Source organism: Lepisma saccharinum, chromosome 2, assembly GCF_977018435.1.
Source record: "Lepisma saccharinum chromosome 2, izLepSacc3.1, whole genome shotgun sequence".
NCBI classification, from domain to species: domain Eukaryota; kingdom Metazoa; phylum Arthropoda; class Insecta; order Zygentoma; family Lepismatidae; genus Lepisma; species Lepisma saccharinum.
The window spans coordinates 157,883,877-158,112,299 of NC_139230.1; the positions used below are offsets into that span (position 1 = coordinate 157,883,877).

General features: G+C 39.5%; 3 protein-coding genes, 31 non-coding genes and 1 pseudogene across 35 annotated transcripts; 16 read left to right on the plus strand and 19 right to left on the minus strand.

The window, feature by feature from the left end:
- Positions 1-23,204: 23,204 nt before the first annotated feature.
- LOC145984154 (Na(+)/H(+) exchange regulatory cofactor NHE-RF3) lies at positions 23,205-63,136 on the plus strand. The gene is made up of 3 exons (XM_083117633.1): positions 23,205-23,734; positions 44,759-44,857; positions 60,084-63,136. The coding sequence occupies exons 1-3, from the start codon at positions 23,264-23,266 to the stop codon at positions 60,270-60,272; spliced, it is 759 nt and encodes a 252-aa protein (XP_082973759.1). The 5' UTR covers positions 23,205-23,263; the 3' UTR covers positions 60,273-63,136.
- A 1,265-nt stretch (positions 63,137-64,401) lies between these two features.
- LOC145983725 (uncharacterized) lies at positions 64,402-65,052 on the minus strand (annotated as a pseudogene).
- A 3,932-nt stretch (positions 65,053-68,984) lies between these two features.
- On the plus strand, positions 68,985-69,671 carry LOC145983726 (histone-lysine N-methyltransferase SETMAR-like). The gene has a single exon (XM_083116778.1). The coding sequence runs from the start codon at positions 68,985-68,987 to the stop codon at positions 69,669-69,671; it is 687 nt and encodes a 228-aa protein (XP_082972904.1).
- A 3,913-nt stretch (positions 69,672-73,584) lies between these two features.
- On the minus strand, positions 73,585-223,117 carry LOC145984546 (glycerophosphocholine cholinephosphodiesterase ENPP6-like). Of its 2 annotated transcripts, none has more exons than XM_083118196.1 (10): positions 223,025-223,117; positions 197,442-197,554; positions 119,114-119,256; positions 92,721-92,901; positions 92,097-92,229; positions 88,023-88,160; positions 82,689-82,853; positions 77,985-78,105; positions 75,707-75,838; positions 73,585-74,085 (listed from the first exon to the last, which is right to left on the minus strand). In XM_083118196.1, exons 2-10 carry the CDS (start codon positions 197,540-197,542, stop codon positions 73,886-73,888), a joined length of 1,314 nt encoding a protein of 437 aa, XP_082974322.1. In that variant the 5' UTR covers positions 197,543-197,554; positions 223,025-223,117; the 3' UTR covers positions 73,585-73,885. The 2 variants fall into 2 exon arrangements, with proteins under 2 accessions (XP_082974322.1, XP_082974321.1); XM_083118195.1 differs by lacking the exon at positions 223,025-223,117 and adding an exon at positions 216,927-217,024.
- TRNAK-CUU (transfer RNA lysine (anticodon CUU)) lies at positions 120,842-120,914 on the minus strand. The gene has a single exon. It is a non-coding gene; the product is annotated as a tRNA-Lys (tRNA).
- On the plus strand, positions 125,268-125,349 carry TRNAS-GCU (transfer RNA serine (anticodon GCU)). Its single transcript has one exon. It is a non-coding gene; the product is annotated as a tRNA-Ser (tRNA).
- On the minus strand, positions 128,478-128,550 carry TRNAK-CUU (transfer RNA lysine (anticodon CUU)). Its single transcript has one exon. It is a non-coding gene; the product is annotated as a tRNA-Lys (tRNA).
- On the minus strand, positions 128,876-128,948 carry TRNAK-UUU (transfer RNA lysine (anticodon UUU)). The gene has a single exon. It is a non-coding gene; the product is annotated as a tRNA-Lys (tRNA).
- On the plus strand, positions 129,180-129,261 carry TRNAS-GCU (transfer RNA serine (anticodon GCU)). Its single transcript has one exon. It is a non-coding gene; the product is annotated as a tRNA-Ser (tRNA).
- TRNAK-CUU (transfer RNA lysine (anticodon CUU)) lies at positions 132,031-132,103 on the minus strand. Its single transcript has one exon. It is a non-coding gene; the product is annotated as a tRNA-Lys (tRNA).
- TRNAK-UUU (transfer RNA lysine (anticodon UUU)) lies at positions 132,429-132,501 on the minus strand. The gene has a single exon. It is a non-coding gene; the product is annotated as a tRNA-Lys (tRNA).
- On the plus strand, positions 132,733-132,814 carry TRNAS-GCU (transfer RNA serine (anticodon GCU)). The gene has a single exon. It is a non-coding gene; the product is annotated as a tRNA-Ser (tRNA).
- Positions 135,584-135,656, minus strand: TRNAK-CUU (transfer RNA lysine (anticodon CUU)). Its single transcript has one exon. It is a non-coding gene; the product is annotated as a tRNA-Lys (tRNA).
- TRNAS-GCU (transfer RNA serine (anticodon GCU)) lies at positions 136,498-136,579 on the plus strand. Its single transcript has one exon. It is a non-coding gene; the product is annotated as a tRNA-Ser (tRNA).
- Positions 139,879-139,960, plus strand: TRNAS-GCU (transfer RNA serine (anticodon GCU)). Its single transcript has one exon. It is a non-coding gene; the product is annotated as a tRNA-Ser (tRNA).
- TRNAK-CUU (transfer RNA lysine (anticodon CUU)) lies at positions 142,730-142,802 on the minus strand. The gene has a single exon. It is a non-coding gene; the product is annotated as a tRNA-Lys (tRNA).
- On the plus strand, positions 143,644-143,725 carry TRNAS-GCU (transfer RNA serine (anticodon GCU)). The gene has a single exon. It is a non-coding gene; the product is annotated as a tRNA-Ser (tRNA).
- On the minus strand, positions 146,463-146,535 carry TRNAK-CUU (transfer RNA lysine (anticodon CUU)). The gene has a single exon. It is a non-coding gene; the product is annotated as a tRNA-Lys (tRNA).
- TRNAS-GCU (transfer RNA serine (anticodon GCU)) lies at positions 147,377-147,458 on the plus strand. The gene has a single exon. It is a non-coding gene; the product is annotated as a tRNA-Ser (tRNA).
- On the minus strand, positions 150,198-150,270 carry TRNAK-CUU (transfer RNA lysine (anticodon CUU)). The gene has a single exon. It is a non-coding gene; the product is annotated as a tRNA-Lys (tRNA).
- On the plus strand, positions 151,112-151,193 carry TRNAS-GCU (transfer RNA serine (anticodon GCU)). The gene has a single exon. It is a non-coding gene; the product is annotated as a tRNA-Ser (tRNA).
- Positions 153,930-154,002, minus strand: TRNAK-CUU (transfer RNA lysine (anticodon CUU)). The gene has a single exon. It is a non-coding gene; the product is annotated as a tRNA-Lys (tRNA).
- TRNAK-CUU (transfer RNA lysine (anticodon CUU)) lies at positions 162,597-162,669 on the minus strand. The gene has a single exon. It is a non-coding gene; the product is annotated as a tRNA-Lys (tRNA).
- Positions 163,508-163,589, plus strand: TRNAS-GCU (transfer RNA serine (anticodon GCU)). The gene has a single exon. It is a non-coding gene; the product is annotated as a tRNA-Ser (tRNA).
- On the minus strand, positions 166,326-166,398 carry TRNAK-CUU (transfer RNA lysine (anticodon CUU)). Its single transcript has one exon. It is a non-coding gene; the product is annotated as a tRNA-Lys (tRNA).
- On the plus strand, positions 167,241-167,322 carry TRNAS-GCU (transfer RNA serine (anticodon GCU)). Its single transcript has one exon. It is a non-coding gene; the product is annotated as a tRNA-Ser (tRNA).
- Positions 170,092-170,164, minus strand: TRNAK-CUU (transfer RNA lysine (anticodon CUU)). Its single transcript has one exon. It is a non-coding gene; the product is annotated as a tRNA-Lys (tRNA).
- Positions 171,007-171,088, plus strand: TRNAS-GCU (transfer RNA serine (anticodon GCU)). The gene has a single exon. It is a non-coding gene; the product is annotated as a tRNA-Ser (tRNA).
- TRNAK-CUU (transfer RNA lysine (anticodon CUU)) lies at positions 173,825-173,897 on the minus strand. The gene has a single exon. It is a non-coding gene; the product is annotated as a tRNA-Lys (tRNA).
- On the minus strand, positions 174,223-174,295 carry TRNAK-UUU (transfer RNA lysine (anticodon UUU)). Its single transcript has one exon. It is a non-coding gene; the product is annotated as a tRNA-Lys (tRNA).
- On the plus strand, positions 174,527-174,608 carry TRNAS-GCU (transfer RNA serine (anticodon GCU)). Its single transcript has one exon. It is a non-coding gene; the product is annotated as a tRNA-Ser (tRNA).
- TRNAS-GCU (transfer RNA serine (anticodon GCU)) lies at positions 182,800-182,882 on the plus strand. The gene has a single exon. It is a non-coding gene; the product is annotated as a tRNA-Ser (tRNA).
- TRNAK-CUU (transfer RNA lysine (anticodon CUU)) lies at positions 185,655-185,727 on the minus strand. The gene has a single exon. It is a non-coding gene; the product is annotated as a tRNA-Lys (tRNA).
- Positions 186,053-186,125, minus strand: TRNAK-UUU (transfer RNA lysine (anticodon UUU)). The gene has a single exon. It is a non-coding gene; the product is annotated as a tRNA-Lys (tRNA).
- Positions 211,408-211,482, plus strand: TRNAT-UGU (transfer RNA threonine (anticodon UGU)). The gene has a single exon. It is a non-coding gene; the product is annotated as a tRNA-Thr (tRNA).
- Positions 223,118-228,423: the final 5,306 nt, after the last annotated feature.

Consider the following 228,423-nt stretch of genomic DNA (forward strand, 5'->3'; position numbering starts at 1 on the left):
ACCTTCCTCAATTATTTACTCAATTACTGAACGAAAATTTTCACCAAGGCCACAAACATTGCATGCCAATTACTTGATCTTCAATCTTCTACTCGTATGCTTCAATTTTCCCATACCTTTTCTTCGCTGTTAATCTAGCGTTAGAAACATGCAGAACGAAATTATTTTGATAAAAAAACATACTAATGTTTCTCCCACATTGAACGCATCCGATTTTTTTTCTTTTGGAAATTGCATCAATCAATTTCTTCAAATTATAGTTATGTAAGTCTTATTTTCAAGTTACATAATTTCTGGCAGAAAAAGATAGTGTAACACAAACTATATAAAACAAGTCCAATGTTTAAGCAGTTCTCTACCTACAGTGGGGTACAATATCAAATTCTGCATTAATTGGTTTGTGTATTTATATTAAGAAAGGTGTCAGAACAGCAGGAGGGGTTATTGAGAAACACTGTACACGTGTACAAATCAAGCGTCTCAGCCGTGCATTAGGTATTGGTAAGATTTTCCTAGTTGAAGTACCTATTTTTTATTTCTGGAAAAACAGTAATTAACTTATTTTAGTGAAACTAATTAATGTCATCTGTTCCTGCTGTTAAATTAGTGGAGATGATCAACACGAGAAAATGTGCCACAAGATTTAAGGAAGAAATTCCTCAGCGTAATCATAACAATGGGAATTCGAACAAAATTTCCAGCTTTGTATTTTACTTTGGAAATCATGAAACGTTAATTGGACATTGTCCATTGACTAGTGTTTCTACTATCCTAACAATAAGTTTTGAGAGATTACCTCTTCTCTCGTTTTCAGGTGAACTTTCTTCCCGAAGAAGAAATTGTTCACCTAGAGGTGTTCTCTCGAAAAATACTGTTATTAGTAGTAGAAGCAGTAGTCAATGGATTGTGTCTAAATACGATTAAGGGACAATAAAGAGCCACTGTCACTAACATTCAGAGAATTATTACGGATGAACGATGATTAGATGAAATAGATGAAGATAAAGATACACCTATATCATGTCCGGGATTCAAATCTTCGGTGACATGAATGTGTCCAATTCCCAACGTGCTAGGTTACGCAGACAGGCTACAATATATAAACCAAGAAATTGTCATGATGCGTTATATTTGCATGACTGTCCACTTATTAAAGTAACAAAAACAAATGCAAGTATTTGCTCTGGGTTAGCGAATGCCATGGGCGTCCGGAAGGGGAGGGGGCAAGAGGGGGCCACGCTCCCCTGGAAAATGAATGTGTATCTAAAAATTATATATTTCACACATAATTTCATTTCAATCACAGTAATTTATGTTAATTATTATAAATTTGTTGAAAAAACATGATAATATCAGACTGAAATAGTGTTTTTTGAGGGGGCATCACTATTTTGGAGGAAAATATGTGTCCTTTGCCCCCCTGGAAAAAAATTACCTTGCTTGCCCCTCCCTGGTAAAAATCCATGGCGAATGCTAGATACTCCTGCGCGAATCCCTCTACTATTTGCTTAAGTATAGTATATTGAAGTGAATAGCATACAACGTGATTCCAGGCTATATGCAGCATATGGCAGGCTACTTCGGTGTAAAACTTGTCAAATATCGTATTTGTATTTATATTTTTTGTTACTTTACATCGTTGTTCTACCTTTCAAGGTTACTCGCTACGACGAGGATGAATGGTGAATTGATGAAGCGCATGAATGATCAAATGCAAAGAAACATTCGTGCCTTAACCAGGATTATAAAGATAACAAAATTATACATTTAGTTGTGTCGATGCATAAAAGCAAAATTTTGTTATCTTTGAAATGATCTTGTCTGACCTTCCAATTGATGCATTTTTAGTGCATCACACGGAACATCAGCTGATAAAAGTGTGCATTCTGACACACCAAAAAGTGCATCTTTTGCAGTTTATGCACGTCAATGTGTTATTGGAGTCAACATATATGTGTCAATTGACACTTTTTGGGTTGTGTGTATACGCTGCTAAATTTTATTGATTACGGAAGAAAGAAACAAACGTTCTTCATTCTGAAAATTATATAATAAAAAACGGAAGGAAAACGTTCTTCTTTTACAATCCTGCCGGACATGGTCTGCTTGAGCGACACGTGCGATGTAGGAAGTCTGCAAAGCGAATCGGATGAGCAAAGGTCGCCCGGCGAAGGGTAGTTACGCACACTGACAACACACGGAACGTTGAGTTCTTGAATGTGTGTCAAGGTCATCGCCAAGGCAGTGTGTAATATAAGCTTTGCACTGACGTTTGTTTCACGGCAGTGGTCACAACTGGAATCTCTATTATGTCACGAGACATTTCTCAATGTTATACATTTTGTTTTCACTTTCTTCTACATGCAAACACAAATCGGCTTTGTGAGATTCCAAACCCACATAAATTGCATCTGCTCGTCAAGGTGGATCCAAGAATGAAACTTCCACTTTTGTATAATTTATTGCTGAAGACAATTTTTTCCTTAAACTTACTTGTAAAAGAAGCTCAATGCTCAATCTTGAAAGAAAATTGTACGTTTCGTTCGTGGCATTATAATGACCTACCACAACGTAAATGTTACGGTAATTTATTCTTCTAGTATGTATGTATAAAATAAAGGCCAAATGAATAAAAAAATGGTGGTGTTAATTATTATGCTTCCTGCAGCAATTAACAAACTATAAATTTTAATGAAGGGTACTGTATATGTGAATAAGGTGGAAGTATACGTAATGAATGAATATCAAAGAATTACAACATTACTCATGTACTCAAATATTTTGTGTTACTGTGTATGTAATCCCTTTCTTCTTTCCTATTAATGTAGGAGCTGGGAAGGTTCTGTTGGAAGATTGAAAACCAGAAGTTTTGATTGTTCCAACTTTCTAAAAAAAATGGTCACATGGTCTGGCTGATGGTCTTGTAGAAATTGCCGCCATATTGAATTTTCGGAATTTTTTTTAGAAACCTTATTGTGGCAATGTAATATGCCATTTTATATGGTTTTTTTGGCACCGAGAGTACAATAATGGCATGTAAAAAGCATTAGGAGTGAAAAAAGTATGAATTTCGTAGAAATTGATGGCAAAGTTTAAAATTCTGTGAAAGTCTTAACGTTTCTACATATGTTCAAGAACACGTTATTAATTCATTTTTTTTCTTTTTGCGGAATATTTCTTGTCTTGCGTTGATTTAAATATGCAGGCAGTTGAATTAATGCAGTATCTCTCGAAGAATAAGAGAAAAGACTGATGAAACTTATGTTTGTGTTTCATATAAATCGAGAAGGCAAGAAAAAAATATATGGAACAGTATTTGGACAACAGCAACTCAAAGAATCAATCGGTGTGCTAAATGATGGTGTAATATAGACAAAGAGGATCTTTTGTCACTGACCATATGTGGTAGGATCGAAATGGGTAGCTAAATTTTTGGATCAGGAACCTCGACAAGTGACTTCAAAGAAAACCAACAACTCACAAATATGTAAGCGCACTCTAATGTTAAGTGGATCAAAATTGGTATCAACAGTATGTGTTACATGTTATCAGTTAAAAGCTAAGGGAGAAACAACTTTTCCGAATTTGTGAGCGTCGAAGAGCACAGAAATTTTCGATGCAGCAAACGTTCTTCAAGATGTACCCTAGGTAGTTTTTTAAATAACTTCTACCGTTAGTGATGTGTCAAGTGCTTTTGCCTCAGATATAATGTGCCATAACACAGAATCTATGATCATTGAAATGTATGGTTACAGTGCATGCTTTTCATATCCTAGGAATAGATTTTTCCCCAGCTCGCCTATCCATTCAACCATAAAGCAAGATCTACTGGTGTCGTTAAGAAATTCATCAAGAAGCGCAAGAAAAAGCTTCGGACCCATGCCCCAATTTTACCATGTTTTACATACGTAGATGGGTCAAAGTCATTCGAATCAGTTAAGCCCCTATCACACGGAACTGGATTTCTAGTTGGAATGCCCTAGTTGGTGATGAACTGACTTTCTACGTAGAAATTATGGCCGCCTAGCTGACTGCTTGACTGGTTTTGAGGAATAGGACATGTTCTAATTGCTACTAACTTCTTCGACTAGATTCTGTGGAACAGCCAATCAGAGCAAAGTTTGGCCATGTGAAGATAATCTGTGAGTTTGCAAAGTAGCCTTTTTTGTCTGTGGTTTCCGAGTGCATACAGCACGAAAGGCATGTTTACAATTGAAAAAGCTAAAATATTCTTCCATACGTGTATAGTAAACGTTGTAAAGTATGTATTTTATCAGCGCCGTTCTTCTCTACCTAAAACCATTTAATACGAAGCGATATTCCTCTCGGTTGAATAGTTATCGTATTTTAAAAGTGTGAAGTGATACGTTGTTTACATCTCGCGCGGCCGCCATTATGGGAACGAAAGACTATCGACAAGTACGGTGTACCAAGTACCGTGTGAGGGGAAAACTAGCAAATGGGTAGCCAGTCCAGCGTCAACTAGAGCGTTCCTACTAGAAATCCAGTTCCGTGTGATAGGGGCTTTAGTTGCGCCTTCGCCATTGACTAAAAATTCCAGTTAACTCACTACATCCTGCCTGTTCCATCTATATGGCAGAATGGAACGCCATCGTAAAGATTCTGGACTTTGCAGATGTCCATGATGTGAAGAAAGTTCTTGTCTGCTGTGATTCGATCAGTGTGCTTAAGAATCTGGAATCGCCTATTTCCAGGCGGATTCCAGGTAGTGCAGAGCATCCTTCGATGGCTCGTGTCCTTATCTGCCACTGCTGATGTCCCTAGTCACTTGGGTATAAAAGGGGATGAAGCATCCGATACTGCCACTAAGTCTTCTGATGGAAACGGCAACGTCCGTGTCCACCTTCTGCCCGCTTGCAGAATGTGGTTTCATTGTTCTCTTCCGTACACTTGGAAGGAAGAGTGAGATGTGATATCGGGGAATAAGCTTCGAGCTATTAAAACCACCATTGGTGGTGCATGATGTATTCATACCGCCCCTCCCGTTAAGAAAAAGTTGTTCTAACTCGGCGTGGTGTGGAACACAGCCGTCTCACACACGGGCATTTGCTGCAAGGGTTGGATCCTCCTATGCCATTTTTTAATTGTTGCGCATATTCTTCTTAAATGTGCCGCCTTTGCTTTCCTCAGTCAGACTTTTAATCTTCCCAACTGTTCATCATCCGTGCTGGAAGATAACGAAAGTGATTTTAGCTAATGTTTTACGTTTTTGAGATGACTTGATCTCTTTCCCCAAGGGGCTCTTTACATCCCTTTATTTTAACTTTTGAAGAATAAATTTTATATAAAGGACTATTTTCCCGCATATATTGAAGCGTGTGAAATGGCATGTACCCAACAATTTTAATTAATTAATTCATTCCCTGTATGCAGCAATTTTTAACTTTCAAGATATTCTGTCAATTGAATCAAGAGGGTTCATTATGACGTGATGAAGTGGTATATCGCATATTTAAGGAAATTTAGCTTCTTCATCCGGAAATCTTCGAATATCTTTCTTGGCCTAGGAAAATTTCATTTGCAAGAAATAGTAATCTTGTATCGGACTATATATAAAACACATTGTAGGTGTTTTTTAAAATTACTGTAGAATAATGGGACTTGCATGTATACGGTATGCAGTATAAGACTGCTTACCACTTCCTTTTTTTACATTTCATAAAAATATGCACGTTGTAAAGTCCTCCCTGCGCTTTGCGCCACGCCATGAAGTCAAAAGGAGGGGGGTGGAGTTATGGCCCTACACTTTCTTGATCACGGCCGAAGGTGGGGTTGATGTGATTCTCACCACGCCCCTGGCTGCCTTTATCCCCCCAGAGTTTCATCCAGATGCCCACTTTACACGACGCTGGGTGGGCACCGGAGCCGCTTGAAAAAAAAATGTCTTTCCTCGGAAGGATAGAACCCGGGTCTCTCGAATGGTAGTCAGATGCCATAACGACTGAGCTACCGTGCACTTTATATCACAGTGAATGTTTGAAACGCATAGAGAAACTCTGCGATGACTACACCGTTCATTCCAACAAAAGATTCGGCAGTACTCCCTTAAGTCTAGAATTAGAGCAACTTGGCATTGGATTATCTAATTCATCTTTTGTTGAAGTACGATTCGTACAATACCACCAAACAAAACATGTTAACGTTTCGAAATTTTGTCCTCCGTTTTCAAGTATACTATTCCACATAGAGCGTGCCTGCCTTCAGAGCATATACGGATGAATGCGCTGGAAAACAGCTCAGCACTGTTAAATTATGGTTACATAGAAAAAGATGGTACGTACAACCCTATCGTAACAACCGAACATTAAGATCTCTTAACTTTTTATACACCCTGTTTCTATCAGAAGTGCCTACGAGTAGCAGTGTGTCCTTGCAGAGTTGGAAACATCAGTTTCTACAAATTTGTCAAGTACAAAAGAAACAATTTATGTTTAAATGTTTGATGGAATTGAAAAATAAAACATAATATGAAACATTGCAATATTTTCAGTTACAATGTCCCCCCTTCCAAATGTAAATGCCACATAGCATTTATTTTTATTTTTGAGCATATTCTATGCTTTTTCTGAGCTCAGTGGGCTTGAAAACATATAAAATGACATTCTACTCTCCCATGATACTAACAAATTGAAACAAAAAAATATATCGAAAATCCAAGATGGCGGAAATTTCTGGAAAATGACCACGAGTCAGATCATGTGACCAATTTTTTAAAAATAACTACACATAGTAGAGTTCAAATATACAAACAAAATTTCTGACTCTCAAAATTCCAACAGAACTTTTCTAGCTCCTTTTCCACGTGCTCTTCCCATTGAACTTTTGGTCGTCCTCTTGCCTTCTGGTCTGGCCTCCAACACCTGTTCTCCTCCATTCTTGTAACATGTCCAAACCATTGTAGTGCCTTTCCCTCTATTGTTACCAATAGTGGTTTTTGTTGTAGCTGATCTCCAATGGGGTATTTCTAATCCTATCTCTTCTAGTCTTTCCAATTGCTCTTCTTAGGTATCTCATCTCCGCTGCTTGAAATATGTTTTCTGTTTCGGTAATAATATCAAGCTCTCTGTTTCAAACAGTAATATGGGACAGTAGATTATCTTGTGAATCATCATCTTCGTTTGATCACTTATTCCCTTTCTACCAATTAACGTATTGTTGAGTTGATAGTACACAGCCGGAAGTCTGTAAACTAGCCTTCGACCGAAAAGTGTATAGGAAGTGGATGATGGAAAAGAAGAAGAAGAAGTGTATGTAATTTCAATCAATAGAGATTAGCTCATATCCCCCCTTCGTTTAAAAAATCTCTCCAACAGACTGCGATTTTCACCTTAGTATCACTTTAGTTTCAACCCCTCCACCCTGGTAGGTCTCCCCGATCGCACAGTGGTAGCATCGTCGCCTTATAATCAAGGGGTCCCGGGTTCGATACCCGGTGGAGGCACATAGTGGTTCGGATCCCATTATAAACTGTAGGTCCAGTCCCGATTAGCCTTACTGTGCATAAAGTGGACTTAAAACACCAACTCACTCAATAAACCTTCCACCCTGGAGTCCCCCTCCCACTGAAGTATTTAATTATGTAAAAATAAGAATGGATGAGTTACTTGAGTGCGTCGGCACATATGGCCATTTTGCACTCTCCAACCAATGCGAGAAAAGATCCTCTTTACTAAAATCCTTACATAAAATTTGAAAAAGAGGTGTAAAAAGCCCCTTTGAGAAAGGTAGAAATGCAAGGTTGAAAAGGGGCCCGAACAGGACATAAACAACATATTTAAGGGAGAATCCACACCGAAGAGACACGCGACATGCGACACGGGACACGAGAGTTTCACACCGAAGAGCAGGGTTGGCATGTTTAAGACAAAAGTGTTTTAAACAACACATGGCTTTATTTTTCACAAATGTTTAAAACGTTTAAAACAAAGTGTTTTAAACATGTTTTTTCAGACTTGTTTAAGACACATTTTGATACTTGGTGTTTGATAGTTTATGGTTATTTGCGTGCTTTATAACTATGCCTTCCACTCAATGCGTGTTATTCTGTTTATCGTGTATTGAAATTTGTTCAGTGGCTGAAAATGTATATTGAATTAACAAAGAAACATATCGTGATGAATTCCCGTGGGTCACGTTTAAAACACCTGGCTGTTTTTACAGGTGTTTAAAATATTTTAAAAATTGAATACTATATGAATGAAACAGTTTTGTTCCTCACTCAACACACTGCAAAATGTGCACATTGTTGATAATGTCAGTCAAATTCACGATAAAATATATTAAAAAACACAAAACAAAAAGAGACAGAGTAGCTATCACGTAGACTCAGTGGGTCTGGCAACTATCGATTAGTTGAAGCTTCTCGAACAGCCTACATGAGAGATTTAAGACTAAAATACATGTACATTTTAAGAAGTTAGTCAAGTATTTGCTTTATAATAGGAACACAGTCCATCTTTGGGTGATTAACAGATCTTTATTAATCATTATTCTTAGAAAACAAGTCTTCTTGCCATTATGTTTTAAACGTTTTATTTGCTTAAAACATGACTTTTTCGGTTCTTGTTTAAAACACTGTCTAAAACATTTAAAACATGTTCAAATAAACAAAACTGTTTGTTTTGTTTCTTAAAAAAACACAAATGTTGCCAACCTTACCGAAGAGACTAGATGCACGTGACACGCAGCAAGCAACACTTGTTTCTTTGCTCAGTTCGCATGATGATGCCGATATAATTGCATTAATCAGTTTATTAGTCACCCCAAAAAAAACGTAACAAGAGACATTGTTACATCTAAATCGCATTGTAAAATTTGTGCAAGTTATTGAAACTCGGGAGAGGCATGTTGTGCATGAGAAAACTGAGATATAATATGCACTGACATCAAACTGTATACGCTAGACTTTCCAGCCTGGATAAAGCGAAGACCTAAACACAAGAGAAATGGTTCTCAATATTCGTGAAACCATTGCTGGTATTTTTTTAAAGTCAATGCCTCCCAATAATTTTCCTCGTAAATACCTTTACAGTATTAAAGATTCTATGCATGAATTAACATGTACATATGAAATTAAATATTGATAAATAAGTTCGAGCATAATCATAAAAAGCAATAATAGTTTGATTACATGTGTAGAATTGGTGACAAATATAAAAATATGAATGACGAAGTGGAAATGTCTTCTCCTTATAATTAAGTGATGCCGTGTTCGATAACTGGTGGAGGCACATTGTGGTGTGTGTCCCACTTTAAACTGTAATTCGAGCCCTGATAAGTATATTTGTGCATAAAATGAACTTAAAAAACGAAAATTCACAACTCAAATATGATATTGGGATTATGATAGTTGTCAACCATTTTCAACAGAACGTTTCGCAGCTCAGTATAGTTGATACGATGTCACGGTATCGGGTCGCGGCCCGGCTGTTGAGAAACAATGCACTAGATTACTTTACCATGTTGACTGATCTATTTTGGACTAAAGTGCCTCCATATGCTGGCTTTTTCAAATAAAAACAGTCACGTCGTAAATGGGTGAAAACACGGCCTCTTTACACGGTGTTGAAGGCAAATTACAGCCCATAACTGCATCAAAAAACTTGATAAAGCGAAAAGAACGTTGTGTTTAAATCTTAAAAATTGTTAAAACATTGTACATATCGATAATTTATTATTTCACAAATTTGAACTTCAAATACGTTGTAAGGCCTCCGGTTGGGCTCTCTTCTAAAGTCTAAATATAGCTCGTTGGAGTGAAGCATTCACTGCGCAAACGCGAACAACAAACTGAAGCGACACGATGCACGATATTGAGAAAACGTCACAGTCCGAGAGACACGTAAGTGACATGCGACACGTGCATCTTGCCGTGTCTCTTCGATTCGAAAGGTTGCATTGATTACTGAGGGTTGGCTTCCAAACGACACGTGTCTCGTGTCGCATGTTGCGTGTCTCTTCGATGTGAATTCTCCCTAAATGGTAAGGAGACACTAAACGCACGGCCATGAAATTAGGCGGGTGGCAGAGGTTCGCGCTGTTGCCACGTCCGAGCACAACCCCGTGTGTTCGGAGGTTTTAGAGAATGAAAGATCTCGTTCTAGAGTTGGTCTTTGTAATCCATGTGATACAAATTGACATAATTTGCTCGAAAGGTCAGGGATGACACAAAAGTGCCCCGGAGAGAGGTGTGTCTGACTCGAACTAGGCAACGCAGCCCGGTTGACGTTGCCACACAGTGCGCGGGAACCAGCAACTTTCGTCCCGCTGTCGCTTTACTTTTCCCATATGTGGCACCAGCGCAATTCTGCCCAGCCGCCTATTTTCATGGTGGTGCGTTTAAATACTTCCTCATAGACAGTGCAAGGTGCTCGCTCTTCTCATAAGAAAAAAATAACATATTACATCTGCAGCGCTTTGTAAATACTCTGCGTGCCATACTTACAATTACCTTCGAGTCTTGGCTTTTGGAATTTATTGTTATTCCTCCAGTTTTCATATGCGGACAACCAAAAAGAAGCTTCCGCGTATGAACTTATGTTACGGAGTTCCACTGCAGTTTTGTTTCTTTGCCGCTCTAGAAAGCGTATCTTTCTTGGTGCAACCCCATCCTGTCGTAGGAACTTCTCGTTTTTCACTGCGAGCCACGGTGAAGCAACACAATAACTAATTGTATTCGCGGAAAAGAAAACGCTTCAAATCTGCATAACACGATGCTATGTGAGCTTTCAGCAGCATGGGCGAACGGACAGAATATCTAGTTCGATGCACTTTTTGACACTAGGCGTAGTGCAGGTATCTGGCGCAAGGAAATGACTTTCAACCATAACATGTGTTGAGTCCTAGTCAATGTGTGTTTGTCCTTTCATCAGTTTCATCTTCTCACCAATCATCATCATCTTCGCAATTAGCCAAAAGTGGCAAATCTTGTAGCTTGTCACGTCGCTTGTCATTTGTCTGTGAGTCGCACACATTTTGCTTGTCATTTCAGGCACTTGTCACTTGGCCTCCCCGATATGCGTAGTAGTAACGTTGTCGCCTTGTAATCAAGGGGCCACGGGTTTGATACCCGATGGAGAAGGCATAGTGTTTCAGATCCCACTTTAAACTGTAGATCCAGTCCAAATTAGCCTATCCGTGCATAAAGTGGACTTAAAATTCAAACTCATGTGTCACTTGTCGTTCGTAGATTGCCACTTCGGTCTGAAAGCGCTCTGAGAAAAGTACCAGTATTTTAAGAGGAAGAAAGTAAAAACAGTGCTAGCAAATTAGAATAATAATTACCCTGGGAAGGACGTCCGATGATATCACGCTACCTACCACTCACACTGGAAACCCCCTCGCCAGCATGAAGGCCGTCCAAGGAGCAGACCCATAAATATTATTCCGTGGATCGTGTGTCCTCCAACTCGGCGCATCATCAACCCAACACCCGACAACGCTTCCATTCTCCTTGATCCAGATGGCGTCGCATTCTTCCACTTGCAACTCGGTAGTGAAGATAAGGCCAGCAATATGAGCCGTTAAATCAACAAAGGAAGTCAAGGAATGATGCTAACTTCCGTAGTGTAGGGGTTAGCATGAGACTTATACAAGGCCAATGTACTGAATGTGTACGCCAGTCAAGGAAACGTTATTTGCATAATTTCATTCATTGTTCTTTTCTTCTCCCATCGACGCGTTTAACCTGATTGCGAGAATACGCTAACCATTAAAATATAAACAGCTTGCAAAGCCAACTGGTATCTTAAAAGTTTTCTTGCTCGTCCGTGAAGCACGCCCAACGGCTAAATTAATAGTAGTCGAATTGTCCAGCACCATTTTCATACAGCTTGTTTTCCACAATGAATTGAAATTAAAACATCAATAAGCATAGCATAACATCCATGGTCGTCATCAGAAATTTTTGTAGAGACCGTGACATAAAATTGAAGAGTGTGATAATAACAATAATAATGTAACTAATAATAAGCTATTTTTTATTGTCAATTTATTACAACCTTGAAGAGGCTTCTGTTTGAGCCACTACACGAATCACATGCATTACATTTAATATACTGAAATGTATAGCCCTTTTCTTGTTTTGTTTTTTTTGTAATTGACTTCTACACACCTCGTTCAAGAAAAAAATTGAAACTAAAGAGGAATTTTTAGTCATAAAGTTTACGTTTTTTTAATCTCTTACATCAAAATCTTATTTTTGGAATTTGAAAACTCGTGCATCCATGTAATACTTGGATTGAGTGGTACAATATGAGGAAATTAAGATGCAATTTGGTTCATGCATTTTACCATCAAACGCAATTTAAATTTCGTTATTCTGGTGGAATATATATTAAGTGAACTTTATTTCGTTTATCGACTACAAAAACAACTAGATTTTTGTTTTTATACTAATTTGAAATGAAGTATGTTATTTGTCAGGGGGAGTTGACGGATCTTTTCTATCCCCTTCCCACGACGTCCATGATAACATCTGCTTCGCATCAACAGAATTCCATTCCTTGAAACAAAAAGGATGTAGCATAATAAAGAATGAATATAGCGATGGGCAATATGCATGCTATTATGTTTGCCGTTGATTGTACAGTCACGGACACTTCTGGGTTGTAACAACCCCGCTTTCAATGGAATAATTTCAGCCCAGAATTGTCCGCGCTGTACTGTACATACTACATACCATCTAGGACATGGGTGTCTGCAGAATTTACCCAGGGAAAGGCAAGCAAGGCATTTAAAAGAAAGACAGTGCTGCCACCCCAAAACTCACTACTTCAATTTGAAGTCATTACGTTCCTGCCACGACCATGTACACTTGCCTCACTTAAATTACATTCTTGACACAGCATTTTTGTCCAATCTCCGTCGAACCGCACCTTGAACAACAATGCTGTATAAAGCAGCGAATCGCGGCACTACTGAGGCGAGCGAGTCTAACTTGAAATTATCAGTCTCTCCTAACTGCAAGGTTTTTGGATATATTATTATTATCTTTAAAGACTCAAATGGCTGTCCTCTATCACCAAGCTTCATAGGCTCGAGAATAATTTTAAAAATTTCATTCAAGTCCAATTTATACTCAGATAGGTAGTGTTGCCCACGAGACGAGACTTTTGCCTGTCTCGTCTCGTGGAGTCTCGTGGAAATGCTGTCTCGTCTCGAAAATATTCGTTTGTCTTATGACACTTGGTCAATCTCGTCTCGTCTCGAATTTTTAAAAGCCTGTCCCGTCTCGTCTCGTGGGCAACACTACAGATAGGCTAATCGGAACTGGACCTACAGTTTAAATTTGGATCCGAAACACTATGCAATGTGCCTTAAAAGGGGATCGAACCCAAGACCTCTTGATAGAATAGGGTTTTCTTTGTTTATTCACTTTACTCCTCATATCTGATCATCGAGTTTACCGTGGCAATGGAAGGAATTATCATAACGATATGCAATAATGACCTGGGAACGGATTTATGTATGAAGCTGAAATCAGTTATATTTTGTATTATGTTTGCGCACCATGGCATGTAGACGCGAAAAATTCAGGTTTTTTTATTCCACATTTGTATATATATTAGGTTTTGGATCATAGTTTACATATTTTAGTTATTTATACATATTATTTCCATATTTCAGAACATTTCTCAACATATACTCCATATTCGCGCAATAACTACATGTCCCCGTGTGACCGAAAGAGTTGGATGAAATTCTTGCGAATAACCGACAAATTTGAAATACACTCTCATTACTTCTTGCGATACTGAACGCAGTTTTAGCCAATATAAATTCATCTTAAGAGACAACAGAAGGAAATTCACGTTCGAACACTTACAACAACAATTTGTTATTCTTTGTTTTGGAAACAGAAATTGAAAACACATTTTGTGTTGTTTTACAATTAATGTTAATGTAAGCGTACTGTATTTTATGTATCTCGTGTAGTGTCATATTATTAAAAAGGTATTATTTTTACAATTTTAAGTCCATACTTAACTCCATATTTTGGTTAAAATAACTAAATATTTATTTACATATTTAGCACATTTTTACTACATATATATCCGTTTCCCGATAATGACCATTTATTCCAGCCCTGGACCCCTATTTTCGCCAAACAATACTCTAATCTCTGGAACATGGACGTCCTGTTTATAACTTTATAGTATGATATATTGTTTATATACAACAGTGCAAGTGTAGGTTAGAAGACAAGGTTAGCATTAAGAGATCATAGTGCGGGGCAAAAAAATGGTACCCCTAATCGCTGCCGCTGGTTAGTAATGATTCTCAGTGAGGTGAGGCACTACACTGAAATTCGCCCATCCAAACTTGTCACTTCTGGATCCGCCACTGGCTCCCCCTTGCTCCGCTTTTCCTCTCCGTACGCTTATTAACCCACCAGTAAACACTTTCCTAGCAGAAGTTCACTTTCAATATTCCGCGAAGCAACATTATATAACTCTTTAATACATCCTAACAGCAGAAACACGTCGGTGTTTTTACCTGTCTCGCTGTGTTACATCGCAGACTTTCAAAGAAGTGGTGCCACCTGTATCGTAGAAATATGTCCAGAACTCCCATGGCAGAACGTAGCTCGTGAAGCACAACGATGCTCGGAGCTTCTTCACCTCTCCGCACCAGCAACATCACAGTAAATCTGTCGGCATGATATCTCCTTGAACACGCAATTGTGATATTCTTGTCCAATTGAAGTTCATTATCATACCACTCCTCTCAAGTGCTTTCCGTCCGTTTCCGGTTAGATCAGTGGCGTGCTCAAGGCTCGAAATATGTTGGAGAAGTTGAGAAACTGAAGTGAAATATGAGAAGAAAGATCATATTTCCTTGTTTCCCGTCTATGATGTTCCTTGGAGGCACACTCCCGGAAGTAGGTTCGTCATGATAAAGTACTAATTAAAATATTATGATATCAAATTGGTATGAGTTTGTTTTGAGTCTACTTTATGCACAGATAGACTAATCGGGACATGACATACAGTTTAAAGTGGGATGCGAACATTACTACGTGCCTCCACCTTCTTAAATTACCAGGCCTCCACCGGGTATCGGGACCCCTTGATTACAAGGCGATAACGAAATCCATACGTCATCGGGAAGGTGAGGTGTTTGAATATGATCAGAAAAAAAAAAAATTGATTTAGGGTCGCTTTCCTGACACTTTTTTGGCTATTCGCGAATATGAGGATGAGTCCGGGATTCGAACCCAATGACCCTGGCGTGGCAGAGCGCTGTGCTAGTTAAAGAGGTCGGCAGTTGTCTCCGGAATCTAAGTCATATGTCAGTTATTGTAAAATATAGATGTTTTAAGAGAAGGATGGGAAGCGGAGGGAAACAATACATACATACATACACACACACATATATGTACACACATACACACACTAACACACACACATGTATATGTATGTGTGTGTGTGTGTGTGTGTGTGTGACATATAGACAGAGAGAGTATGAAAGAAAAAAATATTCTAAGGCATAGGAAGGAAAGCGAAATACAATATTACATCATATGTAAGAAATCAGAATGAAATTGATAATAAGCAACCAAAGTTTCCTTATTCCAAGGGGTCAAGCCGACCTCCGTGGAGGAGTGGTTATCACAGCGTGCTACGACGCCAGGGATCCCGGGATCGAATCCCGGCCTGGGCATGGGTTTTCTATGTAAGTGTCCTTTCATAAATTTCATCAATGTCGTCGCCTTGTAATCAGGGGGTCCGGGTTCGATGCCCAGTGGAGGCGCATAGTGGTTCGGATCCCACTTTAAACTGTAGGTCCAGTCCCGATTAGCCTTACTGTGCATAAAGTGGACTTAAAACACAAACTCAATCAATCAATTTCATCAAATCATTACTCATCTTTATCGTTGCGATTAGTCAAAAGTGGAAGAAAAACGACGTTGAATAACAAAAATCAAATCAATTCCAGGGGGTCAAGTGACCCCTCTTCACCCTCTCTGTGCACGTTCGTGAAAGATAACAACTTGCGCACCAATCTAACAGCTGAAATGGAAGCAACCTACAAAAACATCCATGCTTGTGCAGTGCGTATACCCGTCGCATATAAACAACGCAAAAAGTATTTGCCCTCCGATAAACTCGAGCGTTTGTTTGGGAACGTAACATTTGGTGCGAAAACTTGCAACCAAGTTCGCGTGACCATGTCGCTCGTCAGTGCAGCAGAACACACTCGGTGCCTTCATGCAGAATGAACGCCAGAGTGCCTTGTGTTTCAACAACAGAAATCTACAAGTATAAGTATACGCTTGCCACTGTTACACATGTTGATATATTCGGTGCATGGTGTGTCTGCTTTACTGCAACCTATGTAAATAACATCGTAAACAAGTTGATACTGACCTTTTGTGTTGTCACGCTTTCTCCTATCTTCTTTATGCATGTATCTCTAGCAACAACAGTGTTGTTGAATAATTGAGTTCAGATATTACCGCGGTTCCTATGTAGGCGTTTGTCCGCTCCGTTACTTGACTGTTGCTAGACTAACATTGACATAAAGATGTTTGATTGAGCAGTTTGATTTTTTAGCTCACTTTATGCACAGATAGGCTAATCGGGACTGGACCTATAGTTTAAACTTGGATTCGAACCACAACGTGACCGTTTATCGAAACCACTAGGTCATCGGGGAGACAATGAGTTTGATTGAATATGATCAAGCAGAGAAAAATATATTTGTTATGATTTTTGTTATTTAACGTCACTTTTCTTCCACTTTTGGCTAATCGTGACGATGAGGATGAAACATTTATGAAGGGACACACAACAACAGCCATGCCCAGGTAGTGTCTCGTACACGGGACCCCTGGCTTTCTATTTTCAAAACAACTAAAATATAAGTACTCGAATATACACATTTCATCCTCACCGTCACAATTAGCCAAAAGTGGCAGAAAAACGAGGCTAAATAACAAAAATACAACAGAAACAATACGACAATACATGGGGTGGGGTAAACTCTAGGCAATTTTTCTAGCAAGGGAAATGGCGTCCCCTCAATCTTCCTACTTCTACCACATGAGGTGCAATCAGGCCCATAGCCAGAATTGACCTTCAGTTCCTCCTTAATGCTCCACAGTGTAGAATGTTTTTCAATCCGTAATATTTCATCTTTGTAAGCAAATTTCAAGATATCGATAGTTCATGTGGCATCTCTTTCGGTTAATCGTGACTTAAGGATGAATTATGATTAGATTAACAAGATGAAAAGCAGCGATTTGCATTGAGTCGATTGTCTAACGTAAGTTGTGTTTTTAAGTCCACTTTATGAACAGATAGGCAAATCGGGACTGGAGCTAGAGCTACAGGTTAAAATGGAATTGATTGATTTGGTTTATTTTACTTCCCATTTCTGCCCCTTTTGACTAATCGCGAAGTTGAGGACGAGTGATGATACTATGAAACCGACGAAGGGACACTCACAAAGAACACCGATGCCCAGGCAGGGGTTCGAAGCCGGGTTACCTGGCGTCGTAGCGCGTTGCGATAACCACTCCGCCACGGAGGCCAGCTTAAAGTGGATCCAAACCACTATGTGCTCCACAATGGGTATGGAATCGAGACCACTTGACTACAAGATGAGGACGTTACCACTACGCCATCGGGGAGGTCCCGTTACAGATGACAAGTGATTTCTGGGAAGGTTCACATAGGCATAATTTAATCAATAGGGAAACGTGCCAGGAAACGCTTATTGTGGAAAAGATAAGTCGAGTATGTTTTCAATTAAGGCACGGCGAGATAAGGATTATTCAGTTGTTGCCGAGTTATCACGGAAAAGCAGCGATTTGCATTCAGCGACAGTGATACTGTATTATTCAACGAAGAGCGGAGATAATTTCAAGAAAATGATCCAAGGAACTCCGCCACTTATTCTGTCATCGAGCACAACGCGCGCTTACACAATCACCCAGAGTTTTTCCTCAGAAATCCACATGAACTCATGGGGAATGCACTTTCGTAACACTTTCCTCCCACCCGTCCTTGAGCGTCCGCATTGCCTTGCCACAGCCTCACGGGAAGCTTCTACTGGCTGAGATTGCCTCGTGAAGGCTCTTCCTCTGGTTCTTGGGCACGAGTTGTTATTGTGTCCCGAGTAGTGCTGGGCGATATCAACTACTAGACGATATATCGTCGCGATGTTTTAGCGATATATATCGTGGAGACGATATATCGCCGATATCACGATACGGAAAAAATATCGTATGGTATCGTCTGTGGCGATATTTTCTTGATATATCCCGATATCAAATTTCCAATATCGTCCATCCCTAGTCCCGCGTAGGCTTTTCAAGGAAACGTTGTGAAACTCGGAATTCGGTACTTCTCTCCTTCGTGATTGATTTGGTTTATTTTACTTTGTTTTTCTGCCACTTTTGATTAATTGTGAAGATGAGGATGAATTATGATATGATGAAATTGATGAAGGGACACTCATTAAGAATGCCCAGGCCGGGATTCGAACCGTGTATTCCTGGCGTCGTAGCGCGATGTGCTAACCAATGCTTAGTGAAACAGGATAGCCTGTGTGTTTCGACTTGGCACGGTGGTCCAAAGAAAGGGCGAAAATAAATAATCAAAATGTTAGTTTTCTGATATTTTAGATAAAAACAAAGTTCATTTTTTCCCGCCGAACTTGTATGAAGACATCGATTCAATAGGCTGCAGTAGTAACATCGTTGCCTTGTAATCATGGGTCTCGGGTTCGGTGGAAGCACATAGTGGTTCGGATCTCACTTTAAACTGCAGTTCCAGTCCCGATTAACCTTACTGTGAATAAAGTGAACTTAAAACACCAACTCAATCAAAAACATCGATTCAATTGGGATTAATCACTTCTGTATTGATGATGTCTGTAAAATTAACGCATAATAATAATGTGCATTAAAATAGGAGAGACTTCAATTTTCATCAATAGAACTAACAACATTTTCATTATATATAAATCTTCACTTTCCAATTGATTTCCTTGATAGAATGGCTGTTTTATGCAAATGTTAGTGGTCTTAGTTACAAATTATAGTAGATAATGAATGCATGCTGTTCTCTATCTCTCTCTCTCTCCCCACACATGCACACCATTTAAACCTATTCATGTGTCGACTTTCGATCTCGCCTCCGAAGTTTCTGGGTAGGGACCCGGCCTGGGCATGGGTATTTGTTGTGACTGTCCAGTTATCATCAATTCCTGTAATCATCAGTAATTCCAAGCCAGAGATAATGTACATAGGATAGCACATACAAAGAAAAGCCTTTACCAGAAGAAACTATTATTAACCTCTGCAGGCATGGTGTGAAATCCCGGGAAAGATACGGGGGATTTCCCCCACCAACGATCTTGTCCTAAAATTTCCTCATACTAAAATTTTCCAGAGGAGGGGCGTATTGTTACATCAAAAAAGATAAGCAATTACTCTTAATTTCAAATATACTTTACTAAGAATAATCTCGAAAACACACACAAGGAACGAAGAACAAAGAATAATGTCTGTCTTTGTGTGAATGTTGCATGTATAGCCTATTTTCTCCATTTCCCATCTCCCTTCGTCAGCTAGTACCACAAAATACATAAACGTGTAAATAAACGTATTAGCATTTAGACGTTAATTGTATAGAAAATCCTGTCTTCTTAATGAGTCTTATTTTGTCCCTCCCACCTAGTAACGTAAAACATTATTCATAGCGAATCACAAATTTCCAATCTAATTTGCAGATGTTAATACCGCACATCGCTTGAATCAAGATGTGCAGTGGGCTGCACAAACGACTGTTCTTTTATTAGCCATATTTCTTGAATGCAGAGTATGCAAGACTAATATGTGCAATGATTTCAAACCCTGCCTCCAGAAACACAGATTTGGTTATAAGGAAGAAATTTCGAATGGAATTTGTCTGGATCACAGCACTGTATGAATGCGGAACATAGACAACGGCTGAAGATACAAGAGTTTGTTTGAGTTGGTGTTTTAAGTCCACTTTATGCACAGAAAGGCTAATTGGGACTGGACATACAGTTTAATGTGGGATCCGAACCACTATGTGCCTCCACTGGGTATCGAACCCGGGACCCCTTGATTACCTGAAGGCCTGAAGATAAAAGAAAAAGACTGAGTGCCTTCCAAATGTGTTGCTACAGGAGAATGTTGAAGATCAAATGAATAGACAGGGTTAGAAATGAAGATGTTTTGACTTTTGAGACGTGCACATGGCAGGGTAAGTCTCAAGGGAGAATACATAAATACCTCATCACTTGATCATCAATGGGTTTTATTTATTTTATTTGCTTCATTTTACTTCGCTTTTTGTGCAACTTTTGGCTAATTTGCGAAAATGAGGATGAGTGATGATATGATGAAACTAATGAATGGACACTCACAAATATCCATGTCCAGGCCAGGATTCGAACCCGGGACCCCTTGCGTCGTAACGCGATGTGCTAACCACTCCGCCACAGGGTCCGGCTATTATCAATGATGTTGATGGTGCACCAGTTGTCTCGTCACAATTGTGCGGAAGAATTTTTACATGTAACCAAATACATAAATTTGGTTCAAATCAGGCGGTGGTACAGTTCGATTTTGAACATCGAACACAATTTATTTAAGCCACCTTTGTAGCTGAGTATGTTGAGTGGTCAAATCAGGGTGCTATTCATGAATTACATCTAGTCATCATTCATCCTCATCAGCCAAAACTGACAGAAAGCAAAGGAAAATAATAACAATTCAAAACGATTTCGATATTTTCTCCACTCACTGAAACTACAACATCCAGCACCTAAAATAAAACACAAATAAAACAAAAACCCACGAAGTATTTTCCTGCTATCGATCAAGGCACCAGATCGTGTCCTAAATATCTGAATAGCTGACCTTTGAGCGACTTCCAAAAATTCACGCCCGTACAGTGGGATGCATAAGTATTACCGGGCAAACTGTCCATTTTTTTCGTTCAGTTTAAACTGAATTCTTCTTACGTCTTACGTGCTTTTAAGGAATGAAATTTATTTTTTCTCGTACAAAGGTTGTCAAATGCTTGGCTGACGTTTTGTTTCGATTCATGGACTTCGCATTGCCTAAAACAAAGTAAATGGGCAATTTGTTTGGTAATATTTATGCATCCCACACTACAACCCCTTCCCAAAATCCTATCCTGCATACTCACCTGTGGAAAATCACGTCCACAGCGGTTCGTTCATTCACCGGAAAAAGATTAAAGGCGATTATGCATAGAAATAAAGGAACGTTAATTATACTGCCCCATTTGATTCAGAAAAATGACATTCAAAAAGCGGTGTGTGAGCCCAAAAACCACGCAATTTCTTCGGTGCGACTTGACACAGGTGCATGCAGGGATTGTAAAACATATACCTACTCACTTTTTTTATTTATTTTTTATTTAAAACAGTTTTCAGAAGTAATGTTCAGAATCCCTTAATATACGGATGGTGAGGATTCCTAATGAGTGCTACTTGTTGAATAACAGAGTGCGAGGCCTTTCCCGAGAACGCAGTGATAATCAAAGTGTCTCGGGTTCGATCCCCTGTGGAGGCACATTTCACAGTGGTTCTGATTCCACTTTAAACTGCATGTGCAATCCCAATGAGCCTATCTGAGCCCAACGAGGACTTGGAACAAATTTCCCGTGGAACCACGTGGCTCGGATCCACTTTAAACTGTAGGCCCAGTCCCGATTAGCTGTTCTGTGCATAAAGTGGACTTAAAAATAAACTCAAAGAAAAAACAAACAAAGAAATAAATTATCGATTGTTTGACTCGTATCTCGACATCAAAGGTTCCGGGTTTCGATATCTCCTTCATAAATTCCATCTAATCAGCATCTCGTTGGCATTAGCCACTACATCATCGAGGTTGGCGCGTAGGTTTGGTACCAAGGACACTGCCTTACCTCTATGTTTAGTCACTTTATTATTTTTTCTTTTAGTTCTGTAATATAGCTTGTTCCGAAATAGAAAACAAATGTTTTCTTGTTCTTAGCTTTTATTGGAAGTGTGATGATTTCAGTTGTCAGCTTTGTGTTTTGTTCTTAGCAATCTTTGCATTACTTTTGAATGTAAAAAGGGATAACTTTTATAATTACACACATATTTTTTTTTAGATTTAAGTACACTTTATACACAGATAGGCTAATCGGGACTGGACCTACGGTTTAAATGGTATCCGAACTACCATATGTGCCTTCACCAGGTATCGAACTCGGGACCTCCTGATTCCAAGGCGACGACATTACTACATACTACTCCAACAGGGAGAGATCCCTTTTGATGTTTGAATTTTTAAGTTCACTTCATGCACAATAAGGCTAATCGGGATTGGACATGTCGTTTAAAGTGGTATCCGAACTACTATTCGTCTCCACCGGGTATCAAACCCGAGATACCTTGATTACAAGGGTGACGACGTTAAAACTACGCCATCGGGGAGCTGTCCCTCTTTTTTATGTAATACACCTGTGCAAAATTTATTCGAGTGCAAATTGTCAATATGCTGGCATGCCAATAATTTTAAAACAAACCAGTCATTAAATGTTAACCACTTCGTCCCGAAGGGCGACTGTGCACTGAACAGTGCACAAAGTTTTTGCACTGTAGTGTGCAGTACGTCCAATGTTTTAAGGCTAGAGATTTATAACTCTTCAATATTCCCATATATATTCTCATCAAACAAAGAAACAAAGAATTAATTTAGAAAAAAAATATTGTTATTTCACATGTTCACTTGCTTCACTTTCATAGTATGCCTCCCCGTTGTCATTACATATGAACTGCATCATTCAAAATTGACTTCTGAATACACATGATTATCGTCTGTCGCGATCCGCATTAACCTGCACCTGGTCCAAAAAGCTGAAGTATGCCACACTGTATCGAGCTTTACCCTTGGCTCCTCCTCCTGGTTCAGACTACGTTTGATACAGTGTTTCCAGATTTACATGTAATCCGACTTACGTGTGAAATGTTTTGCATGTAATATTTTTCTACGGAAAAGTTGATTGTATCTTCGTATCATCATGTGCATAATTAGATTGTATTTCTGCACGTGTAATGTGTAAAAAGAAAATAATTATTTCTTTTTTACAGAAACGTGGCAACAGTGTGTCGCCATATTGTGATTGCGAAACATCGTACACTTGTTGATTTCCAAGCCAGCTCAAGGTGGAATCTCGGAGGAGAAGTCAGAGTGAGCTGTGGAAAAATGTCGAACGGGTCTCTACCGTCGTCAGACGTTCCTGTTGCACGATTATGCCATATCATAAAGTTGAGTGACTTCGACGGATATGGATTTAATTTACACGCGGAAAAAGGAAAGCCAGGCCAGTATATTGGAAAAGTGGACGAAGGATCTCCTGCAGATGCTGCAGGTTTGAAACAAGGAGATAGAATTGTGGAAGTAAACGGAGTCAACATTTCGAACGAAAACCACAAGCAAGTAGTGCAACGGATAAAGGCATTACAAGATGAAACTAAACTGCTTGTGGTTGACTCCGAGGCTGACAAGTATTTCAGATCGAAGAATATAGTCATAAAAAGTTCCCTTCCCAATGTGCGTTATTTGAAAACCCCAACGAAAGGAAGCGAACAGAAGGACGATACTATAAATGGTGATGCGGAAGATACACATTCTCAAAAGTCGGCAAAGAGCAGTAGGACTTCAGGTGATCGTGAGGTAAGAAATTTATGTATATTATTACGTTATTTAGTTTTCTGCGAAATATATTTTCTTTACAAGTACCATAAGCAGCGGTGGTGGTGCAAGGAACAATGGTTATGGAAAGATGTAATGTGATAGTCGAGTCGATAAGGTGTCATTTTTTTAAATACATTGTTATTGAAGCGACTAGTATTACGCATAGAGGTTAGTTTTCTACGTAGGGTCTAGATTAGGTCAATTCGGTGTTCAAGTAAAAAGAACCATTCCTTCCCTTGAATATGAATCGCAGCACATTCTTTAGTATCTGTAAGACGAATAATAGACGAAAGTCTGCGATAATCTGACTGACAGTATAATTGAACTGCAAGTTCGTAATTGTGTGGAGAGCATGTTTGTACGATTCAATTTTTTTTTTAAATTGAAGGTTTAAATGTATTAATGACTGCTAATACAACTGACATTCATTGTGAGGTACCTGAGCTTACACGATTAATATTTTTGCCTTTGGTAACTGTGATCTCATCGAATTCTTTATTGATTATACCTGACGCTTCGTTGCAAGTTTACGTTTGAGCAGTGAAAGTTATGACCTAACCTGCACGTCAACCGTAATTTCCAGCTTATTGTGCCACTATGACATTTCATCACGGGTTTTTGAACTTTTAAACTGATCGTTCTCCCACCCTTGTACTTAGATTTGCTGGTTAACATTTTGAGTTCGTAGGGTATCTGCAGATATTGCATCATACGTGGAGAAAAATACGTTACGGATTAGTACGCGTATACCCTTTTTGTATTATGCGCATTTCTTTATTCTCTCAAACTGAACGATATATTTGTGTCGGCATTGTTGGACACACGACAGATGCAGGATTGTTTCGAAGAAAAAAAAACTAGTACCCTTGCATATAAATGTTGGCATGTTCAAGGTATGCAATTCCAAGTTATTGATAATGTTTGAACGACGAGTTTTTCAAAAACCTGGTACAAAATACTTTGGGTACTATTATAGAGCAAGGTGAGGTACCTTGTTCTGTGGTGCTATGGACATTGTGAAAGACGTTTATCACTGTCTTAGGGTTTGTGAATGAGGATTTTTTTTTCAGCATATTATCACTTAATTTTTTTTATCACACGCTTTGAAACAGGCACACCACACACACGAGGGAACTGGTAATTAAAGTGCATAATGCAGTTTATTGTAAAGGCCCATGCGCCAACAATATGCAGCTGTCATGGCAGTAATTATCACATTATTCAACAACATGTAAATGTAGTCAGTCTTAACTCCTTCAGAAAGTCTTGAGTTAATTTGGGTAATGCACATGAAAGTGAATTTTTAACTTTTTAAAATTAATTTCCATCAACTGGAACACTGCATTTGGGTGGTGTAATAGTGCAAATTTTGTATGTGTAACTTGACAAGCCAGCTTGGTGTGAGCACGTTAAAGGGTAGCCCTTCAATCTCTCTACCAAACCTCCTAGGTTTCAGTTGCTGCCTGGGCATGGGTGTTTGCGAGTGTCCCTTCACCAATTTCACCTAATCATGTTTAGACAAAATTGACAGAAAAATGATGTAAAATAACCAAAATACAAATCTTGGACATGCCAAGAGAACATAAATAAGTAAGTTCTGTTTTATTCAGTGCTTCTTTGTTATTAGTGTGTGAGAAATTAAGGTATGACTTGAGATGACCGGAACCTTCTCAGATTTTCTTCATATTTGACATAGTTGCTAATTGAGGCCTGGTAATCACGAATCTGAAGTTAAGATTTGTCGGAAACTTCTAGAAATTGCAAAATAATTGCAAACCATTGATGCTAGCCCCACAAACCATTGACGTGTGGGATAGGTTAGTTTCGGTTATGTTAGACAAACATAGTTAAAATTTTGTGTCGTGGTAGTATCAGGAATATATATATTTGCTTGTGAAACAAAAAAATTCGTGAAAATAGACTATTTCCATTCCGAAAACTTAATGCCTTATTTTCGCTTATTTTATAATTGCTAGAAGTTTTCCGACAACTTTTAACTTAAGATTCGTGATTAGGAGGCCTCAATTAGTGAGTATGCCAAATATGAAGAAAATCGGAGAGGGGTCCGGTCATCTCAAGTCATTCCAAAATTAAATTTGGCATTCCATTGATTTGATTCTTGAATCCACTGTGTTTAAAAAAAATGGTTCTAATATTACCAGTGCTTGTGCGTGTGGGGTTCGAGGGTGGACATGTGTGATGTCCATCCCAGTTAAGAAAATGTGCATAAGCATCCCTCCAATCCCCAACTGAAGCAAGTATCCCCCACCAAGAAATTTCCAGTTCAAGCACTGAGGATAGAATAAAGCATGCTTCATTAAGTACTGTGGGATCATGTCATTTTTAATGTAATGCATACAACTTACATATCACATTCAACATTTTTTTTTTTTTTTCAATTTTATGAAGTGAACTGTTTTCATTTGGTGTTTGCACTATGTTCCGGAATGGTGTATGGTTTACGTGGTGCATGCTATCCAATGAAATGTACATTTAATGTATTCAGTTGGAAAACTTTGGATTTATGCTGATTTGTTAGCTGTTTATCTCCTACAGATACAATGAGATTTATCACGGGGATGGGCGACAAGTGTTAAGTGGAACAGAGAGACTATTAGGTCTATTAGACTATTAGGGTCACGTGTGGAAATAGGGGAAAAAGGGCCAATATTAGTGGATTTTTTTTTACACCTGTATTGCATTGTTTTGGGAACAAAATTTTAACTTAGTTTGCCTAACCTAACCTTACCAGAAATGGTTTGTGGGGCTATGCGTGCATTGTTCGTGGCAACATGTAAGTGTACAATTTTTTCACGTGACCCCCGCATTTTAACAGATTTGTGATTAGAAGGCCAAATTTAGATAATATACCAAAAATTAACGAAATTGGAGACAGTCTGCATTCTTCATTCCAGCCAAAAAATACTATATGGAATAGCTGCCTCAACTTCCCCTCCAGGGAAGAAGCAGAAATCACATTTTTATTAACTATTATTTTCCCATATTTTCTTTGGTACACTGTAGTGTGTAACAGCATACCTGATATTGCACAATGCATTCTCATTTTTCATCACTGCGATTGTGATGAGAGGTACAGTTTTTCTGTGACAAATATGGGTACAGCTGTTTGAGTTTGGGCCAGGACTCAAACCAGGAACGTATAGTTTAGGAAAATTTGTTTACCACGTAACAAGTTTGCCGCTGAGCAGCAAAAATGATAATGTCCCAATAAAATTGTCATTGTTAGGGACTTATTGAAAACTTGTTGAAATTCTTAATCTTTCACCCTATCCTGAAAAGCGACCTTGCATAATGTATTGAGTATTTTTTTAACCATTACCTAGATTGTCTTTCAAGCAAGGATATATGCTTTAATTATTCAGCACTGTAAAGGTGAAATTGAGTGACAAAAGTTTGAAGTACCAGTGTGGTAGTTAACAACAGTTTTCATGCACGTGACACCTTGTTACTTGGTGAAAATCATCAACTGACCTCTCCAATAGTGTAGTGGTAATGTTGTTGCCTTGTAATAAAGGGATCCTGTGTAAGATGTATGTGTAACAGGGTAACTCACCGGGAATTCTGCGCGAATTATTGACTTCGGGAATTATACATGAATTTTTCTCCATTACATGAAAAATTGCAATTTTTATTAATTCAAATCCCATTGAATTTATACATATTTATAAATGACCTGAAACATGTTTTTAAGAATTTGTTTTATTTTTATCGGGGAAGGAAAGGAAAGTTGGGTGGAAAATAGAACAATTCCATCAATCCGTTTACTTTGACCTATCTTACAGATGAAAGATTATTGCAAGATAAGATATCCTGAAGTTGATAAATCAAATTTTAACAATTTTTCATAGATTAGTATATTCCGTAACATTTGTGACATGTATTTAGAGTCTTGAGTATGTGAAATGGCTAATTTAAACTCCGCACTATAAATTAAATTATTTAAATATATGTGTACTGTTTAATTGAACTGAATTATAATTTTTGGATACATTGGAATCTCGCAGACCCTTTATATTGTTAATATTTTTTGTGTGCGAGTGGTGAGAGGCAGTAATGCATAATAGAGGGAACATCTTCCTGTACCCTTGACTTTTTGGAAAGTTCGCCTTGAAAACTGTGAATTATACTTGAATTTTATCATGGTCCTAGAGTGGCCACACTGTAAAAATCTTTCATGTTTTCATAGCTTTTTACTTCCTTGATTCAAGTACAGATAATATATGTTATCAATTATTGGCATTTGTTCATTAATTAGAACTTTTTCACTTTCAATTTTGGTCTTTTGTCATTTGTTATGATTACCATGGAGGTAGGAAAACAGTGTTAAATATCAAACTAAAATAGTTGAGGCACCTTATCCATGTTTTACTGAGGGTTCAAATTTGTCTTTTGGTCTTATAGCATGTAATGCAAATCTACCATGGCAGTAAGCTTGAACTTATTAAAAATATATATGCAATAGGAAAACAAATATATTGAACATCCAGCAGTCCTAGGTAGTAAAGCTTTACCTATATTTCCCACCCGATTCTCATTTGAATTAATAAATTTCATTTACAGTACTGATAGGTGTTTCAGTATTAATGTTTCTTTCTTTGGGCTTTTTAAATTCAGTATTCTTTTTCCCTTTTCAGAGGTGATAGTCTTACACATTCACATACTCTTTTCAACTTTCAAATTGTATTTTTATTATTGGTTTTCTAATTAGTGGCATGTAAATATTGCACAGTGTATTTTTAATCAAGTTATTTCAAATGCTCATAAAAATGTTGACACATAGCTTACCATTAATATGCATGAAAAACTCACATTGCCCTTATCCTGTTTAATAACTTCATTATATTAATGTATCCATTAATCACACTTAAGCTGCGGCATATTAACTTGATTGGTCTGTAGCTGCTATGGTTGAGAGCTGAAGATTTTGATTTGCCAGTTCTCTCCACATATTTTATACTAATTCAGTTGATCTCTTGATTTGTGAATGACTTGGAGGATGAGTACAACTTTATAGGGTATTTGCAAGACTGATTTTTGTTTCTGTTGCCAAGGTGTGGAGTAAATATTAATTTTAATTTTTCTTTCATCTGCATTGTTTGCATTAAATTTTAAGCACATTTTCACTTGCTTTGGATTTCTGTCTTTGGAGTTTGTCAAATTATTCCCTTCACCTGTGTCAACAATTCTGTCTATTCCTGTGCAGCAAATCTTTGTGTTAGAAAAGGGTAGCTTTGGCGTTGATGATGCATGTTAAATTTTAAAAAAAAACTACTATCTTGAAGAGGGCCGACCTTCATGGTGTGCTACAACACCACGGGTCCCAGGTTTGAATTCCGACATGGGTGTTCTTAGTTAGCATTCCTTCATCAATTTCATCAATTGTTTCTCATCCTCATAGTCTGCAGAAAAGAGAGACTAAATAACAAAAATCAAATCAAATCTGTCTTGAAGCTGTTTTTTGGGGATATCAACCAGTTGATTTCCGGATGGGCTTCTGAGAGCTATTATCATTCCAGAAGCCTATCTGGATATCACCTGGTTGATATCCCAAAAAAAAAAAAAACTATCATTCACTGACAGGAAAGCTTCAATAATTATTTCCATGAATTTGTTACATGTAGATATTAAAGCAAAATATGTAGGTTCAACCAGGACTTGAACCTGGTCTCTGGCATACTGTGCTGTTGCTCCAACTAACCTACTGAGCCAACCCTGGTTTCGCCTGATTTTTACCTGTGTGAAATTGTCTGTCATGCTACTGCAACATGATCTGTTCCCTACAAAACACTGTTGACGTTGATAAGTTACCTGCACTATTAGAAATCAAAGCGAGACTCATTTGCTTAAAGGTGTAATGCATACCAGTGTTTGGAAAGTTACTTTTTTAACTCTTTCGCTGCGGAATTCTCTGGCACACAATATCCCTTGGCTGCGTAATTAAATTTGAAAAAATATTTTTTTTATAAACAAATAGTTTTCACAATTACATTGCGTTATATATGAGAGAGAACTTACAAAATTCATTCTTGCACTGGAATACCATTCTGTAGTCCCTGGTGGTATGCTATTTTGAAATATTTTGAAATTTTGAAAAAAAATTTTTAGAAAGGATAATTTAAAAAAATTACATTGCAAAATATGTTATAGAGAAATTACAAATGTCATTCCTTGCACTGGCAAACCATTCTGTAGTCCCTGATGGTATGGTGTTTCTCAAAACACGGGATGACAGAGAGTGGTGGAGCGGCGTGGAAATTCGTAAGTAGTATCAAGATACTGGATGGTGAAAACTTCAGTTTGTTCTGCTGTGTGTTCAAATTCTGAGCGGGGGAAATATTTGATAAAACAAGAAAATGGTGTGCTAAATACTGTACTGTCACCAAGTAACTTAGCACTTGCCTGTGTCGAACTTCCCGCACCTAGATCAATGCTGCTTTGCACTCTGCTCCATGATGTTACGGACGGCGGTACAAATTCTTCATCAGACACTACACAATCACACCAATTGAAGTCTCATAAAAACTGTCGCTATTATAGTCACCTTCTGATTCAACAGTTGAGTAACATCATTATCAGACAAGTGTTGACGACTTGAGGAAGCCATGTTGTTTACATTCGAACATGCATTTGAAACTGACATGTCAGAGCACTCAACGCTCGTATTCTAAACGGAGGCGTAATTAGCGACATCATACGGATATAAACAAAACTACAAGTTCAAATAGTTCCACATAGTATCTACAGATGTCTGAAGGCTACTAAACGCGACATACTGCGGAAATGCAACACCCGCAGCAAGTGGAAGTATGAAGTCGCAATAATGCGACTTCCGCAGAGCAAGGCACCTGGCGTGCTGTGCATAAATGCGACGACCGCAGCGAAAGAGTTAAAGTAACTAGTTACAGTTACTTGCCTGAGAAGTAACGAGTTCAATTTCCTCGTTTTAAAAAGTAAATCAGTTCCAGTTACTTGTTTTAGAAAGTAACTGAGTTACAGTTACTTGTGCTTGAAAAGTAATGTAGTTACTTCATACTGAAAATTTTCTTGCAAACAATTACATTGTGTATACAATTGATGAGGAGCGAATTTACAATATAGAGAAAGTCTCCAATTTTGTTAATTTTCGGTATACTAACTAATTTTGACCTCCTAATCACGAAACTGTTGAAAAAAACCGGAGGTCACGTCTGAAAATTTGAAAAAAAGCCGATTGAATTTTTTATATATATATATATAGGTGTATATGCGTAGTTTTACGAACAAAAATGTAATCTCCTGTCATTGTGTCCAACCACGCCGTTATTTTACAAGAAAATGATTTATGATGTTCAATTCTAGTACGATCCCTATTTTTTCGATGAATTTAGGGGTGAAATGAGTGCTAATGGAACCTAACCTAACAGGCCTAACCTAACCTCGTGTGAATGGTTCATGGGGCTACCCGTGGATGGTTTTTGGGGTCAACGTCAATGGTTTGTGGGGCTACCCGTGGATGGTTTTTGGCGCTAACGAACAATTTTTCATCAAAATGTACAATTTCCAGACGTGACCCCCGGTTTTTTACAACAGATTCGTGATTAGGAGGCCAAAATTAGTTAGTATACCGAAAATTAACGAAATTAGAGACTTTCTCTATATTGTAAATTCTTACCATTGATGATCATTAATTGGGATAAATTAATATTTGAAGACTTACATGCATTTGATTTATGCTTCTGGTTGGTACATAACATAAGTCTTCATATATTTTTTTTTATTCTGTGGAGGCTGGAGGTAAAGAGGTAAAAAATAAAAAGGTAAAGGTAAAGTGCTCCCCTGTGCTTAGCACCACGCCATGAAGGCGTATAAGGGGGTGTGGGGGTAACGTCCCACACTTTCTTGATCCGGTCGTGAGTGGGGGTGATGTGATCAGGATCATGCCCCTGACCGCCTTTACCCCCCCAGGGTTTCCCCCAGGTACCCATGTCATTCGACGCTGGGTGGACGCCGGATCCGCTTCCAAAGTTAGAAAAGTTCGGATTTGAACTGGCTGGGGATCGAACCCGGGACCTTGAGCATAGTAGTCAGACGCGTTAGACTGACAAATTATTTTTCGTGGAAGAAGGGGGGAGGGTCAGTTTCAAATACGAAAACCATTTTTCGAATTCCCCATAACAATAATAAATAACACACATTTTAAATCTAAAACATCTCACACTTTAACTACACAACACACACACACAGCTGGTAATGCAAAGATGCACCATGTTTTCAATTAGCAATGTGTCCAATGTTAACTTTTGGGACCGGATTATTATTAAATATGTGCTATATGATGTTTTTTAGTATTCAAGTAATTACTTATATTTTACAACTGTGTAAAATATGTATGTATGTAGTCTGTACAGTCAACAGGCTAGCACATGAGAAGTAATAAATATCATCATATACTTCTTATTTATTTTAAGGTGATATACTTCTCTAGCCTTAATCACGTCTTGTATTATGAATGAAGAAAAATTAAATAGATGGTATTTTTTGTTGCTTCCCAGCAGCAAGCTTAGAATTTTTTAAAAAGAATTACAGTTTCACAGTGCACATAAGTTCTTATTAGAATTATTGATTTGCTTTATTTTACTTCACTTTTTGTGTCATTTTTGACTAATTTGCGAAGATTGGATGAGTGATGATGTGATGAAATTGATGCATGGAGACTCGCAAACATTCATGCCCAGGCTGGGATTTGAACCCCTGGATTCAAATATAGCAGTAATGAAAAAGAGTACTCACTCATTTATTGAACTTTCAGACCGAAGAGACATGTAACATGTATCTTTTGAAAAGCAACCTTCAGAAATAAACTGTCTTTTGAACTGAGGAGACAGGACAAGCCATATGTGTCGCTTATCGCTTGCATCTCTCTTGGCCTGTTGGAATATGTGATGAATGCTTTCTTATGGATTGAAGGGACCGTATAGTCTTATCGCTTCGGTGTGAAATTCCCATGTCTCTTGTCACTTTGCAGGTGACAAATGATATATGTTGCTCGGAAACGAACCTTAATAATACGTGAAACCTTACGAACTGAAGTGTGATTCTCTGACTGAATACCATCTTGCTTCAGTTTGTTATTAGTGTGGTGAGTGCATGCAGATTGACTGAAGTGTTGCTTGTCGTTTCGGCGTGAAACTTCCATGTTGCCTGTCTCTTCCATATGACTTGAACCGTAAACTGATGTGTGATGTCTGCTCAAACATTCCCTACTACAATGGAACATTTTGATTATTATGAAGTGCTTGAAATGCATTCCAGCTGATTTTCCACAGTGTTACCATGGTACTAGTTAAGAAAATCCGTCAAGAATTTTTTCTTAGCATGAAATGTCTGAAATTTAGATTTGGTTTCCAAGATGACTCTTAAGAATTCTATAAACTGAGACAAACAGCTGTTTTTAATAATTTCGATGGGATGACCGGGACACTCCTCTGAAACCGGACATATGGTCACCCTAATTATAGTGTAACTGAATTAGTAGTACTTTTAGTTGTGAGAATGTGAGTCTGCTTGACTAGTAGAGCAGCTTGAATTGTTAAGAGCCCAGCCTTTAGGCACTGAAAGCTGCCCAAATAGGTAGGAGGTAAATAGTCACTAAAAATACAATTCGCATTCACTTTCAATTTTGTGAACAATGAATGGTTCCATTTTTTTTCTCAAATTTAATTATTTCATAACATTAGTGACTATGATTTCATAATGCATGCAGTGGAATGCATAATAATTGTATACTTTTAACTGAAACAATATTATACAATACGACCCATGAAGTGTAGACTGCCACAATGGTGTTTATGCTATCAGCAAGCGAGGCACTTAGTTTGCCTGCACTGTAGTGTGTTGATGAAGCAAGTGCTCAAAAGTTTCCATAATTATTTTGAAAAAATGGTTTACTTACCAGATTTATAAAAGGTGTTCAAACTAGTCACCTTCAATGCACACACATTTTGGTACATCTTTATTAAGACACCCTTTAATGTAAGCTGGCAATGGGGGATAAAAACCAGCTTTTACAGATGTCCTGAAAGTAGACATGAGACTGTGAAGTGATAAGGGTCCTAGTTTTGTATTGTGTGGCTTGTTTATTAGTCTGGTGACTGTGAAGTGATAGTGCTTGTTTCATATATTTTTTCTAGTGTATTCAACCACAAAGAGTGTTATGGCTCAGCAAATGTTTTCTACTGCACAGCGTGTATTAATTTATGATTCATGTGTTAACTCAATCTGCATGTGAAGTTCAAAGGCGATTTGAAACAAGATTCTCAGGTGTAAAGGTTCCATACAAATTTTTATCTCTGGTGTAGATTAAAAAATGCTGTATACAAGTCAAATCCACACACCCTGGAAGAATTGAAACATAACATCCACCAAAAAATTACCAACGTTAATCAACAGGAACTGCAGCGTGCTATCGGTAACTTCATCAAGAGGTGTCAAAAATGGGTGGACAATGAAGGTGGCCAGTTTCAGCACCTTCTTTCATAAATTGGTAAGTAAATAAATCAACTTTTAAACTAGTTATGGAAACTTGCACTCTTGATTCACCCATAGTCTACAGTGCCGACATACAGCCGTGAGCACCTGGCTTGCCGATAGCGCAAACACTGACATGGTGGTCTACACTTCAAGGCTTCCTCTCGGGCCTCCCCCATGGCGCAGTGGTAGCATCATTGCCTTGTAATCAAGGGGTCCCGGGTTTGATACCTGGTGGAGGCACAAGTGGTTCGGATCCCACTTTAAACTGTAGGTCCAGTCCCGATTAGCCTTACTGTGCATAAAGTGGACTTAAAACACCAACTCAAACCAAACCAAACTTCAAGGCTTCCTCTCGAGGTGCCGAAGGATGAACTACTTTCTGCTTGCTATCTACTCTGCAAATTGAAGATGACATTAATGGGGCGATTGATCACTCTTTTCTCATTCATTGAATTATTTGTTAACTTCTTGTCAAAAGTAGGGGTAGCACTTTCCTGTGATCCTTTCATCTGCCTGTGGGGGAAAACTAAACAAATGGGCACAAAACACACTTCCCACAGATCAAACATTTTGTCCCTCCTTATGAAATATTTAGGCTCTGACAGTCGAAATAATGCAGTATAGGCATTACACAATTTGTGTACAATAATTGTATTACCTTGAAACTTACTTCTTTACTAAAAGCATGTGAATCTGATCGCTGGAACAAAATATGCTTTTTGGTAAATATCTGGGCTCTTAATTATTAACCTCATATCTATGTATTGTTATTTCTTTCTGCTCTAGTTTAAAATGAATAGTCAAATTATTATACATTGATTTCTCAATATAAGAAACAAAGAAAAATAAATTGGAGTATGTGGTCTCAGGTGGGATTTTTTCTGAGTGTGTGGCTGAATAAAGAAAATGTTTTTTATTAGACATGATTGTTTCCATCTCCAGGAGTAACAATTTCACCCAATCACCTTAATTCTTGAGGACTTTCTGGCACATTGTGAGCACATGTTTTCACCCAACATTGCTCACTTCATAAATTAATGCATGATGTTAACAAGGATTAATTTGCAGAACCTTTTGACATGAGAAAATAAACCTTGAATGACAGCAGACTTCTTTGACCTCTGCCACCGATTCCAAGTTGAGATAAACAATAAATATATTTTAATAGTTCAGGAATGGTTACAATTATTCAAATGTAGTAATTGAAGTGGTAAATTCGAGCTCCATCAGGACTCTTTATCTGGGCCTGGCATACCATACAATTCCTTGGTTTTGCCTTTTTTTCCCCCTTGCACTGTTTTACTTGAGTGAAATTTGTCAGTGATAACCACAAGGAGATTGATTGGCATTGTTGACAGTGCCAAGTGTCTTCCATTAAGTTCTGAATATCACCTTACTAGGCAAAGTTCTGCATAGTAAGTCTTTTGTATACCTAAACCTAATTCAGGGTGGCAACAAACCTGGAAATGTCAGGGAATTAGAGAGGTCAAAAGAAGTCGGGGAATTTTGTCTTGATTGACAAATGTTTCTTTGTTGAACTGCAGATGCGATATGATTGCAATGAACCTGCCAGACATTTGATTTTGATGAAGTTGTAATAAGTGCTGCACTTAAACGGGAAATCATCTTGCCAGCCTTTGCCGTAAACGTTTAGGTCTCTATTATGCATCGGACACAACCACGGTGCCAGAAACAAGTGATGGAAGGTGAGGAGGTGGGTGAGAAGAAATTTCCAGTGAGGCACACATTTGATGAAGCCAGCTTCCGTGGCAGAGTGGTTAGCACACCATGCTATGACGCCAGGGGTCCTGAGTTTGAATCCTGGCCTGGGCATGGATGTTTGTGAGTGTCCATTCATATCACTCATCCCCATTTTCGCAAATTAGCCAAACGTGGCACAAAAAGTGAAGTAAAATAAAGCAAATCAATCAATCAACATTTGATGAACCTCTAAATGTCACATTTCAAATGTATTGACATTTTTTTTTCTTGTCTATGGGAGCTATAAGGGGTTGGGCCTGTCTACCAGAAGGGTGCACCCACTCTGGCACCGTCAGACAGATGTCAAAAAACCATAGTACGGCATTGTGTGGACATTATGAAGGAACATTGAAATGAAGGAGGGCTTTTATTCAACCTGAATTTTTTGTTTTATGCCGTGGAAGGACATTTGATCCACTGAATATTTAGTTTCCATTGATGCATGCGATTTTGTCTGATAAATCTGACTAATGAAAAGATTCTCTTTGGCTATTGACCAGGTGAGTTGTGGAATAGATTCCAAGCTTTTGAATGAAAGCTTTCTGAACAGTCTGTACAGCAGCGTTACTGTCAAAACGTATGTCCTGCCAAACTGCTTCACCTGAAGGAAGAGATGAAAGTCATAGCGTGTGAGGTCAGGACTCCCACTTAACCCTAGAACACTACGTAAAATTAAAATTTGCGTATTCTTTGCGCTCAAATCCCTCCCTACCTTGCACCCACTCACCCCTCTGCCTAGTAGTGCTTTGGGCATTCTGTCAGATGCGAGGCAGCACTGTGGTAAGGAGGGTGCAAGCGCTGATCATATTGATTTGGTTTGTTATGTTGTGCACTGTACATCAATTTTACATAGCTCTAGTAATCGAGAAAAATCTTTCACGTACTTTTGACATTTGTAAATTTGATTTGGATAGTTAGATTTTGAAAACAAAGTTTAGAACCATGCACTATTTTCTTGTAAGACTTTAAAATTACATTTGTTCCTTATTTACAGCATTATGAATATTATTGTTTGCTTTTTATTGTTTGAACTTTTCGCCTTCATTCTTAATGTACGAACGGGCTTGTCAATCAAGACCTTCTCTTAAAATATTCTATGTTGAAATCATGTTTATACATTTTAAAATGAAGAATAAAACTCCAATGTAAGGAAAATAAACAAAATAATGTTCACAAAGAATCTTCAATTTATTTTCATGATGTAGAGGTTGTCTATTCCTTCATGTACATAAAATGTACATAGTGCTAGCATGTTCTAGGATTAAAATGATGCAAAAGAGCCCATCTTTTTCATAGAGTTGAGCCAAGCTAACTCCTGCTGGTCCCCATGGCGGAGTTATGGGTACATCGTGCTACAACACCAGGGGTCCCGGGTTCGAATCCCGGCCTGGATGTTTGAGTGTGTCCATTCATCAATTTCATCATGTCATCACTCATCACAAATTAGCCAAAAGTGACACAAAAAGCAAAGTAAAATAAAGCAAATCAATCAATCAATCAATCAACCAACCAACCAACCAACCAACCAACCAACCAACCAATCTAACTCCTGGCACGGGACCTATCTTTATGGCAGTGACCTGCTGTTGCCACTTTTACCTACGAAGGAACTTGCGATCAAACGCCGCTGCCCTCCTATTTCAGCAACCTTAGAATCACTCCTCCCTCTAGTGGCCAGTAGGGAAATAGGATTTTGCGAAATTAACCGTTCTGCCCTGTGAATACAACCAGGAGATAGCTTTGCCCTGGAATAACACTGTTCTTAAATAGACTCCCTTCACAACATTGAGACTGTATCACACCAGACGCATACCACCTCTTCCTATCTGAATGTGCATGTCGTGTTCCAACCACTAGAGCAGTGTCCCAACGATATCGGAAGTTACTTTCTGGACATGCCTCACATATAAACTTACGGACAATGTTATTAACACCATGTTCCTATCTTATCCAGTCTGATTAGCAAAATCAGATGCTTGTGCAGTGCAGTAGATTCCCCTAGTATAAATTGCTTGCATTTAATTTTCAATATTATATATGTATACACACACACACACTTTTTGCCAGAAATATAGGTAACAGTGTGTAGTCAGTTTCATGGTACTTGGATATACTGTGAATGTTAGTACTGAAAGAGTCACATTGATAATAGGTAATATGACACTTTTTGTACAATTCCATTGCTTCACTTTTATAACGTTTAGTACCGAGAAACAGGTTTATGATATGTTAGTGTTTTGGGTGCCAAGCCGGTGCCATGTGTTGCTATGTTCACATCAAACAAGCCGTGAATTCATCATACCAATATCTCAATCATGTGTGCATGGATTAAGTTGTTTCATTGCTTTATATAGAAAAGAGACATAGGATACAAGCGTTAATGCTTTGAAAATAAGTTTGCCGTCATGGTTCTTGCGGCTTGGTGCCGAAATCTTACACCCTGGATTTCGCAAACATTTCAAATGTTTTCGTCAAATAAATAAGTTTCTTGTAACAAAGGGTGTTTCTAAATAGCACGTAAGGTATTTTTTTACATTTAAGGCTACAAAACTTAGGTTTTTTTGATATTGAAGTTCCTTACATACATTGCGTCTATATGGCTTTTCAGGGCTTCCATAATGGATTCATGTCACAGGTGCATTTCTAAACATTTTATTTTTCTTATGATTGACTTGTGCAATGGGATAATTTGCGACATCTGTTGGAGTAGTATCTAGATGAGTTTGTGGTTTGACAGGCATGGAAAACAGTGACGAGACGCGATGAACGGTATCCTCAGCGTGTGTAAATACATTATCTTGTGGACCATTGTGCACATTTCTCTTCGCAACTGCGGACCAGAAATTACTTGTGGGATTTGATAATTTGCAACTTCTTATTTCTATGATGGTACGGACAGGGGAGGGTAGTATTCTGTGGAAAAGGACAACAAAGACTTTTGACATACAACTGACTTATCTTCTAGACTTTCAAATTAACTTTGGCCCGCAATTCAGCCTGCACTTGAGATAAAGAGGTAAGTTAACTTTTGAGGTTTAATTTTAGCCTTATTTCTTTGGTACCTAAATGTGTTGGTGCAAAAAATAGTATTGGGGGCAGGTGGCTCCGGTCAGTTTTTAACTTACCTTCAAAAGGGACTATATAGAAAGGCGGGGTAGCAGTAGGAGGAGGTAGGTAGATTAATTTCCCCAGGGGCGGAGCCCGGAATCTGTGGGAAATTTCAACACAGCAACCACCTCGCAACTTCAAAGTCTTAAATACCTATTTCCGTGCTCCAGAATTTTATTATTCACAATTAGCAGCACATACTCCATATATATATAAATCATCTTCGAAATCGAGGGTGTAAGATTTTGACATGGACCCGAACATGCAAGCGGCAGGTGAAATATCAACATTTAATAAAAATAAAATCTTAGAAGACTGAGAAATTACAAAATTTCTTCATTAAAAACATCTAATTTACACTAATCTCATTTAGCCATAACTTTAAAAATAATCAAATATTTTATTTAAGCCTGCGTGCTAATGAGAAAATCTCTGTAAAAGTCTCTCCCTAGCTTGTGGATTGTAATAATAAATTCACTATTTTTCAGAATGAATATAATCATAAGTCAATTTCTTATAAGCTAAAATAGATACTTAATACAGTCCATACCTGAAAGCTGTATGAGTTTATTTTCCATATACAAATACATGGATTTAGTTCAAAATTGTCAGGGAAAAAAAACTATACAACATAATATTCCAAATATTCCTTGAAGAATCAGAGGGGGGGGGGGGGGGCATTACTAGTTTCTCTTGCATTTCCAAATCTAGAAAGGAATGTGTGTGTGTGTGGTGAGTTTTAAGTATTGTTGCTGTAAAATTTCTTACTTGGAAATATAGATGAAATTGGAAATCAGTTTATTTGTAATTAAAAAAACATCTATAAAATAAGTAATGGGACCTGTTGCGCTATTGCAATACTATTAAGAAACACGGGATGTTTCGACCACAGCAAAGCTTTAAAAAAATGAAACAGTAAATTGCATTTTATATCATTAAACCAGTAGCAGCAAATTGGGTGCTAAAACTGGGGGAGGACAGTTTACTTTTTCTTTTAAACAAGGCTTAGCATTAAGAGGCCATGATCCAGGGGCAGTGGCGGCAACTAAGGAGGTCATTTGCCCCCAAATTTTTGCCAGTTCATGCTCTGCGCTGCATCTTAATGCTAAGCCTTGCCTACCAACAGAAAGTAAACTGTCCTTGGTCCCTCTCCCAATGATCACGCATTACTGTGTGGGGGTAAAAAGTGGGGAGGGCAACTGCCCCCATGTCCCCCTAATTGCTGCCACTGCTGTATAACTTAAATATAACAAGTATTAGGAAGGAGATGCTTAGAAGATTTGACCTCATATATTTTCCATTGTACGCCTTGATAGGAGATTTTTTAAAATTTATATGCATTTTTTTTTCGAATAATGCTATCTTGCATAAAATGGAAACAGTCCTTAAAATAATAAAACTACAAAAACTTAATTTTAAGTGAACTAAAGTGTAACAACATATCCTCTTCTAATTTACAATAAAGGACTATAGTTGTTAAACATAATTAATTGAAGCAAACTTTTCTTGCTTTGGCACTAGCGAATTCCATGTAATCCAGGGGTTCCTAAATTTTTTGCTCGACGGTGCCCTTAGTGTTTCAAATTTTTGTGGTGCCCAAGTCAGAATGTAGACCTATCTAACACTTGCAAAACACTGTTAGTGTGGTTAGATTGCTTGCTTTAGGTTAAAAATTTTAAATTCAGGAACAGTTTGCATAAAAAGCGCTAAATAAGCACACATTTGGAACAATTATATAATTGATTGAATTTCAGTGATGATAATAGAATATTTCAGGGCACTCCTGCAAGCCTTCATGTGTTAATATACAGGCAAGTTTTGTACACTTTTCAGACAAAAAATCAGATGACATATCTTCAAGCTTACTAGGCTAACATTGTACAAAAAATCTGAAAAATACTATGATGTTTAAGCTTCTCAACAAGCTGCTGCTTTCTCGAGCTAAAAAAAAGCAAGTCCAGGACCTGATAATAAAAGTCAACTTTGTACTGCTTGTTGATCTTCAATGGTTTCGTCCTCTGCTTCACACTAAAACTGCTTCTTTTGATATCGGACCTATTCCATATAGCCTGCTTATCTTTGGACGTAGTGAAATGGACAAGTCCAAGATGGAGGAAGGGAAGCCGGGATAGAAAGGAACTACCAGATGAGTTGGTGGACCCAGCACTGTTCCATTTATTACCATTAGAAGAGCACTCACAATTCAATCAACAATAGGATGGGAAATTATACAGGGTGGCTCAATAAGTCACTTAACACCCCCAGTACAAGGCCACTGCAGCGCGCAACATGGAAATGGTGATGACCAATCGTTATCAGGCCAAGGGGGAACCACATTGACGCCACCCACATGGTCGGCGGCCATCTTGATGTCCGCCATCTTGAATTCAACTTCAGAATTTTAAATGGGAAGGGGGTCGTGCGACATATCAAAATTGGCTAGAATTTCACGAGAAATGCAATGGTGAAGGTTTTTTTGACGTATCTTTAACCAGTAAAAAGTTATGACTGAATTCTTGTACCAATTTGCTCCTTTTCAAGGTGTTAGAAAAATGCCTTAAAATTTGTTTAGCGCTTCGGTAATGCATCGAGATCAAAGTGACGTCTATGGAGAGACGTTCGCATGCCATTGCACATTATTTTAATCGGATACATCCATGAAGAGCTGTGCATTATGAATGGTTGTAGTGAACAATTTACAGTGTGACGCTTCCATTGAATTAAGTCCTTCACAGTGACAAGGCTAATGTTTATGTTCATAAGGAAGTTCATAAACAGAATATGTGACCCTATCATCTGATAACTAACTTTGGACAAAAACTGGTTCATAACGTTCCCATAAGTGTTCTGGTGTTCTTCCCTATTAAAAAAAACTCTGTAAAAAGTACCTTCTTCCATAAGCAAGGATGAAAAAAACTGTTTATTTAACAAATCCAAGTAGCCCTAAGCATTTAAGGTTCCGTTGATGGAAAATTGACTAACCAATCGTGTTCCACACAGCACGCCACACCATTAACTTACCAACACTAACCATTCAGCTTTGATCTGTCGAAAATGGGTTATCAGATAAAAATCATCGAATATTCTGTTTATGAACTTCCTTATGAACATAAACATTAGCCTTGTCACTGTGAAGGACTTTTAATTCAATGGAAGCGGTGCACTGTAAATTGTTCGCGACAACCATTCATAATGCACAGCTCTTCATGGATGTATCCGATTAAAATAATGTGCAATAGCATGCGAACGTCTCTCCATAGACGTCACTTTGATCTCGATGCATTACTGAAGCGCTAAACAAATTTTAAGGCATTTTTCTAACACCTTGAAAAGGAGCAAATTGGTACAAGAATTCAGTCATAACTTTTTAATGGTTAAAGATACGTCGAAAAAACCTTCACCATTGCATTTCTCGTGAAATTCCAGCCCATTTTGATATGTCGCACGACCCTCTTCCCATTTAAAATTCTGAAGTTGAATTCAAGATGGCCGCCGACCATGTGGGTGGCATCAATGTGGTTCCCCCTTGGCCAGATAACGATTGGTCATCGCCAATTTCAAATTCCATGCCGCAGTGGCCTTGTACTGAGGGTGTTAAGTGACTTATTGAGCCACCCTGTACATACTCCTGTGACAAATACTTTCAAATCTACTTATTATTGAGCCCATTTTGAACAAGTTTTATGTTGCAATATTATAACTGCCAATTTTTCAATAGGCTTATTTTTTTCTGTTATATTTTACTACTATTTTTCTATTATAAGCTTATTTTTTTGGCACGTTTTCTCCCCCTCCCCCCAGCTTTCCGCCAGCCCTTGTGCTGACAATAACTATTAATTATTTTTTTGATATACACTTGTTGTAAAATATTTACCAATAAGGTATTTGCTTTAGCAGGATTAGTATTAATACTTTGGTGACAAAATGAACCACTATTCTCCAGTTTCTCAATAATGGAAATTATAAGTTTCATTACCCCACTGTACTATATTCAGATATATAAATTATTTTCAGATAAGGAAAGGATTTTAAGTTAGTGTCACCTTCCCAACCTTGCAAGGTAATAACTTGTCATTGCAGTTGAAAATAAACTACCCTTGTTTCACAATGGAGATTCCGTGAAATCAGGATAAACTTTCAACATGGATTTCAACAACTTAGGAGAAAACAGTCTTAAAAATTAATCCACAACATAACATGACTGTGCTAATTATTTCAAAAGAAAAATTCATTAGTGAAAATGAAAAGTGTAACTAAAATAATATTGTGTTTCAGGAATTTTATTTTTAGATTTTCTTTGCAAAGCAAATTATTATTCTTGTGATGGCCAGATGAGAGTGCAGGGCATTTCATAAGTCTCCTCTGATTTCTAAAGTCGGTAGCTCAGGGGTAAACTTATCCATGTTGATGAGAGCATGGCAGCAACAAGAGTAAATATCCAAGTTTTTAACCTATCTACAAATGTTAGATATGTCCTCCCTTGGTGACTTGGACAGACATTGTTCCTGTAATTTATCTCCTGCCACGTTGCAACACACCAACATGGCAGTGATTCTTTGTGGCACCTCTGGTAAAGGAGACATGTAAACACAATCTGATTGGGGGCTTATATGTATTTTAGTTGTTGGTGCAGATTCTTTTGCATGTGAATTACTTTGCATTTTCTTCTGAAATAGCAACAGATCATCAGTTTCACATGTGCAAAACTCAGTCTTTGGCAATACTAAAGAAAGCATTGTGCAGTATTAACATCTGAATATTTGCCTTTAGCAGTGTAATTACAATAGCTTTCACATAACTTTTGTCATCTCTTTCTGCATTACTTCATAAACTATCTGTAAATGGTGCCTGCACACAGTTTTTGTTTCATCTGGTTTTCTACAACTGTCTAAAAAAAAAAAAACAACAACTTGTCTTTAGGATCATGATTGTAACTTATTCCCCACACCAAGTAGCTAAACTGTTATTCATGGAAACTTATGCTTCTTTGAGCAGAGAACCTATAATTTTAAATGTCCTCAAACCCAGGTCTTCAGTGAGGACATTGATAGTTGACTACTTAATGTGCTCTGCCACCATACTGGCAACAGATCATTTTATCTTGTGCAAGCTATAGTAGCAGCTTATTAGATATTTCAATAAACGTAGGAAAATGTTACTATGTGATTTATTCCTTATTTACTTGCAATCTGTTATGGCTGTATTGTCCTAGTGTGAGTTTCATATTTGTTCTTGGAAAGCCTCAGCAATTGGACAAATTTGATTTGTAAATATAATCATTTTACGAGGTTCGATAGGAATAAGGTCCACATGAGCTATAACTGCAAAGGGTGTGGGCAGCAACCTTTGTCCCCACCTAAAAAAAAAAAAAATCCTTTCCAGGAAGAAACCTAAAATGCTCTGGAAAAGTTGGGGAATTTCATCATGGGTTCCTTGCAACCACCTTGATAATACATCCATGCCTTAACCAGGGTTTGAGCCTTAGACCTCTAGCTTCATGGCACATTATGCTAACTGCTTTGCCACAGAGGCTGATGATATTGAAAATAGTTGTAAGTTGGTCAAATTAAATTCCCTTGATTTAACATCATTTCTTTTCTACAGGAGGTTGAAGATCAAGCAAGCAGTGCAGCTACAACACCATGCAGTGAGAGGAAGACTAGCATAGGTTCAAGTCCGGAGCAGTCAGATTCCACAGAGCAGGTAATTACACTTGTGTATCTACTGTATTTTTTCTGTAAATAAGGGAGTTTTCAGGGTTACCACACAGCCAAAGTTTACGAGCAGTTCCAGATTTGATTCCCAGTAGAAGCCCCCAAATTTTGATGTTGATCCATCAATGCGAGGACAGTTGAGCTACTTGAATGGTGTAAGTTGTGGCTTATGGTCTTAAAACCCAGAAAACAGCAGTGATGGATCTTGATGTGCTGACCACGCATCACCAAATGGATGGCAGCTTGGCAGGCCTTGACCCTTCAATGGATTGTTGCACCATAGAGTTTAGGGAAAGGAAGTTTTGCACAAACTTTGAAATGAACCTGCAGAAATAAATGTAACAAATCATATGGCAGTGATATGACAAGCTGCACATGTCACTGCCATGTTTCTGAGACTGGGAAGTTTTCACATTAGCTTGTATCATGTTGCATCAATCTGATGGGTCACACATACAGTGTACATGCTGGAAGATAAGTGCCTATTCCATTGTGTTCAGTTTTGTTACTTGTCACTTCAGTCTGAAAGCTTTCTAAAGTAGCAATAAATGAGTGTTGCTGCTAATCTTGTGTAAAATATTTGGTTGAGTAGTCTATTGTCATTATTTTTATTCTTAAGTAAACCAACATACAATGCAGGAAACCTGAACCATGCTTGGAATTGGAGTTTGATTTCTGGGGCATGTCTAGTATCGTGAGACAAAGGCCCAATTTTCGAAATTTGCTGAAATTAAGGCTTTCTTAAATGTTGTTTAATTTCCTTTTTTTCCCCTTCAAAATTTTTTTTTGGCGGGGCACACTTTACATATCCTCAGAGATTTGTGTTTTGTCATTCTTCCCTCCAAATTTGGTCCATGCAGCATCTATTGGGCTCACACTAGAAGCAAAATTCCAGAAACTTTCCGTAATCTGACAACACTGCTGCTCTTACAGATTATTTTTTCCCCACGGAATGAAGTATCAGTCTGTACTACTGCTACATAGTTTTTCATTCACTCTGGTCTATCCTGGTGGGCACAGAGGTTTGCTGAATTCCAATTTTTTAAAAAATGTTTGACTTTCTTCCATTAACTGTAGTTATTGGGAGATGCAATCAGTGCTGGATCTACAAATCTTAACCCCCCCCCCCCCCCGCAAGATATTACCAGAGGCCCCCCTCTACCTACCTACTTTCACACACCACACACACACACACACACACCATAGGGCTGGAAACGCATTCCTCGACTGCACTAGGTTACCGGAGATGAATCGTGCATTTTTCATTATTTCATTACACCCCTGAATGAAAGCGACAGAGTATGGTATGGAAACTCAAACTTCCCCCAACAAAAAAAAATTCAGGACAACCCCGTCTGCACAAAAGGTTTTGCTTACAATTTTCTGGGACATCCAGGGTTTCATTCTTGCTGATTTTGAGGTAAAAGGAGCAATTGTAGATGCTGCTGCATATTGTGCCACACTGGATCGTCTAAGAGTTGCTCTGTGCCATAAACATCCAACAAAATCTCTGGAGGAGGCAATCATTCTCAATGACAATGCTAGTCCCCATGTGGCTGCATCAGTGATGCAAAAAAGTCAATTCTTGGCATTTCCTTCAAAATGTATAGTTCAGTTTTTGTGAATACATTTCCGTTTGGCTGTAAAAAAAATCGAGCTTTGTGCAGAGAGGTGGTGGGAGATCGGCACCAGGCAAATGCCTAGAAGGACCAGCCTGCTCCGCCTTCCCCCGTTTAGCCAGCTCCCCGATCAAACTTATCTGGAAATCATGATGTGAGTGATTTTGGGAGAAGTGTTTCAGGAGGATGTGAGAATTCAGGATGGACTGGTTTACAAGGTAGAAAAAGAGTTTGTTAGTCCACTTGATTGTCAGACTGCCAGTCAGATAGGTACATGTCATCCTGTCAGCTTTGTCAACGTAAACCATATGTCTATTATAGTCCAGTATAATTTCAGGTTTCAATGGGTTACCTTGGGCATGAAGAAAGTTCCCTTGTTGGGGGGGGGGGGGGGGTCTGTGGTAATTTGTCAGCACAAGGACATCACGTTTGTCGTGCCACCGTACAGCTGTCAAGTCTCCCTTCGTGTGTACGTCCAGGTCACCAAGTTTTGTCTTGCTTGCCTTGAAGTCAATGGGCATGGAACGCCGATTCTTATTCACAGTCCCACAACATTGCACGTGCTTTGTTGCAAGATCATCAAAAAGATTTGGGAAGGTGGAGAAATTGACCAATTCCTTGAACTCTCCTACTTAGTTTGATGACCAGGGCATGGGTGGATGTCACAGTTCCAGTCTGTCTTGCTCTGTGCTTTCCAAGATAAACGAGAATATCAAACGTATATCTCAAAGAGCAAGTATAGCTTGATGCCAAATCACTTGTGCTTCTTTGGAATATATTGTTTGAACAGCACTTTACCCTTGTAAAGAACAATAGCCTCGTCAATGGATAAGTGTTCAGTGGGATGGTACAAGTCAAGGTAACATTGTCCAAAATGTTCTAAAATCTGTGTTTCCACAGTCGGTCCGGTCCCTGTTCTCTGTCGCAGGAGGAGATGAACTGTCGGAAAAGTGAAGGAAGCGAAGAATTTGCCAGAAACTGTTACGGGCAAGGAGATAGCCAACCCAGGGGGTATGGAAAAGGTTTTTCTGCCAGTAAGATTCTATGTAGTCATGTCTATTGTGTCTGAAGTACAGCCATAGGGCAAAGAAAAGGAAAAGTTCACCAAGGGTGATGGTGGGGGGGGGGGGGGGCTCTACCCTGGACAGATGACTCTTGTCAACAAAACTGCTGGTAGTATCTGTTAGATTCTACCAGCACAATGTAGAAAAGAGCATCTGTCCAGAATAGGCGGAAAGAATCAAAATGCAAAGAGTTTTCAGAAAGATCAGAAGTTTTGGGTCCAAGTTGGCCAGTGAAAGGGAAAGCAGTTGGACTGGGAAGATGAGCGGGTCGCGGGCCCCAGATTGACAAAGTTGAAGTTGATGATGTTGATGGAAAAGGAGCATCATCTTCATCCGAAGATGAATCTGATACACTTTCCCAATCAACATCATCAGCTCCTACAGCATCTTCATCACCCTCTGGTTCTACAGTCTCACCTTCGTCATCCATGTTGTCTAGGAAATCACATATCTCCCTTTTGCTCATTCGCTTATTCCCGGACATGTTTGACTGAAGACCTGAATAAACAGAAAAAAGTGGATTTGCAGAACAGAAGATCCAAGGACTTACCACAATCAGCCAACGCACAAGCAAGCACCAACAACAGAGCACACAGACGCACAAGTTTCAGCTAGCACTCAAGAATCACTTGTGACCTGTCGCCACAAAGATGCTATTGGTTACATGGGAGAGGGGTGAGGCAGGCAGAAGTTCATCAACAAAGACAGCAGAGGCACCACATTTCCTTCGCAGCATGCTGTGACCAACATATTTCCTTTTGTTCCAGTCAGGCGTGACAGTGCATTTTGGCTTCCCTTGTTCTATTTTTAGACTCTAGTCGCCAACTTCAGCATTGGAACGCACAACCCAACATGTTTGGGAAAGGAAGGGGAGGGGGTCATGGGTAAGTGGGTTTTCGACAGGACATTTCAGTCTTATCTGAACATCTGTCAGCGTTTACAACCTCACATACAAGTATGAAGGTGCTAAAAGCATATGAACTTTTTAATCAGCACGATGGGTCGGTAACTGGTGACCCGTCAGCCGACTTTGCCTATATTTTCTATGGGTCACATGTGACCCATTGGCCAAGTAAAGGTTAAAGGATTTTTGCCATATTGTATTTGAGAAAAAATTGTCACCATGTTTTAAGATGGTGGATAATTTAACATGCCTTGCAAGAGCTTCAAGTTAGCAAATTTTTTTAGGTTAGATTTTCGTAGATTAAAAAAATCAGGTCTCGGCTACATTAGGACATTACTTGAGCTTGAAGTTTTCAATAAAAACTTTGTAATACAGTGTGTGGTTTAGGTAGGGTGGGGGAAAGTCACCAATTTAGAGACCATGATATCTGTAGCAAATTTAGTTTTTAAGCTGAAATTCATGTTGCAAATAGTTACACCCAGGGAATGATTTTATTTTGCATTTTCTAACAAAGGACTAAAATTAAATGGTGTGACTCTGTTAGCATATGCAGATGATGTAGACTTATTAGGGGATGATATAAATACAATTAAGAATAATGCTAAAATATTTTTCAAAGCTGCTAAAGAGAGAGGTTTGGAAGTTAGCAAAGAGAAAATATATGCTTACAGGCCAAAACCAAGTGTTAGGTAATAATCAAAATCTAATTATTGATAACAACTAGTTTGAACCAGTTTCCAAATTCAAGTACTTAGGAGTAATACTAACAAATGAAAATGATATGAAGGAGGAAATAAAAAGCTGGCTTAATTCAGGAAATGCATGTTACTTTTCTCTTCATAAACTTTTTGTCTTCTCGTTTAATATCTAAGAAACTAAAAGTTAAAATATACAAAACAGTAATTTTGCCTGTATTATTATATGTATACAAAACTTGGTCCCCTTACATTGAAAGAGGAACATAAATAATAAGATCCTTAGGAAAATATTTGGACCTAAAGGGGATGAGGAGACAGGTGAGTGGAGAAGGTTACATAATTTAGAACTACGTAATTTGTATTCATGTCCAGATATTATTAGAATGATTAAATCAAGAAGACTTAGGTGGGCAGGCCATGTGGCACGAATGGGAGAGGAAAGAAGAGTTTGCAGGATTCTTGTTGGGAAACCTGATGGTACGAGACCTATAGGCAGGCCATGACAAAGATGGAGGGACAACGTTGAGATGGACCTAAAGGAAATCAGTAGGGATGGAAAAGATCTTGCTCAGGATAGGGACTGCAGTCATGACCTTTCGGGTTTAAGAAAGCTAGAGAGTTAGTTAGTTATTTGTTGAAAAGATTTGAAGATTGATTGATTGATTGATTGATTGATTGATTTGCTGTTTTAAGTCTACTTTATGCACAGTAAGGCTAATCGGAACTGGACCTACAGTTTAAAGTGGAATCCGAACTGCTATGTGCCTCCACCGGATATTGAACCCTGGGGGGACCCCAAGATTTCAAGGTGGTGGATGAAAAATTGATTTTTCATATTCTGAGGTAGCTCCAAATTCAGATTCCACTTTCAAATATCTGCCTAAACTACATTTTTGTACATTAAGAAGAGAGACTTAAATATTTTAGGGCATTTCTTAAACTATGGCATGACAAATAATATTTTAACAATATAGTGCATGTGTATGTTGGGATCCAAATGGGGCCACTAATGTTTTGTCCATGGGAACTGTTAGTTTCATAGCAACCAGATATTTTGGAGGATGGATACGGTATTCCATTTGGATGTAATCAGTCAAAACAATTAAATATGTCAACCTTATAATTTTTTCACGGTTAATACACGGAGGAGATATTTAAACTTGAAACCTCCACAAAAATAATGGGGAAAAAACAACTGTGATCAAACTGTATTGAAGCAGATTTTAAAGTCTTTGTGCAACTACCGTATGTTGTGAAGGTAAAGTTCCGCGTACATTTAGCACTGTGCCATGAAGGCAAATTTAGGGGATAGGGCCTGGCATATTCTTGATCTCTGCCATTTTGGAGGTGATGTGATCACAACCAAACTCCAGCTGCCTTTACCCCCCAGGACCCATTGATTTGAGGCTGGGTGAGTTCCAGAGCTGCTTTATGCAGGGACAAGACCGGAAAAATACTGACCTTAGATCACCCACCCCAAGATTTGAACCCGGGTCTTCTGCATGGCAGTCAGCCAGCCTGTCTATTTTTTTTTTTTTTACATTTGTAATAAAAGTAATACCCCTAAGCAGTAGTATCCCCCTTGTTCTCTCCATTTTCTCATCATTGGGACAAACACAAACATCCGGATTCAAACCTGGGAGCCCTGGCATTGCAGCATGCTGTGCTAACCACTCTGCCACGGGGGTTGACTAAACCACCACCACAGCAAGTGCACAACACTGAACTGATCATAGATCTATAAACTGTTAAGTCATCCAGCAAGAGTAGAATCAAACTATTGGTCAAATTTTTCAGAACAGTATTTTAGATAATTTAATCATTTGTCCCACACTGTGGTTGTGTGGTCATGCTTTGGGCTCTGGCTATGGGACATGTGCAGGTTTGAGTCTCCTGAGATTTCGGACTGTGTACGAGACTGGTGAACACTCACCATCATGATTAAATTGGGGAGCTACGAATGAGTAGCGTAACCCGGTGATGAAAACCTACGATGATGACTGGGGGTTTGTCGTTCTGACCACACGTCACCCCCAGAGTAGGATGAGGTGGGAGAGCAGCAAGCAGTCAGTAGGTAGGCCTGGGCCTTCAATGGTCTGTTGTGGCACGGGTTATGTATGTTTTTAGTTTAATCATTTCAAGGCGTGAGACCATTGTGAATTTTTAACTATATTAACAGAAAATATTAACTAGTTCTTGATTCACTGAACTAAAACAATACAAATTGAATGTTCCAATATATTACTATCAGGAAAAAATGTATTTCATTTTTAAAATATATATATTTATAAACATAACCTGAAAAAAAACAATAAAACCCAGTTTTGCCCAGGTTTTATCGGGTATCTGAAAAACCCGAAAAAACCCACCTGGGTTGGTTTTTTTTTTAAAAAACCTGGCCAAAATGCCAACCCTGGTTCTTTGTGACTGTCCCTTCCATCAGTTTCATCATACCACTCATCCTCATCATGATTAGCCAAATGTGGCAGAGAAGAGATGTAAAATAATGTAATTAAATCAATCAAACATCTGGGACATCACAGAAGAAAGCATTTGGGTGTAGGACCACGGTAAGGGACATGGAATTCAACTACCAGTTCTGACCTAATACCCAGGAAACTCTCAGGTAGTGCTCACTTGGTATGTGCAGTTGGTAATTTTCTCATTCCTCATCAACTGCTACATTACAAGCCATTGATTTATGAGAGTTTGCTTTTGTTTTGTCATGACATTAGTATAAAATGGGATTTTCAGGCTTTTCCTCAGCTAATATCTGTGAATTATACCAGGTGAACTGTGATAATTAGGAAATTAAAAGTGAATTCTACACTTTTTCAAATGTTACCGGACTGCCCTGAGAGATTTCTAAGACCAGAAATCGTTAATTTGGCAACATAGCTCTTGAACAGCAGCAGAGAGTAGCCAACTTTACTACAGGTCCCTCTACTAGGCGAGAAACCCTGTGGTGAAAGATTTACATTCTTGTTTATAACATGAAGTCCGGAACTATATTAAACCAACATATTAATAGAGTAAAAAACAGAAAGCATAAGTATGAGCAATAATTTTAGAGAATACTTGCCATTTGGCATGCTAAAATTGGAATCTGAGAAACTGTGGCGAGGTTGGAAACACTGCACTTGCTAGTGGTCCAGTCCACCTGGAGAAAATCACTCTCAAGTTTGAACACCAAATGGCATAATTACGAATTTATTATAAATATCAAATATAAGAACACCTTGCAAAGTACTGTGCAATGAGCGAAAATTAATGATTCTCACAATTAGTAGCAAAAGTCTGTTCGTCACATAGGAAAATGGTAGTTTACGTAATGATCAACACATTTAAAGTCATTTGCTACAAGCAATGTTGTAGACTATCTGTAAAGTACTTGTCACAGATCTATTTTTTCCCCCTAGGAATTAAGGGTCAAGAGTTCAAATTCGAAAGGTTTTTTTTTTTTTTTAATACATTGAGTATGGGGTTCAGCAATTGAGTTAAATAATTTTGTTTCAGAATGTTCGCAAAAAATTATTCGGTGTGGAATTCCACAAATGTTTCCAGCAGCTCAATATATTTGCTTTTTATTTCTGGCACAAAAGTATACTTTTCAGAGATAAGATTTATTTCAAAGCACTAACTTGACACTCAATCTAGGCATGCTACATGTGAAAAGTCTGCAATTATTTTGAAACTAATTTACATAACATATCCTTGATTATTATTATTATCATTCACTCTTAAGTAATTCTTTCTATTATTCTCTTAAAAGCGATTGGAACATTCATCAATTTTGATCGAAAAATACCTAAATTGTTGTATTCCAACTGAAAGTATTTACAATGAATGTGCTGACCAGGGCCCAGACGTTGATGAATATTTTTTTTTTCCTGAGCCTTCAAAACAATTCTAAACCTGATATCAGTCAGTTTCCTTTCAGATAGAACCAGACAAAAATGTTATCATCTTTTTTTTTTTTAAATTTGTCTGCCTTTTTTTGTTTTTGTCATTTTCAGTATTTTTCCTTTTTTTATTACATTTATCTTAATTTTTAAGGCTTATTTTTCTCCTTCCTCATTGTTTTGTGAATTTTAAATTCATTTGTTTTTCAAATACTTTTGCAGCGCAAATAGTATTTTAGGCAATTTTTTAAAAATAATTTTGATTTAGTTCTACTTTTTCTATGGCACTCCGGTCCTTATAATGTCCAAGGCTGCTCTCTTCCAGTTCTTAGTTCTCAATAGTTGTACTATGTCTGCTCCAACTACTTCTTCCCATGTGTTTCCATCTCCGTAAATTTCAAATAATTTCTGATTGGTTCTTATTCTCCAAATATATTGCACTCTTATTGGTCCAAATATTTTCCGTTCAAACAAGTCCACCATTTCGCCTGTACTTTGATTAAAGGTCGATGTTTCACTCCCGTATATCATTATGCTGCAAATTAGGGTTTTATACAAAGTAACTTTGGCTCTATGGTTTACTCCATGATATTGAATCAATGGTAGTAATGAGAAGTATGCTTGATTGGCTCTTTGTATTAGTCATTCTACAGGTCATCAACTTCTGAGCCCTAGTGATGACTAAGCTATAATTGCTATCTGGTTTCTGCACCTGTCATGTGGTATCTGTCTGCTGCAATTGAGAGAGCTGTCTGGAATTTAAGTTTATTACTCTTGTAAGAAATCAACATCATTTCCATGAATCCAAAGAAATATTCCTTAACGATTCTCACCTTCTGAAAAAGTTTCTGCTCTGGTTGGGAATTGATCTTATGACCCCTGTCTCACAAGTCTAGCACGTAACCATTACACCACAGATGCCAGTAGCACTTAACATCCAGTTTTAAGAATAACATTCCACTGGATAGGTTTTTGTTTTAACAAAGTATCGTATTCGTATTCACTGTTAGTTATGTGAAACATGTTGGGATATTCATGGATGTGCAAGTAGTGTGTTCATTTCTTCAGAAGTTCGAAGTACTGACAAATGTTGGAGAAAGAAGAGCAGCCATGCACAAGCCTTTCAGATCTCACAATTGGGAAAAGTGAAATTAGACATGTATATTGATTGACAGAAAGGGAGGGAGAAAGACACCTCACTATTCTAACTGGGTATTTAGAATTTCATTTTGCATCATATGAGATATACCGGATATGAGAAGTTGTTAAATTAAAAGACCTAAATATTGGATTATAATTCTTCACACTGTCTGTGGTGTAGTGGTAACATGCTAGACTTGTGTGACAAGGGTCTTAAGATAGATTCCCAACCCCAGCAGAAACTTTTTTGGAAGGCGAAAAGTAGAACGAAATATTTCTTCAGATTCATGGAAATGATGTTGGTTTCTTCCAAGAGTTGAAACCTTAAATTTCAGACAGCAGACCATCATATACCACGTGGCAGGTGCAGAAACCAGATAGGAAAAATAACTCATCGCTAGGGCTCTGAAATTGATGTCCTGTAGAATGACCTTAAAAATATTCGTAAAAAAATAGTCTAAAATACTTTTCGCACTGAAAATGAAAGCTTGATTTTTTAATAAAATAAAAGAGTAGTTGAATAATTCGACAAAACACACTTTTGGTGGTTTATACTACTAAACTACTGAAGCAAAGAGATAATTGAGCTTTCTCTATTTTAATTTCTAAGTTACGTAACATGCATCGCAACTTTCTTTTCCTGTATAAATCATTCACCTCCTTTGAGAATGGATCTTCTACAATACAGTAGACAGCCAGCAACTGAAAACAGTTATGTTTGGCATACATAAGATATTTTTTAATATTGTGACTACTTTTACCTCCTCCGTTGCCATGTGCTCCAAAGGCTTTGGATTCCGACTGTGGGACAGCGTAACAAAAAAAGGAAAAAAAAATACTGATAATGACAAAAATACAAAGAAGGGCCTACAAATGCAAAAAAGAAAAATGTAATAAAAATTTTTAATCTAGTTCTATCTGAAGGAAAACTGACTGATATCAGGTTTAGAATTGTTTTGAAGACTCAGAAAAAAAGATGATTCATCATCAACTTCAGAACCCTGGTCAGCACATTCATTGTAGATACTTTGTTAGAATATGACAACAATTAGGTATTTTTCGATCCAAATTGATGAAAGTTCCTATTGCTTTTTAAACAATAATAGAAAGAATTACTTCGAGTGAATGGTAAAAATAATCAAGAATATTACTTACGTGAAATTTAGAAGATTTCGCACTTCCGCATTCCACAATTTAATGGTTCAATCCTATTAATTTCGAAGATCCACTGTCTTCATTCACAGAAGGGTACGGCGTTTGAAGCGGAGATGGTACCACGTCACTACATTGTTTGTTCCCGGGCGGCGGTGGTTGCGATTTTTCTCGTTCGGCAGCACTGGCGTACGCATCTTGGTTTGCGTCATCTGCTTCCTGTTGTCTGGTGGCGTTGTCAGTTGGGGGTTGGGGGCTGGGCCGTGTTGCTCGGTAATGTGCCGTTCCTGTTCCCCACGTGGCTGGAGGGGGCTCGAGTATGTGCATAGCATCTTTTCTTTTTCAGGTCTGGGATCTTTGAGGACAGGGTGCCAAGTTGGGTGTGCTTGTCCATTGTCCAGGTTTAGTGCTGGTTTCTGCTGGATGATGGCATGGGTTTCTTTGATGGTGTTTTCTATGACAGAGCCGGTTGGGTGAAGTATGGATATGGAGGAGATGGTGTGGTTAGTGGAGTGGAGGTGTTGGGAGAGGCCTGATTTAGGTGTGTCATTTTTGGCATCTTTTACATGCTCGTTAATCCGTTCTTGGACGGTGCGGATGGTTCTGCCAATGTAGGTGTTGTGGCATTGGCATGTGGTCTTGTAGACACCAGGGGATGCAAGTTTGGGTAGGTAGTATCTCTTGAAGTTGGGTAGTGCCCTTCCGATTTGGGATATGGGTTTGGGTGCTACTCGGATGTTGAAGGGTTTGAGGGCCTTGGCAAATTTTCCAGTTGTGGTGGGCTGGTAAGGAAAGGCAATCCATTTGGGTTTAGGATTTTGGTTCGGGTTATCTCCGTTTCTTGGGTGTCTGAACTGGGCTTCTGTTTTTGCGCACCACATGGATAGTTGGCACTCGGTAACCGTTGTTTAGGTCTATTTCAGTTACGCACGCTATTTCATCTTGCAGGTCATCTTCTGTGAAGCTGTGTGTGAAGGCTCTTCTGTAAAAGTTCATCCATACTCCAGCTTTCTGTTTTGGTGGGTGGTTGGATTTTGCATGGATATACTGGGTGCCCGAACCTGGTTTTGCTGTATACGGATGTGACGAACTTGTCTTGGAGTTGTCGGATGCTGAGGTCGAGAAAGTTGAGGTGGCCATTTTGTTCCCTTTCAACGGTGAAGTTTATGTTGGGATGTATGTTATTGAGGGCAGTTAGGAGATGGGTTAGGTCCTCTTCCTGTTTGTAAATGACTATGGTGTCATTGGCATATCTTTTGTATCTTATATGAGCAAACTCTGGTTGGGTGAGAATTGACTTCTCGGCTACATGCAGCACTATGTTGGATAGGGGTGCAGAAAGGGGGTTGCCCATCGCTAGGTCCCCTGTCTAGTGGAAGAAACTGTCCTCGAACTGGAAATAGTTGTGGGTGAGGCAGGCTTGTAGAAGGTTGCAGATTTCATCAGTTACAAATGGAGGCGTGCTATTGCTGAGTAGCCATGTTCTGGTGGAGTCAAGTGCAAGGCTGATCGGAATGGAGGAGCCAGCATAGACGTAGTGGACATGTACTCCTCCATTCCGATCAGCCTTGCACTTGACTCCACCAGAACATGGCTACTCAGCAATAGCACGCCTCCATTTGTAACTGATGAAATCTGCAACCTTCTACAAGCCTGCCTCACCCACAACTATTTCCAGTTCGAGGACAGTTTCTTCCACTAGACAGGGGGCCTAGTGATGGGCAACCCCCTTTCTGCACCCCTATCCAACATAGTGCTGCATGTGGCCGAGAAGTCAATTCTCACCCAACCAGAGTTTGCTCATATAAGATACAAAAGATATGCCAATGACACCATAGTCATTTACAAACAGGAAGAGGACCTAACCCATCTCCTAACTGCCCTCAATAACATACATCCTAACATAAACTTCACCGTTGAAAGGGAACATAATGGCCACCTCAACTTTCTCGACCTCAGCATCCGACAACTCCAAGACAAGTTCGTCGCATCCGTATACAGCAAAACCAGGTTCGGGCACCCAGTATATCCATGCAAAATCCAACCACCCACCAAAACAGAAAGCTGGAGTATGGATGAACTTTTACAGAAGACCCTTCACACACAGCTGCACAGAAGATGACCTGCAAGATGAAATAGCGTGCGTAACGGAAATAGGCCTAAACAACGGTTACACCGAGCGCCAACTATCCATGTGGTGCGCAAAAACAGAAGCCCAGTTCAGACACCCAAGAAACAGGGATAACCCGAACCAAAATCCTAAACCCAAATGGATTGCCTTTCCTTACCAGCCCACCACAACTGGAAAATTTGCCAAGGCCCTCAAACCCTTCAACATCCGAGTAGCACCCAAACCCATATCCCAAATCGGAAGGGCACTACCCAACTTCAAGAGATACTACCTACCCAAACTTGCATCCCCCGGTGTCTACAAGACCACATGCCAATGCCACAACACCTACATTGGCAGAACCATCCGCACCGTCCAAGAACGGATTAACGAGCATGTAAAAGATGCCAAAAACGACACACCTAAATCAGGCCTCTCCCAACACCTCCACTCCACTAACCACACCATCTCCTCCATATCCATACTTCACCCAACCGGCTCTGTCATAGAAAACACCATCAAAGAAACCCATGCCATTATCCAGCAGAAACCAGCACTAAACCTGGACAATGGACAAGCACACCCAACTTGGCACCCTGTCCTCAGAAAGATCCCCGACCTGAAAAAGAAAAGATGCTATGCACATACTCGAGCCCCCTCCAGCCACGCGGGGAACAGGAACGGCACATTACCGAGCAACACAGCCCAGCCCCCCAACCCCCAACTGACAACGCCACCGGACAACAGGAAGCAGACTACGCAAACCAAGATGCGCGCTCCAGTGCTGTCGAACGGGAAAAATCGCAACCACCGCCGCCCGGGAACAAACAATGTAGTGACGCGGTACCATCTCCGCTTCAAACGCCGTACCCTTCTGTGAATGAAGACACTGGATCTTCGAAATTAAATTAAATTGTGCAACGCGGAAGTGCGAAATCTTCTAAATTTCACGTAATTTTAAACCACGTTTACCGCAACCACCATGAAATCAAGAATATGTTATGTAAATTAGTTTCAAAATAATTGCAGACTTTTCACATGTAGCATGCCTAGATTGACTGTAAACACATGTATGCGGATTCAAACACAAACCTGTTGGAGCCTCGTTGGCAACTAAAAAAAACAAGACAAAAAAAAAAAACACCTCTATCCAGGCTCAAACATGCATCCTTCAGAGTGTGAAACCGCAACACTAACCACTCACCTACAGCTTCTACTTTTAGGTGATTACTTACTTAATCATGTAAGTTTTTAAATTGTTTCACCACTAGCGATGTGTATATCTTCTCGTTTATTTTCTTTCAGATGTCACACATGTGACCTTAAAAATTTTCATATTTGAAGTTTTGCTAACAATGCCACCATCAACCAAGCATTTACTATCTGGACATATAGTACATCTTATCTGAGCTACGAGTGCACTATTTAGCATATCACTAACCCACCCCTGTAATTTATCATGCAGAGGCCATACATACAGCGCTCATTCTCTGTATCTCAATGCATCCATCGGGCTTTGTATCTGAGAGCTGGCAACTGTCTGAGAATCTGAGACCCAGCAGCTGGTTGAGTATCTGAGAGCCGTAACAAGTCTGAACCTCCTACAAACTGACCCGCCCCCAACCACTAGGGCAAGGCATATTGTTACTTTCGAAACAGGAAGGCCATTGAGGGAAAATAACCATTGGCTTCTCTTGCTACTGGGCAAAACGCAACTTTGTGAAGAGCATTTACAAACATTCAAACTTTTACATACGCATTTCCATTTTCCAGCTGTGTGCATAAAAACCACACAGCAACCCAGAGTTCAAATTCAAATTTTCTTTATTCGAGGGTGAGGTTCAGCCAGAGACTGTTCTCCCATCTCACCCAGGTTCAGGTTTATTTATATTTCCTGCTTCTTAGAAATTCATTTTCATGCATGCACGGTCTTGTGCAGTACGAGATTTTTGTACTTCAAAATAATCTGCGTATCTGCTTCTTGCCAAATGGTTTCTATGAATTGAAAAAGGGTTTAATGACCTTTTATTTTTAAATGTATGAAAATCATTGTAAAGTTGTAGTACTGTTGGTGTGGGTACTCTAAATATTTCTTCCATATTTGACCACATTGTACTGGATTTTGTCTCCTGGGTGACTGTCAGCATAACAAATTTGTGTACAGGAGTGAATTTAACAGGGATATACCATGAAACCAAAGGAAGAATGTGAAGTTCAAATCCAGTACTCAATGTAACAAGTATCCTTTGTAGTGTGATCATTAGCAGCCTGCTCATTTTTGTTAATTATACCAATTACCTGTAAAAATGCCAATAATTATAGGTAATCAATTTTGTAATAACATGCATGGAAGTTCAAAATTATCTTATTTTGATATAAAAAAAAAATGCATGTATCAAACTTGTAAATATAAAATTTGAGACAATTATCTGTAAAGTTTTTCCATTTTAAATAGACGTGATTCCTCCTAAAGAGGAATTCACTAAATTTCTATACTTTACTCCCTGTTATATCAGAGCATTTAGGTTTGTATATCTGTTTACATTTCTTATTTTGTAAAGTGTATTTGTTTGCAGTTTCTACTTTCTCTCCACCTGGATAATCTGATGCTTGTCCTTATTTTCAGTCTAACTCTAAACCAGCTGCTAATGGAAATAGCAATGGTGTAACAAATTCAAACAATCAGAATGGCAGTCTAAATTTAAACATGTCGGCAAAGGAACTACGTGCCAAGTTGGCAGCTCGAAAGAAGTATGATCCCAAGAAGGACACCATGGATTTCAAGAAAAAATATGATATCGTTCAAACATTGTAAAACAGAAGCTATGAACTGTATTGGCAGTCTATATCTATAGGTACATGTCTTTATCAGTGCATGCACAAAATCAAATGACTGAGTTATGTAGAAGGATAGTATTGTTTTGAAACCTAAAACCGTCCATATTTAAATGTATTCATTAAATAACAGCATGAACATATGACCAAAAGCATGCTGTGTAAACTGACTCAAGAATGAAATGTTTATAATAATGTAGCTAATGTAGCACACATTGTGCCAAACCACCTATGTATTTCTGAAAGTAATGGTATCTTGACTGGAAAAGAGCCATTCACGCAACTTTTCTTACAAAAAAAATCCTGAACTGCTCTATTTTTTCAAAGTATTTTATATTATTATATTGAGTACATTCCATTCCTTATCTGTGCCTTTGCTTGGGAAGTGTTTAAAAAAGATTTCTTTGTAAATAATAAATGCATAATAGTTCTTTTTAGACATAACCATAAGGGAAGTAAGAATACCCAGTTTTTGACTGCTTTACCAGGCACCTGTCATTGGTTGGTTTGTGCTCTTGTAAAACATTTGTACATAACTAACAAGGTAGATCATAGTTCTGGTGTGTTGTGTTACAGTTGTGTGTGCAGTGTTTTGTAAATTTTGATGTGGTTTGAGGGAACAGAGAAAGTTAAAATGACAACCTTCTCAACATGCTGAATGCAATGACCTTGAAAACTAATATAAAAACGCTGTAATTTTACAACACTTCCTATTTTTGGTCTTTCCTGTTAGTTTAGTGACACTGTTATGTTGTTCTGAATGTCCTTTAATATTATCGATGTGAATCTGATATTTGTTGGGATTGTTCTAAAGTTCAAATTCAAAATATCCAGTTTTCACGGAGAAGCACATTTTTTCTAATTGGTCAAATTGCAATTTTTCACTAGATATATAGAACAACAATTTATCACATAAAATGAACTGATGTGAGCAGTGACAGATTTTTTCAATTGGTGAAACTAAAGAAACTTAAATATCTGAAGTACATTTGCAGGAAAATGTTGTTAATTTGTCCTTTGTTTAGTAAAGACAACAGTGACTGTAGACCAGTGTATGTACATATGTATTAATCAGAATCCCTGTAATTTAGTTTTCAAGGTTGTTGTAAGAAATAAGACTGTTGAAAGTCTGTTATTGATATTTTAACTTTGTGGAAATTGAAAATGCAAAAGGAAAAATTACTAGGAATCACATGCGGACAGTGATGGCAGTAATCAATATTAGCATTGATCTTTTTGTCAAACCATGGTGAAATGTATCTAAATTTGCATCCTTTCTTTCCTTCAAACAATATCTTGAGCTATATGCTTGTGTGCTGCCTTTTCAGTTTCCACTGAAGTTAGTTCCACAAAGGGAATTCAAATAACAGACATCTATGAATTATTGTGCCTTCTAGTATTTTATTGTATTTGCTGCATATCTTAAAACAACGATGACTAAAGTCAGTACAGTGTGCTGTGATTGGATACACATCACCGATTTTATAACCACATTGCATTGTTCATATGCAAGTGCAAAGATAATATATACATATATATTTTGTAAATCTCTTTATTTGACAGCATCATAACAGTGTTATAAATTTAAGCCAAATATTCATGCATACATATATACTTAGATTTCGAGGTATTTTTTACCTGCCATGTTAGTCTTAATTGTAATATGTTCTCAGCTTTTGTTGAATATATTGTTTGCTATTTATGCTAACATCAGTATATTCTGGGTATATAATTCTGTAGTTTAGTAAATGCAGTTTCAAGCAATCTTTATTTACTAAGAGCATTCTGCTTTTGTAGGTATTATTTCAACAGGAAATGAAAAGTGGTTTTGAATCTATATTGAATGTTTGTTTATTTTCATGTAGATGCTGGATCATTTCTTGTCTGTGCAAATATTCATGAGTATTATTTTCTAAAAGTGTGACTTATGTACATTACGTTGTTCTGTAGTTTAGTTCATATGTTAGTCACTAAAACTCATCATGTCCATTGAACTCCATGTACAGTCTTGGGATGGTGCAGTGGTCCTGGAGAATGGAACACTCGTATGGAACAGTCATGTTTCCTGCATGGTTCACTCTCCTCCTATGACTGTTTGCTTTTTGCGCAAAGTGCCTTGAGACAGCACAAAAACGTGTGTTGTAAAACCAAAAACCAGAAATATTCCATATAGGATGTTAACTCTGTGGTTAAGTCAACATTTAATATTTGAGTAACAGTCAACACTAATACTTGGCCAAAAAGTTATGGTACTTCCCAGGGTAAACTTAAGCTGTCACATAGTACACACAGTAACCAACAAGCAATACCTCAGCGCCTCTTATTTCAAATGAAATTGTTTTGGTTCAAAGCCCTACAAAACTGAGGCTTTTTCACTGTTTCCCAGACACCTTATGTGAGCAGATATTCAGTTGCTTCAATGTTTGCTTTGTTCTTTTCATGCTTTCTACCATAATATATGGAGTTCTGATGACTTGGTGCAAAGAGATGGCATGAACAAAAACTGGGGTGGAGGTTTGGGATGTGCAATTTTTCTTCCTTTTTGTAACATGAAGAGAGGCTCTTTGCTGTAATATTGTGAGGAGGACTAAAAATGTGCTAGGGTTTTAAAATGTTAAGCAGCAGAATAACTGTTCACTCAAGTATTTGTGAATAATGTTAAGATACATGCTATGTTGGTTACCTGTAGTATGCAAATTTTCATTCTGAAAGCTATTAATAAACATACTGGTTGACCATCTCTGTAACTATTGACTGCTACATGAACTTTACATTGTACATTTTTCATAATTAATGTATCAGTTGTAACAATTTGAAGAAATTAAAATAAAACAAGTAAAGATTTTTTTAGTTTTTATGTATTTGCTCTCTGAACTACAAATTATGCAATTCTGCTTGAAGTTTTATGTAACCTGTTGCATGTATCTGCAAACTTTATTGCTTAATTTGGTTTTAGTTTGTAGTTAGTGGCCCAATATGCCATGTATCCATGTACACACTGTCCGATCAAGAACCTAAAACGTAACTGTGCCAGGTGATCTAAATACATTCCTCCATCACATATCAAGGATGCTGCACAACAAACTGTGATTTGAATATATCTAGACCAGCCTGATATCACTATATCTGTACACTTATTTTTTCCTTAGTGGCATACTGGTGAGAGTTAGTCTGGTTTCGTAGGAAATTGTGTGTGGCAGTACACCCAAAGTAAATATTCAGAAAACCACACTGTGCAGTGAAGCCTGCTAGCAAACTTTATGAATGGGTTACGCGAAAGCTTGCACTGTAAAAATTAATGCACTTGATGGTCCAATTTCACAATCAGGGTAATTAATAGGGGGAGAAATTCATGGAGATAAATGCAATTGCAGAAGCAGAGGCAAAAAAAAAAGTAGTTTTGATTTCTTCATTTGGTGCAGAGCCCCTCTTTGTTTATTTGGAAATAGTGCCCCCCCTAACTCCAGGAGTTAATGAGGGTTGTGTAGTATCCTTCCCCACTCAGAGGCAAACATAACCACAAAGTAGACAAACTATACTGACAAGGAAAATTATAAAGATTTGGAAACAAGAAGATTAATTATCTTTGATGGTTCAGGTAAGACATATGGCAGGAACACCTTCTCTCCACACCAGACACTTATCCGTCAGTGATTGTCCTCAAAGTAATAAGAAAAATCCAAAACAGGAATTTATTGAATAAAATGTCACTTTTTCTGTTCAAGTGACTTTTGGATATGTTGTTTGTGTACACATTGCCTTTACAATATTAATGTGAACACATGAACATAAGGCTTGCAAAATCAGTACAGGCTGTATACATGGTTTACTCTATAAAATCGCCTTCAGCCTCAATAACTTTCTCGAGACGGGACTGAAAGCATTGACGGGTCTGAACCAAGTGGTCTTTGTTTATTTCAGACATCACCTTGATAATGGCTGCCTTCAATGATTCTTTGGTGTTGTGGGGATATTTATTACTCTCTCTTTCAACAACGCACCACAAATAATAGTCCAAGGGATTAAGATCTGGAGAGTTAGGGGGCCAAAAGTTGGGTGTGACATGGTCATGGAGATTGTCTGACATCCGTTCTTGGGTAATGTTAGCCTTATGAGGAGCAGAGTCCTGTTGAAATACGTATGGCCTGTCCTTTGTTACTCACAACTCCTAAAACCATCACAGTTGCTGGAAACTTGGTATGCATAACTCTGGGAACTTCAGAAGGATCCTTACATAACCATCTCTCATTTTGGCGATTGACCTTTTGGTCTTGATCAAAGTTTTTCTCATCAGAGAAAAACCACAGCATGCCATGTTCCTCATGGTTTTTGACTTTGGTGAGTAACCGTTTTGCATGGATCAGACGATTCTCTTTTGTTTTTGCAGACATGAATTGAACTTTCCTCATCACATACGACTTGTATCAAATGTCTTCATGAACCAATGTTCGAATTGTGCCCTTTGACACATAGTTCCTTTGCAATGGCCCGCATTGACTTTCCGAGGGTATCATTGATAATTTCGTGAACCTTTCGGACAAATTGTGGTGTCCTGATAATGTCAGAACGTCGAGAATGCCTTTTTGGCTTCGAAACTCTTGAAACATTCCAACCATAGGCTTCCAACTTTTCCGAACTTTATGGACAAATGATCTGGCAACATTCAGAAACCTAGCAATTTCTAAATCCTTGTGTTTTGCATGTAAGGCCACAATCGCAGTGCTTCTTTTCATTTCTTGAGTCAATATAGGTTCAGTCATTGTATATCTGCAACAAAAACCATTAATAAGGTATAAGGTTTTTATACATTGAAAATGTGATGTTCTCAAATAGCCTATGCACCCTGTATAGTGTTGGAAACTTGACACTCGCCATGTTGTTTCAAGCTCCATTCATACACGCACATATTTCTTACATTTTGTGAACAATGTGTGCACAGAATACACACACTTTCAACTGAAACTTATTGCCTTCAAATTAATGTAATTAGCTAGAAGTAGTTTGGATATGAACAGAAGAAAGGATAAATTACTCCAACAGTAAGATTCCCACACAGTGGTTTGTGTCAAAGTTTGATAAACATGGGCTTTTTTAAACTAAACTCCCAAGTTCAGTTGACCGACATGGTCAATGAATTTTTCCTGCCAAATAGGTGCCACATAAACCATTTCACTATCATCACACTGACTGTAGTCTTATATTTTGTTTGTGTGGCAAGAAGAAAATAATTATTGAAACTATTACACCCATACAAATGCATTCTTAACTACTACACTGGTAGTTGGATCTCCATCACCTTAACAGTATTATGGTACCACTTTATGCAGACACTTGAGTTGGAACCAATTTCAATGGAACATCTTTTGAACCCTTTTAATATGGTGCATAAAATTTCAGTTCTAGAACCAAAGTTGATATATTTAGAGAAATCTGTTCTTAATGTCTGCAAACCCATTTACACTTGTTGATTTTCTGTTTCACAGTGCAAGAAAATTCATTTTAAATTCCTGAATCATTTACAACCCTGAGGTAGGTAGATAGGAGTGGGTGACAATCCACACACTTCTATATCAGAAATTTTTAGATGGTAAGTTAATATATGCCTTTCTCATTGCAGGAGCTATTAGTAAAAAGCATACAAAACTGACATGTAAAAAAAAAAGTATCAACCGAAGTGGCATTCATGTTGTATTGGCACATAAAATAATCAAGTGCAGAGATTATGGTATCTGTAGTTGAGGTATTTTATTACTATAAAAAGAAAATAGGTTAGTTTCACAAACTAAAATTATTTATTTATTATCCTGCACACAACAGGCATCTGCCCTTTTACAGTGCACAGTAAATGTCTTACATTTGAGTATTTATACACACAAAAATATTTATACACATTTTCAGATATAAAAAAAATACGTAGAGGTTATATATATATATCATCCTTATACATTACCATGGATAAAAAATGAATCAAATCTTACACAATTACATTCATATATGTATGGCTATATATATACACGTAAGGAAGGTAAAATAATAATAAAAATTAAGTAAGAATGTTGTCCATTAAATAGCGTTTATGCTCAGGAAATTTAGCAAATATGTCCAAGTTTACGCCCCCTCTAACCATTCATTATGTAAGCTACACATTCTTCGCAGGGGAGCCATTTCTGCAGATTTTGTATGGGTGCGGGATATTGCAAAGAGTTGCTTTCTTGATCACAACTTTGGATGGGGGACATAGAAAGCTATTTTTGAAAGCAGAGAGGAAGAATCCAATTTGTCATTAAGAAGTTTGAAAAGAAAAAGGAGTTGATGTATGGTTCTTCTGTTTGCAAGGGAGGTAATGTGTAATTTAATTAGTAATTCATTATAAGGTGTCATCTTTGAATATACACCATCTATCCTAAAAACTATATAGCGAATGAATTTATTTTGAACTTTTTCAATAAGATCTATTTGTTTACTGGTTTGTGGACTCCACACTATAGATGCGTACTCTAATTTGGGCCTAACGTATAGGTTAAATAATGATAACAACGCTTTATTTTCATTGAATTCCTTTGCAGTTCTCATAATGAACCCCAGTTTTCTATGCGCGTCATTAACAGTCTTTGTGATATGTAACTGAAATGATAATTTATCATCGAACACTACACCAAGATCTCTTATCGAGTTTGCCCTGTCTGTCTGTCTGTCTGTGTGCTATTTCGTAGTTATAGTTTATTGGGGGTTTCAATCGGATCAATGTTACGGTCCTGCATTTCTTATGGTTTAGATTAACTTTATTTGCTTTACACCATGCATTGAGATTTTCGATATCCTCCTGTAATTTCATGGAATCATCTTCATTGTGAATGCTCCTATAGAATTTTAAATCATCAGCGAATAAGAGTTTCTCGGAATTTCTAAGCTGTTTTGGTAGGTCGTTAATTAATATTAAATACAACAAGGGACCAAGATTAGAACCTTGAGGTAGGCCTGAGCCAGCTACAAATTCATGGGAGCAGCAACCTTGATAATTTACGTATTGTTTTCTGTATTTGAGATACGAGCACATTAAATCTATGAGGGAAGAGGAGAAGTTATAAAATTCTAATTTCTTCAAGATAATATCATGGTTTACAGTGTCGAACGCTTTGCAGAAATCTGTGTATATAACGTGTACCTGACTTGTGTTGTCAAGTTCAGTGGATATTAAGTTTGTAATTTCTACGAGGTTCGTCACGACAGATCTCTTTGGTACGAATCCGTGCTGGTGCGAGGAGAGAATTGGTTTTAATTGAGCAAAAAAATGTTTATAAAGAATCTGTTCTAATAGTTTAGCTGGCACAGAGAGTATCGCAATTTGTCTGTAGTTTGAAATTTGAGATTCATCTGATGTTTTTGGTATGGGACAATTTCCATTTATCTGGAAATCTAGATGTTTGTATTACAAGGTTGAAGAGTATATGTAGCAGATATTTTAGACTTTCACCACACCACTTGATTACATAGGGGGGGATAAGATCAGGCCCTGCCATTTTTTTAGTGTCCACAATTTCCATATGTTCAAAACTGTATCCCTTTGAGTGGTTCTTGATGGTCAAGGTGACATGTATTATTGAAATTCCATGTAATAAAGGATACATTTGTATCAGTGGGCACAACTCCTTGGATCATTTGACTCTACCCAAGTGGTGAAAAATTTCTTTTCTTCCCATAAAATAATAATATAGTGGCTAAAATAAAATAGATTGATTGATTTGGTTTATTTTACTTCACTTTTCTGCCATTTTTGGCTAATCGCAAAGATGATGAGTGATGATATGATGAAATTGGTGAAGGGACACTCGCAAAGAACACCCATGCCCAGACTTGGATTCTACACCTGGCATCGTAGCATGCTGTGATTACCACTCTGCTACAGTGGTTGGCAAAATAAAATTTGAGGCTGTCAATAAATAATGAGGCAGAGGATATTCCACCAAAACTATGGTAGTTAGAAATGGGTCAATGGGCCCGAAATGGAGGTGCAGGTGAAACTGATTCGCGCATGTTTTCCCACTAGATGTTGTTAGAGTAAAAACACAGTGAGGGACCCTTGCTCATTGCATGGAGTCCGGTCAAGCCATAAAAATGTCGGGATATAATGAATGAACCGGCTGTCGGACAGGCACATTGACCTTCATCGCACAAGCTTGCAAAGGACAACTCAGTCAAAAAAAAGTGGGGAAACAGGATGGTGTCTTCCAGGAAAGGGAGAAGTGACCTTGAGTGGACCAATCACAGAGCCTTCCACTTGAAACAAGGGACCCAAGATCAAACCGTGTTTGTTCCTGTGAACCTTTCGCGATGAGCGGGGCTCCACTATGTTTTTCCCCATTTAACTCCATGGTTTTGAATTACCGGAAACTTGTCCCCATGAGTTTCTGGCGATGTGTGATGTGCTTCACTGTGTTTTTACCCTTATGTGTCTGGCAAGATATGCACAAAGGCTGCTAACCGAGCAGTGGCCATGTCCAGTCATTCTGTGTTTGACTGTCATGGGTAAATGAGGCATCCAAAGAGGAGCAGCAGGGTGTTGTGCGCTTCTTGACAGCAGAAGGTGTATGGGGTCATGAAATCCATCGACGAATGGAAAGGATATATTGGGGGGGGGGGGGGCACTGTATGTCTCAGGTAGGAGTGGAACAAACGCTTTCGTGAAGGGCGCATGTCCCTCAGGGACGACACGCGGAGTGGAGCACCGAAGCATGTCATAGACCAGCAAGTTGCGCAGGTGGATGAGCTCATCAAGATAGACTGTCGTGTAACAGTAGACGACATTTTGGCATCAGTGGGGCTTAGTCATGGTACAGTCCACACAATCATCAAGGACACATTGAAGTTCTGTAAAGTGTGCGCTCAATGGGTCCTGCATCAGTTGACACCGGAACAAGAAGCCTGTCGCATGGACATGTCTCTTCAATCGCTGCAGCATTATGATGACGGTGGGGGCAATTTCCTCTCGGCAATTGTTACTGATGACGAAAGTTGGTGCCACCACTTTGAGCCAGAGTCGAAAGGGCAAAGTCGACAGTGCAAGCACGCAGATTCCCCTCCACCAAAAAAGTTCAAGACCCTACACACTAGTGCCAGCAAGGTCATGCTTTCATTCTTCTTCGATCACAAAGAAACGCTCCTTGTCGACTTCCTGGAGCATGGAGCTATGGTCAATGCCCAGCGGTATTGTGAAACATTAACGAAGCTCAGGAAGGCAATCAAATTGAAACATGTCGGTCACCTTTCTTGTGGTGTTGTCCTATTGCACAACAACGCTAAACCACACACAGCCAACACAACAAAGGAATGTCTGAAAAAATTCAAGTGGGAACGTCCTGAGCCACCCCCCCTCCTATAGTCCAGATCTGTCCCCGTGTGACTTCCACATCTTCGGCGAGCTAAGAAAAGCACTGCGGGGACAACAGTTTCAATCAGACGATGACGTCAAAGAGTAGGTGCGCAATTGGTTCCAACAGCAGCCAAAGGAGTTCTACAAGCATGCCATTTTGTGACTGGTGTCACAATGGGATAAACAGTGGCGGACAATACTTCTGAGGTTTGTTATGTAAGTACTGTGAAATAACCTCTGCCTCATTATTTATTGAATGAGCCTAATTGATTATTTCCTAAAATTAATATTATATGAATAAGCATATTGATCTTTAATCAAGTAGAGCTGGATGTATATTAGTGTTGAATTTAATTTTTTCAGAATTTTGATATGCAGGTAAGAAAAGACCAGAAATGGAGAGCAGGACATCATATGCAAAGCAGTAGTTTTCTACCAGGACATTTCGCAGGGCATTGTTGAAAGATGCGATATTCTACTTTTTGGAGTTGCACATGGATTACAGGGCTTGCCTAACAACAAGAACTATATTGCAAAAACCAGGATTCCTGATCACCCCACACACGCGTTAAATGAAATCCAGGATGCAGGAATGGAGTAGGTGCAATTTTTTTATTTAGAAATTTGCATTTGAAATGTTTCAGTGTGTACAGAATACATTTCTTCATTTCAGTAAGTTTAACACAATTCTTATAATCTTGTTACTAATCTCATTTATTACATGATCAATTTGGATTTTAGATTTAACAACTCTATAGAATGAAATAAAATATTTCTTTGAACTCCTGCTGATTTTGCATAAATCATGTTTGAATTATTATAAGGTGTGTAATTGCTGCAATTTACATATTTTTAGCAACCAAATGTATTTGCAATAATTTCACAAGCTTAACTTTGACACTGACATTCTGCCGTTGATGCTGGATTTTGAAAGGAAAACAAATTGAAAGTTGCAAAACAGTCTCAAAGATTTGAAATTCTGTGTTGTTGATGCAGTGGTCCAAATTATGATGCTTCACTAAGCATTTTAACATTCACATTAAATGCAAATGATACACATCTCTTCCTCCAAGCATCATTTGAACAATAGCTCGGACACACTTAGGAGGGCTCCCCAATGTTGCCCAGTGGTAATGGTATTACCATATAATCAAGGAGTCCTGGGTTCAATCCCAGATGGAGGCTATTGCACAGTGGTTTGGATCGTACTTTAAATACAAGTTTGCTTATCTGATCTTAAACTGGACTTAAAGAGCAAACTTTGACAAATAAACAAACAATTAGGTGGTGATATTTCTTCTGCCATTTTTAGGTAATATTTTTATTCAGATGAGATTGGTGATACATCATTACTAAATAAAGTTTTATTTACTATCTGCATTATTTCTTGCAACATGCACTTACGTAATTAAATGTTTTGGCAGATACATTTTCTCACTTGATGATTGGTAAGATTTACCACTATTATCTTCTTTTTCACTATGTTTCTTTTCCATGAATTTCTTGCCTCTGTTTGTTTTCTTCACAATCTCTGCTATCTTAATTCTGGGATCGTTTACTGAAACATTCACCACTTGAAATGTTTTGAAAATGAACATTTGCAATCTTAAGGTCGACCATCTACATGTTCTGTGGATTGATTCTACATCTGCAGCATGCTTTGGGACATAAAACATGCCTTTGTCATCTTTTGGCTATAAAATGACATAGGACAGTCATAGGAGTCAGCAGTTTGAAGCAGCTGATAGTACCAACCTTGAAGATTGCAAATGTTCATTTCCACAAAAAAGAATAAGAGAGAGAGAGAGAGAGAGAGAGAGCATTAGAGCACTTACACTATTGTTGCACCTAGGTCTTCAAATGGCTCCACCTAAGAATCGAATGTACATTTTGAATTATTTCAAAAATTCAAGTGAGGAGAGATGCTTTTGATGCCAGTATTCTATTTGTTGTCTTAGGATGATTTGTAAACTCTTTAAGTTTCAGAATTGTTAATACATAAATAGGAATGTTTTTGAAAGAGTACTTCTGGTTCAACTGGATCATATGAATAATCAGTTTTGTTTAAAAAAAACGCATGATAAAAAATATGCTGAAACTGATCTCGAGATTTTGATTGATTGATTTATTTTACTTCGCTTTTTGTGCCACTTTTGCAGGCGCGTATATTCTAGGCTACCTAGGCTATCGCCGAAGCCCAGATTAATACAGAAAATAATCGACTATCGAATGTGACTGATGATTCACTCTCAAACAACGACCGCGGGAAAAAAAAATAATAGTATAAAACCCGCGACTCCTGTTGACCATGCTTCCTTATGCTTCTTTGAACGGAAGAAAAGGCTGCTCCGGGATTTTTTGTCCAAGGTTTGTTTTCCTTGTGCTCGCTCTATACATGGGGATGGACTCCTTTCCTTTAAAACTACCAACAGACTTCAGTGGTTAAATTCTTCCCCGACCAGCGCCTGGAGGTGGTCAGTGACGTATTTCTAGTGGCTTCTTAGACAGAGAACTCTTCGTTTTACAACGGTGGTAAAACCTTACAGCGATGCCAGCATGGAATTTTCCCAGGTAAGGGAAATTTTGAAACTAAACTACTATTACAGGAACGGGAAAAGAGTGGCTGGCATGTGATAGGGAATTTGTCCTCTAGGCCAAAACAACACTGTCCCATCGAACACATGCAGAACTCGCAGGCCTCTGACCTTCTACCAACCACGCTTTACGATGTTTTCAACCCCTCTGCTGCTTTGTTTATGACTGGCTGGGGTAGACTGACTGGCGGAAGATGACAAAGGGCATTTTGCGAGTGGAAATCGCATTCAAGGAAGTTTAAGAAAATTAGGTTTCTTACTGTGTGGATTTTCTTAAGTGTATTGAGTGAGTGAATTACGTATATATGTTTTGAATGATCTGTGCTGCGTCGTGTAGTGAACGAAAATGAATGACATAATTAACGAACTATTGCCGAAACAATTTACTCGGCTTTTGCATGAGGATAAACTTCAAATCGTGAAGATATGCAGGCCTCTGGCATCGCAAAGAAGAGAAGAATGGATTTGATTTGTTATTTTGCTTTGCTCTTCTGCCACTTTAGCTAATCGCGACGATGAGAATGAGTGACGATACGATGAAATTCATGAAGGGTCATTCACAAAGAATATCCATGTCCATGCCTGGATAATAACCATTTTACCACAGAGGTTACCAAGAGAAGAATGGAGTTCCTGTCCAAATTAAATATTCAAGGCAAGAAGTTTATTATACGCGTATATTTTATTCTCGCACGTAGGCCTACATAAATATTTCACAATATGGGCCTCTATATTTTATAAATAACCATGAAATATTTGAAATGTTTTCCTTATTTCTTTTATATTAATGAAACAGTGATATTTTTATAATTATTAGTAAACTGTAATGCATGTATTTTAATCGCAATGTCACATCACCTTAAAATCCAAGAAATTGAACGAATTATGATTTGAACATTATGATAAAAAGAGATAGCCCAGGTTTTAAACCCAGCATACGCCACTGCACTTTTGGCTAATTTGTGAAGATGAGGATGAGTGATGATGTGATGAAATTGATGTATGGACACTCACAAACATCCATTCCCAGGCCGGGATTCTAACCTGGGACCCCTGGCGTGATCTCGAGATTTTGACTCCTTCCTGAAGCATCATTGGGAAACTGGTTGGAAGTGATTGTGTGTTGTGTTCGAACTAAATTACATTACTAGCACATTATGGGAGAAGATTTTATCATCGAACATTTATTCAACATTCTTGCACATGTGGCTGACAAATATACTTCCCCCCCCCCTTGCCTTTCCCCAGGAATAGAATTGGTATTTTGAGTTCTTAATAAGTAGTGATAAATACATAAATTAATGAAAAAATGTTCAATATAAACTACATTATTTTTATGAAAATTTGCATTTATTTATTGCTTCATGCATATATATTTACATTCACAATGCATATCATGTGTACCATTGCTGTAATTTGCTGTATCTTGAATTGTACTTGTGAAATCTAAACCAACTATTACTTAACATCATTAATCATTAATTGTAAACTTTTAAACCTAGAGCATCATCTCTGAAGTATTTTATACTACACAAGTACATACATATCAATTAGTTTTCAAATTAAAATGTACATATTATGTCTACCTGGATTGTTTTTTGTTATTATATAAAAGCTCTAACAAACAATTTAGATAAATAAATTGATTAGTAGCAAAATTACAATATAAGGAATCCAAGTCATTCCTATACCAGTTGCTTCACTTAGCATGTATCTGACGTGCCTCCATGTTCCATTATGAGGTGCAGGAGGGATCTTCAAGACATATGTCATAAGTTGATAAACATCCACCATGTCAATTGGATCCACTACTAGCTGGTCTTCAAAATCTGTAAAATAAATAATAGATGCCATTATTCTGATCTGTATAAAAAGTGGCATAGCAGAATAGGCACGCTAGTAATGGATTCAGCATTTCTTATGGTTGGCAATACATATTAATGGAGTGATAAATTTGAGAAAATGCTGTCAGTATGAACAATAACATGAAAAGCATGGCAGAATGAGTTGCATAACACTTTATGCAGCAGAAGCCCTAGATTTCAATCTTGGGAAAGACTGGACATTTTGCAGTGTTTGTTTCTTAATCTATTGTACAAGTTGGTCATTCGTCCTCATCAGCAATTAACCCAAAGCAATGTAAAATAAACGGATAAAAAAGAGAAAAAGGAGAAAATCATAGAAATTGGGTTGACCTCTGTGGTGCAGTGGTTAGCACAGCATGCTACAACACCAGGAGTTCTGGGTTCGGACATGGGCATTTTTGTATGAGTGTCCCTTCATCATATCATCACTCATCATCATGATTAGACAAAAGGGGCAGAAAAGTGATGCTAAATAAAAAAAAATCAGATTCATGGAAACTGAGTGCGTACCTGGGTTTCTAACACTGATCCTGTTTAGACTTCACAATTTTGAACTTCTCCTTTGAAATCCAAAACTTAATGTAAAGGACAATGTGTTGGACAGCAACAACACAATTGTTTGATTTGTTTTATTTTACTTTTTCTGCCACTTTTGGCTGATTGTGAAGATGAGTATAAATGATGATAAAATGAAATGGATGAAGAGACACTCACAGACACACATGGACAGAACACAACACAACCCCCACAGAGGATTGGCTGAAAGTCCAGATGCTAGAGCCTTATCAGTCAGCAAAACACAGTCCAAGGTGTACTAAGTGGAAGTCAGGTTGATCACTCCTTACTGTACACGCCAACAACAACACCAAAGAAGAAAGTGAAGTTTTCTATAAAATCACCTTTTAAAGTTTACATGCCCCCTCCTTGAATGTCCTCCTTAGTAGCATCCTTTTTTTCGAAATTGTTGCTATTATTTGTTGGAGTATGTTGTATTGTTGCTATTTAAGTGCTACATTTGTCTCTTTTCCCTGTTTTCATATTAATTTTCTGACATAATTTTCTTATTTATACCATACTTATCATGCATACAAGTTAATTCAAACTGAAGCCATTACCAACCTTTATGTATTATGTATTTATTGAGAAAATTCCAGATACTGCACAGGTGGCCATTTTACACTGAAATTGTCAACAATGAAAATGCAATGATAATAATAATAATAATCAGTTATAACACCATTAAGCCTTGTTTCCATGATTATGAAAAAATATAAATATGCTGACCAAGGCAGTAATTTATTTTATTAAAAACATAAACTAAACGTAACGTTTCAACCTTCTAGCAAGGTCTTCTTCAGACTCTGTAACAAGTACAAAAGTCTTAGTTTGTTTTTAATAAAATAAATTACTGCCTTGGTCAGCATATTTATATTTTTTCATAATATTCAGTTCTCTGAGTATAGTTCCTTTTCAAGATTTTCTCATTACTCTTGCTGGCACAAGATTTTTTTTATTTTTATCTTCATCAAACCTTCAAAATATACATTTCTGAACTTTAAATATTCAAGAAAATTGGTGCACTAACCTGGACCCCATCCCATGAATATAGCATTCATGTCAGTAAATGTAGGATCATATCCGTGTAGACCAGGCCAGTTGATATTTGGATTGTCACGAGGAACTTGTTTTGGACTTTGGGAACCTTCAACTACATAACCTAGAAAAACATTAACATGTAATTAAGTTTGCTGTATAAAAGTTAATAAATTGTTCAAGATCTTAATAATATGCAAATTTTTAATAGTTGATGATAAGATGTTAAAACACACAGGAACCGTGAAGGTAAGCCACTGTATGCATATTCTCAATCAAAGCCATAGATGGAGATGGTGTGATCAAAAATGAACTGTACAGATATTGCAACAAACTGGCAATACCGATTAAGCTCATAAACTTGAAAAGTGATAAGTAAATCTTCTATTGTTTAATTTTTCCTTAAGAGAAATTTCCAATAGTTCAAACGGTACTGAAAAAAAGAAACTTAGAGTGTGATTTAAATCAAAAAAGGAGGGTTGTGTCATTTGGACAGCTGCATTGTATAAATCAAATTTTTGAAATTATTTGTGGAAAATATATGTGAAGATTTTTTTCTTGCAGATTCTACACATGCAAATTTCATTACTATATTTATAAATAAAGAATTTATTATTATTATTATTATTATTATTTATAATTTATCGTTATTTTAGCAAAACAATTTTGTTCTTTCTTGTTGAGCCAAGAAGCAGTGACACAATCATCATGTCCTAAATAAATACACTTAGATAATGCAGGGATGGTTTTAGCATGTGTGCTGTAGGGCCTGCTCAAAATTGTAGATAATGGTATAACATTTAGATTCAGATTTAGATTTATTTCATCCATGAATCACATTTGCATTTTCATACTGTGATATTGGACATGTCAGTCAAACATTACAATATACTAATACAATGAAATATAATAATGTAATATACAATGAAATTATACCTTAGCCTATTACAGTCTTATGCTTGGAGGTGTGTACTCGTATTAGTTATACTGTCTATACATAAAAGTAACACCAGTAAGATATGTTAAAGTTACAATATAAAAATACTATTCTGTAATGGATTAAAACATTAAATATTGAGAGATAATATAAAGGTAAGACTAATAACATTATAAAATGATACTAAAATTGCACTCATGTAATATAACAGGTACGTACAACATGTGAGATTGGATCCAGCACTCTTGTGGATGAATCCATGAACCTCCAGTCCATCAACCCACAAGTGAGTTGATGGATTAGACATTCAAAAAGTCACTCACTGAGTAAAAGCAATGGTACAACAGATGATTTCTTAATTTCTTTTTGAATTTGGCTACTGGTTCAATAGTTTTTATGTGATCTGGTAACTTGTTGTATAGGTGTATAAGGTTTATGTAATTTAAAAAATATTTAAGTAAATTATATTTAGTTCTCCATTCATTGCAAAATGTAAAGAAAAGTAACTGTTAATTTTATTACATATTACTTGCAAAAAAGTAACTGAGTTACAGTAACTCATTTTATGAAGTAACTATACAGTATGGCCGGAAATAATTACAGTATACTGAAATGCAGAACATGTATTGTTTTATTTTATTTTGTAAATATAATGAAAAATATTATCTGTATCAACACAACATCTGAATCAATACGTGTATGCATCATTACAACAACAGGTACTGTACATGCGGTATTTGAACATAAACAGAATAATCAGCATAAATATTCCAAATGTCGTCCATCCAATGCCAAGCATTTTTTCATAGCAACCTGGAATTTTGTAAACATTACTACAATTTCATTAATGCATGGGCAGGATTTGCATGTGTATTGAACTTTCAAGCACAAGTTCAATCTTCTCCAGCAAAGCGCACCATTTTGTAGCTAGTGGCCCACCTCAACAGTGGGCAGAAATAATACTCAACAACAGATGCCTTTTCTTGAATACTCAAGGCCATTGCAGATTACTTTTCACTATAACTCTTCTCTGTAAGAACCAATGGCACACTGCAGTTGCACTATCTCACTTCCCACACAATTACCAACAATGTACAGTGTTGCCACCTTTCAGTATACTTTATTTTCAGCCATATTGTAGTTACAATTACCATTGTTCAAAAAGTTAAACTGCTACTTGTAACTGCATGACACATAACTTATTCCATCCAAAGGCTGGTGTACAGTATCAATTTGGTAGCATGGGAAATATACAAAAATCATTGTATAAAACAAATTACTATGTGTGTTTGTGTGCCTATATATATTATACATATACTACCTAGGTACTTACCAGGTAGTGCCTGTACCGTAATCTCTTGTGCATGTTTTGCATTTCTGTAATGGTAGAATTCAGGAATGTCTCTCTTTCTATATACTTGAACACCTTTCATTCGACTGAGATCTCTGTACACCTAGAAAAATATAATGATTGTCAGTATTTCTATATCAGTCCTTATTTTTTGACAGAGAATAAATTTTTGATGATCGCAAAGTTGCAGAACCTAAAATACAAGGTCCTTTTATCTCTTTCGTCTATTCTCAAGCAGATGTTAATAATATTCGATTTGAGATTTGGAAATGATGAATTAATTTTGATTGATTGATTGAACGAATTGTTGTTTTAAGTCCACTTTATGCACAGAAAGGTTAATCAGGACTGGAATGAACTAATTTTGACATATTAATTTAAATTTTAAGAAGTTTATTTTAACACTAAATTTTGGTGGAAACAGCAGATGTTTTACCATGCCATTTCTCTCACAACTAGGCTTCCAAGCCAGCCCTGGATAGCCAATTTTTTGTCAACCTAAAAGTGTATATTTCACACACACAATTTCATTTTAGTCTCAGCAATTTATGCGAATTATTCTAAGGCTTTGCAGAAACCTGATAACATGAAACTGAATGCATGTAGGAGACAACAATATTATGTGGAAAATATGCCTCATATACTCCCTCTCCTTGCTTGCCTCTTCCTAGAAAAAATCTACAGACACCCATGCTTGGAATTGTTTTATGTGAGACTACTTTAACAAGCATTGTCATCTTTGAAATCTTGGTAACATTGGTGCCTTCCATGTCTTCCTCTAGCTTAATGCTTAATATATTAAATTTTGGTACACACAGGGGATGTTCAGTGGTTAGAGAAATGCCAGAAATTCAGATTTGAGCTCTAGTCAAGTCTGAACATTTGTTAGGTTTTTGTGATAGAAGCCTTTTTTTTTGTTTAAATATGTTTACATAAATGAAACACAGATATTATTAATGCAATTAAAATAATCAGTCTACAATTATCAAAATATTATGAACAATTTGGTCTCCATAATAATGCAGTGGATATTGTCTTTAATCAAGGAGTCCTGGGTTAGATTTCCTGTTTGGGGAAATCCACTGGGTAGCCTATGTGAGCATAAAGTTAACTTTAGATGCATTTGTCTATGAACTCTTCAACTAATATAATTAACATTTCTTAATACAGGAGTACTTTAGTAAAAAAAAAGATCAAGTTGTTCCCTGTGCATTGCACTGTACCCAGAAAGCTCATATGAGGTACATAGATTGGGTTCAACTCTATCTCTTCCTTACTAGAGGACTAGATTACTAGAGGACTAGAGGTGATATAATCAGCATGATCGATACCACATCCAGTCATCTTTACCTTCCGAGCTTGCCCCAAGTACCAATTGATGAAAGACTGGGTGAGCACAGAGCTGCTTTTGCTGGATATAAATGAACAAATGTCTGGGACTCTAAACGGGTTCTCCCACATCCCAATTGGGCTGGAGTATTCTAGCATATAAAACTATTTAGATTGTTAGCCATAAAAATGTTTGTAATTAATTATTCCACTGAGAACTGCTCATATGCTTTACAAAGTAATAGATTCAAATTTGAATTATATAAAAAATAAAACAAGCTTAATTGTCCAACACCCTTTTTACAAAATGGCAAGAAGATGTAATTTTTACTCATCTTTTCATTGGACACAGTTGTCTTACACATCGATATTTGCTACAAGGGCTGGACCCTCTGCTGTGCTGTGTATTTAACATTATTTTAAGTCTTTAGCACATCCTTATCAAATGTGCCGATTTAATGTCCTCAGACAAACTTGTCATCCACATTAGGAGATGATGACAGGGCATTAACAAGCATTTGTAGCTTTTCAAAAACCATGGGACATTTACATCTCTGAGGAAATTTTTAATGTCTTCTTACCTTTTTAATGTGTTATATATGTCCATGCTGGTTCCTTTACAATCTTGCACTTCTAACCTTTCTCAAGGAGCTTTTACACACTTTTTTCAACTTTCAGGTAAATACTTTAGATAAGAGGATTTTCCTCATACTCTGTAGGGTGCAAAAGTGGCCATATGTGCTGGTAAGGTGGGGAAAGTTCTGCGTGCATATAGCACTGTGCCATGAAGGTACTTAGGGAATGTGGGAGTAGGGTAGGGTTCAACACATTCTTGATCTAGGCCCCATACGTGCTGAAGCCCTCAAAAATTTTAGTTCATTCATACCTCACCACAATGTATAAGGTGCACCTAGAAAGAACATGTTAGAGTCTGGTTCTCTGATGCTCACAATAGCTAGTCCCATTTTATAAATTACCAAGGCCTTGGGACCAAAACAGCCACAACCTATTCTCCAACATTAAATAGGTAGGAAGACCCACTTCATTGAAGGACAAAGTGCAGCTCCACATTGGGCACTTTTAATAAAGCCATCTTTTTATAGCTTCTTGGATTTAATGCTGGAATTAACCAACATTAGGCTTGAAGACCCTGTCTAGTCCATTTTTAGTAACCTAGTATTGGCATTTACATTACTCACACTCAGGGTATGAATTCCCTCCACCAAAGATCTTGTCCTAAAATTTCCCCTCCACCAAACTTTTCCAGGGGGGAGAGTTTTTGTTCTAACAACAAAAGATAAACAATTAGTTTTGAAGTCGAATATACTTCATGGGAATAATATCGAAATGACACACAAAAAACAAACAACAGAGCCTCGTCTCTAAGGACACTCAACCCAGCAATCTCCAGAACACAGAAATTAGTCTGATTTGTTATTTCTTCTCCATTTCTCATGGCCTTTCATCAGCTACTTCAAAATATATACCGCCGGACCCTGTGGCCGAGTGGTTAGCACATCATGCTGCGATGCCAAGGGTCCTGGGTTCGAATCCCACTCGGACTTGGTTGTTTGTGAATGTCCATTCATCAATTTCATCATTTCATCACTCATCCCCATCTTTGTAAATTAGCCAAGAGGCACAAAACGCGAAGTAAAATAAACTAAATCAATCAATCAAAATATATACTGGTAAATTAAAAACTTATTTAGCTTTGAGATGTGATTTTTATGTTGGCAACTATTATCTTCTTAATGTCTCTTCATTTTGGTCTCCCCCTACTCACGCAGTTAATTCTTCATAGCATTAGCAGTGTAGTAAAATCTTTAATTTGCAATCAAATTTTGAATGAAGGACAATCGATATAATATATTGTATATTTTATAATATAGGTTGAACTATTTGATAATTGACATATATTTAATGACATTATATATCTATTGTGTGTGTATCTGTGTGTCTGCTCCTTCAGCCCCCACCAATCTGTAGTGATATTGCACCCTGCTCACACTTCATTCTACTATTTCAAATACAAAATAAGCCCACATGTTTTAAATTTATTATGCATGCATATAATTTATACCACTTGCTAAATTTTTCATCAAACACCAGATATCACTTACAATGATAAAAGAACAGCATGCTTGTCATCACCTTGTAACCAAGGGCTCCCAGGTTCGATACATGGTGGAGGCATATACTGATTCGAATCTCACCTTAAACTGCAGGTCCAGTCCCGATTAGCCTATTTGTGCATAAAGTGGACTCAAAACAAAAACTCGAACTCGAGAAGAATATGTTTGAGGAGTAGTCCAAATGTAAGTTTCCCAGACCTATTAGAGTAGAGTGACAAATAATGGCCAATTTTTCAATGTACTAGCCCCCACTTACTCACAGTGTGCCAGGTCGAAGAAGCACTTCTTGAAAAAGTATGAGTCCTGCAGATGAACGATTTAGCAAATGCATTTTCTTTCACATAATTATTATTGGTGTAATGGTGCCCAGTTTCTTCAAAGCTGGGAAGAAATGGAAGTTACTGAGTGCTAGGTCAGGATTGTAAGGGGAGGGTCCTGGGTGTTCCAAACTAAACTTTGCCAGATCAGCTGCTGTTGTCATCACTGAAGCAGAACACCAACACCGAGAAATCCTGGCCTATTTCATCTGATGGCATTTTGCAACTGTGCAAATGTGTAAGTTCTGTCACAATTCCACTTTCAAGCGAGTCCAGCAACCAAATCAATTTGGCATCCCAAACACAGTCGATTAATTGATTGATTTGCTTTATTTTACTTCACTTTTTGTGCCACTTTTGGCTAATTTGCAAGGATGGGGATGGGTGATGACATGATGAAATTGATGAATGGACACTCACAAACATACATGTCCAGGCAGGGATTTAAACCCAGGACCCCTGGCATCGTAGTGCAATGTGCTAACCACTCTGCCACATGGGCCGGCCCAACACAGTCAGCAGCACACTTAACAATATGGCCATTCATAGTGGACAACTGGACTTCTTCTTTCATCCTCACCTATGGCATATGTCTGGTCACCATGACAACCCCTGCTGTTATAATGCAGGCAGGTATGCTCTCTGCATAAGTTACTCGCTTCCATCTGCTCATGGAATGTATCCTAAATTTTACACATTGGAGCTACAACAGCCTGTAAGTGATGGCAATATGTTTTCCTCATAATACAGTATCTCAGGCCATATATGCACATCACAAAACTTCTTTCTCACTAATATTCTTATAGCAGGTATTTTTGACATGTTTCATTCACACATAAAGTACAATAATACATACTCATGTTTGTGTATTGGATGACAGAATAACAAATAAATTAATAACACACCTTATCTTCCCGACCAGGAAATGGAATAATAGAAAAGAATGAAGCTCTGTCTAGGATCATCTGAACATCTTTCAAATCAAGGTAGTCATCAAGTCGGTAATAGGTTGCTTCAGTGTTACGTCTTGCTCGTGTCATCCCATGATCAGATAATACCATCACATTTACCTAAAAGGAGGAAGGAAATAATTGTCCACATTATTAAAAATATATAACATTACTCATGATTCCAAAAAGCAACTCTTTATCATTATTTTACACTTCATCAAGCATAATTTTTACTCAGAATACATTAAGTTCAGTGGTATGCAAGGATTTTCTTCAGATGAAGGGTATAACTGTAAGGAGTGTTGTCTTTATTATTTTATTAATCAGTCCTATATTTGACCATCTTTTCCTGTATTTGATGTTTGTTTATTAAAAAATTCCCTTAGGCCAACACCCCTTAAGCATGCCTCTGATTAAGTTCATCTTTCAGTGAAACAATAATTGATTGCTCTATTGGCCGTGGTGGCTTAGTCGGTAACGCATCTGACTACCATGCTAAAGGTCCCGGGTTCAATCCCCAGCCGGTTCAAATCCAGGAACTTTTCTAACGATGGAAGCAGCCCCGGTGCCCACCCAGCGTCAAATAACATGGGTACCTGGAGGAAACCCTGGGGGGTAAAGGTGGTCAGGGGCGTGATGCTGATCACATCACCCTCACTCACGACCGGATCAAGAAAGTGTGGGGCGTTACCCCCACACCCCCTATACACACCCACACCCCCTATACGCCTTCATGGCGTGGTGCTATGCACAGGGGAGCACTTTACCTTTTTTACCTTTTATCTATTGAAAAGTAATGTCCTGCACCAGCGTGGTCTATGGCATCATGCTTTGGGCTCTGGCTATGGGATGCGTGCAGGTTCGAGTCTCCTTGGGGAAAGCTAACAACTTTTATCCTGAGATTTCAGGCTGTGTATGGGACTGGTGGCCACCCACCATCATGAGGAAGTTTGGGAGCTACAAATTAGTAGCATAACCATCATGGTCATGGACACCTACAACAAAGACTGGGGGATTGTCGTGCATACATATCTTCTTTTTATAACCAATCCTATAACCCATCCTAATAATCTGTAAACCAATCATTGATCTGGTCAACCGAATGAATAATTGGTCAACATATAATATCTTACTATAGCCTATTCCTACTAACATTACCCACACTTTATCTTCAACATTTTCATATGTAAGCCTCGATACTAATATTTCAACATTCCTTATGCATTTATGTCTAACAATTTACAATATGCAAACATTGATTGTTTTGGAAACTTTGGAAACCAGAACAACCAAGGTACTTATAGCTATAAATCAAAATTAGGGTAATCTTAAATACTAGTGTAAACGTTTTTATTTTCATGTAAATTGTAAAACAAACAAATGAAATAAATTAGTACATAATACATGTGGAAACCGAAATTCTGAGGAAATGACATCCTGGTTTATTTTTTAAAGGCACCAGGACATAAGTGCATGTACCGATGCTGATGTACTTGCCGATAATTTTTGGAACCGATGCCAATATTTAACCAATTCCGATACATGAGATTATTAAACAGAAATGGGATGTTATTTTCTGCATGTCAAAAATAAATTTGGTATGTACATTTCTATTGCATATCATATGTATATACATATATATTCTCAAGAGATGTGAATGTACATTTACAACTACAAAAGGTTATGTGAACCTAGAGATTTAACATTAGTACACGAGCAGTTCTTTAAAATGCAAAATGAATTCCTGTTCTGCCAGATTCAACTTCAGAAATACGAGATTTGGAAGCACTTCAGGAAGTAACCTACTTCGTATCGCAAATCTGTTCAACAACACTGAACACTCAATCACTGAATACTGATGCAGCAGGTATGCTCAAGTATTTTCTCAGCACTTGCTTCAGGTTTGAATACTCATTTTTGAATTTTCAATACAACAGCAGATTCTGGTTCAGCAATGTACTTCTTTATTTCCGATTTATAGTTAGGTTGATCCTCTGAATGAGAGTTTGCAATAATTTTATTACAAAAACTCTACAATAATGACGAATCATAACCAAATTTTCAATAAATATTCAAAACTAGAATATAAAACTTATTAGAAGTATAATCTAGTATAATCTGTACCGGTTTAAATATCGGATTTTTGCCGATTCCGATACCGATGCCGATATGTCAATTTCTGCCGATTTTCATACATCTGTAATCGGCTTCGGCACATCCCTAATCCTGACCCTCACGGGCTGTTGCGCCACAGGTTATTGTTATAATTGCAAAGTAGTCTCCAAATGAACTTTTAGTGGAGACATGAAACTTCATGGTGGTCAATAATTTTTGTTTTGGAAAAATCACAAAAAAATTTGGTAATTGCCCTAAAACTGTTCCTGCTATGTACAGTATTCCTTTCAAAATTCTGAAGTGAGAGTGAAGCATTTTTCTTCATAGTCTAATGATAATTATTCACCATATATACATAAATTTATAGTTGCAAGCAGTGGCAGCTTAAAGATGTTCTCTCGGAGGGGTGGACACTCATAAGGCCACCCCCCAAAAACTTTTGGCTTCCCTCACAAACTAAGGTATTACCCTCTATGTCATAAAATCACTGTCATAACTAAAATGGAGGCCCAGCCATGTGTCATGTTTTTGCCCCCACCTTTCCCCTCCACCCAGCCATAGTATTTCTTGTGCTATGAGGGCAGTTACAATTATGAGTAGCATGCTTACAATATCTTTAAGTCAGAAAATCCACATCGAGTGGCTGATGTTTATTGAAAGAAGTTTGCGTTTTACAAAAAAGCAAGTAATGAATGTGTGTTTAACACATATCTAACAATCAAGATGCAAGAAATAAGTAACAATATTAAATTCAGCATAAAATAATTATTTGAAAAACTTAAGCATTTGCTTGCATGGTTTGGTATAAGCAAAGTGTTTTGCAGCATGTTCAACGTTTAGCTGTCCATTTGCCTGTGCTCATTGTTTGAAAGGGATATGTTTGTTTATCTTTTCCAAAGAGCACTATTCCGCAGATAATATTTTATTGGCTGAAGTTTGGAAAGTGTGAGTTCTACAGAGGCCACAGACATAGGTAAAGTGAGGAAAAGAAGTGTAATAGTCATGTTCCACGATGAAAGTAGTGATGTCACGAATGGTTTCCAGTTTTGTGATAAGTGGCGTGCCACAGGGGTGTTGATTGGAGTCATAACCCCCCTTTGTCCCAGTATTTCTCAAAAAGAACATACGCTCCCTTTCGAAAATCCTGAGCACACCACTGTTTGTGATATCTTTTATTGTATAGTGTCTGAATGTATTGGGTGTACGAGATTAGAACTAACGTCGCTGGTACACATTTGAAGGAGAAAGAAACGATTTTGTTAATGGCCTGCAAAGTCTCTATTTTATTGTGTTGTGTCCTGCTGCACGTACGTTTAGTAAAATCCTTATTACTTAATAAGTGATGAGTAAGTGATATATTATTGTTTTCTACAATTTCATTTTTATTGAACTGTAGAACAACAAAAGAGAAAGGAATATTCATTCCATTTTTTCTAAAGAGCTGGATGGGGGCCCACAGCCCCAAAGCTTGAAGCACCGCTTGCACCTCCGGTTTTTAGAGCAAAATAATACAACGTTTGCTGAGCACACCATTTTAAGTGGTTTAAATTCAATAAATAAAGACTGTAAAGGTTTTCTCAAAAATCACAATAAATTTGATTTTTCATTAAAATAGATGTGTCTGTCAGGAACAGTGACAATGTCAGAATGGAGCAGCTTAACCTATGTCTTGTCCCAACAGGCAAGTAAAGCACTGCTGTATCACCTCCCGTGGTAGCTAATTTTTAGCTCTTGATATGTCATAAAGTGGCACACTGTTTGATGTATTTCATTCCAACTTTGCAAATTTATCAATAAAAAAGCCCTTGTGAGAGATGCAGGAGATGAATGATTGCCCTCTCGAGCCTTTAATTCGTTCTTGCAGCAAACTGCCCGACCCTGTGGCCGAGTGGTTAGCACATCGCGCTGTGACGTCAAGGGTCCCGGGTTCGAATCCTGGTCGGGCTTGGTTGTTTGTGAATGTCCATTCATCAATTTCATCATTTCATCACTCATCCCCATCTTCGCAAATTAGCCAAGAGGCACAAAACGCGAAGTAAAATAAACTAAATCAATCAATCAATCAAAAAAAATCTTGCAGCAAACTACTAAGATTGATAGTTGTAGTTCACCTACATGTTTTTTATCATCGCCCTAGTGATGCACGGGTTCATGCCAACTGCTCGCTCTCTCCCTAGCTATGACCTTTCCCCCAGTGATTGCACATGAAAGAAATGAGTGACGAGGCAGAGGTGGCGGGAATACTTTCTAGATCCTCTGTGAAGGAGCAGTCACCTCACGACTCCTTTGATCGACCCTAGTAATATTATACTAGTTCTTAACTTAAGTTCATTTTGGGCTTGTCTTTCGTCGCCCCCTTCCTTCATCATCCTTATCTTTGTTCGCCCCCTTATCATTCGTCGCATCTTATCTTTTGTTGCCCCTATCTTTCATTATTCTTATTTTTGACTGCCCCCTTATCATTCATCACCCCTATCATTCGTCGCCCCTATTTTAGTTACTCCCCTGCTCCCCCATAATGGCAGTTCTTTGTAAAATGCCACAATATTTACTTTATTGCATTTCAACCATGGATGTTATTGAGGAAATAAAATAAGGGTCTGTCGCCCCTCGGGTAGTGGGACACCCTTTCCATCCCCCTTTATTCCGCTCTTGTATGTTTCTTAATTGATACTATGTGTGTTATATTTCTTACCAACTGTGTAAATTATTTATCAATATATGAAAAAAAAAATCCTTGCCCACGGTATCTCCTCTCCCCCCCCCCCTTTAATCTGCCTTTGGCTGCAAGGATCTTCTTGCATTCAGTTCAGTAGGTGTCGAGTACAGCAATCTTGTGAGGATGCCTTTAACCTATTGCGCTCAACATTTATTTCATGCACTGGGCCAAACAACAGGTCAACTCTTATTTTTCATGACTTGAGTAAGTTTATCACAGCAAATAAATGTAATGATAGAAATACATGTCATGAAATAAACAAATATAAGCAGGTTTAGATTTCTCAAAATTATGTAGATTTAAGAAATTAAGCAATAAGTAGTAACATGTAAATACTGACACAAATATTTTCCATCATGGACAATTGAGATCAATTTAATGAATTCTTTCCTCATGGCAACATCAGTTGCAGATATATATATAAATTTATCTCTTACATTTATCTAAATACTTACTGTTTCATTCAGGCTCCTTGCTTTCAACTTCTGCAAGAATCTAAACAGTACTCTGTCTACATCCCTTACAGCTTCTTTTACGGCAATAGATTCAGGACCATAATCATGTCCAATGTTGTCTACGTGGCCAGTGTATACCTTTCAACAGATAAATATTTCAGTAATTTAGGGAAAAAAAATATTCTACAAGTACCATAGTCATATCAGTAGAATGTATTTACCAGGTGCGGAGCGTCCATGTAAGCCGTGTAAGCCGGGCTTACACTTTATTAGTTCTAGTAAAATGTATGTAATTATATGGCAAAATTCGTAAAAACTTTAAAGTTCATCTCAGCCCGATACCAGTCTTCGAGATCCTGTTTGTTAGATTGCAACACTTCAGCACCAGATGGCACATGAGAACTCCCGCCTTTTGCTTGGGGAAAGTTGTAAGCCGTCTGAATGTTGCCTTACAAATTTCTGACTGCGAAGGAGCAGTGCCTACCGTCGCCCACCGTATCTGGAAGGCGAAGAGCAAGGAATATAGGGAGAAGAGCACGTCGAAACCCTAGGTGTGTAAACCTATGGCCACAGGCTTACAACAGCGTTGCAAACCTCATGTTTAGAAAAAGTGTTGTTCATGGACGTCCGCAGTATTTCTTTCCACCAGGGAGGATTAAGCAAAGTATTTTTTTCAGGGGTTAGGGTAAACTAGGTATATTTCCCTTCTCAAAATATACTAATTCAATTTGAAGTTAACATTTTTCTGCAACGCCCTTACAATAATTAACAATTTGATGTGACTGAAATGAAATTTTATGTGTGAAAATGGTTGACATTCATTTTTTCAGGAAGTGTCTCCTCCCCTTGCCCTTTTTTTGCACATCCATGGTGTCGTTTAAACTCCGAAATTATGCTACATACTACTAAATTGTTCTGGGATTTTCATATTATAAATATTAATTTATAACAAAAACAAATATAAATTCGAATGGTTCAACCAACGGCATGGGTTCCACGTTATGTGATAAGTTTGAGAAAATTCAACCACAACGAAAAGCGGCCCTGTTGTTTTATTTATATCTCCAACTTACAAACGACTTTTTAAACTTGTGCGAGATTTAGCACCATTATGCTTGGGTTGGCTTCACTGAATACGCGCCAGCGAGACACAGGTCCTGCAAGAGGAGGGGCTCCAGCGTTGTCGGGTATGAATGGTTGACTGCAAAGGAAATTTGAGCCGGTGGTGCTTCAAGGAGGTTTTTTTTTTTTTCGAGGAACAGGGAATTCTGAAGCAAAAAACTAACAGGAAGGGGAAAAAGGAGAAACCTAGAAATGAGCGGGATACGGGAAAACTAGATACACATTGATGTGCTAAATTCTTGTTGTTTCTGTTTTTCGCTTGTAGGAGAGCATAAACATTAGACATATTAAGACTCTGTTTTCCGTTTTTGTATGAACTCAGCTGGTAATAATTGAGCTAAAAAGTGAAATACATGTTAATGAAAACCTAAGATTGAACCAATTTTATAAATTTCATGTCAAATGTGAACCAAATATTATTAATTACATAGTCCGTGATTCAAACGCTCTTCGAACAACATACGAAAAGCCTGTTTATGATCTTTTAGGTGCTAGATTTGCTTTTACACTATCCTAAGAAAGCAGTGACAGATTTTGGATCTGGTTTCTTTTTGTTTCCCCCTTCTTGCTGTGTGTTTGTTAAAGTCTCGAGGTATTGCTTTTGCGAATTTCATCTATTGAAAAGCGGGCTGTCGTCCCTGTGCTGTGGTGTGATACAGTAGTGAAGTGCATTATGGAATAAAATGAGTGTGATTGTGCGGTGGGGTGGAGAACTTGTTGAAGACGCCGTTGTCCAGCAAGGATTTTGCTGCCAAGATGAAACATGTGGATATAGGTAGGCCCACCCCTTCCTTCTCTAGCAGACATAGTAACAGAAACGAAAAATAAAGCGCGCCGATTTTTCGATTCATGATACGGAGCTGATACTTGGTTATGCGGTTGTAAAAAGTATTCAGTACTTTTCTGTTTCCTTCTGTTTTCGTTTGTTTATTATTATTCATTTTATCTAACTTTGCATATTTTGTATCGATACGTTACTCATTGTGATAGGAATAACACTGACTTAATTATCAGATATCCAGATTTTTTAATTTGGTGAAAAATTCCAGAGAAGTGTTCTGAAAACATTGGGGGGGGGGGGGGTCGATGTGTGTGGATAAATCACTAACCATATCAGCCCAAAAATAAGCACAACGGGAAATAGTCTTCGTCATGCTAGGCTTACACTGTTGGAAAGGTCACGCTCCGCCACTGGTATTTACCCCTTTAAACAAAATACCTTCCTTTACAGATTTGCTATCATACGGGAGTCCATAAAGTCCTGCAAAAAACTAAAACTCTATAACTTGAAAAATATTAAGTTTATTAACAAAATATTTTGTGTGTACTTACAGCAAGGTTCAAAGTTTATTTCCTGGTGTTAGGTTCATCGCCAAATCTCCAATTGTGCACCATTCATGCCCAAACACTGTTGCAGTCTTTTTGTGAAACCGAGAATTGCGTGCTGACGATGCTCTCCTGGGATATTCAGAATCACATCTCTTATTTTTTCTTTTAGGTCATCAAGATTAGCTGGTTTCAGTGAATAAACCTCGGTCTTTACATGTCCCCACAACCAATAATCGCAAGGTGTCAAGTCTGGTGATCTTGCAGGCCAAGGTGTGGGCCCTCTTCGGCCTATCCATTTACCTTGAAATTGTTCGTTAAGAAACTGCCGAACTTGTAGGGCCGGGCCTTCACCTTCTTGCGTACGATCTTGTGTAATGGTGACTTCGGTATTCCCAGTTCCAGTGATCTTCATTTCAGCGATTTCATTGGACTCCGATGCACGCTGTCCTGCACTGACTGAATTACATCGTCACTCGATCCTGGCCTTCCACTGCGTGCCAAATCTGACACACTTCCCGTTGACTTGAACTTTTCATACCATCTCTTGATACTTGAATTTGCTGGGGGTGGTTTCCCATATGTTGTGTGGCACTTTCTCTGCACTGAAACACAAGATTTTAACTCTGCAAATCACAGAACACACTGTGCCTTTTCCTGGATGGACGCCATCTTAAGTCACATGATCACGTGACTACCAGTGCAAGCATCACTGAGCAGTGTGGCCAGAACAAAACTTTAAACTTCCACCCTTCTCAACCATAAAATGTGTATTGTTAAACGCAACAGCTAAAAAGTTATAGAGTTTTAGTTTTTTGCAGGACTTTATGGACTCCCTGTATTATTCTAAGTCATACACAAATATCATTGGAAAATTTAAATATTTAAAGATGATTAAAAGCAATTCAATACGATTCAAGTAAAGGTACATTAATTTTTTTCCCTCAATATTCTTAATAAAACAAATGTAAATAGTATAATATAAATTGAAGACAATTGGAAACACTGAAGAATATAGGGTGGGTGGAGGGGAGAGAGAGAGAGAGAGAGAGAGGGGGGGGGGATGTGGTTATTGGTTGGCTAAATTAAAATTAAATTCATGGATATTTTCACATGATCCATTTGTGTGTAAGCTCTCTCCCAATGCTTTCTGCAGGATGTGTCAGTGAATAAGAATAGCTGATGAATATCCTGTACTTGGATGGAGTGTTTCAGCTGTTAGTGTTGGTGGCAATGTTGAAATATTCAGTTGTGGGAAGACTATGGTTGAGGTTGAGTATGGTAGAAATTTCTTCCAGGTGAAAGCACCACAGATGTGGCAGAGAAAGCATGTGCAGTTGGAAGAGTGGCAAGTTACTGATGGTGGAAATAAAGTTATTGATAATGGTGTGAATCTGTGTGGGGGGAAGGTGATGAAAATTGGACAGTCTTGAACCTTGGTCATTTGCACCTATGAGCAGAAGGGTGTAAGGTGTGGGAAGTGGGTGAAGATATACCAGGTAATGAATAATGGTCTTAGGTTTGTCAGAAACGACAATAGCATTGGTATCACTATGGAAGCTATGGTGAAGAGAATGGGGAGGTGTTCTTGAGCTTCATGAGGCAAGATGTTCTAAATTTTCTCACCATTACAAGATCAAATCCATCTTCCAATCTTCTTAGTGCTTTATCCATGTATTCATCAAATGTATACCATCCATCAATAAACTGAAATGGCTCACATACTTCAGGGACAACTCCGTTAATAGGAACATCACACCTGCAAGCAAAGAGATATCCTTGTATTATATGTGGTGCATTTTCTATCAAGGATATGCCTGTATTGGTAGGTAATTGTATTTTTTAAACTACTGATTATTATTCCATTTGACTGTTGTACAAGGCACTCATTCTTCAAAGTATAATTTAATCATATACAGTCACAACACATCAGCTTCGGCATTACATTCATTTACTATAATTTAGATACAGATTCTTATTCCACATAAAATACTACTTGATATTAAGTTCAGCATCTAATTAGATACTTAAGATGTTGATCTTTATCTTCTTCAGTTAGGATACCACAAGCTCTGAGTTTTACACAGAAGTTTAAAATATTTAAATGTATTGAAAGGAAGTTTAACTCTATCAGTGCAACGTACAAGTACAGAATTGGAGAATATAACTTTGTAATCTTTTTGCAATTTTAAAAAAATTAATGAGTTAAGTCACTTTCATAGATAGTAAATTGGCACAAATCAGCATTACCTTGCCCAGAAATAAACTGCAGCTTTCAAGCCATATTTTGTAGCAGTGGTCCAGATAGGTTCACTATTCTTCCACCAAAAGGCATGTTGTGTAGTTTGTGGATCAAATAAGTTGAAAGGAATTTGTCGTTCATTATCAAAGAAGTCATTTCCAACAATTCCATGATTCTCTACATGTAAACCTGTAATGTTAAAAAAATATTTATGCATATTTTTGGATCGATTTATCAAGTTTATATTGAAGAATTGACAAAGCATTTTTCTTCCTATCCCAAAGAAGATGTTTGCTTGCAAACAAGCCATATTTCAATAAACATGACAGGTTTAACTGCAAATATTTATCCTTTATAACCATTTGACTATATATGTTTGACTGGAAGTTACTTATAAAGCAGATGCATGTATCACATACATAATAATAGCTCTGCTAAAGAGTGAAAGCTGCATTATACACACACGCACACACAAGAATGCATTATTATTATTATTATTATCCAGGTTCAGTGTCCAGGAATTTTCGGCCTGTGTATAGGGCTGATGGCAACCCACCATCGTGAGGAAATTGGGGAGCTCCGAGTGAGCGAGCGTAATCTGGTCATGATGTCCTACAATATCTGGGGGTTTGTTGGGCCGACCACCCGTCCCCCTAGTCTGGCTGCAGATCTCCATGCCCCCTGGTGGCCCACCTGGGAGAAAGGCCAGCAGTTGGTAGGTAAGCCAGGGTCCAATATTGGGCTGTAGTGCTATTGGATTATTATTATTATTATTATATTGAAATTTATGTGACGTGAATTTGAGAACAATTGCAAAGAACCAAAGTCATAAAGATAAAATATTCCAATATCAAGCCTTATATCCACATTTCCCGAGAATTTTACTTTTATGGTTACATTATATTTGACACATTTTTAACTTTTCCACTTTATGAACCTTGCCATGGTTCATCAGGTAAACAGATTTGGCCATAATCATAGACCTTACTTCACCCAAAGGGATAGATGCACTAAAATAAAACTGAACTCTGTGGCACAACAGCCCTTTGAATGCCATAAAACATACCAAGAGACTTTTTATTGGGTGATGGGTTGTCAGTGCACGGAGACTCATCACTGCTGTTGTATGACTTTTGAGACCAGAGTCCAATACTTCACCCTAATTGCCCTTATGAAGATGGGTCGATGGTGAAATTCTGGGCCTCCTGCTAATTATCAAGGTTATAACAATGTATATTTTCGGATGCTACATGTGCTATGTTACATGGCAGGCCCTTGAAATTGAACATAAGAAACCAATGGATTCACACTGGGGTAGCATGACATTGTGCACATACCTTTAAATTCAAAATCATTCTGTAGATATACATTTTTTTTGTAAGTAGCTAAAATCAGGATTGCTGAAGGTCCAGAAAAATCCCATAAATTCTAATGGGTTCTATTGGGTTCCGCAACAGGACCGGAACCTTTTTTCTTGCACAATTATAATCATTGTTGGCCCAGGTGGGTCCAGCCCAGTTTTCCCCACTCGGTTTTTTTCAGAAAAACCCACAAAAAAACCAGTCCAAAAGTGTTGTTTTCTTTTCAGAATATGTTGTAAATACTTGTTAGGTTCTACGATTGTCAATTTTTTTTTTTTGAAAACTTGTGAAGAAAAGGTCTAGCAGAGCTTATAATACTAAAAATGATTAATGTAGTACAAGCCAGTGGGTTTTTTTCAGGATATTTTCCTCAAATCATGGACTTTTAACAGAAATAAAATGAACATTTATCCAAGAACCAAAAAAGAAAAAGTACCAGAAATTTTTAGATAAAATGTTTGCAATGATCAATGCAGCATAGTTGAACAAAGCTTATAATTTTGAAATGTGGTACCACTTTGGTTATCAATCACTTCCTTATGTGGGGGAAAACATAGTAGCACATCATAGTTTCACCTGTGTCAATCAATTGATACAAGAATATGTAAAAACAAATTTCTATGAATTGTTTAGGTGCCACCATGACATACACAATTATAACACAAGAAATACAACTAACTTACTAATACAGTATGTGCCAAAATATACAGTACTGAAATTAAAAGACGAACATTACATTGCTGTCATCTGTGAGTTTATTTATCCTGAAAGAAACACTACATACACACTATTAGCAAGTTATAACTTCCTTTTCACTACTGAGAACACGAGCGGCTGGAGCTATGCCCCAGCACATGCGCGTTCGAGGTGCGTGAGTTTCAGTACTGTATATTTTGGCACATACCGTACCTATACACAATTTAATTTTATATGAAAAAGGACCTCTTGTATAACAACTTACCAAACACAAAAAAACAATCAAAACCTGCAAAGCAGCTTTTATGAGAGAACTATACAAATACTTACTGGAATATTGCTTTTACTCAATTGATGAATATCTAAGCATGCAATAATAAAATTTCCTTTTTTATTCTTTTATCTTCTTTATATATATATATTTACTTTTCACTGTATACATATATTGCATTTCATTGTTATACTCCATTATATTTTATTATGTTTCACTGTATATCATGCACTGAATTGACAGTGTATTATTGTTATAATGCTCATGGTATTGGAAACAAAAATTGGTAACATTTCCATTGTAGTATTTGTATTTCATCACATTAGACTATATGTCACTGTATTTTACTATATTTCATGTGTATATATATCGTATTTCATTGTACTATTATATTACAATATCTATGATACTTTAAATATAAATCGACATGTTCGATATCACTGCATGTAAATGCAAACAATGTGATTACGACAAAATAAATAAATAAATAAATAAATAAATTTTTGCATGTTTAAAGCATTACATGGGAGAATTAATGAAATCTCATTAATTGTGACATAATTAAATGTGAACTCTTTTTGAACAATTTTTTCATTTCTCATCGTAATGGGTTGCTTGCCTATTCAGGATAAATGTTATTTATGTCTGGTTAAGAGCTCATACCCATGTAAGTTATGCAGCAATTTTGCAGTAAAACTTTTGAAATCAAATTTCATAGTTTAGGAGAGGTGGTGGTAAAATCACAAACGTTGTATTTATGATAACTGCCATAAATGTAAAGCTTTTAAGTTGAAAATTTCTACAGTTGCAAGATAACTTGAAAGATTGGTCGCACATTGTATATAAGAAAAATTGGTCACCATGTTAAAAGATGGTGGACAACAGACTGATTTAATGTCTTGCAAGAGCTTTAAATTATGCTCATATTTGACTAAGTTACATTTTTGTAGATTAAGAAACAAAAGTCTGTAATACAGTGTGTTTTAGGAAGGTTGGGGATAAGTCACCAATTTTGAGACCACAATAACTGCAGCAAAATTTAGATGTTTTTAGTGTAAATTAATCACAACTAAACACGCCTTGGGAATGATTTTGTTTTGCATTAGCATTTGTTCAAAGCATTTGAAGATTGTGGATGATAAATGTATTTTTTCATATGCTGAGGTGGATTACAAATTCTAATGATACTTTCAAATCTCTGTCTAAGCGACATTTTTGGAGATTAAGAAAAGAGACTCTTTCAAGAATTTTAGGGCATCACTTAAGCTATAGTTTGACAATTAATGTTTTGAAATATGTTTGGGGAGCACTGGGGGCCCAATTTGGGTCACTAATGGTTTGACCATGGGAACTGACATTTTCATTGCCAGATATTTTGGAGGACAGATAAGGTATTCCATTTGGACGAAATCAGCAAACACAATTAAATGGACGGGTTAAAGTTACAGTGGTTTAAGTCACTTTGTTAAAAAAAAAAAACAGTCTGACTCACAGCACTTTGCTGATCAACACAACAGCTGTTTCTTTTATTACAATACCTTAAACTCACATCTGTTGGCAGTTGAATGAATCTCTGATTTAGTTCACGTTCTCTGTTAACAGATTAACTTATCTCGATCTGGTTTCTATGTCTAAGTGTTTTGTTTTTTTTAAAGTGACTTACACCACTGTAACTTTAACCCGTCCAAATGTGGCAGGCTTATAATTTAGCATGGTTAATACAGGGAGGTGGTATTTACAAGGATTATATATAAGTGTTCACACAAGTCAATAGAGAATATGCTCAGTGTCCCATCCTGTAATAGATAATCCTTGGTATTTATGCTTGAATCCAGAAAAATAATGAGAAAACACAACTGATGAACTGTGAACAAACTCTATTAAAGCAGATTTGAAACCTTGTGGTCTATAGTATTTTTGGGTTATCTAATGGCCTATGGCAGCTTATAAGGAAATGAAAGAAATGTGATTAAAAATATGTTTGTAGCTGTAGCATAATTCATTCCAAAATTAAAAGTCTCACTGTAATAGTTTCAGTTATTGCTTCTCTACTGGGAAGAAAGATTGCGACACTTTTCAAGTTGATTTGTTAGGTTACTGTGTTGGTTTGTTAATATGTTCATCGTAAGAACCAAATTGTGTTATGTTCATAAACGATGATGCATCCAAGTGTATACACACACACCTATGCATTTCTCATTGTAAAATAAAATGTTATTAGTTTATCACCTATAATAAGGTGTCAGAATGGAGTACCGTTGTGTACTGTGAGTAAAAAAGAAGCACCTTTTATAACATATTTTGTAACTCCTCCTGTAGTCTGATTGTTTGATACATTAAATATGTGTCTGCTTATCCAATCTTTGTTTATTAACCCTAGAACACTACCGTACGTAAAATTTACGTATCCCTCCCCTACCTCCCACCTCGCACCCACTCACCCCTCTGCCTAGCAGTGCCTCAAGTTGTCTGTCGGACATAAGGCAGCACTGTGGTAAGGAGGGTGCAAGTGCTGATCGTCTTGATTTGGTTTGTTATGTTGTGCACTGTACGTCAATTTTACGTAGCTGTGTAAAACGAGAAATATATTTCACGTAACTTCGACATTTGTAAATTCGATTTGGATACTTAGATTTTGAAAACGAAAGTTTAAAAGCATGCACTATTTTCTTGTAAGACTTTAAAATTATATTTGTTCCTTATTTACAGCGTTATGAATATTATTATTATTTTCTCTTCATTGTTTGAACTTTTCGCCTTCATTCTTAATGTACGAACGAGCTTGTCAAGCAAGACCTTCTCTTCAAAAAAAAAATATGTTTAATAAAACTATGTTTATACATTTTAAAATGAAGAATAAAATTCCAATATAAGGAAAAATAAACAAAATAATGTTCACAATGAATAGAAATTTGTTTTCATGATGTAGAGGTTGTTTTATAAATAGATTCCTTCATGTACGTAAAATTTACATAGTGGTAGTTATTGGACTTTGATGATATAAACACAGTCAAAAAAGTTTTGCATCAGCACGGAAAATGACAAAAGATATATGAAGCACAAAGTTTATTGACAATGACAGTGGGAATACAAGAGAAAAGATGAAGAACAAGACATGTTGAATGAAAAGGGAACAAAAAACCTACAATTTTCTCAGAAATGTTTTTAAAACTAAAATGGCACAATTCATGATGGAGGCGAATAAACTAAGAACTGTCACAAGAAGACTGTTCGTCATAGCGGATCCATCAGAAACATTGCCTACCACCTGGTGTGTCCTCCCCTGGCTGCAAGAAGGTATTGAACACGCTGTGGCATACTGAGGATGAGACGATGAAGGTGATCTTGTGGAAAGCGATCCCATTCATCCTGTGCCACAAGAAGAATTTCACGAAGATTGGTGGGAGCCACAGGACAGTTTGCAATGGCATTTTTTAGCATTGCCTATGCATGTTCGATGCTATTCATGTTGGGACTTTGCGTTGGCCAGAGCATGCGATGGATATTCGCCGCCTGCAGATAATCGTGCACCATCTGTGCACAGTGTGGACAGGCATTGTCATCTACCAAGACAAATTCGTCACCAATTTCCTGATAAAATGGTTCCACAGTCGTCTGGAGAATGTCCCTGACATAACGAACAGCTGTTTGTGTCCCTCTAATCGGAATTAGGGGCGTTCGATGTCCAATCATGATCCCTGCCCACACCATGATCCCTCCTCCTTGGTATGGATGGACCCCCTGGACACCACGAAGCCCCTCTTGCAGTCCAGGGCCTCGCCACACCCGTCCTCTTCGTGAATCTGGCCTTAGACAGAGCCTACATTCATCGGGTCCCCAATTTCGATGTGCATGGGTCCAATGCACACGGTCGCGCCAATGTCTTAGCAATAGGTACTGGTGCCAGAGAGGTCTTCTGGAATGTAAACCACTTTCTTGGAGTCTGTTACAGACAGTTTGGTGTGACACACGCACAGCAGAGGCTGCCTGGAGGGCATTAGTGATGTTCCTTGCCGTCATGGTATTCTGTCGCCGAGCTGAGAGTCATACATAGCGGTCTTGTGCTGGTGGTGTGACCCGTGGATGACTTGTTCGTTGACAATCTGCTACTGTTCCTGTGTCTGTATACCACCTCCAGGTCCTAGAGACATCGCTTTGCACCACTCCAACAGCCCTAGCTACAGCCCATTGTGACATGCCAGTCTGCAGTAGCGTGACAATCCTGGCCGGATCAAACTGCACTATTGTACACCTAGGCATGCCTTGCACACAGCTGCACTCGCTCACCTTCGATAACTGGACACAAGGAACACCTAACTAACCTTCGCCAACTACCGTGGTGCTACGCTCGAATACACGCATGCACTTGCCGACTCCAGTAGTCGTCTGTGGTGATTGGTATTGCACACCAACCACATTACTTCGCACAATGAGCTCTGCTTCATCGGTTCTTGTCCACTTCGCCATGTTGCGGATGCTATTTTCATCACTTCTCGGGTGATGCAAAACTTTTTTGACTGTGTTTAATAGATGAATTTTTGGCGAAAAAGGCAAGAAAAGTGTGTCTACTATAAATGTTTGGGAATTTTCTTGAAGAAAGTGTAGTTAGTACAATTTCCACAATGAACCTGTCGGTAATTGTCCAGTAGATGAAGTGACATATTTACTCTTAATTGTATATAATATGATTTATAATACATTCTGTACGTAAGTACAGTCTACTGCTCAGTTCTCTGTTTCCGTCTGAACTCCCTTAGTATTTACTACATATTGTAGTTACGGTGTCCACTCTTCAAAATATACTGTAGACATTTAGACGCAGAATTTTACTGATGCTATAGTGCTATAATTTTTGTCCTCTAACTTTATTTTCTTTACTTTCCCTGCAAACCTATCTGTGATATGTTTGATTGTGAATGACTACTGATTCTAAAATCAGGTCTTCCATTTCAACTGCTGAAAATTGGTGGTTAACATATTGAGCTAATAGAGCTCCTAGTAAAAAATAATTTAAAAAATGGGGGGCACCCACCATGCATTTTGCCCAGGGGCCTCCACAAACCTTGATACGGCCCTGTGTATACATATTGAGCATGTTTCTAAGTTATATTGTCTTGTTCCATGAATTCTGTGAGACTGTAGAGAGCTGTCTCTGTCAAATATTTTTTTTATTGTTTGTATTTGCTTATTTTTTGGAGATATCAGTTTTATGTCATTAGGCAGCTGGTTGTAGAATAGTTTTCCGGCATTCATTGGTGACTGTTTTGAGATATTTAGTCTGTGTTGGTTCTGGTAATAGTTATCTTTCCTTGTATTGTGGTTGTGTATTTGGTTATTTTTAGTCATGTTTCTAGTATTTAGAACAAATGTTATAACCTTATAGATGTATAGGGAGTATATTGTCATTATTTTTTTCTCCTTGAATAACTCTTTGCAAGATTCCCTATAGCCTAGTTTGTACATTATTCTAAGTGCTCTCTTTTGAAGTCTCAGTATTCTGACAGTATTATAAGATGATCCACCCCATGCTATTATGCCATATTCAACATAGGGGTAAATTAGACCATAATATATGCATTTGTTAGTTTCTGTTAAAATTATATTGAGCCATTTGTTTTAGCAGGTATAGATTAGATGATAGTTTACTGCAGATGTTGTTAATTTGTTCTTCCCATGTTAATTTTTGATCTAGTGTTATTCCCAAAAACTTTACTGAAGATGCAGTTTCTATGAGCACATTGTCTATGTGACTCGAAATCCATGTTTCGGATTGTATTGAATATCATAAATTTTGTTTTATTGTTGTTTATTATTAACACATTGGGGTCTGGCCTCATAATACAGCACTTTTACCTGTGGACTGCGGTTTTTCGTTGTTTTTCAAAAAATCATAGAAAAAATATTTTAAATTTCTTTGTATCTACCACACATTTCTTAAATCTACAAAACTTCCTCTTTTCAATGAACAAAAATTTGTTAAATTTTATTTTCATTTTCAGACATTTTTGAATATTTTTTTCAGCAATGTTTTGTGAAGAAAAAGAAAGTACAATATTGTAACAAATGTTAATATAGAGATTTTTTAAGTTCGTAATCTGGAAATTTCAATAATTAACTACATAAACTATCAATACATCTTTTGAATCTTACATTAGAATACTTCTTATGTGCACATAACAGAAAATAATTACAAAAAATAATTACAAATTACAGGTAATTAGCTTTTGTATGAAAAAGTGGCTGCAGGACAGGACCAGACGATGTATCAGTTGGTTCTGCGTCATCTGTAAAAATTAAACAAATAAATAAATAAACTAAATAAATAAAATACATTTTCATTTTATATACACTATACAAAATAATAACTGGAAAAACTAAAAATACATCAGTGCATGTAGGAGAATCAAGCAAGAGGCAAGATGAATAGACCCAAAAAAATTACTTCTCACTTCATTCATAAAATACTAGAGTTTGCAACACTGTTTATATTGTCAACAATTAATTATTACGAATATAACTTACCTTCCAAATCTTCAAATTCATCTGCATCATCAAAATCGTCGCTAACTTCAAACTCTGAGGCGGAATTTCCGCTATGCAGTCTGGATCTAACGACGCCATTCTAAACAATGCAACGTACATCAACCCGAACACAAACAGTTGCAGGTGCGAGATAAAAATAGCACATGAGTCACCTAGCGGTCGGAATTTCAACAGAGGGGCTTGAATGAAGATGCACATGAGACAAAGTATGAACATAGTCCGTAGTTAATCGGCAAAGCGATTGCATACTGCAGGACGGGCTATGCCCGTCGTTCGTCCACATTGACTTTAAGTGCCCTGCGGGCTATGCCCGTCATGAGACCCCAATGTGTTAATCTGTGTGAAGTCAGGTACTGTGCCAGTTGGTTTATGGTGATAAAAGAGTTTATTTCAAGCTTTCTAGGGTCAATACCTCTGGCAAGCATGGTTGTGTCATCTGCATAGGTGATAATTTTGTGTTTGGGTATTCTGGTACATTGTTTATGTACAGGATAAAGAGCAAGGGCCCCAGGATTGATCCTTGGGGTACCCCCATTAACACTTTCCTACTTTGTGATTTAAAGTTATTGACTATACCATGTATGTTGTAGATTATTTGGGTAATTTGCATTCTGTTCTGCAGATAAGGTTGGATAAGTTCATAAGCTGTCCCTCTTATCCCTATGCTGCTTAGTTTGACCATAAGCAAGTCATGTTTTACCCTGTCGAATGCCTTGGAAAGATCTAGATATATAGTGTTTGCAGCTTCGTGTTTCTCTTGTGTTTCCGTTATATAATCTATTAACTGTGCTAAGGCTGTGTTTATTGATTTCCTTTTCTGGAATCCATGCTGATTTCCGTTTATTATGTTATATTTGTTACAAAACATTATAATATAATTTTTTTTCCAGTATCTTTGAAAAAGTAGATCTTAGGGAAATAGGTCTGTAGTTCTGAATGTCTGTTTCAGCTCCTTTTTTAAATATGGGTATCACTGTGCTGTTTTTTAGAACTTTGGGGAATGCACCATTTTTTATTGAATTGTTGATTGCATACAGCAGGGGTTCTATAATAGATTCTGAACAGGATTTAATAAGTTCAGCTGACCATTCATCAGGTCCATGAGATTTTTTGTTCTTTAAACCTTGTATGACTTTTTTTAGTTCATCAGCACTTACTTCTGGGCATATATACTGTTTGGCCGATCTTTGAGCATTGGGATATCTAATGTTTTGTCATTATTTTCATTCTCTCGGTTTGTGTTGGTTAAGTATATATAATATTCGTTGAATAAGTTACATATGATATTTGGGTCAATTACTTCAGTGTCATCCTTAATGACTTTTATGTTTGCTTTATCATTGTTTGTGTTTGATACACGGTGATTGTTTACAATTTTCCAAATTGCTTTTTGTTTATTAACAGACTTTTTTATTTGTTTACTGAAAATATTTGATTTTTGTTTCTTTATGGCTTTCTTGAATAGTGTTTTTAGATTTTTGTACTTTTCCTGGTGCTTGGTGTCTTTTGTAATTCTAAATTTTTCATATTCTATTTTCATATTTCTATTAGGGTATATTATGTTTGTTGCTTTGGGATAAGCTACATTTAAATAATATGTTAAGTGGCTCATTAGCAATTCCCAGATATCATTTGTGTCAGTTAGTTGGTAAAGGTCTATCCAATTTTCCTGATGTAAGAGGTATTTAAGATAACACTGTGTAACAAAGGTTTTCTTTCCTGGATGGTATGTAGTGGCCATAATACCCCTTGGTACCCTGATGTAGGAGCACTACTGCATTTGTTTGTATCAGCCTCCATTTTCCCACAAATGGGAAAAAAGGGATTTTTAAAATATGAAATTTCCCTCTTTCAAGGTGGCAACACTTCCCCTTGTGGAGTTGCAACACTGCATGAAAATCCGTATCAGAAGCCGGTGGTACATTATTGAGAGTGTGTTTGTGTGTTGTTATTCATTGTTGTTCTGGATGTTTGTCTGTTCCGAGAACTCTTGTATGAGTTCACACAGTGTTAATGTACTGTTCATAAGGTACTGAAAGCTGGACTTGCGGCACAAAGATTTCAGTTTGTTGCTACGTGTGACTGTTAGATATTCCTGTTCGGATGTAACAAGTACCTCCGGTTCTGACATTATATGTGTTTGATGTATCTTTACTGTAAATCATGCCAAGAAGTTGTGTAAATAACCCAAACAAGTTCTGTTACATATGTGGAAGAGTGACTGTTAAGTCCAATGTTACTCACCTGACACCTGCTGTGAAAAAGGCTTATGAATTGTACTTTTCCTGCAAAGTCGGGGACAAGGATAAAAAATGAGCTTCGCACGTGTGTTGTAAATCCTGTGCTGTGAACCTTCGGGGATGGTTGAACGGAACACACAAGGCAATGCCATTTGCCGTGCCAATGGTGTGGCGTGAGCCACAAGACCACACCACAGACTGTTACTTTTGTTTAACAAACATTCATGGAATAACCGCAAAAGAAACAAGTCAATCAACTATCCATGTGTAGAGTCCAGCGCAGATATTTCTGTCGTGCGATGCGCGAAACAACTAAAGAAGCAGTGTTGCTAATGGAGCAGATAGAAAAATCGCTGCAGTGCGCCGATGCACAGCTGTTACGTACAACAATAAAATTAGAGAATTCAGGTCTATCTAACGTTGAGTTTTAAACGTCATGCATTATACCAGGACTAGGATTAATATGTACTAACAAGTCCATATGTATGTAGCTACATACATATGGACTAAAAATTCGCAAAATATGAACTAACACATAAGTAAAATTACCAAAAATGCTGCAAAGAAGACTTCTTCATACGATTCCTTATTTGAGTGATTTCAAACAAAATAAAAAAAATATATATATTTTTTTTCATTGCATTAATGCACTGGTGGCGTTCTAACTTTTCACTCCCAAAACCCGTATACACTGGTATGGAACTGCAACGGCAGATAATAACATGCCAACGTGTTAAACCGCTACAATTGCACCATAACACTCCTCCTCAAGCAGTATTATTATTTCCTCTCTGAGATCGGCGACAGTCGGTTGCCTTTGTTGTACATTTACAAAGGATGCCGGCTTCCACAACAATAACAAGTACATATACTGCCACTAGACGATAAGCTGCGTGGCTTTTTCTTTTGTTATGAACCAGGGCCGGCGCTAGTCATTTTGCCTCCCTGGGAGGTGGCGGCAGATGCCGCTCTATTTCGACCCCCCCCCCCCCCGGTCATTACGCAGCAACGGAAAATTGAAAATCAATATATTCCTAACTAAAACATCAAAATATAAAATAAATAATGAGACTTCTTATGCTATTTCAATACTATTCAGCGCAAAAGAATATCTCGCTCGATCACAGTTTTCAACAGGCTTATTTTTTCTTCTCTTCAAATTTTGCCGCTCTGGGCGATGGCACGGTTCGCCCTCCCCTTCTGCCGGCCCTGCTATGAACTTGGTCACCCATCAAAGCATGGCAATTTTAACACAGAAAACAATATGTATCGCATTAAGCAGAAAAAATGACAGACTCCTCTATGCAATTTCTACAAGAACACGTGCCGGAGCCAGAGTTGAAATGGTGTTGGAGCCACATAATTTATTTATTTTGAATAATTCCAAAATTATGAAATATGAACAATTTGTTGCTGCTGTTCGCTGCTCTCTTGCCAAAATGCTTTATTGGGATGCTAACACCATGACTGGCTTCCTCCTTCATGAACTCGTGCACGTTGCTTAGAATTTCCCAAGCTTGGCTATGCAAGGTTTTTGATTTCAACTTCGACAGAACTGGAGGCATTATGGAATTTAACGTTCATTAGCAAACACACACTTTTACATACACACACGCAATACATGCACACAACGTCAAACCGGTCAAATACTTAGTATAAAATAAAAAATGTGGTGCTTCCAATCCAACAAAACTCACCGCCACTTTACCTGCCTTTCCCCTTCCGTGACAGAAATAGTGCTTCATTATTACAGTTGGCAACACTAGTTACTAGCTAGCCAATGAACATGCACTGCATAAAAGAAGCAACCACTACGCCGTGCTATATTGCCACATTACTGTCCCTGCCGAATGGTGGGAACCCCGAGCTGGAGCGCTATTCAATTGTTTTCAATGATGTTTGCGCGAGTGTGTCCAGGAATGGAATGACAATATGGCAACAATAGCGAAGGTTTTCGAGCAGGGTAGAACACGTGATGCTAAGAGAGAGGGAGACGAAACGAAAATTCGTTTCTACGCAACGGCAAATTTATGTGTGATGCACTCTACCTTCTGCTATTAGGCCTGTTCCACACTGTAATGAGTTACCTGTTCCTGTGCCACCAAATGCTTGGACGTTGAGTGACTGTGATACTGAACGTGAATCCGAAAGTGAAGGAAGTGAAGATCCTGTGTATGTGGGGAACGCAAAGGAACCGCATATAATATGCCAAGCAGAACTAAATGATCTCGTGAGAGATCTGCAATTGTCCAAATCACAGGCTGAACTATTAGCTTCCAGACTACAAGGTTGGAACCTTTTGGGAAAGGACACGAAAGTAACCATGTATCGCTGTCGTGGAAGTGCTCTAGTGAATTTTTTCAGTTGTCAGGAAGGTTTGGTGTACTGTACAGATGTGTGTGGACTTATGACTGCATTAAACATTGAGTATGACATGAATCAATGGCGTTTATTTATTGATTCTTCGAAATTCAGTCTTAAAGCTGTGTTATTACACAATGGCAATAGTCACCCTGCTATTCCAGTCACCTATGCTGTAGGTATGAAAGAATCATACCAAAATATGAAGCTCTTGCTTGACAGAATGAAGTATGCGGATCATCCTTGGCATATTTGTGCTGATTTTAAGGTTCTTGGTCTGCTTTTGGGAGAAAACACTGTTGTTTTCTGTGTGAATGAGATAGCAGGGCGAAAGAGAAACACTATCGCGTGAAACACTGGCCCACAAGAAAGTCGATGGTTCCTGGACAGAAAAGTGTTAGTTACACGCCTCTTGTTGATCCAAAAAATGTGTACTTACCACCATTACACATAAAATTAGGATTAATAAAGGTGTTTGTGAAGGCACTAGATAATGGGGTTGGTGGTTTCCAGTACCTAAAGACAATATTTCCACATATCACAGATGCAAAGTTAAAGGAAGGAATCTTCGTCGGACCACATAAATAAACGCCATTAGAGAACTCATTAAACATTCAACATTCGACGAAATCCTGCATGAAAACGAGAAAAGAGTGTGGGTTGCACTGAAGAATGTGATAACAAATTTCCTTGGAAACCGAAAATCTGAACATTATGCAGAACTTGTAGAAGAACTGCTACTGAGCTTTCATGCAATGGGTTGTCACATGTCCCTAAAGCTTCATTATCTACACAGTCACTTAGACTTCTTCCCAGAAAACTTAGGTGCAGTATGAGATGAACATGGTGAACGATTTCATCAGACCATTCGTGTCTTGGAAGAAAGATACAAGGGAAAGTGTGGGATTACTATGTTAGCTGACTATTGTTGGAGCTTGAAACGAGAAAACGAGGGTGCTCAGTACAAACGGAAGCGCCGATAAATAAATAAATAAACGCCATTGGAGAACTCATTAAACATTCAACATTCGACGAAATCCTGCATGAAAACGAGAAAAGAGCGTGGGTTGCACTGAAGAATGTGATAACAAATTTCCTTGGAAACCGAAAATCTGAACATTATGCAGAACTTGTAGAAGAACTGCTACTGAGCTTTCATGCAATGGGTTGTCACATGTCCCTAAAGCTTCATTATCTACACAGTCACTTAGACTTCTTCCCAGAAAACTTAGGTGCAGTATGAGATGAACATGGTGAACGATTTCATCAGACCATTCGTGTCTTGGAAGAAAGATACAAGGGAAAGTGTGGGATTACTATGTTAGCTGACTATTGTTGGAGCTTGAAACGAGAAAACGAGGGTGCTCAGTACAAACGGAAGCGCCGATAAATAAATAAATAAACGCCATTGGAGAACTCATTAAACATTCAACATTCGACGAAATCCTGCATGAAAACGAGAAAAGAGCGTGGGTTGCACTGAAGAATGTGATAACAAATTTCCTTGGAAACCGAAAATCTGAACATTATGCAGAACTTGTAGAAGAACTGCTACTGAGCTTTCATGCAATGGGTTGTCACATGTCCCTAAAGCTTCATTATCTACACAGTCACTTACACTTCTTCCCAGAAAACTTAGGTGCAGTATGAGATGAACATGGTGAACGATTTCATCAGACCATTCGTGTCTTGGAAGAAAGATACAAGGGAAAGTGTGGGATTACTATGTTAGCTGACTATTGTTGGAGCTTGAAACGAGAAAACGAGGGTGCTCAGTACAAACGGAAGCGCCGATAAATAAATAAATAAACGCCATTGGAGAACTCATTAAACATTCAACATTCGACAAAATCCTGCATGAAAACGAGAAAAGAGCGTGGGTTGCACTGAAGAATGTGATAACAAATTTCCTTGGAAACCGAAAATCTGAACATTATGCAGAACTTGTAGAAGAACTGCTACTGAGCTTTCATGCAATGGGTTGTCACATGTCCCTAAAGCTTCATTATCTACACAGTCACTTAGACTTCTTCCCAGAAAACTTAGGTGCAGTATGAGATGAACATGGTGAACGATTTCATCAGACCATTCGTGTCTTGGAAGAAAGATACAAGGGAAAGTGTGGGATTACTATGTTAGCTGACTATTGTTGGAGCTTGAAACGAGAAAACGAGGGTGCTCAGTACAAACGGAAGCGCCGATAAATAAATAAATAAACGCCATTGGAGAACTCATTAAACATTCAACATTCGACGAAATCCTGCATGAAAACGAGAAAAGAGCGTGGGTTGCACTGAAGAATGTGATAACAAATTTCCTTGGAAACCGAAAATCTGAACATTATGCAGAACTTGTAGAAGAACTGCTACTGAGCTTTCATGCAATGGGTTGTCACATGTCCCTAAAGCTTCATTATCTACACAGTCACTTACACTTCTTCCCAGAAAACTTAGGTGCAGTATGAGATGAACATGGTGAACGATTTCATCAGACCATTCGTGTCTTGGAAGAAAGATACAAGGGAAAATGTGGGATTACTATGTTAGCTGACTATTGTTGGAGCTTGAAACGAGAAAACGAGGGTGCTCAGTACAAACGGAAGCGCCGATAAATAAATAAATAAACGCCATTGGAGAACTCATTAAACATTCAACATTCGACGAAATCCTGCATGAAAACGAGAAAAGAGCGTGGGTTGCACTGAAGAATGTGATAACAAATTTCCTTGGAAACCGAAAATCTGAACATTATGCAGAACTTGTAGAAGAACTGCTACTGAGCTTTCATGCAATGGGTTGTCACATGTCCCTAAAGCTTCATTATCTACACAGTCACTTACACTTCTTCCCAGAAAACTTAGGTGCAGTATGAGATGAACATGGTGAACGATTTCATCAGACCATTCGTGTCTTGGAAGAAAGATACAAGGGAAAGTGTGGGATTACTATGTTAGCTGACTATTGTTGGAGCTTGAAACGAGAAAACGAGGGTGCTCAGTACAAACGGAAGCGCCGATAAGACTACCTTGAACATCTTTATACATGTTACTTTATGTATCATCCTTTCCATCCTTGGATGTATGTACATTACTTAATTTGATCTATATTATTACTTCTGATACCTATTGGTGTAATACATAACATATTTTGTTCATAACATAACATATTTTGTTCATAATATATATTTGTAGTTCTTGAATTGATGTTAATTTTATTTAGGCGTTTACATAGGTACCTTTGGCTCAGGGTGGGATAAGGGAGCAGCTTGGGATGTGGGACAGGGGTTGGGCAGGGTATATATTTCAGTACTGGTATTTATGCAGATCGATAGCATTGTCGTCATGTAATCTTTGCTTCTTGTACTGTGAAATTTCAAAAACTAATTACATTTAGTCTCATTCTTCGTTACATCCCATGTCCTGCAGTGCTCCAAATAGCATAGCATTTACATTACATAATAAAATTTTCAAATATTATTTCCCGAAATCGGAGGCTGATACAGGAATTTCAGTTACACCACTGTAATCAGCGTGACAAGTTCTATCGGAAACAGTTGCATTCATTTCGGAAAGAGAAAAAGTTGTAAATTTGTTACACAGTGTAATCTATATTTTGCTCACATGTATCCCTAAATTCTATTGTGTAACTTGTTGAATATTCTAATTTTTTTCCTTGTATTGTAATTTTTTGAGACAAGCATATGTAGGACTTCAGCTTTAATGTGATTTGATTGTATGTTTGTTATTACATGGTCAATTAGGTTTGGTTTGAGTTGCTGTTTTCAGTCCACTTTATGCACAGTAAGGCTAATCGGGACTGGACCTACAGTTTAAAGTGGGATCCGAACCACTTGTGCCTCCACTGGGTATCGAACCCGGGACCCCTTGATGTGGTCAATTAGGGTTTCTGTACTTTCTGTTATTCGAGTTGGTTCTTCAATTATTTGAGTTAGGTTGTTTGACTTCAAGGTATCCAAGTAATGAGCACTGTTTGTGTCTTGTTTTAGAAGATCTATGTTTATATCTCCAACTATTAATAGTTTGTTATGTTTTTTTGTCAGATGGTTTAGCATATTTGGTGATCTGGATACTGCTATAATCATAAATGTATCTAATCCTATCACTAACTTCTAGTATATTTTCCATACAGTATTTGTCAAGGTTTAACACTTTTCTGATATTTTGTACACTACTCTTGATGATGATCACAGTGCCACCACTTTTTTGAATTGACCTGTGGTAAACTGCATGTAGGTCCTCCTCCGTAGCCGAGTGGGTTAAGGCGTTCACTCGTCTTGAGATCGTTAGCTGCGGGACGGCGTAGGTTCGAATCTGGCTCTGGTCGGAATTTATTCGGCCTACGTATAGGGCCGGTGGTAACCCACCATCGTGAGGAAATTGGGGAGCTCCGAGTGAGTGAGCGTAATCCGGTCGCAAAGTCCTACAACGGCTGGGGGTCAGTCGGGCTGACCACCCATCCCCCTAGTCTGGCTGCAGATCTCCATGCCCCCTTGATGGCTTGCGTGGGAAGGAGGCCAGCAGTCGGTAAGTAAGCCTTGGCCTGATATTGGGCTGTTGCGCTATTGGATTATTATTAAACTGCATGTAGATTGTAACCTGTAATTGTGCATAATTTATATTTTTCAGACCTGAGACCATGTTCAGTGACTACAAATATATCTGGTGCACATTCACTTATCATTATTTCCAGTTGGTTAATTTTGTTAGAAATACTCTGTACATTGGTATGGAGAACTATAATCGTTCCTTCTTGGTTTGGCAGCCTGTTTTTATTGGGCACTTGGTTATCATATGTATGCTTATCACTTACCATAAAAAATAGTTTTTTAGTTTACTGGGTGTACACTTCTTGCGTTGAGATGACCATACACTTGGAGCATTCACTTTTTCACTACACTTTCCACTGCTAACTTTGGTGTCATCACTGATTATAGCACAAGCCATGTTTTCAGATTGTACTTCTGCCATTGAAGAATGTGTTTGCTCCTCAATTTCCTCTTGGTTTATGCTATTCTCCTCACTTTCTTCACTTGACTTCCATTTGAGTGGTATGATATGTTGAACTGGGAAGGTAATTCCATTACACAAGTTAACTAAACACCGAGTGATGTAGAGCTTTCCCTTCTTTTAAAATGTAGACCATGTTCTGTGTGTAAACTTCTATTTACCACGTCGAGTTTCAGCAATTTTACATTCCTGAATCGCTTGCACATTGATTCCATTTGATTGTTTACTTCTTTTACTGCACTATTTACACAAGAGATACTTATTAGGTCATGACAAAATGGGACATTGCATACAAAGACATTTGTATGGGTTAGTTGTTTCAAGGTGTGTTTATTTGTGCTTACAACATTTTGACCTTGATTTTTGGACACATCATTTGTACAACTCAGTAATACAGCATAGTCTTCAGATCCTAAGGATTTACAGTCCTTTGCTATTGTGTGAGTTACCTGCTGCATTTCTCCACCTGGTTTCACCATTGCACTACACACTACATTGGTTGAAATACTGTTTACATGAGTAGCTAAATCACGGCCATGACTATCTGCATAGATAAGAATTTTTCTCTTTCGTGAAAGGTTGTTCTTGTTTTGACATCACTTTTGGGGGTTATTTTTCTTGTATTCAGTTTCACTGCATTCTTATGTCTATCTCCCAAAATTAAGACATTGCCTTTGTACCTTTTATTGACTATAGTTTTTTGATCGTATTTATTTGTGTCAGGGGGTTTACTTGTTTTGTCCCAATTTCACTTGATGTGTGAGCCGTTGCAATTGTTATGGGGCAAACTTCTGCATTGTTTAGCACTTCAAACGGGTTTGGATGCACAACTGTATTTGATACACTGTGATTGCCTGCATAGTTGTTGTTGGACAAGTTTATTGCAGACTTCTTATTTATGTTTCGTTTGACCACTTCTGACCATGTACCATGTTCCATCTTCTCTTCTCTTTTCCGGTTTAACAGTTCTAATTTGTCTGCTTCGAGAATTTTTATGATTGCATTTTTTGTTGATAATTCACCTTGCAGTTTTTCTATTTCCAGCTTTGCTTTGTTACAATTACAACAGCCTGGCATTTTTATGATTTTTCCTTAAGTTATACCTAATTTTTACCTGTTGAACACTACACTATGTCCTGAGGATGTTCGTGTCGTCTGTGTGGCAGGTTTTCAGAAGCTTTTTCCTATTATATACAAGTTTTATCCCACGAGCACAGCAGCACGTATAACTCTACTTGATGCCATTTTTTTCTTCTTTTTTTTAGATCTTCTGCAGACCCTGTTTTAAGCCAATTGTGGAAAATTTGAATTGAACATGATGACAAACATTCAAAATGGTAAAACACAATATAAAATCTGACTACATAATAACTTTACATGTAGTTTAAAATTTGTATTATTATTATTATTATTATTATTATTATTATTATTGCATTGTATATTACTAATTAATTCCATGTTTTCCATCATCAAAATGATGAAACATGACTTTTAACATCCCTCACAGGGAAGATTAACTTTCTTGCTCTATTAAGCAATGTTAATTTTTTCATAACTTTCGTTTGTAAGAGGTGATGATTAGTACATTTTCTCCAATTATATCTTCCTATTTGAAGAAAAGCCTCCATGATATAAACTTGGGAAAAATTTCAAGAAAGTTTCTCTCTACTTATTGTATGAATCAGAATTCAAATAATCCTTGGCATGCATTCCAAGGTCAACTAGCACAATTAGCTGAGTCAATTGTTAATGGTGGGAAAGCATGTTCTTCCCACCATAAAGTACTTTAACTTCCATAGTTTAAGTGTTTCTTCATGTCGTATACAATCAATCCCAGCTGGAATTTCCTATTGGTTCCAATTGAAATTTCAATTAGATTGAATTGGTTTCAATTGGAATGAATTGGATTCTATCAGTTTCAATTGGAATGAATTGGATTCTATTGAAATGTATTGGTTTCAATCGGAATCTCAACTGAAACCAATTGGAAAATCAAGACAATTTGCAATTGGTGAATTGTATCCAATTGTAAGTTTGTATATATTGTAGAATCATTATGTTATCAATTCATTTATTGACTCAAAGCATAGGTACTTTGATTCTTGACACCACATTTCCTGTGATTTAGAAGTTCTTTGGAAAAACAGCACACTTGAACTGAATTTGTTCTGAATTCTAATGTATACTACTGCAGTCAGATTTATCTTAACAAATACCTAACAAGAAATCTTTCTTAAGAACCAACTCGACCTTAAAGGAGCTAGTAGTTGGAATAAATGTTTATATTAGTTCTTTTTTTTTTGTAATATGAAATTTCCATGGTTATTCTTATGTGTATGTAATGCAATTGGAAAAATGAGCAATCTTTTGATCAACTAAGTCAACCTCGACAGTGTTTTGTTTGTTTATCACTTTTTCAGGTGTTGTGGGTCAGGTTATTTGTTTAACCTAATTTGTTGCTGTTTTCACATGTAAAGGAAGAACAACATGTCAATTTATGACTAAAGGAACATATTTTTCGATTTTCTATAAGTGTGTTAATCACAATGAAGCTACAGAGTTAAAAACGTGTTCACATATTTGAAAAAGATTTGTATGTGAAAGTTTTCTAAGCTACAAATTCTCAGAGATTTATTTTATTTGTTTTATATGATTTCTCCATTGCATTTACAGTTGTATAGATAAGAATTTTTCATAAGCAATATATTGAAAAGGGAAACAATAAAATAATTTCCAATAGAAACTAATTCATTACAATTGACCAATCGGTTCCGATAGATTGTCTAAAACTCATTTTGGTTATCGGAACGATTTGGAAAAATTTCCAGCTAGGATGTGCCTCTATAGTAAGTTACATTGTATTATAAAGGGTAGTACATACTCACAAGTCTATTTAACCCAAAAAGAAAGCATATGTTGAAACATGTGATCTCATAATTTAATGAAACTTGGTATATATTTAATCCTTCCTTCCTGGCAAGAAAACATTGACAAAACCATTATTTGAATCTATATGTATGTATATATGTGTGAGTGTGTATGTGTGTCTATGAATATCCATCTATATGTGCGTAAGTGCATTGTATGACACTGTATATTGTAAAAAAAATGTGCTCTTACTACAATGCATTGTATTTAATATTTGTACAATTTAAATTTTATGAAATGATATTGTATTACTTACAAAAATGTTAAAATTCATGTAACATTGACGAAACCATGGAATATTGTAATTCCTAAAGGTGAATAAATACATAAAACAAAATCAAACCACATGACATTTTTCATTTCTAGGATATCTGGTTTAAATTTTATAGCATCTCAAACTCTCATAGAATTGTTTCCTTCCATTTTTGAGATATTAATCCTTTACAAACCACTTAATGTTTTTGAAAATGTACAATGTTCTTAATTATATCATTAGTGTATGTGTGTGTGTATTGGTATTGAAGGAAAGGTAGAACCAAGGAAAATTACTTTTCAAATGGACTTGCAGAAAAGGTCTACCTTATCCAGCAATAAAATTGATAGCTTCTTGCATTCTCTCTGTAAATATTTCTCATATTTTCATAACGTCACAGCCAGACAACAATTTTTCAAGTTAATTGAAAATGTATGTATCTATCCTCTCCCCAAATAATTATCGAAGCAAACCTTATAGATTAAAATGTTACTTTCTTTGTCCTTAGTAATTTCTTGATCTGGAGTATCCCTTTGTAGTTATCTGCCATAAATATCATGCTGTTAAATAAATCATGTAGTATTGAAACCAACATAATATTCATTTGAAGGTGCTAGCTTTCTTTGTAGAAATTTGCTTGAGGATATTTTCACTTTCTCTATATTGTGACTTGACTTGACTTAATTCCTGTTGTTCCCTGTGGAACATAGGGCATCAACAAAGCATCTCCACCTGGTCCTACTGACGGCAATTCTCTTCACTGCATTCCAGCTCTTCCCTTCCTCCAAGGCCTCAGCATGAACAGATCTTCGCCACTTCTGTCTAGGCCTCCCTCTTTTCCTTCTTCCCTGTGGGTTCCAGTCTAGTGCCTCTCTCTCGACAGCCTCATTTTCCTTCCTCAACGTATGCCCTATCCAATTCCATTTTCGCCGCTTTATTTGTATGGACACCTCGGTTTCTCCAGATTTTCTCCAAAGTTCTTGGTTTTGAATCACTTCTGGCCAAAAGATATTCAAAATTTTTCTCAGGCAGCGATTGATGAAAGTCTGTAATTTAGAGGTAATTGTTTTTGTTACTTTCCATGTCTCAGACCCATATAACAGTACAGACTTAACATTACTTCGAAAAATACGAAGTTTGGTCTTCATAGATATCTTCTTGTTTTTCCATACTGGATAGAGCCTCACAAAGGTACCATTTGCTTTTTGGATTCGTTGAGAAACATCCTGTGCAGCCCGTCCATGTTTTGCCACCACACTACCCAGGTAAGTAAAGCTATCCACGTTTTCAATAATCTCTTCACCAATATTAAACGGGTCTGTTTTTGTGGAGTTAATCCTCAGTGCCTTGGTCTTCTTGGAGTTAATCACAAGTCCTGCTTTTTTTGCACTTTCTATCAGATCTGCTAGTTTTGTTTGCATATCACCATGTGCTTCAGATAAGAAGCACAAATCGTCTGCAAAATCAAGGTATTCTAATCTGTTATTCAATCCCCATTGGATACCACGTCTTTCCCCTCCTATTACATTTCGCATCACTGCGTCGATCACAATCAAGAACATTGTAGGTGATAATATATAACCTTGCCTCACTCCAGACTGCACATCTATTGGTTCAGATACACGGCCTTCATGTATAACTCTACATGTATGATCACGATAAGTTTCTCGGATAAGATCAAGAATTTTTGTGAGCACTCCATATCGTTTCACTTCCTTCCACATTGCATTTCTGTTGACTGAGTCAAATGCTTTCTCGAAGTCAACGAAAACTGTATAGAGATGAGATGACCATTCTATACATTGCTCCAAAATTATCCGCAAGGTGTTAATTTGATCAATACAAGAGCGATTTGGTCGAAACCCTGCCTGTTTTCTTCTGAGTCTCAAGTTAACATGTTCCTTGATTCTGTTTAGGATAACTCTAGTGAAGATCTTACTCGGAATGGAGAGAAGTGCTATACCTCTCCAATTGTCACACTTTGATGTATCCCCTTTTTTCAGTAGCTTCACCAACAGGCCACTCCTCCAGTCCTTAGGCATCACTCCCTCTATCCATATCTTCTCAAATAAGGGCTGCAACATATTTGCTGTGGTGTTAATGTCACTTTTCATCACTTCCGGTGGTATGTTGTCGATACCAGCTGCTTTACAATTACGTACCTCTTTCAGAGCCTGTTTAATCTCTCCTACTGTTGGAACATCCGTCCTAATTCTTACACTGGGGCCAACATCACCATCATTATCATCTTCCTCTTCCCTCTATCTGAGCATCCACAGAGCGATTAAGGGTTGCAGAGAAGTGCTCCTTCCTACTTCAGTTGGTCCTCAGTATTCGTAAGGAGGGTACCATCTTTACTTCTCACTGGTCGATTTCTCTGCATCTGTTTCCTTGACAGAACTTTTGTGATGTTGTATAGTTCTTTAAGATTCCTCTTTTTTGCTGCTTCCTCTGCCTGCTGAGACAGATTGTCTACCCAGTTTCTTTGATCCTCATGAACACTACTCTTTACTTCTCGATCCTTCTCTGTATACTTTGTTTGCAATTCTGCCTTCCTTGCCCTTGTCCTGCTTGAGTTCATTGCCTCCTTAATTACTTTTTGCTCATTAATTTTTTCCCAGGTCTGCAGAGACATCCAATCTTTTTTCCTCCTATCCTTAAAGCCCAGAACCTTTTCACTTACTTCTGCGAAGGCAGATCGAATTTTTGTCCATTCTCTTTCAATTCTGCTCACTTTAATCGGTCAATACTTGGAACCGATTTCTCAGTTCAATCCTGAAGGTTTCCTGGAGATTCTTATCCTTCAACTTACTAACATCATACCGCTTCCTTGTCTGTTCCATTCTCTTCTTCTGAGCTTGAATTTTCATTTTAAAGTTAGCCACTACCAAATGATGATCACTCCCAATGTCTGCGCCTCTCTTGTTTCTTACATCCTGTAGCGAACGTCTCCACCTCCGTCCAATTGCCACGTGGTCTATCTGGTTTTCTGTTCTATGGTCTGGTGATACCCACGTTACCTTATGGCATTTCTTGTGAGGAAATATAGTACCACCAATAACTAATTCATGGCTAGCACAGAAGTCCACAAAAAGTTGTCCATTCTCATTTCACTCTCCTAAACCATGTTTACCCATGACATGCTCAAGGCCTTTGTTGTCCTGCCCAAGCTTTGCGTTTAAATCTCCTCCAATTATTATGATATCCTTCCTTTTTTGCTTCCTTATTGTTTCATTGAGCTGCCTATAAAACTCTTGTTTATCTTCAGGCTCTGCTACTTCTGTGGGTGCATAACACTGTATCATAACGATGTTTCTGATATTGGTTTTGAAATGTGCCACAATTATCCTCACAGACACTGGATACCATTGAATAAGGCTCCTTTTTGCTTCCTTGTCCATCAATATACCCACACCATCACGGCTCACACCTTCACCCTCAGGTCTTCCGGAATATATGAATGTAACTCCTTCATTCCAAACTCTGACCATCTGACTTCACTTATACCTAGGATGCTCAGACAATAGCTCTTCATGCAGGCCACTGCCTGCCGTAGTTCTCCACTCTCCCGCAGGGTTCTTACATTCCATATTCCAATTCTTGTTGTCCTTTTCAGGCCAAATGTCGTCGTCTTACAATCAGTTCGGCTTCCTCTTGTTGATGCTTCTTTAATAGTGTGATTTAAAGTGTGCGGGTTATTGGCCCACAGCACCCGATCTTGGTGATGAGGCTGCCACCTGAGCCTCCAAGCAGGCTAATTTTCTGTCGGGGTATTTTCCCCTAGTCTTTTAGGATCCCTCCTCTCCACAAGACAGTGGCTTTTTCTCATATTTATACTCAATGAGAGTGAGTGCCTCTTCCGCTAGCTATGCCGTTCCAAAGGTCTCCTTCTCCGCCATAGTTGCCGTTGAGGTCTTCACCATAACCCTGGCAAGGGGCCCTTACAAGGTACTACCAGCCGGTGCCAGCTGGCCCAAGGGTTTTTTTTTAAAAAAAAAAACAGAGGTGTTACTCCTCCTGATTCCTGGTTCTTCCGCCTCCTTCGCCGTTGAGATGGCCATCCATCTTCTTCCGTCATTGGAGCCGTTGACCAGTAGGTTGCTTCTTAGTCTGACTCTTTACCACTAGCCTGTCCAGCATGGGAGACCCTACCAGTAGCTATGCTACCGCTGGTATAGCCTAGTGGATCATCAGAGTATGCAAGCCCCGCCACCAAATACAAGGTCATGCAACCACTAGGTGGGGTCTCTATATTGTAGTAGTAGCAATATATGCTATTAGACTTAGATTTAATAGATTTATTAGTATATTAATACTCTCCTGCATGGTGGCCATGCAGTCTAAGGCATCAAGCGGGTTTGGACTAGGGCTACAGAACATGCTCTGGTTTGAGTCTTCTGGAGGAAAGAATAACATCTTTTTTTCCTGAGATTTTAGCCAGTGTGACAACATGTCACACTGAAACTATTTGGATGATTGCCCACCTCTGCTGAGGCATGTAAGAGTGAGGCCAGCAGTCGGTAGGTAGTCCCTGGCCCTCATGGGCTGTTGTGCCTTGGGTTAACTAAAATATCAATATAAGGAAACAGACATATGGCAGAATTCCCTCAAAGTTTGGAAGGCTATAAAATTGAAAATGGGTGTACTGAAGCAGGCAATATTGACATAGTAATGTGTTATTCACATAAATTCATTTAAAATTTTCATTTGTGACCTTCCTACCTGTTGCTATGGTCATCCAACTTGGACAAGATATTGCTGGGAAGATAGCGTTCATCCATTCTGCTCGAACTCCTTCACCCATAAGTGTGGCAAATCCAGGAAGCCTGTCTAGTGGTTGTTGATGTACATAATCCCATCTGAAGCTGTGGAAGAAAGATTGTGTGTTATCTGTATTGGAAAGACTGGGTGCACATATTAAAGGTCTTTTGCAATTGATTACTGTACAGGTAGGGCAAGATTTAGGGCTAAGCCTAGTCTACAAGGAAGAAACTCGATTTTTGTCTTCCTAATAATATTGCCTAAGTGGCAAGTGGCATGTGTCCACCACTTACGGCACTGATGTAGTTGATTCTTGTAAGGAAGATGACCAAAGTAGTCAGTCCGTGGCTGTTTTCCTTTGCTTCTGCACACATTTTCCCAAGTGTTTTCTACAGCCATTGACAGCAATGTGTGGCAATGCCGAAAAGATAGCCCCAAGATATTATTCCCATCCCTATATTAGGGTTCAAATCCCATCCTCGTCGCTACAAATTTTCTTCTCACTATCAAGGATATTATTGATTTCTTATAGTAGAGAATTCCCGCTCCATGGCCATATGGTCGAAGGTCACTAATGCTACGGAACTAGCTCTCGTTCAAGTGTCCTGCGGAGAGACCTTAGCAACTTTTAATCTGAGATCTCGGCCAGTGTATGGGACCGGTGGCCACCCACCATTGAAAGGAAATTGGGGAGCTACGAATGAGTAGCGTAACCCGGTTTTGTAAAACCTACAACAACGAGTGGAATTTCGTCGCGCTGACCACAAGTAACCTCTAAAGTGATGCCAAGGCAGCTCGAGTGTAGGCGAATCTTCGCAATGTGGATGAAAAGAGAAGGTGAGAGAATCGGGCCAGTACGCTATTTTGTGGAAGCTCTGGTGATTTGTGGAAGCCCTGCGTTCGTGCTTTACTGGACAAGTAGTTTGTTAACTTTGGCTTTCATTTACGATATCGTCCACCCGCAACCGCGAAAGAATAGCCGGCTTTACCCTGTAAGTAGAACTTTTTCTCTTGTTTTTTCCACGCCTAGGCCAGTATCGACCGTGTGGCAGCATCCCTCCGAACACCAACCACCTTTGAACAAGATGCGAACCACTATGTGCCTCCATCGGATACATGGCTATTTGTTTTTAAAAGTGTTGGATTAGTTGTTGAGAAGAATTTATTGTAGATACTGTTGCATAAGGCATAATAAATATATTGAAAAGAACATGTATAGTTAAGTATTAAATAAACAAATACGCACAATAAACGTTTCTGTAACAATAACACTTAAAGTATATTATTCATAAGGTTATAATTTTTCGTAATTAAAACCGTAAATATATAATAACATGGTCATGTATCTTATTAGAGCGCCAAAATTCCATCTCTCCCTGGTGAGAAGTCTTATCTTGAGCCGCCCCTGCATAGTAAGTAGTTGCGATAAAGGTCATTGTTACGAATCAGAAGGCAATGCAATGTTCATCTTATTTAGAATCTTCAACACACATTTACATAAGACATCTTACTCCCCCTCCCTTGCATGCAAATGACGATACTGAGATAGGTGTTTGACACTTACATTTTACTCGAGTCTACAAGTGGAATGGATTAAAGACAGAGATTTGGATATTCTGCGCGTCAACAAAGCTTTCAAATACGCTACTTTGACCCTCTGTAGCTATTGTAGTGTCGGAAAAGAAAAGTCGCCCAACGTGGGGCTCGACCCCACGACCCTGAGATTAAGAGTCTCATGCTCTACCGACTGAGCTAGCCGGGCTTACACATACACTATGGCAATAGTTGGTCATACCTCGACATAGCATTGTGGCAGAACTAGACGGATTTTCTTGAGCTAAGGTGTGATAATTTTCTACAATTGATTAGATTAAATTAGATAGGCACGTTCAATTTTAAGACTCAATGGTAATTATTAATACTATTATTTTCGAGTCTGTACTACAGTAGATTAGGAAGAACGGGACTGTGTTCTTAAATATATTCGGATCATAATACAATATATTCTCCAACATTACGAGACAGCATTGCAAGTATTTTGGAGAAATAAATGATGAATCATTTTCCAAAAAAAGAAGTGTTTGACACGCCCTGACAGAGACTCGAACCCTTGACCGTTAGGTTAAAAGCCTAACGCTCTACCGACTTTTTTTTTTTTTTTTTTTTTTTTACCAAAAAGGAAAGCCCCTTAAGCGGAAGCTTCCCCCATCACATTCACTCATATCATTTCATTCACATTTCTATTTCAGGACTTTTTCAGGACAGACAATCACAAATACCCATGCCTTACCCGGGACTCGAACCCAGAACCCCTGGCGTTGTAGCGCGCTCTGCTAACCACTTCGCCACGGAGGTCGACACCACTTCGCCACGGAGGTCGACAACTGAGCTATCCGGGCACATAACATCATTTTGTTACAATATGCGGTCGGGCAGTACGCTATTTTGTGGAAGCTCTGGTGATTTGTGGAAGCCCTGCGTTCGTGCTTTACTGGACAAGTAGTTTGTTAACTTTGGCTTTCATTTACGATATCGTCCACCCGCAACCGCGAAAGAATAGCCGGTTTTACCCTGTAAGTAGAACTTTTTCTCTTGTTTTTCCCACGCCTAGGCCCCTATCGACCGTGTGGCAGCATCCCTCCGAACACCACCCTTGAACTAGATGCGAAACACTATGTGCCTCCATCGGATACATGGCTATTTGTTTTTAAAAGTGTTGGATTAATTGTTGAGAAGAATTAATTGTAGATACTGTTGCATAAGGCATAATAAGTATATTGAAAAGAACATGTATAGTTAAGTAAGTATTAAATAAACAAATACGCACAATAAACGTTTCTGTAACAATAACACTTAAAGTATATTATTCATAAGGTTATAATTTTTCGTAATTAAAACCGTAAATATATAATAACATGGTCATGTTTCTTATTAGAGCGCCAAAATTCCATCTCTCCCTGGTGAGAAGTCTTATCTTGAGCCGCCCCTGCATAGTACGTACTCCCTCTGTCCCATAATTATAGTCCGGTATGCCAAAATGGTAGTACAGGAATTACAGACGAAGAGACAGATGGAAAGCACACGCATGAGGAGAGGCACAGTAGATCAGTCTTCAAGATTGTGAAGGGGAACAACGTGACCTTATCGCAACGAGGAACAAATTCCGCCCAGACGATTACCCAAAGGGGGAGTTGGGTTGCAACACACCGGTGTGGCACTGTATGCAAACCGGTCTAGCAAGGCACGCTGCAAATCGTAAGTAGAGCACTCCTTCAGTGAGTACGTGTGAGAAGAACAGCCATGAACACACAACCCATGATAAGAAGCGACAGTGCTAGCAAGAACCTCACGGACAGTGAACGACAGGCATGTACGAGTTTCTGTTGGAAAACAGTAGGGCTGGCGTAGTGAAGAAAGGTGCCATGACAAGTGCGGCCGAGAAATTTTATGTAAGAACGAGAACAGCACGTCGCATTTGGCAACAGGGGCGGCAATCGTTGAAAAATGGGGCATACAATGATCAGAGTGCATACGAATGCGCTGAAGCCATTATTGACTGATAGCAACAAGACGGAACGTCTAAAATTTCCCTTGTCAATGGAAATCCGAAGTTCAACATGATGATGGAGACAGTTCATGTGGATGAAAAATGGTTCTACCTGATGAAGGGCGGTCAGAAATTGTACTTACTGCCAAACGAACCAGACCTGCAGCGAACATGTAAAAGCAAATCGTTTATTCCCAAGATCATGTTTCTGGCTACCGTCGCCCGGCCTCGTTGGAATAGATGCACAATGGCCTCGTGGACTGCGCGCAGGGAGAATCCAGGTGTCCGTTCAGCAGGACAATGCGCGTCTGCATATCGTTCCCAATGACAGCGCCTGGATGGATGCTGCAGCGGCCATTGGATCTCGTATGCCAACCTTAAAACAGTCCGGACATGAATGTTTTAGATCTGGGGTACTTCCTGGCAATTCAGTCTCTCCAGCATCAGGCAGCTCCACAAACTATTGATGAGTTGATCGCCGCCGTTGAAACATCTTTCTCTGATCTGACACGCGACAAGCTCAACAACGTCTTTCTCACTTTGCAGTCCTGTCTCATTGAAATTATGCGCGTCCAAGGTGTGAACAACTGCAGGATTCCCCACATGCAAAAAGCACACTTGAACCGCCGCAACGTCCTGCCATCTCGCTTGGAGTGTCCTCGGAACATTTACGACGAGGCTACAGCAGCACTTCAGCACTAGATCTAGCTCGTAGATGATGGGATGACAACCTTCCTGGACCAACAATCTCTCTCGTCTTGATGTTTTATTTTGTCGAACTTCTTGGTCACTTTGTATTGATCCTGGATTGATAATTTTTATTTATGTGCTTTAGGATACTTGATTTGCCAATTTGTACTGATCCTTGAGTAATAAAGTTGTGCGACTCATTCTCGTTTTTCGTTTTCTTCTTCTGTATACACCAATGTCACAGTTTGAATATCGGACAATTATTATGGGACAACAAAAAAAGGTGTACCGGACAATAATTATGGGACAGAGGGAGTAGTTGCGATAAAGTTCATTGTTACGAATCAGAAGGCAATGCAATGTTCATCTTATTTAGAATCTTCAACACATATTTACATAAGACATCTTACTCCCCCTCCCTTGCATGCAAATGACGATACTGAGATAGGTGTTTGACACTTACATTTTATTCGAGTCTACAAGTGGAATGGATTAAAGACTCGAACAGACAGAGATTTGGATATTCTGCGCGTCAACAAAGCTTTCAAATACGCTACTTTGACCCTCTGTAGCTATTGTAGTGTCGGAAAAGAAAAGTCGCCCAACGTGGGGCTCGAACCCACGACCCTGAGATTAAGAGTCTCATGCTCTACCGACTTTTTTTTTTTTTTTTTTTTTTTTTTTTTTTTTTTTTTTTTTTTTTTTTTTTTTTTTAAGGAAAGCCCCTATGCGGAAGCTTCCCCCATCACACTTCATTCACTCATATCATTTCATTCACATTTCAATTTCAAGACTTTTCAGGACAGACAATCACAAACATCCATGGCCGAGCCGGGAATCAAACCCGGGACCCCTGGCGTCGTAGCGCGATGTGCTAACCACTCCGCCACAGGGGCCGCATTAGATAGGCACGTTCAATTTTAAGACTCAATGGTAATTATTAATACTATTATTTTCGAGTCTGTACTACAGTAGATTAGGAAGAACGGGACTGTGTTCTTAAATATATTCGGATCATAATACAATATATTCTCCAACATTACGAGACAGCATTGCAAGTATTTTGGAGAAATAAATGATGAATCATTTTCCAAAAAAAGAAGTGTTTGACACGCCCTGACAGGGACTCGAACCCTTGACCGTTAGGTTAAAAGCCTAACGCTCTACCGACTTTTTTTTTTTTTTTTTTTTTTACCAAAAAGGAAAGCCCCTTAAGCGGAAGCTTCCCCCATCACATTCACTCATATCATTTCATTCACATTTCTATTTCAGGACTTTTTCAGGACAGACAATCACAAATACCCATGCCTTACCCGGGACTCGAACCCAGAACCCCTGGCGTTGTAGCGCGCTCTGCTAACCACTTCGCCACGGAGGTCGACACCACTTCGCCACGGAGGTCGACAACTGAGCTATCCGGGCACATAACATCATTTTGTTACAATATGCGGTCGACTTCATAAATTTCATGAAAACACTTCAGACAGACAGGCATCAAAGGACCATTCTCTTTACTCACTCTTACAAACAAAAATGGAAACCAAATTATTTTTTAGAAAAGTATCCACAAAGATTTTACACAACAAACCTTTGAGATTCGAAGCTGAACAATTTACAGAAATACCCATTACGATACCTCTGGCAGCATCAACGGACGAGGTGGCGTCGACCTCCGTGGCGGAGTGGTTAGCAGAGCGCGCTACAACGCCAGGGGTTCCGGGTTCGAGTCCCGGGTAAGACATGGGTATTTGTGTGTGTCCAGATGATAAGAAACTGAGAAACTGTAAAAATTGAAAAATGTAAAAGTGAGAAAACGTGTGAATGGTGGGGAATACCTCCGTGTAGGGGGTATTTCCTTTTATAAAAAATAAAAAAAAAAAAAAGGTGGCCGAGTGGTTAAGGCGTTGGACTGCTAATCCAATGGGCTCTGCCCGCGTGGGTTCGAATCACATCCTCGTCGCTACAAATTTTCTTCTCACTATCAAGGATATTATTGATTTCTTGTAGTAGAGAATTCCCGCCCCGTGGCCATATGGTCGAAGGTCACTAATGCTACGGAACTAGCTCTCGTTCAAGTGTCCTGCGGAGAGACCTTAGCAACTTTTAATCTGAGATCTCGGCCAGTGTATGGGACCGGTGGCCACCCACCATTGTCAGGAAATTGGGGAGCTACGAATGAGTAGCGTAACCCGGTTTTGTAAAACCTAAAACAACGAGTGGAATTTCGTCGCGCTGACCACAAGTAACCTCTAAAGTGATGCCAAGGCAGCTCGAGTGTGGGCGAATCTTCGCAATGTGGATGAAAAAAGGAGGTGAGAGAATCGGGCCAGTACGCTATTTTGTGGAAGCTCTGGTGATTTGTGGAAGCCCTGCGTTCGTGCTTTACTGGACAAGTAGTTTGTTAACTTTGGCTTTCATTTACGATATCGTCCACCCGCAACCGCGAAAGAATAGCCGGTTTTACCCTGTAAGTAGAACTTTTTCTCTTGTTTTTCCCACGCCTAGGCCCCTATCGACCGTGTGGCAGCATCCCTCCGAACACCACCCTTGAACTAGATGCGAAACACTATGTGCCTCCATCGGATACATGGCTATTTGTTTTTAAAAGAGTTGGATTAATTGTTGAGAAGAATTAATTGTAGATATTGTTGCATAAGTCATAATAAGTATATTGAAAAGAACATGTATAGTTAAGTAAGTATTAAATAAACAAATACGCACAATAAACAATAACAATAACACTTAAAGTATATTATTCATAAGGTCATAATTTTTCGTAATTATAATAAATCCGTCGCGCAACAGCCCATGAAGGGCCTAGGCGTACCTACCGACTGCCGGTCTCCCTCCCACGCTTTCATTCGTCACCTCTAATCGTGGAGATCTTCAACCGGTATTGGAATAGTCGGGGGGTTGGCCCGACGTATCCCTAGCCGTTATAGTAGGTCTCCGTGACCGGATTACGCTCACTCACTCGGTGCTCCCCAATTTCCTCACGATGGTGGGTTGCCACCGGCCCTATACGTAGGCCGACTAAATTCCGACCAGAGCCGGATTCGAACCTACGCCGTCCCGCAGCGAACGATCTCAAGACGAGTGAACGCCTTAACCCGCTCGGCTACGGAGGAGGACAATTTTTCGTAATTAAAACCGTAAATATATAATAACATGGTCATGTTTCTTATTAGAGCGCCAAAATTCCATCTCTCCCTGGTGAGAAGTCTTATCTTGAGCCGCCCCTGCATAGTACGTACTCCCTCTGTCCCATAATTATAGTCCGGTATGCCAAAATGGTAGTACAGGAATTACAGACGAAGAGACAGATGGAAAGCACACGCATGAGGAGAGGCACAGTAGATCAGTCTTCAAGATTGTGAAGGGGAACAACGTGACCTTATCGCAACGAGGAACAAATTCCGCCCAGACGATTACCCAAAGGGGGAGTTGGGTTGCAACACACCGGTGTGGCACTGTATGCAAACCGGTCTAGCAAGGCACGCTGCAAATCGTAAGTAGAGCACTCCTTCAGTGAGTACGTGTGAGAAGAACAGCCATGAACACACAACCCATGATAGGAAGCGACAGTGCTAGCAAGAACCTCACGGACAGTGAACGACAGGCATGTACGAGTTTCTGTTGGAAAACAGTACGGCTGGCGTAGTGAAGAAAGGTGCCATGACAAGTGCGGCCGAGAAATTTTATGTAAGAACGAGAACAGCACGTCGCATTTGGCAACAGGGGCGGCAATCGTTGAAAAATGGGGCATACAATGATCAGAGTGCATACGAATGCGCTGAAGCCATTATTGACTGATAGCAACAAGACGGAACGTCTAAAATTTCCCTTGTCGATGGAAATCCGAAGTTCAACATGATGATGGAGACAGTTCATGTGGATGAAAAATGGTTCTACCTGATGAAGGGCGGTCAGAAATTGTACTTACTGCCAAACGAACCAGACCTGCAGCGAAAATGTAAAAGCAAATCGTTTATTCCCAAGATCATGTTTCTGGCTACCGTCGCCCGGCCTCGTTGGAATAGATGCACAATGGCCTCGTGGACTGCGCGCAGGGAGAATCCAGGTGTCCGTTCAGCAGGACAATGCGCGTCTGCATATCGTTCCCAATGACAGCGCCTGGATGGATGCTGCAGCGGCCATTGGATCTCGTATGCCAACCTTAAAACAGTCCGGACATGAATGTTTTAGATCTGGGGTACTTCCTGGCAATTCAGTCTCTCCAGCATCAGGCAGCTCCACAAACTATTGATGAGTTGATCGCCGCCGTTGAAACATCTTTCTCTGATCTGACACGCGACAAGCTCAACAACGTCTTTCTCACTTTGCAGTCCTGTCTCATTGAAATTATGCGCGTCCAAGGTGTGAACAACTACAGGATTCCCCACATGCAAAAAGCACACTTGAACCGCCGCAACGTCCTGCCATCTCGCTTGGAGTGTCCTCGGAACATTTACGACGAGGCTACAGCAGCACTTCAGCACTAGATCTAGCTCGTAGATGATGGGATGACAACCTTCCTGGACCAACAATCTCTCTCGTCTTGATGTTTTATTTTGTCGAACTTCTTGGTCACTTTGTATTGATCCTGGATTGATAATTTTTATTTATGTGCTTTAGGATACTTGATTTGCCAATTTGTACTGATCCTTGAGTAATAAAGTTGTGCGACTCATTCTCGTTTTTCGTTTTCTTCTTCTGTATACACCAATGTCACAGTTTGAATATCGGACAATTATTATGGGACAACAAAAAAAGGTGTACCGGACAATAATTATGGGACAGAGGGAGTAGTTGCGATAAAGTTCATTGTTACGAATCAGAAGGCAATGCAATGTTCATCCTATTTAGAATCTTCAACACATATTTACATAAGACATCTTACTCCCCCTCCCTTGCATGCAAATGACGATACTGAGATAGGTGTTTGACACTTACATTTTATTCGAGTCTACAAGTGGAATGGATTAAAGACTCGAACAGACAGAGATTTGGATATTCTGCGCGTCAACAAAGCTTTCAAATACGCTACTTTGACCCTCTGTAGCTATTGTAGTGTCGGAAAAGAAAAGTCGCCCAACGTGGGGCTCGAACCCACGACCCTGAGATTAAGAGTCTCATGCTCTACCGACTGAGCTAGCCGGGCTTACACATACACTATGGCAATAGTTGGTCATACCTCGACATAGCATTGTGGCAGAACTAGACGGATTTTCTTGAGCTAAGGTGTGATAATTTTCTACAATTGATTAGATTAAATTAGATAGGCACGTTCAATTTTAAGACTCAATGGTAATTATTAATACTATTATTTTCGAGTCTGTACTACAGTAGATTAGGAAGAACGGGACTGTGTTCTTAAATATATTCGGATCATAATACAATATATTCTCCAACATTACGAGACAGCATTGCAAGTATTTTGGAGAAATAAATGATGAATCATTTTCCAAAAAAAGAAGTGTTTGACACGCCCTGACAGGGACTCGAACCCTGGACCGTTAGGTTAAAAGCCTAACGCTCTACCGACTGAGCTATCCGGGCACATAACATCATTTTGTTGCAATATGCGGTCGACTTCATAAATTTCATGAAAACACTTCAGACAGACAGCCATCAAAGGATCATTCTCTTTACTCACTCTTACAAACAAAAATGGAAACCAAATTATTTTTTAGAAAAGTATCCACAAAGATTTTACACAACAAACCTTTGAGATTCGAAGCTGAACAATTTACAGAAATACCCATTACGATACCTCTGGCAGCATCAACGGACGAGGTGGCCGAGTGGTTAAGGCGTTGGACTGCTAATCCAATGGGCTCTGCCCGCGTGGGTTCGAATCCCATCCTCGTCGCTACAAATTTTCTTCTCACTATCAAGGATATTATTGATTTCTTGTAGTAGAGAATTCCCGCTCCGTGGCCATATGGTCGAAGGTCACTAATGCTACGGAACTAGCTCTCGTTCAAGTGTCCTGCGGAGAGACCTTAGCAACTTTTAATCTGAGATCTCGGCCAGTGTATGGGACCGGTGGCCACCCACCATTGTCAGGAAATTGGGGAGCTACGAATGAGTAGCGTAACCCGGTTTTGTAAAACCTACAACAACGAGTGGAATTTCGTCGCGCTGACCACAAGTAACCTCTAAAGTGATGCCAAGGCAGCTCGAGTGTGGGCGAATCTTCGCAATGTGGATGAAAAGAGGAGGTGAGAGAATCGGGCCAGTACGCTATTTTGTGGAAGCTCTGGTGATTTGTGGAAGCCCTGCGTTCGTGCTTTACTGGACAAGTAGTTTGTTAACTTTGGCTTTCATTTACGATATCGTCCACCCGCAACCGCGAAAGAATAGCCGGTTTTACCCTGTAAGTAGAACTTTTTCTCTTGTTTTTCCCACGCCTAGGCCCCTATCGACCGTGTGGCAGCATCCCTCCGAACACCACCCTTGAACTAGATGCGAAACACTATGTGCCTCCATCGGATACATGGCTATTTGTTTTTAAAAGTGTTGGATTAATTGTTGAGAAGAATTAATTGTAGATACTGTTGCATAAGTCATAATAAGTATATTGAAAAGAACATGTATAGTTAAGTAAGTATTAAATAAACAAATACGCACAATAAACGTTTCTGTAACAATAACACTTAAAGTATATTATTCATAAGGTTATAATTTTTCGTAATTAAAACCGTAAATATATAATAACATGGTCATGTTTCTTATTAGAGCGCCAAAATTCCATCTCTCCCTGGTGAGAAGTCTTATCTTGAGCCGCCCCTGCATAGTACGTACTCCCTCTGTCCCATAATTATAGTCCGTTATGCCAAAGTGGTAGTACAGGAATTACAGACGAAGAGACAGATGGAAAGCACACGCATGAGGAGAGGCACAGTAGATCAGTCTTCAAGATTGTGAAGGGGAACAACATGACCTTATCGCAACGAGGAACAAATTCCGCCCAGACGATTACCCAAAGGGGGAGTTGGGTTGCAACACACCGGTGTGGCACTGTATGCAAACCGGTCTAGCAAGGCACGCTGCAAATCGTAAGTAGAGCACTCCTTCAGTGAGTACGTGTGAGAAGAACAGCCATGAACACACAACCCATGATAGGAAGCGACAGTGCTAGCAAGAACCTCACGGACAGTGAACGACAGGCATGTACGAGTTTCTGTTGGAAAACAGTACGGCTGGCGTAGTGAAGAAAGGTGCCATGACAAGTGCGGCCGAGAAATTTTATGTAAGAACGAGAACAGCACGTCGCATTTGGCAACAGGGGCGGCAATCGTTGAAAAATGGGGCATACAATGATCAGAGTGCATACGAATGCGCTGAAGCCATTATTGACTGATAGCAACAAGACGGAACGTCTAAAATTTCCCTTGTCAATGGAAATCCGAAGTTCAACATGATGATGGAGACAGTTCATGTGGATGAAAAATGGTTCTACCTGATGAAGGGCGGTCAGAAATTGTACTTACTGCCAAACGAACCAGACCTGCAGCGAACATGTAAAGGCAAATCGTTTATTCCCAAGATCATGTTTCTGGCTACCGTCGCCCGGCCTCGTTGGAATAGATGCACAATGGCCTCGTGGACTGCGCGCAGGGAGAATCCAGGTGTCCGTTCAGCAGGACAATGCGCGTCTGCATATCGTTCCCAATGACAGCGCCTGGATGGATGCTGCAGCGGCCATTGGATCTCGTATGCCAACCTTAAAACAGTCCGGACATGAATGTTTTAGATCTGGGGTACTTCCTGGCAATTCAGTCTCTCCAGCATCAGGCAGCTCCACAAACTATTGATGAGTTGATCGCCGCCGTTGAAACATCTTTCTCTGATCTGACACGCGACAAGCTCAACAACGTCTTTCTCACTTTGCAGTCCTGTCTCATTGAAATTATGCGCGTCCAAGGTGTGAACAACTACAGGATTCCCCACATGCAAAAAGCACACTTGAACCGCCGCAACGTCCTGCCATCTCGCTTGGAGTGTCCTCGGAACATTTACGACGAGGCTACAGCAGCACTTCAGCACTAGATCTAGCTCGTAGATGATGGGATGACAACCTTCCTGGACCAACAATCTCTCTCGTCTTGATGTTTTATTTTGTCGAACTTCTTGGTCACTTTGTATTGATCCTGGATTGATAATTTTTATTTATGTGCTTTAGGATACTTGATTTGCCAATTTGTACTGATCCTTGAGTAATAAAGTTGTGCGACTCATTCTCGTTTTTCGTTTTCTTCTTCTGTATACACCAATGTCACAGTTTGAATATCGGACAATTATTATGGGACAACAAAAAAAGGTGTACCGGACAATAATTATGGGACAGAGGGAGTAGTTGCGATAAAGTTCATTGTTACGAATCAGAAGGCAATGCAATGTTCATCCTATTTAGAATCTTCAACACATATTTACATAAGACATCTTACTCCCCCTCCCTTGCATGCAAATGACGATACTGAGATAGGTGTTTGACACTTACATTTTATTCGAGTCTACAAGTGGAATGGATTAAAGACTCGAACAGACAGAGATTTGGATATTCTGCGCGTCAACAAAGCTTTCAAATACGCTACTTTGACCCTCTGTAGCTATTGTAGTGTCGGAAAAGAAAAGTCGCCCAACGTGGGGCTCGAACCCACGACCCTGAGATTAAGAGTCTCATGCTCTACCGACTGAGCTAGCCGGGCTTACACATACACTATGGCAATAGTTGGTCATACCTCGACATAGCATTGTGGCAGAACTAGACGGATTTTCTTGAGCTAAGGTGTGATAATTTTCTACAATTGATTAGATTAAATTAGATAGGCACGTTCAATTTTAAGACTCAATGGTAATTATTAATACTATTATTTTCGAGTCTGTACTACAGTAGATTAGGAAGAACGGGACTGTGTTCTTAAATATATTCGGATCATAATACAATATATTCTCCAACATTACGAGACAGCATTGCAAGTATTTTGGAGAAATAAATGATGAATCATTTTCCAAAAAAAGAAGTGTTTGACACGCCCTGACAGGGACTCGAACCCTGGACCGTTAGGTTAAAAGCCTAACGCTCTACCGACTGAGCTATCCGGGCACATAACATCATTTTGTTGCAATATGCGGTCGACTTCATAAATTTCATGAAAACACTTCAGACAGACAGCCATCAAAGGATCATTCTCTTTACTCACTCTTACAAACAAAAATGGAAACCAAATTATTTTTTAGAAAAGTATCCACAAAGATTTTACACAACAAACCTTTGAGATTCGAAGCTGAACAATTTACAGAAATACCCATTACGATACCTCTGGCAGCATCAACGGACGAGGTGGCCGAGTGGTTAAGGCGTTGGACTGCTAATCCAATGGGCTCTGCCCGCGTGGGTTCGAATCCCATCCTCGTCGCTACAAATTTTCTTCTCACTATCAAGGATATTATTGATTTCTTGTAGTAGAGAATTCCCGCTCCGTGGCCATATGGTCGAAGGTCACTAATGCTACGGAACTAGCTCTCGTTCAAGTGTCCTGCGGAGAGACCTTAGCAACTTTTAATCTGAGATCTCGGCCAGTGTATGGGACCGGTGGCCACCCACCATTGTCAGGAAATTGGGGAGCTACGAATGAGTAGCGTAACCCGGTTTTGTAAAACCTACAACAACGAGTGGAATTTCGTCGCGCTGACCACAAGTAACCTCTAAAGTGATGCCAAGGCAGCTCGAGTGTGGGCGAATCTTCGCAATGTGGATGAAAAGAGGAGGTGAGAGAATCGGGCCAGTACGCTATTTTGTGGAAGCTCTGGTGATTTGTGGAAGCCCTGCGTTCGTGCTTTACTGGACAAGTAGTTTGTTAACTTTGGCTTTCATTTACGATATCGTCCACCCGCAACCGCGAAAGAATAGCCGGTTTTACCCTGTAAGTAGAACTTTTTCTCTTGTTTTTCCCACGCCTAGGCCCCTATCGACCGTGTGGCAGCATCCCTCCGAACACCACCCTTGAACTAGATGCGAAACACTATGTGCCTCCATCGGATACATGGCTATTTGTTTTTAAAAGTGTTGGATTAATTGTTGAGAAGAATTAATTGTAGATACTGTTGCATAAGTCATAATAAGTATATTGAAAAGAACATGTATAGTTAAGTAAGTATTAAATAAACAAATACGCACAATAAACGTTTCTGTAACAATAACACTTAAAGTATATTATTCATAAGGTTATAATTTTTCGTAATTAAAACCGTAAATATATAATAACATGGTCATGTTTCTTATTAGAGCGCCAAAATTCCATCTCTCCCTGGTGAGAAGTCTTATCTTGAGCCGCCCCTGCATAGTACGTACTCCCTCTGTCCCATAATTATAGTCCGGTATGCCAAAATGGTAGTACAGGAATTACAGACGAAGAGACAGATGGAAAGCACACGCATGAGGAGAGGCACAGTAGATCAGTCTTCAAGATTGTGAAGGGGAACAACATGACCTTATCGCAACGAGGAACAAATTCCGCCCAGACGATTACCCAAAGGGGGAGTTGGGTTGCAACACACCGGTGTGGCACTGTATGCAAACCGGTCTAGCAAGGCACGCTGCAAATCGTAAGTAGAGCACTCCTTCAGTGAGTACGTGTGAGAAGAACAGCCATGAACACACAACCCATGATAGGAAGCGACAGTGCTAGCAAGAACCTCACGGACAGTGAACGACAGGCATGTACGAGTTTCTGTTGGAAAACAGTACGGCTGGCGTAGTGAAGAAAGGTGCCATGACAAGTGCGGCCGAGAAATTTTATGTAAGAACGAGAACAGCACGTCGCATTTGGCAACAGGGGCGGCAATCGTTGAAAAATGGGGCATACAATGATCAGAGTGCATACGAATGCGCTGAAGCCATTATTGACTGATAGCAACAAGACGGAACGACTAAAATTTCCCTTGTCAATGGAAATCCGAAGTTCAACATGATGATGGAGACAGTTCATGTGGATGAAAAATGGTTCTACCTGATGAAGGGCGGTCAGAAATTGTACTTACTGCCAAACGAACCAGACCTGCAGCGAACATGTAAAGGCAAATCGTTTATTCCCAAGATCATGTTTCTGGCTACCGTCGCCCGGCCTCGTTGGAATAGATGCACAATGGCCTCGTGGACTGCGCGCAGGGAGAATCCAGGTGTCCGTTCAGCAGGACAATGCGCGTCTGCATATCGTTCCCAATGACAGCGCCTGGATGGATGCTGCAGCGGCCATTGGATCTCGTATGCCAACCTTAAAACAGTCCGGACATGAATGTTTTAGATCTGGGGTACTTCCTGGCAATTCAGTCTCTCCAGCATCAGGCAGCTCCACAAACTATTGATGAGTTGATCGCCGCCGTTGAAACATCTTTCTCTGATCTGACACGCGACAAGCTCAACAACGTCTTTCTCACTTTGCAGTCCTGTCTCATTGAAATTATGCGCGTCCAAGGTGTGAACAACTACAGGATTCCCCACATGCAAAAAGCACACTTGAACCGCCGCAACGTCCTGCCATCTCGCTTGGAGTGTCCTCGGAACATTTACGACGAGGCTACAGCAGCACTTCAGCACTAGATCTAGCTCGTAGATGATGGGATGACAACCTTCCTGGACCAACAATCTCTCTCGTCTTGATGTTTTATTTTGTCGAACTTCTTGGTCACTTTGTATTGATCCTGGATTGATAATTTTTATTTATGTGCTTTAGGATACTTGATTTGCCAATTTGTACTGATCCTTGAGTAATAAAGTTGTGCGACTCATTCTCGTTTTTCGTTTTCTTCTTCTGTATACACCAATGTCACAGTTTGAATATCGGACAATTATTATGGGACAACAAAAAAAGGTGTACCGGACAATAATTATGGGACAGAGGGAGTAGTTGCGATAAAGTTCATTGTTACGAATCAGAAGGCAATGCAATGTTCATCCTATTTAGAATCTTCAACACATATTTACATAAGACATCTTACTCCCCCTCCCTTGCATGCAAATGACGATACTGAGATAGGTGTTTGACACTTACATTTTATTCGAGTCTACAAGTGGAATGGATTAAAGACTCGAACAGACAGAGATTTGGATATTCTGCGCGTCAACAAAGCTTTCAAATACGCTACTTTGACCCTCTGTAGCTATTGTAGTGTCGGAAAAGAAAAGTCGCCCAACGTGGGGCTCGAACCCACGACCCTGAGATTAAGAGTCTCATGCTCTACCGACTGAGCTAGCCGGGCTTACACATACACTATGGCAATAGTTGGTCATACCTCGACATAGCATTGTGGCAGAACTAGACGGATTTTCTTGAGCTAAGGTGTGATAATTTTCTACAATTGATTAGATTAAATTAGATAGGCACGTTCAATTTTAAGACTCAATGGTAATTATTAATACTATTATTTTCGAGTCTGTACTACAGTAGATTAGGAAGAACGGGACTGTGTTCTTAAATATATTCGGATCATAATACAATATATTCTCCAACATTACGAGACAGCATTGCAAGTATTTTGGAGAAATAAATGATGAATCATTTTCCAAAAAAAGAAGTGTTTGACACGCCCTGACAGGGACTCGAACCCTGGACCGTTAGGTTAAAAGCCTAACGCTCTACCGACTTTTTTTTTTTTTTTTTTTTACCAAAAAGGAAAGCCCCTTAAGCGGAAGCTTCCCCCATCACATTCACTCATATCATTTCATTCACATTTCTATTTCAGGACTTTTTCAGGACAGACAATCACATATACCCATGCCTTACCCGGGACTCGAACCCGGAGCCCCTGGCGTTGTAGCGCGCTCTGCTAACCACTTCGCCACGGAGGTCGACAACTGAGCTATCCGGGCACATAACATCATTTTGTTGCAATATGCGGTCGACTTCATAAATTTCATGAAAACACTTCAGACAGACAGCCATCAAAGGATCATTCTCTTTACTCACTCTTACAAACATTAATGGAAACCAAATTATTTTTTAGAAAAGTATCCACAAAGATTTTACACAACAAACCTTTGGGATTCGAAGCTGAACAATTTACAGAAATACCCATTACGATACCCCTGGCAGCATCAACGGACGAGGTGGCCGAGTGGTTAAGGCGTTGGACTGCTAATCCAATGGGCTCTGCCCGCGTGGGTTCGAATCCCATCCTCGTCGCTACAAATTTTCTTCTCACTATCAAGGATATTATTGATTTCTTGTAGTAGAGAATTCCCGCTCCGTGGCCAAATGGTCGAAGGTCACTAATGCTACGGAACTAGCTCTCGTTCAAGTGTCCTGCGGAGAGACCTTAGCAACTTTTAATCTGAGATCTCGGCCAGTGTATGGGACCGGTGGCCACCCACCATTGTCAGGAAATTGGGGAGCTACGAATGAGTAGCATAACCCGGTTTTGTAAAACCTAAAACAACGAGTGGAATTTCGTCGCGCTGACCACAAGTAACCTCTAAAGTGATGCCAAGGCAGCTCGAGTGTAGGCGAATCTTCGCAATGTGGATGAAAAGAGGAGGTGAGAGAATCGGGCCAGTACGCTATTTTGTGGAAGCTCTGGTGATTTGTGGAAGCCCTGCGTTCGTGCTTTACTGGACAAGTAGTTTGTTAACTTTGGCTTTCATTTACGATATCGTCCACCCGCAACCGCGAAAGAATAGCCGGTTTTACCCTGTAAGTAGAACTTTTTCTCTTGTTTTTCCCACGCCTAGGCCCCTATCGACCGTGTGGCAGCATCCCTCCGAACACCACCCTTGAACTAGATGCGAAACACTATGTGCCTCCATCGGATACATGGCTATTTGTTTTTAAAAGTGTTGGATTAATTGTTGAGAAGAATTAATTGTAGATACTGTTGCATAAGGCATAATAAGTATATTGAAAAGAACATGTATAGTTAAGTAAGTATTAAATAAACAAATACGCACAATAAACGTTTCTGTAACAATAACACTTAAAGTATATTATTCATAAGGTTATAATTTTTCGTAATTAAAACCGTAAATATATAATAACATGGTCATGTTTCTTATTAGAGCGCCAAAATTCCATCTCTCCCTGGTGAGAAGTCTTATCTTGAGCCGCCCCTGCATAGTACGTACTCCCTCTGTCCCATAATTATAGTCCGGTATGCCAAAATGGTAGTACAGGAATTACAGACGAAGAGACAGATGGAAAGCACACGCATGAGGAGAGGCACAGTAGATCAGTCTTCAAGATTGTGAAGGGGAACAACGTGACCTTATCGCAACGAGGAACAAATTCCGCCCAGACGATTACCCAAAGGGGGAGTTGGGTTGCAACACACCGGTGTGGCACTGTATGCAAACCGGTCTAGCAAGGCACGCTGCAAATCGTAAGTAGAGCACTCCTTCAGTGAGTACGTGTGAGAAGAACAGCCATGAACACACAACCCATGATAGGAAGCGACAGTGCTAGCAAGAACCTCACGGACATTGAACGACAGGCATGTACGAGTTTCTGTTGGAAAACAGTACGGCTGGCCTATTGAAGAAAGGTGCCATGACAAGTGCGGCCGAGAAATTTTATGTAAGAACGAGAACAGCACGTCGCATTTGGCAACAGGGGCGGCAATCGTTGAAAAATGGGGCATACAATGATCAGAGTGCATACGAATGCGCTGAAGCCATTATTGACTGATAGCAACAAGACGGAACGTCTAAAATTTCCCTTGTCGATGGAAATCCGAAGTTCAACATGATGATGGAGACAGTTCATGTGGATGAAAAATGGTTCTACCTGATGAAGGGCGGTCAGAAATTGTACTTACTGCCAAACGAACCAGACCTGCAGCGAACATGTAAAAGCAAATCGTTTATTCCCAAGATCATGTTTCTGGCTACCGTCGCCCGGCCTCGTTGGAATAGATGCACAATGGCCTCGTGGACTGCGCGCAGGGAGAATCCAGGTGTCCGTTCAGCAGGACAATGCGCGTCTGCATATCGTTCCCAATGACAGCGCCTGGATGGATGCTGCAGCGGCCATTGGATCTCGTATGCCAACCTTAAAACAGTCCGGACATGAATGTTTTAGATCTGGGGTACTTCCTGGCAATTCAGTCTCTCCAGCATCAGGCAGCTCCACAAACTATTGATGAGTTGATCGCCGCCGTTGAAACATCTTTCTCTGATCTGACACGCGACAAGCTCAACAACGTCTTTCTCACTTTGCAGTCCTGTCTCATTGAAATTATGCGCGTCCAAGGTATGAACAACTACAGGATTCCCCACATGCAAAAAGCACACTTGAACCGCCGCAACGTCCTGCCATCTCGCTTGGAGTGTCCTCGGAACATTTACGACGAGGCTACAGCAGCACTTCAGCACTAGATCTAGCTCGTAGATGATGGGATGACAACCTTCCTGGACCAACAATCTCTCTCGTCTTGATGTTTTATTTTGTCGAACTTCTTGGTCACTTTGTATTGATCCTGGATTGATAATTTTTATTTATGTGCTTTAGGATACTTGATTTGCCAATTTGTACTGATCCTTGAGTAATAAAGTTGTGCGACTCATTCTCGTTTTTCGTTTTCTTCTTCTGTATACACCAATGTCACAGTTTGAATATCGGACAATTATTATGGGACAACAAAAAAAGGTGTACCGGACAATAATTATGGGACAGAGGGAGTAGTTGCGATAAAGTTCATTGTTACGAATCAGAAGGCAATGCAATGTTCATCTTATTTAGAATCTTCAACACATATTTACATAAGACATCTTACTCCCCCTCCCTTGCATGCAAATGACGATACTGAGATAGGTGTTTGACACTTACATTTTATTCGAGTCTACAAGTGGAATGGATTAAAGACTCGAACAGACAGAGATTTGGATATTCTGCGCGTCAACAAAGCTTTCAAATACGCTACTTTGACCCTCTGTAGCTATTGTAGTGTCGGAAAAGAAAAGTCGCCCAACGTGGGGCTCGAACCCACGACCCTGAGATTAAGAGTCTCATGATCTACCGACTTTTTTTTTTTTTTTTTTTTTTTTTTTTAAAGGAAATACCCCCTATACGGAGGTATCCCCCACCATTCACACTTATTTCACTTTTTACACTTTTCAATTCTTTCAGTTTCTCAGTTTCTTTTCGTCAGGACAAACACAAATACCCATGCCTTACCCGGGACTCGAACCCAGAACCCCTGGCGTTGTAGCGCGCTCTGCTAACCACTTCGCCACGGAGGTCGACAACTGAGCTATCCGGGCACATAACATCATTTTGTTGCAATATGCGGTCGACTTCATAAATTTCATGAAAACACTTCAGACAGACAGCCATCAAAGGATCATTCTCTTTACTCACTCTTACAAACATAAATGGAAACCAAATTATTTTTTAGAAAAGTATCCACAAAGATTTTACACAACAAACCTTTGAGATTCGAAGCTGAACAATTTACAGAAATACCCATTACGATACCTCTGGCAGCATCAACGGACGAGGTGGCCGAGTGGTTAAGGCGTTGGACTGCTAATCCAATGGGCTCTGCCCGCGTGGGTTCGAATCCCATCCTCGTCGCTACAAATTTTCTTCTCACTATCAAGGATATTATTGATTTCATGTAGTAGAGAATTCCCGCTCCGTGGCCAAATGGTCGAAGGTCACTAATGCTACGGAACTAGCTCTCTTTCAAGTGTCCTGCGGAGAGACCTTAGCAACTTTTAATCTGAGATCTCGGCCAGTGTATGGGACCGGTGGCCACCCACCATTGTCAGGAAATTGGGGAGCTACGAATGAGTAGCATAACCCGGTTTTGTAAAACCTAAAACAACGAGTGGAATTTCGTCGCGCTGACCACAAGTAACCTCTAAAGTGATGCCAAGGCAGCTCGAGTGTAGGCGAATCTTCGCAATGTGGATGAAAAGAGGAGGTGAGAGAATCGGGCCAGTACGCTATTTTGTGGAAGCTCTGGTGATTTGTGGAAGCCCTGCGTTCGTGCTTTACTGGACAAGTAGTTTGTTAACTTTGGCTTTCATTTACGATATCGTCCACCCGCAACCGCGAAAGAATAGCCGGTTTTACCCTGTAAGTAGAACTTTTTCTCTTGTTTTTCCCACGCCTAGGCCCCTATCGACCGTGTGGCAGCATCCCTCCGAACACCACCCTTGAACTAGATGCGAAACACTATGTGCCTCCATCGGATACATGGCTATTTGTTTTTAAAAGTGTTGGATTAATTGTTGAGAAGAATTAATTGTAGATACTGTTGCATAAGGCATAATAAGTATATTGAAAAGAACATGTATAGTTAAGTAAGTATTAAATAAACAAATACGCACAATAAACGTTTCTGTAACAATAACACTTAAAGTATATTATTCATAAGGTTATAATTTTTCGTAATTAAAACCGTAAATATATAATAACATGGTCATGTTTCTTATTAGAGCGCCAAAATTCCATCTCTCCCTGGTGAGAAGTCTTATCTTGAGCCGCCCCTGCATAGTACGTACTCCCTCTGTCCCATAATTATAGTCCGGTATGCCAAAATGGTAGTACAGGAATTACAGACGAAGAGACAGATGGAAAGCACATGCATGAGGAGAGGCACAGTAGATCAGTCTTCAAGATTGTGAAGGGGAACAACGTGACCTTATCGCAACGAGGAACAAATTCCGCCCAGACGATTGCCCAAAGGGGGAGTTGGGTTGCAACACACCGGTGTGGCACTGTATGCAAACCGGTCTAGCAAGGCACGCTGCAAATCGTAAGTAGAGCACTCCTTCAGTGAGTACGTGTGAGAAGAACAGCCATGAACACACAACCCATGATAGGAAGCGACAGTGCTAGCAAGAACCTCACGGACATTGAACGACAGGCATGTACGAGTTTCTGTTGGAAAACAGTACGGCTGGCCTATTGAAGAAAGGTGCCATGACAAGTGCGGCCGAGAAATTTTATGTAAGAACGAGAACAGCACGTCGCATTTGGCAACAGGGGCGGCAATCGTTGAAAAATGGGGCATACAATGATCAGAGTGCATACGAATGCGCTGAAGCCATTATTGACTGATAGCAACAAGACGGAACGTCTAAAATTTCCCTTGTCAATGGAAATCCGAAGTTCAACATGATGATGGAGACAGTTCATGTGGATGAAAAATGGTTCTACCTGATGAAGGGCGGTCAGAAATTGTACTTACTGCCAAACGAACCAGACCTGCAGCGAACATGTAAAGGCAAATCGTTTATTCCCAAGATCATGTTTCTGGCTACCGTCGCCCGGCCTCGTTGGAATAGATGCACAATGGCCTCGTGGACTGCGCGCAGGGAGAATCCAGGTGTCCGTTCAGCAGGACAATGCGCGTCTGCATATCGTTCCCAATGACAGCGCCTGGATGGATGCTGCAGCGGCCATTGGATCTCGTATGCCAACCTTAAAACAGTCCGGACATGAATGTTTTAGATCTGGGGTACTTCCTGGCAATTCAGTCTCTCCAGCATCAGGCAGCTCCACAAACTATTGATGAGTTGATCGCCGCCGTTGAAACATCTTTCTCTGATCTGACACGCGACAAGCTCAACAACGTCTTTCTCACTTTGCAGTCCTGTCTCATTGAAATTATGCGCGTCCAAGGTGTGAACAACTACAGGATTCCCCACATGCAAAAAGCACACTTGAACCGCCGCAACGTCCTGCCATCTCGCTTGGAGTGTCCTCGGAACATTTACGACGAGGCTACAGCAGCACTTCAGCACTAGATCTAGCTCGTAGATGATGGGATGACAACCTTCCTGGACCAACAATCTCTCTCGTCTTGATGTTTTATTTTGTCGAACTTCTTGGTCACTTTGTATTGATCCTGGATTGATAATTTTTATTTATGTGCTTTAGGATACTTGATTTGCCAATTTGTACTGATCCTTGAGTAATAAAGTTGTGCGACTCATTCTCGTTTTTCGTTTTCTTCTTCTGTATACACCAATGTCACAGTTTGAATATCGGACAATTATTATGGGACAACAAAAAAAGGTGTACCGGACAATAATTATGGGACAGAGGGAGTAGTTGCGATAAAGTTCATTGTTACGAATCAGAAGGCAATGCAATGTTCATCCTATTTAGAATCTTCAACACATATTTACATAAGACATCTTACTCCCCCTCCCTTGCATGCAAATGACGATACTGAGATAGGTGTTTGACACTTACATTTTATTCGAGTCTACAAGTGGAATGGATTAAAGACTCGAACAGACAGAGATTTGGATATTCTGCGCGTCAACAAAGCTTTCAAATACGCTACTTTGACCCTCTGTAGCTATTGTAGTGTCGGAAAAGAAAAGTCGCCCAACGTGGGGCTCGAACCCACGACCCTGAGATTAAGAGTCTCATGCTCTACCGACTGAGCTAGCCGGGCTTACACATACACTATGGCAATAGTTGGTCATACCTCGACATAGCATTGTGGCAGAACTAGACGGATTTTCTTGAGCTAAGGTGTGATAATTTTCTACAATTGATTAGATTAAATTAGATAGGCACGTTCAATTTTAAGACTCAATGGTAATTATTAATACTATTATTTTCGAGTCTGTACTACAGTAGATTAGGAAGAACGGGACTGTGTTCTTAAATATATTCGGATCATAATACAATATATTCTCCAACATTACGAGACAGCATTGCAAGTATTTTGGAGAAATAAATGATGAATCATTTTCCAAAAAAAGAAGTGTTTGACACGCCCTGACAGGGACTCGAACCCTGGACCGTTAGGTTAAAAGCCTAACGCTCTACCGACTTTTTTTTTTTTTTTTTTTTACCAAAAAGGAAAGCCCCTTAAGCGGAAGCTTCCCCCATCACATTCACTCATATCATTTCATTCACATTTCTATTTCAGGACTTTTTCAGGACAGACAATCACATATACCCATGCCTTACCCGGGACTCGAACCCGGAGCCCCTGGCGTTGTAGCGCGCTCTGCTAACCACTTCGCCACGGAGGTCGACAACTGAGCTATCCGGGCACATAACATCATTTTGTTGCAATATGCGGTCGACTTCATAAATTTCATGAAAACACTTCAGACAGACAGCCATCAAAGGATCATTCTCTTTACTCACTCTTACAAACATAAATGGAAACCAAATTATTTTTTAGAAAAGTATCCACAAAGATTTTACACAACAAACCTTTGAGATTCGAAGCTGAACAATTTACAGAAATACCCATTACGATACCCCTGGCAGCATCAACGGACGAGGTGGCCGAGTGGTTAAGGCGTTGGACTGCTAATCCAATGGGCTCTGCCCGCGTGGGTTCGAATCACATCCTCGTCGCTACAAATTTTCTTCTCACTATCAAGGATATTATTGATTTCTTGTAGTAGAGAATTCCCGCTCCGTGGCCAAATGGTCGAAGGTCACTAATGCTACGGAACTAGCTCTCGTTCAAGTGTCCTGCGGAGAGACCTTAGCAACTTTTAATCTGAGATCTCGGCCAGTGTATGGGACCGGTGGCCACCCACCATTGTCAGGAAATTGGGGAGCTACGAATGAGTAGCGTAACCCGGTTTTGTAAAACCTAAAACAACGAGTGGAATTTCGTCGCGCTGACCACAAGTAACCTCTAAAGTGATGCCAAGGCAGCTCGAGTGTAGGCGAATCTTCGCAATGTGGATGAAAAGAGGAGGTGAGAGAATCGGGCCAGTACGCTATTTTGTGGAAGCTCTGGTGATTTGTGGAAGCCCTGCGTTCGTGCTTTACTGGACAAGTAGTTTGTTAACTTTGGCTTTCATTTACGATATCGTCCACCCGCAACCGCGAAAGAATAGCCGGTTTTACCCTGTAAGTAGAACTTTTTCTCTTGTTTTTCCCACGCCTAGGCCCCTATCGACCGTGTGGCAGCATCCCTCCGAACACCACCCTTGAACTAGATGCGAAACACTATGTGCCTCCATCGGATACATGGCTATTTGTTTTTAAAAGTGTTGGATTAATTGTTGAGAAGAATTAATTGTAGATACTGTTGCATAAGGCATAATAAGTATATTGAAAAGAACATGTATAGTTAAGTAAGTATTAAATAAACAAATACGCACAATAAACGTTTCTGTAACAATAACACTTAAAGTATATTATTCATAAGGTTATAATTTTTCGTAATTAAAACCGTAAATATATAATAACATGGTCATGTTTCTTATTAGAGCGCCAAAATTCCATCTCTCCCTGGTGAGAAGTCTTATCTTGAGCCGCCCCTGCATAGTACGTACTCCCTCTGTCCCATAATTATAGTCCGGTATGCCAAAATGGTAGTACAGGAATTACAGACGAAGAGACAGATGGAAAGCACACGCATGAGGAGAGGCACAGTAGATCAGTCTTCAAGATTGTGAAGGGGAACAACGTGACCTTATCGCAACGAGGAACAAATTCCGCCCAGACGATTACCCAAAGGGGGAGTTGGGTTGCAACACACCGGTGTGGCACTGTATGCAAACCGGTCTAGCAAGGCACGCTGCAAATCGTAAGTAGAGCACTCCTTCAGTGAGTACGTGTGAGAAGAACAGCCATGAACACACAACCCATGATAGGAAGCGACAGTGCTAGCAAGAACCTCACGGACATTGAACGACAGGCATGTACGAGTTTCTGTTGGAAAACAGTACGGCTGGCCTATTGAAGAAAGGTGCCATGACAAGTGCGGCCGAGAAATTTTATGTAAGAACGAGAACAGCACGTCGCATTTGGCAACAGGGGCGGCAATCGTTGAAAAATGGGGCATACAATGATCAGAGTGCATACGAATGCGCTGAAGCCATTATTGACTGATAGCAACAAGACGGAACGTCTAAAATTTCCCTTGTCAATGGAAATCCGAAGTTCAACATGATGATGGAGACAGTTCATGTGGATGAAAAATGGTTCTACCTGATGAAGGGCGGTCAGAAATTGTACTTACTGCCAAACGAACCAGACCTGCAGCGAACATGTAAAGGCAAATCGTTTATTCCCAAGATCATGTTTCTGGCTACCGTCGCCCGGCCTCGTTGGAATAGATGCACAATGGCCTCGTGGACTGCGCGCAGGGAGAATCCAGGTGTCCGTTCAGCAGGACAATGCGCGTCTGCATATCGTTCCCAATGACAGCGCCTGGATGGATGCTGCAGCGGCCATTGGATCTCGTATGCCAACCTTAAAACAGTCCGGACATGAATGTTTTAGATCTGGGGTACTTCCTGGCAATTCAGTCTCTCCAGCATCAGGCAGCTCCACAAACTATTGATGAGTTGATAGCCGCCGTTGAAACATCTTTCTCTGATCTGACACGCGACAAGCTCAACAACGTCTTTCTCACTTTGCAGTCCTGTCTCATTGAAATTATGCGCGTCCAAGGTGTGAACAACTACAGGATTCCCCACATGCAAAAAGCACACTTGAACCGCCGCAACGTCCTGCCATCTCGCTTGGAGTGTCCTCGGAACATTTACGACGAGGCTACAGCAGCACTTCAGCACTAGATCTAGTTCGTAGATGATGGGATGACAACCTTCCTGGACCAACAATCTCTCTCGTCTTGATGTTTTATTTTGTCGAACTTCTTGGTCACTTTGTATTGATCCTGGATTGATAATTTTTATTTATTACTCCTTGAGTAATAAAGTTGTGCGACTCATTCTCGTTTTTTCGTTTTCTTCTTCTGTATACACCAATGTCACAGTTTGAATATCGGACAATTATTATGGGACAACAAAAAAAGGTGTACCGGACAATAATTATGGGACAGAGGGAGTAGTTGCGATAAAGTTCATTGTTACGAATCAGAAGGCAATGCAATGTTCATCTTATTTAGAATCTTCAACACATATTTACATAAGACATCTTACTCCCCCTCCCTTGCATGCAAATGACGATACTGAGATAGGTGTTTGACACTTACATTTTATTCGAGTCTACAAGTGGAATGGATTAAAGACTCGAACAGACAGAGATTTGGATATTCTGCGCGTCAACAAAGCTTTCAAATACGCTACTTTGACCCTCTGTAGCTATTGTAGTGTCGGAAAAGAAAAGTCGCCCAACGTGGGGCTCGAACCCACGACCCTGAGATTAAGAGTCTCATGCTCTACCGACTGAGCTAGCCGGGCTTACACATACACTATGGCAATAGTTGGTCATACCTCGACATAGCATTGTGGCAGAACTAGACGGATTTTCTTGAGCTAAGGTGTGATAATTTTCTACAATTGATTAGATTAAATTAGATAGGCACGTTCAATTTTAAGACTCAATGGTAATTATTAATACTATTATTTTCGAGTCTGTACTACAGTAGATTAGGAAGAACGGGACTGTGTTCTTAAATATATTCGGATCATAATACAATATATTCTCCAACATTACGAGACAGCATTGCAAGTATTTTGGAGAAATAAATGATGAATCATTTTCCAAAAAAAGAAGTGTTTGACACGCCCTGACAGGGACTCGAACCCTGGACCGTTAGGTTAAAAGCCTAACGCTCTACCGACTTTTTTTTTTTTTTTTTTTTACCAAAAAGGAAAGCCCCTTAAGCGGAAGCTTCCCCCATCACATTCACTCATATCATTTCATTCACATTTCTATTTCAGGACTTTTTCAGGACAGACAATCACATATACCCATGCCTTACCCGGGACTCGAACCCGGAGCCCCTGGCGTTGTAGCGCGCTCTGCTAACCACTTCGCCACGGAGGTCGACAACTGAGCTATCCGGGCACATAACATCATTTTGTTGCAATATGCGGTCGACTTCATAAATTTCATGAAAACACTTCAGACAGACAGCCATCAAAGGATCATTCTCTTTACTCACTCTTACAAACATAAATGGAAACCAAATTATTTTTTAGAAAAGTATCCACAAAGATTTTACACAACAAACCTTTGAGATTCGAAGCTGAACAATTTACAGAAATACCCATTACGATACCCCTGGCAGCATCAACGGACGAGGTGGCCGAGTGGTTAAGGCGTTGGACTGCTAATCCAATGGGCTCTGCCCGCGTGGGTTCGAATCACATCCTCGTCGCTACAAATTTTCTTCTCACTATCAAGGATATTATTGATTTCTTGTAGTAGAGAATTCCCGCTCCGTGGCCAAATGGTCGAAGGTCACTAATGCTACGGAACTAGCTCTCGTTCAAGTGTCCTGCGGAGAGACCTTAGCAAATTTTAATCTGAGATCTCGGCCAGTGTATGGGACCGGTGGCCACCCACCATTGTCAGGAAATTGGGGAGCTACGAATGAGTAGCGTAACCCGGTTTTGTAAAACCTAAAACAACGAGTGGAATTTCGTCGCGCTGACCACAAGTAACCTCTAAAGTGATGCCAAGGCAGCTCGAGTGTAGGCGAATCTTCGCAATGTGGATGAAAAGAGGAGGTGAGAGAATCGGGCCAGTACGCTATTTTGTGGAAGCTCTGGTGATTTGTGGAAGCCCTGCGTTCGTGCTTTACTGGACAAGTAGTTTGTTAACTTTGGCTTTCATTTACGATATCGTCCACCCGCAACCGCGAAAGAATAGCCGGTTTTACCCTGTAAGTAGAACTTTTTCTCTTGTTTTTCCCACGCCTAGGCCCCTATCGACCGTGTGGCAGCATCCCTCCGAACACCACCCTTGAACTAGATGCGAAACACTATGTGCCTCCATCGGATACATGGCTATTTGTTTTTAAAAGTGTTGGATTAATTGTTGAGAAGAATTAATTGTAGATACTGTTGCATAAGGCATAATAAGTATATTGAAAAGAACATGTATAGTTAAGTAAGTATTAAATAAACAAATACGCACAATAAACGTTTCTGTAACAATAACACTTAAAGTATATTATTCATAAGGTTATAATTTTTTCGTAATTAAAACCGTAAATATATAATAACATGGTCATGTTTCTTATTAGAGCGCCAAAATTCCATCTCTCCCTGGTGAGAAGTCTTATCTTGAGCCGCCCCTGCATAGTACGTACTCCCTCTGTCCCATAATTATAGTCCGGTATGCCAAAATGGTAGTACAGGAATTACAGACGAAGAGACAGATGGAAAGCACACGCATGAGGAGAGGCACAGTAGATCAGTCTTCAAGATTGTGAAGGGGAACAACGTGACCTTATCGCAACGAGGAACAAATTCCGCCCAGACGATTACCCAAAGGGGGAGTTGGGTTGCAACACACCGGTGTGGCACTGTATGCAAACCGGTCTAGCAAGGCACGCTGCAAATCGTAAGTAGAGCACTCCTTCAGTGAGTACGTGTGAGAAGAACAGCCATGAACACACAACCCATGATAGGAAGCGACAGTGCTAGCAAGAACCTCACGGACATTGAACGACAGGCATGTACGAGTTTCTGTTGGAAAACAGTACGGCTGGCCTATTGAAGAAAGGTGCCATGACAAGTGCGGCCGAGAAATTTTATGTAAGAACGAGAACAGCACGTCGCATTTGGCAACAGGGGCGGCAATCGTTGAAAAATGGGGCATACAATGATCAGAGTGCATACGAATGCGCTGAAGCCATTATTGACTGATAGCAACAAGACGGAACGTCTAAAATTTCCCTTGTCAATGGAAATCCGAAGTTCAACATGATGATGGAGACAGTTCATGTGGATGAAAAATGGTTCTACCTGATGAAGGGCGGTCAGAAATTGTACTTACTGCCAAACGAACCAGACCTGCAGCGAACATGTAAAGGCAAATCGTTTATTCCCAAGATCATGTTTCTGGCTACCGTCGCCCGGCCTCGTTGGAATAGATGCACAATGGCCTCGTGGACTGCGCGCAGGGAGAATCCAGGTGTCCGTTCAGCAGGACAATGCGCGTCTGCATATCGTTCCCAATGACAGCGCCTGGATGGATGCTGCAGCGGCCATTGGATCTCGTATGCCAACCTTAAAACAGTCCGGACATGAATGTTTTAGATCTGGGGTACTTCCTGGCAATTCAGTCTCTCCAGCATCAGGCAGCTCCACAAACTATTGATGAGTTGATAGCCGCCGTTGAAACATCTTTCTCTGATCTGACACGCGACAAGCTCAACAACGTCTTTCTCACTTTGCAGTCCTGTCTCATTGAAATTATGCGCGTCCAAGGTGTGAACAACTACAGGATTCCCCACATGCAAAAAGCACACTTGAACCGCCGCAACGTCCTGCCATCTCGCTTGGAGTGTCCTCGGAACATTTACGACGAGGCTACAGCAGCACTTCAGCACTAGATCTAGTTCGTAGATGATGGGATGACAACCTTCCTGGACCAACAATCTCTCTCGTCTTGATGTTTTTTATTTTGTCGAACTTCTTGGTCACTTTGTATTGATCCTGGATTGATAATTTTTATTTATTACTCCTTGAGTAATAAAGTTGTGCGACTCATTCTCGTTTTTCGTTTTCTTCTTCTGTATACACCAATGTCACAGTTTGAATATCGGACAATTATTATGGGACAACAAAAAAAGGTGTACCGGACAATAATTATGGGACAGAGGGAGTAGTTGCGATAAAGTTCATTGTTACGAATCAGAAGGCAATGCAATGTTCATCTTATTTAGAATCTTCAACACATATTTACATAAGACATCTTACTCCCCCTCCCTTGCATGCAAATGACGATACTGAGATAGGTGTTTGACACTTACATTTTATTCGAGTCTACAAGTGGAATGGATTAAAGACTCGAACAGACAGAGATTTGGATATTCTGCGCGTCAACAAAGCTTTCAAATACGCTACTTTGACCCTCTGTAGCTATTGTAGTGTCGGAAAAGAAAAGTCGCCCAACGTGGGGCTCGAACCCACGACCCTGAGATTAAGAGTCTCATGCTCTACCGACTGAGCTAGCCGGGCTTACACATACACTATGGCAATAGTTGGTCATACCTCGACATAGCATTGTGGCAGAACTAGACGGATTTTCTTGAGCTAAGGTGTGATAATTTTCTACAATTGATTAGATTAAATTAGATAGGCACGTTCAATTTTAAGACTCAATGGTAATTATTAATACTATTATTTTCGAGTCTGTACTACAGTAGATTAGGAAGAACGGGACTGTGTTCTTAAATATATTCGGATCATAATACAATATATTCTCCAACATTACGAGACAGCATTGCAAGTATTTTGGAGAAATAAATGATGAATCATTTTCCAAAAAAAGAAGTGTTTGACACGCCCTGACAGGGACTCGAACCCTGGACCGTTAGGTTAAAAGCCTAACGCTCTACCGACTTTTTTTTTTTTTTTTTTTTACCAAAAAGGAAAGCCCCTTAAGCGGAAGCTTCCCCCATCACATTCACTCATATCATTTCATTCACATTTCTATTTCAGGACTTTTTCAGGACAGACAATCACATATACCCATGCCTTACCCGGGACTCGAACCCGGAGCCCCTGGCGTTGTAGCGCGCTCTGCTAACCACTTCGCCACGGAGGTCGACAACTGAGCTATCCGGGCACATAACATCATTTTGTTGCAATATGCGGTCGACTTCATAAATTTCATGAAAACACTTCAGACAGACAGCCATCAAAGGATCATTCTCTTTACTCACTCTTACAAACATAAATGGAAACCAAATTATTTTTTAGAAAAGTATCCACAAAGATTTTACACAACAAACCTTTGAGATTCGAAGCTGAACAATTTACAGAAATACCCATTACGATACCCCTGGCAGCATCAACGGACGAGGTGGCCGAGTGGTTAAGGCGTTGGACTGCTAATCCAATGGGCTCTGCCCGCGTGGGTTCGAATCACATCCTCGTCGCTACAAATTTTCTTCTCACTATCAAGGATATTATTGATTTCTTGTAGTAGAGAATTCCCGCTCCGTGGCCAAATGGTCGAAGGTCACTAATGCTACGGAACTAGCTCTCGTTCAAGTGTCCTGCGGAGAGACCTTAGCAACTTTTAATCTGAGATCTCGGCCAGTGTATGGGACCGGTGGCCACCCACCATTGTCAGGAAATTGGGGAGCTACGAATGAGTAGCGTAACCCGGTTTTGTAAAACCTAAAACAACGAGTGGAATTTCGTCGCGCTGACCACAAGTAACCTCTAAAGTGATGCCAAGGCAGCTCGAGTGTAGGCGAATCTTCGCAATGTGGATGAAAAGAGGAGGTGAGAGAATCGGGCCAGTACGCTATTTTGTGGAAGCTCTGGTGATTTGTGGAAGCCCTGCGTTCGTGCTTTACTGGACAAGTAGTTTGTTAACTTTGGCTTTCATTTACGATATCGTCCACCCGCAACCGCGAAAGAATAGCCGGTTTTACCCTGTAAGTAGAACTTTTTCTCTTGTTTTTCCCACGCCTAGGCCCCTATCGACCGTGTGGCAGCATCCCTCCGAACACCACCCTTGAACTAGATGCGAAACACTATGTGCCTCCATCGGATACATGGCTATTTGTTTTTAAAAGTGTTGGATTAATTGTTGAGAAGAATTAATTGTAGATACTGTTGCATAAGGCATAATAAGTATATTGAAAAGAACATGTATAGTTAAGTAAGTATTAAATAAACAAATACGCACAATAAACGTTTCTGTAACAATAACACTTAAAGTATATTATTCATAAGGTTATAATTTTTCGTAATTAAAACCGTAAATATATAATAACATGGTCATGTTTCTTATTAGAGCGCCAAAATTCCATCTCTCCCTGGTGAGAAGTCTTATCTTGAGCCGCCCCTGCATAGTACGTACTCCCTCCGTCCCATAATTATAGTCCGGTATGCCAAAATGGTAGTACAGGAATTACAGACGAAGAGACAGATGGAAAGCACACGCATGAGGAGAGGCACAGTAGATCAGTCTTCAAGATTGTGAAGGGGAACAACGTGACCTTATCGCAACGAGGAACAAATTCCGCCCAGACGATTACCCAAAGGGGGAGTTGGGTTGCAACACACCGGTGTGGCACTGTATGCAAACCGGTCTAGCAAGGCACGCTGCAAATCGTAAGTAGAGCACTCCTTCAGTGAGTACGTGTGAGAAGAACAGCCATGAACACACAACCCATGATAGGAAGCGACAGTGCTAGCAAGAACCTCACGGACATTGAACGACAGGCATGTACGAGTTTCTGTTGGAAAACAGTACGGCTGGCCTATTGAAGAAAGGTGCCATGACAAGTGCGGCCGAGAAATTTTATGTAAGAACGAGAACAGCACGTCGCATTTGGCAACAGGGGCGGCAATCGTTGAAAAATGGGGCATACAATGATCAGAGTGCATACGAATGCGCTGAAGCCATTATTGACTGATAGCAACAAGACGGAACGTCTAAAATTTCCCTTGTCAATGGAAATCCGAAGTTCAACATGATGATGGAGACAGTTCATGTGGATGAAAAATGGTTCTACCTGATGAAGGGCGGTCAGAAATTGTACTTACTGCCAAACGAACCAGACCTGCAGCGAACATGTAAAGGCAAATCGTTTATTCCCAAGATCATGTTTCTGGCTACCGTCGCCCGGCCTCGTTGGAATAGATGCACAATGGCCTCGTGGACTGCGCGCAGGGAGAATCCAGGTGTCCGTTCAGCAGGACAATGCGCGTCTGCATATCGTTCCCAATGACAGCGCCTGGATGGATGCTGCAGCGGCCATTGGATCTCGTATGCCAACCTTAAAACAGTCCGGACATGAATGTTTTAGATCTGGGGTACTTCCTGGCAATTCAGTCTCTCCAGCATCAGGCAGCTCCACAAACTATTGATGAGTTGATAGCCGCCGTTGAAACATCTTTCTCTGATCTGACACGCGACAAGCTCAACAACGTCTTTCTCACTTTGCAGTCCTGTCTCATTGAAATTATGCGCGTCCAAGGTGTGAACAACTACAGGATTCCCCACATGCAAAAAGCACACTTGAACCGCCGCAACGTCCTGCCATCTCGCTTGGAGTGTCCTCGGAACATTTACGACGAGGCTACAGCAGCACTTCAGCACTAGATCTAGTTCGTAGATGATGGGATGACAACCTTCCTGGACCAACAATCTCTCTCGTCTTGATGTTTTATTTTGTCGAACTTCTTGGTCACTTTGTATTGATCCTGGATTGATAATTTTTATTTATTACTCCTTGAGTAATAAAGTTGTGCGACTCATTCTCGTTTTTCGTTTTCTTCTTCTGTATACACCAATGTCACAGTTTGAATATCGGACAATTATTATGGGACAACAAAAAAAGGTGTACCGGACAATAATTATGGGACAGAGGGAGTAGTTGCGATAAAGTTCATTGTTACGAATCAGAAGGCAATGCAATGTTCATCTTATTTAGAATCTTCAACACATATTTACATAAGACATCTTACTCCCCCTCCCTTGCATGCAAATGACGATACTGAGATAGGTGTTTGACACTTACATTTTATTCGAGTCTACAAGTGGAATGGATTAAAGACTCGAACAGACAGAGATTTGGATATTCTGCGCGTCAACAAAGCTTTCAAATACGCTACTTTGACCCTCTGTAGCTATTGTAGTGTCGGAAAAGAAAAGTCGCCCAACGTGGGGCTCGAACCCACGACCCTGAGATTAAGAGTCTCATGCTCTACCGACTGAGCTAGCCGGGCTTACACATACACTATGGCAATAGTTGGTCATACCTCGACATAGCATTGTGGCAGAACTAGACGGATTTTCTTGAGCTAAGGTGTGATAATTTTCTACAATTGATTAGATTAAATTAGATAGGCACGTTCAATTTTAAGACTCAATGGTAATTATTAATACTATTATTTTCGAGTCTGTACTACAGTAGATTAGGAAGAACGGGACTGTGTTCTTAAATATATTCGGATCATAATACAATATATTCTCCAACATTACGAGACAGCATTGCAAGTATTTTGGAGAAATAAATGATGAATCATTTTCCAAAAAAAGAAGTGTTTGACACGCCCTGACAGGGACTCGAACCCTGGACCGTTAGGTTAAAAGCCTAACGCTCTACCGACTTTTTTTTTTTTTTTTTTTTACCAAAAAGGAAAGCCCCTTAAGCGGAAGCTTCCCCCATCACATTCACTCATATCATTTCATTCACATTTCTATTTCAGGACTTTTTCAGGACAGACAATCACATATACCCATGCCTTACCCGGGACTCGAACCCGGAGCCCCTGGCGTTGTAGCGCGCTCTGCTAACCACTTCGCCACGGAGGTCGACAACTGAGCTATCCGGGCACATAACATCATTTTGTTGCAATATGCGGTCGACTTCATAAATTTCATGAAAACACTTCAGACAGACAGCCATCAAAGGATCATTCTCTTTACTCACTCTTACAAACATAAATGGAAACCAAATTATTTTTTTAGAAAAGTATCCACAAAGATTTTACACAACAAACCTTTGAGATTCGAAGCTGAACAATTTACAGAAATACCCATTACGATACCCCTGGCAGCATCAACGGACGAGGTGGCCGAGTGGACCATACTCCGCGACGAGGCGAGGTAGAGAGCAGACGTGTCTAGCGAGCGCTCCCGAACTTTCGTCAAGTAGAGTATAATCAACACGCGGAAATTGTTTCTACAGACAGGTGAATATTATACTAACAGCAGAGCGAGCAGCTCAGTATCAGTGACGTTAAGTGTACGTATGTAATTTCTGAGTCATGCCGGTCAAAAGGTTAAATACTTTGCAATTTTCCTTCGCCCGTGTGCAGCAAAGACCGACCACGCTCGCCATCCATGAATGGATGAGAGATGTAGTGAAATTGCGCGTTGCGGACGTATTGAGTATCGAAGTAGACTTTGTAAAACACCAAGTGTTTGTTAAATTAAGCACCGAACAATTTTGCACGGAAATAATAGCACGTAGTAAAGGAACCTTCGTATTCACAGACGATACGGGAGAATACGATATACCAGTACATAAAGCAGACAAACCTGTCACAATCGTTCGTATTCATCTAGTGCCCATGGAATTACCAGACAGTGCCATAACAACCGAAATGTCCAAATACGGAATAATACAAGCAGTACGAGATGAAGTTTATTCCACCACCCTCCCCTACCCAGTCAGAACGGGCAGGAAAATAGTACGCATCATCCTACAAAAACCGGTGCCATCTTACATACAGTTAAATGAAGAGCGTTATTGGACTACTTATGAAGGACAACCTAAACTCTGTTTTAAATGCAACGCGCAGGACCACTTACATCATCAGTGCCAGAATAGGGTGGCAAGGCCGACGCGCACTGCTGGATACGCTGCAGCGGTGGTAAATACACTCCCCAGTTCTTCACACCCTCCTCGGGATTCAACTGCTCATGACCAGGATATCCGAACTATTTTACCAGTACCGGCATACCGACAGGCTACACCAGAGGACCACAAGGAACAACACGAACAGATGGAAGTCACTGAAGACAACGAGACCAAGGTCAGTACTAAGATCTCCAAACCCCCACAGTTAAATCCGCAAGAAAATAATGCAAGTGATGGGAACAAGGAAAGTGTGCACGAAAGTGCAAGTGAAAGTGTAAGTGGGAACGAATCTATAGTTCCACTCACCCTATTCGACTTCCCGAATCAAGACCCCCAAATTCCAACAAGTTCGATGTTCACAGCAGCAGAATTTCCAGCACCTACCCCCAAAAAACCCCGCTCACGATCCGCCAGGGATGCGAGGAAAAATGCTACAGATCATATGACCTTACGTCCGAAGAAACAAAAAAAGGACGACGTGGTAAGTACAGCAGTAGAAGTACAGCTCAAGCCCAAGAGAGATAACCCTATTCAACCAAACCCTTTTTTAGGAAAAGAGGAAAAAAGCTTAGAACTAATAGGGGCAGGGACACATAAACCAAGTGATACAGAAATGCCTACAGTTCATATCCCAGGTAGTGAAGAAGAGATATGAGTGAGTATGCCCAGCGTCAAAAGTGGAACAATTGCAGAGCATAAAGTACAAAAAATAATTAATGCTTTGCTTAAATAAGATCCTGTCAACCCTAATGTACACATTTACATTAGCAACGATTAACCTTAACAAATTACAAAGTCAGAATAAACTAATGGCGTTAAATGATTTTCTGTCACAGTCGGATATTGATATCGCCTTCCTACAAGAAGTAGGCATTGACAATTTTTCACCCCTGGCAAGGTACAAGGTTCATAATAATTTTACTGCCACATATCAAGGCACAGCAATAGCGGTGCATCAAAGAATTGATTTACATAATGTCACCTTCCACCCATCAGGAAGATTAATAAGTGCGGAATTAGGTCCCTTGTTTTTATGCAATGTATACGCGCCTTCAGGAAGTCATAATAAGCAAGAACGAGAACACTTCTTTTCGACAATCTTAAGTCCAGAATTAACATCGCATACACTAAATGCGTTACTGGCTGGCGATTTCAATTCCGTCCTAGACAGGCAAGATCAACAACCAGGTTATAATTTCTCCCGCGCACTCTATGAATTGACAAAAGGTTTACAGTTAACAGATGCATGGAGTTGTAAAAATAGAGACCAACCAGGATTTACACATTTTACAAATCGAAGTTCCTCACGCATTGACCGATTTTATATAGCGAAGGGTTATAAAGAAAATGTACAAAGTGTAAGTGTGTTCCCTGTGTGCTTCAGTGATCATAGTGCCTTAATTTTAAAAATAAAATTGGAACAAAACAAATCACATATGGGAAGAGGATACTGGATGCTAAATTGTTCCGTATTGGCGGATAAAAATTATGAACTGTTAATAAAAGACACTTGGCAAGATTTAGTTAGGCGTAGATCACCCAGTAAGACTCTGACAGATTGGTGGGAATTCATTGTAAAACCAAAATTTCGTTATATTAGTAAAATGTATAGTATAGACAAAAGTAGAGATTTTAACAACATGTATAATTTCTATTATGCCGTGTTACACGACTTACAAAGTCAAGCTTTACAAGGTCATGTAAATAAGCCTTACATTAACGAGATGAAATCAAAATTACTTTCTTTACACCGAAAAAAGAGAAGTATCGTAAAAATCAAAAGCAAAAAGTTACCCTTGGATAATGACGAAGAGGCAAATTTATATCATATTTTACAAGAGCATAGACACGTTAAAAGTCACCTAATAACAGAGATAACAGACGCTACGGGACAGGACACAACTAATCCTAGAGTAATTCAGAACATATTTTTACAGTATTATTTAAACTTAATGGGTCAAGCTTACAATCCCTTAGCAACAGAGTGGGACTTCACAAACCAAGTGACAGAAAGACTAACAGAAGAAGAGCGAACGGAAATTAGTAAACCCTTTACGAATACCGAAGTAAGAAATGCAGTTTTCAAAGCGGCCAGAAATAAATCAACGGCAGAAGATGGCCTGCCCTCAGACTTTTACCAAACCTTTTGGAATCTCTTTGGAGATGTTTTCACGCAATGGGTTAATGAGGTATTACAGAGTGGGAAATTAGGATCCTCAAGTCGAACAGGAATAATGGTTTTTATTCCAAAAAAACTGAAACCCAAAGTGGTTTCTGACTACCGCCCGATTACAATTCTAAGTAGTGACATTAAGATCATTAGCAGATGCTTAAACACCCGCCTAATTCCTTACATGCACAAACTAATAGGGGATACCCAATATGCATGTAATCCTCAAAGAACGATTCATCATTTATTACAAGCCATACGTGACGTGATCATTACAACACAAAACCAGCAAGCTAGCAATGCAATTTTATCAGTGGATTTCTCACAGGCTTATGATAGAGTTAGTCATAACTATATGTACAGTGTTTTAAAGGCTTTTGGTTTTGGAGACACCTTTATAAAATGGATACAAATTTTGTACGGAGACATTCAGTTAAAATTAAAAATTAATGGGTGTTTCACGAAAACTTTCCAAATGAAAAGAGGGGTTTTACAAGGAAGTCCACTTAGTAGTGCATTATATGTATTAACACTGGTTCCCTTACTTAAAAGAATAAAAGAAATAAATGAAGGCATTTCTGTCATGTCAACAACGATACAAGTTAGTAGTTTTATGGACGACATTACATTATTTTTAAATAGCGAAAGGGATTTGGAGAATGCCCAACAATACTTGAAATATTTTGAAAATGTCTCGGGCGCAAAGCTAAATGTAAACAAAACGTTTTTGTTACCTTTGGGAGTCAACAATTTGTTTAGTAATAACACTAGTGTACGTGTAGTACAGAAAGTAAAAATTTTAGGTATACAATTTTATGCAAAAATTAGTGACACCATTGAGCATAATAGTCGGTTAGTAACCGAAAAAGTGATATATACTTTACGTGCAAATCAACTCAGGTTTCTTTGTTTGAAATCGAGAGTGAGATACGTAAATATTTACGCTCTATCGAAGCTTTGGTACCTATCCAAGACATTGACCTTGTCCGTGAAGCAAACAGCCAGGGTAAAGCAACAGGTTGGTAAATTTCTCTGGCATGACTCAGTGTTCCGTGTGGCTATGAGCGAACTATACCTCCCGGAAAAGAGGGGAGGTATGAACCTAAAGAGTGTGGCGATGCAATCAAAAGCTTTATTTATCCAAAGCGGTCTTTCAGCGATATTTTCTCCAACTGAATCCACCACGCAACGCATAATAATTACAATGTTAAAAGAAGTACCATTAACAGCACCAATGGATATAAAAGTTATACCCAGAGAATTAGCGTTTTATACTGAGTACGTTATACATACATTTTACAAAACTGTGAAACAATCTTATGATTGTCCTTCTGTTAAACAGATTTACCGAGAGCAACTTAGCGCAAATATAACAACCGTTAGAATTGAAAGAGAAAATCCACAATGTAATTGGAAACAAATATGGAACAATGTAACGGCGAAACACCTAACGAACAAGGCATCATCTATATGGTACAAAGTGATCCAACAAGTTATTGTAACGGCAGATAGATGTCACAAATATGGTTTTAGTAATTCTCCAAATTGCTATGATTGCCAAGCACCAGATTCGATTACCCATAAGATAACAGAATGTAAGAAAGCAGCCACAGCTTGGTCAAAATTAAGAACAATGCTAAGTAGAATTTGTCGTATTTCACCAAACCAGGTATCAGTAAAAGACATTATTTTACCAGAGTTCCACTTGTTTCCAAGCACAAAGCAACAATCAGTTCAGTGGCTTATAGCACAATACTTAATGTTTGTATTTCCTGTGGGGAAAAATTACAATTACTTGGACTTTGGATTAACTATAAGACAAGAATATCAACAAATGTCGTTAGGTTATAAGAAATTACACTATGCCAACTTTCTAAATGTAATACTTGAATAACATATCTGTAAGAATTGTAAAGATTTACTGTAATTGTTGACTAAAATGGAATAATAAAAAAAAAAAAAAAAAAAAAAAAAAAAAGAGTGGTTAAGGCGTTGGACTGCTAATCCAATGGGCTCTGCCCGCGTGGGTTCGAATCACATCCTCGTCGCTACAAATTTTCTTCTCACTATCAAGGATATTATTGATTTCTTGTAGTAGAGAATTCCCGCTCCGTGGCCAAATGGTCGAAGGTCACTAATGCTACGGAACTAGCTCTCGTTCAAGTGTCCTGCGGAGAGACCTTAGCAACTTTTAATCTGAGATCTCGGCCAGTGTATGGGACCGGTGGCCACCCACCATTGTCAGGAAATTGGGGAGCTACGAATGAGTAGCGTAACCCGGTTTTGTAAAACCTAAAACAACGAGTGGAATTTCGTCGCGCTGACCACAAGTAACCTCTAAAGTGATGCCAAGGCAGCTCGAGTGTAGGCGAATCTTCGCAATGTGGATGAAAAGAGGAGGTGAGAGAATCGGGCCAGTACGCTATTTTGTGGAAGCTCTGGTGATTTGTGGAAGCCCTGCGTTCGTGCTTTACTGGACAAGTAGTTTGTTAACTTTGGCTTTCATTTACGATATCGTCCACCCGCATCCGCGAAAGAATAGCCGGTTTTACCCTGTAAGTAGAACTTTTTCTCTTGTTTTTCCCACGCCTAGGCCCCTATCGACCGTGTGGCAGCATCCCTCCGAACACCACCCTTGAACTAGATGCGAAACACTATGTGCCTCCATCGGATACATGGCTATTTGTTTTTAAAAGTGTTGGATTAATTGTTGAGAAGAATTAATTGTAGATACTGTTGCATAAGGCATAATAAGTATATTGAAAAGAACATGTATAGTTAAGTAAGTATTAAATAAACAAATACGCACAATAAACGTTTCTGTAACAATAACACTTAAAGTATATTATTCATAAGGTTATAATTTTTCGTAATTAAAACCGTAAATATATAATAACATGGTCATGTTTCTTATTAGAGCGCCAAAATTCCATCTCTCCCTGGTGAGAAGTCTTATCTTGAGCCGCCCCTGCATAGTACGTACTCCCTCTGTCCCATAATTATAGTCCGGTATGCCAAAATGGTAGTACAGGAATTACAGACGAAGAGACAGATGGAAAGCACACGCATGAGGAGAGGCACAGTAGATCAGTCTTCAAGATTGTGAAGGGGAACAACGTGACCTTATCGCAACGAGGAACAAATTCCGCCCAGACGATTACCCAAAGGGGGAGTTGGGTTGCAACACACCGGTGTGGCACTGTATGCAAACCGGTCTAGCAAGGCACGCTGCAAATCGTAAGTAGAGCACTCCTTCAGTGAGTACGTGTGAGAAGAACAGCCATGAACACACAACCCATGATAGGAAGCGACAGTGCTAGCAAGAACCTCACGGACATTGAACGACAGGCATGTACGAGTTTCTGTTGGAAAACAGTACGGCTGGCCTATTGAAGAAAGGTGCCATGACAAGTGCGGCCGAGAAATTTTATGTAAGAACGAGAACAGCACGTCGCATTTGGCAACAGGGGCGGCAATCGTTGAAAAATGGGGCATACAATGATCAGAGTGCATACGAATGCGCTGAAGCCATTATTGACTGATAGCAACAAGACGGAACGTCTAAAATTTCCCTTGTCAATGGAAATCCGAAGTTCAACATGATGATGGAGACAGTTCATGTGGATGAAAAATGGTTCTACCTGATGAAGGGCGGTCAGAAATTGTACTTACTGCCAAACGAACCAGACCTGCAGCGAACATGTAAAAGCAAATCGTTTATTCCCAAGATCATGTTTCTGGCTACCGTCGCCCGGCCTCGTTGGAATAGATGCACAATGGCCTCGTGGACTGCGCGCAGGGAGAATCCAGGTGTCCGTTCAGCAGGACAATGCGCGTCTGCATATCGTTCCCAATGACAGCGCCTGGATGGATGCTGCAGCGGCCATTGGATCTCGTATGCCAACCTTAAAACAGTCCGGACATGAATGTTTTAGATCTGGGGTACTTCCTGGCAATTCAGTCTCTCCAGCATCAGGCAGCTCCACAAACTATTGATGAGTTGATAGCCGCCGTTGAAACATCTTTCTCTGATCTGACACGCGACAAGCTCAACAACGTCTTTCTCACTTTGCAGTCCTGTCTCATTGAAATTATGCGCGTCCAAGGTGTGAACAACTACAGGATTCCCCACATGCAAAAAGCACACTTGAACCGCCGCAACGTCCTGCCATCTCGCTTGGAGTGTCCTCGGAACATTTACGACGAGGCTACAGCAGCACTTCAGCACTAGATCTAGTTCGTAGATGATGGGATGACAACCTTCCTGGACCAACAATCTCTCTCGTCTTGATGTTTTATTTTGTCGAACTTCTTGGTCACTTTGTATTGATCCTGGATTGATAATTTTTATTTATTACTCCTTGAGTAATAAAGTTGTGCGACTCATTCTCGTTTTTCGTTTTCTTCTTCTGTATACACCAATGTCACAGTTTGAATATCGGACAATTATTATGGGACAACAAAAAAAGGTGTACCGGACAATAATTATGGGACAGAGGGAGTAGTTGCGATAAAGTTCATTGTTACGAATCAGAAGGCAATGCAATGTTCATCTTATTTAGAATCTTCAACACATATTTACATAAGACATCTTACTCCCCCTCCCTTGCATGCAAATGACGATACTGAGATAGGTGTTTGACACTTACATTTTATTCGAGTCTACAAGTGGAATGGATTAAAGACTCGAACAGACAGAGATTTGGATATTCTGCGCGTCAACAAAGCTTTCAAATACGCTACTTTGACCCTCTGTAGCTATTGTAGTGTCGGAAAAGAAAAGTCGCCCAACGTGGGGCTCGAACCCACGACCCTGAGATTAAGAGTCTCATGCTCTACCGACTGAGCTAGCCGGGCTTACACATACACTATGGCAATAGTTGGTCATACCTCGACATAGCATTGTGGCAGAACTAGACGGATTTTCTTGAGCTAAGGTGTGATAATTTTCTACAATTGATTAGATTAAATTAGATAGGCACGTTCAATTTTAAGACTCAATGGTAATTATTAATACTATTATTTTCGAGTCTGTACTACAGTAGATTAGGAAGAACGGGACTGTGTTCTTAAATATATTCGGATCATAATACAATATATTCTCCAACATTACGAGACAGCATTGCAAGTATTTTGGAGAAATAAATGATGAATCATTTTCCAAAAAAAGAAGTGTTTGACACGCCCTGACAGGGACTCGAACCCTGGACCGTTAGGTTAAAAGCCTAACGCTCTACCGACTTTTTTTTTTTTTTTTTACCAAAAAGGAAAGCCCCTTAAGCGGAAGCTTCCCCCATCACATTCACTCATATCATTTCATTCACATTTCTATTTCAGGACTTTTTCAGGACAGACAATCACATATACCCATGCCTTACCCGGGACTCGAACCCGGAGCCCCTGGCGTTGTAGCGCGCTCTGCTAACCACTTCGCCACGGAGGTCGACAACTGAGCTATCCGGGCACATAACATCATTTTGTTGCAATATGCGGTCGACTTCATAAATTTCATGAAAACACTTCAGACAGACAGCCATCAAAGGATCATTCTCTTTACTCACTCTTACAAACATAAATGGAAACCAAATTATTTTTTAGAAAAGTATCCACAAAGATTTTACACAACAAACCTTTGAGATTCGAAGCTGAACAATTTACAGAAATACCCATTACGATACCCCTGGCAGCATCAACGGACGAGGTGGCCGAGTGGTTAAGGCGTTGGACTGCTAATCCAATGGGCTCTGCCCGCGTGGGTTCGAATCCCATCCTCGTCGCTACAAATTTTCTTCTCACTATCAAGGATATTATTGATTTCTTGTAGTAGAGAATTCCCGCTCCGTGGCCAAATGGTCGAAGGTCACTAATGCTACGGAACTAGCTCTCGTTCAAGTGTCCTGCGGAGAGACCTTAGCAACTTTTAATCTGAGATCTCGGCCAGTGTATGGGACCGGTGGCCACCCACCATTGTCAGGAAATTGGGGAGCTACGAATGAGTAGCGTAACCCGGTTTTGTAAAACCTAAAACAACGAGTGGAATTTCGTCGCGCTGACCACAAGTAACCTCTAAAGTGATGCCAAGGCAGCTCGAGTGTAGGCGAATCTTCGCAATGTGGATGAAAAGAGGAGGTGAGAGAATCGGGCCAGTACGCTATTTTGTGGAAGCTCTGGTGATTTGTGGAAGCCCTGCGTTCGTGCTTTACTGGACAAGTAGTTTGTTAACTTTGGCTTTCATTTACGATATCGTCCACCCGCAACCGCGAAAGAATAGCCGGTTTTACCCTGTAAGTAGAACTTTTTCTCTTGTTTTTCCCACGCCTAGGCCCCTATCGACCGTGTGGCAGCATCCCTCCGAACACCACCCTTGAACTAGATGCGAAACACTATGTGCCTCCATCGGATACATGGCTATTTGTTTTTAAAAGTGTTGGATTAATTGTTGAGAAGAATTAATTGTAGATACTGTTGCATAAGGCATAATAAGTATATTGAAAAGAACATGTATAGTTAAGTAAGTATTAAATAAACAAATACGCACAATAAACGTTTCTGTAACAATAACACTTAAAGTATATTATTCATAAGGTTATAATTTTTCGTAATTAAAACCGTAAATATATAATAACATGGTCATGTTTCTTATTAGAGCGCCAAAATTCCATCTCTCCCTGGTGAGAAGTCTTATCTTGAGCCGCCCCTGCATAGTACGTACTCCCTCTGTCCCATAATTATAGTCCGGTATGCCAAAATGGTAGTACAGGAATTACAGACGAAGAGACAGATGGAAAGCACACGCATGAGGAGAGGCACAGTAGATCAGTCTTCAAGATTGTGAAGGGGAACAACGTGACCTTATCGCAACGAGGAACAAATTCCGCCCAGACGATTACCCAAAGGGGGAGTTGGGTTGCAACACACCGGTGTGGCACTGTATGCAAACCGGTCTAGCAAGGCACGCTGCAAATCGTAAGTAGAGCACTCCTTCAGTGAGTACGTGTGAGAAGAACAGCCATGAACACACAACCCATGATAGGAAGCGACAGTGCTAGCAAGAACCTCACGGACATTGAACGACAGGCATGTACGAGTTTCTGTTGGAAAACAGTACGGCTGGCCTATTGAAGAAAGGTGCCATGACAAGTGCGGCCGAGAAATTTTATGTAAGAACGAGAACAGCACGTCGCATTTGGCAACAGGGGCGGCAATCGTTGAAAAATGGGGCATACAATGATCAGAGTGCATACGAATGCGCTGAAGCCATTATTGACTGATAGCAACAAGACGGAACGTCTAAAATTTCCCTTGTCAATGGAAATCCGAAGTTCAACATGATGATGGAGACAGTTCATGTGGATGAAAAATGGTTCTACCTGATGAAGGGCGGTCAGAAATTGTACTTACTGCCAAACGAACCAGACCTGCAGCGAACATGTAAAGGCAAATCGTTTATTCCCAAGATCATGTTTCTGGCTACCGTCGCCCGGCCTCGTTGGAATAGATGCACAATGGCCTCGTGGACTGCGCGCAGGGAGAATCCAGGTGTCCGTTCAGCAGGACAATGCGCGTCTGCATATCGTTCCCAATGACAGCGCCTGGATGGATGCTGCAGCGGCCATTGGATCTCGTATGCCAACCTTAAAACAGTCCGGACATGAATGTTTTAGATCTGGGGTACTTCCTGGCAATTCAGTCTCTCCAGCATCAGGCAGCTCCACAAACTATTGATGAGTTGATAGCCGCCGTTGAAACATCTTTCTCTGATCTGACACGCGACAAGCTCAACAACGTCTTTCTCACTTTGCAGTCCTGTCTCATTGAAATTATGCGCGTCCAAGGTGTGAACAACTACAGGATTCCCCACATGCAAAAAGCACACTTGAACCGCCGCAACGTCCTGCCATCTCGCTTGGAGTGTCCTCGGAACATTTACGACGAGGCTACAGCAGCACTTCAGCACTAGATCTAGTTCGTAGATGATGGGATGACAACCTTCCTGGACCAACAATCTCTCTCGTCTTGATGTTTTATTTTGTCGAACTTCTTGGTCACTTTGTATTGATCCTGGATTGATAATTTTTATTTATTACTCCTTGAGTAATAAAGTTGTGCGACTCATTCTCGTTTTTCGTTTTCTTCTTCTGTATACACCAATGTCACAGTTTGAATATCGGACAATTATTATGGGACAACAAAAAAAGGTGTACCGGACAATAATTATGGGACAGAGGGAGTAGATGCGATAAAGTTCATTGTTACGAATCAGAAGGCAATGCAATGTTCATCTTATTTAGAATCTTCAACACATATTTACATAAGACATCTTACTCCCCCTCCCTTGCATGCAAATGACGATACTGAGATAGGTGTTTGACACTTACATTTTATTCGAGTCTACAAGTGGAATGGATTAAAGACTCGAACAGACAGAGATTTGGATATTCTGCGCGTCAACAAAGCTTTCAAATACGCTACTTTGACCCTCTGTAGCTATTGTAGTGTCGGAAAAGAAAAGTCGCCCAACGTGGGGCTCGAACCCACGACCCTGAGATTAAGAGTCTCATGCTCTACCGACTGAGCTAGCCGGGCTTACACATACACTATGGCAATAGTTGGTCATACCTCGACATAGCATTGTGGCAGAACTAGACGGATTTTCTTGAGCTAAGGTGTGATAATTTTCTACAATTGATTAGATTAAATTAGATAGGCACGTTCAATTTTAAGACTCAATGGTAATTATTAATACTATTATTTTCGAGTCTGTACTACAGTAGATTAGGAAGAACGGGACTGTGTTCTTAAATATATTCGGATCATAATACAATATATTCTCCAACATTACGAGACAGCATTGCAAGTATTTTGGAGAAATAAATGATGAATCATTTTCCAAAAAAAGAAGTGTTTGACACGCCCTGACAGGGACTCGAACCCTGGACCGTTAGGTTAAAAGCCTAACGCTCTACCGACTTTTTTTTTTTTTTTTTTTTTACCAAAAAGGAAAGCCCCTTAAGCGGAAGCTTCCCCCATCACATTCACTCATATCATTTCATTCACATTTCTATTTCAGGACTTTTTCAGGACAGACAATCACATATACCCATGCCTTACCCGGGACTCGAACCTGGAGCCCCTGGCGTTGTAGCGCGCTCTGCTAACCACTTCGCCACGGAGGTCGACAACTGAGCTATCCGGGCACATAACATCATTTTGTTGCAATATGCGGTCGACTTCATAAATTTCATGAAAACACTTCAGACAGACAGCCATCAAAGGATCATTCTCTTTACTCACTCTTACAAACATAAATGGAAACCAAATTATTTTTTAGAAAAGTATCCACAAAGATTTTACACAACAAACCTTTGAGATTCGAAGCTGAACAATTTACAGAAATACCCATTACGATACCCCTGGCAGCATCAACGGACGAGGTGGCCGAGTGGTTAAGGCGTTGGACTGCTAATCCAATGGGCTCTGCCCGCGTGGGTTCGAATCCCATCCTCGTCGCTACAAATTTTCTTCTCACTATCAAGGATATTATTGATTTCTTGTAGTAGAGAATTCCCGCTCCGTGGCCAAATGGTCGAAGGTCACTAATGCTACGGAACTAGCTCTCGTTCAAGTGTCCTGCGGAGAGACCTTAGCAACTTTTAATCTGAGATCTCGGCCAGTGTATGGGACCGGTGGCCACCCACCATTGTCAGGAAATTGGGGAGCTACGAATGAGTAGCGTAACCCGGTTTTGTAAAACCTAAAACAACGAGTGGAATTTCGTCGCGCTGACCACAAGTAACCTCTAAAGTGATGCCAAGGCAGCTCGAGTGTAGGCGAATCTTCGCAATGTGGATGAAAAGAGGAGGTGAGAGAATCGGGCCAGTACGCTATTTTGTGGAAGCTCTGGTGATTTGTGGAAGCCCTGCGTTCGTGCTTTACTGGACAAGTAGTTTGTTAACTTTGGCTTTCATTTACGATATCGTCCACCCGCAACCGCGAAAGAATAGCCGGTTTTACCCTGTAAGTAGAACTTTTTCTCTTGTTTTTCCCACGCCTAGGCCCCTATCGACCGTGTGGCAGCATCCCTCCGAACACCACCCTTGAACTAGATGCGAAACACTATGTGCCTCCATCGGATACATGGCTATTTGTTTTTAAAAGTGTTGGATTAATTGTTGAGAAGAATTAATTGTAGATACTGTTGCATAAGGCATAATAAGTATATTGAAAAGAACATGTATAGTTAAGTAAGTATTAAATAAACAAATACGCACAATAAACGTTTCTGTAACAATAACACTTAAAGTATATTATTCATAAGGTTATAATTTTTCGTAATTAAAACCGTAAATATATAATAACATGGTCATGTTTCTTATTAGAGCGCCAAAATTCCATCTCTCCCTGGTGAGAAGTCTTATCTTGAGCCGCCCCTGCATAGTACGTACTCCCTCCGTCCCATAATTATAGTCCGGTATGCCAAAATGGTAGTACAGGAATTACAGACGAAGAGACAGATGGAAAGCACACGCATGAGGAGAGGCACAGTAGATCAGTCTTCAAGATTGTGAAGGGGAACAACGTGACCTTATCGCAACGAGGAACAAATTCCGCCCAGACGATTACCCAAAGGGGGAGTTGGGTTGCAACACACCGGTGTGGCACTGTATGCAAACCGGTCTAGCAAGGCACGCTGCAAATCGTAAGTAGAGCACTCCTTCAGTGAGTACGTGTGAGAAGAACAGCCATGAACACACAACCCATGATAGGAAGCGACAGTGCTAGCAAGAACCTCACGGACATTGAACGACAGGCATGTACGAGTTTCTGTTGGAAAACAGTACGGCTGGCCTATTGAAGAAAGGTGCCATGACAAGTGCGGCCGAGAAATTTTATGTAAGAACGAGAACAGCACGTCGCATTTGGCAACAGGGGCGGCAATCGTTGAAAAATGGGGCATACAATGATCAGAGTGCATACGAATGCGCTGAAGCCATTATTGACTGATAGCAACAAGACGGAACGTCTAAAATTTCCCTTGTCAATGGAAATCCGAAGTTCAACATGATGATGGAGACAGTTCATGTGGATGAAAAATGGTTCTACCTGATGAAGGGCGGTCAGAAATTGTACTTACTGCCAAACGAACCAGACCTGCAGCGAACATGTAAAAGCAAATCGTTTATTCCCAAGATCATGTTTCTGGCTACCGTCGCCCGGCCTCGTTGGAATAGATGCACAATGGCCTCGTGGACTGCGCGCAGGGAGAATCCAGGTGTCCGTTCAGCAGGACAATGCGCGTCTGCATATCGTTCCCAATGACAGCGCCTGGATGGATGCTGCAGCGGCCATTGGATCTCGTATGCCAACCTTAAAACAGTCCGGACATGAATGTTTTAGATCTGGGGTACTTCCTGGCAATTCAGTCTCTCCAGCATCAGGCAGCTCCACAAACTATTGATGAGTTGATCGCCGCCGTTGAAACATCTTTCTCTGATCTGACACGCGACAAGCTCAACAACGTCTTTCTCACTTTGCAGTCCTGTCTCATTGAAATTATGCGCGTCCAAGGTATGAACAACTACAGGATTCCCCACATGCAAAAAGCACACTTGAACCGCCGCAACGTCCTGCCATCTCGCTTGGAGTGTCCTCGGAACATTTACGACGAGGCTACAGCAGCACTTCAGCACTAGATCTAGCTCGTAGATGATGGGATGACAACCTTCCTGGACCAACAATCTCTCTCGTCTTGATGTTTTATTTTGTCGAACTTCTTGGTCACTTTGTATTGATCCTGGATTGATAATTTTTATTTATGTGGTTTAGGATACTTGATTTGCCAATTTGTACTGATCCTTGAGTAATAAAGTTGTGCGACTCATTCTCGTTTTTCGTTTTCTTCTTCTGTATACACCAATGTCACAGTTTGAATATCGGACAATTATTATGGGACAACAAAAAAAGGTGTACCGGACAATAATTATGGGACAGAGGGAGTAGTTGCGATAAAGTTCATTGTTACGAATCAGAAGGCAATGCAATGTTCATCTTATTTAGAATCTTCAACACATATTTACATAAGACATCTTACTCCCCCTCCCTTGCATGCAAATGACGATACTGAGATAGGTGTTTGACACTTACATTTTATTCGAGTCTACAAGTGGAATGGATTAAAGACTCGAACAGACAGAGATTTGGATATTCTGCGCGTCAACAAAGCTTTCAAATACGCTACTTTGACCCTCTGTAGCTATTGTAGTGTCGGAAAAGAAAAGTCGCCCAACGTGGGGCTCGAACCCACGACCCTGAGATTAAGAGTCTCATGCTCTACCGACTGAGCTAGCCGGGCTTACACATACACTATGGCAATAGTTGGTCATACCTCGACATAGCATTGTGGCAGAACTAGACGGATTTTCTTGAGCTAAGGTGTGATAATTTTCTACAATTGATTAGATTAAATTAGATAGGCACGTTCAATTTTAAGACTCAATGGTAATTATTAATACTATTATTTTCGAGTCTGTACTACAGTAGATTAGGAAGAACGGGACTGTGTTCTTAAATATATTCGGATCATAATACAATATATTCTCCAACATTACGAGACAGCATTGCAAGTATTTTGGAGAAATAAATGATGAATCATTTTCCAAAAAAAGAAGTGTTTGACACGCCCTGACAGGGACTCGAACCCTGGACCGTTAGGTTAAAAGCCTAACGCTCTACCGACTTTTTTTTTTTTTTTTTTTTTACCAAAAAGGAAAGCCCCTTAAGCGGAAGCTTCCCCCATCACATTCACTCATATCATTTCATTCACATTTCTATTTCAGGACTTTTTCAGGACAGACAATCACATATACCCATGCCTTACCCGGGACTCGAACCTGGAGCCCCTGGCGTTGTAGCGCGCTCTGCTAACCACTTCGCCACGGAGGTCGACAACTGAGCTATCCGGGCACATAACATCATTTTGTTGCAATATGCGGTCGACTTCATAAATTTCATGAAAACACTTCAGACAGACAGCCATCAAAGGATCATTCTCTTTACTCACTCTTACAAACATAAATGGAAACCAAATTATTTTTTAGAAAAGTATCCACAAAGATTTTACACAACAAACCTTTGAGATTCGAAGCTGAACAATTTACAGAAATACCCATTACGATACCTCTGGCAGCATCAACGGACGAGGTGGCCGAGTGGTTAAGGCGTTGGACTGCTAATCCAATGGGCTCTGCCCGCGTGGGTTCGAATCCCATCCTCGTCGCTACAAATTTTCTTCTCACTATCAAGGATATTATTGATTTCTTGTAGTAGAGAATTCCCGCTCCGTGGCCAAATGGTCGAAGGTCACTAATGCTACGGAACTAGCTCTCTTTCAAGTGTCCTGCGGAGAGACCTTAGCAACTTTTAATCTGAGATCTCGGCCAGTGTATGGGACCGGTGGCCACCCACCATTGTCAGGAAATTGGGGAGCTACGAATGAGTAGCATAACCCGGTTTTGTAAAACCTAAAACAACGAGTGGAATTTCGTCGCGCTGACCACAAGTAACCTCTAAAGTGATGCCAAGGCAGCTCGAGTGTAGGCGAATCTTCGCAATGTGGATGAAAAGAGGAGGTGAGAGAATCGGGCCAGTACGCTATTTTGTGGAAGCTCTGGTGATTTGTGGAAGCCCTGCGTTCGTGCTTTACTGGACAAGTAGTTTGTTAACTTTGGCTTTCATTTACGATATCGTCCACCCGCAACCGCGAAAGAATAGCCGGTTTTACCCTGTAAGTAGAACTTTTTCTCTTGTTTTTCCCACGCCTAGGCCCCTATCGACCGTGTGGCAGCATCCCTCCGAACACCACCCTTGAACTAGATGCGAAACACTATGTGCCTCCATCGGATACATGGCTATTTGTTTTTAAAAGTGTTGGATTAATTGTTGAGAAGAATTAATTGTAGATACTGTTGCATAAGGCATAATAAGTATATTGAAAAGAACATGTATAGTTAAGTAAGTATTAAATAAACAAATACGCACAATAAACGTTTCTGTAACAATAACACTTAAAGTATATTATTCATAAGGTTATAATTTTTCGTAATTAAAACCGTAAATATATAATAACATGGTCATGTTTCTTATTAGAGCGCCAAAATTCCATCTCTCCCTGGTGAGAAGTCTTATCTTGAGCCGCCCCTGCATAGTACGTACTCCCTCTGTCCCATAATTATAGTCCGGTATGCCAAAATGGTAGTACAGGAATTACAGACGAAGAGACAGATGGAAAGCACATGCATGAGGAGAGGCACAGTAGATCAGTCTTCAAGATTGTGAAGGGGAACAACGTGACCTTATCGCAACGAGGAACAAATTCCGCCCAGACGATTGCCCAAAGGGGGAGTTGGGTTGCAACACACCGGTGTGGCACTGTATGCAAACCGGTCTAGCAAGGCACGCTGCAAATCGTAAGTAGAGCACTCCTTCAGTGAGTACGTGTGAGAAGAACAGCCATGAACACACAACCCATGATAGGAAGCGACAGTGCTAGCAAGAACCTCACGGACAGTGAACCACAGGCATGTACGAGTTTCTGTTGGAAAACAGTACGGCTGGCGTAGTGAAGAAAGGTGCCATGACAAGTGCGGCCGAGAAATGTTATGTAAGAACGAGAACAGCACGTCGCATTTGGCAACAGGGGCGGCAATCGTTGAAAAATGGGGCATACAATGATCAGAGTGCATACGAATGCGCTGAAGCCATTATTGACTGATAGCAACAAGACGGAACGTCTAAAATTTCCCTTGTCAATGGAAATCCGAAGTTCAACATGATGATGGAGACAGTTCATGTGGATGAAAAATGGTTCTACCTGATGAAGGGCGGTCAGAAATTGTACTTACTGCCAAACGAACCAGACCTGCAGCGAACATGTAAAAGCAAATCGTTTATTCCCAAGATCATGTTTCTGGCTACCGTCGCCCGGCCTCGTTGGAATAGATGCACAATGGCCTCGTGGACTGCGCGCAGGGAGAATCCAGGTGTCCGTTCAGCAGGACAATGCGCGTCTGCATATCGTTCCCAATGACAGCGCCTGGATGGATGCTGCAGCGGCCATTGGATCTCGTATGCCAACCTTAAAACAGTCCGGACATGAATGTTTTAGATCTGGGGTACTTCCTGGCAATTCAGTCTCTCCAGCATCAGGCAGCTCCACAAACTATTGATGAGTTGATAGCCGCCGTTGAAACATCTTTCTCTGATCTGACACGCGACAAGCTCAACAACGTCTTTCTCACTTTGCAGTCCTGTCTCATTGAAATTATGCGCGTCCAAGGTGTGAACAACTACAGGATTCCCCACATGCAAAAAGCACACTTGAACCGCCGCAACGTCCTGCCATCTCGCTTGGAGTGTCCTCGGAACATTTACGACGAGGCTACAGCAGCACTTCAGCACTAGATCTAGTTCGTAGATGATGGGATGACAACCTTCCTGGACCAACAATCTCTCTCGTCTTGATGTTTTATTTTGTCGAAATTCTTGGTCACTTTGTATTGATCCTGGATTGATAATTTTTATTTATTACTCCTTGAGTAATAAAGTTGTGCGACTCATTCTCGTTTTTCGTTTTCTTCTTCTGTATACACCAATGTCACAGTTTGAATATCGGACAATTATTATGGGACAACAAAAAAAGGTGTACCGGACAATAATTATGGGACAGAGGGAGTAGTTGCGATAAAGTTCATTGTTACGAATCAGAAGGCAATGCAATGTTCATCTTATTTAGAATCTTCAACACATATTTACATAAGACATCTTACTCCCCCTCCCTTGCATGCAAATGACGATACTGAGATAGGTGTTTGACACTTACATTTTATTCGAGTCTACAAGTGGAATGGATTAAAGACTCGAACAGACAGAGATTTGGATATTCTGCGCGTCAACAAAGCTTTCAAATACGCTACTTTGACCCTCTGTAGCTATTGTAGTGTCGGAAAAGAAAAGTCGCCCAACGTGGGGCTCGAACCCACGACCCTGAGATTAAGAGTCTCATGCTCTACCGACTGAGCTAGCCGGGCTTATACATACACTATGGCAATAGTTGGTCATACCTCGACATAGCATTGTGGCAGAACTAGACGGATTTTCTTGAGCTAAGGTGTGATAATTTTCTACAATTGATTAGATTAAATTAGATAGGCACGTTCAATTTTAAGACTCAATGGTAATTATTAATACTATTATTTTCGAGTCTGTACTACAGTAGATTAGGAAGAACGGGACTGTGTTCTTAAATATATTCGGATCATAATACAATATATTCTCCAACATTACGAGACAGCATTGCAAGTATTTTGGAGAAATAAATGATGAATCATTTTCCAAAAAAAGAAGTGTTTGACACGCCCTGACAGGGACTCGAACCCTGGACCGTTAGGTTAAAAGCCTAACGCTCTACCGACTGAGCTATCCGGGCACATAACATCATTTTGTTGCAATATGCGGTCGACTTCATAAATTTCATGAAAACACTTCAGACAGACAGCCATCAAAGGATCATTCTCTTTACTCACTCTTACAAACAAAAATGGAAACCAAATTATTTTTTAGAAAAGTATCCACAAAGATTTTACACAACAAACCTTTGAGATTCGAAGCTGAACAATTTACAGAAATACCCATTACGATACCTCTGGCAGCATCAACGGACGAGGTGGCCGAGTGGTTAAGGCGTTGGACTGCTAATCCAATGGGCTCTGCCCGCGTGGGTTCGAATCCCATCCTCGTCGCTACAAATTTTCTTCTCACTATCAAGGATATTATTGATTTCTTGTAGTAGAGAATTCCCGCTCCGTGGCCATATGGTCGAAGGTCACTAATGCTACGGAACTAGCTCTCGTTCAAGTGTCCTGCGGAGAGACCTTAGCAACTTTTAATCTGAGATCTCGGCCAGTGTATGGGACCGGTGGCCACCCACCATTGTCAGGAAATTGGGGAGCTACGAATGAGTAGCGTAACCCGGTTTTGTAAAACCTACAACAACGAGTGGAATTTCGTCGCGCTGACCACAAGTAACCTCTAAAGTGATGCCAAGGCAGCTCGAGTGTAGGCGAATCTTCGCAATGTGGATGAAAAGAGGAGGTGAGAGAATCGGGCCAGTACGCTATTTTGTGGAAGCTCTGGTGATTTGTGGAAGCCCTGCGTTCGTGCTTTACTGGACAAGTAGTTTGTTAACTTTGGCTTTCATTTACGATATCGTCCACCCGCAACCGCGAAAGAATAGCCGGTTTTACCCTGTAAGTAGAACTTTTTCTCTTGTTTTTCCCACGCCTAGGCCCCTATCGACCGTGTGGCAGCATCCCTCCGAACACCACCCTTGAACTAGATGCGAAACACTATGTGCCTCCATCGGATACATGGCTATTTGTTTTTAAAAGTGTTGGATTAATTGTTGAGAAGAATTAATTGTAGATACTGTTGCATAAGGCATAATAAGTATATTGAAAAGAACATGTATAGTTAAGTAAGTATTAAATAAACAAATACGCACAATAAACGTTTCTGTAACAATAACACTTAAAGTATATTATTCATAAGGTTATAATTTTTCGTAATTAAAACCGTAAATATATAATAACATGGTCATGTTTCTTATTAGAGCGCCAAAATTCCATCTCTCCCTGGTGAGAAGTCTTATCTTGAGCCGCCCCTGCATAGTACGTACTCCCTCTGTCCCATAATTATAGTCCGGTATGCCAAAATGGTAGTACAGGAATTACAGACGAAGAGACAGATGGAAAGCACACGCATGAGGAGAGGCACAGTAGATCAGTCTTCAAGATTGTGAAGGGGAACAACGTGACCTTATCGCAACGAGGAACAAATTCCGCCCAGACGATTACCCAAAGGGGGAGTTGGGTTGCAACACACCGGTGTGGCACTGTATGCAAACCGGTCTAGCAAGGCACGCTGCAAATCGTAAGTAGAGCACTCCTTCAGTGAGTACGTGTGAGAAGAACAGCCATGAACACACAACCCATGATAGGAAGCGACAGTGCTAGCAAGAACCTCACGGACAGTGAACGACAGGCATGTACGAGTTTCTGTTGGAAAACAGTACGGCTGGCGTAGTGAAGAAAGGTGCCATGACAAGTGCGGCCGAGAAATTTTATGTAAGAACGAGAACAGCACGTCGCATTTGGCAACAGGGGCGGCAATCGTTGAAAAATGGGGCATACAATGATCAGAGTGCATACGAATGCGCTGAAGCCATTATTGACTGATAGCAACAAGACGGAACGTCTAAAATTTCCCTTGTCGATGGAAATCCGAAGTTCAACATGATGATGGAGACAGTTCATGTGGATGAAAAATGGTTCTACCTGATGAAGGGCGGTCAGAAATTGTACTTACTGCCAAACGAACCAGACCTGCAGCGAACATGTAAAAGCAAATCGTTTATTCCCAAGATCATGTTTCTGGCTACCGTCGCCCGGCCTCGTTGGAATAGATGCACAATGGCCTCGTGGACTGCGCGCAGGGAGAATCCAGGTGTCCGTTCAGCAGGACAATGCGCGTCTGCATATCGTTCCCAATGACAGCGCCTGGATGGATGCTGCAGCGGCCATTGGATCTCGTATGCGAACCTCCAAACAGTCCGGACATGAATGTTTTAGATCTGGGGTACTTCCTGGCAATTCAGTCTCTCCAGCATCAGGCAGCTCCACAAACTATTGATGAGTTGATCGCCGCCGTTGAAACATCTTTCTCTGATCTGACACGCGACAAGCTCAACAACGTCTTTCTCACTTTGCAGTCCTGTCTCATTGAAATTATGCGCGTCCAAGGTGTGAACAACTACAGGATTCCCCACATGCAAAAAGCACACTTGAACCGCCGCAACGTCCTGCCATCTCGCTTGGAGTGTCCTCGGAACATTTACGACGAGGCTACAGCAGCACTTCAGCACTAGATCTAGCTCGTAGATGATGGGATGACAACCTTCCTGGACCAACAATCTCTCTCGTCTTGATGTTTTATTTTGTCGAACTTCTTGGTCACTTTGTATTGATCCTGGATTGATAATTTTTATTTATGTGGTTTAGGATACTTGATTTGCCAATTTGTACTGATCCTTGAGTAATAAAGTTGTGCGACTCATTCTCGTTTTTCGTTTTCTTCTTCTGTATACACCAATGTCACAGTTTGAATATCGGACAATTATTATGGGACAACAAAAAAAAAGGTGTACCGGACAATAATTATGGGACAGAGGGAGTAGTTGCGATAAAGTTCATTGTTACGAATCAGAAGGCAATGCAATGTTCATCTTATTTAGAATCTTCAACACATATTTACATAAGACATCTTACTCCCCCTCCCTTGCATGCAAATGACGATACTGAGATAGGTGTTTGACACTTACATTTTATTCGAGTCTACAAGTGGAATGGATTAAAGACTCGAACAGACAGAGATTTGGATATTCTGCGCGTCAACAAAGCTTTCAAATACGCTACTTTGACCCTCTGTAGCTATTGTAGTGTCGGAAAAGAAAAGTCGCCCAACGTGGGTCTCATGCTCTACCGACTGAGCTAGCCGGGCTTACACATACACTATGGCAATAGTTGGTCATACCTCGACATAGCATTGTGGCAGAACTAGACGGATTTTCTTGAGCTAAGGTGTGATAATTTTCTACAATTGATTAGATTAAATTAGATAGGCACGTTCAATTTTAAGACTCAATGGTAATTATTAATACTATTATTTTCGAGTCTGTACTACAGTAGATTAGGAAGAACGGGACTGTGTTCTTAAATATATTCGGATCATAATACAATATATTCTCCAACATTACGAGACAGCATTGCAAGTATTTTGGAGAAATAAATGATGAATCATTTTCCAAAAAAAGAAGTGTTTGACACGCCCTGACAGGGACTCGAACCCTGGACCGTTAGGTTAAAAGCCTAACGCTCTACCGACTGAGCTATCTTTTTTTTTTCTCTTTTTTAATATTCTTTATTTTATGCAGTAGGGACTACTTACATGATCCTATGATAACATTACACATATATCAGATCTATATTACATAATTAGGTGTATTTACAAGAAAAGGGCCTGCAAAAAATTTGCATAGAGTGTTTTGCGGTTGGCTTGGTCCATCTGGTAATAATGCTCACTGTAGTGATATTGCAGCGAAATTTGCATTGACACTGAATTATGTCCTAAAATATAATAAATACTACTAAAAACTGGACCGCTCTTACTTTAGTAAGAGGGAAGAACACAAAGTCTGGTAACAGTAAATGATCTACAGTAAATGTATCAGGCGATGTTCTACATATAGTACCAAGGCATTTACACAAATACTTCCATTGATCTACCGTTGCGGGACATGTTACGAGGCGATGTCGTAAAGTGTCTTCAGCTTGATGACAATTGGAACATACAGCACTGTCAGTCATTTGGTATCGCCACTTTCGAGCACCAGTCGCAATGGCATCGTGAACTACTAGGTACCACAAAGATCGAACGCGGTTAGAAAGATGAGAGGCAGATATATTTCTCCATACGTTTGACCACACTACATTAGTTCGGAGAAGCACAATTCGTGGCTGGTGGTGTAACCTGCAAGTCAATTGGTTATAGAAAAATTTCACTGTCATACCATCGACATCCATGTGAGGTGAACCGATTAGGAGATAGCAAAACTCGACAAGAGTTGTCCTGAAATAGTTGTAGTGGGAAGGGATCTTCCCTGGATAAATGGGTGTTCGCAGTTCCACTTCATCTATCAGAGTATGTAGTAATCTTGCTGTTAAACTATCAGGGTATTGCAGAAGCAACTCAATGTTCCGTTGTAGAAACAAGGCTGAGGCTTGTCTCTCCACTTGGCGCAAGTTCAGGCCTCCTTTACTTGCTGGGAGGCATAACGTTTCATGTGCGACATGAAACAAATGTGCATGCCATATGAAGCGCGTTATCATCTTTCGTACTTGCGCCGCGTCTTTCGCAGTAACAGGCAAAACTTGCGCAGCATACCACAACTTCGATAATGCAAACATGTTCACATACTGTATTCTAGAGCGTAAGGATAATTGTCTATAACGATTCATGTTCAACACTGCCTGGATTTTTGGGAGAATAGTTGTAAAAGTTCTGGAGACAGTCTCTGTGATGGTCGTAGTGAAGTTTATTCCCAAAATTGTCACTTTATCAACAATAGGTATAGATACAGATTCAGTCCACAGAGTGGGGTTACACCCTAGGGGTAGGATTTTAGATTTCTTCTGGTTCAAACTAAGTCCCGTCTGCTTTCGTAACGTTTCAAGTACGGCCTCCATACGAGTCAAGTCTAGCCGATCTTTCACGATTACGGTCACATCATCTGCGTACGCACATATTTTGTGGTCTCTCCCAAGAAGCCTGAGTCCCTGAAGTTTTGCATGCATCAGTCGTAAAAATGGAGCCAGAGCTGCGCAGAATGCAAATAAGGAAAATGGACATCCTTGACGAACAGAGCGCTGAATAGAAAAGTCTTGCAACAGAAAACCATCGATAGATAACTGAACTCGAGCTTCTCTGTATAAGCTCTGTATAGATTGTACAAAGAAATCACCACATCCCACTTTACCAAAGTATTGGAAAAGATAGTCATGTCTGAGGGAGTCAAAGGCACTTTTGAAATCTAACGCCACTAAAGCAGCTTGAGAACCTTCAATATCTGGCTTTCTGGGCTGAGATATTTTGGGAATCAAAACCATAACACCCGTAAGACTCGTTCGTCCAAGGCGTTTCTTCGTAAATACCTCATTGAGCCAGCGTGTGAACAGTGGAGCCACCGTTATCCAAAAGGTTTGGAACAATTCTATCGGGACACCATCGATTCCCGGAGCTTTACCTCTTTTTCCCCTGTGAACAGACTCGTACACTTCTTTCTTTGAGAATGGCTGTTCTAAATAGCGACGGTCATCTTCCGTTAACATAGGAAGGTCCATCCCTTGCAGTGGAGTGCAACGGGAGCTTTGATCTTCCTTCTCTTTAAACTGATCTGCATAAAAGTCCCGTAAGTACTTTCGTATTAACTTGGGTTCGGTTAGTCTTCCCGTGGCTGTATCGAGACACGTTATTCTCTTTCGCTGTGCACTGCGTCTCTCTGCTAACACCTGCACCAACGAGGCTTCTTCTTGTGCATCAAACATAGGAAGACGACTCCTAACATTGTAACCTTGCATACGCTCTCTGTGCATGCTCAGCAGCACTGCTTGCACTCGTTTCACTTCTTGACGCACTGGCTTCCCTTGTATTAGCTGTGTTGTTAGTTCGTGAAGCACTCTGTAGTAAAAGTTATATTTCTTATTGAAATCTGCGTAGTTGTCACGACTATATGCTAAACAGAAATATTTAATGGAGGGTTTCAGAAAAGTGTCCCACCACATAATAATGTCAGTTTGACGTACGCTCATTTCTTCCCACTTCTTCCATTTTTGTTTAAATTCGGTACGAAATTGTTCATCTTCCAATAACCGTACATTGAACTTCCAAAATCCCCGCCCTCGTCCAACTGAAGGTACATCCAAACTCATGTCGAGTTGGACACTTAAATGATCACTAAAGCAGGTTGGGAAAATTCGAATCGCAGATATGTTGCTAATCATGTGTGCACTAACGTAAAAACGATCAAGCCGACTCGCTGTGTCGGCACGTATGTATGTGTAGCCGTCTATATTCGGACCTTTAGCCACCCAAACATCGTGCAGTTTAAACCCTTCAACCAGCGCCTGCAAGCTAGGTGATGTATGGAATCCTGGATATTGGTCCTGTCTTCTGAGAGTACAATTAAAATCACCCACCAGCACAATGTTTTGACGGGAGCCACCTAATGCCTTCGCCACGTCTGTAGCGTAAAATATGTTCCGAGTATTTCTAGCGTTGGTACCTGATGGTGCATAAACATTACAAAACCACATGTTTCCTATTTGGATACATGTGATACGACCAGACGGGTGATGGTAAACTTCCGTTATATGGAGGCCTGATTTCACAACTATGGCGGTTCCTAGAGAATTGTGAGTAAAATTGTTATACACGGTATATTCACTGCCCAGACAGAAATCATCGGTCCCGACTTCTTGCAGGAAAATTACATCCAGGTGACTTTGCTTAATATAGTCTAAGAATGCATGATGCTTGACACTAGATTTCATCTTGTTAATGTTTATTGTTGCAAAATGATATATGGGGGTCGTCATGTGGGATTCTGTACTAGTGTACCCGGTGGGAATGTTATGTGCATTTACTGACGTTAAACTATTTACCTTGTTCAATTTCACTACGACATGCGACAAACATAACCCTAATACCATTATAACGCGGACAACACACTTCATAACGAGGATATGGTAGACATATATCACACATTGACGTCAAGCGACCAATCAGAGCCGCCACTAGATTTCGCACTTTGTTCTCTTGTCGCACTCATCGTTCTACGCAGTCGCCGTGACACTGGAGACACCGAACGATGAGGGCCATCTTGCCGCCGTGTCGACGCCGTATCGTTCGTAGGGAGACTGCGTTTCTTCTTCTTTTTTGGTTCCTTCGTTGTTTTCGGAAGAGTGCCTGATGCGGGGGACGCCGTCTCGGAGTTCCCACCTTCACCTGCATGGTCATCATCTGCCTGCTGCATCGGACTATTGGGCACCTCGAGGGTAACGTCCATTGTTTCTTCCCCATTCTTCTCTGCTACGTGGGCTGCTTGGTTGACATTAACTTGGTCCACACTGACGGGATTAGGAACGTCTGCTGTTGTCTTGTTTTCTACACTGGGTGGTAAAGTGGAATCTGGTACGGTATTTTTAGGTACACCCTGTAGTGAAGCTTGTACGTTGTCCTCATTTTCCTGGTCTCCGGAGCGTTTCAGATGCACAGGTAGTATAGTAGGTGTCGGGGTCATCATTTTTTCAGCAGCCGGCACATTCCTCGGGACAGGACGCGCCGCCCCGGCATAGGACGTATCTTCGGGTTTCTCCATTTGACGACGTCGGGACGGACAGGTAACGTAAAAATGGTCACTAAGGTCACAGTAACTGCAAGTACGGTCTTGCCCGCTATATGTCACCCAGTATCGTCCGCCACTGATTGTGACGTACGATGGAATCGCACGAGTTAGATTCATTTTGGCGATTTTACGGCCAGTTCTTACCAGATAAATGTGATCCCTGGAATACCGTTCATCGTCCAAGGATATTATCTGACCGTACGTACTCAGGACCGATCGAATGGCGTCATCGGACAGTTCACTCGGTACAACGTGCACTCTAACTATCACGTAATTTGCATCCGCCCACGTAACAAGCACTGGACAATCCCCGTCTTCGTCACTATATTTATATTATCCGTTTGACTATAGCAACAACTGTTCACACACTACTTTCGATAGTAGTTTCAGAAAGATACAACGTCTATAATTGTCTACTTCAATACTTACGACTTGATCCGGTTTCAATTTCATGGTCTTGCTGATCCAATTGTGTATTTCCGTCGAAGTTGGTTTCCTTCGCACTTGACTGAAGTTCTGTTTTAGTGTATTCAATCTCTTGATTACCATGTTGGCAGCGTCGCCGTGGTTCACTTCAACCGGACTCGCGAGTAATACGCGCTACGTGACTTCGAGCTATTAGAGAGACGCGCAAACACAACCGTCTCAGACCACTGCTCGAGGCAGACTGCGGGCTATCCGGGCACATAACATCATTTTGTTGCAATATGCGGTCGACTTCATAAATTTCATGAAAACACTTCAGACAGACAGCCATCAAAGGATCATTCTCTTTACTCACTCTTACAAACAAAAATGGAAACCAAATTATTTTTTAGAAAAGTATCCACAAAGATTTTACACAACAAACCTTTGAGATTCGAAGCTGAACAATTTACAGAAATACCCATTACGATACCTCTGGCAGCATCAACGGACGAGGTGGCCGAGTGGTTAAGGCGTTGGACTGCTAATCCAATGGGCTCTGCCCGCGTGGGTTCGAATCCCATCCTCGCCGCTACAAATTTTCTTCTCACTATCAAGGATATTATTGATTTCTTGTAGTAGAGAATTCCCGCTCCGTGGCCATATGGTCGAAGGTCACTAATGCTACGGAACTAGCTCTCGTTCAAGTGTCCTGCGGAGAGACCTTAGCAACTTTTAATCTGAGATCTCGGCCAGTGTATGGGACCGGTGGCCACCCACCATTGTCAGGAAATTGGGGAGCTACGAATGAGTAGCGTAACCCGGTTTTGTAAAACCTACAACAACGAGTGGAATTTCGTCGCGCTGACCACAAGTAACCTCTAAAGTGATGCCAAGGCAGCTCGAGTGTAGGCGAATCTTCGCAATGTGGATGAAAAGAGGAGGTGAGAGAATCGGGCCAGTACGCTATTTTGTGGAAGCTCTGGTGATTTGTGGAAGCCCTGCGTTCGTGCTTTACTGGACAAGTAGTTTGTTAACTTTGGCTTTCATTTACGATATCGTCCACCCGCAACCGCGAAAGAATAGCCGGTTTTACCCTGTAAGTAGAACTTTTTCTCTTGTTTTTCCCACGCCTAGGCCCCTATCGACCGTGTGGCAGCATCCCTCCGAACACCACCCTTGAACTAGATGCGAAACACTATGTGCCTCCATCGGATACATGGCTATTTGTTTTTAAAAGTGTTGGATTAATTGTTGAGAAGAATTAATTGTAGATACTGTTGCATAAGGCATAATAAGTATATTGAAAAGAACATGTATAGTTAAGTAAGTATTAAATAAACAAATACGCACAATAAACGTTTCTGTAACAATAACACTTAAAGTATATTATTCATAAGGTTATAATTTTTCGTAATTAAAACCGTAAATATATAATAACATGGTCATGTTTCTTATTAGAGCGCCAAAATTCCATCTCTCCCTGGTGAGAAGTCTTATCTTGAGCCGCCCCTGCATAGTACGTACTCCCTCTGTCCCATAATTATAGTCCGGTATGCCAAAATGGTAGTACAGGAATTACAGACGAAGAGACAGATGGAAAGCACACGCATGAGGAGAGGCACAGTAGATCAGTCTTCAAGATTGTGAAGGGGAACAACGTGACCTTATCGCAACGAGGAACAAATTCCGCCCAGACGATTACCCAAAGGGGGAGTTGGGTTGCAACACACCGGTGTGGCACTGTATGCAAACCGGTCTAGCAAGGCACGCTGCAAATCGTAAGTAGAGCACTCCTTCAGTGAGTACGTGTGAGAAGAACAGCCATGAACACACAACCCATGATAGGAAGCGACAGTGCTAGCAAGAACCTCACGGACAGTGAACGACAGGCATGTACGAGTTTCTGTTGGAAAACAGTACGGCTGGCGTAGTGAAGAAAGGTGCCATGACAAGTGCGGCCGAGAAATTTTATGTAAGAACGAGAACAGCACGTCGCATTTGGCAACAGGGGCGGCAATCGTTGAAAAATGGGGCATACAATGATCAGAGTGCATACGAATGCGCTGAAGCCATTATTGACTGATAGCAACAAGACGGAACGTCTAAAATTTCCCTTGTCAATGGAAATCCGAAGTTCAACATGATGATGGAGACAGTTCATGTGGATGAAAAATGGTTCTACCTGATGAAGGGCGGTCAGAAATTGTACTTACTGCCAAACGAACCAGACCTGCAGCGAACATGTAAAAGCAAATCGTTTATTCCCAAGATCATGTTTCTGGCTACCGTCGCCCGGCCTCGTTGGAATAGATGCACAATGGCCTCGTGGACTGCGCGCAGGGAGAATCCAGGTGTCCGTTCAGCAGGACAATACGCGTCTGCATATCGTTCCCAATGACAGCGCCTGGATGGATGCTGAAGCGGCCATTGGATCTCGTATGCCAACCTCCAAACAGTCCGGACATGAATGTTTTAGATCTGGGGTACTTCCTGGCAATTCAGTCTCTCCAGCATCAGGCAGCTCCACAAACTATTGATGAGTTGATCGCCGCCGTTGAAACATCTTTCTCTGATCTGACACGCGACAAGCTCAACAACGTCTTTCTCACTTTGCAGTCCTGTCTCTTTGAAATTATGCGCGTCCAAGGTGTGAACAACTACAGGATTCCCCACATGCAAAAAGCACACTTGAACCGCCGCAACGTCCTGCCATCTCGCTTGGAGTGTCCTCGGAACATTTACGACGAGGCTACAGCAGCACTTCAGCACTAGATCTAGCTCGTAGATGATGGGATGACAACCTTCCTGGACCAACAATCTCTCTCGTCTTGATGTTTTATTTTGTCGAACTTCTTGGTCACTTTGTATTGATCCTGGATTGATAATTTTTATTTATGTGCTTTAGGATACTTGATTTGCCAATTTGTACTGATCCTTGAGTAATAAAGTTGTGCGACTCATTCTCGTTTTTCGTTTTCTTCTTCTGTATACACCAATGTCACAGTTTGAATATCGGACAATTATTATGGGACAACAAAAAAAAAAGGTGTACCGGACAATAATTATGGGACAGAGGGAGTAGTTGCGATAAAGTTCATTGTTACGAATCAGAAGGCAATGCAATGTTCATCTTATTTAGAATCTTCAACACATATTTACATAAGACATCTTACTCCCCCTCCCTTGCATGCAAATGACGATACTGAGATAGGTGTTTGACACTTACATTTTATTTGAGTCTACAAGTGGAATGGATTAAAGACTCGAACAGACAGAGATTTGGATATTCTGCGCGTCAACAAAGCTTTCAAATACGCTACTTTGACCCTCTGTAGCTATTGTAGTGTCGGAAAAGAAAAGTCGCCCAACGTGGGGCACGAACCCACGACCCTGAGATTAAGAGTCTCATGCTCTACCGACTGAGCTAGCCGGGCTTACACATACACTATGGCAATAGTTGTTCATACCTCGACATAGCATTGTGGCAGAACTAGACGGATTTTCTTGAGCTAAGGTGTGATAATTTTCTACAATTGATTAGATTAAATTAGATAGGCACGTTCAATTTTAAGACTCAATGGTAATTATTAATACTATTATTTTCGAGTCTGTACTACAGTAGATTAGGAAGAACGGGACTGTGTTCTTAAATATATTCGGATCATAATACAATATATTCTCCAACATTACGAGACAGCATTGCAAGTATTTTGGAGAAATAAATGATGAATCATTTTCCAAAAAAAGAAGTGTTTGACACGCCCTGACAGGGACTCGAACCCTGGACCGTTAGGTTAAAAGCCTAACGCTCTACCGACTGAGCTATCCGGGCACATAACATCATTTTGTTGCAATATGCGGTCGACTTCATAAATTTCATGAAAACACTTCAGACAGACAGCCATCAAAGGATCATTCTCTTTACTCACTCTTACAAACAAAAATGGAAACTAAATTATTTTTTAGAAAAGTATCCACAAAGATTTTACACAACAAACCTTTGAGATTCGAAGCTGAACAATTTACAGAAATACCCATTACGATACCTTTGGCAGCATCACCGGACGATGTGGCCGAGTGGTTAAGGCGTTTAATTAATTGAAGATACTGTTGCATAAGACAGTTTATTATTTTAAAAAAACCACACAGTAAGTTTCTAATAAGTAGAGAAAAGATTTTGGAAAAAAATAATGTTTTTACACAGGTGGTTGATTCAAATATTTAGGATGTGTGTTTGAACACATTTCATCACTCATCCCCATCTTTACAAATTAGCCAAGAGGCACAAAACGCGAAATAAAATAAACTAAATCAATAAATCAATTATCTAGGGTTCAAATTGAAATTCCTTACTGTACGACATGACTCATCTTGGGTCACAGTTCGTTCATGGAGAATCGGAGGGTGCATTTTCCACATATTGGCCGCTGGCACCCAATTCAAGACTCCGTTGTCTTCCTATCCGTCATGGAGTGGCAAATGTAACATCTTTTCCGTTTTCCGTCTGGAATCGGGTCAGTGTTGCCTCTAGGAGGGAGCTGAACACCAACGATGCGGCTCATCACTTGTCGGAATTCAATTGGCAAATGATCATTGTAAAGACGCCGTAAGATATTTGGCTTTACAAGTTTCATTCCAAAGTTCTTCTGGAAGAGGAGGCATTTCTCAGCATTTTCTGATTTTACAGAATAATTGAAAATGTAACTGTTCGCTCCAGCAATGTCTAGTATGGCCAACGTCGTGTACGTCGACTTACAGAATAATTTGCACATTTCTGATCTATGCCATCAACTGCTGCTTTCGTACAGTTGTAGAACTGTATTATCTCTGGCTTACCAGTGTCTTGGTCTATTTCAGCAGTATGGTGCATACTGGAAAGCAAAAGTACACATTTGTTATTTTTTGGAACGTGAGATAACAAAGTTAGCTCTTTAGTGTATCCGTACATTGAGGAATCAACAGGGCGTGTTTTATAAATTGAAACTGTAGAGGAATTTCTCTTTTGTTTTTCCTCATTGTGCCTACGTAAGTGAGACCCTTGATTTTCATAGCCTCAACCAACTCAACTGAGGTAAACCAGTTGTCTCCAGTAACGTTGCGATTAGAGCGAAAAATTGGATTAGATAGTCGCAATACTACCTGTGTTGGTTTAGAATATCGCTACATTTCAGCCGGAAGCCCTATTCCATCAGAGTATTTGCCAAGATAAACGTTTGGTTTGGTTTGATTTGGTGTTTTAAGTCCACTTTATGCACAGTAAGGCTAATCGGGACTGGACCTACAGTTTAAAGTGGGATCCGAACCACTATGTGCCTCCACCGGGTATTGAACCCGGCCAAGATAAACGTAGCTATTGTAAAAGTAGCCTGTTTTGCATCTGCCAAAATCATTACTTTTATCCCATATTTGTTTGGTTTCTTGGCCACATATACACGGAATCGACAGTTTCCTCGAAAACTAACCAACATTTCGTCTATGCATGCGTAGTTTCCTACTGTGAAACAGGCTTGACTATTTTTTACAAGCTCATTGAAGACGAAAGAAATAGCTGCCAAAGGGTCAGTTTTTTTACGCTTCTCCCTATCAAGGCTGCAATCAAATCGCATGACACTCAGCATGAACAGGAATCGCTTGAGAGTCATCGTTGCACGAAAAATATCACAGCGTCCCATCATTGAAAATAATGAGCTCAAGTCTTTGTGCCCAGATTTGAAAGCCCCACTCAGATAACAAAGGCCTAAACATGCCTTCAGTTCAATAATATCAGTCTCCTTCACTAAATGTTTCTGATTTTGCTGAAAAATGATTTTGTACCGACAAGATTTTTACATTTGTGCGTAAAAGAATCTCGTCTAACATGTTTTCAGTAAAAAAAACAAGACCAAAAGCTCTGTTCATCGGAACTGTTGTCTAGATTTCTTACCTCACCAATAACACCAGGAAATTTACTCACAATATTGTCCGCAGGAATCCTTACACTCTGACATTGCGAAGGATTAGCTGACCACTTGAAAGAATGTGCTCCTTTGCCATAGAAAAAAATGAGCATCATTGCCACCAACATCATCAACACTTTCTTCATCTGCCGATATTTCACTTTCCGTATCATGTTCACTTGTCCTCCACATTGTCTTCACAATCCGATAAGTCACTTTGAATGTCATCTATCGATTCATCCAGAGAAGCAATAATTCTTTCCTCATCCAAAGCTATATTTTGTCTTTAACTACCTACCATAGCCACAGAAGTTCCACACACTATTCCACACACTGTGTAATAAAACGTTCACCAAAAATATAAATAACGGAGGTAGAAAGAAAACAGTTATGTTCATAAAATAAAGTTTTGCCTTAAATAAAGTATAACGTTTAAGGTACGGTGCGGGTCAAATAGACCCGGGCACTCAATAACTAAACAACCAGCTTGGCTGACAACTGGCCTTGAAAGGGTATGGGGAACGTGACAGCTACTGATGGCTACAGCCACCTGGTGTCAAACACGCTAAAGGGACAACAAATGAAACGTGCTCTACAGCAATCTGACCCACACCATACCAGTGAAGGGTTGCACCATGTTTAATCCGTTAGATGAAGAGAAGGTAGAATTTGGGTCGAGGGGAATATCACGTAAAGTGTTCAGTAAAACTAAAAAAGTTACTCTCAGTAATAGGATAATAGTAAGCACGATGTCATAATTAAGTACTATATAGGGATTGTTACATGATCGGGGGAACGTGTCAGGGGAGGGGGACATGAGCTTCCCTGCTTGAGCTGTTTAATATTTTCTTCTACGCGGTTCAAACCTGTCGCAAATTCAGAGCAAGTTTGCTCCTAGTAAAATAATTTAAAATATTTTTAACCCGTATCACACGAAATAGTTAGATTCGTAAAACGTTGCGAAAAATAGAACTGAACGCTCGTTTCATTGGTCAACACAACACTCAAAACCTGAATTCAAGGCAAACGAGAGGGGACACTGAAAAGGGAGGCAGTGAATCGCCAGTAGAATTTTGTTCTGGGAACACCGATTCGAATCTGTTTCTCAGCTACCGCAAAATGCCTTAGCCTCTCCCAGCATCACGGGATGGCAAGGAGTCCACAGTTTTGCTGGTCGGACAGCTTCAAGTGTAGAGCGAAAAGGGCACGGTGGGTCCAGGGTTAGACATCACAGTCAACCTGCTTTTTTTTTACTGATGGTTTCTCCTTTTACCACACACGGTACATTGCAACATGGCGTAGTGGGTCGTCGTCTTGTAATGAAGGGGTGCCGGGTTCGATACCCGGTGGAGGCACATAGTGGGTTCTGAGCCCATTTTAAACGGTAGGTCCAGTCCCAATTAGCCTATCTGTGCATAAAAGTGGACTTAAAACAAAAAATCAAACTCGTGAAGGCATATAGAGGGATGTGGAGATGAGACCCACACATTTACTATCTCGGCCATTTGTAGAAGCGATGTGATCAGTACCACGCTCCAGCCTCCTGTATCTCAACGGTTGCCCCCTTGCACCCATTTATTAGATATTAGAGACTTGGTGAACCCCAGACTTTCTTCATGAAGGGACATTGTCTGAAAAATTCCAACCTGAGATCAATCACCCCAGCAGGAATCGAACCCGGGTTTCGTTAGTGGTAGTCAGACACCCTACAGACTGAAAAACAGCGGCTTGATATACATAAATTTTGAAATAACAATAGCCACGCATTTCCTTTGAGCAGGAATCATTTTCAAAAAATACATTTCCGACTCAAGTTATGTGTCCAACTGGTTCTTGGGAAAAGAATGAAAGACGCAAGATTCTCGGAACTCAAATATGTTGACGACTAGAGCTGAAGAAATGATGTGGCGGAACAGACAAGAACGAGAAAAGCGGCTCAGTATTTTGGCTTTCCGTCGCTTAAGGCTTTTGCATAATGTTTTCCAAGGACATTCATTTCCTTGTCGTGAATTGCTATTGTTTGTGTCCGCGAGTGTGTGACAAAGGTCAAAGCGTTAAGGCGTAACCCTTGACAGAATTGTTAACTGAAGAATGGATTAAAATCACGGCCACTTATTTGGCTATGTCACTTCTCCTTATGTCCAAGCTCGAATAGTTGTGAAAAATAAATTCAGAGTTGTATGAAACAAATGAGAAGCTTGTTCTAAGATCAGTATGAAACATGCTCTGAAATATTTATGGTATTTTGTCCAAACACAACAAGGCACAGCAAACACTACTTCTTCCCACAATTTACCAAAATAAAACCCTGTTTGATGTTAACGTTAGAACACCTCCGAACTTAACGATCCACTCCTAAAATTGAAACTCCTCTCAATTAATTGTGATATCGCTCTTTCTTGATGCCTATTCATGGCTATCACCCTATAAATGATCGCTAAAATTAATGACCACTCTACAATTGTTCTCTAAAATTAAGAGATCGCCCTAGAATTTATCTCTAAAATTAGGTGATCACCCACGAGACGTCCGAAAAATAAGAATAAACGGTCAAACTTGAATGAGAGTAAATGGCGAGCGCCCTCTTTTAACGTATAATTTATGATTATAAATGTCAGCTCTGGTGCAAAAAGTGACCTATTTAACATTTTGTTGCTGAGTTTTGAAACAGTTTCACGTGTGACGTATGCATGACGGTCTACGGTATTGTAACAGTTTCGTCAAGCTCCTTGGGAAAATACAAGTATATCTGTCAAGGCCTTTCTCATAATAAATATTTTTCACAAGCGTGCGACTAGCTGTAGATTTCAAAATTAACTCTCTAGTTGCATCATTAATTTGATGTTCATCTTGAACGAATTATTTTCGTTTTGATGTACTGTGAAATTGTCTGGATTGCATTATTAAGTTTCGACTCGGCTTTGGTTCTATCCCATAATTGATTATTTTTTAAAAATGTTTCTTGCTTCAAACAATCTCGCTGGTGCGTCTAATTTTGGAAAATTAGATTTATTTACGATACCTTAGAGGGCATTTAATGGTTTCTACATATTTGAGGTAATAAAAAAGGCAATGTTACGAAACTAACAGGCTTTATGAAGATATATCGTTCTTGCCGAATATTTTAAGACGAAATATTTGCAAAATTTGTGTTCAGACGGCTGATCCCAAATGGTTTACAAACCCCATCCAAATGAATGGTAAATGTGCAGGTTATAGTTTATTCAGAAGCTAGTTCATTGAAAGTTACAACAATGCAACTGGGATAAGCGTGGAGCTCTCCCACGGAGAGAATATACCCTGGGATCTCTTGTCAAACAACAATTCTTTCACGGCGAAATGTTGATTTTCTTTTTGTACACAGGGTGGGATAAAGGTCGCTTTCCCCAAAAATGTACATTGCTCATTTCTTTACAAAGTTTGTTCAAAATGGAGACCCCGTTTCGTGATACACAATTCATATCATTTAGGCACTGATTTACAGATTTTAGAACATAAATGACGATCTTCGCGGTAGATCCATAACATTGCCTGTTCTCTCAAATCGAGTTCAAATTTCTCATCACTTGACGTGACGGCGGTTGAACACCAGAAAATCTCTGCTCAAAGTCTGCTTTCACCAACGCTGTGTTTTTATTGTGTTTCAATCAACATTGCAGCCCAAAAACACGTTGATCTTTGGTTAATTTGTGATTGATTCATTGCAAAAAACACAAAACACGAGCAGTTATTACAGACACAGCCCAATACACAATAAACAGTGACAATCCAACATTGGAAAACAATTTAAACACGAAAGACGAAAAACAGGGTCGCCAAGTTCCACCACTTACACGGGGTAATTGTTTGGTCAAGTTATGACGTCTATATGTGTTTATTCACGAACAAGTATGAGATGGGTGAAGGAACAATCACAAACGCACATGGACGAGACAACGCAATTCCTACAGAGGATTATCCTGGCTGCAGGTCCAGGCGCCAGAGCATCGTTAGTCTGCGTAAAGCAGTTGAGGGTGTACTACGTGGAAGTGGGGTTGACATTTGGGTGTCTTCTGAAAGGGTCACCCCTACACCCCACTGTCTCAAAAAGCAGCCGATTTACGATTATCTCGTGCCGACCTCTACGGTAGAGTGGTCAGGGTAACGAGTTACGGAAACAGAGGTACCAGTTACGATCCCTGGTTAACGCATGGATGTATCATGGTGTAATCTTCATAATCCATTTCGTCAGTTCAACATTAATTCTCATCGTCACGATTAACCCAAGGGATAGAGAATCGACGTACTATAACAGAAGGATAATAAAATACACTATTATTTTTGTGAAAATTATCTTAATATCCACTTAGAAGTGTCCTTACACCAGCACAATTCGATGCTGGGTAATTTTTTAAATTTTTTAAATTTGCTTTATTTTACCACTTTTATTTTGCCACTTTTGGCTAATTTGCGAAGATGGAGATGAGTGATGACATGATGAAATTGATGAATGGACACTCAGAAACATCCACACCCAGGCCGGAATTCTAACCCGGCAACCCTAGCGTCGCAGCGCGATGTGCTAACCACTCCGCCACGGGCGCCGGCAATGCAATACTTAATCAATAATAATCCAACCATGGCCCCTGGTTCAAAGATCTCGATGAGCACAACATCACCCTCCCTCATTCGGATTTCAATGCTTTGCTCAGAACCGCGTGATGTGAGAGAGCTCGAAACTTACAAAAAAGGGACAATACTCGAGTTCTGAAAGCTGTGGAATTTGTTGCTTTTTTATTCGTGTAGATCTGACAGTAATTATAGATAATGGGAGCTTGCGTTTTTCTTACTAGTGTAACATATCCACAACATTTTCACATACTACCATTTAGCTACTCGGGAATCCCAAATAACCAAAAGGACAATATAAAATGTAATAATAATGGCAACAATAAAAACAACCAAATTATACTTTTTTACTGTAGTGCTTCCACATTGATTAAACTATTTTTTTGGCTTGTGCCCCTCAGAAAGAAGAATAAATCGGCGAGGTAGGATATAGGGTTATGTGTTCGTATTGGTTATTTCACATATCTTTCCTACCTTCTGGGTTAATGGCGAGGAATACAATTGAGGATCAACTGTTGATGAGTGATTGAACAAACACAATAATCCATGCCTGACCACGGTTTGAACCAGATAATTCTGGCTTACGCTGACCACTCTGCCACGTAAGCCTCGTATCGTGTCAGGAATTATATAGTTTGATATTTGTTTTTAATTTTCGAACTGGAGTCTGTAAGGAAATTTAAGGAGAGTATAAATATAATTTTCTTCCAAAACTCTGTCACGCTTTTCTTGTTATTTAGCGTCGCTTTTCTGCCATTTTTGGCTAATCGCGACGATGAGAACGAATGACGATATGATGAAATTGATGAAGGGACACTCACAACAAACACCCATGCCCAGGCCAGGATTCGAACGCGGGACCCCTGGCGTCGTAGCGTGCTAACCACTCCGCCACGGAGGCCGGCTTTCTGTCATACATGCACAGTAGTATATAATACACTGCAAATAAGGTTCTCTTCAAACATTGGTTTGTCAATTTCATCTTATCTTGTAGTTTATGTGTAGCTTGGAGCTCACACAACTCAATTAGTAGGCACCTGGAGCACCGTGGAAGATAAAGGCTGTCAGAGTGTGGTGTTGATTACACAACCCGAGATCAAGAATTCGTGAAGCTTTACCTCCACACCCCCTGTATGCTTTCATGGCACGGTGCAATTCCCAGGAGAGAGTTTTTTTTGTTGTTTTTTTTTTAATTCTGAATTTCTACCGCCTCTGTATCTTGGTTGTAATAGCTGCCCTGGACAGTAAAAGTTTCTGTAATTAAATAGATTGAAACTAGATGAAAGTCGAGAGAAATTTAGAAACATGCTGATGCAGATTTATTCGTATGTTCACAGTGTCTAAAATCTGGCGCTAATTCCGAGAAGATAAAGTTTCATATACCATTCACGTTGTCTTTCAACAAATTCAAGAAAAAGAAAATATGTTTCGATATTTCCTTACCAGGATGCCACATTTCACTGATAGCGTAAAGCAAAAAGGCATTGACGTCAAAGTGACAAAAAGCCAAGAATTTCATTTGCGTCAAGTACACAATAAACCATGTATAAACCATAAACGATAATATACATCCTGATTAGAAACTCTCTTCTTTTGCTCAATTATGATGAAAGAATAAAGTTTTTTTTCTTATTCAAATGAACCAAGAAATTGCTATGATTTAGAAAGACAGGTTGGCGGATGGAGTTTTATTTATCGCCAGTTGCAGGAACGTAGCCAATAAAGGCGGTGACATTTGATACTGGGACTTATATTTTCCGATCTTTCGTCGTTATATCTATTTGAGACTGAAACATTGGACTGTTTAGAGTAAGCTTATTTGATACGCATGTAATGTATTGTCGTCCGACACAGGCCCGTAGCCAAGCAGGGGTCATGGGGGCTGAGTCCCTCCTGACGCAGCCGTCAGCCCCCTGAAATTAGGTAAAACTATTTTGTATAATTTGCTTGCAGTGAAGAGTCAAACTGTAGACAACAGATATTAAGTATTTTGCTCACAACTTGAAGGATAAATTCATAGAACATGAACAGCAGCTATTACTAAAAAAAATTTGTTCATCTTATTTATGAACCGAAGTCTAAGGAGCTGAAAGTGTTAAGAAGATTATCTAGACTTTCCAAAGTTCTTTTATAGGAGAGCTTTTTTATCTATCTTCGCTGCCCCTGTTGCGGCCTCCCTTTTAGACAGAAATATGTGACTTTGGCGTCATCATCCACATTCTATCTCCATCTGCGTCAAAGGTCAAAAGTTCCCAAGTTTTGGGAACGAAGGGGAGTTTAATTGTTTCGGCTAAGGTGGAATGGGGAAGATACTATGATTGGATATTGTTATATTTTTGTATGATATAAATATATGTGTCATCAAAAGTGGTATGGAATGTGTAGTAAGGTGATGCCAGTTTAACTTAAAGCCCCCCCCCCCCCAACACAGACGCACATAATTTACTTTCATTTAATACTGTTAAACTTTTGAAAAAATGGAGTTGGTTTACCAAGCCCCCTCTTGATAACCCGTGAGCCCCCCTGGAGATCAATTCTAGCTACGGTCCTGCTCCGACATTCCTAATACTTTTCCATCATCAGTCTTGCAAGCGTCTTTTTCTTACCAAGAACGTATGATTTCGGCTGTAACTCGGCTAGAGTGTATAGGCCTATAATCTGTCCATTTGTGTAGGGCATAGGGATTTTCTTTGTCGTTATCATTCATTTTACAGTATATTTGTCAAAATGCAAAGTTGTGTGTGTGTGTGTGTGTGTGTGTGTGTATACATACACACACACACACACACACACACACACACACACCCACACACACCCACACACACACACACACACATATATATATATATATATATACACACAGAACAGCCCGTGAGGGTGAGGGCCTACCTACCGACTGCCGGCCTCACTCCCACCTGCAGAAGGAGATCATCTAATCAGTTACAGAGTGGCATGTGGTCAGCACGACGAACCCTCAGTCGTTGAAGGTTTCCATGACCGGGTTACGCTACTCATTCGTAGCTCCTCAATATCCTCACTACGGTGGGTGGCCACCAGTCCCACACACAGGCAGAAATATCAGGAGAAAGGTTGTTGTCTATTACAGGGATGTAAAGAGTGACCATTTCGCAAGACGCCAAACCATCAACCACAATACTCAGGAAAATATAGTCTTTCAGTGCAACGAGGCTCTGGCCTGGCGCCTGGGCCCTCGACCAATATAATCTTCTGTAAGGCTGTGTGGTGTCGTCCACATGTGTTCGTGAATGTTTCTTCTTATCACCATTCATTCCCACCGACGTGATTATCCAAAAGTGGCAGGAATTCGAAATTAAATAAACTAAATTAATCAAATATGTACATTTCATTGTGAAATCTTGCATATTCTTGTATACATATACATATATACAAGAATATGCAAGACTACGGAATATAATTATAATTTGAACTTCTTATTATTGTCAAAATTACGCAAAGGAAATATAAAAAGAAAAGTAATTCCATTCTAACTGGGGAAAAATAGATTCAGTGTTGAAACGAAAAACATGATCTACAATCCATTATGTAAAATTAAATAACGTGTGCAGAGCTTTGAAATTCTAGTTCACTTACTAATTATACCTTACAGAGGAGCAACCTGTAGATATGAATGTGACTATGAATTAAAAGAACTTGACTGAATAACTAACTAACAAGTAACTAATAATTTGATCCACCTCTAGTCCCTCACATTAAATCTGAGGTGCAAATGATATAAAACTAGATTCTACTGTAAAATAGATTGGAAGCAAGACAAGATGTACTTTAGCAGTGGTTGTTTGCATACTTGTGTTGAGCAATGTTTTATAAAATTATAAGAAAATAAATAAATGTTTGTGTAAAGAAGTTCTGCGGCAAGTCCATAAAGCAATAAAATCTAGCCACATTTAAATATTTAAGTATGAAAGTGTACTGAACTGAAAGCCATATACGTGGCAATCAAACCAAACAATTATCAATGAAATGAAATGTGTGTGTGTGTGTGTGTGTGTGTGTGTGTGGTTTGTGTGCCTGTTGAGGGGAGAAGGTACCAGAGAAATGTGTGTAGTAACTTGTCAATAGGAATTTCACAAGGAATGTAGGGATGATACTATAACTTTTCTTGCATGCTAATTAATATCTTCAAATATATCAAATGTCTTTTCCTGACCACCTTGCTCAAGTGACTGACCTTACTTCGGTAATCCTGAACTTCGGAAGTAGTCCTTGTATGTTCGCTGAACAGCTCTGATGAGGTTTTTGTCATAAAACGCGTGAAATGCAAACAGACGCATATGTGTAACATTTTAAAACCGTGCTTTCTTTCGTTGACCTGCTATGTTTGAAACTACGCGTTACATTTTACATCTCGCTATGGAATCTTAACAATCATAATAACATTCACCCTTAAGCGAGAATACATATTCCATGTGTGTAGCTACAAAGGCATGCGCAAAAATGTATATGAAAGGAAGGGGTATAACATATTTTTCGATCATCGAACAATTATTTCTCACCTTTATACACATCTAATGTTAATGACGGAATAACAAAAGGTGGTGTTACAAAAACTTATTGGTACTTACCCATCCATAAGTACAATCACCAACTTGTGTCTGTCTTCGTCAAACGGATATCCAATGCATGCCGAGAGAAAGCAGCAAATAAACCAATGGAGGAATCTCATTGTTGGTATTTTCTGAAAAGGTTTTAGAATTATGAATAACAAGGATTTTTTGTAAATCTTTTTTTTTCATGAAGCATGCACACTTTAGAAGTAAAGAATGAAAATGCGTTTTCATAGAAGAAACCAAAGGTGCGTGTTGAGTGTCTGACTATTATTGTTATTATTATTCTGTCGTTCTACTTCTAAAGAGATTGGATCTCGCAGATTTCCATAAACGGAAGCGACGATCACACCAGATTTCCGAAACAACCTTTGAAATGAAATAATCAAAACACGAAATTAATTTTGGCCTTTGTTATCATCGTTAAGGTTCAGCATATGGAGTTTTATATATCGATAATAATTTATTTAAAAAAGGGTATTTGTATTCCTTTACCCAGCACAGCGTAAGAGCAGTAGAGACCTTTAGTTAAGGTAATCACAGTTTTATCAGGAGACTCCGGACTCGATTCTTACTTCTGGCTAATTGGTAGTACCAATGTAGGAAACCATCTGATGTACACACGTTCGATTAACATCAAAATAATACATACTTTGACACTGCATAACACCTTCTTAATTCAAAGCAAACACTTTGAAGTAAAAGGGCAAACCTTTTTTAAAAGTCTGTTTTAAGTTCATTTTATGTATAGGTGACTAATCGGGACTAGACCTATAGTTTAAAGAAATTTGACCCCTCCAGGAATCGAAACATTGACCGCTCGGATATTCAGATTTCTCTGTAGCAATACCTAATGAAGAATATACATTACAGAACATAAAAATGGTGTGGTGTAGACGACGTTGCAAAATACTGTTTCGCTTTTTTTGTATGCTCATCCTGTTACACACACGATGCACTGCTGCTAATACTTGGGACAGGAAGCAGACAACATGGATGATATCAACGAAGACAAGAGCAACCGAAGGAAAACTTGAGTTGTTTCAACAAGTAGAATGTAAGATCCGGAATCCATAAAATCAATAGAACCTCACAGTTTTTAATATTCTGCCACTTAATACAGACTCCTTTCTACTGTTATTGACTTTGTACATGTTGAAATATTGTTAAGCCAATCTGAGTTCGTCTGATATTTCAGATGCATAGCAACGATAATTACTGCTAGTACTATTGTTGTAAATATAATTATTGACTTGACTCCCCTAACAAAACTTCCTGGTAACCACCAGGCTTATTAGCAGTGGTGCCAACTTACATGGGCCTCTGGGGCTCGAGCCCACCAAATAATTTTGTCTGTTATATTTCATTTTAGAAATAAAGTCCTCGCGCTTAAGAAAACAAAATGTTTCATCATTATACATCTAAAGAATTCTTACAACTTAATTACTGACTGAGTGTTATAAAAATATTTTACAAACATTTGTATATCTCCAATATGATACTTTTCAGTGTCATATATTATTTACACTTTCCGTGGTCACATCGTTATAAGGAAAGAAAGAGAGGGTACGGGCTTATAACCAGGTGAAGAACGATAAGACTACAAACTCTCAAAATAGGCAAACAAAAAAGCACCGAAAAATACAAAATAGGCAATAAGATTGATCAGCATTGACTGTTTATTAGCATGCCAATAAATAAATTCGGAGCCAGAAACCAATGCCAAATTCCTTGTCCATTGCAAAAGAGCTCTGATATATAGATTGGATGAAAAATACTTTTGCGTTTAAATATATTTTGGATTAGAGAAAGCAGAAAAACGTAATATTAGGGCTCTGATATATATCTAGTACATCAAACCAGTGTTTTCAAAATATTATCGAAGCGTCCGCAACGAAAAAGTATGACGTCGATGTCTTCTATAGACAATGAAACACATTTTCCTTTCATATGGATATAAACATCCGGTTATTTTCAACTGCAATTTGCATCATCAGTCCATTACCAAACAATGGAAGGTGTGCCTATTTCCAAAGTTAATCGGCACAATTTAACTATCTTGTTGTGGACATTTCCTCAGACTTGGAGAAGGAAGAAGAAAACGTTATAGAAATTGTTACTTGAAGGTTGTTTGTCTAAATATCTGGGAGAAGCAAACCAATCTTATTGATGTAGTAGTTAGAAAAACACACTACGAAACCAGGAATCTAAGAGTCGAAACCTGTGGATGTTCGTTCATCCATTTCTTACGTTGGGCATTCATCTTCATCGTTTACATAAAGAGGTTTTAGTGTGATGTAAAATAACTAAGTTGCTAATGCAGAAATAAAACAATATAATTACACGTTAGTTGTGATGTAAGTTATCGATTGTATACACAAATGCGCGCGGGCATATGTTTCGTGTCGTTTTTCTATCTCATTATGTTAATTCTGGCAAAGGTTAGATACACGAGAAATCAAACTCAATGTGGTAGCATATTGCTGGTCTATGCTATCGGTACTATTTGTACCATGAGTTCCAGATCTATTTTTGTCTGAAACAGAATCGACAATTTGAGCACAGTGTGTGTCAGCACCATATGAGCTGTTAATGAATGAACACAGCATATAATACAACATTATTATGCATATACATCACGCATTTTTTTCTGGAAAGTTGGAGAGATGATTGATTGGGTTGGTGTTTTAAGTCCACTTTGTGCACAGTAAGGCTAATCGGGACTGGACCTACAGTTTAAAGGTTTAAAGTGGGATCCGAACCACTATGTGCCTCCACCGGGGATCGAACCCATGACCACTTGATTACAATGCGACGACGCTACCACTGCGCCACCAGGGAGGCTAGTTGGAGAGATGAATCTTCTCTGCTCCTCCTCCTCTCTCCTTTCCGTCGCCTGGACCAAATCCAATAAAGAATGCGATAATCACCTGTATGTCAGGAAGTCGTCCATCTCCCATGAATGACTATCTTTGTCGGCTGAAGAAACAAGCAGATTAAATAACAAGACTTTTCCCCAAAGCAGACCTAATAAATATCTCACCTTCCTGATTCGATAACACAAAACAAGACCTAATTATTCACCCTGTTGACTAACGTTGACCCTCATTATTTTGCATTTTGTTTGTCGACCTTTGACTGTCCATCACGAAATTGGACTGCGATTTTAAATTTTAAATCTTATGGATGTCAGGAAGTGGTGTGACCAGAAATTTCGTAAGGGGGGGAGGGATACACGTTCTATCTTTAGCAGCCAGCGCCATATTTGTAATATTTCCTTTTATTTGATGTTCCTATTATTTCTCTTTTGTCAGGGATATGGGCCAAAGGGGTTATAATCTCCAACAAACTGAGAGAGGATGTTGCGATGCTGTTTTGCTGTTTTTTGATACTTTAATCCCTCCATGTGTCTAATGTTGTATTAAATGTGCTATTATAGTCAAGAAACAAAATTAAATTAGAAGATGCGCAAATTAACACACTGCGAATAATATCTCTATTCATCAGTTTGTATCCTGATATTTCTCACAGGATGCACTTGCTGATGTAGTTTCGTGGTAATCTGCACAAGCGGTAAAATTTGAAAGTAAAAAATGTTTTTTGAAGTTATGAGTACTTTTGTATAATTTATGTTTCCTTCTTACAATAAAAATATTTTGATAGCGAATAAAGGGTCATTTCATGTCAGTTTGACCAATTTCAGAAGAGTTTCCAGGTCATAGCTTTGGTTGATTGATTGAGTTTGTGTTCTAGGTCCACTTTATGCACAGTAAGGCTAATCGGGACTGGACCTACAGTTTAAAGTGGGATTCGAACTACTATATGTCTCCACCGGGTATCGAACCCGGGACCCCTTGATTACAAGGTGACGACGCTACCAATACACCATCGGGGAGGCAATCATAGCTTTGGATTTGGATGAAATTTGACATGATGATCTAATCATGTCTGGAAGGCAAATATTAGGTACCCTGAGAAATAGTTCTAGAATTATGTCCTGCGGAAGAAGACATACATAAATCGTTATTTCTGTTAACAGAAAATGCTCCTTGAAGGAGACTTATTTTGGCTCTCCGATTTTTTTAATTTTTTTTTTATTTTTTTTTAAGTCCACTTTATGTTAATCTGGACTGGACCTGCAGTTTAAAGTGAGATCCAAGCCACTGTGATTGATTGAGTTTATTTTACTTCTCGTTTTGTGCCTCTTGGCTAATTTACGAAGATGGGGATGAGTGATGAAATGATGAAATTAACGAATGGACATTCACAAACAACCAATCCCGAGCGGGATTCGGAGCCGGGATCCTTGGTGTCGCAGCGCGATGTGCTAACCACTCGGCCACAGGGTCCTGCCAAGCCACTGGGCAATTCCCCTCCACTAGCTATCGAACCCTTGGACCCCTTGACGACGACCTTACAACTACGCCAGCAGGGAGGCTCTATTTTAAAGTACTGGGTATCAACACCGTTGTGGAAAGTGTCAAGTAACAATTGTATATAGCGCATCATGTCTGAAAACAATCGCGTGACGGTCCCACGGCCTGAAGACACTGCGTATGAGTCATTGTTCCTGGGAACAAGGCTGTTTCAAAAATGGTATGGGAAGATATGCGTTTCCTTTCCTGCGTTCCTAAGACATCCGAATGCCATACATCGAAAGGTAACAAAAATCGCAGTGTCCAAATAACGATTATGAAAACATGGTACGTAGTAAGTACACCATGGATTCCATTTGGCAGCAGGCTATATCCTAGGGGCCACAAGTCCAGGGGGCCGGACAAAAATGAGACGCTGAAATAGCAGAAGTGACAAGGGCCATCGACTATTAACATCCCATAATATTGTGATAATGGCAAAATAAAACAACATGTCAAGTCGTTTTGCTTGTTTATGTTATGAAAGAAAATAGAATGAAGGAGTTTCAAGCGTTTACATAATAACTTCTTACATCATAACCCTATTTTCAGTACTGTATTTTAACCGGAGTGCAAGTCTATGACTAACTGCAAAGTAAGCCGCGCGAGGTCAAGTAAGAGTGCTCGAATATAAATAATTGTTTCTCGAAGAAACGAATGTAAAAATTTTGAATGCCAACAATTGAAAGTCAAATGAAGGGATATTGATGGTTTTAATCAACATCCTTGTTTCTCAGTTCGCGGCCAGTATGGCTACCGTAATGTAGTGTCGGTTTCTTTTACTTTGGTGTATGTGCAGTATTAGCTGTTTGGTTTGCTGTTTTAAGTCCACTTTATGCACAGTAAGGCAAATTGGGACTGGACCTACAGTTTAAAGTGGGATCCGAACCACTTGTGCCTCCACCGGGTATCGAACCCGGGACCCCTTGATTACAAGGCAATGACGCTACCATGCAGTATTAGCGTTGTGTGGCGAAATGCATATGTCAAGTGGCGCTTGTAAACGAAAAGTGAAAGAAGGAAAACATATTTCGGAAATTCTAAAGAAAGTACCTAAATTCATTTTTCTGTTCGGAAAGTTTGTCTAAAGCAAATCTGTCTTGTTATTAATACAAAGCATTGAAAGTGAAATGAAAGTGAAAGTCAAATACTTAGCATTATAACAAAACTTGTAACAACGACAATAATAATGTCGGCAGGGACCAAATTTTATAAATCCCCCACCCCACTAACGAGGTTCTGGCGATTGGACCCACAGCCAATATAATCTTCTGTGGGGCTTGTGATGTGTCCATGTGTGTTTGTGATTATCTCTTCATCTATTATATCTTACCACCATTCTTCGCGATTATGCAAAAGTGGCTGAAAAGTTAAGTAAAATAAAACATTCAATCAAACAAGAAAAGTTAAGTACTATTTCACAGTTTTGCGAGTTGCTACCCTAAGATGAATGAAAAGTTTACTTTCACCCAGCAAGAAACGTATCCAACAAGTTTCTTCGTCATTCGCTCCGTTCGAATGTTCACCTAAAATGATCGTACACGCGACTTTCATTGAATGGATTTTTACTGAAGAGCATGTCCCAAAATCAAGCTGAACAAGAAATTGAGGTGAAATCTATATATTAAAGCGGATCAACTGAAATGACAGTTTACAATAGAAACCTGTGGGAATAAAGGCAGTTTTCGCTTGTAGTACAGTCTGGGAAATAGGAAAGAGTTCAAATGTACAAGAGAATGAATGGGGTCGAGAGTAATATGCAACACTTAATTCCTAGAAAGTTTTGGTACTTGTGTAATGATGGCACTACGAGTGAAAATACTTGTTTCCTGTAGTTCTACGGAATCTTGGTCGCAAATGATGATGTTTCAATGGGACTTTTCTGTGTTCTTTTCAAAGAGAAGACAACGGAAAACTGACACTCTTCAGAAGAGATGAGTGCATTTCTTTATTTCTCCTTGTAGCTGCTCTGGCATTTCGGCTGAAGTAATACCATTGCGACTGGAGACAGGGATCTGCTACTTCCCAGTAGACAATTAAAAATTGTTAATTAAATTAATGCTTAATTAAAATGTGCATTTTTCAAATACTATTCTCGGCGCTTTCCTTCTGCTAACCACACACTTTTTTGTGAGTTAAAATACAAATGTACTGTCACCGGCCGAACTTGCTGTTGAAAACTTCCTATTGAAGTCCAACACACTTAACGCCATTCAAGGAAACCAATATTAGGATCTAGGTATGCAATTTTTTATTGCAGGTGACTGTACTTTCGTTACTATGCTTAATTTTAATACTTCTTCACTTTGAATTGGCAGCTTTAGAATATCAGAATTTTCTTAGTGACATTCCTTGGCTAATCATTGCCATTTAGGAATCAATGCCTGAACTTCAGACTCGTTACTTGCAGTGTTCGTATTTCCAGAGTCCCTAGAGCAATGGCTATCATAGTGCGCTACTAATCCACAGTGATTAGGTTCAAATACTTGGTAAGACATGAACAGTTCATTGTGTTTACTCCTCTATCAAGTTCATCCCTTTGCCATTCATTTTCTCTGTTGCGATTAATCTAGACAGGTAGAAAACCCACGTAAATAGCCAGCAGTACATATACAAAAACAAATATAGTGTGATTATCGTTCTTTCTCGCATATCTTTGTCACCAATCTTACTTTTGCAACACTCCAGTATAAGCTTAGCGTGCGGGATAAAGAAAAAGTCTGAAAGCGAACAGCGCAGTAACTTGCTCTCAAATAACTCATATGCATTTCTCAACAAACATGTCTATTTTAGTATTGTCTTTTTTGTTAGTTAAAAGGAAGTATAATGTCACAGTTTTTCTTCGATAAAAAGAATGAACATGTTTCTTCTCGACAACAATATGGTTGCATCTCTTGTGTCCTCTGCATCAGAGAACTTTTCAGAAAAGATTTAATGAGACACATGATTTGCAAATTTAATTAAGGAAGGCTCGTCGCAATGTGTTTTAGAGTGTTCTTTAAAAGGTTTAATGTGCGTACATAATTTCCTTGAATGGAAGGGAAATAAAATTATCATATTGATGTATAATGCATTAGAAATTCACATAATACATACGTTATGAATGTGAAAAGGTTAAATGACGAACGGTTTGTCAAACAGAAAATTAATGAATGCATGTTTACATCTCTAGATTGTGGAATGTACACAAATGTTTCTTTTCTAGTTGGTTACAGTTTTAATTATTCCTTACATATGAAAGATGCAGCATTTTCTTCAGAAACAAAGATGTTCATTTTTGTAGTTAATTCCTTCTTTTCGCCTTTCTGATGATGTAGTAGTAACGTCGCCGCCTTGTAATCAAGGGGTCTCGGGATCGATACCCGATGGAGGCACATAGTGGTTCAGAACCCACTTTAAGCTGAAGGTCCAGTCCTGATTAGCCTATATCTGCACACTTTAAAATCATTAAATTTCTTCGTCTTAATCAAATAGAACGTTATGGCGTACTTTTCAAAGTGGAAATTCAGCTATAATCCTTTTGTGAGTGTTATCAGCTTTTAACTCAAACTTTACTAACTTATATTTTTAAAAGGGCCATGAAATATTATCTTTATTTTTATCAAAATTTTTAGCAATCCGATTCTCCGGATTGCTTAGCATGAATTTCCTCGAGTACGGCCTCAATTGCGGACGGAAGAATTTTTGCGACAGATGCTGATCTCACCTTATGTAATAAATTGATTGATTGATTGATTTGATTTATTTTACTTCGCATTTCTGCCACTTTGGCTAATCGCGAAGATGAGGATGAGTGATGATACGATGAAATTGATGAAGGGACACTCACAAGAAACCGGAATTCGAACCTGGGCTTATGTACAAGAGTATGAACCGTTCGAGGTACTGCATGTTCGAATTTGCATAGTCAAATATGCTCAAGGTTTGGAATGAAAGCATGCATAGTCTGTGTCTAATCAATGTTTTACGCAATGGAGAGAAAAAATGCTAGTTTAAAGTGCTCTCATGTCGAAATTCGTAGAATTTTTGGAAGCAAATCAATCAATAATAGTAGTTTATATCATCCACAGCAAATAATTGGAAGAATGATAGGATTTTTGTTCCTTTGTTCGTTCTATTCAGGTCGACTGGTAGATGGGTCTCCTGTAGAAAGACATCAGAAAGTTGAAGGTTGGATCAGGATCGTACGTTCAAGTTACATAAAGTTAAACAAGTGATTTCTTCTGCGCAATCACCGTGCCATGAAGACACACATATACATTACATGTACATAATTTTTCTCGCTAAATCAGGACTTAGGCAGGTACGACATAATCCACGAACATCTGACGCTCATAGGTGTCCAGAATGCTCACGCTCTGTCATCAGACAATACAACCCACCCATGTTTATGCAACGCAAGTTCCAGGCCAAGTTGCATGAAATATATATTTCCCAGAATATATTTGATTGATTAATTTATTTGTTTCATTTTGCTTCGCTTTTCTTCCACTTTTTGCTAATCACGAAGGTGAGGATGAAAGGTGATGAGATTAAATTGACGAAGGGACAATCACAAACACACACGAACTGAACACAATAAAGGTCCCGTACAGGATTGTACTAGCTGTAAGTCCAGGCTTCAGAGCTTCCTTTGTCTGCAAATTAGTCCAGGATATACTACGTGGAAGAGGGTTGGCACTTGGGTGTCTTTGCAAGGGGTCAGCTCTTAAATTTAATTTCCCAGAATAGGGAAAATCCAGCTGAATAATGTTTTTCCAATGATAAAACGCTGAAGCATTACATTTGAAGAACAATCATTTAATTCCAATAAACTAGATATGCACAGGTTTAAATTTAGTTTAAAAAAATACACATCAAATCCATGCTAAAACAGATTTTAAAAAAATATAAAGAGAAGTAGGATTATTTATCTACTTATTTATCTACACCAGATATCATCATCTCATACGAACCCAAAAATTTCAAAGTAAAATACTAAAGATATAATGTTTGTGAGAAAAATACACTTATCATTACTATTAAATTTATGAAACAGCTACTGTTGTCTTTGTATATTTTGCATGCTCACGATGATATTAAATCCTGAAAAGACCGTGTTAGTAATACAGTCATTTTGTAATGCAAGCTGTCTCATTGTAACTCAAAACCAATAGATCTGAATATGAGTCCCAGCTGTGAATATTTTAACCCTTTCTTTCTCGTTACCATGGTTAACTTTTTTGCATAGAGGACGTCAAAAAATAAAAGTAATAACCGATGACTGTATATTTGGGAAGTCATATTTCACAGTTCGAACAGCAAAAAGATGTTGAGAAAAATTTAATAAAATATAATAGATTAAATGGAATTTTGAAAATAATTTTAGAAAACAAGTGAAAAAGAAATTCAAATTATATACCATAACATAATTTCAAAACCGGCTCTTCTACATGGTGCCCGACCCTGTGGCCGAGTGGTTAGCACATCGCGCTGCGACGCCAAGGGTCCCGGGTTCGAATCCCGGTCGGGCTTGGTTGTTTGTGAATGTCCATTCATCAATTTCATCATCCCCATCTTCGCAAATTAGCCAAGAGGCACAAAACGCGAAGTAAAATAAACTAAATCAATCAATCAATCTTCTACATGGTAACGAATGTTGGACTTTTCGTCAACATGATAAAACTAGAATAAACTTTTCACAAAAGAGATTTTTGCGGTCATTAAGTGGAGTAACCTTACGAGACAAAATTAGAAGTTAAGAAGTCCGAAATAAATGGAAAGTCGAAGTAATGGTAGAATAAATTCAAAAATATAAGTTAAAATTGAATCGACATGTTCTGATGATGTCAGATAGCCGGTTGCCTAGAAAATTATTAAATTATAGGCCATAAGTAAAAAGAAATTTAGAAGACCATATCGCCGATGGAATGATCAAGTTTTGTAGTCGCAGAACGGACTTTAGTTACCCAGACCTGCAAGACAAGGAGTAAGAAGAAGAGCCGATGACTAATTGAGTGTTTTCCTCAGACATTAATTTGTTGAGTTTCTGTGCTTGACAAGTAGCAATTTTACAGTATGAGTTTCTAAATATTATCATCAAGAGATGACAGATTCAATCCTTGAACACCATCTGAAATTAGGCACTGCATGTTTACTTTCTTTAAATTCCCTGAGGGGGAAGTGAGTAATAACACCGAAGGATAAGTGATTCACCTTAATACGTTGCATTCAAAATGCCAAGAAAATTACGGTCTTTAGTCAGACTACATCTTCCGACACAGTTGAACATAGAGTCCTCCAGAGCACTTCCGTTCTGTGGCCGTAAAGATAATGGACGTTATGTAATGAATTCTTACGATCTGTATAGTTGCGTCAAGAGCAAATCCCTGGGGCGAGCAAATGTTATTTTCTTTATTTGTCGAGCTTCCGGTTGCGTAATATCCATAGCAAACATAGTTTCTATTAGAAATTCTGATGCTTTTACAACTAACGCATGTATCGTTTATCATATCATCAACTTTACCCGGTGGAGGCATGTAGTGGTTCGGATACCACTTTAAACAGTCTAGGTCCAGTCCCGGTTAGCCTGTCTGTGCATAAAATGAACTTAAAAACTCAAACCCATTCCATGATTTTGTACTAGAACTCCAAAATTAATACCAATGTAAGTATATGCATGGAGATATCCAGAAATATTCCTGAAACACTTCTCGTCTGTACATTTGATTTCAGAACCCGTAAGGGCCGTAACGCACATGGTCGTTTTAACCAAGAAATTGAGTTGGTCTTGTCAGCACTAAGCTACTACCACCTTTAACCCACACTCGGTTAGAGTCTGAAAGTATCAAGTACCAAGATACATTCGAACTGAAGATAAGTGAATACTTTGACTTGAATCCTTTGGAAATCGAATCCAAGTCACCTGCATGAAAGTTAGGCGCCTTACCACGAGGATGATAACAGAAAATTTGTTTCATGAATTGTTTCCAAATTCATGATACAGCAATTTTACATTTATAATTACAATTAAGCTTACAAGAGCTGATAGAAAACACACGCTCAGTGACATGTTTACGATATAATTTTTGAGAGTCTACAGTTTCTTTTTCGATGGTGGTGGTAGAGAGCTAGATTGAGGAAAAAATTTGTCAAGTTGGCGCATTACACGTTTCATTTTGTAGTTGTATCTTAGATCATTCATAATAGGAATTTTTAATCCAGCAAGTGACAATAATCATAATGTTCTTTTCTAGGCGCTCAAGATCTTAAATACGCCAATATGCTTCTGCTGAAATTTGTACCCAAAATCGTAAAAACATGTTGATTAAATCGAACAGTTAGCGAATAACAATGTCGCTGTTCCTAAGTTTATTTAATTACTTTTTCAACATGGTCTTAAAATTTGAGCTGCAATGTATGAAGTATGTGAACCTTTCCAATGACATGGGTACCTGGGGGAAACCCTGGGTGGTAAAGGCGGTCAGGGACGTGATGCTGATCACATCACTCCACTCACGACCGGATCAAGAAAGTGTGGGCGTTACCCCCACACCCTCTATACGCCTTCATGGCGTGGTGCTAAGCACAGGGGAGCACTTTACCTTTTATTATTATTATTACTGTGCTTAACGTCATGTAATCTGTCTTTGACAGAAATCTACTATTACTAATCGTTATTTACTCGTTTTGTGCATAGGTTTCCCTTTCTCTGTTCAGTTTTGTGTGTTTCATTGTTGATATGCTGAACATTCTGGACAGAAGAAAACCTTTCGAGGACCAAGACTTTTCCTAGAGTAAGGTGCGGTCTTTAAATACCTTTTTTGAGCAGGCCTCATCTCCAGGAAGGTATCAACTCGGGCACCTACCGAACTGTTGGGTGAGAATGAGTCAAGTGCTCCCCCCAAAATAGGCAATAGTTTGGCTGGAGAGTTCACGTGAACTAACCGATCTCTGAGTGAGGCGTGGTTGTAAAGCAAAAGGTATGTATATAAATAACTCTACCGGCTTCCCGCCACTCCGGGCTGAGTCACGTGGACTCTGATGCAGATACACCCTTGTCGTCTGCTTCACCGCAGAAGCGCTTTCTGCATTACATTACAATATATTTTTTTCTCACGGTGTTTTTAATATTTGTTTTTGGACATTCACCAGTGCCAGTAAGGGGATAAAGCCATAACATGCAGAGGCCATTGATCCTTTCAACGGGGGGGGGGGGGGAGATATGGCAACGGCGGTGGCCGGTTCGCCGACGTGGTTGGTTTTCACTAACACAGCCCCCTACTGTCTTCTGCTCCTTTGGCGCGAAGCCGATTTTTTTTATTTGATTTAGTTTATTTTACTTCGCATTTTGTGCCTCTTGGCTAATTTGCGAAGATGGGGATGATTGATGAAATGATGAAATTGATGAATGGACATTCACAAACAACCAAGCCCGACCGGGATTCGAACCCGGGACCCTTGGCGTCGCAGCGCGATGTGCTAACCACTCGAAGCCGATACATTTATCGTTTCTGCACTATAGCCATCGAGGCCTACAGCTGCTTTTCTATCTGGCCACATGATAATTAAAAGCCCGTGGCTCGACAGCCCTTGAAGGGCCTAGGCCGATCTCCCGACTGCCAGTCTCCCTCCCACAATCCTAACTAGAGGTGTGGAGATCTGCAACCAGTATTGGGGTGACGTGGGGTCAGCACGTCGATTTCCGAGACGCTACTGACTCGTAGCTCCCCAATTTCCTCACGATGGTGGGTTGCCACCGGTCCTATACACAGGCCCAGAACCCAGAGACTGAACCCAAGCGGACTCGAACCCATGCCGTCCCACAGTCGGAGTCCAAAGTACAGCGCCTTAGACCGCACGGCCACATGATAATTTCCAGTCTATAACATAACGTGATCTGAACTCCGAGGCGAGCCTCCAAGCGAGTACACAACACAACAAAATCCGACCCCTTTGGCGGAGTGTCTAGCCCAGGAACGTAAAACTGGTACCGATATCTCGCAGTGATATTGTCGGTGGCTCTTGAATGGTTGGCTACGCACTACAGGTGCTGACAGCAACCTTCAGATAGACTTTTGCAACATTCTGTTTGTAAGCCCATCATACGCAGCGAACAGCCTGGACAATATTTCGAGACGCTACAACAACAGTCGCTTTCCAATACACTATAACCATTCTCAGGCTCTGAACAGTGACATTTGCAATTAATCATTAAATTAACAATAAAGTTAACGAATTTGAAGGAACTGATCAGGAAGCTGAAAAGTGGAACCTGATGCACCATGCATGTCTGCCTGTCCGCATCAACTCCATAATTACTCGAAATATTGGTGTTCTGATGGACCTAAAAAATAGTCGCTCAAAGAAACATAATTAGCTCGTTCCACCTGTCTGGCCGTGAGAGGCAACCAACACTCAATGTAAAATAATTTGCCGATATCTCAGATACCAGTAAATGTGAAGATCTAAAATGTTCTAAAGTTAAAGATCTTGCAAATAGAAGTGTAATGCGTCCTTCTGTCTGTCTATCTATTATAATGAATAGTTTTATTTCATGTAAAGTTTTTTTATTCTTTTTTTTTTACAGGGCCTCCCCCATGGCGCAGTGGTAGCGTCCTTGCCTTGTAATCAAGGGGTCCCGGGTTCGATACCCGGTGGAGGCACAAGTGGTTCGGATCCCACTTTAAACTGTAGGTCCAGTCCCGATTAGCCTTACTGTGCATAAAGCGGACTTAAAACACCAACTCAACAACAACTCTTTTTTTTTTAACGAATGAAGAAATTGTCATAAAAAATTCAGTCTATCCTTGGTACCTCGTCATGTATTTTGGAATGTAGGTAGTAGTTCCATGGCTCGGGGAGTTTGACGATCTATGAGCTCGTAGCACATTATCAAACAAGCGGTTCTGGTTTCGAACTCTGGACACGATATGGATGTTACACTGCATTTGCCAATCTCTTTTCCATAGGCTCATCGTTCCATTGTCGCGATTTACGCAGGAGGTGGAAAAGGCGGCTTAAAATATGCAAACTAGAAATTGGACAACATAACAAAAGTGGGATGCATCCACCATTGAGCGCACTCGGAAACCCTTGACTTCAAGGAAACAGCCTTACCACTAGGCTATCACCAACCATTTACTTTATACATTATATGCACATAGGCTATTCGTACACATTGGACACTTATGTGCACTCAGTTTAATATTGATATACTTTCTCTAGTATGGGTTCCAAAGCTATGAATGAATTCTGCGAATAATAAGATTCGCTAGCGCTGTATAATCTCCACTATCTTCAGTGGTGTGTTTATAATTTCATTTCGTGGTTTCGATTTTCCTTCCTCAATGCGGATTAGTGTTTCTTTGACAACCTCATACTCTATGATTTAATAGCAATTGTACCTTTATAATACAGAGAAGTTTGAATTTACTCTCCAAATTTCGAATCATAAACTTTGGAATTATACCGCTAAGATAATAATAAAACCTAACGAACCTTAACATGGCAGTTGTAAATACTGTGCTACAACTTTTCACAATAATACCCATTTGAATAGAGCTTTTAGAAGGGTGTATGTCATGTCATTCTAATGTAATAATAAATTAACTATGGGCTTCGTATTAAGTATATTTTGGTATAATATCAGCTTACAAATGCTCAATGAGATAGAAGCACCAAAGTTTATTCTATATAGTTTGGTTTTAAAACAGTTGTTTTTGTGTTTTCCCACAAACTGATTCAATATGACGTACACCATTAAAAAAATAAGATTAATTGCTTTAATAATGAGTATCTCCACACTCGATAATATTTCGCGAATGGCTTGTTATTCTTTCTAGTTTCTTTGCAATATACACTTTAGGAATATTTCCAAAAAATTCCGACATTTTTTCACATTTATTGCATATTTTGACACTTCAGTGCACGTAAATCTTTTTGAAGAGTATAAAATATATGAAGGGTCAGGGGGGGGGGGAACAAGTAAGTGAACGTTCGTGAAACTCAGAAAAATAAACTTTGAATTGCCAAACATTACTGAATATGAAATGAAAAGGTACCAAAAACATATGATTTGATGAATGGAAGTATCTAGTGTATGAAACGAAAGAAAGCATGTTGTAAAGTCCAGTACAACATCAATATGGCAGGAAATGACACCATTACCTCGCTCACGAAAGAAAATGACTTACCTGTTGTTGTTTTTTTCCCCCTGGCCCTTCATATTAGGTCTGGAACACTTGGTTTGGGATCAAGGCCGATAGCCTCCTGAATACGCCACTTCTCCAATTCAACGCTTTTGGAGTTAGTGAGAGGGATTATAAAATCCTGAGATGGCGAATCACTCCTATATTAACACGTTGCACTTATTCAAACTGAGTTCATTCGTTTCCATGTCGTTAACGTTTTCGTCTTTGGAGGGTGCGGTCCAAAGTTTCATCCACAGTTGAAACTCCTAAATTTCGGTGTTTACGTAGTGTCTTGAGGACAATTTGGTGCTACTCGAGAAGAAGAAGTAGTGAGTTCCGGTCAAGTATGCCAGATAAAAATATTCTTTTTCACTATTGTCGACCGATTAAGTGACACAACAGAATAATCCATAGGAGGGGGCAAGGGATCCCGGGTTCGATACCCAGTGGAGGCGCATAGTGGTTCGGATCCCACTTTAAACTGTAGGTGCGATTAGCCTTTCTATGCATAAAGTGGACTTAAAACAACAATTCAATCAATCAATCAATCATAGGAGGGGCAATGCAAAACCAGAGCAGCAAGTGAGGATATATAAAAATTATCTTGTAAGAAATTACTGAACAACTTTTATTGACTTTTTTATATCTGTGTGGGGAGCGCGTCCAAGTAACATCTTTCGAAGAATCGGAATGTTGAATTTATATATGTGTGTGTGTACGTATGCATGTATGTATGCACCCTAAAACCAACAAATACAACAAGAGAGGGAAGATTCATTGATTTGGTTTATTTTACTACGCAGTTCTGCCACTTTTGGCTAATCGTGAAGATGAGGTTGAGTGATGATATGATGAAATTGATGTAGGGACGCTCGCCCACAAACAACACTCATGCCCAGCCCGGGATTCGAACTCGGGACCCCTGGCGTTGTAGCGCGCTATGCTAACTACTCCGCCACGGAGGCTGGCGAAAGGGGATATACGACTAACATAGAACCATATGGGGGATTCTTCTCACATCCACCTTCAAATACCACTCTATCTCTCTCTCTCTCTCTCTCTCTCAAAACGTATGTATGATATGATATCATGTTTTTTTGTTTTTTTGTTTTTTGAATTAAGTAATTTAATTTTTTTTGGGAAATATTATTTGGTCATTAAACTTGGGCCACCAAATTTTCTGAGGGGTCCTTGGTACAAGGATAAAATAGTTTCTGGACACTGAGTTGAGTTGATCAAACGATTGCTTGAATGGCTGAATCGGAAGTAGGCCAGAAAAAAGAGAAGGATATACAAACCACAGTACTTTTTGTCAGATTCAAATAATAGTAATTTTATCTACGATATCGCATTAAGAACTAAATAATGTATAAGATTTAGTGTATTGCCACTACCTACCTTCAGAATAAACGTCGCAGAAATGTTACGCACACACACACTCGCAAGCACGCACACTTTCACCTAGTTACTCTCACTTACTTGATACTTTTATGAGTCATCATTCTTCCGAAACAAACTTTACCTCTTTTGTTATTAGAGCATTGCCCTTTCGATGTCACAGGTCACAACGTCACTCCATAAGACCACAAGATAAAGTACATAGACCTTTATACTGCGTTGCCTTGAAACACGTGGTTCCAAATTTGATTGTATAAATATCAGCATGAATCACGTATAAAAGAAGCAGCGTAGTTAGTGACCTCGTTTTATTTTACAAAACTAATGGCTTCATTAATTAGTAAAATTTACTAAGAAGTTGAATTACGTATTTCCGGTGGTCAAGCTGATTGCAAGTTTTTACAGTTACATATGTCAGACTTAGATTACCTATGAAGTTAAAAGAAAATGTCATTCGGGTACTTAATGTTTAAATACACAATAATCGCCACCATGTGCACCTTAATAGGAAGACGGAGTCCCATGTCGGCCAATCCTTTGTCACGTATTAATGTCAATTGATCACCTATCTCTTTCATAAAGACACAATAACATTATTATACATTATAGACCATCCCCGATTCGTAGTGGTAACGCTTGAGTTGGTGCCTTATGCACAGTAAGGCTAATTGGGACTGGACCTACAGTTTAAATTGGGATCCGAACCACTATGTGCCTCCACCGGGTATCGAACCCCGACCCCTTTATTAAAAGGCGACGACGCTACTACCACTGCGCCATCGGGGAGACACTCGTAGTGGAAACGCGATCGTCTTTTAATCAAGGGGTGGAGGCACAGTGCACCATGGTTCGCATCCCATTTTGAACTGTAATTCCAGTCTCGATTAACCTATCTGGACATAAAGTGGACTTGAAAGAAAATTTTACATTAACCTGTGTGAAAGTTTGTTTCTTGAGTTCGCTTTATGCTCACGTAGGCTAATCTAGTTTGGACCTACAGTTTAAAGTGAGATCCGAACCATTCTGAAGGGTGCCTTCACCGCGAATCAAACTTGGAACACCTTAATCTGCGTGTGTATGTATGTTTGTGTGTGTGTGTGTGTGTGTGTGTGTGTGTATACATTGTGGTTCAGTTCGTAGGATGTCTGACTGAAACGCCGGATACCCGGGTTCGATTCCCGGGGTCATTTCAGGTTGGAATTTTACCAGCACTGTCCCTGCATGGGAAAGCTGTGGGATTCACCCAGTCTCTAAGGAATGAAAACTTGTGGTCAACCCTGGGGGCTAAGGGTCCCCGGTTCGAATCCCGGACTGGGCATTGGTGTTCTTTGTGAACACCCCTTCGCCAGTTTCAACGTGTCATTCATCTTCATCAGACCAACCAAATCAGTCAGTCAAGGCAAGAACTACTTCACTTTATATCTGGCACACAGAAATATTGATCAAAGTTTGGTTTATGTCCACTTCGTGCTTAGACAATCTAATAGGGATTGGGCCTACAGTTTAAAGTGGAAACTGAACTACTGTGCAACGTACGAAGTAAAATCAACCGAATCAACGAATCAATCAAAGTAATGTGGCAGCTTTGCCAATGTTTGATTTGTTAATTGATTTGATTTATTTAACGTCTGCCACTTTTGTATAATAGCGAAGATGACGATGAGTAATGATATGATGAAATTGATGAAGGGACACTCACAAGAAACCCATGCCCAGTCCGGGATTCGCACCCGGGATCCCCGGAGTCGTAGCGCACTTTGCTAAGCACTCCGCCAAGGAGGCCGGCTTTACCACTATGCTGGGATAACTGCACGTTCTTTTATATAGATTGGAACTGAGCCGATGTCGATGTATCGGTATCGGAAAGTATCGGCTGGATTGCATTGACCGATACTGGCCGATACTTTTACGGCGGGATCCACACGACACTTTCGCATAATCTAATTACCATGAAAGTTATGCAAAATTAGAAATTTCCACTGATTCTGTGCCAATATTATGTGAAGAAAAATATTTTGTTATTACATAACAGGTATTTCTATATTCTGATATAATTTTTGGATATTTTAAAGGAAAACTCTAGTATATTGATATTTATAATTGGAATGGAATATTCACTCACTCACTAATATTAATCAATACTTTCAACAACGTTTAATTGTTACAATTTTCAAGCATCAGTATCGGCGAGAATATATGTGTGTGTGTGTGTGTGTGTGTGTGTGTTCATTTACACTCCTCACAAAAGGTTTGGAATATTGTTATATTAGGCAATAAGTGATAGGCACGGTGGCATATGTCGGCGAAAGCACAAGAACGTCCAGCAGACAGATATCATGTGTTTTTGCATTCCAAGTCCGTGTCTATCACCTAATGCCTAATATAACAATATTCCAAACTTCTTGTGAGAAGTGTACATAATCACGCACAGTACAGTTCAGTTTTAGTAGTGTTCCCCGAATCCTCCTCCCCTCTTCCCCTGATGCGTACGGAATTGAAAGAGAGCTCCACTCACTCACCTTGGAAGCACAACTCAACCGTCAGTAGGACATCACCGCTCCCGACACACTCCACCTTACGAGTAAGAAGACGAGGAGGAAACTCGGGAGCATCCGAGGCTGGAAAAGTCCTCTGACCTTCCCAGGGTCTCTGCGTATTACGTCAGGAAGGAAGGTAGTTAATTTGTCTCGCTTGAGGTACCGTAGATTCGGTCGAATATGTCACCACCAACCTCCCTCCCCTGCTCCTATAACCAGAGTACAAGACGGTACGCTCTGGTGTTGAAGTGATGGAGTGTTAAAGGTTTCCAAGCATTTCCTAGGAAAGTTGTGCAAAATGAGATGCTATCAGGGTCACTTTTGCGACATTTCTGCGCGCTGGTTCTCACGGTTTTCTTCCCATTCTCAACGATATAAGCGAAGCCCGTTGCACAAGGACGTAGCACAACAAAGGTGCTTTATGATTTTACGTTTCGGGTTCCGTAAGTGACGACGGAAAATTTGTCAAAGGCTACCTGACCCGGTCGCCAGTATGAGACTTGGACTTTCGCTTCTGACCGCTAAAGAATGGCCAACATCGGCGAGACCACAATTCCTTCTCAAACAATGGAGGACTTTGGATATTCCCCAAATGTGTGTGGTTCCAAACCTACGGCTATGATTAACTAATGACACTGAATACATGTTATCCCGTTCGAAACTCGCCTACTTTAATTTGTTACTGCTCGAAAATCAGTCCGTCTAGAGTTTAAAAGATATTCAGCAAATGTGAATAACTCACATGGCCGGATTTACGGAATTAGCTTATCAAATATTTACCAGTGAATTTTGTTTCGAATAAACAAGAGCCCAGAATGAAACGTTACAATGTTCATAAGGGTCTTTTTAGTTCCAATATTATAATATATATCGGTATACACATACATATAGTATATCTATATATATATATATATACCTGCCTCCGAGGCGGAATGGTTATCACAGCGTGCTACAATGCCAGAGGTCCCGGTTTCAAATCCAGTCCATGGCCCGGCATTCTTTGTGAGTGTCCCTTAATCAATTTAATAATATCATGTCATTCTTATCTTCGCGATTAGCCAAAAGTCCCCCCTCCAATTTTGACCAACTTTGCAGCATTTGTTCTCTCAAGTCAGGTCAGGTCTGAGTGTGCATATATTTTTTTTCGGACATAAACACCCTTTTCCGAGGCCAAAAAAAATTAACATCCTTTTTTTTAAAAAAAGTTTCCCCATCGTCGATTTTGTTCTATTTTTAAAAATATTTCCCACTTGGTACCTCCTTTTGTTTTACTATAAACGTGTGTGCTTTTCAAAAATAAAAGCATACAGTAAATATTGAATTATTTTCATAGATAATTTGTTTAGTTTACAAATAAAAGCGTAACTATAATATAAAATAGGACAAAATAATATTGCGATTGATGGCTTTTCATGTACTTGTACATGTTTTCTGGGTCTGCTGATAAAATATTGAACAGCTAGTATACAACGAAAGACAGAAAATAGCGACGATGGGACTCGATGCACACGCGTCACCCAATGTAAAAACAGCTCTGCCAGGCCGTGGCTCTTGGAGGGCTCTTGCCCCCCCCCCCCCCCGTCGTACGCAGGGTTTCTTTTCGGAGGGAAGTGGAATTCTAAAGGTGAATATTACATGCCTATGTTCTAGGCGGGAGCGGCGTACACAATAAAGAATCTTGCAATTGCAATTTTTAGTCTTTTTTTTAAAAGTTAGGCGAAGACAAAAATGATAATCGAGGATAATTTTAATGGGGTTTGCATATACCACTTTTTTATTTTTTAGTTGTTTACTCCTTTCATTTAAAAATTTGAACTTTCTCAAAATTTCGGGAGGGGCTGTAGCTCCATCAGCTCCCCCCTGAGTACGCTAGTGGTTGCGCCATGAAGTTTAGTTTAGTTTTAGCTAGCATTAGTAACCAGAATTATGTAAATAAAATATCACTTTTTCACTTCATTCATCCGTTTAGTGCCTATCGGTTGTAAACCACATACTACACTCTTTCCCGGGAATCTCTGGAGCAAGTCCGCCCATAAGGTCAGCGATGGGAAGAAAGCGAATGAGCAGAACTGAAGCAGTACACGCTGCTGCAAAGCCTGGTAACTGCAGTCGCCCCCAGTCCCGTTCCCTCGCACGTGTTCACTGATCGAACAGTCTCTACTTGCCCAGAGACTTGATTTCGTTCGCTGGCTCCAGAGATTCCCGGGACATAGTATAGCATAATGACTTGTCACACAACTCCGAATTATGACCTGGCGCCTTTTTTCTGCCCCGAAATTTAGCCATTAATTAATTTCTAGAATTTCCTGCATAGAATAAACTAACAATCAAAAGTAATAAAACTTATATCACAATTGCTGGGCCGGAAACGCCCGCGTGTTGAACTATCCAAGCCTTCATGTTACAATCGATTGTTGTGCTACTTTTGAAACGCTACTACTACTACTACTTCTAATAATAATAATAATAATAATAATATATTGCAATATCCTTGATCCACACTGAATGTTTTTGATCCTCACATTGTTTTTTTTATACATGCAACTTTTTTATGGAAAAATCAGTACACTTCAACATGTGTGCCTTTTGTTGCACGGATAATCTCCATTGTGAGTCAGTTTCAAGCCAGGTGTTCTGTAGCATGTTGAGCGCGATAATTTTCATAACATCTCTGGCTGTTCTGCATTTGTAGGTTCAGAGTGAGTCACGACTCCCGAAGCTTCCAATCACCTATTGAATTGGTGACGTCAACTCTACCCAACACCAATCGCCATCCCTCTTGCTCACGCTCTGCGTTGGAGATAGGCTGGCTAGCCAGACTTGCGCAGTCAGCTGGGGACGTGACGGAAGGAGTGTCAGCATGAACGCCTACATGCACTTTGCAAGGTTTGGGGGTGTTGTTTTCGAGGAGCTTTTTTGAGTTTGTGTTTGAGTCCACTTTATGCACAGAAAGGCTAATCGAGATTGGACCAACAGTTTAAAGTGGATCCGAACCACTGTGTGCCTCCACCGGGTATCGAACCTTGACTCCTTGATTACAAGGTGACGACGTTAACACTATGCCATCGGTGACACCACAGTCAACTTCTCTTCCACGTACACACAGAACCCAAGATGTGCCAGCTCTGACACAAATATGTTGACTCCAATATGTTTAAAGCATACAAACTGATAATCATGCACTCGTTGTGCATCAAAATACACAGAAAATGCATCAAAGTGTATTTATCATCTGTTGTTCTGCCTGATGCATAAATTACATCAATTTCAAAGAAACTAATACTGCACATTTAACTATGTCAACCTTGATTTGATGCATTTGGAGTTCTGTGTGTCGAACCAGGGTGCGAAATCCTGAGAGGGGGAATTCCTCCAACCAATAATCTTGGCCTCAAAAATCCCCCCCACCAAAGATTTTGGGGGGAAGTGTTTTTGTTACAACAAACAAAAGATAAACAATTACTTTTAATTTCAAATATACTGTACTAAGAATAATATCGAATACATACACAAATTAGTGTAGTTGAGAGTGTTCAATGTTTTTTCTCTCTCAGGAGATCATTAACAAATCTACATCAATACGCGCAATAAAAGTAAAACAAGAATGCAAAACCATAATAACTATGAAATCTAATTGATTTATATTAATATAAAGCAAAAACTTTATATAAATTTACACATAATAACCACTTCAACTATTTCATAATTTATTAATATCTTTAACCAGTTAGTAAAGAACGTACTTTGCTACTTTATAATATTTGATATATTTAAAAGTAACAAATTTAGTTATTTTAGTAATTAATAATAATAATAATATTTTTTTAATTTAGTAATTTATTTTTACTTTTAATAACATTATAAATATGTATATCGTATAATATGTATGTTTGTGTGGAAGGAGGTTTGTAGATTAAACTCTTTCTCCCCCCAAACCAGTCTTAAATGATTTTGCACCCTGTGTAAAACACTGGCGCTTGAAACCGCAATCAGCATAATCCTCTGTAGAGTTGTGTTTTGTTTGGTGTGTTTTTCTTACCTCTGCTGAATGTCCTCCACTGCACATTTTATACGTATCAATGCAAATAAATATTACCAATAGAACTATTCTGGAGTCCTGGATATAGGAATTAGTCAAATGTGTATTATATTTCAAAACTGTATATCAAGACTTTAAGGTTATCAGAGGTGACATTGATCGGTGATAGTTTTACGGTATTGTATATTATTCATATACAAAGCTACCCATTTTCAAACAAGTTATGTTAACGTCTGAACTATTATGGATAGCTTGTGTCAAATAATAATAATGTTACATTTCATTTTCTATTTTCTGTATGTGTTTTCTACAACGTCGACATGTACAGTGTAAATTCAATCAACATTGTGATTTCTTGATAGGCAGCTTGCCACTAGGTTATTAACCAACGCTTTCGTCTTTTTTGAGATTTCGAGGCAAGATTTTATAGTATATCTGCAACCCAAGACACACTAATGAAATAATATAGTGACATCAATTCCATTCACAACACTACAAGTTACACCTTTCACGTTTGTTATATTTCATGGTCTTACAACTGTATTAAAGTAGTTTAGTATTTAGTGTTTCCAACATTAATTGCAGCTTTTATTTAAAAAATAAAACCATTTGTGCTCGAATATGTAATACACATTTCACAAAGTTACGAAATTTTAGGTCACGTGGCCCAGATATATCCTTCTCTGACTGTACAGCACCATCTGTTGAGGACTTTCGTTTATTAGTCTCCTGTTTTAATTCGAATTATCATATTATGTAATTCGAACAGAAGTTTAATTCCCTTGAAATTCGTATTGAACCAATGTAAACCAGTGTAAAAATATTGACTTTGGTTAAAGCTTTTGATAGTGTCAACCACAAGTTATTACTCTATACACTCGACCAAATGGGATTATCATCCCGATTTCCCAATTTTTTTTCCAACTTTCTAGAAAAAAAATTTAGAATATTTTAACAAATAATGATGTCGTTCAACTTCAGGCTGACCTTGATAGAATGACATATTGGTATAAGATTAATGGAATGGAAATTAACTTGAAAAACTATAAACTTTTAAGATGTACTAAGAAAGTTCATTATATAGTTTCGATTACATTTATAAAAGTAAAATCCAAGCGTGCGATAGCCATAAAGATTTGAGAATATTAATAGCATTAATAATACTAATAGACTTTCTCTCTCATATTTGATGAGCACGTTTCAGAAATTTGTCTTGATTGATTGATTGATTTGGTGTTTTAAGTCCACTTTATGCACAGTAAGGCTAATCGGGACTGGACCTACAGTTTAATGTGAGATCCGAACCACTATGTGCCTCCACCGGGATCGAACCAGGGACCCCTTTATAACAAGGCGACGACGCTACCACTGCACCATCGGCGGGATGGGGGGTGATCAGAAATTTGCAAAAGAGCAAAGAAGATGCTTTTTTTCATGAAACGTTTTTCCAAAGAAAGTATCTTAATACACATGTATGAAACAATAGTTCGTCTTGAATATGATAATGAATTATGGTTTATGGAATTATGAATTATCTACCTTGGAAGAAAGAAGAAAAATGAAAAAGAACAATTTTGTACAGAAGATTTTATCTTTCCAAATATACAGTGAATATTTTTTTAATAATATATCTTATAGAATTTCCAGATGGAATATCTCAATTCTAATATATATCTAAAAAAAGGAAAGAGGTTTAATAGCTGAACTTGTGGAAAGCTACAATATGAACTTATCATGCTGTATAAGATTGTAGGATCCATTGTATTATTTTAAATTATATATTCAATTTTGTAATTTATTATGTCCTATTTTGACATAGTGACTGATTGTCATATCGTACTCATCACTTAAATAATTAAAAATATATTATTATTATTATTATTATTAAATATATATTATAATTTGATTTCTACTATTCAAGTTTTATCAATAACCTGACTCCCCTCCACAGATGTTTCTGACAACGCACATGCTATCTACATATTATTCATGTCTTGAGGTTCGTATACAATTACAGTATTCTTGAGCTCTAGACACATACCTTTTTGCACTGATAAAAAAAATGCCCCTCCGCTTAAGAAAGTAAATTGTGAACACTCCACTGTGTGCGTACTACATGCATGTGTGTTACTTGGTAGCAAGTAAACATATGGCTTTGAAAAAGAACGGAAATTTTTATGACTGGCGTGTTGATTCACCTTTTGAAATTACCTGCAAGCGATGGGAGAGGTCACGACATTCAGAGCCATTAGCTGCGATGGAAATTTTGTTCCTGTTGGCGGTTGCGACACCTTCTGTTCTCCCATCTTTCACATGTTTTCTCTTCCACTTGTTATTTCTTTGGGTCGAGGACTTCAGTCAAGGCTTTTTCACTTCGTTTGCTCTTTTTGTGATACCCTTGGCAACCTGACACGAACAAAAACAGATCGAAAGAAAAAGAAAAAAAATAATTATCAGCGAGATTATCAATTTGACCTGCATCATTTTTCTCTGATGGCTCTATTATATAGAAGCAAAGGCGTACCGGAGCCCTCGCATAAGATTTTTTAAGTGCAATTACGCATTTGTTTAACAATGCTTTTAACAGGCTATTGTATTCAAACAAAACAATTATTACGTTTTCATCCAAACTGTTTTGGGGGAATTATGATAAACAATTTTGGTGGTAATGCGTCCACGGTCTCGGGGGGAGGCTCCCCTGTTTAGGGGGAGGGCAGATCAAGTATATACCCTGTCTCAGTTATCTGCAAGGCTGCGCATAGCGGTAGAGAAGGGGGAAAATCGAGTGGGCAGATCGAAGCAGTACACGCTGGTGGGAAGGCTGGTAACTGCAGTCCCTTTCCTCCCTCCACGCAATCCCGTTCCTCTCACGTGTTCATTAGTGAAGCCGTCTCGCGTCACTACTTGTGCAGATACTTGTTTTCGTCTGCTTGCTCCAGAGATAGTTTGGGACAGAGTGTAGTGCTCAGTAAAGTTTAAAGAAGTTACTTTCGGTACACACGCTGTCTTGTTAGATACTTTATACATGATTTGGGAGGAGCGCACGACTTGATTTGTAGGGGACGCGCCACTGGCCTTGGGGGTGATGGGCACCCCCTGTATCAATAGCACGTATCATGTCTTTGGCGTTTCGACGAAATACTTACTCCAGGCCAACAGTGAGGGCATCCTCAACAGTATATTTTAATTCTTCACCAGTGGTGTAGCCATTGGCGGTTCCAGAAGTCACAGTTGGGCGGAGCGAATTTCAGCCGGGTATGTCACCTCTCCTAGAATTAATTCTAACCTACACTTGCACTGTTTTATGTGAACAATACATAATACTGTGAATAGCAACTAAGCTGACTTCCTTTTAAATGTTCTAGAGATTAGAGTATTGTTTTGATTAAATAGCTGGAATAGATGGTTAGTGTATGTCGCTATCAAAATTTCGAATCATACTAGCTCATGATAGGTTAGTCGGACTTAAATCAAGCTTTAAAAAATATTATCGAGCCTGTTAACTTGGTGATAGAAGCCAGAACATTTGAGTCTTCAAAAATATTAGGCATAGTAATATCACAGATAAGGGTGTGGTAATATATCCAAAAAACCTGGCAGTTGGGAGAGGCGATCGCCCCTATCGCCCTCCCCGTAGATCCATGCCTGGACATATCGCAGTCTTCTGTAGTCCCCACATGTAAAATGAGACATCCGTTGCAGGGTGAGGTGGTCAAAAGTGGGGATATACTGACGTAATGTTTATGTGTCATCAGAAGAAAAGAAAGAAATGGTTTAAGGGGGAAGGAGAAAAGCTGTATGTAGGCAATGAGAAGAAACAAAGAAAAATAAGTCAGATGCAGAAAAAAGAGGGAGAGAGAGGGGGAAGGAAGAGAGAGAGAAAGAAGCGAAAGAAAGAGCAATACAGAAAGGAGACATAGAATAAACAATAAAATTAGATAGAAAATGGGTGAGGGAAATTATAAATAAAGAAATAGTCGTTGCGCAGTAGGATAAGGAGATCGAAAGCTACAAAGAGATGCAAGAAAGAAAAAACAGTTACAAATAAAACAGAAAGAGAAGGAATAAATAGGTAACTTGTCCGCATTACAAGTAAAGGAAGTTAAGAGCTGCCCCGCTTGACCCTTCCTGCGGGGGCTCATGCTGGCGGGTAGTAGGTTCTCCAAATTAATCGGGATAATATGAATTTCTCCATAAATAACTGGTGTGCTACGACTCCAGGTATCCCGGGTTTGAATCCAGGCCTGGGCATGGGTGTTTTTTGCTAGTGTTCCTTCATCAATTTAATCATATCATCACTCATCCTAATCGTCGAGATTAGCCAAAATCGGCAGAAAAGCGACGTAATATAACCTAATTCAAGCCATAAAATAGCTGGATGAAGAAACAGGAAATATCTTATACTTTAACGCAATGGCCCAGCGGACTTTATGTACCCAAGCCAAATATTTGGCGTATGAACTTTTGAAACCTTTCTATTGTAGTATACACTTATTTTTCATTTTCAACCAATTAGAGTACATAGGTTACATACATACACTGACAAGAAAAATGCTTCTTTGGGAACTGTTTAAAGGGTAGTAACCGCTCCTCTTTGGGACATTATCGCGGGATTTAGTCCCTTTGTTGCGCCTATTTCATTGTTGGGTGATGAACTTCGTAAATTTTCCTCGACACTTTCTATTTTTTCTGCGAACAAAGTCAGATCATTCTCACACTTGAGTGTCATCGATCTCGAGTTCTGTCCCAGGTTGAGCTCCAAATTGTCAGTGTTGGTTGTTCCAGTATCATGAGATCCAGTAGCGAAGCGTAGTCTTACGAAAGAGGCAAGATTTCAGTACAACAAAACATGTAGTACAACGACATGCCGAGGGGAAAGATTCAAGGTTTATAGCCTCATTTACCCAGTCGCTGGATTTGTCAAAATATCGTAATAAAGTGACTGTACTAAAAATAAACCATATGATCCGCAAACGTCACATTTACTTTTTAAAAAAAATCCAGGTAACGTTATTCATATGATATTAAACGTTTTGCATATGCGAACTTTCCGCATACGACTAAAGGGAGACGGAATTTCTTACTTACTTATTAGTACCGTTATTTGTTCATTATTATTTAATATGGTCAAACGGTGACCAAACCGATTTAGATAAAAAAAAATGGGAATCATTTGTTTATTTTACGCTGCATTATGTAATTTAGTATTTTTGGGCACCCTAAAAACCGCATTGGAGTAACTTAAACACTAAATAAAAAGTTAAACACAAACAATAAAAAATTCATTTCAAAGCAAAGAAACACATGCATAGACGATGTACTCACCACAATAAATTTCAAACTCTTGGTGTTGGTCGACCCCCTTCCACGATTTTCATTGTAACACTTATCTCTCTCGAGCTAAACGAAGCAATTTTCAATTGCTCAATAATACACCCGCACTTCACATCAACCGTTCCTAAATACGCGTTCATTCCGATAAATTCACAGCACAAAACACGAAGCAACAAACACTCACACTATCCCACGCGCTTTCCACAACTGCAAATTCAAGCATCCACACAAGATCACTTTGAAAATCTCTGAAACAACAGAAAGTGATACCAACCTATTTCCTTAATTTTATCCGTCACAAAGGAAAGATATATCAGTTTGGAGATAAAAATTACGCGGAGGAATCAGAATCATTTCAGCAGAACGAGTATGTACATTAATATTTAAGTAATAAAGTGTCATTCAATGGCGTGCCCGGGGCGAAGGGGGGGGTGGATGGTAGACATAACCCCCTTTTGGCCCAGTATATCTAATGATTTGATTTTGATTTGATTTAGTTTATTTTACTTCGCGTTTTGTGCCTCTTGGCTAATTTGCGAAGATGGAGATGAGTGATGAAATGATGAAATTGATGAAAGGACATTCACAAACAACCTAGCCCGACCGGGATTCGAACCCGGGCAGTATATCTAAGAAAAAACGTCAAAGGAAGGAAAAGATGACAAAACGGGGAGCGTAAAAAGACCCTGGGAACACCACTTGCGTCATAATAATAGAACTTAAAACATATTCGGGCCTCCCCGATGGCGCAGTGGTAGTGTCGTCGCCTTGTAATCAAGGGGTTCCGGGTTCGATACCCGGTGGAGGAACAAGTGTTTCAGATCCCATTTTAAACTGTAGGTCCAGTCCCGATTAGCCTTACTGTGCATAAAGTGGACTTAAAACAACAAATCAATCAATCAATCATTAAAACATATTCTTGTGCTCATAATATGCAGAATGTATACGATTTACTTCTATGCCATGTACAAATATCAGTAGATAGTTCTTTCTCAGATAGCTTTATTTTCACCCCAAGTTTTATTCAAAAGCAGTCAATTGATTGATTGTAAAATTTGTGAAAGAGCTCACTTGAATTACTGCGTAAATAATTTGGCAGTTGCAAACACTGGTAGCGGTCAACACGTCTGGCGTAATTTGAGCTGGACCGACCAGGAAGCAGGGTGCAGGACCAAGGTCCGTCCAATCTTCCCTCCCTCCCTGAGAAAACTCTTCACGGGGGTGCAGAAATTCCACTGCCCCAACTCCCAATGTCAACTTTTTTTACGCGTTTTACATTTCGCGAAATCTAAAATAATTTGTAATATAATATGATATATATGGAATTTAGAACAGTGATAATAACTTCTTTTAGTTATTTTATGACTAACAATTATTATTATATTTGCGATCTTGTTTACGTGTTCATGAAGACAAATATTCGTTACTAGTTTTTGCTGGCAACGTACCCATAGATGAATCCTTCTGCTTTCGGTTGAACTCGGCTATTTTCGGGAATCACGCAAGCTCGGAAAGCACAGCTTTTTGTAGAAGCTTTGTGGACGGGTTCCACCAGAATTTCACGCTTCGCCATGTGACTCCTTCGGAGGCCTTATTTTCCCGCAGAACGGCTGCAAGCATTGAGGCTGGTGCTTGCTACAGAGCTGCTGGGGGAGTTTGCGGCCGCATTTTTTCGCGAAATCGAGTGCGATGGAAACTAAATACGGTTAGAACATTAAGTACATTAAATGATATTCGAATTATGCAAGCAGTGCTTGCATTGCTTGTACTATATCTTCGCCTCTGATGAGATCTAAAAAGAAATAGTAGCGCGCCTCAGGCCATGGGATGGGAATCGATACTCTGATAAAGCGTCACTTAGTGAAGAGCCGCTTGGAAGGACTTGGCCTCAAGAGACTGTTGCTAGTTGCGACACGGATTGTAGTAGATTGTTGTAGACCTCCATATTAATCGTAGCTAATAATGCAAAATTAATTAATATAAATCATATTAATTGGGCCTCCCTGATGGCACAGTTGTAATCAAGGTGTCCGTGTTCGATACCCGGTGGAGGCACAAGTGGTTCGGATCCCACTTTAAACTGTAGGTCCAGTCCCGATTAGCCTT

Bases quoted from the DNA above. Each gene is read 5' to 3' on its own strand.
- LOC145984154 (XM_083117633.1), top strand. From the start codon at position 23,264: ATGTCGAACGGGTCTCTACCGTCGTCAGACGTTCCTGTTGCACGATTA. The intron at 23,735-44,758 runs GTAAGAAATTTA...TCTTTTCTACAG, and splicing joins GGACTTCAGGTGATCGTGAG to GAGGTTGAAGATCAAGCAAG. The intron at 44,858-60,083 runs GTAATTACACTT...CCTTATTTTCAG, and splicing joins AGTCAGATTCCACAGAGCAG to TCTAACTCTAAACCAGCTGC.
- LOC145983726 (XM_083116778.1), top strand. From the start codon at position 68,985: ATGTCCCTCAGGGACGACACGCGGAGTGGAGCACCGAAGCATGTCATA.
- LOC145984546 (XM_083118196.1), bottom strand. From the start codon at position 197,542: ATGAGATTCCTCCATTGGTTTATTTGCTGCTTTCTCTCGGCATGCATT. The intron at 82,854-88,022 runs GTAAGTATTTAG...TCCTCCTTTTAG, and splicing joins CAAGGAGCCTGAATGAAACA to GTAAATGTGATGGTATTATC. The intron at 75,839-77,984 runs GTAAGTACCTAG...ATGTTTTTCTAG, and splicing joins TACGGTACAGGCACTACCTG to GTTATGTAGTTGAAGGTTCC.